Genomic DNA, 229101 nt, shown 5'->3' on the forward strand with positions numbered 1-229101 from the left:
CTGTCTATTTTCATTGGAAAGATTCTCCTGGGCATGTGTTGTAATTTTGAGAAGGAACCTGACAGTGTAGTTTTTAGCATTTTTCACATATTGCAGCTTTTGTTGTGTTAAAAAAAGTTGAGCTTGATCAACAAAAAAAACTACAAAAGATTAATAGTAAAAAAAAAAAAAAAACACATTCTTTTTTTTAATTTAAAAATAAAAAGTCTTCCAAGTTTATACATTGCAGGCACAAAGTTCCAATGTATTTTTAAAGTTTTTTATGTTTAAATCAAAGAACTGCAAGACTCCAACTGTGACCAACTGTGTTTGTACTGGTGGGCAATATCCTGTTGGCATCCACTGTCACTCTCTTTGATGATGCCAATTGAGCATAACGCAGGATAAAATTTTCTTTTTCATTTTGGCAGAACAATAACTGTCAGTGTGGTGGATCTTTTGCATGCATAACTAAATTCATCCCGTGATCTTCCTCTTGTAGACCATCTCTGTTCACAGAAATGAAACCTTTTGATGAACATATTAATGTTCTGAATATATCTTTAAACTACTCTCATTATGCATTAATTATATCTTGCTTGCAATGACTCCAGCTAATCAAAAGCGAAAATGTCATCAAAATGCCACCTTGATAATCAAAAATAGTAATATCATTCTTGTTTATCTAAGCTGTATAAACAGTAAAAATCATTTCACCGTTTCAATGTTTTTATTGCAATATTTACTCTGAAACTGCATTCTCTGAAACTAAGTCTCTGAAACTAATATAATTTGACTCCGTCTCAAACTCAAATAACTTCAATCGTTCTTGACTTGGTATTTTACAGTTTAAAAATTTGTTATGCTTTTATTTGCCAAACAGAATATCTACAAAGAATAATACCTGAAATGTATTTCACCAACCACATCAACCAGTCAACATGCAATGTTTAAGAGAAGGTTATCTCTAATGACCCCATTTGTCACTGTTTGATGCATCTTAAAGGTCATTCTTGGATCTTGAGATTAATTGAAGATATAAATCAAATACTTCAAAGCTAGCTGGCCTTGATTTCTACCATGGAAAAAAAAATATACTATTGCAATACAAATAACAAATTATTAAAAAAAAAAAAAAAAAAAAAAATTATTTAAAAAAAAAAAAAAATACATCAGTTTAACTATAGCAGAAATATATTCTCTACTGGCCAAAATGTATTTACGTGAAATTTCATTTAATCCTGTCAATCACAACCGAAGAGTATAAAAAATAACCATTTACCTAATGTTAAAATTCTTCCAGTGTCTCATCTCAATCTCCCAGCAACATAGTAGTGGCGATGAATCAGCTTTTTGAACAAATCGGTTGAATTCATGATTCAGTGACTTATTTGAGACAATTGGCGGCATATACAGACAGAGTCACTGAAAAAAAAAAAAAAAAAACCCACTAACAAACATACAGTGAAAAGTCCCAGTCCTACTGGATCAGCACTCTGGGAACGCCATTCAACCAATCAAATTCGATGAAGAATTTTTACATATGACTTTCGAAAAAAATAAGCTCTGTGATCAACAAAAGTTTATGATACTTAAGTTTTGTCCATCAAGATTTTTTACAAATGAACAGAACTTTTATGAATTTTGAAGCCTAAATACAATCAGCAGAAATAAAAAGCTAACCTTAGGCTATAAATGAACTGCACAGTCGCTCAACTTCAACGTCACCACCACCAAGCTTCCGACAACTCTTAGTATAGTTTGCAAGAGCATGATTGTAAATACAACAAGGCTGTGCATAGAGGAGTTTACTTTTTTGGTGTGATGACATTTAATGTCCCAGACAACGTCTGTAGTCCCATTTAGGAGCTTGTTAACAACCGCCTTTTTCAAGACACTTAAAAGCTTTACAAACATTTTACAGAGTTGGGTATTACTGGTGTGTTTTATGTCATGTAATAAAATGTGAAAATATCTTGAGCTTGTGTTCACATCAGACCTTTTTTCAGGCTTTTAATCATAACCCCATTAAACAAAACAAAACAAAACAAAAACTATTGACTTCAGGACGATGGAACTGGAAGTGCTAAAATGCTAACATAGCAATAGCAAACCACAACCATCCAACGGTCCAATCAATTCTCGCCCAAGTCCCGCCCAATATATTTTCTTGTCCGAGACACTTTCATTTTGTTTCAAAAGGGAAGAAAAGACTATGACTATCACAACTTCCATTTCATGCTGGGTGGGCACTGTTGCACTTTATATAGATGTATATACAGTATGTCCTCTGACTACATAACAGCATCACATTTATTGTTGAGTGCACTGCCCTTCTAGCTTCTCTGCTTATTCTTGGACTGCTCATGTCAGGTATGTAACCAATGTCATGAAAGTGTGAGGGGTAAAAATTCTGTGATATAAGCCTACAGCCAGGTTTACTTTTAGGTAGCTAGTGCATGAAGAGATGAAAGTTTCCCTGACTAACATTGTACTCTATTCTTTTTAACTTGGAATCATTCGCATTCTTTTAGGGATACAGCTTGTTTAATACACGGTGGTAAAAATAATAATGACTATGGAATCTAAATGTGTTTTTTTTTTTTTTTTTTTTTTGTTCTTATAAAGGTTTTGGCAAGACAGCACAAAACAAAAGACCCTGCCACTGTGGTAGAATCCTGGGCGTCATTTATCTTGTCCATTATTTCAGGAGCTGCATTGTGTAAAAGTGTGAAAAGCTCCCATTTCCCTCACATCTTCACAAAACTGAGTTGAGGATGGGGAGTAATAATAATCACAGCTTTCATGCATGAGCAGGTAGACTCAGTTCTGTGTGCTTGAGAGAATTTCAAAAGTCATTCTAGTTATTAAGTGAGGGTTTTGCTATATTGTTTTGTCTTAGGTTACTTTTGTATGGGTGAAAGGACTCTTTGATCATGCCTCAACCCTGTTCCCTTAGCCGTTGAGACTTGGGGCAGTTGTAACACCCAATTTCTTTAATCAAAATATAAGATGACACTTGAATATGATTAAGATGATGACACTTGCTCGGCAAAGTTCTCTCTCTGTCTGAGAAAAAAGGAGTGTGATTCATTGATTCATCTTTTCTACTACAATCTAACATTTTGATGCCTTTGAATTCAAACTAATATCTTTTCCATCTCTTGACTGTTGCTTAAAAGTTAAAGGGTTAGTTCACCCAAAAATGAAAATTCTGTCATTAATTACTCGCCCTCATGTCGTTCCACACCCGTAAGACCTTTGTTCATCTTCGGAACACAAATTAAGATATTTTTCATAAAATCCAATGGCTTAGTGAGGCCTGCATTGCCAGCAATAACACTCCCTTTTTCAATGCCCAGAAAGAGAATACTTTCTGTGCCCCCCCCCAAAAAAAAAAGACTTTATTCAACAATAACTAGCGATTGGCAATTTCAAAACACTGCTTCATGAAGCTTCGAAGCCTTACGAATCTTTTGTTTTCGAATCAGTGGTTCGGAGCGCGTATCAAACTGCCAAAGTCACGCCCCCCAATGGTGAACCATTGAAATGTCAAAAACACTTATCACATTACGAAGCCTCGTTTACTGAAATCACGTGACTTTGGCAGTTTAATACGCGCTCCAAACCACTGATTCGAAACAAAAGATTCGTAAAGCCTCGAAGCTTTTTTTGAAATTGCCCATCACTAGATATTGTTGAATATAAAGTCGTTATTTTGTTTTTTTGGTGCACAAAAAGTATTCTCGGCGCTTCATAACATTAAGGTTGAACCACTGTAGTCACATGAACTGTTAAAATACGTCTTTATTAGCTTTCTGGGCATTGAAAGTGTTAATTATCTTGCTAGCAATGCAGGCCTCACTGAGCCATCGGATTTTATTAAAAATATCTTAATTTGTGTTCCGAAGATGAACGAAGGTCTTACAGGTGTGGAACGACATGAGGGTGAGGAATTAATGACAGAATTTTCATTTTTGGGTGAACTAACCCTTTAACATGAACCACACTGTTGTTTTTCACTATTTGTAACAAAAAAGTCACTGAATTTAAAAATGGAATAATTAAATGTAATGAACATTATTTGATCTAAGTAATTAGTTGAATAAAAGCAAAAACAGTCCCTAAAGGTGAAAACTATAGAAATATTAATAATACAAAAGCATTATTTTGCTCTTATTTGAGATACATTGGATTAATATAATTTATTTTTCAAGTTACAGATGCTTCCAACCACTATGTACCCCATAAATTGGAGCGAATGCAATATGAACTTCTAGATTAAATTTGATATTATTATGTAGTCCTTCTCATTATCAAGTCTAGTTATTTTGGCACACATAAATGTTTGCTTATGCCAAAAGATGGCAAGTCGCAGTCTGTGAGTTATGAAGGAAAATGTAAAAATTATAATTGGCCCCAGTCTCTCATAACAGGTGATACAATATCAATATAATTACATTTATTTTCTTTTTAACCTCTGGCTTTTCTGTGCCCATTATTCTAAATAACCCATTAAACCAACATCTCATTGTCAATATTTATCAATATAGTTGTTACTTTTCAAAAAAAGTAAAAAACGTGTATTTAATATGCATGTATTCTTGCCCTATTCAAACAGGAGGCATGATGCTAGAATTACCTAGTAATGAGTGTTTGGCTTTTGGCAGCATAAATGATTAGCACAGACCAACTATGCCAGTCCAATTTAGATACAGAATGGAATGAAGGGACTTTGGTTGCCATTAACACTAATGACATTCAGGCAATTATATCCAAAACATGTCTTTCCCAATTAAAAGGCAAATACGCAACAGGAGCAGGTTCAAAATGCTTTTATCAGAGCCATTTTACAAATGGCTCAACCATGTCAGTGAGTCAACAGTAAATATATTTCTTATTAGACAAATCTATTAGTTGCAGGATGCACAATCTATAAAACAAAAGCGTATGAAGTCTCTAAATGTGCTGATCTAGATCCTGACAGGTACTACCTTGGATCCACATCTAAAAGAGAAACCCTTGGCTCCACCAACATTGAGTGTTGTGCGATTGTACAGTACATTGGGTGTATTATTAAAAAAAAAAGGCAATACCACAGAAAGCAGAGAGAGAACAGTAACAAAGAAAATAGATTTTTCGAAAGGAACTAAAAAGAACAGAATACCCAGCGAGATTACGGGAAAGGAAATCAAAGGATTGGTCATCATAGGAAGAAAATGAAAACATTCACTGAGCACACGTAAACTACAAGCACAATAAAGTAAAACTATATTCCATATCAAAGCATGTCTGTGCACCTAGTAGATTCTTCAACAACCTGGACATATTCATCAAAGAGAGGCGAATGTGAGCAAGCAAACAAGTAGTTGCTGCTCTGTAAAGTGCAGTGTTTTAAATGGCGCCAAATAAAAAGGGAAAAACTTGCGATGAGTGCAAGAAATTCCCTTGCTTATTAGTGAAAATGCTGATCTGGTCCTATGTTTTAAACTACTAGCTATATTGTACTCTACTGTGACTCCTAAAAGCATACTGCTTTTCGTCTTAAAGAGGCTATAGAGGAAAAGCACTGAGGATTATAGCCTTGAGCAACATGGGAAAAAAGAAAAATGTAGGTTACTTTAATGAAAGATTTTGGTGTAGCCTATAGCTTCTATTGTGGGATGTGTCAACCATTATTTAGCTGTGAATGATTTTTCCTTCAAGCACTTCCTTTGTTCTATAGCAGTAGCTTTCAACTGGTGTGCCGCAAGTCTGTACTGATTGGGTCACGGACAGCAGGGAAAAAAAATGTAAATGCTGATAACAAAATGGAAATATATAATCATGTGTATTGATTGCAAAAAAGCCAACTAGTTTATCCTCATTTTAAAGGCAGAAAATGCTTCCATATCTATTCCATATGTTTTGTTGTTAACATACAATGCCATGACACAGGAGAGTCACTTGCAAAAAGAATAAACATATATTTGGTGTTTTATGTACAATGAATTATTATAATGGCTTGCTTATTACATGGTTCACTGGAATACTTGATTGGTTGGTTGTGCACCTATTACTATGCGCTATGTAGTAAGCAATAATATATATATATATATATATATATATATTCAGCACACTCTCATGGCAATTTGTAACTATTTACATTTTGGCGAATTGGTGGCTAATTCGTATGAATTCATACAATCTCATTTGTGCTATAACCGCAGATCATGCTTACATTTTTTCTAAAAACTACATTTCCTTATGAATGACATTGTTTTCTCATGAGATTGGGTTGACATTTTAAATTAATGTTGTTCGCGTTTCATTGGTATAACTATTAACTGATAATTGATGGAGACAATTTCAAGGGAGGACCCGATTTCTAACGACACCGGCGCTACTTTCATGCGGCGCCGATTGTTTAAAAAAATGACCTCAGAGGATTTCTGTATTAATATTAGGCCTACTGTAGCTAATGTTGCCGTTTTGCAAATTGTTTGGACTATTTTAGCAGAAGATTTAAGATAATATAGGCTACATGCAAAATTATAAAGTCACTTCAATTCAGATCAATATTTCATGTATTTATTTATTTGGTGGCTAGTCGTGTATTAAGTGGAATAATGTACAGAAAGTTGGCCATTATTGTTGGAGTTCACTGTAAATGATTGTACTGTAATTCTAACTGTAAAAATGCTACAGTAAAAAAACCCTCTTAATTGGTTAAAGGGTTAGTTCACCCAAAAATGAAAATTCTGTCATTTATTACTCACCCTCATGCTGTTCCACACCCGTAAGACCTTTGTAAATCTTCAGAATGCAAATTGAGATATTTTTGTTGAAATCCGATGGCTCCGTGAGGCCTGCATAGGGAGCAATGACATTTCCTATCTCAAGATCCATAAAGGTACTAAAAACATATTTAAATCAGTTCATGTGAGTACAGTGGTTCAATATTAATATTATAAAGCGACGAGAATATTTTTGGTGCTCCAAAAAAAAAAAAAATAATAATAACGACTTATATAGTGATGGCCGATTTCAGAATTGTATTAACTTTCCAGAATTCCCTGTGAGATAATTCACATTTGGTGGTTTTTAATTTTAATAATTATGTTTCTTCATAGTTTTTTGTTAATACTTATGCACATTATGGTTTTATGCTATGTCTTATGTTGTTAAATGAATGTTTATTGCATTATTTTCGTGTCATGTGGGTTACCATGATGATATATTTTTTTTTTATTTGAGTTCATGACACTGTGCGCACCTTCTATATTTACCTCAGCTTGTACAAAAGCTACTTGTGATGAACTTTAATTCTACATGTTACTTTATCTTTAGCCCCTGAGTTATTGTGGTGGTTGTTTGGCTGTTTAATAGGCTATATAGGCCTATATTTTTTGTAAAGTAGTTTTAAATTGTAAAGCTTAAAGGTTTTTCTGTTTACATTTTACTGCATTTTCACAGAAATATTCTGAACAGGATTTTTAGCAGTGCTACATGGGCTTAGCTATTTTTTGGTGTTATGTAATAATATATGTTAAATGTTTCATTTTAAGGACATTTTTGTTTACTTTTGTATGATTAACAACATGACGTCCAATGAAGGCAAAAACCACTTGCTATAAAGAGAACTAGGTAACACTTTACAATAAGGTTCATTAGTTAAACAATAGTTAATGTATTAACTAACATGAACTAACCATGAGCAGTACATTTGTTACTGTAATTTGTTAATCATCGTTAGCGTTAGTTAATGAAAATACAGTTTATTGTTCATGTTAGTTCACAGTGCATTAACTAATGTTAACAAGATTTTAATAATGTATTAGTAAATGTTGAAATCAACATTAACAAAGATTAATAAATGCTGTATAAGCGCAGTTCATTATTAGTTCATGTTAACTAATGTAGTTAACTAATGTTAACTAATGAACCTTATTGTTATCGAGAACTAGTATGAAATATTTCAAGCTATACCGAAAATGAATAGCAGCTTATTGCAGGGCTGCATGGGCCACCGATGACACAAACAAGACCTGGCCTGTGTCATTTTAAATCTTGCCCTTTTCAATGATTCGTTTTGGAGACGTCACACGCAATAGGCTAATCCAAAACAAAGTGCATGTTTGCAGGAGGACGTCTTGAGGTTGCAGGACGGTAAACCCCGGGTGGTCAAAACTCACTCATTTAAGTAGTATTGCCGTATCAAGAATAACCACCCGCTTAACTGCTCCATCACGAGCTACAGGGAACAGGTTGCCTGGGAAACGGCCGCATGGCAACAGGATCAGAGCCGGGGGGTTGTCTGCTGCTAGCTCTGCTCCCGTTTCCCATTTCCTCACTAGATGGTGTGCAAGCCACTGGAGAGTCGACTTCCTCCCGCGGTCAGGTTCCGATCAAAACAAATCTGGAAAACTACACGGAACGCCATTTCTCGGGGTTTTCGCGGAGGATTAATATATTTTCATCCAGATATTTGTATTTTTATTTTTGATAACGGCGCGGATCGTACTCTATTCGGCGGTGATGGACATAATGATTGCAGTGCAGGATGCGTGCGTCTCCGGTCAGTGGCTCACCGCTATAATTCTTAGTCTTTGCTGCTTTTTACCATCGTGTTTGCCCGCTGGACAAACTGTGGACTATCCGTCCAGCGAGAGTGTGGTCAGCAGACAGGGAGACACCGCGCTGCTCAGGTAGGAGACTCAAGTCACTGTAGAAGTGTTCAAACTAAACTTGGCTGGCACCTGCATCAGTCGCTTTGCTCTCAGTTTTGTAAACAACACTCGGCAGATCCCCTAGTGCCGCTCCGTCACTTTTATTTGGGTCACAATCCCTGCTGGTTCCCATACTGACCAGAACAGGTTGGGACTATGATGATTTTTTACAGAGGTATTATTTTTTTTAGTTTGGGAGATGCACTGGCTCAATTATGGATATTAAAGTGTAGGGTCCAGAGACTGTCTCTATAAGGGGTTGCATAAGGAGCTGGGGAAGGGGGTAGAGTTTTGTAAACCCCGCCAAGCGGAACACATTGCACAATTACAATGAAGTCATTCATGATTCCCACCGTCCGACAAAGCCTCACGGATGTTTGCGTCCTGGAAAAAATAAAGATAGAGAAGTTGCACATGGTTATGTGCGGGATAAATGGGGGATTTGAGTCACAGTTTATATGTTATAATGAAATTTAACCCGCCCGCGTTGATTGAAAGCCTTTTCCATGGGTGTGTCTGACGGTAACTGATGCAAGTGTCTGTTTCTAAGTTTTTTATTTTATTTTTTAAGTTTCATAAGTCCATTCTCATAGTTTGCTGCTTGATATTATGGTCTAATTTAAACAAAATGGCAATTCACAATATCAGAAATTGACTGATTCTCCCATTGAACCGCCTGTGCATTTGTCTTCTCAAGAATTGAGAACGTCGTTCATATATTGCTACAACTGCAAAATCATTTGAAACATTATATGACATTTTATGTGCGTCAGAATACATGTTTCTGATGCAGTTTTGACTCGCTTTGCAAATTTATGTCGCCCCCCTTTTCATTTCGAAATATATATTTAGCACACATATTTTAGCACAGGACCACTAGTGGTGGGAAAAGTGATGGAATGTCCGACTCCTGCGAATCGGTTCTTTCGAAGCAGTTTCAATGAACCTGTTCAAAAATCTATTTAGCAATATTCTCTTATGTAAGTTCGTAATCACGTTGTTCTCGACACGCTGTACGTTGCTTGCGCTAAAACGTTCCAAAAAGTAATAAGTAGCCTACATGTTGCTTTTTATTATGGTTTTCTGATTTTTTTTAATTTTTTTTTTTTTTTTTTTTTTTACTCACGTGGATGTTTATTCGTGTGTTCCAGTTCAGCTGGTTGCAGCCGAGATTCAAATTTGAATCTTGTGTCAACACTTAGGCCTAAGTGATTTAGAACCTAGAACCTAAATATTATCATTACATTTATTAAGTTCATTAAAATATAATATTATTTATGAAAACAAACTGTCAGCAGACTCATCTGATCTCAGAATGACGACAGAGATGGTTGTTGAGTGTGAAAGTGTTTGTGACTCGAGAACTGCTCGAACTGATTCAGTCCGATTCAGGCTATGGCAAGCCGTTTTGACTTTTATTCATTCTCAGGATATGAATTCTTGATATCAACAATTTAATTTTAACTAGTTAAAATGCTCATTTTTGATATCAAGAATTACATTTCCACTAGTAAAAAAATTCTTGATATCTGTAATTGTTTTTTCACTAGTGAAATGTCACCATAGGCTGCCATTCAAATTCAATTGTTGATATCAAGAATTGATTTCTTACTAGTAATTACTACATATCAGAAATACAATTCTTACTAGTAAAAATCATATTTTTTTTAATGTAATTAATGATATCATTAATTACTTTGTTACTAGTGCAAAATATCTATTCTTGATATCAACAATTGAATTGCTACTAGTAATGATTTTTGACAATAATTTGATGTTAGTTTCTGATATGAATGTGATTGTTACTAGTAAGAAAGCCATTTTAGATATCTAAAATTATATTGATATCAGAAATACATTTTCAGATATCAAAAATGAACATTTTTACTAGTAGCATTTCAGTTGCTGATATCAAGAACTGACGTTTCAACTAGTGCCAGTTGAATTCTTGATATCAAAAATTCGCATTTTTACTAGTAACAATGTAATTATTGATATCAAAAATTAGCATTTTAACTAGTGGAAATTGAATTGTTGGTATCAAGAATTAACATTGTTACTAGTGGAAATGTAATTCCTGATATCAAGAATTGAATTCCTGATATCAAGAATTGAATTGTTTATATCAAGAATTCATATCCTGAGAATGAATAAAAGTGAAAACGGCTTGCCATACAAGGCTGGTTTATTGTTTCGGTTTAAACAATTAATTGAAAAGATCTGACTCAAAAGAACAGTTGGTTTACAAATGGGTATTGTTACAGTTTACAGTTTATAAGCCAACCGTTTAACACGTTATTTTATCTGGTCCATTCAACGCATATATGATATTTCAGTTCTTAGGTAGCCTAAAGGTTTTCATATTATCAATCTTTGTTGATTGTCTCAATCTCGCTTGCTGCTAACTACTTCACCCTCCGTTGATGTTGCTAAGGTTTTTAAATAGAGCTTTGACAATGTAATTATGGACTAGCAGCCTTTCTTGCCATAAAATAGTTTGCTTGTCTTAAGTAACGCTCAACTTCCACCGTTGGTTAGGCAATGTTTAGCATGCTATTCAAACATCAGTTGTGCACCTTGCTGTTTTTTCCATAAAGCCTTGATTGTTATCTTAGATTTTTCGTTTTGACTAAAATACACTCTAGAATGTTTCTTGTATTGTTGTTACATTTTCAGAAGTGAAGGCACTTATGCCAAGTAATTTCAATGTGACAACATTATTGTATCTCAGAATTGGGTAAAAAAAATGTAATGGGAGGCTATTGTGTACTGTGAATAGGGCTGTCATGACTGTCCCAGATGTCCAGAGAATGTCAGTTGGTGGTCTGTGAATGCTTAGTGCCTGTACTTTTAAATGTGTCCCTCACCAGCATCATTGCTTCATCGAGGCGGGTGGGAACCTGTTCCATTTCTTCTCAGGCCACACCTCTTACCGTCAGTGCTGATTAAAAGCAACACTTGAACTATAGTTCTCTGCTCTCTAAATATTTAATGAGTGTGGTAGAAATATTGCTGTTTTGCTGATGTACAGCTAGTTATTTCAGAGGAATTGTATCAATCGTGTGAGAATAGGCCTATACAGTATCTCACAGAAGTGAAAACACCCCTCACATTTTTGTAAATATTTTATTATATCTTTTAATGTGACAACACTGAAGAAATGACACTTTGCTACAATGTAAAGTAGTGAGTGTACAGCTTGTATAACAGTGTAAATTTGCTGTCCCCTCAAAATAACTCAACACACAGCCATTAATGTCTAAACCGCTGGCCACAAAAGTGAGTACACCCCTAAGTGAAAATGTCAAAATTGAGCCCAATTAGCCATTTTCTCTCCCCGGTGTCATGTGACTTGTTAGTGTTACAAGGTCTCAGGTGTGAATGGGGAGCAGGTGTGTTAAATTTGGTGTTATCGTTCTCAATCTCTCATACTGGTCACTGGAAGTTCAACATGGCACCTCATGGCAAAGAACTCTATGAGGATCTGAAAAAAAGAATTGTTGCTCTTCATAAAGATGGCGTAGGCTATAAGAAGATTGTCAAGACCCTGAAACTGAGCTGCAGCACGGTGGCCAAGACCATACAGCGGTTTAACAGGACAGGTTCCACTCAGAACAGGCCTCGCCATGGTTGACCAAAGAAGTTGAGTGCACATGCTCAGCGTCATATCCAGAGGTTGTGTTTGGGAAATAGATGTATGAGTGCTGCCAGCATTGCCGCAGAGGTTAAAGGGGTGGGGGGTCAGCCTGTCAGTGCTCAGACCATACGCCGCACACTGCATCAAATTGGTCTGCATGGCTGTCGCCCCAGAAGGAAGCCTCTTCTAAAGATGATGCACAAGAAAGCCCGCAAACAGTTTGCTGAAGACAAGCAGGCTAAGGACATGGATTACTGGAACCATGTCCTGTGGTCTGATGAGACCAAGATAAACTTATTTGGTTCAGATGGTGTCAAGCGTGTGTGGCGGCAACCAGGTGAGGAGTACAAAGACAAGTGTGTCTTGCCTACAGTCAAGCATGGTGGTGGGAGTGTCATGGACTGGGGCTGCATGCGTGCTGCCGGCACTGGGGAGCTACAGTTCATTGAGGGAACCATGAATGCCAACATGTACTGTGACATACTGGAGGAGAGCATGATCCCCTCCCTTCGGAGACTGGGCCACATGGCAGTATTCCAACATGATAACGACCCCAGACCTTGCTAAAGAAGCTGAGGGTAAAGGTGATGGACTGGCCAAGCATGTCTCCAGACCTAAACCCTATTGAGCATCTGTGGGGCATCCTCAAACGGAAGGTGGAGGAGCGCAGGATCTCTAACATCCACCAGCTCCGTGATGTCGTCATGGAGGAGTGGAAGAGGACTCCAGTGGCAACCTGTGAAGCTCTGGTGAACTCCATGCCAAAGAGGGTTAAGGCAGTGCTGGAAAATAATGGTGGCCACACAAAATATTGACACTTTGGGCTCAATTCGGATATTTTCGCTTAGGGGTGTACTCACTTTTGTGGCCAGCGGTTTAGACATTAATGGCTGTGTGTTGAGTTATTTTGAGGGGACAGCAAATTTACACTGTTATACAAGCTGTACACTCACTACTTTACATTGTAGCAAAGTGTCATTTCTTCAATGTTGTCACATGAAAAGATATAATAAAATATTTACAAAAATGTGAGGGGTGTACTCATTTCTGTGAGATACTGTATATTGGTAGATCCCATAGATAGAAAAATATATTTACAAGCTTATTTGCTCACAAATTTAATCATGTATTGAAGAGAGTGTTTTGGATTTAAAATGTTAATGACTTCTTAGAGTGTATCTAATCTGTCTTTATCCTTGGCATTGTTGTTCTCCTGAGCTGAAGAGCATAAATTATGACAAATATTGTGATCTCCCTTAAATGGTTCTTGACTTTGTGCCAATGATCATACATTTAATATTTGCAATTTGGCTGCAATATATTAACATTCTACAGATATGATGACAGTGGTACAGCTTAACATTATAATAATCATGCTTTTCTTAATTTATGTAAAGAAGTTCATGATGATTATCAGCTTCAGTTTTTAGTGTGCCAAGGAGTCAAACTAAATTCTTTGTAGTGCTCGACCAATATTGTTTTTTTTTTATAAACAGACTTATACCTTAAATGGCAGCTTTTTGATTCTGATCCTATTACAGTATTTATCACCAAAAGAAATTGTTTAAAAATATATGAGATATAATTAAAGATTTGTAGATATATTTAAATATATATTTAAAGATTTGTTTAATTGATATAAACACATATTTGCTGAATACTGACAGTAAATAAGAATGTGTTATAACGTTTGCCTTTCTATTATTAATAACATAAAAGCAAACAATATAATACTTATGTATACCATTTACTTTCTTTGTTTAACAGTTCTGTCTAACAACATATTAGACAAAACTTATTAAACAGAGATGGCAAACTAATGCAGATGGAGAATGGAAGCACGGTAGGCAGTCAAAATAAAAGTCCCCTTCTGACATTGGCCAAACAGAAAAACTGATCGGTGGAAACCGATATTTAAGAAATGCCAAATATTTGCTGATGTATCGGCCTTGGTGATATATTGGTCGATCACTAATTCTGTGTGGTATTGCATGCTGCTCTTGTAAATATAGAGAGAGCCCTGTATATTAAAGGTACTAAAAACCAGGCCAGAACTTAACATCAAGTATCTGACAATTACCAGCCATGAGTACCAGAAGGAAAGGTATAATATTGTAATATTGTGTTTTTTTTTATTTTCTATGTTGAAGGCACTGAAAGAATGTAGTAGTAAATTTGAAAGAATGTAGTTTAGTTGTTACATTGCGACGGAGTAAATGATGCATATATATTTCATTTATATATATTCCATCTATGGCCATCCATATGTATTCCATCTATGGCAGTACAATTGCAACAATTTAATGGAATATTCCTAAAGAAGCCCCCTTTCCCAGTTGTGGGGTAGGTCATGATTCTCAGGATAAAATATGCAGAAAAAAATAATCATTGCTACCAGATAATGGTTATCTTCAAAGCAATTATACCTGAAGCACTTCTGAAAAAAACAGTAGTGCCTTTTAAGTAGATTTAACCTCCCTTCTCCTCAACCTGTCACTGATTTTCATGGCTTTTGATGAAGCAGGCTCACTAGATACCAGATAAGCTTCTTTGTCCCTCAGGTGCTAGACACCCACTCTACTCTCAAACTGGAGAGCATACAGGCCTGCGCAGTTCACCTTAACAGTAATCCTATCATCAGTCCTCACCACATTCAGTGTTAATATTGAAGTCTCATTTGTCATTGGCTCCATTCTATATGAGTAAGTATTGAGTTTCAGCTGAGGACAGTAAGTCCTCTCTGAGAATTTTAGAAACATTTGAGCCATCCGTCCGTCTGTCTCTCTTGTCAATTTATCTGTCGACAAATGGTTTAAATGTTTCTAATGTTCTCTGTTCAGCATTAAAAGGAAAATGTGTCTCAATTCATTTGTGCAAGGTGCATTGCCATGGCTGCAGGTTTTTAAATGGAGTCATGTAAGCAAGCCTTAAATTAGTCCCTGTCATTTGCATAATGAATCAATGTGTGTGGATTGCACGTGGCTGTAAATGTTAAGTAGAGCCGAGTAATTGGAGGGACTGCATTGGTAATTATTAGTGAATGGAATACAAAGCAGTGAAGCAGATCAATAGCATTTAGGCTTTCTTTCCCCCTCTGAGAGCTTAATGTGATGTATCACTATGGTGGCCAACAAAGAAATCAAAAATTGCTTGATGTAAGGCAACGTTGATTGCAGTTTCCCTTGTATAGGCCTAATGGAAAAAAAGTAATATTCTGGATGATTGGGCCCTTTTATAGGGATTATTTATTTAACATAGATTCCTATTTCAGCGACCAAATTATGTAATGATATTTCTACTCGAACCATAAAGTTTAGCAATCTCAGATGTAACTACAAGCTTGATAGTCAGTTTAATTTTCCAAGAATGAATTGTATTTATTTTGCAGATGCTTTTATCTAAAGCTACTTCCAGTGTATTCAAGGTAAACATTTCATCAGCATGTGTGTTTCCTGCTAACCAAACCCATGTCATTTCTAGCACAATACTTTAACAATTGAGCCTGTAAAGCTCCTTATAGAGTTTGTGTAGAGTTCAAATGTCCTAGACAGATTAGAAGGTCATGTTTTCAAATATTTTAAATATCTGATTGTGTGTTTTTAGCTTTCTGCTAAGAAGTTTGGAAAAGCTTCACACTGAGTCTGGTATTTTTTTTATTTTATTTTGAATAGCCATTGGCCACATTAGTGTTACATAACAGACCTAGATTTTCCTGGATGGCACTTGCAGTTTTACTTTGTTAGTGTCTGTGAAAAGCAATGGGCAGTATCATGTTGAAAATCTTTTTCCAGAAACTATTTTCAAATCTGAATTGAGAATGCTATATTTACATTATCCTTTTATAGATAGCATAATCTGTTTTACTTGAATTAGCATGTGATTCGAACTTATCAAACAAGTGATGCCCCATTTATGGCCGCTATGTGATTTTTTTTCCCCTTTGGGAAATAAAACATCTATTTCCCCATTTCAAGCAAAGTTCTACCTAACTAGACTTTAAATGAACTGTCACCTGCAAGCTTGATCAAAACATCAAAATGGAATACTAATGAGAAAAGAAACTCGTCTCGAAAGTTACATGCCTGACACAAGTTTATTTTCAACAGCCTCTGCAGTGTGAGTGACACCTTACCAGCTTGACAGTTCTGGACATTCATAAATTGAACCAATTCTCTGCAGTTATCAGTGGCTAATTTAGTGGACCACAGACTCAGAGAAGGAATTTGCAAGGTTGTCCAATTAGCAGTGAAAAGTGTTGGGTTGTGAGTGCATGTCAGCAGGGAAGAGAGGGCCAGTGGAGGCGTGTCATCAATCATCTCAACAGCTTTGCCTCTGCATTCTTGGCAGACTGGAAGCCCTGCTCAGACTGGGAATGCCACACCATCATCACTGACTGTCAGCTGCTAAGATGCCCGTCAGTTCTTCCAAACGTTTTTTTTTTTCTTCATACTTTGCATATCTCGCTTTGTTTTCGCTCTGCTTAATAGGTCGCGTAATGTCGCATTTTCCATTTGTCAGAACCAGAGAGGATTGGCATTATGACACAATATTAGCTGATAGGAAGTGAGCTTATTTATGAAATGAAAACAGTTGCCTCTTGAGAGATGGCAGCGCCTGGTTTCCTTCAAGAACATGAGAATTTTAATTGCAGCTGTCAAAACCCAACCAACATGAACAATGCCATTTAATTTGTACTAGCTCACTACTTTTAACTTTTAGATCACCTAACTTTTCTTTGTTGCCAGTTCTCTGATGCTTTAAAGGTGTTTGGTTCCTCTAAAAACAGTCTGAGACTCTTTAAAAGGCCATTAACGAAATTGTGGTAAAAGCAGAGTACTCAAACTGCAATTATTTAAGTGCTGTGCTGAGTGGAGAATATGTTTTAGTCATAAGAACAAACCCACAATGCTTGCCAATTGCCATTTTTCACACATTGTGAATAGTACAAAAGGCTTGTATTATTGTGTCAGTTAGATCACGCTTATGTGCTACGTGAATTTTTCGGATAATGGGATAGTTCACCCAAAAATTATAATTCTGTCATCATTTACTCACTCTCGTTCCAAACCGGTGAGACTTACTTTCTTCTGTGGGACACAAAAGAAGGTAATGTTTCATTTGTTTTTGTCCATACAATGGAAGTCAATGGGGCCCAAAACAACATTTAACCCCACTGAGTTTCATTGTATGAAAAAAACAAATGAAACATTACCTTCTTTTGTGTCCCACAGAAGAAAGTAAGTCTCACCGGTTTGGAACGAGAGTGAGTAAACGATGACAGAATTATAATTTTTGGGTGAACTATCCCATTATCTGAAAAATTCACGTAGCACATAAGCGTGATCTAAAAATATATTCTTTTATGCAGAAGAAAAACGAGACACAAGTTTGGCACAACGTAAGAGCTTAGCAAATGATGACTGAATTTTTATATTTGAGTGAACTGTCCCTTGTTATGTAAAAGGTGTTTGAACTAGTGTTAGATAGCAGAGGCTATCTAGTGCATGTCCATAGGGTGTGTTGCCATGGTTACCTTGGTCGGGTGTCATTTTCTGTATCGGGAACACAAGTGCTAAGAAGAAACCAGTGACAGTGTCTCTAATGTACATCATGTTGTTCACTGTTTCTTAAAGACATCTTAGCATGGACGCATTTTTAACGGATCTTCCTTTGATTCAGCCTCCCTTCTCTGCAGCATTTCAATTTTCCCCTATTGCAGCATCACAGCACCTATCATAGTCCCTTTAAAGAAAATGGTCCCCCCTGTTGACTCTCATCTAGTATTGAAATGCTCTGCAATTGTTTCTCTATTTGACTGTCAGCATGGTGGAATATTTTCTGTTCTTCTCTGGCACTATGCTGTTACAGCGTAGCCGGGTTGTTGTTGAAATGCTTTTGTATGTGAACGCATTAATGTTTTAATCACACTGATTACATTTTAGTGTTTCTAATCCCTTTGCTCTGTAGCTGTATCTGATTAAAGCGTTCTCACATGCACTAGTTACTCGATGAATGTAAGTGTGCTTTCAAATCTCTGTTATGAATCAAAGACCTTTGTGGGATGGACGTTAAGCTGGGCATAATCTCTGCCAAATGGTCTCAGAAAAAGCTTACCCAAGGAGGTTCAGCCCCTGCCAAAAATGCAGTGTTTGTGAGGGAGGAACACTCATTAAATTTCCTTATTCACCTACCTTCCATCCCAGTCAAATTAAGGGGTCTTAACACACACGCCTTCATGTTATACGTCTTCCTCTTGCTATAAACGGCAACCTAGTACATATCTGTTTGTAGTTTGTTATGTCATGATACATCAGCGAGGCTGATTTTTCTGACAGTTAGCACCTTCAATACTGGCACAGAAACCACAAAGAACGGATTTCCTTCACTCGCTGCGTCTTCTTTTGAAGCGCTGAGATGATATCTCCCAGCACAAAGAAAACATCAGGGGTGAATGATCGAGTTTTTCTATAGCCTAGTTCTTCCACTACATTAGGTGGCAAAGGGTGTGCTAGCTTGCGAGAAATATGTCACTTAAGGAAGGCAGTGAGCAGAATTAGGTCATGCAAAATATGGCAGGGTCCCAGTGGGCCCTCACAGACATAATTTATCCAGTATTTGTTGTAGGAATTAGAATTAAAGTTGCGAGACACATGCCCATCTCTGTTAATTTATGTACATACTTTTCGTCTCAACAGGGTTCGAGTCTTAGTACAGTGCTGAGCACACATATGCTGTTTGTCATGTTTAATTCAATTCAGTGATATTTGTATGAAGCTTGTCATAATTCAAATCATTTCAAAGCAGCTTTACAAAGAATTCATTTCAAATTATCCTGGTCAGGACCACCTGTGTATAATCATTGTAATGATAGCTTGTATAATAGTCTTTTTTAGGGTGTAATTATAAGGCCTAGCTCTATTTAACTCCATATAGAGAAAAGACTGCTGCATCTCTTCCACTTTGACGATGTGGCGCTCCGCCACTTTTAACCTGGTATCTGAGAGATTGGCACAAAACCTGAGATTATGGAAAAGCTGCACCTTCCAAAGGGAGAAAATGCCGCCTAGTTGAACCCACATGAAACCTGATGATAGACTGGAGCTACAACAAAATGACATAAAAGGCTAAATACAGATTTCATGAACCTCAGTAGCTAGAATTGATATTGTGTACCTTTCAGAGAAGCCAAAATATCTTTATTTAGTGTGCAGGTAATGTAAGTTTTTTTTTTCTTAATTTTTAGTAGGCACTTGTATTATAATACTTGTATTATTTTGAATGTGTATATGCAAGTTTAGTTTTATTATAAATTTACTCTGAAATAGGTTAACTCTTGCAAGTACGCAAGTAATCACTTGCAAATGTGACTAAATGTCTGTTGTTAGCCATTGGCTAATAAATTGTTGGATTTCACTCGCCAGTGATTGAGTTAGAGGCTAAGAATAAGTTTACCACACATATATTTTGAGTGCATGTTGCATCCCATGACTTCTTTACTCTAGAACACTCTGACAGAGTGTTTGCCAGAAAATAATGAATAATGAGTCAGTGAAAAGAGCCATTCAGTATTTAAATAAAGCAGGATACAGCAAATTAGACTGCAGGGTTACAGACAGTTGCATCTGATGTGGTCCTATTATTGGGAGATACGGGGGTCTGTGGCTCTACCATTGGTGGTCTGTGGCTCTACCATTGGAGAAAGCATATCAGCTAACTCGGATCACGTGAGGCGCCTCAGCCGATCATATAATGGCAGTGATGTTAGTGACCGGCATTCCAGGTTTTATGATTGTCAGTTACAGTTTATGTTGCAGGGTTTCTTGTGGATTAGTGCTTTCATCTTGCTAATACATGTTGTATGTTTGTTGTTATATCGCTAGTAAATGTACATACAGTAGGACTGCAGTGTTTTTGGAATGTGCTTTACTCTGTGTGAAAAGGTCGCTTATTCAAAACAATAACAAAAGCGTAGCTTGATGACGCCGTGAATGAGCGTGGAAACATGGGAGGTGTTGTCTTCACCTCCACAGCTGATGGAAATTATTTGGATTCGATGGAGCTGAATTTAATCCGACAGGACTTGTGCAGAAATTGTGTTTATGGGTAAGCTAATTATCGTATTAGAACTTCATTAACATTACTGTGGTATGAAGCTGGGTGGTGTCGAGAGTGTGGGACATTTTATGTTGCTGTTTTTATTATGCTTATATGCCGCAGTCAGACGCTGCTGCTCCTTTTGTTTTGTTGCTTATGTTTATTTTACATTTAAAGTTATGATTAAAGTTACGTTTAACTTGTAATATAGATAAATATAAGAATATCATATTAATAAAAGCTGGATGACTTCAAACATCATATGGTGGAGAAAATGCTGTATTACTGTTACTACAAACAAAGCTCTTTCTGATTATGCTATGTTAGTCACTTGACAAAATATTTGTGTCTGATTTGCTTTTTGGGTACAAACATGCCACTCATAGTAAATCAAGAAAACGAGATTCAAACAATAAGACTAACAATGTTGAGCTATGTAACGGTGATTTTCTGTCAATACAGGTATCCAAACAGTTGCTCACCTGTCTAATAAAACATATAAATATATTAAAGCGTCTTTGGTGTTTCCATGGTTTTTACAGAAGTAGAACTGGAAATTGAGGGTAATGCGGATATGATGCATTGACGGGACGGAATGACACAGGATGTTACACTGATTAAAATAGCTGATTTCTATGGATTTAAACATTGTTGGAATCATTTGGGATGATGTAAGTACACAAGTCAGCAAAATATATAACATTGTTTTTATAGTGGTTTTAAATAGTGTTTTTTTAATATTTTAATCCAAAAATCTTACATATTGGGCCTTTAAGATTAGAATTTAATCTGTTTATTAAATAGCTTCACTGGGCATTTAGCAGTGGTACTAGTCACTAAAAAAAGTTATTCAATTGTTGAAAAATTTTTATTTATTGTTTTATTTATTAAACTAATATATATATATATATATATATATATATTAGCTTATATATTTTTATATATTATATATATAAAATAATATTATATATTTTTTTTACCTTCATTCATTAAAAAGCGTTATATCATCATCATTAGGCACACAGCAGTCATAAGTCATTACAATTACAATTACAATTTAAGTCCAATTTATTTGTTGAAACCTGGAAGCCAGAGAGAATTTATTTTCATTTTTTTTAATTTTCATTTAACAACATACAATATTATACAATATTTATAATTAATTTATTCATTTTCTCTTGCTCTTGCTTTAGTTCCTCTTTCAATGAAATCCCTAATTTCAAAATACAACATGTGCTCTGATTGGTTAGCTGGCCCAATGTGTTGTGATTGTGATGTTACACCTCCTTACCATAATCATAAGTTCCTTTTCAAGGTAGATCTCTCAACATTACGTCATCATAGCTCACGCTTTGGGCAAACTCCTTTTCCCCGAAAATGATAAAGCCTGATTGAATCACGCTATTACAACTGTAATAGGCAATGGCGCTCACACACTTGAGCGAGGGGCGGGTTCAACCACTATATAGCTCAGTGCCGAGCGACATTGCCTCAGATCTTTCTTCTTCACTTGACTATGCTGTCTTCGATAAGCCACCTATCGCTCACCGTTGAGGTACGCTCTTCAGAGGAGGGTGCCTGGACTGCCGTTCCTCTGCAGTGTTCCGGTGAGTATGACATCTTTTATATAAGGCTACAGATAAGCTGTCTGCTCACCTCTTCTCCCCCTCTGCTGCCGATCCGCGGAAGCAGAAGCTGCTGCAGCTTGAGATAGGAAGTTTAGGTGATGGGCCTGCGCTGGTCAATTCCCACTAAAACCTTCCACGTCTAACCTTCGGAATGAATAATTGGGGTTCAAAACAGACCCTCATTTGCACAATACAAGCAGCCCCCTCCCTTAGAGCAGCGGTCTGTTGTCTACAGAGCAGGGAGAAGTTCCAGTCGCTCCATCATTCACACAATATCAGCAGTCGAGCACAGAGAAGCTCCAATCATTCTCATTCACACAGTATAAGCAGCCCTTTGCCTCAGCAGCGGTCAGCCAAGTACAGAGCACAGAGAAGCTACAGTCGCTCTCATTCACATGGTATAAGCAGCCCCTTGCCTCAAAGAAACGGTCATCCGTGTACAGAGCACGGAGGAGCTCCAATCGCTCACTCATTCATATAAGCAGCCCCTTGCCTCAGCAGTGGTCAGTTGTGTACAGTGCACAGAGAAGTTCCAGTCGCTCACTCGTTTGTGCGACATAAGCAGCCCCTTGCCTCAGAGCAGCGATCAGCTGTGTACAGAGCACAGAAAAGTTCCAGTTACTCACTCATTCACATGATATAAGCAGTCACCTGCATTGCGTTACATTATCAATTCGCTCCCTCAAACAGCTTGCATTGGAAGAGATCCTCTCGCAAGTTGGCCAGAGGACTGATTATTTCAGTGCACATGGGGAAGTTTTCTACCTTTGAGAGGTCTCAGGAAACACTGATGGCTGTGGCCTTGGCAGTGCACCAACTGGGACTGCTTGATGTTCTCGCCCAGCATGGGCGGTACCCCTTGAAAAGCAGTTTGAAGTGTGTTTATAGGTGTTGTGAAGTAGTTGGCGATCCCAACGTGGCCACCGCACTATTGCGATTTAGGCATTATATTGATAAGTCCTTTAACTTGTAAGGCACTGGTGCTGTGGCCGTTTTTCTTGGCATTACTGTGATATAAGCAATAGTGCCGGTGCTCCTGCTGCTTTGCTGTCATTCACCCACAGTGTTCAACTAGGTCCGGTAGCTCAACTGCTGTAACATAAGCAAGTGCCGCCATTGTCGCCGCCGCTTTGCTCTCATACACTCATGATGACAGCAGAAAGACTGTCCGCTCTCTTATGTCTGTTTCTCACATCCCCCTGTTCGTTAAGGGCGACGGGAACAGTAATTGCCTTTGTGTATATCTATGCATATATACAGTACATATGTAGACATATATCTATATGTATAGACAAAGCGCTTCAGAATCGGAGCTTCTCCTCCTCTCGGTTTCTCAAAGTATGGCAGCTCCCTGCCTTCGAGCGGCGAGTTGCCAGGTTTTAAGCACAAAGTGCTTTGATCTCGATCATGTTATAAGGAAGTGTAGTAGGCCACTGAGCAGGCCCTGACCAAGACTGTGGTACCTGCCCCATCTTGGACATAGGACCGACTGAATTGTGCGCTGTCGAAGCATCCATTCAATGAGCGCATTCAAACAGACCCTCGCACATGAGTGGCCAAGGGACTGGATTATGTCAGTGGACCTGAAATATGTTTACTTTCATGGGCATTTGCTTATCTCAGTAACGTGGTGTAAAACATGGGACAAAGGCCTGGTGAAATTTACCCCTCAATCACCTTGTCTTTATCTTGCAAGAGTACTTGTACGGCAACTCTATGCCCTCCATGCTTTGAGTGTATAGCTGCTATAACGGCTTGTCGCCATTATATTCAGAATGGCCTTGCTGAATAAGAATTTCAAATGGCACAAGAAGGCTAATATCCTCGCGTCCACTCTACATGACCAACTTGTGCTGAGCGCTATTGTCAGAGTTAAAAAAAACTGTATGATAAGATTTATGCCTAGATGTAATTATATACCAAAGTGCTTTCAATGCTGTTTAGAGTTCAGGTTATAACGCTTCAAGTGTTTGATTCTCACGGCATGATCTCTGACGGAAGAACTGAAAGCATTCGCTGTGCCCTGTTCACGTGCTGCGTGCTTATGTGGATAGAAACCATTCATATTCACCTGTCAGAGCAACTGTTCGTATGCTTCGGGGGAGCTAGGATGGACTATCCACTGTCAAAGCAGACACTTTCGCACTGGATAGTAGAGGCCATCAGTCTGGCTTATGCTTCTCAGAGAGCGGACTGCCATATAGGTGTTCATGCCCACTCCACTAGGGCTTTGGCTGCATCTTGGGCTTGGTCTTAGGTAAGTCTATTACAGGACATTTATCTAACAATGGGATGGTCTTCGCAAAATACTTTCACTAGATTCTGTAACCTTGAAATCCATTCTTTTGCACAGCATGTGCTGTCTGTGCAACAGGAGACATCATTGGATGGCTGAAAGACCTTGTGGCCATGCCCCTCCTCATTGAGTGGTTTTAACTAGGTTGTATTGTTGGTATGCTGCGATAGTGGAGGCACCGGTGTTTCGTTGTAGGATTATACACTGGCTGTCTGTATGTGTTCTTATTTATTTTGAACAAATATATTCACCGCACAACCTGCAGTGTTCTGCGTCTGTATTTTCACGATGAATAGGGGCTCCAGCTGACAGCTGCCTGCATCACTGAGTGTGTGACATTGTTATTTTTACCTGTGTTGCGTGTCTCCATTAGGTCTAGTAACTGACCTAGAGAGAGCTTTGTGCTCTCCTGCCTATTATAAACACCTGCTTCGACATGTGCTGGGCTCATCCCGTTTCAACTCTTATGGTGGATTTGGGGATTGTGTTGTTTTTACATGGTGGGGATTTTATGCATTACCCAAAGCATCAGCTATGATGCCTCAATGTCGAGAGACCTACCTTGAAAGGAGACGTCTTGGGTTACTCGAAGTAACCATGGTTCTCTGAGAGTAGGGAACGAGACGTTGCATAAGTTGCCATGTAAAACCTCCTCAGAGTCTTTACAAGTATGCTCTCACTCATAGAAAGATCTGAGGCACTCGACGCTCGTTTGGACCCGCCTCTCGCTTGAGTGCGCAAGCGCCATTGGCTATTGCAGTTGCAATAGCGTGATGCAATCAGGATTTAGCATTTTTGTGAAAAAAGGAGTTTCCCCAAAGCATCAGCTATGATGACGCAGTGTCTCGTTCCCTACTCTCAGGGAACCATGGTTACGTTGAATAACCTGAAGCGTTTCATCTGCTCAAGTGTATATATTAACTTTGGCGTCTATTTTGCCATACCAATCCAAGCCCGATTCAGACCCTGAGAATGTTTACGAACAAGAGGATCATGCAAAACCTTTGCAAGCATGTATTTTACAGGACTTTTCAGAGTGGTAAGTCTCTAAGGATCGGTGAACAGTCTTACAAAAGCGAGAGCCCCGTAGCTAAACACTACATCAACACTGTAAAGTTAGCCAGCAGGCTAACAGCTTTGCCCTTTGTTTACATTATAGCAACAACATAAAACTTATAATTGGAACTGTTAATATAAAACACAACAACAAATAATAAAACATACTTAAACATAATAATAAAACATAAGGTTGTGTTCCATAAACAACTGATTGTCCCTACAAAATGGGAACCGCTTCGTCTTTCAGGAGAGGATTTTGTGTGTAGCCAGCTGTCCTCCGTAAAATGTGCAGCGCACAGATAAACATTGGGGTTATAATGTTGAGGAATAATGTTAAAAATCAACTTTAACCACTGTTTTCTAGGTTGTCTGACTTAGGAATGCCAAACAAAGGGGTTTTGGAACCAGGGTGGACATGGCAACAACATGTTACTAAAATAGGTCTTCTTCTTTGTGTTCTCTAGTGCGGCTCAACCAGGCCTCACCCCTTTGAGTATTCTTGAGTATTATTTAAGTGAGTGACATTGTAACTTCACAAGATCCCAAAGAAGCACGTTGTAGTCCCAATGAGCCGTTTGTTGTAGTTCTTGAAAAGTGTTTTCTGTTAAAGAGAATATCTCCCTTTGGAGTGGACTTTGATCTTTGTAACCTTGCAGATCTTTTTTATGCTCAAACAGCAACATTACACACTAACTAAAGTTGAAAAAGTGAAAAAGCATAATAGGACCCTTTTAAACTATTTTTAAATAGGACCCTTTTCACTATTGCCGTTGATTTCAATGCAGTGGGCGGGGTTAATGTGCAAGTGCTACCGCTTATCTATCATGTCCATGTTTTGATTTTAGCAAATCAGTTCAAGTAAACTCAAACAGCATGATTAATATTCATGAGACCAGCAGCCTATCAAACCTTATTTTAGGATTATTGTCTTTTTAACAGAAGCATTGAATGACCAATAATGTCTTGAGCACCAACAGTAGCCCATAATTCTCTCTCTCTATTAGTGTTTGGCGATCTTCTCCATATCTTCTGATGTCTGTGGAAACAATAATCGAAATAAACTTTCAAACATAATTTGACAGTTTTATTCGAGCCAACATTGTGTAGTAACTATAAAGTTTACACTGTTCTTCTCTCAGTTCACCAGCCACTTTCATTTTGGGAATAAGTGGATGAATGTAGGCCTACGTGTAACTGTGACAGAGATCCCTGACTGCGTTGCAGTGTAAACAAACAAGATGGCAGCATCCATAGCCCATTATAACTCAATGATCAACTAACATGATCAATATAAAAGTATTTAAAACACACATTATATTTAAATACACATATTTGAGGATTGGAATATAAGATATTTCACAATATAGTTAACAAATTTATGAATATTTGGACTAAAAAGAAACAAATTAAATAAAATCTATACACCAGTCATACATTGATTATGACTGTGAAGCATCCTGTGACAAGCTTGTAGCGTCGCCATGGAAATAGGAATGCGTTTTAACATAATGGTTGCATAAAAAACAAGCTAAGAGCTAAGTTAGTTATATATATATATATATATATATATATATATATATGTGTGTGTGTGTTTGTATGTGTGTTTCAGTAGTCTGGCAAGTAAACTAAAACATTAACTAGCCAATAGTAATTCTGTTACCAATGTGAATGCTTAAAAGTTTTTTTTTTTTTTTTTCAGTCATAATTTTTACCAAATAGCTTTTTTTGCCAAATAGATTAAGAATGTTTTAATGTAAGAAATGAAACAGAAAAAAATCTATGTATTGTCAATGCATGTTTGCAGTGGAAATTTAGAATCGTTTCATATGCTCCAATAATCATTGGTAGTCAATAATAATTGCTGTTTATTGCTAAAACATTTCATAAACATGAAAAATGCCACATGACTGCCATTACGGTCAGTTTGCTATTACATTGACACTACTCTGCACTGTGTGCAGTTATGCTTCCATTACGTAACAAGGAAACTAATCGAATAACACTCTTTAGGAAACACAATGGGCAGATTAAAAGTGCATTAAAATCATTGCTGTATTTACAATTAGGTTGGATGGGTCAATACTATGCAGTACATTGTTATATGACCCAGTCAAATATGCCAGTGTCTTGATATAAACAAAACAAACAAACAAAACAAACAAAAAATGTCAGTTTATTAAAAAAAAAATTCTCTGATTTTCACTGGATTTTATGATTTCTGTTATATTTTATTTTGTTAGTTGTTTTGACATGTTTTTTTCCCCATCCTTTTATGCATCCTGCTAATTTCCTTTGATTATCTATTAATCAAGCTATAATTAACAAAGTTTAACTTCTTCCTTAAAATGTTACACAAGCATATTTTCTTCTCAATTTTTTTTAAGTTCAAAAGCAGAATGACTTGTAAAATTTATATTGCCAACAGATTTAACACAAAAAATACAATACTCCACCCAGCCAATTATCACAGTTTTTTATGTGTGTGTGTGTGTGTGTGTGTGTGTGTGTGTGAGAGAGAGAGAGCGAGCAGGTCCTCACCATGAAATTAATAGTAATTGGAGCGATGAACTTGTCTAGCATAAAACCAAACTCAGCCAAAATGCCTTCAGGCAAATAGCAATAAATGATTTATTGAGAAATTGTGACATAAATGATGATTGATGATGATGGATGATTAAAGATTTCAGCAAATTTTAGATTTAATGAAAATATGGCTCACCATAATGCTCTGCTCCCTGACTTTCATATAAAATGAATAAAACACAAAATACACAATTAAAATCAAATCAAACTGTAAGTAAAGGCATATTCAGAACATTCACGTTGACAGGAGAATATTGTTATTATCCTACAAAAGCTTGTTAGGTGAGTGGAATCCGAACATGATGTAAATCCAAATGGAAACTTTAAAATTGTCCTTTGAGAGGTAACACTGTAATAACCATAACTATTAGCTGTCTGATGGTTTGGACTGGAGCACAGATGGCTAGGGGAGGCTGAGATCCCTAGTGGATTATTTGATGTATTTTTGCCGGTTTTGAATGGGTAATTTTGACACAGGAGATACAGTGTTCATTTGAAATAGCAGATGTTGAGATAATATTGTGCATGCATGTGAGAGTATGTGTATGTGAGTGAGGGAGGTAGAGGTAAATGGTAGTTAGCTGCAATATAATGTGCATTTTGCTTCATTTATTAAAACTGTATAAAAAAAAAAATTGAAAGCCTATGTGCACTAAGGCAGCATTTTAATATCGTCTCCACATTCAGTCATCTTTATTAGTTTTGGCCATTGTTTGGCATTTGGCTGCCAATAGCCTCAGTTTCCATGTCCACGTACATCCAGATGTAATTATCATCATTTCTCATTGCTAAGGGCACTTATGGGAATGTTGCCAGTTGGTTTTCAACACATTACAGACAATATTATAGCTTGGCTTTGACATTTAATCTGGTGTTGAGAACTTGTGGCACATTGTGAGACAAGATTTGCTGGCTGGGATCAACTTAATCTTATTTTAATCCTTGGTCTACACAAAAGAGTACTCTTGCTTTAGCTCTTTGGCACACTCAAAATCAACAGTGGGGTCAACATCAGGCAGGCACATATGTCTTATGAAAGAAAAAAGACATAAATAGTCAGGGGAAAAAAATCCTCCTTTGGGGTTTGAGGAGGATGCTGCAATCCCAGTGACATTCTGTACTTGAATCTCTGTGATGTTTGGTTTAAATGTCTCTAGTAATACAATTTGCTCTAGTAATGCAATTTTCATGTATGTGGTATGTAGGTACTTTGCTAAGGTTGAAGTCAACATGAAATCAAAATTGACCCCATTTGCTTGTTCCTGCTCTTATTGTGAGCGATTCATCTGTGCATGCTATTGTCTTTGTAATCTTTAATCAAAATGTAATAACTTGCTCCGTCTCTGAAACGAGTTCTCATTTCACCTGACATCATCATGATCAGCAGGGAAAAATAGCCAAACATGCTTCAAATGCTGTCTGCTGATAGCTGCAGCCACCATATGAAACTAGCGTAGCAAACACAGATATGGCTGGAAGGTGCGTTTTCAGCTGTTTCCCTCCCAAAACCTTGTTCCCTATTCCCATTCCCAAACTACCCTGGTTATGTGCCTGCTGGCTTGAATTGTTCCGCTTTGAAGAAGGAAGAATATCACTGAGTTTGCGGTTCAGTTTGAGGCATTTCACTCCTGAATGCTTCCACAGTTTGATCACAAAATGGGGTTTGCAGACATTTTTCAGTTTTTAGTAAAAAAAAAATATGTAAGAAATATTGCTTTTACTGTTTAATTTCACTGATAAAAATAACACTGTAAGGATTTCTTAAGTCTTATATGTAATTTAATTTAAATGAAATTTGTAGTGTGTATGTGTGTGTGTCCTGGTAAAACCTATGTTATAGGAACCAAATGTCCTCACAAAGATAATATTACTAATCTTTGAAATTGTGGTGACATATTTTGGTCCCCATGAGGAAAACAGCTTATAAATCATACTAAATTATGTTTTTTTTTTTTTATGTAAAAAATAAAAAAAGGGGTCTTTAGAGGTAGTGTTATAGAGGATAGAATATAAAACAGTTACTTAATATTTTTGTGCAAACTGTAAAACATTTTTTTCCAGGATTCTTTGATGAACAAAATAGATATAAAATTAAATATATTTTTTTGTAACATTATAAATGTCTTTACTGTCACATTTGATCAGTTCAATACATCTTTAATTAATCAAATTATTAATTTATGTAAAAATTACACCAAATGAATGGTAGAAGGGAGAAGGAAAATAAACACACTTGTACAATTAAACTCATGCACATCTTTCCTAAATAAACGCACCATGTTTTCAGAATTTTTTTAATCTTTTTTGGAATCTGTCTCAAAAGCTTTGCCAGGAAACATACCTTAAGTGAATCATTGAGCTGGAAAGAGTGATCAGAAGAACAAAAAAATCTGGGTCAATCCGAAATGAAAAGAAAATCCAGTTTAGATTACAAAAAACACCCTGTACTGTAACAGCAATTGGTGGAGCTCAACGTAGTCAGTGTTTTAAGGACGCATACAGGTTCGGTGTGTTTAACTTACCTTAGACATGGTTCTTTAGATGCATCAAATCTGAAAACTTATACTTCAATCCAAAAAAAGTCAAAGGCCTCATGAATCTGCTTTTCAGAAATCATGTTTTGAATCAGAAAACACCAGATGAAGACCTAATCAGTGTTTCACAATGTAGAAAGCCTCTGTGGATTCTGAAGAGATCATGAGATGAAAAATCCCACCAGTGTGAAGAGGTTTGCCCTCATGAGCTTCACAGAGCAGTGCTTTGAAGGGATGAATAAAGATGATTAAGGGAAATTTCAGGGAGAGAGAAAGAACAAACATGACTTGATTACAGTCTCTTCTCTCTGCTGTTTTGAGACTTTGAGAGCACATGCTTATTTAAATTGGTAACAATGCGCATTGGCCTGGAAATACAAATTTGGATGCGAAATATATAGGGCTGCTGTGGTTTTGGAATAGGGTAGAGTGGGGTAAGATGCGGCAGTGGGTAAGCTGGAGTTTTTACCATATGCAGCTGCCTGCGATTGAGAGATATTCATGAAAAAAAAATTAAGAGAAGTGATGTTTTTTTCATGATAAAATCTACTTTGCATGTCAAAGTGCATTTTCTACATGGTAGGTAAGATGTCAAAACAAATATATCCAGGTCTAAAATATATATCATACATATCATATATGTAAAACAAGGCCAAAGCTTGGCTAAAAATTAGCCATGAATTATTAATGAAAGTTATAGTCAGCATATGGTTTAGTTACTCTGCTATATGAATAACAGAGTTAAAAGGCTTCCTGTGACCGTATATCCATTAAATCTATATTTGTGCTGGTATTTCTGCACTTTAATGTCCCATTATGTTTTTTTTTTAAGCATTAGAGGCACAAATCACATATATGTAACAAGTAACATTATTTGAACACTTTTTTTTTTTTACAGCAAGGCGGAAAGAAACTAAATAATATAATTCTGTTTTATTATTGAGTGTTTACTGCATTTGTCAAGTTCAAGTTACAGTATTGTAAGAAAAAATATCAAAATATCAAATTAAATGTCTATCAATAACTACAAACCAAACTAGCTAGTCCCTAGTGAGTTCTAGTGTGCACACACACATAAGTCCCACAGAAGTCCAAAGGTTCAAAGACTAGCACATGCTAGTAGGTGCATGAAATCGGCTTTGAACCTTTTCCACCTGCTTCCTCCATAAGCACACGTGGAGGTCCGTACTCTTTCCTTCACAGTATCCTACACCCCAGTGGGAACCACTTACGCCTTTGTGAGGAGGTATTGTGAGGTATGTCCGAGTAGATCTCTGCGGTGCTTTGACACCAGCCATCCTGCTGTTTCGGGTGTTAGAATTGGTGATGAAACCTTCACTGTCAGTGATGTAGAGCAGTCTGCCTGAGGAGCTTTTACAAGAAAAACAAAGAGTTTAGCTTTTACCAAATAATTTAAGTCAGAAAGTTTTTATCAAGTAAATTATTATTGATCTGTTGCTTTTTTGACTAAATGATAAATGTAAATATCATAATTGTGTAGTGCTAGTAGCAACTTGTAAAATATTTTTCCTTTGTTCTGTATTTACAGTCAGCAATTTCTTTTTTTGCACAAACTTTAACTGATTTTTTAATTACATTGATTAGATTATAAATACAAGATTGATTTTTTTTTTTTTTTTGGATAACCTTGCAAATCACGCTCTTAAAGGGATAATTCGCTCAAAAATCTAAATTGTCATCATTTACTTGCCTTCATGTCAATCCAAACCCTTGTGACATTCTTTCTTTAAAATGTTTTTGTAATCTCTCAAATAGTAAATAACATGAAAATAGTCTGATAATACTGGCATGGAATATGGAAATTACATGAGATGTTAAACGCATTAAAGACCCCCTGTGGTGAAAAGTGTTTAATGTTGTTATGTTAATGATGTCTATGAGGTGTTTTTAATGTGCTTTAAGACAAACCATGTGCAAATTCATCAGTCAAAAACAAAGTATTTTCTCCTTAAAACTACAGTGTACCAAAGTCTCAAAAATGCGGTTTGAAACCACCCTTGTTTCCTACCGTCACAAACATGTGGGGCGTGGCTTTTCCACAGTGAGCACAAGAGCACCTTTAAGAAGGGACAGGAAAAATTGAGTACATATAGCAATTTAGCGGGTGAATTATGTATATGAAATATAATATGATGCTATAATGAACTATATGCCTTCTCCATAGACTTTCTATGATGTTCAAGGCTAAGGATGCTGATATTTAGAAGGCAGCTGTCTGACTTTGAGGTGGCGAATGGGAACATGGTTTGTGTAACATTAGCAGCATATTATTAACTGTTTGATAACTTAGTCAAGCCAAAGGCTTATCATATCAATTACCGTTATGCGTCCAACATTGTAGAGAGCGATACATAAAACACATTACATTACCATGATAGGCGAGCCTGTATAATTCACTCTTCCTCTTCTTCTGAGTCATGTTTCCTTTTCAAACATATATGGCTGAATTAAACATTGTGTAGCGTTTACTACAGTTGACCGAGTGGATCAGGTAGTCCGAGCTGGTGTGATTGATTGGAGGCAGAACTAATTTGCATGTTCATGGTTCCTTGTATACTAAATGAAGCAAGAGAGTGTAGAGTTAAGCTATTTTAAGGCATGAAGAAATTATTTTCACAGGGAAAAATATTTAAATATACCTTTTTGATTATCAAAGATGAGTTTTATGGGATAAAACTATTGACTGCAAGGGGATTTCAGAAGAAGAAGAAGAAGAATTATGGCATTTGTAAGAACAAGTTGAGCATTAACATTTGCCAAACCCTAAGAATGTGCTTAAGATGTGATTCCATGTTCTGCAGTTAAGTTGCGCATGCTTGGTTGAACAATTAATCTGAATTCATGGCTATATACTGAATGTGTGCTCATTTAGCACAAGTATTTATTTATTTGGATAATTATTTATTTAAGTGTAAAAACTGTTGCAGCGTCTCATATCTCTTATGACATTAATGCTAATGTGAAGAATATATCATCTGTATTGCAATTAATTAGTTATGCGTATGAATTTAAGCCTACATAAGTTATACCCTATTTGTCACTGAAATTCAGGGATGTGGCATGCATAAACTCAGGACAAATTATGACATATCACTAATATTTCAGATGGTTTTTCATACATTTCAGATTTAATATGGTACTAATGGTACTAATAATAGCATTAATTGATGTTTCAGTAGTTACTTTTATTGGATTTACGATGCTGTACACATGCAATTTGGCATTATGAAATGCTTTTAATTTAGGATGAGGATGTATTCTAGAAGCAGCAATAAATTTTTAATAAGATCTGCTCTAAATCACATTCTGCAGTGGGCTTTTCTCATGCGTAATGGTAACTCAACTGTGTCATTTTATATGCTGTCCTCTCATTGTGTGTACACTTTTTAAGAAGCCCAAGTGAAACAAAGTTAAATCCCATTTCATAACATCAGCCTCCTTACCATGTCCAGCACATTTCCGAAAGATCCAATCAACTTTGAGGAAGTGAGCTGAGACCTGCAAGGTACTGACTGATATGTTGACTCCCATTTCACCTGTAACCTCAAGAGTATCCTGTGTGAATAACTCTCAGCATAGCCTGACCACTCACAGCACTGCTGACAAACAACAAATATGTTAGACGTGCTACCAAGCTGCATCTTTTTTTTTTTTTTGGTTTACTTTTTTGATGTCTTGTGTTTCAAGGTCAGAACTGTCAATTTGATGATGTCATGTGACATCATCAAATCGTTCGCTCTTTGTTCACGTTTAGGAAAACAGTAAAATAATGTACAACATATCTCCAACATGAAAATAGTCTGATAATAATTCCATGGAATATATTAAAAACATTAAACATTTGTGTGTTGTGTTTCGAATTAAGAACTGTCCATCTGAAGATGTGATGTTTAAACATATACAAAAGACAAAAACAAAACAGGATGACCTTGAAATCAAAAATCAAAAACATGTTTTTTGAGGAAGAAGGAATGTTATGCAACCACTCCATGTTAGGATCTGTATTATTTGGCTTCTACGAATTGACGAATGGATTTTAATTGGGCTATGTGGCTTTTGACATCAGCAGCAAAAGATATGGGAACCGCTTTCTCCTTCTTTTAAAAAGTTGATAAGCCTATTTAATTTGCTCTCCTAAATGCATGATTATACACTTAGTTGCATTTTATTATTTGCATTTAACATTGTTTTTTTTAGAACAGACGTGTGACCCATTTTTGGGTCATGACCCACCAGCTGGGAACCACTGCTTTAAATATTAAATAGTTATTTTGTTGTTGTTGTTTTTGACAGTTTCTTTAGTGCACACCAGGGACTGATGTAGTTTGTATGATTTGCAAGTGGTGTTTATTAAACAGTCAGTATGACTTTTCCCAGTATCTAAAATAAAATCTAGATCTAAAACGTTTTTTTGGTTTGTTTGAGTTGGTCTATGCTGGTCCTTAGCTGGTTTGAGCTGGTTTATGCTGGTCCTTAGCTGGTTTAAGCTGGTTTATGCTGGTCCTTAGCCGGTTTGAGCTGGTTTATGCTGGTCCTTAGCTGGTCATGAGCTGGTTTAAGCTAGTCAAGTGCTGGTCCTAAGCTTGTCCTGAGCTGGAACTGAACCAACTTAGGACCAGCTTCCATACTTCGAAACATACCTAACCAGCATATGCTGTTTTTTTCAACAGGGTGTTTCTTTTTTGGTTCCTCTAGTCAGTTTGGAGTGTTATACTTGGAAAGACGCATTATGTCTTGCAAATATTTTGCAAAAATTAAAGTCATCAGCTAGTAAATAACGTTCTTGGCCAATATGTTCTGTGTATATCTGCAGTTACATTCAAAACCTCATGCTGATGTTGTAATATCTGTCGTCCAGGTCCTTGGTTTTGAAATATCTGCTTTCATTCTGATTTCAGATGCTACCTGTTGGATGGGATCTCAAAAGGAGCATGGTTGAACCGTTCCAGTATCATTTACGCAGGGAATGACAAGTGGTCAGGGGATCCTCGTGTGTCCATCGTATCGAATGTGGGGGATAAACATGAATACAGCTTACAGATACAGAAAGTGGATGTAACAGATGAGGGATTGTACACCTGCTCAATACAGAGTGAACGTAACCTACGCCCAAAGCTCATTCAGTTAATTGTAAAAGGTGAGTGTTTCATCAGATTTCATTATGGTTTGCTATGTTTTTTATTGATAAAGAGCTACTTTAGCAATATAGTAGCCATGTTTGGTTTTTAGGGGTGAGGGGGCCTTTGAAGTATTCATTACATTAACAGTATTTTCCTCCTTGCTTATAATATTTATTAATAGTATCAATGATATAAATTTGTGTAGAATTTACATCCATATTCATGAAACTATATTTTGACTTCAAAGTGCCCAAAATGTCAAAAATGTTTTGAATCTTGAGGGCACTGCATGCAATTTTACGCTACCGCTTAAAGCTTAGAGTAGTTTTTCATACACGTATATGTTTGCAGTCTTACAGAAAATATGGAATGATTGTGTTACTAATAACTATGAAATCATCAAACGTTGGTAAAAACCTTTTAGATGTTTCATTATGTAAATAGGGATTCTAGCTCTACATGTGTGTCCCCCTTTTAAGGAATTAGAGTAAAGTCTGTGCAAATTAGCCTATAGGCTATAGATAGCAGTTGGAGTGTAGGATCTAGTGTGAGATTTTATGTTACGTAATAACATAATGATTAAATACTGCCAAGTTCAAGTGGATCTAAATATACATTTTAATGGGGTTTGATTGTTAATTTCATATGTATTGATGAATTTTTTTTTCACGGTGGGCAAATAAGTCAAAAGTAAATTAGTCTTTAGACGAGCGATTACATTTATGGTCCAAATTTATGGAGGAAAAAATTAAAATTTTTTCTTTGTCCTGCTCAGCAGCATAATTACTGATAATGTCCATGTGGAATAACATTTTACATATTAGTAGTTCGTGTAAATGGCCACTATGCAAGACTCTTTTTTTATTTGGGCCAAATGGGCATCTTTTTTTTTTTTTTTTTGTAAGGAAAACATTATTTCTTCTGTTAGGTTTGCATATTGATGTTGGTTTTCCATACTAATTAATATGTTTAACTCCCTGACGGAATGGTGATTAAGAAAAGAATTTCACCAATGTTGTTCTTTGAAAAAACCTCCAAGTGGCAGGTACAAATATTGGCATAAAGCTTTACATGTCTATCTGATAATCCCCTCTTCTCAGTGAATATGCATAACTGTGAGGTCTGCTCTCAGAACTTGTTTACATAAGCTTTATGTTTGTGAAAAAATAATCAGCTTTTACTATAAACAGGTAATTAAAATAAATGACACCTCAGGTCAGGTAAGTTGAAGTAGGATAAGTTGTTGGTTTTTTCCAATAAAACTAGTCAGAGTTCTACTAATCAGCTAGGAAAATAAGGTACACTATGTAAATTTTTATTGTTCAAAATTAACATTAATTAATGAGTCAATACATTATCAATCCTTCTTCCAAAACCTGTTTTTGTCTTACCCTGATTGACTATGGTCAAAGACTTTATATATAGAAAGACTGTATATTTATGAATAGGAGACGTATTATTATGAATGGGAGAAAGTGCAACGCGGAATAAGTCCCGCCTTCTAAATATAAGATCCAATCGCCGGCTGGTAAAGTTGTCGCGTCACTGCAGCAGCCGTTAGAAGCTCCGGTTCCTATAGAAACAGTCAGACGCACGCTTCCTATAGACTTTATGCGCCAGAGAAACAAGCGTGCCGCCGTCTGTATAATATTGTCTTTGAACTTCTGTTTTTGCGGTTGCTCTGTATATTTCTATGGCATCGCTGTCAAAGAAAATTAGCTGGTGAAGTGGATTTACTTGTTGTAGAGTTAATGAAAGTTATCGTGAGCATTGTAATGTTTAAAGCAGATGTCTTAACAAATGTCAGCAGACTGGGAAGATTTTAAAATGAGCAGTTCATTCATAAATATGTAAGATCGCTGTGGAAATACAAACCGGAAGACAAAACAATGAGCACAGTGCTGAAAAGGGGCGGGGCTACATAAGGTCTATAGAGACGCGCAATTAGAACTGCGCATGTGCATTAGCTTGATCCAGCCTGAAAAATGCTGTTTTTTTGTCATGATTCGCGCATTTAGAAACAAAATTTATGAGACAGTTGTTGTCAGATTTTATTGGTGATTTCAAATATGAAATTTAATCGAAGGCTTGGCAAATAGCTTTGGAGAATTTGATGTTTCCCCATTTGAAGAGATAGGAGCTGCACTTGCATGCCCGAGAGGCATTTTAAAGATGGCCACCGAGTGAAATGACTTGTCTTAAAGGGACTTTGCTAAGCCTATTTTAATTGTTTATGTTTTAGACCTGACAGGATGATTTACACAGGAAATTGCGTACATACGTCATGCCTCGTCACATCTGTAAATAGAGAAAAGTTTCTCCATCTACTTTGACCCGTATATGGTGTGGGACTTGTATAGGCATAGCTGTCACAACAATCAAGTAGGTTGACATGAAGCAGCCAAATCTCCAACCTTCGGAGAATCACTTGTTAAAAAAAACGCAGAAGAGAGGAGAGTCTGCTGGCAGAGACAGAGCTTGTAATAAAACAAGAATCAACATTGGCTTGGCTTTTCAGAGATGGCGAGAACTGAAGGATTTGAAATGTTGTAAAAGCGACTCCTAGATGGCGTATTTATTACTCAGCAGGTAAGTAAGGTATTTTATTAAAAAGATAAATTTCCATATGTAGCTCTCTAACAGAGATTGCTGTAAAGTATTATCTATTGTGAAGGGTCATATTCATCCACAGTCACGCAGAGCCAAAGCACAACCAAAACAATGTTCTTCTGCAAAATGCATGCACTTTTGTTTTTTTAACTGCTAGAGGGCCAAAAGTTAGTGCACCTTTAACAGTAGCAGAACTCCTACTAGTTTTAGATTGTTTAATATAATTTATATTATTTTTATATATTCTTCACTGAAACTAGAATATACTTTTATGTATTACTAATTATGCATTGACTTTAAAAAAAAAAAATTCAAAACTATCTTTCTAGCTCTTTCAATTTAGCCACCTATTGTCTTGATAACAGCTCTGTACAGTCTGGGCACTCTCTCAACCAGCTTCCTGAGGTGCCACCTGGGATGCTTTTTAAATTCTATTGAAGAGGTTCCCATGTATGCTGGTTCCCATGTTGGCTGCTTTTCCTTTACTATCTGTTCCAACTCTTTTCAAATTTTTAGCTCATTTAAATTGATTACAATTTTAGTTTTATAAAGAAATGTATATTTAGTGTTTGCTGCAGCACATACATAAACCTGATAATACGTATCAATTTTTATAAATATTTCATTATTCTTTTGAGCTGTTGTGTAGATGTTTGTTTTGTTTGCTGGCTTCATCTCACATTCTAGTAATTAGGAGATACTTTGATGATCTTGATATTTGTGTAAATTTTCTGGTAGGCTTTTATTGTGTATTTTTCCTAATAATAAACTTGGTGTATATGGTCGACACCTCAGTAGGAGGTGCTGACTCTCAGCAGTGGCAAATATATGCTTATTTTCTATGCACATAAATCCACTGTCTATAATTAACTAGAGAAAGATCACTGCAAGGGCCCTAGCCCTCTTTGAGATAAAGCAAACTAATACAGGCCAATCATATCTGAAGATGTGTAGTTTTAGAGGCCGTAACCTGTAGCCCATCACTGAGTCTCTTCTGTGTAATTATAATCAACAAAATGAATGTCCTTCTTTTTTACTCTCTTAGCCGAGGGCTGTTTCATGATCATGATGGATCTTTTGTCCTTAGAATCCATTACTTGCATGTATCTCTGCATGATCTGGTATAATTAATAAGTACTGCTAAGAAAATATACAAGCACTGTTGGGGTAATGACAACAACTAAAGAGAGAGAAGAGAAACGACAGGAAACACATGATGAACAGCGGCCTTGTAATAGGAATCGGTGAGTGGTAAACTTAATCTCCTGCAGAATTGTATCAGAAATGAAATTGCTAGATTGACTCTTACGGTGGCACAAATCCTGAAACGCCAAATCGTACGTAATGCGATTAAAATATCTTATTTGTCCTTTATGAAATTTGAACAGACTGTACTTGCGGTCTCTTCGAGCTATCTTGATGTATCCTGAACATTTGTGTGGACGAAACAGTTTTGCTAGGTCATTCTTTCTAGCAGACGGGTCAATACTGGGCATCATCAGAGAATGAGTGTGCTTGTTTGTTTTGTAGGGATCGAATGAGGATAGCCCACACACATTTTTCGGAGAATAATCACCTATCTTCTCCACCACTTAAATCTTAGCCTTGTTTACCAGACAGTACCATTTGTCATAGTCTTTGGTGAGTCACCATTAAATAGAGCAGTTTGAGACCACCACATTATTCTTTTATAGATGTGCTCAGTTAGTGAATGACAGATCAAATGTATTGCTATTCTGCACATTGGCCCTATATATCTAACTTAGCTAAATATTAGGAGCGATGGTCTGTTTGTCATCAGCAACCACCATTTTGTTTATTGTTCAAGAAGAAATCAGGCAGCCTGGCACTGCATACTTTTTAGTATAGCAGTAACAATAAGACTCAACAGAAAGGCTTCTAACCATTTATCATTAAACTTCCAAGTCTTTTGAAGTCATACACTAAATTTGTTGACAAACAGATTGAAATTTAAGACATTATTTACAGAAAATCATCTCTTCGTGGCTTCTCTCAAATGTCATTCTCTGTTTCACATTGCCAAACTGGTCTTTCACATTCAGTTACATCAGTGGCGTCAACCTGGCTGGATTGTGTCACTGACATCAACCTAAGGGTGGGCGATATACCGGTAGGCACAATAAACTGGAAGAGATTTTGGACTATCGTCTTTATCGCGGTTACGCTCAAGTGACGTTGCTGTGCTGTGCAGTGCAGTCACGAAAGCTTATCATTTGCATGCATTTTTAAGCATTGCGGTTTAAAAACTGATTTTAAACTGTTGAAGCGCAATAGGTCATTTATAGTCATTTATGCCTTAAGTGAACGTAAACAGTTGAGAAAGAAAACCCATCTATAACAGAATATTGGATTCGTGCATTCGGTTTTAAAGTGACAGCAGCCTAATATGCTGTCTGTGTCATAGTGTTGTCAAAAGTACAAACCAAGTTGATACTGAAATTTTAAAAATGTGACACTTTGAGCACTGTTGAGCAGATTCGTAAACACTTCTGATTGGTCATTGTGTTCACACGCTCAACATATATGTCTCTGATTGGCTACAATGATCAATGTACAGGAGTGTTTGAAAGCATGCGGAATTGTTTGAATTTGAAAGCAGGCGTCTATCAGAGGACCGGTGTGTATCTATGTAAGTGATCAGTGAAGAGCATCATTTATGTCTATTTACAACATGTTTTTGAAGCGTTGTTCATTGTAGCCAATCACAGACATATATGTTGAGCGCGTGAACACATTAGCCAATCAGATGTGTTTACGAATCCGCTCAAAAGCACTCAAAGCGTCACGTTTTTAAAATTTTAGTATCGACTTGGTATCGATGTCTGTACTTTTGACAAAACTACTGTGTCATTAATGTTACTCAAACAACAAAAGAGAGAAAATCTCTCACTGGTCTTGACAGGATCACTTTTGTAACTTTAATAAGAATAAATGTATATTTAATTTACACTGTGAAGAATATGCAGTGTTTTTTTTGTATGTTTGATTTATTTGTATACAATTTATGTAGTTCAACTTATTTCTAGTGCTTGAAGTTTTCAGGTAGGTCTATTTTGTTTGTCTTTCATTTATGTTCTATTGTAGTTTGTTGTCCTATTGCTTATAATTACTTTCTTTGTTCTTATTTTATCACTAACTGTTTACTTGTCTTCAGTTAGCTTGAATTTTTTTAGGCTAGTATTACAATGGTATAAAAAATTTTAATATCACAAAAACCTTATTTAAAGCAAAAATAACTATATCATGTTATCGTGAAATAAAATTATTCATATTGTGATAGAAAATTTTGGTCATATCGCCCACCCCTTCCTCAACCTGATGCAATTGTAATTACTTCAGTGGTAATTTAAACATTTTACCAGATTTTACAGTAAAAGGTCTATACGTAAATTCTCTTTGGTTCTCCCTCCCCCACTGAATAGTTCACACTTAGGTTCAGAATACACTGGAATAATTATTGGACTGAAGATTTTTAACTGCAATTATTGTTCATTTTGCTTCTACATTATCCAGTAGCCTATTTTTTTTTTTTTTTAACAAAGGCTACATTTTTTTCTGATGTACTGCTATTTTGTTTTCCTTCTTTTATAATTTAAATTTCTGCATTTTTATGATTAAAATAAAAAAGTATTTACTTTTATACAATTTTTACATCACCAAAAGGAGTTTTTTTTTTTTTTTTCTTTGGTCAGGTTTAGCTCACTTCTGGGTACAGATTTGTCCCCAAAATATAGTTAAGAAGGCACACACACACACACACACACACACACACACACACACACACACACACACACACACATACACACACACAAACACACACGTAACTGTTTTCTATTAATATATTTTAAAATGTAATTTATTCTTGTGATGGCAAAGCTGAATTTTCAGCAGCCAATATGCCAGTCTTTAGTGTCACATGATCCTTCAGAAATCATTTTAGTATGTTGATTTGGTGCTCATTTCTTATTATTATCAATGTTAACAAAGATTGTCTTTACTGTCAAATTTGATCAACATAAATAATATAATTAATAAGTAGTCCTTTTAATTCAGTATTAATAATAAACTTAGTTGTGTGTGTGATTATTTATATATTTCCTTCAGTTATTTTCATGCTTAATCATTCCTGTTAAAATGTATTGTACAAGCTTCTGTTACTTTCATTATTCATTCTATTGCTCTATCGTATTTTATCTTTCATTTAATAGCACAGGGCATATTTAGAGCTGCTCCAGCAGGGCTCAGCGCTAAGGATTTTTTCTACTGGGCCAGTGGTTCAAATTTTTAGATACCAGTGAAATATCACAATTCTCTAGTCCAATTTTGATACTACAGCAAAAGTATACACACACATATATATACTCTAATTATCTATATATTCTGAATTAATCAAGCAATAAACAACACTGTTATCACTAGTCCTCAATCCAGTCCTCAATTTTAGTGGAACATCATTAAGCTAGGTTAAGATGTTTTGAACTTCATCTAAAATGTCATGAAATATTAAGCCTCATTTTAGATTCTGTACCAGTGAGTCTGCACCTCACAGCAACTCTGCAAAGTCTTTAATGTGAAAGTTGATCCTTTCATGAATACCTAATATTCCTCTCCCTGATATCTCTGTTCATACTGTAAGCACTCCTGAGTCCTGCCTAGATAGAAATGATACAGTGTGCTGGGGAACAAAGCAGTGTGTCTATACCAGAATGTTACTTGTATACCTTTTATTTTGTATTAATAACTTAAATTAGAGATAAATAAATTATGAGAGCAATATTCAGAAACATCATCAGAATATTAGAAATGCATTTTTTACTTATTTCATTTAATCAAAGTACTACATTTCAATTAACTCTTCAAATGGACACGTTGTACCAAGAGAGCTCATGTACTGGGTCGTGCACATCCTCACTGTCTCACGTTCCGTGGCATTACCAACTGAAGAAATCCCAGTGGGTTGAGCAGCCTGTCAGGGTTTGTGTTTTGTTTCTGTCTATGACACCTAATTAGGGATCTAAGTTGGTTGGTTTTAGCAGCCTTCATGTTGTATGGGGAATTGGGAACCACTATGAATGAATGTGGAATCTGGCAGTTTTGCAACTGTAGCATATTTCCACTTCCAGCCACATGAGTATATTTAAAATGCATGTGCATATTTTGTACTACAATATAGTCTCTGGATCAAAATATTCAGTATTCCCTGTAATATTGTGCATGGATGAAACATAAGGAGTATTCCCAACATGCACTCTTGTTTTAAAACCTTAAGCTGCCTATTAAGGCTGCATCCTAACTGATTTGGAACGCTTTTGTAACGAGCAGGGCGGGCGAGAGCCGTGAGGGAACGGCGCGAGACCGGTGCAACGTGCAGCTGATGCTCGTTATCACTCGCGTCACCGGCCTCGCACCGTTCCCTCATGGCTCTCGCCCGCCCTGCTCGTCACAGCTTTATGTTTGCAGCAACTCTGCATCCTACAAATAGACTAATTTGGTGTTAGCATGTGGCTAGGCTAACAAAATAATACTTATTAAAAAAATACATACAAAAATGCATAAAAATACATACAGTAGCACACACAAATATTGAGTATAATTGCATTTTTTAATAAGACAACTATTTTTATCAGTTCTTTTCAGTAGTGCATAAATTATATTTTAGATTATATTTGCCATCTTAGAGCAATTATGAAGTTGACTCCTTTGTGAAGAATACCTGTGACGGTGGATTATCATTAGGCTGTTTCTTTCCTTTTATTTACTTATTATTTTGTTTACATTGTTATCTTAGAAGGCAGCAAAATTATGCTTCCTACCATTTGGAACAGCGGTAGAGTTGGGTTTGCGCCTATGATTTCAAGTGCAGCCTATGTTGGCAGCTCACTAGCTTTTGGAACAGAGCCGCATTGTGAATCACATTAGTTGTTCAGAACACAGAAGAATTTATTATTATGGTTAAAGTAGTTACTGACCATCTGCCTTCCTGATCACAATGTCTCTTTCTAGATCAGTCTGTGTGAGCTTGATTCAGTGAATGTAATGTCCTTCCTAACATTTCTTAACTGAAATCATAGTATTGTATTAAGTGCCCCTATTATGCTATTTTAAAGGTTCCTAATTTTGTTTTGGAGGTCTCAGGTTTACATGCGTCAAAGGACAAAAAACACTTTCATTTTCCCATAATATATTCCCATAATTGCACATTACCACATTTTTCAATGATCCTCAAACGACTCGTCTGAAGATTCAGTCTCTCTAAACCCCTCCTTTCCGAGAGACTGCTCTCCGCTGATTAGTCAGATGGCCCAGTCTGTTGTGATTGGTCTACCACTTACAGCTCGTGTCGGAAACAAAACGCCCGTTACCATAACTGAACTTTAGCTCCGGAGGCTTCCTCAGTCCTCAGCGATTGTACACACTGTAAAGACAGTAACAATGACGTTGAATTTACCATATCAATTTGAGCACATGACGATGAAACATTGGAAAAACTAGTTATTCAACCCGACGTTTCTCAGTGATGCGCTACTCAGTTTGTCGTATATTGAAATGTTGCAACTGTAATTCCTCTACATCAGCATTAACAAGTGTATGATCATCATCAAAACGATGTGTATATTTCTAATTTATTGCGGGGCACACGTGGAATTGTATCATTAACTGTATCAATAACAGCGCATACGTTAACCGAGCACTAACGTGAATGACTGATGTAACATTAAAGTTTGTAAAACAAATCTTGCTCCATCCTTTATCATTACTCAAAGTAGGAAGAACAACTACGTATCTTGAACACCCAGTAGAAAATATACATCAGTAATTAATAATCATACTTACAGGTTGTGATTCTGTGGAGCAAGGGTCAAAGTAGATGTTGTTCGTGGGCAGCCAATGAAGACCATAGGCATTATGCATATTTGTTACACTGTTATGTATGTAAGTTACGTAAGTAAGACAGAAATTACTGAAGACTCGTTTCGGCAGTTCATAATTGATTCTTTTTTTTTGGGGGCACTTTGATCTTTAAAACTTTGCAGACCCTTTACATTCACAAACAGTTATATTACACACTTCATGAAAGGTAATATCCGAAAAAGCATAATAGGGGCACTTCAAGTGACTTTTCGCACATGCTTGAATAATTTTTGCTCCCTATCTGCTTTTCGAATAGATTTGCATCATCGAAATGAACACTACCATGAGTACTACAGTAGCAGCAAATGTGCACTACTACAGCTACGTAATATCTATAAAGAAGGCATCACTTTTTTTTCTTTTTTTTTTTTTTGCAATTCGCCTTTTTTACTCCCTTTGTTTTTAGTACCATAATGAATAAAGAAGGCAGCATCACTTTTTCTTTTTTTTTTTTTTTACAATTCACCTTTTTTACTCCCTTTGTTTTTACTACCATAACGTGGAGAGTAGTAGCAATTAGAAATACATTGTTGTGTAATAAACATCAATACATCATCAGCGTTGATTCAAATTAGACCCAACTGCATTCAAACCAACTGCAAAACAAATCGTGCTGAATTCCACATGAACCATACCTTTTTCAGACAGAGTCTGGTATGGATTGTTGTGCACACACCAAAAACTTTAAAAGGTTTACCTTAAACTTACATATTAGTACCTAAAGGTTGCACATAGTACCTAAATGGTACATATTAGTACTTTTACCACCCCAGTGACAGCTTTTGTTTTTTGTTTTCTGAGAGTGCACCTAAGTTGATGAAAAAAAAAATGCTTTCCACTGACCAAATTAACTAAAAAGCTGTGAAAACTCTTAAACTCTGCTGACTTCAACAGTAATATAGTAATGTTTTACCCTGTTATTTAAATGTAAGTTACTGTAGCAGTTCTTCTGGAAAGGAGGATGAGAAAATTTAATTTAGAATGCTCTCTGTGTATTTTTGGCATGGCATGCAACAGATATTAAAGGTTAATGAGGGGCTCAGCTGTGCAATAGAGTGCATCTTTATAGTATTGCCTATTCCACTGGTAATTTACCACACAGAGGCCTCGTATATATAAAATTCACCTCATTTATGCCATAAATGTATCCACGATACTGTAACATACAAGTCCATTTATTGTACATCAGCCTTAACTTTTTTTTTCCCCCATTATTTTTTCAGCCGGAAGACAACAAATAGATAAGGCTGAATCTGATTTCTCTACCTGTCTCTCCTTGGCTCTTTGCCTATGCTAGTCTGCATTATGACAGGAGCCCACTTTTCCCTCAGCTCTGTAATTGGAATGTGGGCTGGCAGTAGGTGTGAAGCAATGGGGTCTTGGAATTGGGTGGCAGCAGTCAGCCCTGGAGAACCTGTCAGAATTTATAGAAAGCAAGCCATGTACTCCACTTTATTCAGAGGAAACTCTGCATTTTAATAGCTGTAAGCGTTTCAGTAATTCAAGGTGGCGTCATTAGAGGCTTATTTATTCACTCTGGGGCTGAGAGACAGAAATGCCTCCCCCATCAGCTGTGGCAGCTCCATCTCAGCGCCTCCCGTCGAGGAGAGGAGGGAAAATTAGAGTGGAATGGGCAAACATGACAATCGTGCAACAGTTAATGAATTAAACGGAAAACAAAGCATCAAGTTGTCTTGAATAGGGCCTTGGGGTAGGGCTTTAGCGTTGTCTTGTTTTTCTCTTGTCGTCATTACCTTACCAATTGAACAGACTGAGTGGAAATAAACAGGTTAAAAATAGCTATGGCCAAAAGCATTGAGGTTGACACTCGGAATGGATTCATAGAAGTCAAGTTGTGGTTAGACCTTGAGATTAAATAACACATGCGTTCATTATGAATTTAGTGATAGTTAAAAGAGCATCCCGGGACAGGTTATTGACCTTTACATCTGTTTATGCTGCCATTTCAGTGGAGTGCCAAGGCATACCAGTCCTCTCTGCTTTTTTGAGCTACTTGAAAATACAGAGAGGGTTTCATTTCATCTGATAATATACTCTGTATTCACAGGTGGTACACACAAGACCAGTAATGAAAGTCAAAAACTGTCTCGGGCTGTAATGAGAGATATTCCTTCAATGCACCAAATCCTCTGGACTTTTTCCCTCCCAACTTATAAGCTCAAAAAGCTCAATTGTTTCGACACAATTTTGCTATTATTGCATTGTAAAAGTAAAGAAGTATCTGGGGGGAAAAAACATAATAAAAGACTTCAAATCTCATGGTGCACATTCACAGAGAAAGTTCTGGAATATATGGCATGATGAAACTGATGTTTCTTCAAATATGTTCAGCTTAAAGATCTGCAAAGGCCTCACATCTCATTTAAAGGGCTGGTACCTGACTCCTCAGGCATTGACTAATAGGGTCTTGATCCTGTTGAAGGTAGATATGATCAGTAGACGAATGCAACATTTTCCATTTGTGCTATCAGTGATTGTGGACATTTGTCAACAGTGGGAGGAAGTTCAAGTAAACCTGCAGTGGAGAGCATGACAGTTAGAGCAGTGCTTTCAAACAATGAAAGGGTTCATTAGAATTTCAACTCAACGATTTAGTGCCAACAGATTACAAAAACCATGATAAGAAAGACCTAAACTGGAGATTAAATAGTGTAGGAGTGAGTGATGTTGCTGCTTGTTTGACAAGTACAAATTCCTGAATGTTTGGTTTCCTTTTGCTTGGAAATAACGGCATTTCATTGAAAACTTGAGTGCCCTCTGATTTATTTCAATTCACTATGCTTTAAAGTCTCTTATTTTGATTCTGTCAGTGTCTTTTCTTCTCATTGATTTCCCCCAGATGAGTATTGCTTATTCTATGATAGCAATAATTCATGATTTTATATATTGCAGCTGAATGCAGTGGGGAGTCTGCCTGTCAGGATAACTTAGTATTAATTGACATTTACAATAAAATAAAAATTAATTAACTCAATTTACTGTTTGAGAAGAACAAATAAATATCTCTTGAGAAAGTTTGGCCATTATACATGCATCCAGGAAATGCATGGTGTTTAGAATATTATATTGGGAGAAGAGAGTGAAAGGATCAGAACTGGTCTAGTTAAATGCTATGCACTTCAAACAACCTGAATCATAGCCGGACCTCAAAAAATGAACAAAGGGAATAGCTGATTTTGCAGACTTCTGACAATTTATTGCCTTTTTATGTAGGAAAGCAAAACCAGGAGGTTAGACATTAATTCATAAACCCCTTGACAACTGACGTGGTTTTGAGAAAGAGTGGAGGCCGTGTGTGATGAAAGGTAGGGTAAAGACAGATTTATATCTAGACTTATTTTTTAGTTCTACATCTGCCAGAAAACCATCACTTTAGTTTTAGCACCAAAATATTATCTAAAATTACATGAAGAATTCCAGATCTGATGTTTTCTTCACAAATGCTTGACAATACCAATTACCAATAACATTTTTATTTCTTTTATTTTTAGCAGTCCAAGTATGAAACTCTATTATGTCAGCATTATTACTGTATACAACTTTTTCTGCCTTAAAATGAAATATACTGAACAAGATGGTAGATGATCCTTGGCATATAGTCTATGAATACCCATATTACAGTTTAAATCATATTGCACTTAGGCTTTATAAGTATATCTATAAAGTAATCCTAGGATTTTCACCCTGTCAGAATGAAACCAGTGGAAGATGATTTTCTGGTCTCCCAATGTCAATAATTATGAAAAACTTGTTGATATTTAAATTGAACGAGTGATCACAGGTATAGTAGGTGTAGTCTAATGTAAATGGCTGTATCTCCTTAATTAAAATGACAAATTTTCATAGAATTTGACACACCTATATAAAATATCATTCTAAGTGGGACATCATTTTTTGTGATGGGACCCTTCTAAAACTCTATAGCCATCAACAATAATTAGACAATATTAACAATGCCTGACAAAAAGATTCGAGCAGAACAGTTACTCTTTTAAAATATGAATGACAGACCTATGACCTTATTGGGATAAAGTGGTATTGTGTTTGGACCTCGATAAATACTACAGTATTTGACACTTGTTGTTGTTTACATACTTGACTTTCTAGATCCAGGCTTTTGGCATTGAGCTCATTTGCAGCTTTGTTTATCTAACTGTTTGTTTTGTTTCACAGTTCCTCCCAAAATCTATGACATTTCATCGGACATTACAGTAAACGAAGGCAGCAATGTTTCACTCATCTGCACAGCCAGTGGGAAACCAGAGCCCAAAATCTCTTGGAGACACATCACCCCATCAGGTGAGTTCAAAGCAGTTACTGTAAAATAAGCCACAAAAGGTCTTTTCACATTGCACTTATCCACGGGTTATTGTCGTTCCAAACCCCACTTTTAACCCCATGTAGAGGAACAGTTAGCACTGCTTTTTGTGGTGTTAACCCCGCAATGTGGTGCTAAACTTAGTGTGAAATGGTGTAGTGTTAGAATGTTACGCCAAATGCTTTAAATATCCATATTGAAAACTTTATAAATTGAAATAACTAGCTTCCGGCAGATGACCGTATGCATACTGTGCACGTCGATTTGGGCAGAAGAGCAATCTTTAAACAAAACAAAACAAAACACCGGTCATGAATTAGTCTAAATTGAGAAATTTTAAAGAAATTTTATTTCGATATAAGAGAAGAGGAGCTAGAGTTTGTTGCCCAGCCCTATTTGTTTGAACTGAGTCTAAGATTATGATACTCCTACATCCTGCGTCATACATCGCGCCAGGGGTTATTCATTTGGCGCAAGTCAACTTGGGCATTCTGTGTACGGTCGTCCGCCGGAAGCTAGTTATTTGAATTTATAAAGTTTTAAATATGGATTCTTGTCTTACACAAACGCATCGATTCGCTTCAAAAGGCCTTTATTAACCCTCTGGAGTCGTATGGATTCATTTTTTTTTTTTATGGATGAATGCATTTTTTTTTTTTTTTAATTTGGCTTCCCATTCACAACCATTATAAACCTTGGAGGACTAAGGATATTTTTAAATATATCTCAGATTGTGTTCGTCTGAAAGAAGATAGTCATATACACCTAGGTTGGCTTGAGGGTGAGTAAATCATGGGATAATTTTCATTTTTGGGTGAACTATCCCTTTAAGAAGACACCATGTCATTGTTACCTTTATAGTTGGAAAAGCCCATTCGGGATAAAATTGATAGTACAGTCAGCAATGTATAATATGAGGATGCCCAATGCTAGAGTCTTTATGTAAATATATCACGCGCAGTGTTCATCCAATCTATGACACTGGCACCGCAAATGTGCAAATAAGGATGGTAACCTGGGGTTTAGGAATGCTCCATGTGAAATGTCAACTTACCTGTATGAATACCCCAGGATTAATTATTAACCCTGGGTAAATTATGAGCAGTGTGAAACGTGACACAAGATAACCCAGGATTACGTTTACCCAGGGTTTACAATAACCCAGGGTTAACTATTCAAGTGTGAAAAGCCCTAATATGTTAGACAGAATTTCACATCGACTTTAAAACAGTGTATTAATGTCTGTCCCAGTTGTTCAGTATGGTGGAGTTTAGTGGAGTTTGTTCTAAACCCTCCATAATTGAGTTTAGGAAAGGCTTTTAATCAATTATCGCTTCATTTTGCTGTTGTTCTCACAAAGATGTCTTAGTTTATATTAAGTTATCACTCTGCTGCAGCTTAAACAACATGTTGAGGATACATCAACCTCAACTTTACCTTTCATAGTTTATATTCAGCTGTTAAAGCAGAAATTTTGGCACATTTTCAAAGCGAATTGAAAATTCAGTACACAGCAGTATTTTTGAGTGGTTGTGAATTTTATTGAAGTCAGCTACACTTATCTTTGGACTGCCATATTTATTTCATTCTCCAGAGTATTTTGCGATTTAATTGCTTTTTGAGATTCTGATCAAAAGAGTCATAAAACCACTACTCACCAAAGGTAGGATACTTCAAATTATAGAAACACCAGAAACCAGACAAGAAGTGCGTCAATAATAATATTAACTTTAGCCTCAGGAAACCATCCTGCTTATGGTGGACTTTCACTTTTGGTCAACAGATTCAATCTGGCTCAGATGTGACTAAAAGCCATTTGTCTAAACTATTCTTCTTCTGGCTAATTAACGTCTGAGTGGGCAGAGAGAATGACAATGATCGACAGCCAGTGACAATAGAAACATTTTAAAGATACTGCTACTTCTGCCACTGTATCTTGTGATGTACTAAAATGACTCATTTACAATATTTAACCGACACAAACAAATATGCATGAAAAAACGGCACAAATATGCATGAAACTGATGGTGGTACGAGGCTATAAAAGTACCTGAAAAAAAATGCTAAAGGCTCAGCCTTAAACGGTTAGTTCACCCAAAAATGAAAATTCTGTCATTAATTACTCAACTAACCCTAACCCTTCATCTTCGGAACACAAATTAAGATATTTTTGATCAAATCCGATGGCTCCGTAAGGCCTTCATCGACAGCAAGTTAATTTACACTTTCAATGCCCAGAAAGATATATTTAAAACAGTTCATGTGACTACAGTGGTTCAACCGTGATGTTATGACGAGAATACTTTTTGTGTGCCAAAAAAAAAACAAAATAACGACTTTTTTCAACAATATCTAGTGATGGGCGATTTCAAAACACTGCTTCATAGAGCTTCGAAGCTTTATGAATCTTTTGTTTCAAATCAGTGGTTCAAAGTGTGTATCAAACTGCCAAAGTCTCGTGAACCATTGAAATTTCGAAACACTTATCACGTAATGAAGCCTCGTTTTCTGAAATCACGTGACATCACACTCCGAACCACTGATTCGAAACAAAAGATTCATAAAGCTTTGAAGTAGGGCTGGGCGATATGACCAAAATCTTATATCACGATATGAATATTTTTATATCACGATATAGTAATTTTTGCTTTAAATAAGATTTTTATGATATCAAAATGTATTTATTAATTAATACTAGCCTAAAAAACTTACTCAGCTTACTGAAGACAAATAAACAGTGATAAAGAAATGGCAAAGAAAACAAACTACAGTAGAACAAAGACAGACGAAATAGACCTACCTGAAAAAAACTTCAAGCACTAGAAATACTACATAAAATGTATAAAGTAATCAAAGGTGTAAAAAAACAAAACAATGCATAGTCTTTACTGTAGACATTTATTCTTATTAAAGTTACAAAAGCAAGCAGTGAGAGATTTTCTCTCTTTTTTGTTGTTTGATTAACATTAATAACGACAGCAGGTCCCTTTAAGACTGACTGCTCCTATCCATTACTCAAGCCTTGTCTCTCTCAACTGTACCTTCACTTAAGGCATAATTGGCTCTGTTTACTTGCAAATACGTGGTCACTTTGACACATATGTATGTGTATTTAACCGTTCAAGCCCAATTAGGCGGCAAAAAGCAGTCCTCACGCGCTCTATGAGCAGCGGCTTCATGTCGCGCGTCTCTCAGACAGCACTGTGAAACAGTCTCTCAGAGAGCGCGCATATATTTGATGAAATGAGTTGTCTTTCGCTGCCAATTGTGCTTCAACAGTTTGAAACCCCTTGTTTTTAAACAGCAATATTTAAAAACTCGTGCAAATTATACGTTTTCGTGACCGCGCAGCATAGCAACCTCCCGTGAGCGTAACCGCGACAAAGACGATAGTCCAAAATCTCTACCGGTTGACTAATTTCTACCGGCTAATCGTGTCTACCAGTTTATTCCCCACCCCTACTTATTGTACACTTTAACATCGAGCACGTCTCTAATTCGCCATAGCCTTCTGAGAGAGGCAGGTTTCATGCGCGCACTTTGGCAGTGTGCCAGTCAGCACAAGCGCTGCACCGAGTTCCTTTTCAGGATATATTGCGCTTATAACTCTTTTTAACATCAAGCACGTCCCACTCTTTATATTCTCATTCATGCATTTCATACTACGATACGATATAGCAAAGTCTCTAACGATAGACATTTTATTTCGTGGTAACGATATATATCGTCAAATGGCACAGCCCTACTTCGAATCTTCATGAAGCAGTGTTTTGTACTGTTATACATTATGTACCATCAAGTATAACAGTATTTGGTGCATGTATGGCAGCACTGTGGTAATAGTGCAGAGCTATAATCACAGTAGCTCCTGGGCTGCGATTTCCAGTAGTTCTTGAATGACCCTACAGGAGGCAGAACCTTTAACATAGAGCCACTAGATTTAATTGCTGAAATACTCTAAATGCAATTGGCCTCATTCGTTTTTGTGTGTGTGTGTCATCAGACTTTTGACTTCAGTGCCTCTAATTATTGCTTGGCATATAGTCTTTTCATTGATATAAATGTAAGGGGTAATTACTCTTATAGACCTTTTAAAGACATTTAAGCATTTAAGACCTCTCAAAGACCTCTGATTTTCCATCTGATTCAAAGGTTTGGTCCACAAGAAGTATTTGTTATAAATGGTAGTTGACTGAGTGCATTATTATGCTTAAGTGTTCACAACGTTTGTAGATTTTAGACTAAAAAATGCAATATGAATGAATTGACATCATCGAAAATATGAATGTATTTACATATGCACAACTTTAAAATTGTTAGAATTTTACAGTGTGAATCCTTTTGTATTCTAAATATATTTGTATAGTTATGTTTTACTATGGTAAGATATTTTTGAGTGATGGAATCATTAGAAATTATTTGAATACGGCACCATAAAACACACAGAACAGAATGAAACTGATATAAAGAAAGATTACATTATGCATTAATGAACCTGTTAGCATTCCACTGTACCACCCGCAGAACACATACCTTTCAAAAGAGACCAAAACTATGCATATACTAATAGTTCAAGAACAGCATGCCTTTTTTAGGCAAATTTTACAGGAATCCTAAGGGGTTAAATGTGATGCTACTGAACAAATGTAGTTAATGTAATTGATTAAATACAATAAAATCAACCTATTAATACCATGAATTCAATATTCAAAGATTTGTAAAGATTTGTGAATTTCTAAAGCTGTTTATACACAAAATGTGTATGTTTTATATGCTCTCAATAGCATACACTTCAGTTACGAAAACTGGAACCACACTACGCACAAACACCTGCAATCATGTTGGACTGACTTTCAAGTAAACTGCACACTTTCTCCACCGCTGCAGATTTTGAAAGAGTACTGAAGAACACTTCACTGAGCACTTCCTTGTCTAAGCTTTAAATCACACTCTGTATTTTAATATTTTCAGTACTCAGGGCACTGAAAATTGCTTTATAGACATGATTTTAAATGCTGTAGGCTAGATGATGATAGATCCTAAAGTGAGCCCTATATAGGGACGTATTGAGGGTGCAGGGCCTCATGCTCTCCGTACAGCCTGGCCCAGCACGCTTGATCCCAAACATGCTTTCATAAGCTTTTTCCATTGTGATTTAAGGCCTCGGGATATAAGGAACTCTGACCTTTCAAATAGCTGACTATAACACTTCAGATTTGATTTTTTTTCTCATATGATAAGGCTACAGTGAAGCGTTCAATTGTCCTTTGTCAATCCTTTGTTCGTGCCTCTGCCTCCCAAAATTGTCTTTACTCTGGTTTATTGTTTCCCGAACAATAGCTCTGTACTCGGCACTGACAGTCTGTCTAAACATCGCCAAATGGTTTCAATACAAAGACCAGCTCTTAAAAAGTGCTCGGACAGATATTCAGCAATTGTTTTGGGGCACTTTGGGACAATGAAGAGGCTATCAGGGTTAAGGTGAGATACTGGGAATGGAAAAGTGGAGGCGGTTCAGGTGCATGTGTGTTTTGTGTGCGAGAGCCAGAGAGCGAGTATGTGTGGCGGTTGAATGATGGTTGATGGTTCATTGCTGACAACTCAATGAATGCCTGGGGGAAGCCTCTCATAATGCAACATTTGGGCTGCCGCAGTATTCTCTCACAGGTTAAGGGAAGGGATGTACAGAGAACTGCCACCTTAGCCCATAATGTATTCTTCACCAGCACTCATCATATCAGCAGCAGGCAGACCTCAAGGAAATGTACTTTGTGCTCTCCACACAATGTGGGAAAGTGCTTACTGTGACTGCACTTAACACAGAGCAATGTGGAATCCTAGATTAACCTTGCTATGATTTGGCTAATTTGGTTGGAGTGACATTTCCCAGAGGCTCTGATGAGTCTCTCTTGAGCTTTCCAAATAACTCTCAACATGCACAATTTGGGAGGCAGTCGAGATTGTGGATGATAAGGAGCAAGTTTACATTTGAATACATTTCTGGCATGTAATCAGTGTCCCTTGAGCCTTTAAAATGCTTAAGTGTGTGTGTGTGTTTTATATAGTATAGCAAACACGTTGGTTGATATAACAAAGGTTGATTTCACGAAGGATCCATTCTTTATTAAATGTCACTAAACCTTGGTAATTTCCTCTTTTGGTGTAATCAGTAAGATAAATGATGGTTCATTGTGAAGTCTCTGTTAGGAAAAAGAAAATAAATCAAATAAATCACTGAACTAAGGGAATTATGGAGTGAGTTAATCACTGATAACAATCCCTCTGGTTTTTAGCTGGAGGAAGAAATATGGTAGGTTGTAGTCGATGTTTGTTAATTTTGTAAGTTTGCCTCTTACCTGAGAACAGTTGTTTTAATAATGTAATGACTGTCACTGCTGTTATTTAAAAGACACAGTATGCCCCGAAAAAGTATTTGGACAAAATTAAACGTGTGTGTGGTTTTTATTCCATTAGATACAAAAGAGGCATCTGTAAATCATTGATGCCAGAGCTTTTCTCTGGAACAACACTTTTCTTAGCTATTTTTACAATTGTGTTTAACTAACTGGACTCAAGGTCATTTTTAGTAAGTGTTTGAAATCAGTTTTTGTCAGGTTCACACAGGTGTTTCAGCACTTTGTTATAATATCTATTATTTTATGAATAAAAAATAAAAAGTATGCACATGCTATTTTTATTTTAAAATAAATGCCTCTTGGTTTGGCATAATATAATTTAACATACATTTACATATCTGTTCTTAAACCAAGCTCATGCTCCACTTGTCACCATGATGGTAACCCCCCAAAAAACCCAACATAACAGAAACTCTAAAAAGAATAGCAAAACATTAAACACTATTAAATCTCCCACTTAACATTAATCTTGCACAAAAACAAAACAAAAACAAAAAACATTATACAACTCTTAATTTTAGCATTTACTCTTCCTTTCGAGTGTCATGGCAAAGCATGCTGGGAAATAGAAATCCCAGTCCAGTTTCGTTTAAATTTAAGTTTGTCTAAATTAAAAGAAACAAGTAGATAAAACTCAAAACAATGAAACAATTTAGATTACTTAAAGGGTTAGTTCACCCAAAAATGAAAATAATGTCATTTATTACTCACCCTCATGTCGTTCCATACCCGTAAGGCCTTCATTCATCTTCGGAACACAAATTAAGATATTTTTGATTAAATCTGATGGCTCAGTGAGGCCTGCATTCACAGCAATGACATTTTCTCTCTCAAGATCCATAAAGGTACTAAAAACAGTTCATGCGAGTTCAGTCGTTCTACCTTAATATTATAAAGTGACGAGAATATTTTTGTGCGCCAAAAATATTCGAATCAGTGACTCGGAGTGCCAAAGTCACGTGATTTCAGCAGTTTCGTAAAGCTCCGAAGCAGTGTTTTGAAATCGGTCCATCACTATATTGTTGAAAAGTTGTTATTTTGTTTTTTTGGCGCACAAAAAGTATTCTTGTCGCTTTGTAATATTAAGGTAGAACTACTAAACTCACATGAACTGTTTTAAATATGTTTTTAGTACCTTTATGGATCTTGAGAGAGGAAATGTCATTGCTTTGAATGCAGGCCTCACTGAGCCATTGGATTTAATCAAAAATATCTTAATTTGTGTTCCGAAGATGAATGAAGGCCTTACGGCTGTAGAACGACAGGAGGGTTAGTAATTAATGACATTATTTTCATTTTTGGGTGAACTAACTCTTTAAAATGTGTCAGTTTTGTGAACTCAAAAGAAAAAGAAAGTTCTAAATACTCATGAAAGTTAATTTGATTGAACTAATTTGTTCAAGTTTACCCTACTCAAACCAATTAATTATTTTGAGCATTAGGGTTTACAGTGATATCCTGCTTGGCTTAAATCTTTTATTTATGCTCTGTCAAACGCTGTTAGATGTCATGCTAAACACCATGTAGTTTTGATGGTGAAACAAACAAACATTCTTTAGGTTATGGGTGAACAATCTCATACTATGATGTTTACTTCCTTTGCTCTGATATCCTACTTTCCTTTTCATCTTTGTACATTTGAATATGGGTTGTTTTTGCATGAAACGTTTGATACAATTTATCCTATTTTACAGTCTTTGCCTCTATTCATTTTTAAAGCATTGGGAGCCAAATAGCACCTTGTCAGCTCAGATACACGTCTAAGTCAATTTCTTGATAACCCCAAAGCAAACTATTTTGTTCAATTGTTCAGTTTGTTACCTACTATACAGATGTAATTGTTTTCATGCAACACACAAATATTTATGCAAATCGCACAGGGATTGAATAATTTGGTATTGGAGCTCTTGTATTTCTATCAGTGTTGTACCAGCTAGTCAGAACGATGCTTTGTGTAAGGAACAGTTCAAAATTTCAGTTTATGAGAGAAGTAATGTCTGATTTCTAAAAGAATCTTTATTTTCAGTCAGATCTTTTCAATGAATCAATTGTTTCAGTTTACAAAACTGATCTGAATGAATAATTCTTGACTCAGACTTATGTTTCTCAAGTTCATTTAACTCAGTAATTTTGTCTCAGCTGTTAACAGCTCATTGGGCAAATTATTTATATAGCACTTTTCACAGTACATCTAATTTCAAAGTAGATTTAAAGAAAATGCATGTTTCTACATTAGAATTTAGAGTAATCTGTTATCAGAGGTGACTGTGAATATAATGTCCATATGTCAGAAATGTACATTTCTAAGATAATACAAATCATGCAGTTAACATCAAGAAACAATGAGCTCATTGAAGCAATTATTACAAGTTGTGATCATAATGATTACAATATATAGAAAATTTATCAGTTGTGTATGTTTATTCGGAGTGGGCGTCATCTGAAGACCTCGCAGGGGTTGGCATCATCTCTTCACAGCTGTTGGGTCATCTGAAATCTTGGTAAGAGGCTGAATCCAAACTGGAGCTGACAGAAACAGAAAAGCAAATAGAAAAAAATTAGCGTAGCTGCTGTTTGTAACATTTCAAGCAATAGAAGTGGAGTACAAGGTAATGAGATGCATTATGCGAATGCTTGGCTAAAGTGATGTGTCTTTAATCTATATTTAAACTGGGAGAGTTTCTATTTCAGAGTTTAGGAGCTAAATGTGAAAATGCTCTACTTCCTTTAGTGGACTTAGATATCCTAGGTACTACCAAAAGTCCAGAGTTTTGTGACCTTAAAGAGCATGATGATTTGTAGGACGATAAACTGTAGTCTAACTGTAGACTAACTTTAGCTTGTTTAATGAGGATGCAAGACAACCACCTACTGTAGTAGTGCATTACAGTAATCCAGTCTAGAGGTCATGAATGCATGCACTACCTTTTCTGCATCAGGGTTAGGGTTAGGGAAATAGCAGAGGGCCTAAAACAGACCCTTGCATCACTCCATAATTTAACGGTAATGTAATAATGTACCGGTCGGTATACGGTAGGTAAAAATGCTGGGGTTGTTTCAACCCAAATTTGACTCAAATATGGACAAACTCAACCGTTGAGTTAAAAATTTAATTCAAAAATTTAACCCAACTGTTGGGTTTCTCTATTTTTTAAACAAATTTGGGTTGAATATGAATTCAGATTTTGTAGAGTGTAGGTACAATCTAAACCACCTTAATGCCTTATGAGAGTCATAATCTATAGTGTCCAATGCAGCACTAAGATCAAGTAAAACTAGTATTGAGATGCAGCCTTGAGCAGAAGCTAGAAGTAAGTCATTGTAATTTTAATAGTGCAGTTTCTGTGCTATGATGGTGCCTGAATTCTAACTGAAATTGTTTATATATATATATATATATATATATATATATATATATATATACTGCAAGAAGCAGTACACTTGAAATGAAGAAGTGAACAAATTGATGAATTTAACATTGAAATATTCAAAACCGTTTTAAAGGGCCCAAGGTCCACTATAGTGCCATAAAATCCTGTGGGAAACACTGCAGAAAGCTAACATATGGCTTCAGAAGATTTGCAATATAGTGCATGAACCATTTTAACATGCTCGTTTCTCATACCTGCTTTTGCATACTTTTTGAAGCTTGAAAGCTCCAATCCCTATTCATTTTAATTGAATGGAAAAGAGCGACCAGAACTCTATACAGGTTTGGAATGACATGAGGGTGAGTTCATTTTTGTGTAAACTGTCCCTTAGCTTTCTTGATGTCAGATCTTGAAGCTCTATGATGCTTTACAAAGCACTTGGTAAAAACACATCCCTCCCAAAGCCTCTCCTTCCTTTTTTTTTTTTTTTTTGCATCGCTCTCTTGCTTTTTTATTCTGTGGGGGTTTTGCTGAGTCAGAAGCTCCTCTTCCGTATGCCAGTGCAGGATTTACCTCTCTGTGCCATGAGACAGATTTACCTCACTGTAACGTAGGATATAAATAGGTTTCACTGAGGAATATTACAATAAGGTTGGATCCTGGTCTGGGGAACCCAGGGAGGTTTTTAGTCCAATAGAAGCGTGGCAGCCTCACGCTGTGCTATATTGCCTCTCATTACTCAAGGACCTCAAGTCATATTTGTCATATTGGAACAGTTCTGATTTCCTCACAGTATTTGACGCCAGTAATATTCCTCCCTGTGTGAATACAGCTCATTGGGGAGATGCTTCCCACTGGATGTCTTGACAACAAAGCAATTAAGTGCCTAAATAAACCTCTTTTTTTTCAGTTTTCTGGGTGTACTTCGGTTTCTTTTACTGGTGTATGGACCTTTAAGCATTTAGCCATTAATTAGTACATTGCTGTGGAAGAACTCTTCTGAAGGATTGTGCTTGTTTATTTTTTTATGTTCACAGCCAGGAAGTATGAAAGTGGGGAGTATTTAAATATCACAGGCATCACTCGGGATCAAGCAGGGGACTATGAGTGCGGCGCCGAAAACGACATTGCTTCACCTGACACTAAGACCGTGAGAGTCACAGTCAACTGTGAGTACCATATACTTCTTTTGTTTATGTTTGTTTACTGTCATACAGTGTAGAATCACATGCACAATGACATTGAGTCTTTTTCCCCTCTCTACTGGAGATACAAACTCTGTTCCAAAACCTAGTGAGGCTGTCAACTGTCTACTGCATCCCAACTGAAATAAGACATTGTAAGTGACCGATTTGGAAAGCTCTACATAGGCAGAAACTCCATGTATTATAAAAATAGCAGTCCTCTGGCAAAGCACACAGAAAACTTTCCTCATAGTTGATTTAAATGGAGTTTGGTGTTAGCATGTTGATAAGCTAACGGCACAATACTCTAATAAAATGTGTTAAAATAATCATTTTTAATTACACTGAACTATTTTATTGATACTGAATGATTTTTTTTTATATATAAATTATATAAAAATATATTAGTTGTCTTTCAGTGTAATTATAGATGTAATTACAGAAATTAATTACAGCTGTAATTACAATCAGGTATTTTTTTTATATAAGTACAATGTAAAAATGTTTGTATACAATAAGTGCATTGTATCAAACGATTAATTTATATAAAGTAAATTAATATAAAGTGGGACTTAATATAATATTATATATTATTGTAATTATGTAATATAATATTATAATTTTGAATCCACATTTCTGTCATCTGCCATCTTGGACTCATTTTCAGCTCCTCGCATTGCACTCTGTAATTGTTGTGGCCTCCGGCTTCTCGCTAGATTTTGAAACAGAGCTACTGTCTTACTTCTGTGTCTCCAAGGCCGGCTGGGATGGAAATTAGAATAGAATTCATGGTACTGGAGTTTCTTAATATTTAACGAAAGAATTCCCTTTTTTGTCTGGGATGGGATGATTAATTTTCAGTGAGGAATGGTCTCAGTGTTATACGGAGTCTTCTATTATGCAGGTAATGAGTCTCTCAAAGTGTGAAAAGACAGTAATGAGCACTCCAAGCATTAATGAATTATACTGACTTTACCCATCATGCTCATAGTGAGGATCTGCCTCCCACCAAATACAGGGGGAAGGACAGTTGACAGTTTCTCTTCCTCCTCTTTTCTCTTTTAAGTCATTTTGTCTCATCTGCGGTCACAGGGATCATTAATCTCTTTGTCTCCGTATATACCATATGCTGAATCACGGCACAGCGAGAGCACATAAATCAGATAGCCCGACACTCACACCAGAATAAATGTGGCGTTCAGACCATCAAACGCCAGCTCCCTTTACTATCATGCAAACACAGACTAATGGGCAGATAACCACTTGGAAATGTCAAGATTTGAGCGGGAATGGCTTGATGACAAGGATGAAGTCATAAGTCATATCACATCTCCTCCCCGTCGATTGTATTGACACTCTCTAATGAGGAGTGAAGCTGAGAAGATAGAGGAACAGCTCAGTGCTGTGTCTGCTGGTCCAGAATTTCTCCAGCTTAATGACCGTTTTCAAAGTGCAATTCCTTCATTTTATAGCCACTATTTCTACACTATTCTATATATGTTACATATATACTGTAGAGTTTGTTGGGTTGGATGGAATTTGACTGGTTAGGCCATGCGGTTAGATTTCTGATTAAATAACATTTTAACATATTTTATAACATATAAATTATATTGGGTTTTCATGTTTTATGTGGACATTCCATAGATGTAATGATTTTATACTGTATAAACTTTATATTCTATCCCCTAACCCTACCCCTAAATCTACCCATCACTGCTTTTTTGGATTTTCAAAAAACATCACTTAGTGGGCCCTATCATACACTCTGTGTATGAAGTGTTTTTTGCTAGTTTCAGCTTGCAGTTATCATTTTCACATTGTTTAAATAGCAAATGCATTTGCACCCATTTGTGCGCCCATGGGTGTGCTGGTCTGAAAACGAGGTGTGTTCAGATGCATTGTTGGCGTGTTGCTATTTTGAGGCAACTGAAATAGACTGCGCCATTGACCAACAAAAACCTGGTCTAAAGTCATTGGCGCAATATTTTTTTGTTATTTAAAGAGTGCGTTAGTAATATGCGCCTATAAGCGCATACACTCTGCTTATTACACACACAGGTACGTGCAACAGCACACAAACTTGCCAAATATTAAAAATAAAAGGATTACAATGTAAAAGATTATTTTTGTGTGCATAAAGATAAAAATGCTTTGGAGGAATCCGGCTTGTCCCATAAATGATCTGCTCGCGCGCTTTAACCTCGCACACGAGCAGATCAGTTTCCTCACTGGAGAAGCGTTCAGTTTTTCTGCTTGCAAATTCCGCCATGTAAATAGCGAATCCGCCATGGCGCGAGCGCAACTGGCTTTTAAAGTGAATGTGAGATGTTACTCTGATTGGTTTTTTGCACGTTATGCCCAAAACACACCCATTACTCATTAGGAGAATAGGAAAAACCCTTTTAGATCATGCGCCGGTGCACCAACCATTTTTCCCATCATTAAACTAGCAAAAGTGGATTCGGACACGCCCAAAGTGCACTTGCGCTGTGCGCTTTAGACCATGTGCTTAGATCGTTAAAATAGGACCCAGTATGATTTATAGGCTGTTTTCCTTATGGGGACCAAAAAATGTCCCCACAAGGACAAGGATTTTTGTCCCCATAACATAGGGTATACCTGAACCACACACATACTTGTTATTTTTAACTGTTAGTTTTGTCTATATACTGTATATTATCTTAAATTTTATCTATTTTTTCATTTGAGACTGTGCACATTTTTGTGGTGCCATCAGCCAATTGCCATTGTCATGACATTTTCCTGTGGCTCCAGAGTGTTTAGTCACATGGCATTTACACTAATGGATGGCTTTTTCCAGGTATTATAGACCTCCCTGGAACCAAGAGGTTGAGGTTCCGGTTGATTCACAGTGACAGCTAATGGAAGCAGTAGCAGCTGATCTTGTTCCCATCGAAACATTTTGTTTTAGAGCAGGAAAAGGGATAGACATAATCCCAATGTATCAATCAAAGCACTTTCACCCACTAGAGCAGGGTGAAAAATTTGCTGGAATGGAGGTGCCAATGCTGTATTTAGAAGAGAAGTGTTGTTTCATCATTATGTCCCAAAATAAAAGTGAGAAGGATGCGAGAGGACTACTCTGCCAGTGCCCATTCCCTTGCTCAAAGAAATCCTCAATGTGAAATGTGCAGAGCTAATAGGATTTTATTCAACCACTCAACAGTACAAAAAATCTACATCATAGTATAGTATGCTGTACTGTATCTGAGGATATTACCGGTATAATGTGGTGGACATGGTTTCATTGTGTATTTCAAGTTGTATCATTCTGAGTTTAGGTTGCCAATTCATTTCAAGTATGCTAGTTGTAAAAAAAAATACACAAAGTCTTGTGAAAATCGTGTAAAATGTTGCATGGGTAGAACTACTTATAATGTGACATCTGTGACACTTTTCTTTGTATTTGTAGTTTTATTAGCCTAACACGACTGCAGATAGTGTGACTCGACTCTGACATTTCAAGGGTAATCAGTGTAATTAAATACACGCTAAAATAATCCAGTTTGAAAATAATTACAGCTTTTAGGTATGAGCGGAACTGACCTTCAGGTTAATTGCAGATTATGACCACTAATTGAAATAAGCTAATTTATTAGATGAAACCTAATTCTGTGCATGTGTTTTAATGCATTTAACACATGTATGTGTTAGTTGTAACTTTATTAAAGCCACAAGGACTTTTTGTAGAAATTTGTGAATAGGACGTTTTTTACTTTTCAGCCATTTACACCATAATAATATCTAAATGAAGACTTTCAGGTCAGTGTCAGAATCTTTGTACGTCTGATAACTATAGACCCGCGGTAAATAATAAAATCCCAACGGACCCATGTGTGACAAACACCTTGAATCATTTACTGTTATTGTTGTTGCTTGTTCCCTTGTGAATCCTCTGATAGTCTTCTGTCAGCATTCTGTGAAAGTCATGTAGATCATATAATGTTAACACTTCAAATGCCCATGATGATCTCCAGTATATAACCTTCATATGTTACCTCCACTCATGCAAAAAAAAAAGAGATGTTATTGTTTCGGTTGGTGTGCAGCGATTGTATCTCTGAGTAAGCATGCTAAATCCTAACATGCTGAAATCCGGCCTCTCGTAAACATTACCCAGACCTGGTGCTCAGTTCCAGCCAAATCAAACATTCAAAAAAAATAAAGTACAAAAAAAAAAAAAAAAAAAACATTTGGCATACCGGGGCTGTGCGGCATTGAGAATTGATTTGAGAATACCTTTTAAATTCCAGAATTAGAGTTGAATTTGAATTATACGTATTATTTAAGTAATGTTGAATTAGAATTGTTACTTGAATATATACACCGATCAGGCATAACATTATGACCACTGACAGGTGAAGTGAATAACACTGATTATCTCTTCATCACGGCACCTGTTAGTGGGTGGGATATATTAAGCAGCAAGTTAACATTTTGTCCTCAAAGTTGATGTGTTAGAAGCAGGAAAAATTGGCAAGAATAAGGATTTGAGCGAGTTTGACAAGGGCCAAATTGTGATGGCTAGACGACTGGGTCAGGGCATCTCCAAAACTGCAGCTCTTGTGGGGTGTTCCTGGTCTGCAGTGGTCAGTATCTATCAAAAGTGGTCCAAGGAAGGAACAGTGGTGAACCAGCGACAGGGTCATGGATGGCCAAGGCTCAATGATGCGTACTTTGAGGCGTACCACCTACCTAAGCATTGTTGCAGACCATGTACACCCTTTCATGGAAACTGTATACCCTGGTGGCTGTGGCCTCTTTCAGCAGGATAATGCGCCCTGCCACAAAGCAAAAATCGTTCAGGAATGGTTTGAGGACCACAACAACGAGTTTGAGGTGTTGACTTGGCCTCCAAGTTCCCCAGATCTCAATCCAATTGAGCATCTGTGGGATGTGCTGAACAAACAAGTCGGATCCATGGAGGCCCCATCTCGCAACTTGCAGGATCTGCTGTGAACATCTTGGTGCCACATACCACAGCACACCTTCAGGGGTCTAGTGGAGTCCATGCCTCGACGGGTCGGGGCTGTTTTGGCAGCAAAAGAGGGACCAACACAATATTAGGAAGGTGGTCATAATGTTATGCCTGATAGGTGTATAATGTAATTGTTGTAGATATAAAATGTAAAATTAAAATAGTTCCATGGGTGGCTGTTTAAGCACACACACACACACACACACACACACATATATATATATATATATATATACAGTTGCAATCAAAATTATTCAACCCACTTAACCTGCAAGACATTTTGCTGCTGAGAACAAAATTTTATGAAATCATTTAATCAAAGGCATCAGTAAACTATTATACAAAGTTTATTATAACACATTTGAGTGATTCCGAGAATGTAAAGTTGATGAAAAATGAAAAAAAAATCAAACTAACAAAACAAAAATAATTTTGACATACGTGTACAAAATTATTCAACCCCCAAAAGTCAAATTTTGAGATTTCAGAATCTTTTATTCTTTATAACCTCCAATAAATGCTGCCTGTAAGTGCTTAGAAGCTTCTGTCACCTCTCTACTGCAATCTTGGCCCATTCCTTACTTGAAAAAACTTTGAGATCACTGATAGTCTTTGGTTTCCATTGTACCACTGCTACAATTCTTCAAATTCCACCAAATATTTTCAACGAGATTTCAATCTGAAGACTGTGCAGGTCACTCAAGAACATTCTACGACTGATCTCTGAACCAAGCTTAAGTAGATTTGGATGTATACTTTGGGACGGCTGTCCTACAGGAAAGTCCACTGATCATCAAGCTTCATTCTCTGCACCGAAGTCATCACCATCTTTGCCAAAATGGCTTGATACTTCAAAGAATTCATGAAGTCCTTCATACAGTCAAGATTTCTACTTCCTTGAACAGCAAAGAACCCCCCCAACAAGACTGGACCACCTCCATGCTTGATGGTGTTCTTCTGCAGTGGTAACATGGAAACCAAAGACTATCAGTGATCTGGAAGCTTTTTCAAGTGAGGAATGGGCCAAGATTGCAGTAGAGAGGTGACAGAAGCTTCTAAGCACTTACAGGCAGCATTTATTGGAGGTTATAAAGAATAAAAGATTGTGCACAAAATTTGACATTTGGGGGTTGAATAATTTTATATACATATGTTTAGAGCCAGTTTGATTTTTTTCATTTTTCATCAACTTTACATCCTCAGAATCACTCAAATGTGTATTAATAAACTTTGTATAATAGTTTATTGATGCCTTTGATGAATTGTTTTCATAAAATTTTCCTCTCAGCAGCAAAATGTCTTGCAGGTTAAGGGGTTTGAATAATTTTGATTGCAACTGTATATATATAACAACTATTACACTTTAAATTTACACTGTACTGATTTAAAATTAGATGTCATGAAGCTCAGTTTGTCTTGTCTAAATATATGTCACAGCGTTGTCTTATTTTCCTGTTGGAATTCGCACCAGATGTTTAGTTTTACATTCCACTTTCACACAGGCGGTATTCATATGCTGCTTCTAAAGACATCAAGGAAAATAAATATATAAATAAGACGGATTAGGTGATGTCTTGTAGCTCACAGATGTTAGAATGTTTATGCAAAATGCAATTGGTGGAGCTTTCGAGCGGCAATGTAATGCCTTTACTTCATGTGTCATTTTGTCAAGTCACATTTTGAGCTAATGTGTCCTGGAACAACCACTTTATTCTGCAAATTACGAAGAAAGACATAGTTTGTTTACATTCAGATTTCACCTTCCTTGAAACCTCCTAGTGTTTTTTAAAGGAATTTGTAGTCCGAGAGGGATTGGTGTTATTGTGTTGCATAAGAGGTTGATTTAAGCTCTATAGCTGCATGAATGATTAGTAGAATATTAATCTTTGATGGATGTTTAATCTTGAGCTGGTTAAGGTCATATATTCTTATGCATGTCATTTGTTTTGTACATGATTTTATACATGATGCTATAAATTTAATCTCTGTAAAGAATATATGTATTTTTCTGCAAGCTTTTTTCCAAAAAAAGACACTTGGAGATTCCAAAAGCATACCAAATAACCAAATAATAATAATAATATAAGCAGTCCAAACTTTTTTAAAAAGGGGCCAGACTCGATGTCATGGACACATCTGGGGGCCGGTTCCTTTTCTATTTTATATATATATATATATATATATATATATATATATATAACATGTTATATATATATAACATGACAGATTTGACAAAATGAGCTGACAGTAGAGTAGCTTGAGATAGGACACTGATGTAAATTTATTGCACAAACAATATCTGTAAAACTTTTAACAACCTCGTTTTTAAAGGGTGAAATTTAAATATTATTACTGAGTTAGAACTCTATTCTTATTTAAATTAAAAAGTACTCTATTTAGATCACCGCAGGTAAAACCACACATGGCACCTCACTGCATGGTAAAAAGTAAAAATATTGTTTCTATATCTAGAATGGCTTTATGATATTTAGTCTATAAACATATTTAATATAAATACGAATGCACAAAACTGCAAGTTTATGACAAAAAATAGTCTGTAATTTGGCCTTTATTACTCATTTAATACATATCTACATTAAAAATTAAATAAAATTAGATATTAACCTACATTTCTGACAAAATACCACGGTTACAGTTAGTGTTACCAAAGTAAATCCATGATAAATGCTCGTGAATTGTTGGTTGAAAAGTTTTCTAACTGGATCGGCTCAATGTTTCTCCTGATTTGCACGTTAACGTTAGTGTTGTTAAATCAGCACCGTTTCAACTGGCTTTAAACTGAATTAAATCACAGAGAGATTTGCAGCTTGTACCGGAGACCTCTACGCCGAACTCGAACACTTCTCATTGGCTGTTTAGTGGTCTTGTGATCAAGACAAGTAAACACATTTGTGAACTCGTGAGTCGCGCGCTGCGCAGTGCGCACAAGCAGAGCTGTTTCGTTCCACTTTTGGTGCGTTAATGTTTACCTGGCCTAAAATCTAGTACTGTCACCTTGTGTTGACATGGTGAACTACACGATTTGTAAATTATGCATGGCGGGCCACATATAATATATTTTAATAGACAAGCTGCTGGCCGTTTGAAATTCATCCCCGGGCTGCATTTGGCCCGCGGGCCATAGTTTGGACACTCCTGATATAATTCATAAATGTATGCACACCAAAGCACCCATTAAAATAAATAAAACATTACAGAAAAAAAAAAAAAACTTTTCAGAATCCACGTGCTTACTGTACGACTCCTGTACGTCACTGCAATCATCTTTACCTTGATTGCAATCCTCATTCATCAAAACTGTACTAGCAAGACACTGTTTTAGTTTTGGTTTTATATATATATATATATATATATATATATATATTATACGGTTCTCAACCATTGGTTGATCAAACAGATTGCCCCGCCCCAGACTCACATCATTGGATGAGGTAATGTTGCTGTGTTGGACCTATCAGGATGTGCAAACAGTCTCCATTCATTGTAGATGGAAAAAGCAACCAAGTCTATAGGCTATACTGTTTTCAGTAATGTGACAAAAGTGTAATTGTCCATGTCTAAAATTGATGTGTTTACATGATGGTTTCCTGTTATTGTCCTAATGAGGCTAAGAGTCCACTTCTGCACTCTGTGTAAACATAGTCATTGACTAAGAGGTTATAGTGCAGCTTAAACTTCAGCTTTAATTTGAGGTTATTTAAACAATCTGTGAACAATGTCGCAATTACAGTCTCTTTCTCATGCATTCTTTCGATTTTAAATTGGCTGTTCAGCCAGTTGCTTTTGGCCAAATGTGTGTTGTTGCATTTTTATGCTCAAGAAAGCTGTCAGAAAGTCGTGAGTTAATTTTAGGCATTTGCATTTCGAGTTTGTTGCTGAAGTTTCTCAACATGAGGACCAAAGACTTGTCAGTTCTAATAAAGCATGTTGTCATTAAGCCGAGCAGCAGGATAAACTGATCAGAGGCAGAGCAGGTATGTCCAAATCACCTGTTTAAAAAAAAAAACAGGGAAAAAAGAAGTGCTTGTGATCCAAAGCATACCACCCTATTTGAGAGACATGGCTGTGTGCTATGCCCCAGGCATGTGCGGCTAATTCTGTCTCCCTTGACTTTAGTGATGTGATTGCTTATTAATGTAATGTGAGCTGTAATGAAGATGAATGCTGCTAATGCAACCAATGAGTTTTTCAGAGCCCAGTAGACGAATGGTCTTGACTCTTGACCAACCAAATCATTCTCTAATCCATTTGTGCATGCTTTTCACTCACTGAAGACAATTGAGAATGCCTTTCACATGCCCAAAACAAACCAAATCACCATGTTCCTATGGGCCAGATTTCAGTCACTCATTAAATGCTGTAGATTTACTACTAAGTATGTAATAAGGTGACTTCACTCCAGGGTTTTAGTTATTATAGTTAAATAAAACCATAATTTTCATTACTTGAAATAAAATAAACGCTAACTGAAATAGAATAAAATATAAAAAAAGCTTCATGAAAAATATAAAAATAAAAAATAATTCAAACTATTAATAAAAGCTATAATAGTATCTCAATGATACTAAAATAACACTGTACATAAGATTTTGATTTATTCTCTCTTTTTTTTTTTTTTTTGGTTCCCTAAATGGACATTGTGTGTATATTAAGGTCTGTAAATCCTACAAGGTTCAGCATTTTTTGGAAATAAATACTCTCAAAATAAAGCTGACTGTTTGCACTTTAGTCTTATGGTGATTCTAGTTGGGTCATAACAATAATCGATAGTTTTATTTGCACATGGTCTTTGCTGCACCAACAAAATGGCCCTATTTGTCCCTAAATGGCCACAATTGTGGGCTGCAATGTAAGCATCAACATATTTTATTTTGGGGTTCATGTGTAGTTTGTAACATCTTCATATGCATTTTCTAATATTAGCATAATGCAGTTGTATATTTTATGTTGTAGTTTAAATTCACTTTGCATTCTCTTCTCTTTCACAGCTATTATTGCCTGAACAGTGCATATCTAAAAAGTCAGGACTTCATCAGGGTTGTCCTGATTTGTATTCACCATATTTGTGGTATTTGTAAATGCAATTAAAGACTTTATGCTGTTACTGGCTTGACATTTTACTCTAATGATTATATCCATGCACGGACACATGCATTTATGATTTGACATATCCGTATCACTGAAAGAATTTCCAATGTGTACAGCTGTATTCATTGGGCTGTGCTGTACATTGCAGCCAACCAAGCATACGTTAAAAGCAAGACCTGATTTTATGGAACATTGAGATTTATCAGAGAAGAAATGCACTGTTACTTGGCACAGTCCAACAGTGACCCATCATTTCTGTATGATTTGATGTGTGACTGAAATTGTAGCAACAGCAAATGCAGATTTGCGAAAATTCCTGAATATTGTAAAGCAATGAAAGGGCCTTTATGTCTGCAAGACTGGATAAGAAGGATATGGGGGAGGCCTTTGGATGGCATTCGGTGTCATTTTACTTCAGTAGAAACCTAGCATAAAAACTAGCAAGAAGAAGTCAATCTTAACAGTTGTCCAGGGCTTACAATAGGCTTTTGAAATCAATGAATGACATTAGTTCTGTTCCAAAACCTACTGAACTGCCTTGCTGCCTACTGCCTACATAAGCAGCGATTGATTTCACTAGAGCTAACTGTTAACACGTTGCTAAGGCAATGGCACAACACTCTAAGCAGCATAAAATTGGGGGTAAAACATTATATTTTTAATCACACTAAACTGTTTTATCAATACCTTTTTTATAATGTGCTACATAGATCTCAGTAACCACAAAGTACTGTAAATGGCTGCGTCCGAAAGCTTAAAAGGTAGGAAGCTATCAAGGCACATTTGAATCCAATGTTAGTTTCACTTCCTCTCTCCTGAGATACCTTCATCTGATCAATTTTTAAAGGCAGCTAGGATGTATCCTTCGCTGCCTTTGATATCCCACAATCCTGTGCATTCCATTCGGTGACAGTTAAAGTGATAGTTCACCCAAAAATGAAAATTCATCATTTCCTCACCCTCACGTTGTTCCAAACCTGTATAAATTTCTTTGTTCTGTTGAACACAAAGGAAGATATTTTGAAGAATGTGGGAAACTGAACAGTTCTGGGGCCCCATTGACTTCCATAGTATTTTTTTCACTACTATGGTAGTCAATGGTGCCCCAAAGTGGCCCCTTTTTCTACTTTGTTCTACTTTATTAAACCGCTTATTCTGCCTCAGAACTCTGTCCGAAATCAGTTTTGTGAGGTACCTTTGTTCGCAAATGTCATTGCAGCGAGGCAACAAGTCAGCTGCCTAAGCTTTTAGACGCAGCTGATGTCTGTCTTTAATGAAGTTCTGGCATGCACTGGACACACACGATGCTTTGTCCTTTGTAATTTTTTCTGTGATGTAAATGTAAGTTTTGAAACTAGAATTTATACGTAATAAAAGGCCACTTGCTCCCTAAAACTGTGAACTATGTATCTCTGACGCGCATACTAACAAAAGACTGTAATACATTTTCATAAATGACTCTGAATTATTCCCCTTTAATATTATAAGGCTTCGCGGATAAATAACTGATTGTCTGGAGTGCCCATCTTCCCTGCACAGTATAATATGGCTCCTATTCTTCAGCACGATAGGCTAAAAGCCAATTTGTCTATTTGCATAGATTTGTGACACTGTGGTTAATGATTTCATTCAACTCAATACTTTTCTCCACAGTGCGTATTCTCTATGGGGCACACAAAGCCTATGTTCCCTTAGCATGAATGTTATTTATAAGGATTGGATGTGTTAGAGAAAGAACATGATGTTATTCTTGAATTTTAAATGGAAAACTTAATGAATTAATAAATCCTGGCTGCTAAACCCAGTGCTGGCGAACAGAATAGGACAATGAGGTGGAGACAGCACTTGGAGCAGTCTCTCTGTTTATAAGCTGATAAGTCATGGACTGATGAGTCTATTCCTTAATTGTGAAGAAAACTCATTTTAGCCTCTGGCTGAAGAGGTGGGTTATTAATTGATCTTGTAATTAAAATAACATGTTATACTTGTTGGGAGGATAAAGGTGCAAGACTATATAAATCATCCCTTCCTCCAAAGCGTCTCTGTAACATGTGATAAATTAATTATTGTTGGTCGGGAGATGTGCCAGTTAGTCATCCTGTACGTCCACCCGACATCAACATTAGTGAACTTTAAAGTCAGACGTGCTGTGATGTTCAAAAACCTATTAAGAGGGAAAATAATAAACTGGATTAGCATGCAGTTTCAGTTAACCCACTAACCTCTGGCTTCAGAGTGATAATAGAAAATCCTTTTTAACTTCAGATTTGTTTTCCCCTTGAAAAATCTGGATACACCAAAGCCTAGATTTATCCCAACAATAAAAATATTATTCAATAGCAGTCTATTTTGAATTAGTCAACCTGCTTTTTTGTACGTGTCAAATCTGTGCATGAAAGAAATCTCACAAAGGCGCTTAACCCTAGGGAACCTTGTTTGGCATATATTGACGTATTCACCGATTTGTGAGGTGCTGTGTTCACAGGTATTCTCAAACATAATCTCTGCCTTGTCATTTTAATTTGCGTTTGTGATCAAGCTGCAACTGGCAAATTTGTCAAACAGTAAGCCCCGCAGCATCCATTTTTCATGCCAACTTTGCTATTTTCAGACCCTCCCATCTGGTACGAGCTTAGAAACTCACCAATGATTTACAGTTGCACTCTTTTGTTATGAAGCCTGTAAATGACTAGGATTGTAGGGCTTTTGTGGTTTTTACACCGTGATTTTGCATTAGCCAATGCTGGTATGTGATTGGTATAATGAGAGCTCCTTAGAAGACTAATGTAATTGTATCTTAGAAGCTGTGAATATGGGTTTAATAGGGATTTTGTCTTCTTTCACTGTGTGGATTGGGACTTGCGCTCTGTTAACACACATTTAACAGTATAGTTCACCTAAAAAATGATTTTGTCATCGTCCTCATGTTGTTACAAACTAGTATGGCATATAATGGCTTTCAGTGGGCTCCAAAACAACATGATTGGACTGTATTGACTTTCATTAAATGGATAGTTGAAACATTCTTCAAAATATCTTCTTTTGTGTTTTGCAGAAGAAAGAAAGTCATACAGGTTGGTACTACATGATAGAGAGAGTAAACAATGACACAGTTTTCATTTGTGGGTGAACTGTCCCTTTAATCCTTGATAAATTTTGTGCTTTATTTATTATAAACTGCTCTTTTGTGGATGGTTTTGTTGTGTATGCTGTGCTGATTCTTGTTATGAAAACTGAAAATGGACTTTATTCACAATCAAATAAGAATTTGTCATTTGGCATCAGTTTTTTTTTTCTTCCCCCAAATGTATTAAATAACTAGCTGATACATTCACTTTTCTGCTGTAAAATATATTTTGATGTTTGAAATTAGATGACTTGCATGAATTCTGTCCCTTTGGACCCTTTATCACTGCAGTATATGTGCTCAAACGATTTTAATTAATATGAAAAGTTGTGGTTGCAGTTGTGGCTAATGCTTTGTTTTCCTCCCTGGGTAGTTCTTGCTAATGCAGCTTTATAATGAACTGGATCATCCCTCAGTGAGGACAGATGCAGAGGTTTGTTAGATACGAGAAGTTAGCTGTGTGGATATATATCAGAGCCAGCTTCTCTTGTGCTATTAGGCAGCCTGCCAAGGCATGCCAATAGCTTATAATACAGCACAAATCTCAGTGATGAATGACACAGACAGATACATACCATATCTCACCCTCAGCAGATTTCAGCCGCTCTCAAATCTCTGTTTTTATGTGCAAAACACATAAGCTGAATTAACTTGAAATCCACTTGTGTAACCACCAATATGGAGGTGTTTTTTGCAGATTTGAAGCATGTACACACATAACAGACGCATAGATGTTTCTAGTAAATGCACACTTGGATTCTCTCACGTTGGCTCTATATGTAGATAATTTTCTGATTCTGCCTCTGAATGCCGTATTATAGCATCCAAATCCATTTAAAGTAAGCTCACACTGATTAACGGGCCAGAGGAGGTGTGAAATATTGCAACTACATCCAAACTGAAATGTCAGGTAGTGTGGCAAATGTTTGAAGTGAACAGAGCTAGAGATTCTGTTTTCTGTTAAAGACTGAACTTGCCATCACAAATACGGACACTTTCATGCTACCTGACTGACACCTGATTTGAATTGCCAAAATCTTTTTCTCTGCAGAGACCGGTGGTTCTAAATATGCATTTGCATATTGTGAATTGTAGGGCTGCACGATATTGAAGAAAAATGTGATATGCGATAACTTGTTAAATAATGCTACATTCAATATGCAATACCATAATGCTTTAAGTGTGTAAAATAAATGTAAATCATATTTAATGTCCCTTAAAATTCATCTTTGATCACCAAAATGACATATTTAAATGTGACTCTGTACCACAAAACCAGTCGTAAGTCGCACGGGTATATTTGTAGCAAGAGCCAACAATATACTGTATGGGTCAAAATTATCCAAAAATATATATGCCAAAAATCATTAGGATATTAAGTAAAGATCATGTTCCATGAAGATATTTTGTAAATGTTCTATCGTAATTATATCAAAAATATATTTTTGTAAGTAATATGCGTTGCTAATGACTCCCTTTTGTCTCGCTCTAAGAGCCAATAGTAACTGAAACCAAGTAGGTACCACAATAATTCTTTTTGCATACAAAATCAGAGACTTTACACATTCAGATCATGCCTCCAACATGCTCTTGTTGCATTATTTTCACTTTCTAATGAGTCTGCACAAATTGATTTTACAACAAAAACAGCGCACAGGCGCCAACTGTAAACAAATATGTCGATTTCACGTGGCGATTTGCTCATAACTTCATGAAAATTGCACAGATCATAGATCATGGTACAGCATAATTTACAGCCGATTCTTGCGATTAAAATGAGCCCAAAACCAACATAATCCATTGTGGCGGTCACGAGATATTACTCACGGAATGATGTAACATAGTGGTTCCCAAACCTGTCCTGGAGGACCCCCAGCACTGCACATTTTGGATGTCTCTTTCATCTATAACATCTGATTCAACTCATGAGCTCATTAGTAGAGATTGCAAGACCTGAAGTAGGTGTGTCAGATAAGGGCGACATACAAAATGTGCAGTGCTGGGGGTCCTTCAGGACAGGTTTAGGAGCCACTGATGTAACATATTTGGCTAAATATATGTCTCTCGTCTTTCCGGGATGCAATGTGTTATCCAGTGTTCCCGGAACTGTCCATGCTTGTTTCCAACGTGGAATAACACAAAATAGGTATCATTTTAAAGCTTAGAAACTTGGCTTTTTAATGCAGCTAATGCATTTTGATCAACTCTTAATGAGTGCTGAGTAGTCTCTATAAACCGCAGTGTACCGCCCGCCGGCGCCACCTAGCAACGAAAACATTAATAATATATATTTGTTTGATTTTCTCAGCAGTTTTCTCAATATTTTGATTTTTTTGCACCCTCAGATTCCAGATTTTCGAATAGTTGTATCTCGACCAAATATTGTGCTATCCTAACAAACCATACATCAATGGAAAGCTTAGTTATTCAGCTTTCAGATGCTGTAACAATCTCAATTTAAAAAAATTGACCCTTAAGACTGGTTTTGTGGTTTTGTTTCTTGTGAAAAAAAAATGCTTCATGCCTTAAAATAGTTAGAATGTAACTCTACCTTGCCTCATTTAATATGCGCGGGTCAATTATAATGCAAATTAGCCTCACCTCCACTTGCTCACGCCAGCTCAGAGATCCACTCGGTCAACTTACTCAGGTAAACACTCTTTACAACATCGGACACATAACAGTAATTAATATGATTAGCCTTTTGCTTGACTGTGTTATCAAACAGCTAATAATGTGTTGCTAATGTTACACAAACCATGTTCCCGTTCGCCATGTCAGAGTCAGACAGCTGCCTTCTAACAATCAGTATCCTTACAAACGCTTTGAACAACTCAGAACATCGGTGAAGAAAGGCAAATACTTCATCATCACATCGTAATATAGTACATCATACACCCGCTATATTAATAAATCTACACGATTTTTCATATCAACAGAAAAATATGCCGGGATAACCTCGTTTCTCTCGAGACTCCCCTGCTAGTTTGCTGTTAATGATATGCTAAAGCCCGCCAGCACGTTGACGTGATTGGTTACTAGGTAGTTTGTGACGTCACAGACACCAGCGATTTCAAACTGTGGGTTTGAGACTGTCTTTAGATCACTACAGTTTTAAGGAGAGAATATTCAGCAATGATGTTGACATGAATTTGCACATGGTTTGTCTTAAAGCATATTAAAAACACCACAAAGAACATTAAAAACTTGATTTTCACCACAGGGGATCTTTAAATATATTTAAAAACTAATAATTATATAAAAACCAACAGTTTCTATTTGTGAGAAGAAAGCATCCCTACAAATTCTGAAAGCAAAAAGCAGTGTTTTACTGTAGCATTACATAAAAAGTAAGTGTCATTTTAACGTCAGGGTAAACCAGGGGATTTAGGGTTTCAGGTAAGCCTACATTAGATTTATTTAATGACAGAAATTGAATAATCAAATGTAAAAAATAAAACACTGCTTAGTCTTCTCTGTATGAATCAAATATATACTGATACTTATTAAAGCTACAAAAGGCACAAAAGCCGAGGCACAACCCATGTAAAGATGATAATTCCGGAAATAACTGCAATTGCAGGTTTCAAACAGAGATGGCGATAAAGAGGCAAAACTTACGGACTGCAGCTTTAAGCACACAGACGGAACCAGGTTTATTAGGCTGCTATCACTTTAAGAATTGCACAGATCCAATATTTTGTTACACATGCGTTTTCTTTCTCAAATGTTTAGTTCACTTAAGACATAACCGTGTGTATTTGGCCATATAAGCTATAATATATTTTATTATATATTCATTACATTTATTGTATACATGCCAAGTGCAGAATAATCTAAACATTCTTGCACAGAATTGGATGTTAACAAATTATCAAATAACTAGGCTTTTTTTTTTTTTTAGCAAATTCAGTATCATGTGCCTACTTTTCACTATCTAACCCTTCCTCTTCTTTTCATTGAATATCATGTTTCATTCCGACATGCATCAGATTACGGGAGTAAAATGGGTTTTGAACGGAACTTTTATTTTAAATTCTCTGCATTCTCAGCCTTGTCCTTTCTACACACATATATTATAGGCTCAGCAGCCATTTGTCCTCGCCTTTGTCATCAGCAATGTGTTCCTTTAATCTCTTATTTTATGTTATCCTTATATCTTATGCTAGCGTGCTTCTGTGAGGCTCAAGTTATGTAATGCTCCCTAGGCATTTTCATGGGCTGATGCCTGTACTGTAAATGCATGATCCAGCCAAAGCACAAGATTCATCCGTTGCCACTTTTTGGATCAGACAGAATTCTCTTCCAACATATGCCAAAACTCTGCATTCAAGCAGTGTTGATGTGTCACCGCTATTTTCATACCTTCCCAGGAGATTGTGCAGTGAAGAAATGATGAGCAGCACAGTATCACAGAACAGAATATCTCAACGCAGTGATTACAGTGATGGATATCCATATTCTTTATACACGGTTATACAACCATGAAAACCTGGATATTTTAACATTTTGATTTCTAGGCTTGATTAAAAACATTTCTTTAGTGAATATTATTTAATTCAAGTAACTGATACCTAACATACAAATAGGAATCCATCTAGGAATCCCTGTTTAAAAATTATTTTCTACTATGAAGGTCATGAAACAGTCAATTTTTTTTTTTTTTTTTTAATTTTGAAATACTATAGTTTTTTTTTTTTTTATCTAATCTTCAGTGACTAATGTTTCTCCCTCACAATGAGTAATTAACTATAAAAATAGTAAGATTTTTTTCCCCCTCACAATTACTGTTTGATGCTTTGATTTTTTAAATGTTGTAAATTAGTTTTCCTGATATGTGAAATTTGATTTTTCCTCCTCACACTTAGTGTTAGATGTTTTGATTTTTTTAATTATGCAAATTAGTTTTCCTGATATGTGAAATGAGAGAAACTGTCACATTTGTGTACAGTGTAGGGAAGCTCATGGCTTTATATTTGTTAAATGATGTGACATATCAGCGTGAAGTTACTATGGGAGCCCAAGTCTAAGAATGTCATTCTAAAAAAATCACTTGTTACTGTTCTCACCACAATAGTGGAAATTTCTTTTCAGCACTCAGATAACATGAAACGGATAACACAGAAGGTCTAGAGAACTTCATACCTTCAACTGAGGGGCTATAGAAGAGAATGTCAAAAATTCACTCAGGAAAAAATAGTCTGAACACAGACCTCAATAACTTGCAGGTGATTTTCAAAGAACGAGTTGCCTGGAATATAAATGTCCCCCACTCAAATTCAGACATAGCAAGTAATTTAACGCTAGCTAGAAAGACATAAGTGGATCACCTGCTTGAAGGGAGTTATTTTCTGATTTTTTTCATATCGTGTTCAACTTAGTATTCAGTACAGGCCTGCTTTATTTGTGTGTATATTAAGTATGGTGTTATTTCTTTCATAGCCTTTTTCTATATGTCCTTTTGAGTTTGTACACATGTCATTCTAGTAGCTTACTCTGTTTACTCGTGCTGTAAGAAATAATATACAATGAAGATTTATGTATGATAAACATTTCTCTTTTCCACTAAGAGAGGTTGTTGCTTATTGACTAGCTGAAAAATAAAAATTCAGCCTGTAGTTAAAGCTTGCTCACCGACGCCGCTAGAGAGATTTACACTGCATTTGTGAACATGAAAGGACCCTCATTTTACATTCACATATTCAGAGAACCTTCCTCAGCTCCCCAGCCTTTGAACAGCCATTAAACAATTTATCACTGAGCAGTTAATTTCTTTTCTCCAACCCTTGGGATGAATGGTATTTCTCAACATTGCACCCATAAGATTTACACATGTTGACCACTCTGAATCTTGTTGCTAATTCATTTCTGCCTCTTTCACACGACTGTAAATGAAAACTTTGCGTTTTCGAAGGCTTTTCCTCTGAGGCTCGGAGGGTTAGTTTATTTGAGTTTGCTTATTATGTGTGTTCACTCTTGCCCTAAATAACGTTGGTTTTTATTTTCTTTCTGTAGTTCCTCCAGCAATCCATGAGATGAAAAGTCACGGGGTTCGACCCGGTCAGATTGCCCTGCTGAGATGTGAGGCAGCAGCTGTCCCCTCTCCAGTCTTTGAGTGGTACAAGGGAGAGAAAAGGTAAAACCAAGAGTGATAGATGATAAAAGCCTTCATTTCATTAGCTTAGCTGTACAGTGATCATTTATCATACATTATGCATGTTAAGTGAGTTTTTGTGATTTAGCATGCTCACCACAGAGAAGAGTCCACTTTTTGTGTCAAAGTGTGCCTATTTTGAGCAGTATTCATTTGCAGTCACTACATTTGTTGAATCCACAGAATAATTACTGTACAATCAAACTGTACACCAGTTTTGAGAATTTTGCCTAAGGTTTAATCACTGAAAGTTGATCTAAAGCTGAATTACAGTCTTTAGTAGTATTAGTTTAATAGCTATGGATCTGCAGCTTATCAAATATTACAAAGTGTCTTATTAAAGAGTCTTAATTTCGAAAGATAGTCACTCTTGGCACAGCATAAGCTCATGAAAATCACTTTCGCAACTTAACCGTCATTTTTAACTTTTAATTAAAGTCCTACACTTCTGGCAAAAATAATCTAACTTTCTAAAAGAGCTCTGAAGCAAAATGCACCATTTGAACAATATGAAAAGATGTCTTGGCTGATCAGTCAGCATTATGTATTATTTTAAGAGTTGGTTTAAATATATTAACAATTTATTAGAGTTTTTGGAGGGCACAATTTATTTTTCATGCCCAAAAAAGTACTAAAATGATGACTTTTCAGAAGGAAATCCTTGTGTTTACAAAGCATTGAAGGAATAGTTTGCTTTGGTTTAGGCTTTAGTTCTGTGAAAATGAAATGTCAAATCAGATTCATCTTTAACTCTTCAGCTGTCATGACACTCAGTATGCTTCTAGTTTTCTGTCAACTATGAACAAGTATCAGCACTTAATGTGACTTTCTCTTTTTGCAGTATAATGATGGCTACAGATGGTTAAGTAGATGTAAGGGAGATAAGACCAATCACAATTCAATATGCAAATGAATGCAAGAAAGAATGCCAATTGCAATTAAGTATGCAAATATTCATCACTGTCAGCACACTGAAAAACACTGGCACACTGCTAACTGTTCCAATTTATTGCCGTTTCGACCTCTTTCTGGAAGAGTCAGTGTTTTGTTTTTTAGGGTTTTTGTTGTTTTCAGTGAACATTTTGTGGCTGTGCACCAGCATTTTTTTATACTGTACTGTAGATGTGTATATATTATCTCCAATTCTTTCACAGTGGAAGATTTTCAGAATTTAATTTAAAATTTCAAAAAGTATACTTCTATAAAAAATAATAGTAGAGAGGCTGAAATTACTTGCTTAATAAATGGCAGAAATCTGTGTAGGTGAATAAAAATGTTTGAGGAATGATTCTATGATTTACTTTAACATTTGATTGTTTAAAAGCAGCCAAATTAATGAAATGTGATGGAATGTGATGATAAAATGAATAAATAAATCAGAGGTTTACCTAAAAAAGTCATCTAATATAATTTCCTTTGATATAAGTCTACTTCTGAACACACAATTTTTATACAGTCACGTTAAACTAGAAATAGGTACAAACCTACTGTATGTTAGGAAAATCCATCTATCTTAACCCTGCATTTTAATTGTATGTTTGTATAACCTCATCACTAGTAAAGAGCATTCCAAGTCTTCGCACCAATCAGTGTTGACTCAAGTGGTGGTTCTTGAATTTAAATACCAAATTACCCCATTACCCATCATTTACCCACTCTTGCTGAGTACGATCTGAATCAGCAGTTCACACTGTGCTAATTGTAATTATAGGCTTCACTCGATTTATTCAAATTGCAAAGGAGGCTTATTGGCATTGGGTCTGTACTCTGCTTAATCTAAGGCTTTACATCGAACATTGTTGCTATAAACTGTCTGTTTTACTGTATTTGTCTGAATGTGCAGACTCAATGCTGAACTAATGGCAGTGAGGTGCAGGAAAACAGTGAAAGAGAAACCATTCAAATAATACTGAAGAAACCAAAAGAAATGATGCAGAGAATTCATAAACTAGTTTGGGTTTTTTTAAGATAATCATGAAAAGTGATAATCATATTTTTATGAAGTAGATATATTCTTATAAATGTAAAGGTAGTTGGTAATCTCAAAATGAGGTTCTTTTGTGATGGAAAGCACTTGTGAAATTGCGACTCCCTAAAGCATTTTGTTTTCCAGTTGCAACATGTAATTGCTTTTAAGTAGGGATGCACTGTTACACGGCCAATTATCTGTATCGGCTGATAAAAGCCTGTATCGGCCATCGACCAATTGTTTAAAAACAGCCAATGATCAGTGCCTATTATATCCTGTCAATCAAAAGGGGTGGAAAAATGTGTCAGACTGCAACTCATACTATGTGTGAAGAAAATCTCTTGTGTTAAATTTAGTGCTGTCAAAGTGAATGCGACAATAATGCATTAACAGTTAAAAAAAAATAGCAACGTTAAAGCAGGCTCTATTTGACCCTATGAATCACCCTTAGTTCAAGCCAGGGTTGCCAGGTCTGCATTTTTTCCCTACACCAAACATTATTTGTATCCTGCCTCCCATCCAATAATTGCAAAGAGCTTCGTGCTTTTGTTACTTCTGATAAGAAACAGTGTCAGCTTTCGAATTCTGTCCATTTTATCACAAAATTCAAACAATATATGGCCTTCTGATGGTCTTAAATGTGATGCGCTTTAGTTTAAGCGGCATCACGGAGCGTGAGTCTTTTCTTCCACTTTGATACAAGTTGTAGCGCAATAAAGTATGCATGAACATTAAAGCATAGCCGGAAATCGCAGGGGGTTTCAAAAAATATCATTAAAAACCACGCTGTGTATTGTAAATAATATAATGATATATACTTAAAATAATTGTGTAAGTATTAAAACAATACAAATGCAAATGGGGCAAACATTTTGAGTCCCCCCTCCCTTGCCTCACAGTGCTTTGGTCCACTGCCTGCTTTCCTCTACCTCACCTACACACACGGTGGGAGAGAACCAGGGTTACGGTTTACCCGAACAATTGGGCTATTTTAAAAATGCAGTCACTGGAAAAAATTACAGAGTTTGCGTTTTTTTTACTACTTTCATGATGTACCACGGCCGCCAAAAAGTTTATCTGTAGACAAAGAAAATGAAAAAGGATGCTTTTACTAATGTGTATTATCCTTGTAATGAATAAGTGGCAACCTAAGGATGGAGGAGGGATGTATGTTTAATGTCACAAACTATTACCTGACTTTCACCCACAGCAGAAATGAACGTGACTACAGCCAAAGCATGTTGCTTACTGCATGTTCTGCTTGTCTCTGTGTGAATGAATGGCGTTGTTTCGTCTACTACACAAACTCAAACACACGTGACGCTTGTGTTACATGAACTTCAGTCACTTCAGAGTTTTCTTTCACCATTTCATTTGGAAAAACACGACAAACCGCCAAAATAACTCGGCGATAAGCCTATGGGTGAACTGATATTAGGCTAATATTTTAGATCTACCGCTGTGTTGAGTTTTGCTCAATAGTGGCAGATCAGTGGGCTTGCTGCAGTTGAATATAGTAAGAGACGTTCTGTGCCCCAGACGAAATCTAAAATACTATGTGGAGGACGCAAGTTAATTTAATAATTAGAATATGACCGCGTGGTGAACCTATGAACCTAACTCGTATTTAAACTATCGCTTTTTGTTGTTGGCCAGATAAAATGACAGAAAAAGAAAACCGGACATAAATTAGCTGTATTATTTGTGTCCCCTTCATAAATTACTATTGAGAAATTTTGTTTATTGTCCCCTCTAACTGTTAGACGAAATTTACGCCCCTGGTTTAAAGATACAGTACAACTTACCGAAATGTATCATGTCTCATGTACAATCATGTGTCACTTAACGTTGCATTTACCTCAGGTGTTAAAAAACACTAGATAGGAGCTTATTTACTGTTAATTAAATTTGTATGTTTGAATAAATTTGTCATGAAGATTTTTATGAAAGCTATCTTATGTGCAACTGAATTGTATACATACATTGTGTATTATATATGGGTGTATTATATCTGAAAATAAATAGCAGTTGAATGTAATAGCTCTGTTGTTAATTTAAACCTTTAATATTATAGTAATGTACTAAATGAGAGGGTTCCCTGTATAGTTTACAGCATTAGTTGGGAGAGATTTTTTTTGTCCTTAAGAAAATCAAAATATCAGTATTGGTATCGGCAGATATTCTGAATAATCAACTATCGTTATCGGTGGAAATTTAGTATGGGTGCATCTCTACTTGTAAGTAAAAACAGATTCTGAACAGAATGGTATATCAGTAAGGTGATTCTGAATAGATTTTATAATGTTTTTGTGTATAATATCCTATAATACAGTGGTAGCAATGGTCTTTTGTTTTAAGAAAAGTTTTTGTTCTTATTTAAGTAAGTGTCAGCAGGAGACAAGCTACTTGAGAGTTGGGGGACAAAAGGTCAGCACATCGCTTTACCTGTGAGAGTAACATGGATGACCCAGAGTCAGGACTCTCAAGAGCAACTGCTGCTGAACTTTAGACCTTGACAAAGCTACAAGCCATGTGCAAATTTTTCTGCTTCTGATTTTCCTTTTGGCAATTCCCTTAGGACCAGGGACAATTGTAACATTTTTTACATTTTCCTTTATAACACAGCCTACCATATATCTACCTGCCATCTTTTGGTGTAAGAAACATTAATATGTGTCAAAAACAAAAAACTTAGATGTGTAACATGAAAGATATTCACAAGAAATCAATGTTATCCTCCGTAACAGTGTGATGCCTCAAAGGAACAATATTACTTTTTTAATATTTATCTATATCTTTAAATAGTTTTCACCTTTATTTTTGTGCTAATTCCTTTAGTTTTTAGGAATTATTCATGTTTATCCCTTATGTTCTGACTTTATTGTCTTTCTGTTTGGGAGAAAATAGCTTAGTTTCAGAATGATCATTTTATTTTCCCTTCAAGTTCTTTTTTTATGTTCTTTTTAAAATCCAGTTAGATATAATTTAAACTGATCATCTGTTCTAACATAAAGTAGGCATTTAAAAAGAAAAGAAGACTGTTCTCCAGAATAATAATTTAGTTAAATAGTTTTGACCATAGAAAAAAACAATAAAACAAAAAGTACAGTAAAGTACAAAAAAAAGAGAATTAAATCAAAACAGACAAAATGGTTTATATCTACAGTACAGTATGTCAGTATGTAATATACTTAATATACTGTGTGTGTGTGTGTGTGTGTGTGTGTGTGTGTGTGTGTGTGTGTGTGTGTGTCTATGAAGACTTCAGATGCAAAAGCCTCTAAGTGCCGTCTGAAATTTCTTTTAAAATGAGCATTTTTATCACGCTCGTTTGTTTAGGTTCAGTTATTTCACTTTATTGGCAATTAATAGGTCCTTTTTCATTGCCATTAAAGTGAAATAACTGAACATAAACATACAAGCTTGATAAAAATGCTCATTTTATAAGAAAACTCCAGTCGGCACTTAGAGGCTTTTGAAGTCTTCATATATATATATATAACTGCAAGTAACACATTGAAATAAAGATGAAATTGTGAAGTACGACGACTGAAATTGTATTTTCTTGTAAAATGTACTCCACTAATCTTTTATTCACAACTTCAAAAAAAAAACATTTTTTACAATGTAGCGTTTGTCTTGCACAATTTTAATCAACCATTTTTTGCAGTTCACTTCAAATTAATTTTTAAAAGTACATATATCCCGTGTAGTCTCTCTGCATGTATAAATGAAAAGAGAAAGTGCTGTTAAAATAGTTTTTGATGGATGGATTATTACCATGTCATACTGTGGCACGCTGGTGTCACTGCTTGACATGTCACGTCAACTGATGGTCTTATTTTCAGGATTAACATGGGCCAAGGAATAGACATCAAGAACCTCAGCTCCAGATCAGTTCTCACAGTCAAGAACATGACACAGGATCGCTATGGCAACTACACCTGTGTGGCCGCCAACAGGTTGGGAACAGCCAACGCCAGTGTGCCTCTGATTCGTAAGTAACAAGCTTTACCCCCTGGTTAATTCTTGTTGTGCTGGTAGTTGCTTTTTTTCACATATAGTCATCACAGAGCTCCACTGAGAAAACACAATGTTTTCGCCAATCTTTAATACATATGTTGCAGAGGAGAAATGAGAGAAGATGGTACTCAAATAGGTCATTGTTTTTGAGCCTGAAGTTTTCTGTGAAGCATTTTCAAAGAGCTATCGCACTTAAAAATGAGATGCAATTTCTTTGAGAGGTCTGTTTGAAATGCTTAGTGTTTTTCTGATTCAGTGGTCGCTGAGTCAATAATAAAAGTAAGTGGGCTAACAAGATAAACAAATGAAAAAAAAACCAACAACAACAAAAAATAGTGCTAGTCTTAAAAGTGGCAGATGGAAAAGTTGAGTCCCTTGCTTTCAAATGAAGCATATCAAAGGCCCAGCTGAGATGAAAATTCCAGTATCTTTCACGTTCTACTGAAGACCGACAGTCTGTGATGCGGGAAACCCAGAATAGACCAGAAAGCTGCATCTTCTCCTCCCACCAGAGTTACTTCGTTCTTATTTTCCTCATCGCTAATGAAAAGGAAACCTACCCTACTGTGCCCCTAATGAGAAATGGCAAGCAATTCCTCCACAACACACACATCTCCACATCTGTAGAGATTGCAAATGCAAGAGCTGGTCATCGTTGCCTGGGCCTAAATTGCTGTTATAATATTGGTCAATAAGTATTGATGAAGCAAAGGTGGATTCAGGGACACATTAATATTTAATGGAGGACCTCAACCTCAGAGACAAGGTGTGGAGTACTAATCAAAGTGCAGTGTTTGATTTTCTACTCAGCATGAAGAAACCTATCATTTTGCTCTATTTTTAGCCCAGCGTATGATTTCCGCCCTCATATTTTATACCTAGTATCGATTGAAAGTGTTTCTTAGATTATTCCCACAGATTTGTTTTGTTGTCTCTGCATCCCAGACATGCAGTATCTCCAGTCGACCACTATAGTCACAGAATTAACTACTTTCCCCCTATGGAACCGGCTGGGTCATTTACTGTACTGTATGCCTGCCAACATCAAGGTGATTGAGTGCTTTTGGCGTCTACAAAGAGTATTTAGCATAGTGAAATGCTCTTTAATAGCAGAGATGAGCTCCCATTAGAGGTCCTCTGTGACAAGGTGAAAGTAAGGGAGGTAAAGGCCATTATTCCATTTCGCTAGGATGTTTAGGTAGGACTTGCATGTCAAAATTCATTGTTTTTGGATGAAATGAGGGATTGATTTGACATTTTCGTTTTTTTAAAGGGATAGTTCACCCAAAACCAAAAATTTGGTCATCATTTTCTCACCTTTATTTTGTTCCAAACCTGTATGCATTTCATGACTCATTGGGATCCAATGTTGTCTTGGACACCAATGACTTTCTTTTTCTGAAACATGCTTCAGAATATCTTCTTTTGTATTCTGCTGAAGACAAAATGTCTAACAGGTTTGGGATGACATGACATGAGGATGAATACACACTGACAGAATTTTTTGATGAACTATCTCCAAAATGAATCCTCAAAACAGGCATTTTCATTGTCACTATATCTACACTGGCCCAATATTACCGCTAAAAGAGAGCTGGCACACGAGTCTAGACTCCATTAGTTCTTCATTGGCCTGAATATTTTATTTCTCATTGTTTTATGCTTCACGTAAAGTGTATGTTTGAATGTAATCCTTAACAGCAGAAATAGAATGTTAACTGACATTATGCTTAAGAGATTAAATTTTCATTAAGAAAAAGTGCACTTTCATGAAACGTTGGCGTTGGCATGCACTCTGCTAATGACGTTAGAATCAGATACACTCAGAGATCGAACCACATGTTTAAAACTGCATTATTCAAGCCTTACCAATTGCCAAATGACCCCAATATAGCTAATGGCCTTGGTTGCAATTGTCAGAGACAGATTCTTTTCTGTAGATAAAAAATGCATGTCAAAGCAACACACTCAGTCAGTCTTTGTTTTCCTAATGTCTCAATAGGAATTCATTAGTGTGAAAGATATTAACTCTCAAGGATGAGTTTAGCACATACTAGTAATTGATTATAATGAAAATAATCTCACAGAATGCTGATTTTTAGTGCATACAACTGGGATAAATGATTGCTTAAATTGATAAACAGCCATGAGTTTCCCAGCATCATACTATGCTGTCACTTTATTGTAGTTCTGTTGTATTTAATTTGATATTTTTCCTTCAGTGAACACACATTCTCATACGTGACAATGTAAACTTGCGGTTTTGTGAGGTAACAAATGTCTGGCAGTTAGTTGTGTCTCTTTTGTTTGATTTCTAAAACCTTCCTGACCATTGTCTCCAAACACCAGTTCATTGATCAGACTCTTTTGGAAAATAAAAATTAGCAGGCACTGGGCAAAGTGCTCAATTTCACAAACAGGTTAAGTCTTTTTAGTGTTGCATTGAGAAAAATTGGTGATGCGTTGCACATATGATACGAATTAGATTGACTTGACATTTACGTGGCTCTTTCCCCATTACTCACTGTCATCACATTTGATTGGACTTTTGGCCCCTTTGCACCTGGCATTAAAGTGCGTTTTCGGTGATCGGATCCCAATCGGATAGCATTTGACCACATTGAATACACATTGTGATCGGATCACTGAAACCACATTTTGAACATGATCCGGGACAGCTATAACTATGCAACTATCACAAAAACGTCTGTGGCAAAAGCTCTTTTTGTCTTACCAAGTGCTGTGTTGTGGCTTTTTGTCTTGATTTTTATTCTGTTTTACACTGTGGTTTTACGATCTGGTCACCCAATTTAATGAACAATATCCCATGAATTGTTCCACTGCACTACACTTGAAATCTCTCATTTCTCTGCCCAAATCCTCACTCTCTCCCAATCTGTTTTTGTGTGGGTGCTTTAAAACTTTATTTTCCATCCTTTTCCTCATTTCTAATCCCTATTACCATCCTTTACTGTAGGGAGTGTTTAAAAAGCAGACAAATGGAATAGACCAAAGGCCTTTTTTTAAATCTGCGAGCAGAAAAAAAATGCAGTTAACGCAACCTACCCTCTAATGTAATGCATTGAATGCACGGTAATGTAAATCATACTATCCGGATACCAAGTGAATGTTAACGGCAGGTGTAAAGGGGGCCAATGCGTCCTTTACATTCCATTTATGTGGGTCTACATCACTTTTTGTTATGTAGTTGAACAACTAACTGTTCACTTTGCATTTGCTGTCTGTTTTGCTTTGTTCTCAGGTTGTTAATCTGAAAAGTATATATGTGTAATAAAACTTTCATGTCATGCATATTGCTAAATGCAGCATATTTTTATAGAAACAATGATATGTAAATGTGTTAACACGGCCTAGCTTTCTCTTGTTATGTCTTACGTAACATAAACAAGTTTGTATGTGTGAGGTAAATGTGTCTTGCACGTTGTCTCAAGCAAGGTACATTGTGAACCTGCTGTTTTAATACCTGGTGTGTTTTCCTGTCTGAGCTTTTCTGCAACTCTTTCTTCTACATTTTGCTGTCCCGACTGTAAGGCGCAATGCTGAGAAGCAAAGATTTTGTTGTCCTTAATTGGCAGATTTCGTCTGGTCTGTAATCCAAGCTATCTTTCCCTCCTCATTTTTGCTTATAGCACAGTGTAGGCTTTGCCGAATAATCTCCTCCAACCTGTCATTGGAGTATGACTAAAACACTCATAGCCCGAAGAAGCTCTCAGCCTTTTTTGATAAAGCCTCAACATCTTCAGCCGGCACCAGCTAATGGAAGCCTCGTTCATTTGCCATGCCTATCAATCACAACCTCAGTGTCATCTTTTCATACTTTCTTGTTTCTTGTTGTCCCGGTTTTCTTTTACCGCTCTTACAGAATTGTGTCGGATGATGTTGTCGTGGTTACCATACTGTGACCCTGTCTGAGTCACAGGGCGGAGGCATAAAAAAGGGATGAAATGGAAGGTGAACTAGAACAGAAGATATGATGTCAATTTATTCTCATGAATATCGTTTTTCTCCAGGCTGGGAAACTCATGCATTCATCTTGCCATTCAGCCAGCCCTCCTGATCCTATTCTTATTTCCCCATCAATCATATATCAGGTTGCATTCCCCCACAAGCACCTCTACATGCACTGTAAAGAACTGCCAAATACAGACTGGGTACAATTTATACTGATACATTTAAGTGCTGTGTTAAGTGCCCATGGATTATGAATCTGATTGGCTGGTATATGCACCATGTTATTCCAGTTCTTCTGAATAAATTTCAAACAAACTTCTAGACAACACTAATGTAGTCTTACATAGCCAAACATTTGAATACGGCATAAAGTCCGGTCCACATTGCAACTATTCTGGAGAACACTGGCATGTAAATTGACTAAACACGTTTTGTTTGTGTCAAAGTATAACACTGTTTGCAACATTCTCCATAATAGCTAAAAAAAAGTAAACAAACAAACAAACAAAACTAAAAATGGAAGCAAATTATGTGATCAGCCTGGTCAAAAATAAGAAGCAATTATTTCAAAGACAAAAATAAGCTCAATATTAGGGTTGCGCGATATATATTGAAATTATCGAAATATCGCAAATTTTAATAGACTGGGCACACGACTGTTACATACGTGTAACTTGCTTGACATTAAAAAGAGTTATTAAGCGCAATAAGCTACGGAAAACTCATTGCGGTACTCACGCAGTGTGACACACACAAGAAATGCGCGCACAGAAAGCTGCCTCTCAGGCAGCGTGTGATCCCGAATTCAGCTCTCTTTTGCGCCTTATTACACTCGAACGGTCAAAAACACACAGTTATATCAAAATGCCTGTCTTGGGGAGTATTCATGTAAACACAGTCGCTTATGTCTTAAGTGAACGTATACAGTTGGGAAAGAAATCGGATGTGTGTCAATAGAATCCGTGCATTAGGTCTTAAAGTGACAGCAGCCTAATACAGTATACCTGCTGCTGTCTGTCAGACAACACAAGAAAAGAGAAAATCACTCACTGCTCTTGACTGAATACATTTTGTAGCTTTAATATGAATCAATGTATATTTAATTCTTGTGAGGACTATGCAGTGTTTTAGTTTTACATTTGATTATTCAGTTTCTGTATTGTTTTTACTTGAACGCTACTGTGAAATAGATATAATGTAGGCCTACTGAAAAACTTACAGCACTGTTTATTTTATTTGTATATCTATATATTATTGTATTTGTCCGATTGTTTGTAATTTGCACCTTTGTTCTTATTTTTTGTGCTTATTATTTAAATAAAAATACACTTTACAAAAAGGTTCATTAGTTAACATTAGTAACTAATAATGAATTGCACATATACAGCATTTATGAATCTTTGTTAATGTTAATTTCAGCATTTACTAATACATTATTAAAATCTTGTTAACATTAGTTAATGCACTGTGAACTAACATGAACAATGAACAACTGTATTTCCATTAACTAATGTTAATGAAGATTAGTAAATACAGTAACAAATGTATTGCTCATGGTTAGTTCATGTTAGTTAATACATTAACTAATGTTTAACTAATGAACCTTATTGTAAAGTGTTACCAAAATAACTAATTGTCCACCCTTAGTTTCAGGTGTTTTTGTTTACCTGGATGTTCTTGATGTTAAGTTTTCAGGTTGATAGAACTATATATTACCAAGTTGAGCAAAGAGTTGTTGGTATTTAAATAGGCTAGTTTTGTTGTTGTTGTTGTTGTTGTTGTTGTTGTTAAAATGACATTGTCAGATTTGTGACATTACTTTTTATGTAATGCTAAAACACTGCTGTTCACTTTCAGAAGTTGTAGTGATGCTTTCTTTTCCCAGAAAAAAATGTGAAACATATATATTGGTTATATCATGTTTTTTAATATATTTAAGTATACTTTAAATTGATTTTACACACTTAAAGCAACATTCGTCTCGCATATCAAATATTGCATTATTTAACAAGTTAACGCATATTGCATACACTGTCGTGCAACCCTACAGTTCTACTCATGAATATCAAGTTTACTTGCTGCTAAGTGCCTCAAACAAAACTCTGGAATATCTTTCAGTTTTGATTCCAGTAGCTTTGCAAACTTTGGTAAATCCGGTGATTTGATCTCCCTAAAAAGCGCTTATTGTATCAGCCTTGTAAACTCGACTTTGTGCCCTTAGTCCCAGAAGCTACATAACACCAGCCAATCAGATTAGGGCTTGCCAGACTGAGAAAGTGCTTTCCAGTTTTTTTGTGCTTATGCGTCAGACAATCGGTGAACAAAGTGGACTGTGGATGTGCAGTCTGTGGCCGAGACTACAAATGTTATTACGTTAACCCATTTTGTAGCTGTTTTCTTGATGCACATACTGTATGAGCGATTGATGTTGTACTGCATTTGCTTGTTGAGGTTGCATTTTGTTGTCTTCATTTGCAGTGGTTTTGAAGCCCTAATCAAATTCAGTCCATCGTTGAAAAGGACAGCCGAACAGATGGACTGACATTTATCTTTCTCATTGACTTTTATCTTGTATTACAACAGTCATCATTTTGACATCTTAAAGGGTGCCGCCTTGCCATTTGTACGCTGAATGTGCAGCGAGCAAGTCCTTGAAAAATAAGGTGTTTGTGATGCAAAGAGTCTGTTTTGGCTATAAAACACCTCCTGTCCAATCATTAACGGAGACTGCGGTTAAAACCGCCTGGAGAAATAGGCAATCCTTGCGATGCGTCTGACCATGCGTGGAAGATAGAAGGTTTAGCCGTTCAAGGATGCAGCCAAATTTTTTCTTCATCAGTACTGTGCATTGTGCTTTAAATCCATCGTTAGGGGGTGGTGTAAAATAAACCAATTCATGCACAGCTCATAGTCTTGTTTTACTCTCAAAATGATCTAACAATGCACAGCAGATAGCACTCCACTTGTATCTTGGCAATATAGGTTTCTGTGAATTGTATAGAAGCTGGATGTTTCTCTCTTTGTGCCTTGCAAAGGAAAATGTTATTATAGAATGAAATGCAATTCCTCCCACCATGATGATGTTTTTTCCCTTGCAAGTGAGAACAGAGGTCATCCAGCGTACACATCAATCAGCTTTTATGTGGATGCAATGCAGGCTACTCCATTCCCCTATACAGTATACCTGAAGATTACACGTCATGCAATACTGTAATATAGAGACTGAGAGCTCCACATGGAAAGAAATTTCACAAATCACATTAAGGTATTCATCCAGTATTAACAGAGGGAGAAGAAATCTTTTTAGGGCTACAAGAAGAAAAAAAAGAATATAATGAGTAAGATGATCTTTGTTTCAAATGAACCATAGTTTTAGCAAAACTGGGATTCTTGACTAAAATTGCAATTTAGGCCAAATTTGCTAAGAGTGTGTAATTTTTAGCGCCATCTAGCGGCAAGGTTGCGAACTGCAACCAACGGCAGCTCACCCCTCCCTTTCGAAGCAAAATAGAGAAGCTACGGTGGCCGTCTGGCCGACACAAGTCAAAGATGCCGTCGTCTGAGACAGAAGAGAGTACGTTAGCCAGTCAAGCAATGAGGTTTCTTCTTACTTCTAACAAAGAACGGTCTCTGCTTCTAATAAACCAGACAACTACTACTACTACTACTACTTCTTCATGCGTATTCAACGTAGTGACGATGCAAGCTGCCTCTAAAAACACAAACGATTTTGAAGAAGAACATAGTTACGTATATTATAGTATTGCATTTTTGTCAATAGATCCTCCGAAATTTTACACATTGCACCTTTAAACATTAAACAAAATATTAATGATTAAAATATCTGAAAGGAAGCCAGGTATTTGTACCCAGATACTAAAGTATCAATACTAAAGATTTAGATGTTTTAAAGAAACAAGGAAATTCCTGATTATTTAGTTATGTAGTTATTTATGTATCTTACACTCTGAAATCTAGGAAAGTCAATATGAAAAATAATGTTATATTCTACATAATTAGAACTATGACAATCTAAACAAAATGTGAAATAATTGATTTAGATATGATTTTTTTTTTTTTTTTTTTTTACAAAAATTACAGCTATGGCACATAATCTATAATCACGTAAGCTATAATTCTAAAGTTAGTGTACTAGTTTTGTACCCAGGAGACAACAGTGTCATTGAAGAGCATGTTTGAGGTATGCGTAAGGTAAATATGACTTTTTTTATTGTCTGTCATTTGTAATTTTGTCAAATTATGTATAAAAATAATTGTAATTGTGTGTATGTGCATGAAACATAAAATGCTAGCTAATATTAGCCTTAGCAGGACAACGTTGTTGGCCATTTTATAACAAAAATATCCATCCATTCTTTTTCCCAACTGCTTGTCCAATTACCAAAGAAAAAAAATTAACTGTAATTTCCCCTATAAAATAAATTGGGCGTTGAGATGTGGTGAAAAATTACGGAAGCACTGAACCGCATGTTGGGGGAAAAAAATAAAAGAAAACTTATGGTGGGGAGGGAAAAAAAAGAAAACTTATTTCGTTATTTCGAGATATTAAGTCGTTATTTCGAGATATTAAGTCGTTATTTCGACATAAGTCATTATTACGTCATAATAAGTCGTTATTTTGAGATATCAAGTCGTTATTTCGAGATATTAAGTCGTTATTTTGACATAAGTCATTATTTCGATATATCTCGTTATTTCGTCGTAATAACTCAATTAAAATTTTAAATTAAAATGAAAGAATTTTCCTGTGGTGTATGTATACACTGTTGGACATTTTTAATGGACAAAGTACATAAACTAGTGAAAGTGTGTTTTAGGGGATTTTAATTTCTGAAATTCCACAGGGCCAAAGTTAGAAAGTAGAAAGAAACTCCTGGATGTACAAACCAAGGATGTATGTATCTATGTACAGCAATAGATCTATGAATAAATAACTGTGTTTGTTCATAATCTTTCAGTAAAACGTGACTCCACTTTTGCCTTTGCCTTCTCTGGTTTTATACCCTTTCTCTGATTTACAGTGAAATGTCAGTTTATTCCCAAAGTGTGCATTGTGCTGTCAGTGGTGATGATTGCTCCAGGTTGCATGCCTGTGCGCTTAACATGAACATCACCTGAAAGCGGTAACACACATCGCCTGTGTTTTTGCTTCATACACACACACTGTCTCAACCCTGCCCCTGAACCTGCGAACAGTAATGATGTGAACTGTCTCTAGGCGCTGTGATTTCAACTCCAGGGCTCTCAATTTAGCAAAGGGCTTACCAGAGAGAAGCCTCTGTTGAGGTCATTACACCCCTTAATCACAAAGTCACTGTTACTGTATGGAGTCACTGTAATGTTGATTTGAACAACAAAAGAGAAAGCACAGATTATGACTTTTTTTCATGTTCGGTTCATTTCTACTGTCACAAAGGATCTTGGAAGGGAATGATAATGTCTAGATGTTTTGATTGTGGCCTGAATCTTTTTTGTTTTCCTTTTTAAAAACAAATGATCAGTGTCTGTCACGCAACCACTTGTATATGTTGTCATAATTTGTTATTCATGTAATTTTATTGATAAAAGCTCATTAAAAGTTGATAAGGTGAGCAGAAATACACCAAAAAAGTATTTGGTTGCTTTTAGTATTTGAATGCCACTGCATGAGATAACAAAAAATTGAACCAAGTGGAAATTTGTTTAAAGAAAAATAGCACAAAGACCTTTTTTTCAGAAAAACTTTTCACAAAAGGAAGTTTGCTTGGTTTTAAACTATAAATAATAGATAGACTGTTCAATTTCTGGTGACATAAAGGGATAGTTCTTTCAAAAATAAAAATTTTGTCATAATTTATTCATTGTTCCAAACCTACAGTATATGCATTTCTTTCATCTGCGAAACAAAAGAATAGATTTTGAAGAACATTGGGGCTCATTGGTTTATATTGGGTTACATTGGACCCTTATGACTTTCATTATATGGAGAAAAAAAAAAACCTGAGAAATCTTCTTTTGTGTTCCAAAAATGAAAATTCTGTAATCATTTACTCACAGTCAAGTCGTTCCAAACCTGTATGCTTTTCTTTCTTCTGTGGACCATAAAAGGAGAAATTTTGAGAAATGGGATTTTTTTCCTCCATACAATGTCAATTGGTCGATTGGTAACCAAAACTGTTTGGTTACAGATATTATTCAGAATATCTTCTTTTGTGTTCTGCAGAAAAAAGAAAGTCATACCAGTTCGGAATACTCAGAATACTCATTAAAAGGGATAGTTCACCCATCTGATAGTTGAACAGATTTAATTTAGGCTTTTATTCACATATAAACATTGATCAGCGAACATAAACAGAAGCTCAACCGAACCTGCTTGATGCGCTAGAACAAACCTATTGCGGAAACTCAAACGTGCTGCGTAACACAAGAATGAACCTCTTTGGTTCTCGCACAAGTCAAGCAAACATGCTTGAGTTTCCGTTTACTGATGTGTGAGTTGATGAATGTTTATATGTGAATAAAAGCCTGAATTCAGTATGTTCATCATACTGTATAAAGCGATCGTGTCTCTTCAGAAAATTTGGACTAAACCGGTCAATTCATATGGATTAGTTTTACGATCTCTTCATGAACTTATTGAAGCGTCAAAGTTTTAGTTGCGTAGCTGTCTATGGAGGGACTGAAAGCTCTCAGATTTCATCAAAAAGATCTTCATTTGTGTTCTGAAGATGAACAAAAGTCTTAAGGTGATGATACACGGGACAACTTTTTGAGCAATGTTGCTTGGGGACTTTCCCATTGAGAATAAGCAACAAATTTCTATCTGGATACTTTAGATCGGTCGTGGGCAATTTTTTGAGATCCTCCAATCAAAATGCTAGCAGCCAATCACGTGACCGGCTTGGAGATTTCGGAAAAAAATCAAACAAGATGGTGGCATCTCAGCAGCAGGGGAGCGAAGAAAAGGAGCGTGACCTTATATATTTTTACGCTGATACTGTGTCAACCCAAAACAGGGAATTTACCTCATTTAATGCTTAAAGTACCAACAGTTGTCAAGTTTAATGTACGTAGGCTGTAATTTAGCCATCAAATGTTTCAGTTAAATACTAAAAAAAAACATTCTGTTTAACGTCTGCAATGGCGTAGGGCGTATGGTATTTGAAAGTAGCTTTTGACGCGATTAACCCGGGTTTGAATCCATCTTTTGCCAAACTCGCTTATCTCCCTTTTCCCATCACAAATCAGATCGGAAAGGCATTTATAATTAATACAAATGAAGAAAATATTTGAAAAGTTGAAATTAAGTGCCTAAGTGTTTAATAATAAAGTATTTATTTGGTTGGCAATAGATTTGCTCCTCTCAGATTGGTTGCTGCCAACTGTCCGTTGCCATAATTAGTCTCACCAAGTTGCCAGTTGACGGCAACATTGCCCATCAACATTCCTCAAAAAGTTACCCTGTGTATCATCACCTTTACAGGTGTGGAACGGCATGAGGGTGAGTAATTAATGACAGAATTTTCATTTTTGGGTGAACTAACCCTTTAATGGGTAAACTAACCCTTTAAGGTGCAGTCAGGCTAGAGTTTGTGATTCACTCACCTCCATTCAAGTGCATGTGAATGTGGGAGACTGGAAATGCAAGCACATGCAGAGAATTTCACCTTTTGATGTGTGTCGAAGTCTAAGTTTGGTGAACTCTGACCTATGAGTTCGCATAACGCAAGTAGAAGATCTAAACTGATGAATTTATGTCTTGGCTCAATACAAAGAATGCAAACTTCAAAGCTGCACGTTATGCATTATGCGTTGTTGCAGGAATGGTATATTTTAACAATTGAATTTTTATTAGAGATCTGTTAGAAGTATTTTTTTAAATGCTTGAAACCTTGTGTGACCTTTAGTCCAACATGTCCATAGTTAATGTGATGAACTACAACTCTGGTTACTCTACAAGAGCATTTGTGTGAACTTAGGGAGATTTGACTTCATACATCCACTAAAAATGACCAGCTGGTTAACAAGAATAGCAAAAATGGCTAGGAAAAATAAAGTTAACCACTTTTGTTTGCAGATACCACTTGGTTTGATATTTTGTGTAATGCAATGACATTCACACCTTTTTAAGTGTCCAAATACTTTTGCTTTCATTGGGCATGGATCCATTTTATATTTTTTATAATTTACTTTTTTTTTCATCAGCAGATGGAAAATGTGATAACAGAAGTGTTTCTGTATATCTCCCCCAGATCTAGACGTATCCCCCCAGTTAAGTTTTAATTACCATCAGTTAAGTAACTCACTGGAAAATATTGAGCCTATATGAGATTAAAAATGGATTGACATTAAAGTCCTGCTTTTAACATTTCCCAAAAAGGGAGCTGGGGCAATTGAGAGTATGATATCTATTAATAATATGAAAACTATATTACATCGTCATGATTAAATGACTGTCTGCTAGGTGCAAATTTAATTTCATGTGTTAATTGAACTGAGCTTCATTCCAGTCCATTGAATTGAGTGATGCTCAGAAGCTTCTAATTTGGAGTATCAAAGATCAGCGATCATAATATGATTTGAAACCGACTCCGTCAAAACCCTTCTGAACATAAAGACCGAACAAAACATGATTGAACGTTACGTTTTGATCAAGATGATCAACCTCAGCATGGGATTTGTTTTATTTTGTGGTTGAAAGGGCCCTTTTATTGCCCGCTGACCACAGAAGCGTTTTCACACCCCACTCTTCAGTCTTTGCATGTTTTTGTTCTCTTTTCCCTTCTTTTGGGTCTTCATTGTGTTAATAATATATAAATGTCCTCTTTTCCCTCTCCCCTTCTTTTCCTGTAGCAATTATTGAACCCACAACAACTAGTGCTGTCTCAAGTCCAGGTCAGTATATGTCACATGCTGTTCGCAGCTCAGTAAGGGATCCGAAATGCTGCACTAACCAAAAATGACCTCTTCCTCATTGCAATTTCTTCTTCTCTCGATTGGCCAGGATGCCTGCTGGCGTTCAGCTTTGTGTGTCGTCACTTTAATTTTTTTTTTCTAGGGCTGTCAATCGGTTGTTTGTTTGCTTTTTGGTTTTTAATCAAATTAATCACATTATATGTTGATTAATTCATCACATATGAATGTTTGCTGAAAAGGTAGTTGTAGCCATGATTCAGCTCCTAAAAAAGTAGTTTAGAACCTAAATATAGATTTGCATTTACATTAAACAATGATACATTTTATTTACATATAATGTTTTTATGTATTTTATTACAACGCTATTTATTAAACCAACACAACCATTCAAAAGTTTGGGGTCTGTAAAATTCTTAAATGTTTTTTAAATAAGTCTCTTATGTTCTCCAAGGCTGTATACAGTATTGTGAAACATTATTACAATTTTAAATAACTGTTTTCTATTTTAATATATTTTAAAATGTAATTGAATCCTATAATGGTAAAATCTGAACTTTTAGCAGCTATAATGGTGCTCAAGAAACATTTCTTATTATTAACAGTGTTGAAAACCATTGCGCTGATTAATATTATTGTGGAAACAATAAAACTGTTATTAGGATTCTTTAATGAACAGAAAGTTCAAAAGAACAGCATTTATTTTAAATACAGTAGAAATCTTTTATATTATAAATGTGTTTACTGTCACTTTTGATCAATTGAATGCATCCTTGCTGAATAAAAGTATTATTTTCTAAAAAAGAAAAAAAAAAGTCTTATAGACCCTAAACTTTTGAGTGGTAGTTTAAATTTCTAGTATATATTATTTTTTAACAGTTTTGGCTGTTTAAAGGGTTAGTTCACCCAAAAATGAAAATTATGTCATTTATTACTCACCCTCATGTCGTTCTACACCCGTAAGACCTTCGTTTATCTTCGGAACACAAATTAAGATATTTTTGATGAAATCAGATGGCTCAGTGAGGCCTCTATTGCCAGCAATGTCACCAAACCTCTCAAGATCCAGAAAGGTACTCAAAACATATTTAAAACAATTCATGTGAGTACAGTGGTTCAACCTTAATATTATAAAGCGATGAGAATACTTTTTGTGTGCCAAAAAACAAAATAACGACTTTTCAACAATATCTAGTGATGGCCGATTTCAAAACACTTCTTCGAAGCTTTACGAATCTTTTGTTTCGAATCAGTTGTTCGGAGCACCAAAGTCACGTAATTTCAGCTGTTTGGCAGTTTGATACGCAATCCAAATCACTGATTCGGTATAATATTAAGGTAGAACCACTGTACTCACATGAACTGTTTTAAATATGTTTTGAGTACCTTTCTGGATCTTGAGAAGTTCGGTGACATTGCTGGCAATAGAGGCCTCACTGAGCCATTGGATTTCATCAAAAATATCTTTATTTGTGTTCTGAAGATGTCAGAACGGGTGTAGAATGACATGAGGGTGAGTAATAAATGACATTATTTTCATTTTTGGGTGAAGTAACCCTTTAAATTGCTTACTCCAGATGCTCGTACTTTCAGCTCACTCATTGGTTCTCTCATTACGAGTTGGCGAGCATTTTACCTGGATCATTTTGAGTCTGATATGTCCAAAACAGATGGTTCTCAGTTCAATGAGTTGTAGACTCGAGAACCACCTGGACTGATTCAGATTTGTGAACCAGTTCAATTAAATCTTTTACAAAAGATCCAAATCAAAATAATGATTTGTTAGCAAATTAAACATTACTAAAAAGTAGATCAACTACAACATGTTAGGGCCGTTCACAAAAGAAGCATTTTTTTTTCATTGCGTTATTTTCTTTATAATTAATCACTTTAAATTAAAAAACTGTTTAATTGACAGCCCTAAATTTTCACTTTATTTCTTTGTGTTTCTTTGTGTTTTATTTCTTTAACTTGTGGCATTGCACAGTACAGCACTGACACCCCTCTGAGCGAGCACTGTGGCGTTATGGTGGGCACTGTCATGTGTAGCGCTGGGGCGAGTGGCTTTCCTAAACGCTGACTGCTTCTCTCTGGCTTCCTCATTCTCTGCTTTAGTGCGACTGCATGAAGGGCGGGATATTGATAATACGCCTCCTCGACTTCTCTCTTTTATTTGTTGTCTGCCATTTTCTCTTCCTGAGCAGCAACTGATTCCGCCGTCTCTAAACGTCTCTCACTATCTATAGCGTCGCTGTGTTTTCACTGTTGTGCTCCTTACTGAAATCACAGACCATGATATTCTCTTACTGGGGGAACGTGGAGTGTGTGTTGGGGGGGAGGGGGGTGTTGTGTGTATTAAAGGGATAGTTCACCCAAAAAAGACAATTCTGTCATTATTTACTCACCTTCATGTTGTTTCAAACACATATGGCATTTTTTCTTTCTTATATCACAAAAGGAAAAATTTCCAAAGAATTGCACTGACCGTTGTTGGATATAAATCACCTGATATATTTAATTCTGCATGCTCATTTCTATTGCTATTTTCACATTTGGATTACCCTTGCCATCATCTAATGTTCACTTAGTTTTCTTTAAAATCATTAATTTATTAACACTAGCTATGTTTACATGGACACCTTTTGTTTAAATGGGAATGAAATCATTCCGATTGATGTATCCGAACATAGTGTTTATGTGCGTCATACGTCATTACACCATTTCTGCGTCATTGCGTATGCGCATAACATTCTGGATTCGGTTTTCAATCTTATCAAGTGGAACAGATTAGAAAAGGTTTACTTTTCTACCACTTACAAACCGAATGAAATTTAAATCGGATTCGGCCAATTCATTCCAATTGACATGGTTACATGTAACTTTTTTTATTCTGACTGTGCAACTAGTCCGATTACAATCAGATTATGCAGCTACTGTTAAATTTAATCAATAATAATAATATCCATTTTTCATACTGTACGGTACACTGTAAACCTGAATAATTTGGGCTAACTCAAAGAATTTGAGGTAATTAGTTACATCAAATTTTTTGAGTTATAATGTTCCCAATTTTAAGTGAGCAGAACAATCAAGTTTTGAGTTTGTAGTACTCACGCATGATAATTGCTCTTAACTTGAAGTACTGAGTTAGCTAACTCATACACTTTGATAGCAATTAACATAAAATATTTAGTTAATTAACTTTTTTATTTTAAGGTCGTCCAAATCAAATGAGTTATTTACTTCACTGTAAACCCTAATAAGAAAATTCAGAAAACGCCAACTTGCTAATTTGCTAACATGTTAACAATAGCACAGCAACTTGAGTACAGCAACTTAAAACATGTACTGTAACTTACCTGCTCTCAAACCAAGCCACATGCACTACTTGTCACCATGATGGTAACTCTCCAAAAACCCACATTAACAGAAACTCTTCTAAATTAGCACAAATCATTAATCACTACTAAATCTCCCTTATCCATTAATTTTGCACAAAAAACATTATATAACACTTAATTTTAGCATTTACTCTCCCTTTCGAGTGCCATGGGCAAAGCATGCTGGGAAATAGAAATCCCAGCCCAGTTTCAATTAAACTTAAGTTAGTCTAAATTAAAAAGAAATGATTTCATACAACTCAAAACAATAAAACAGTTCAGTTTACCTAAAATATATCAGTTCTGTGAACTCAAAAGAAAAAGAAAGTTCTAAATACTCATTACAGTTAATTTAACTGAACTAATTTGTTAAATTTAAGTTTGTCCTACTCAAAACAATTAAGTATTTTGAGCATTAGGGTTTACAGTGTACTTGTAGTATTTAAAATGACTGATTTTAGTTTTTAAGTGTTTTTTTATTTTTTTATTTAGATGAAATAACATAAAATTTTAACATTTCCCTTCCCATTTAACATATCATATGTCTTCTAAAGCCTCCAATAGCTTTGTGTGAGGGACAAACTAAAGTAAATGAATCAGTGTAAATGATCCAGTTCATAAAAATGAGACATTTCAGGTGTTTTTACATTTAGAACAACCAGTAGATTCTTCAAAATTTCTCCTTTTGTGTTCCACAGAATAAAGAAAGTAATTGGAATTTGGACCAATATGAATGTGAATAAATGATAACATTCATTTTTATTTTTGGTTGAACTATTCTTTTAAGACACGTCTTTTGAAAGCCAGTGTGAAAATGTAATCTCTGAAATGGGATACATTACTTCCCCTTATGCTTTCTCTTTAGCACATAAACTCTGACATACATGGACACAATGCACACACTAACAGTGTGTGTGTGATGTGTTGTATTGCATGACCTTTTCTTAGTAACCACAATGAGTATCATTCAACGTTACAGATCTTAATGCATTTTCATACTCCATTCTAGAGATATGCCACTGTATTAGCAGGTATACCATTTGTGTGGAATGGATATAATTAGCCATGGGGTCCTCTCACTGCCAGAGTTTAGACCTTTGCCAGTGTGTAGCCCTTAACTTTCATTTGATGCAACGCTTGCAGAACAAATGACAATTTCATGGTCCACTGCAGTAGCGGCAGTATCAATCGCTGAGATAAACTGTCTCGACGTCCCACTGTTCTTGTTTTGTTCCAAGTTCCAAATTGTATTTCTAGTTAATTTTGTGATGTCCTAGTTGAGCGACTTGGCCGAGAGAGGATAGTTTAAATTCCTCACAACAGGTGCACTACTTATTTGACAAAGACTATACATGAATTAATAAATGCTAATTATGTTTTGACATCTCTTCACAGGAGGGTTGGATTATGGGTATTCAGAAAGAAGCAATACATACGGTATGCAAATGCAATGATATATAGAAATGTATATGAGTATGTATAAGGGAAGACCGAGGTAATTGTTTTTTGACGAGGGTTTTCTTGTAAATGTCAGGTGTTACATACTTGTAAGTTGTAATTTATTAATTACAATAATTATTGACCATTTTGTTTTTCATAATTGTTTTATTGATTAGATTTTGCCTATATTAGGCTTTTAAATGGTAGGTTATATTGTGACAGCTTGCTTAATAGGGGCATGTTGTCACAAAAATGACTTTTTTTTCTATCCTGGCCAATTATGGCGGAATTTAATTTAAGTTTAATAGCTTTTTGTATGTCTGCACAAAAAATTGGACCCACCCTCATGTAAAAAGTGTGACTATTAGCCCCAGTCTTCCCTGTATGTGTATAAAATTAAATCATTGCTCAATAGTTATTAAATCCATTCTTTACTTTGTATGTGTGAGATATTTCATACTTGAATGGAATGGAAACAGGAGGAGATGTTAGATCTTTCCTGACCAGATGCTTGTCAATACCTGTTCATAGTTCTTTTGCATCATTTTGAAACATTTTGGCCTTTCTTTACACATTTACAACTGCTCTAAAAATGGCTATAATTGACTGTGAAAATCAATCCCTAGTTCACACACAGTATGCACTTTTCTCCAAACACACTGCCAATACTTTTGTGTTTCTCTGCATGTTGGCTGAAATAGCAGCTACATTCAGACAAGCTTTTGATTCCACTGAAAACCAACCTGTCTCTTATCGGTAACCATTCTGAGAAATAGTTCAGACAGCTTCCACACAAAGTGAGATTTATGAAGTATTTGTGCTATTGGGATTCATACAAGATTTATTTGGTGAAATAGAGTGTGCTTCATTTAAAAAAAATATTGAGAGCCCAGGCCCCAAGACTGAAGTTATGATTTATGTTTCCCTTGATGTTTTGTCACATAGATTGTCCTGAAGTTGTTCTTTAGAGAAAGTGCAACCTTAAATGAATGGACTTTTTGTTTCTGTACATTGAGGTAACCTATAGGTATATATACAGTATATAATCATAACCTGATTCCTGTATAGTAGATTTAGCACTTTTACAAAAAAAGAAATCCAAAGTGAAATATTTAACAAATAATCTTTTCACAGAGAGCTTTTTGAGGATCTCAATTTGACACTTTGTCCACATTCAATTGTCTTCTCATGATCCTATTCTTCATACCTCCAAATGAGCTTAGTTACAGGGCTTAATCATGTTTAAGAGCATAACTATAGCTCTGACATTCTGCCCAACTGTGTCTCATTCACCATATCAACAAATGAGGTTATTAGTTGGATGTCATTAGTTTGACATTGCTTTTTTTTCTTCCTCTGAGACTCACATCCCTAATTTTTTGTGTCTACAAAACAAAGCAATTACCGCTGTCAGCAGATCAAGATACTTCTTTTCAGCATCACAAATGAAACTTTCACATTTTATCTCCAATGTGAACTAATCTGGCAAACGTGATGGAATAGTGTTGTCAGTATTTTTCTTGTGAACTGTTACAACGCTGCGTACCGAATCCTTGCAGTGGATTCCAAGCATATGGCAGAACATATGCCAAGCATGCATGGTGCATGAATACTGATTATTATTGCAAACACTGTGCCTTTTTGACCAAAATGAGCATCAGCGTGAGAGAGAGAGAGAGTTATTGCCTATGGACATGTGCTTGCTTAGAATGGAAATGGTTATAATTAGGTTGTTTACCTCAAATGTGTTCTGTTATGAAATTGTGAAGATATAATATTTTTCTAATCCATATTTAGGTTTTATTTTTAGTTGTCCATGCCTACATTTTTATGTCAGGGCTGTGTTTTCAAAATAAATGCACTGCGCCATTTTATTTCTGGTTGTGCTGCTTTTATAGGCATGGTCAAAGAGTTTAGCATGATATACTGGTGTTTTAGTGTCCTCAAAAAGTTTCTTAACTTCCTTGACCAGCTAATCATCCAATCAATCAATGAAGAATATCTCAGCTATTTTATGGCAGAGATATTGTCCTATTTCTTTTTTTCTTTTTTTACAAAAACAAAGAAATGGAATAGTTGAAGTATCAAAAGCAGTAAAAGATTATATACACTACCATTCAAAAGTTTGGTCAGTATGATTATTTTAATGTTTTTGAAAGAAGTCTTTTATGCTTACCAAGGCTGAATTTATTTAATAAAAAATACAGTAAAAACAGTAATATTGTGAAATATTATTATAATTTAAAATAACTGTTTACTTTTTTAATATATTTTAAAATTTAATTTATTCTTGTGAATGGCAAAGCTGAATTGTCAGCAGATATTACTCATCTGATCCTTCAGAAATAATTTTAATAGTTATTTGGTGCCCAGGAAAAAAAGTTTTAAAAGGTTTTTTTTTTTTTTTTTTTCTGATTTTCTGATGAATATAAAGTGTATAACGGTACTGTAGTGTATAATTTCATGCATCTAGGCCTCTTGAGCTCAAATTAATCTACTTTTTTTTATTTATTTACTTACTTTAATACTCTTAAACTTTCTGAAGACTTTTTCTTAACTGAAAAAGTGCCTCTTAAGCACTTAAATCCAAGTCATTTATCCTCCCGTTTTATCTATGCCTTGCAGAAACGCTCTATTTTTGTGGCGAGGTCCCACACATGTGGAATCTCCTCTTGTAGTGTTTTATAGTGTGCCAGGCTTGCCTAGAACTCTTTAAATGAGACTTTCACTTATAGCCATTAAAACTTTTTGACATCATCTACCCATCCTCATGTTACACGAATGATATATTTCTGTGGAATACAAAATTAGTTTCTTTTTATACAACTTTTTCATACAAAAGTGGATGATGACCAGTGTCTGTCAAGCTCCTAAAGGACAAAAAGTACTATGATTATCAGTATATGACATTTTACATTTCGATTTGTTCCTTATATAAAGCTATCATATGGCTCTAAAGGATTTGGAATGCAGCACATGAATGACATGGTACTTATTGGTACTTTTTGAGGGTGTGAGTTGATGATGAAAGTATTTTCATTTTTGAATGATCTGTCCCTTTAGCATGTTTTAATTACATTGGTAAATGCTGTCAAAAATGTTGAATTGATAATGTGCTATAAAAGATGACATGTTGGGGCAACTCCTTCGCTAAATACTAATTGTCCAGCATCACATAATTTACTCCCATGTGTCAATTATTTTTTGTAAGAAATGAATAATTATCATTGTCACTCTGATGTAATACTTTAATGAGAATCTAGTCCAGAGTGTACAAGATTCATGTCATCAGGTTTGTCAAGATGGTCAGTCATTTCAGTCTAAGGATGTTATCATTTGTTTTTCACTTTTTCACTACAGAATTTTTCACAATATATATACATACATATATACAGTGCTCAGCGTAAATGAGTACACCCCCTTTGAAAAGTAACATTTTAAACAATATCTCAATAAACACAAAAACAATTTCCAAAATGATGACAAGACTAAGCTTTATATAACATCTGTTTAACTTATAACATGAAAGTAAGGTTAATAATATAACTTTAATAAAAATTTTCGGTTTTACTCAAATTAGGGTGATGCGAAAATGAGTACACCCCACTGAAAGTCTCTGGAGCAGAGCTAAATTTTAGACTACAGATGTCTAATTTAACAAAAATTCAACCATAGGTGAGTCTAATTATTCATTACACAGGTGTCCAGCAGGCAGTTGACTATAAAAGGGTGTTAAAATCCCTTCCCATTTCATGCTGTCAGCAATGGCACCACATGGAAGAGAAATGTCACAAGACCTGAGAAAGAAAATTATTTCTTTACACCAGAAAGGTAAAGGCTACAAGAAGATCAGCAAAGCTTTACTTATCAGTCAGAATACTGTAGCAAAAGTGGTACAAAAATTTAAAAAAGATGGAACTGCAACCCTCTCACAGAGAGACGTCCAGGTCATCCACGGAAGTTAACACCTCGACAGGAGCGTCTTCTGATGAGAAGGGTTGAAGAAAATCAGCATGCAAGTTCACTGCAGTTATCTAAAGAAGTAGAAAGCCAAACTGGGGTGACTGTTTCCCGTGACACAATACGGCGTACACTGCAGAAGAATGGCATGCATGGGTGCTGTCCACGAAAGAAGCCTCTCCTAAAGCCCAGGCACAAAGAAGCCTGCCTAGAGTTTGCCAGGGCCCATGCTGACAAAGATGAAGACTACTGGGACTCTATACTCTGCAGTGATGAGACCAAGATAAATGTTTTTGGAACTGATGGCTTTAAAACTGTATGGCATCGCAAAGGTGAGGAATACAAAGAAAAATGCATGGTGCCTACAGTGAAACATGGTGGTGGCAGTGTCCTTATGTGGGGCTGCATGAGTGCTGCTGGTGTCAGGGAGCTGCATTTCATTGATGGCATCATGTATTCACAGATGTACTGCTCTATACTGAAAGAGAAGATGCTACCATCACTCCGTGCCCTTGGTCGTCGTACACTTTTCCAACATGACAATGATCCTAAACACACATCTAAGGCCACTGTTGGATTTCTGAAGAAGAACAGGGTGAAAGTGATTCAGTGGCTCCTGATCTGAACCCAATCGAACACCTATGGGGAATTCTGAAGAGACAAGTTGAGCATCACTCTCCATCCAGCATCCAGTCTCTAAAAGGGCATTCTTGAAGAATGGAAAAAGATAGATGTTGCAAAATGTCACCAACTTAAACATTCCATGCCTAGAAGACTTGGTGCTGTCATTAAAAATCATGGAGGATATACAAAGTACTAGATGTAGTAGTTTTTGTTGTGGGGTGTACTCATTTTTGCATCACCGTAATTTGAGTAAAACTGAAAAATGTGTAATCTAAGTTATGTTATTAACCTTACTTTCATGTTATAAGTTAAACAGATGTTATATTAAACTTAGTCTTGTCAATATTTTGGAAGTTGTTTTTGTGTTCTTTGAGATATTGTTTAAAATGTTACTTTTCAAAGGGGGTATACTCATTTACGCTGAGCTGTATCAAGATCAATAACATTTCATTGATCAAAAGTGACAAAAAAGACTTATACATTTTCAAATAAATGCTGTTCTTTTAATCCTTCTGTTCTTCAAAGAATCCCAAAAGAAAATGTATCATAGTTTCCAGAAAAATATTAAGCAGTGCACATTTATTTGATATTGATAATAATAAGAAATATTTCTTGAGCAAAAAATCACCATATGAGACTGATTTCTGAAGGATCATGTGACACTGACAAATGAAGTAATGGTTACTGAACATTCTGCTTTGTCATCGCGGGAATAAATTATATTTAAATATATTAAAATAGAAAACAGTTATGTAAAATTTATGTAAAATTGTAATAATATTACTGTACAATATTACTTTTATGCAGTATTTTTGATCAAATAAATGCAGTCTTAGTGAACAAAAGAGACATATGTATATGATGTATTCCAATTAAAAATGAAGTGTAATGGTTGGACCTGGTATGTCCCACATGAAGGGCACAGAATGCTTCAGGCTTGCCGTGGGATTTGGTATTATATTTGGTATTAAAATTCACCTTGTCCCTCCAAAGTTCAATATTAATGAGTTCAGATTTTTTAGCTTACCTAGCTGTCATTCAGCTGCTGTCCACATATTCGTCTTTTTTATTTGTTTAATCCTTCAGGCTTGTGGTCTCATGGCACTCCGTGAACTCTCTCAGAATGGACCGCATGGGGCATAGTGGCCTATCGGGGAATAATCCTGTTTAGCGATTCTTTCAGGTGCACTTATCAGATTTATGCTGCATCAGGAAGGCTGAGATCAACGGAGGGAGAGACCTCTCGTATAGACGTGATGTGGTGCTACCTGACCTTCATTTTGCTTCGTGTTATGAAAAAACGGCACCATTTCTGGTTGTGGATGATAAGCGCGTGGCATGTCATAAATCTTTCTTGACCTCTAGATTCTAAACAGGCATGGCTAGTGCAATAATGCTTGTATTCAATATGGTTCAACTGGAGTCTCATGTGTGCTTTTGTGGAAGACATCCCCAGTCTAAATGATCCTGTGTTTACATGAGCCCTCGGAATAGCTCAAAAATCAATACTGCACCCTGTTCTGCATACTGATGCGCTCTGCTTTGATCTCGCATTCAGGGGCATACAGTGAATCGGTTTAATTGTACATCACAGAAAAGCCTTCTGCTGTGTTTCACTGCGTTGCTCTCTTTTTAGTACTTATGCACCAATGGATGAACCCTGTAATACTCTGTGGAAGATTCCTTGTAAAATCGATGTCTCTCAGCCTTAATTATTTTAGTTTCAATGTATATATGCATGTTTTAGAATCAGAATCAGAATGAGTTTTGGTTGAAGTTCCTCCACACAAGGAATTTGAATTGATAACAGCTTGAAGTACTTGCAGGCTGGTTTACAGAAGAAAAAATATATTTACAGAGTAATACAAGCAAGATTATATTAATATGAGTGGTATGTCTACAGAGAGTTGCTATATATAGGTATGTGAAGCAGAGAATGAGTATGTGTAGAGCAGATGGGTATCTGTAGAGCTAGTATGAATATAAAGATATAGAAATGTCAAATAAAAGTTAAAAATACTGAATTTGCATATCGCACAGATGGATTTGTACAGGTATCATGTATAAATATACATTTACATATTGCACATTAATTTTATCACTCACTAGAGATATGCCCAAGTATTCAGCTGCGCAGGGTTCCAAATTAACACTTATCAAGTGCCAATTGCAAGGTAAAAAAAATGGCCTTGCGAAGCAAGTAAAGCAAACTTGAATGCCAGTTGGCCGGTACAATTTTTTTTTCCTTCTCCAGATCCCTATGTGGAAACACATATGTGAAATGTTCCTCATAACAAAAAATATGAGGAAAAAAATCTAAATTTTTGTGTTTTACATATAATATAAAAAACTAATATTACTAAAATGTCTTTGTGTATGTGTATGTGCATATGTGTATATATAGAGAGAGAGAGAGAAAAATTGACATATAATCATTTTTAAAATTTTAATTAGATAATTCATTAAGTTTAAAATAAAAATGTTAATATTTATATTTGGGCACTTTGTCCATAGTTAATGTGATGAACTATATATCTGCTCTGATAGGACACCTGTGTGAACTTTAGGGAAGTTCACACAGGTTTGGCCACCAAAACAAAAATATGACAAACTATTTTTTAGAATCACAATGTAACAACGTGAAAGGCTCAGGGAAGAAGGAGGCAGAAACCAGCTAACCAACATAACTTTAATCAACATAACTTTAATGAGAAAATAAACATAAACAACAAAACGAAAGTAAAGCGGCAGCCCCTCACGGACGACTGCCGCATATAAACATAAAACACAACATAAGTTTCCCAGGCCTGGTCCTCTCTCGTCTTGCACTGTCGTCACTCCTCCTTTTATTCTTCCTGGCGCTCCTCCGTGGGACTCAAAGACCAGTGTGGTGCGAAGGTGACGCTCATCAACACTCACAACACTGGCCTTGCTCCGTTCCCACGGCTCTTGGCCCCGCCCTGCTTGTCACATACAACTTTTGTGTTTTGCATGTTTTACATTGAGATGGAGAGTTGTTTCATCAGCATTTAGTGCACGGTGTGCTCACACTTGCCAGATTTGGTTTGATTAAAGCAAACTCTGGTGTGATTGCTCTGTTTTGCGATTAATTTGAATAAGTGTAAATGCTGTCAACCGAACCCTGCTGCACACCAAATAAGCAGACTGAGACCGCTGAAAAGGTGGGTCTCAGTTAGCTCCCAGATGAACTCTGGTGTGGTTCAACTGAAATATGAACACAACACGGACCAAAGACATCCAAACTACAAGTGTGAACACCCCCTAAATCATCAGAGCCATAAAAAAAGAAATCATAGATTATATATAGATATATATATTCCTTAAAACCCTGACTCAAAACTGTCTTCATTTTGTTAATGACTTCAAAATAATGCAGTTAAGTGAGTCAGATGTTAAATCTGAGTGATTTGATTCAGTGAAGGATCTGTCAGACTGATTCAAAGCAGTAACTCATCTACTCATCATAACTCAGCTATTCATTCAGAGAACTGACTCATCATTAGTTTGGGAATTGGACTGCACTGGTCAGGAGTGTTGTATGTATGTTTTTATGTGCAGCTCACAAGGACAACTCAATAGAAAGACGATTTTTGCTATTATTTCACGGTACACAGATTTTATTGCATCACATTCAATACAGACTACGAGCTCGCATTCACAACTCAGGTAAAATGTTAATTTTTTTTCTTTTTTTCTGTGGTGCTGATGATTTAGTTCTGTTTGTCACAAATATGCAAGGAAAAAAACTAGAAAAACCTTGATTACAGGCAAAAATATTCCTGTATATTAATAGAAAAGATCCAGTTTCATGGCCGGTAAACAATATTTATGACAATACATTTTCTTCCATTGCCAGGTGTGTTAAAAGACTCTGGTTATGCATATGTGTGTGTAGTTTTGCCATTAATGTTGCTTTCATCATTTTCCACATGCATAAATTAGCATCTAAGCACACATAAACTCAACGGAACTGTCCTCGCTAAAGTATTCAGGCTTCTGTGAGCCAGAGCTGGTGTTTTCTTCCTACCTACACTAAACACAAAAACGAAAACATGCATTTTTCATGGGCTAAAATCTTCTACCAGGGGCAAAAATGCACTCTTCCTCTTGTGAAGATTAATCTTTAGCCTTGAGCTCTGTACCCTCTCTGAGATGTCATGTTCCGCCATAAATGGGCAATAGCAAAGGATCACTCGCTTCCAGTCCATTCTCCTATACTGAATCACCCCCACCTTTCCTTCCCATCTCTCTCCCTCTCTCCCTCTCCTACGCTCAATTATCTGTGCTTCTCCTACATGCACTCTCGGCCTGATTATCTCACCCACTCTGGGGCTCCTTCACTGGGCTGTCCATTAAATGGTATCCGTAGCTTCTCTCTCCCTTCCCCCCCACACACACTAGCACCAGCTCTGCACAAAAGCATCAAGGCCCAAACAAGTGGCTGGGTGCAGAGGATGAGCAGGTTAATGTTGAGGAATAAATGCAAAAGTTTTGCAAAAAAAAGTCAGCAGAGGTAAATTTGCAGTGAAATCAAATCTCACATATATCCATTTAGACTGTAATACCTGAACATTGCATTTTTGGAAGGTCTGTATATGTGAGAACTTGCTCAGGATTGACAAGATGTTGCATGGAACTTCCTTTGTTTTGACATGCTTGGTCCCAGCTCCTCGCTTTCTTATATGATAATTCTCCTTCCTCCCTTCCTCTCTGCTCTTGATCTCAAAAGAAAAGCTTTCATCTTGTCAGTCCCATTTCAGTCCCATCTTGAATGTTGCCTATCGTCCTTTCTGTCTGTGTAAATACATAATGCCACATACACAGACAGACATGGGTGTACTAGTATATAATATACCGTATATATATATATATATATATATGTATGTGTGCATTTTGATGTACTCGTTTTTTTCTGTGGGCACTTTTGCTCCAAATTTATTTTATTAATTGATCAATTGATTTAATAAAATGGCTTGATAAGTCTACTTTTATGTCTAGTTTTATATATCCCAAATAAATATTTAAGTAATAATAATATTTAAGTATATAACATTTTTATATATATATTATTAATTAGTTAACTTAATTAGTTGGTTAATTAGCTAATTAGTGGTACCAATGATTCCCTGGCTAAGGGACAGTCATAATTTGTGTGAAAATGTATATAAATAATTTTAGCATAATGATTTGAAATGGTTTGTTTTTTTCACTTAATTTAAGTTAGTGCCGTTTTAAAATGTAATTATTTGTGTTTTTATTATGGATTTTAACATTGAAAGAAATAAGTGATGAATATATGGAAAATATTTTTCCACATTTTATTGTTCTTTGTAACAAATGGAAAAGCTGAAATCTGTTTGTTTTAAGAAAAAACCTCTGGTACATGAAAGTGCCTAAAGTTGAAGAAACGCTCATTATTGTACCACATGCCTACAGCAAAAGGCCATGGTCTGTGTTTCTTCCTTCTCGACATTTGAACGTTATTCAAATTCATACTAACGATGGCCTACTAATTTAAGATGCACATGCTATTGTCTTTAAATGATAATGTCATAGGGAGTGTCATTAGAAAGTTGGTTTTCATTGCTCTTTCATGTGGCTAAGCTGAAGGGGGAAATAATGTTCTTTCAGCGTGATTTCAAGCCGCAAACTAATGGATCTCACTTGGAGAGTATTTTACATTTTTCCTTTTCTTTTTTTTTATGGAGTGCAAAAACCCCTGATGAGTCAATAACTCTCAATCTGTTTCTCACTGACACAGTTTACAATATGTGTGGAATGGTTTTTATGACATGAGAATGATAGTGTCAGTGGATAGCTCTTTGTTGATGATACAGTAGTTAGGCTGTGAAGATGCATAATCGCTCCTGTCATTCTTGCCAGAAAGCATTTTTTGTTCAGCCATCTAAACACAGCCCGGATTCACCGACCAGAGCTTTTTAACTATGAGAACAAACTTGTTTTTATGCAAAAGATTATTTCTTTAGCCACTAATGGCAATGCTGTTCTCAGAGAAAAAATGCTTGTAGCTATTTTAAGGTTTTGTGGATAAACAGTTCACAGTTCTCATGTTAGTGAGGTTAGCAGAGCAACTTGTAGCCAAACAGATTAATTCAGACTTTCAAGTTGTCACGCCAACAGTGCTCTTGTTATCTTGCTATGTCTCAGATGGCCTCTAAACCTCAGGGCTTGTATTTATAAGAATATATTTCCTAAATGATTTACATGTTTGAAGGATTGAATTTTGCCTCAGAATGATGAAACGGTAAAGTTGCATCATAAAGCTATTGTCCTCCTTACTACAGTCGCATCTGCTTCTCACAGGGGCTCATTAAATGACCATTTCAGTGCATGGAAAATGGCAGCTAAAGCGATGAAGAGCATTTGATTGAAAGGAAACTCTAAACTGACCTCAATGAAAATCCATGAAAAAGTCACTTCGTTTTTTGGAAATACACAATTGTGTGCCTGCAGCCAGTAAAAAAAGAAAAATCTTTTTAAGATGCAGTAACAAAACAAAAAAACACCGCAGTTCTCAAGCCAGCTTCTGAGAATTATGAAAATATTTATGTGAAGGTAAAATGCAAGTTTATTGCAAATAAGCTGCTGTTCAGCCACACTGTGACATTTGTTTGTTTCTAATGTTACTAATGAGGCGTTTTGGTAAAGCAAAGATGATTTATCACAAAGAAGTGATATATGTAATATACTAGCTAGATCTAGATCATTCTTCACTGACAGGACTTGCATTAAAATATTCCAGACTGCGTATACTTTCATTACATAGACTGTTACAGTCTTATTAAAGTCAAACTTCTTTCCAGTCATTATAGTATGAGAATCTCACTCTCCTCTGGAATAATCTCTGGCTAGATGTTTTTTTTTTTCTGCCATCCAATTATCTCTGAAGCCCAGTGAGGCAGGTTGTGCTCTCACCTGAAAGTAGCAAAACCTCTGTCACTCTTCACCTTTTCCCCATCTCTCTCTCTCTCATTCAGTCTTTCATTTCGTCTCTCTACCAGCTGCCCCACCCACCCCCAGCCTTCCCTGCTCGCTCACCATCGCAAAACTGAAATCCTGTTCACTTTACCTGAACCATAAACAAGCCTTATTAAGACATGCTTTACAGCCATGTTGTGCCCAGAATAGATTTAGTTAAAGCAGTAGTTCACCCATAATTTAAACTTCTTCCATTATTATACTCACCCTCAAAACCTGTATAAATTTCTTTCTTCATTGGACATAAAGTCAAGTCAAGTCAAGTCACCTGTATCTGTAGAAAATACAGATTGTTTCAAAGCAGCTTTACAATGAGAAACAGGAAAATAATTATTCAATGATGCAACACAAAAGATTTACTTTGAAATTTCAGTTCGTTCCTCAACCCATCAGAGGAAAGAAAGTCAAATGAGTACATTTAATTTTTGGTTGAACTGTTTTTTTTTTTTTTCTTCTTTCTTTCCTTTCTTTTTTTTAAAGTATACTTCTGTTTTTATGCAAGTGTATGTCTACAGTGCATGTGACATTAATTGCGTCATCAGCATAGTACGCATGCATCTAGATTTTTCTAATCACACATACTCTTTACTCTCAGCTCACACATGTGCACTGAAATCTATTTTTTTCCCTTTTTTTTGCACTATTCAGTTGGCAACGCTGGCCCAGCCTGTTGTTTCACAGTTGAAAAAGAAATGGAGGAGATAGAAGTACATTTTGAAAGGTTATGCGTTTGGCTGTAAACGTATGCTAGGGCTCAAATGATGATGATCACGATTAATCGCATCCAAAATAAAAGTTTGTTTTTATATAACATATACACACACATACGTGTGTATATTTAAGAAATATTTGCATGTACACCGATCAGGCATAACATTATGACCACTGACAGGTAAAGTGACCTGATTATCTCTTATATAACACTGATTATCTCTTCATCACAGCACCTGTTAGTGGGTGGGATATATTAGGCAGCAAGTGAACATTTTGTCCTCAAAGTTGATGTGTTATAAGCAGGAAAAATCTCCAAAACTGCAGCTCTTGTGGGGTGTTTCTGGTCTGCAGTGGTCAGTATCTATCAAAAGTGGTCCAAGGAAGGAACAGTGGTGAACCGGCAACAGGGTCATGGGCGGCCAAGGCTCATTGATGCACGTGGGGAGAGAAGGCTGGCCTGTGTGGTCCGATCCAACAGACGAGCTACTGTAGCTCAAATTGCTCAAGAAGTTAATGCTGGTTCCGATAGAAAGGAGTCAGAATACACAGTGCATCGCAGTTTGTTGCGTATGGGGCTGAATAGCCGCAGACCAGTCAGGGTGCCCATGCTGACCCCTGTCCACCAGCAACGGGCACGTGAGCATCAAAACTGGACCACGGAGCAATGGAAGAAGGTGGCCTGGTCTGATGAATGGCTGGGTACATGTGCGTTGCTTACCTGGGGAACACATGGCACCAGGATGAACTATGGGAAGAAGGCTAGCCGGCGGAGGCAGTGGGAGGCTTTGGGCAATGTTCTGCTGGGAAACCTTGGGTCATGCCATCCATGTGGATGTTACTTTGACACGTACCACCTACCTAAGTATCGTTGCAGACAATGTACATCCTTTCATGGAAACGGTATTCACTGGTGGCTGTGGCCTCTTTCAGCAGGATAATGCTCCCTGCCACAAAGCAAAAATGGTTCAGGAATGGTTTGAGGAGCACAACAATGAGTTTGAGGTGTTGACTTGGCCTCCAAATTCCCCAGATCTCAATCCAATCTAACATCTATGGGATGTGCTGAACAAACAGATCCTATCCATGGAGGACCCACCTCGCAACTTACAGGACTTAAAGGACCTGCTGCTAACATCTTGGTTCCAGATACCACAGCACACCTTCAGGGGTCTAGTGGAGTCCATGCCTCGACGGTTCAGGGCTGTTTTGGCATATATTAGGAAGGTGGTCATAATGTTATGCCTGATCAGTGTATATACTGTATATTTTTATATAATTTATATTATATATAAATATAACAAATTTTCTTAAATACATGCATGTGTGTGTATTTGTATATACATAATTATACACAGTACACACACATATTATGTAAACACAAACTTTTATTTTGGAGGCGATTGGATGGGTGTCAACACTAAAGTATTTTGGGCTTTTTAAAATAAGTTAAGATATTTATGTACGCCTTTTTATTTTTATACAGCGAAATGGATTGAGATACAGCTGGAATGGCATTTGTACATAATGTACAAATGTACATTTCTGTGAGCACAACTGTTTTTAAATGTCATGAGCACAGCCAGGCACAAATGCTTTTTTTTTAACATGATTACGAAAGTTAATGTAATTTTTTAGACAGCTGTTCCCATTTAAAAGGAGATACGTGTAATTGTTTTGATGTTAAAATACTTTCTCCTATCCCAGCTTAATATGCAGAGACAACTATAAGTAAGCCATTTATCGGTTGATTCCCTTGAATCCTTGTTATCAAAACATTGCTCTGCTTGTTTGAGCAGCCTGTCATCAGCAACACTGGCTCAACCAATGTTGTGAGTTTAGGGCGTGGCTAACTGTTTAACTGACCAATGGCATACATGTGGGAAATGTTTTGGTAACCAGTAAGTATTTCTGAAACTCTACAATGATAAATGATATTACACTGAAGTAACAAATATTGGAAGATGTTTTGTCTTATAAGTTTTATCACTGCAGTTACTGATCTAATTTCTTCATCAAACCAATCACTTCTAGCTCTTTCTCTCTCTCTCTCTCTTTCCATCAGATGGAATGGGTGCTTCTTTAATCAGATCTCTTTAATCACAGATATCATGCACTCCATCATCATAAGCTCTAAACATATTTTTCTTTTTTTACTTCAAATTAAGAAATATGCCTTGAGGCCTCTGCACTCCCAAGGGCTCAACATTTTCATTTTCTAAACACCTCAGATAACATCAAGACTACACACAGGCATGTAAAAATCTCCTTGGGACGTGTCATTTTCTCTTTCTGTGCTGTGCGAAAGATTAAGGTCAGTAAGCAGAGTGATCTCTTTGACAGGAGATCTTAAGGTGCGATTCCCAAGACCATGTTGCCAGCCGAAGTTCCAAACACTTTTTTTGAGGATCCCGCCAGAACGAGACTAGTCAAACAATCGACATTAATAAGTCCCGTCTTACATCCTGTCCACACTGACAACGCTAATTTGTATGCGAGGGATTGGCAGACACTTTTGTCTGAGCTGCTTTGAGAAAAGAGGATTAGTGAGTTTGCTTTGCTTTCATTTTTATAGTGTTTTACTGTCACAGAACCTTTTGAGCGTTACAGCGTTACCCCGGTGTTTGTCTCTCGTCAAAGTGAAACAGAGGAGTATTAAAACCTTGACTTCCCTCACCAAAGTGTGTTTTGAGGTTCTTGTGGGGGGACTTTTTTATTATTATTCCCAGAGATATGTTTGCTACCCTGGGTTGTTTATTTCTAACGGCTGTACATGTTTTCCATGAGATTAGTTTTTGATAGTGTGTCCTTTCTTTTCTTTGTTGACATTTGGATGATTGAAGTGGGTTTATTCTTTGGATGAATAGCAGGTCTTTTGGAGCGCTGAGGCGGAGGTGTCGCTCACTGTCTGGGGAAAGAAGAGGGAAAACAGTTTCGTTTAAGAGACTATTTTACAAGCAGATATCAGATACTGTTTGGTGCCAGTATAAACTCGCAATCTATTGATACAAAGAGCGTGGCATTTTGACTGCAGCCACATTTACACTTTTGGCTCCTTTTGGGTCCTCCAAGGGTTAATCTCAATCATAGTTATTCAAATAACAATAATTGGATTTTTCAATCATCTTGAGAGAAGAGCATAATTTGTTTTTGTCTTGTATCGGTTTCTTTCGATGTCTTTAATGAAGGACCCTGTGGGTGGTGGGTTTGTTTGGATTCCACGTTCATGCACTCTCTCAGCGACGAAGCAAGAATATGAAACTATTATCTGAGGTTTACTTCATGGCCATGCTACAAATAAGACCAAGGAGAGGCCTAATTGTCAATTAGCTGAATTTCTCTTGACCAGAAAAAATAATAATGATGAAATTAAGACTTAAAGTGCTTGAAGTGTTTTTATTTGTCATTCTTATATTTTGGAATGAATTTTTACGGTTTAGTTTAAAAGAAGGATCATTTTAATTCCTGTGTGTAGAGAGTGTGTGATTTGGTGTTTTATTCTGCGGGATAAATGATTAGATAGTCATGTTATTTTACAGCGCAAGTAAAGATTTTAATCATAAGATAAGATCTGTGAAAGTACCTCACTTTTTTCTTCTGATTGTCTTTTTGTAAACAATGAATAATTCTGAATTTCAATATTGGTTTGCATTGAATAAATTAACAATCTTTGTACTCTGTAAATGTACAATATATGTAGCATTGGTATTTTTAATGGTATTTATATGTACACTATAATTATATACTGACCTTATATCATTTTCATGTTAAGAAAGACTGATTTTACAGGAAGATTTATAATACTTTTTGACTATGGTATAGTTGTATATGTAATTATTCTTAAATATTATTCAAAGCACTTTGTGGTTTGACTCATACTATTAATTTTTCTAATCATTTATGCTGTTACCACCAACAATGTATACCTTATGTCAAATACAGAGACACAAAAAGTTGAGAAAGTCAATTTTGAAGCATCTTGTATAAATAGTTACTGCCATGGAAATAAACAGAATACTTTTTCTTTTTTTTAAGACAGGATGACAAAAATTTTGAATTGTACACAATAGTCTGACAGTCTGACAAGAGAAAGGTAGAATACCTAGTAGGTTTACATTCCTATGTTTTGAAAGAGCATATTAATTGACAGTGAACCGCCACAAAATTGGATTTTCATTATGATGGGAAAACTGACACTTTCAAAAATGCTTGTGAACATTTTATCATTAGCTTTTTGGCAGAAGGCAATTTGGCTGCTCCCTGGAGATTAACAATACCTCAAACACCACAAATCTTATTCATGAACATAACTTATTTGAAGGGCTTTGTCAGCTCCATAATGTGGAAATAGCACTCTACACTGAGATGAGTGGGACAAGCAGATGAATACTGGAAAACACTGAATTTCATGACTTTACACGTAAGAGAATCTGTTGTAATGTACCTTAAAGGTACTTGTCGCTGTGATCAAGGGGTCAAGGTTTGTCTGGTTTGCATGGCCCTCTCAACCGCTGCTGGTAGATGCCATAACCATCTGTGTAATCTGAAAGAATAAAAACAGATAAAGTATATCACATATATATGTGTTATGTTATGTTATGTTCACATACTTTCAGAAGACCATGTACTAGCCAAGCACCAGCTTTTTTTTAGACCTCCTTGGTTGTGATAATCCACGACGAATCATTCTTTACACACATTTGAGTTCTTTCTAAGCGTTTTTTCATGCAAGGTTTATGTACAGCTTGCGAGCTTAAATGTTACTTTCACCCACAGAATTGCCTAGTGTAAAGGGCCTCTGTGTTGTTTCTCCCGCTCTAGTCTTGATTTTTCCCAGCGGTGGATGTATTTCTGACAGGACTGCAATGTAATTTGCACCACGGCTGCCAGAGGGGGTCGTAGATAGGGTCAATATCCCAGCCTAATTTGTCAGGAATCATCAAGTAAGGCTGATCAATAATTTTTGACCCCTTCCAGAAAGGCTCAAACACAAAGGTATAAAGCACTTCCTGGCCTGAAGCGATGGGAGTTTGACAGCATCCATATCAAGCTAAAGTGCATGTGTCACTGTGGGGAGTTTGGTATTTATGCAGTGCTGTAAGTCCCACAGATAGTGTCAGAGTGCCTAAAAGGATAGAGCAATGGAAGAAAGGATAGACTGGATTTGACGGTGATAACATTTGAAGGTCTGTGTGCGCAGAAGTGCTTGTTTGTGAAAGTCATTGTAGTTGTTGTAGAGACTGTCTGGTGCTAGCAGTCCTGTCAATCAATATGGCCTACAGGCTCAGCTACATGAATTTTGAATTAAAACAAACAGCATCAGAAATAGAGAACTCTTAATGTACTACGTTTCATCTTTCATGAGATACAGCATCTGACCCAAAAGCTTCCAGCGTCCAAACACTCTAATGGTCCGATATCAGATAAAAATACAAGAAAACCACTAGGCAAATGTTCAGCAAATAATGTAACTTCTAGCTTATCTCGAGCATACAGTTTGTTTGCCTGTGATAATGGTTTGTTGCATTATGTGGCTAAAAGCACCATTTCCCCATCCAGCCTTGCAGCGGTGAAAATTGTTTGCAGAAACCATCTGGAGTAGTGGAGAAGAATAGAAGGGAATAATTCATATATTAAATAGATTTTTAGTATTCTGCAGGTGATCTTTGCACTCTTAGACGTGCATAACACAACCAGTACGCTGAATGAATATAGCTCACTCGTGGATACTATGGCTTTCATCCGTGTTTTCCTGGGGCTGTGCACAATAGCGTCCTGAGTTTCATCCTCATGTAATTGACTCATATTTCATGTGTTGGAGTTTGAAGTATCTGATGGTAAGAAAGCAATGATCACAGATAGAGCTTAAAGTGGCTGTTGCTGTTTAAAACATGTACAATTTGTACATATGCTAATTAGTGAATCCCCTACCAACAGTGCATATGTTAACTTCAGTCTCCATAAAACATAACTACACTTATTATCTGGGCTTAGTGAATGACTGTGCTTAGGGAAATTTTATATTGCATATTAAATTATATACCATTGGTGGAATTATATTCTATATTAAATGCTGCGTTAAAAGTTATGCTGCTTTTACTTTTATATAAAATAGTAAATTCTTTATGTAAAATGGTAGTTGAAATATCAAGCAGTGACATGAGTATTTATATAATATAAACAGTTCAAAAGCTTGGGGTCGGCAAGATTTTTTAATGTTTTTCCTTTTGATCTTTAATTTAAAAAAATCACAAAATTCTTACCTTTCATTTAAGTAAAACAATTGAAAGTGGGGGGAAACTCACATTATGAAAAAAAACATTTTTTCTCCAATGCATGTTGGCCACAATTATAGGCACCCATAGAAATTCTTATCTCTGAAGCATATTCCCATTCATATTTAGCACACCAGGGTGACTAGGAGCATGAACTTGTCCAGCCTTGACTTCCTGTCCCACAAGAAATATGAGGAAACACAAAGTCCAAATTCCCTTAATCATTCATCACAATGAGTAAAACCACAGAATATAGTTCTGATGTGCAGCAAAATATTGTTGAGCTTCACAAAATAGAAAGTGGCTGTAAGGAAATAGCTAAAGCATCAAAAATCCCCATTTCCACTATCAGGGCAATAATTAAGAAGTTCAAATCAACTAAAGATGTTACAAATCTGCCTGGAAGAGGACCTGTGTCTAAATCGTCCTAATACTCCATGAGGAAGAGAGTTTGAGTGGCCAAAGACTCTCCAAGGATCACAGCTGGGGAACTGCACAGATTAGTTTAGTCTTGGGATAAGAAAACCTAAAAAAAGAAAAATGTCAAACAGCACCTACATCACCTCAAATTGTTTGGGAGGGTTCAAGAAAAATCCTCCTCGCTCATCTAAAAACAAACTCCCGCATATTCAGTTGTCAGACACGACTGGAACTTCAAAAGGGACCTGTGCTATGGTCAGATGAAACTATAAAAAGAGCTTTTTGGCAGCAAACCCACCAGATGGGTTTGGTGCATACAGGGATAAAAAGTACCCCATGCCCACGGTTAAATATACTGCTGGATTTTTAATGTTGTGGGCCTATTGTTCTGATACATGGCATTCTATCAAATACCAACAGAAAAAAAATCAAAATCTGACCACTTCTGCTAGAAATCATATAATGGGCCGTGGCTGGATCTTCCATCAGTACAATGATCCAAAACAAACATCAAAATCAACACAAAAATGTGTCACTGAGAACAAAATGAAGCTTCTGCTATCGCCATCCCAGTCCCCTGACCTGAACCCTATAGAAAATGAGTGGGGTGAACTGAAGAGGAAAAGCAACAACATGGAGCTGGGAATCTGAAGGATCAGGAGAGATTCCATATGAAGGAATGGTCTCTGATCTCTTGTCAGGTTTTCTCCAAACTCTTCAGGCATTATAGAAGAAGACTCTGTTATAGGGAAAAGGATGTTGCAATAATTGGGGGCCAATAATTGTGGCCAACGTGAAGAAAAACATTTATTTCAAAATGAGATTTTTCCCCCACAATCCCACAATGTACAAGGCTTTGCTCATATTTACCAACGGTGCCAATAATTCTGGAGTTGACTATATATTAATAGAAATAGAGATATATGATGTCATAAAATATATATATATATATATATATATATATATATGGGTCATTGATGAATAAGGATTTTTAAAAGTGTAAAAAACACAATAGAGATATAATTAATTTTGACGTTTTATTCAGCGTTAACAATGAGAGTATGTAGTTTTTATAATCAACTAACACTGCTTTTGTTATTTTTTACAAGATGGACGAAATTTGTCACCAAAAAAGTCATTCGGTTTAACCAAAATTTTGGTTTTACCGAATGAAGATATTTTCAAACAATGCTAACATGCTGATATCTAGCCAAACTAGCTAGTTAACTTGCTAGCTAGCTAGCAAAAGGACAATCAAACCTTTTATATTTAGTACAAATTTTTAAAATTACAACATTTTCCATGTTTTATAGCGGTTGAACTGAATGACCTGATGTTTCGGGACATGCGTATGAGCAAGTGAAAATTTCAAATAGTTAAAAGAGAGTTAGTTACTTTGCTTCATGACCATGTGGTCCTTTGCAGGTGTCTGAATGATGTCACATCCTGTCACATGATATTGATCCAAAATGGTCCCTTTATATTGGTTACTCCGAATGACATCAGTGAAATTAATTTTTCCGGACATTCTTTCTCATAACAAAGCAACGACTTCTACACATAATATTAATACCATTTTACACTATGTTGATATATGATGTCATAAAATCATGCCAGAATAAAAAAATATATACATTTAGTACATTTTAAGATATTTTAATCACAAACGAAATCTTTTAACACTTACAAATTATTAAAATACCTTTATATGTGCAAAATATAATTAAACACTTTTGGATTCAATAAAAGAGATCTAGTTGTACTACCTTACATACTTTGGATGTCATATCTTTGTTTTTTATTATTATTAAGGCCTTTGGACAAAAAATAAATACACACACATATACTGCAGTATACTACAAAATGGGATGTTATTTGTACCCAAGTAGCATATCTATACAGATCTAACAGCATGATTGAGAAATGAAGATGCATTACAGGGAATCTCAAACAGTTGCAGATTTTTTCATTAGTTGTCTCCAGTTACATGATGAGGAGGGGGAAGAATGGACAAATGGCCAGATTATACCAGCACTGGCTGATTCAGCAACGAAGCCTTGTGTTACTGCTCCAATTCATGGTACTCATTATTTACGCCACCCATGGGATGCTTGTTGATGAAGGAGGCAAAGACACTGAGTCTCCCATGTTTACTCCACAACAGATGTGTTTCCTTTTTGTTTTTCCAGAGAATTCTCAAAGAGCTTGATGACGTCTTTAGCACACAGCGATCTAATCAAAACCCGGTAGGCATAATTATGTGCTGGAAACAGTGGCGTTTAAAATGCAGCACAATGATCAATCGATACATTGGGTCAATTACAGGCAATAACTTCACGCTTCCCCGCTCTGAACAGTCGAGGCTGAGGATGAAACGTGCTTTGAGGGGAAAGAATGTTTAGTGAAATTTCAAAAGTAACTAGACTGCAGATGGGTATCACACAAAATATGTCTCTTTTTTTTAAGAAAGTCCACTATGTAACTGCCACCTGTGCTGAAAAGTGCATCATAAGGGAAGCGAAATCAAATGTCTTTTTTTTTTGTTTATGCGTTCTCTGCCTCAGTTTCGTATCAAAAAGAGTTCCTGCTGTGTTGGTGTTCAGGTGAAGCTCAAGGCCAGGCAGAGACGCAGTCGAGTCTTATTCACTACCAGCATGTCAGGTGAACTCCTTCTGTGTACAATATTGAAATGAGCTTTTACTCAGCACAGAATCAGAAATTAGCTCATTTTTTATCTCATCAGACCATCACACATAGTGTTAGGCTCTATTTATGATAATGCATTCTTGGGATTTCAAACCCATTATCATTATCACAGCAGAAACATGATAAACATTTGTGTGAAAAATAACAACCTCCCCCAGTACCCCAAGTTGTAGCAAGGTGGTTAACTCAAAACTGATCAGACAGTTACACAGACACTTGACTTTCTCCAAGTGCTATTCAATCTTGACTCATAGTGGCAGCTTGTTCACCACGTGTTTGTTCTGTCAATTGCTGTTCACATTGTAATTGCAGGCGTTGAGTTTTTGTTATATGAACTAAATCATTTATTCTCATTGTTAGAAACTTTTTGTACATTTTTATTGTTTCTTTCTTTCACTTTCTTTCAAAAAATGCCATGTTTTATGGACATGGTATTCTTTGTAGTACCTCGTAAAAACCAACATATATGAATATTAGAGTGATTAAAAATTTTAAACAACTGAATTGCATGATATTCTGATTAATTAATCACATTATATAACAATGTAATTGGAATAAACACATGTATCACTGTTTGCTGAGAAAAGCCTTTAAACGAACATTACTTTAGAAGTGATTACTGCATATTGTTTGCTTTTTATTTCCTTATCATTGAACGTCAGCCTACAGTCCACAGCAATCTATATTCGCATGTTCTGTCCATCCTGTTTTTTAATCATTGGTCTATATACATGAGTCAGATTGGCATATTTTTCCATCATGCCATGTCTTGTTGTTCAGACTGATGTCTTTGGTTAAGTTAAAATGACTTCAATATGAAAAAACACGTCTCGAGACCCCATGTGTTCTATTCCATTTTGTTTGCACTCCATCCAGCTGTTTTTGAATTCAATAACGGTGTGAACAGCCCCATACTCATTCTGTGCTGCTTAATTATACTACATTAATGTGTTAAATTGACAGCCCTAATGAATAAAAGAAGAAATCTTTATTTCTTTCTCATACTGTTTCATTGCAGTATTCTGATTTCATGGATAAGGAAAGAACTTCATCATGACTTTTGCGCATTGCACTCTTTAACTTGCTCCAGTACCATATAAATACCAAGGTATATGAATATTAGGGCTGTCAGTCGATTATTGTTTTTTTAGTACATGCATATTAATTAACCAGATTATATAACAGCATATTGACATACTTGATAAAATCACATTTAGCAATATTTCCTGAAAAAGCAAGACCGGCGTGAATAGGAACGTACTCATAATGTGCTGCTTAGTTGTGCTGAATGAATGTATTAAACTGACAGCCCTAATGAATAAAGCTTTTCTTCTAATGCTGTTTCATTGCAGAGTTGAAATAAGGAAAGTATTCCAAGCAAAGTTTTCTAACCTCCAAGTACACTCAATGCAATAATGATGCCAACCAGCTCAATGTTTGTGCGAAAGCAAGCAGAGGAAAACAAAGCGTTTTTCATGTTTGTTCTATTATGAGGCAGGGAATTAGGTAGTTTATCATATGGAGAGCAGAAACACTGAAAGAGGACTTAAAGGGAATATTTGTCAAATCCAAGATTGGAGATGTGGGATTTATGCCAGTTTGCCAAGGACTCGGCAGAAGCTTAGGCCTGTGTGGAGAGGCTTTCTCTGGAGGCAGTAGAGGGAACAATAGGCCACTGATTGATGGTCAAGGACATTGAACCCTTCTCTCGAAGCCAGAGAAGACTAGCCTCCAGGGAGAAGGGCTGCAGCCAGCCGTCGTCTGTGCAGATTACCTGGAGATATGGCCACCCTCACATAACCGCCAATGAGATGATTGCTTTCATTTAATCATGTAAACTGCTGTTTCATTTGCCAGTGCTGTACTACAGTGCTGTTAGGGAGTGATGATTCTGAATTTTCACAACAGTATAAATTAAAACAGTTGACTTTACGTTTGTCAAATATGGTTTATTTTATTAAATAATGAATAAACATTAATAATGCCATCAGTGCCATCAGGGCAATTTAGGAATTGCCTCCCTTTCAGTTCATGAGTTTGAATTTGAATGAAATTGTCCATGCTTCACAGGAAGTTAAATGGAATTTGAATTGGAATGAGAGGATGTGGAATTTGCTAAATTAAAACGTAATGGCATTTTTGAAAAATTAAGTGTTCGTTCACCCTGGTCCATAAATATGTCTGTAAGGCCTATAAATCCTTATAAAGACTTTTTAAACTTTTCTGTAAACTTTAAAACAAGGCTGTCAATCCAACATTCAATGTTTGTCTTGAAAAACTTTTTTTTTTTTTTTTTTTTTGACTATTTGACTTATTGGGAATTTGTCTGCACTACTGTTCTAAAGTTTAGGTCGGTAAGATTTTTTAATGTTTTTGAAAAAAAAGTCTGATAAAAGTCTAGAGCAAAAAAAAAAAAAATCAGCATCATTACTCTAGTCTTCAGTGTCACATGATTTTTCAGAAATCATTCTAATATCCTGGTTTGGTGCTCAAGAAGCATTATTGGTCCGATGGGGTGGTGGAAAGAAATACACTGTAGGGACAAAGCATTTTGTCCTTTTACCATTCACATATGGCGTTGTTTGTTTTTTTGACAAAGGATGCTTACAGTATTAACGTTGAAACTGGTTGTGTTATGCTTAATAATTGAATGATTTCTTAATAAATAACTATTAAACTTTTTTTAGGATTCTTTGATGAAAAGGAAGTTTAAAAGAACATAATTTACTGTATTTAAAATAGAAATCTTTTGTAAGACTTTTATAAATGTCTTTACTGTCACTTTTGTTCAGATTAATGTGTCCTTGCTGAATTAAAGAAAAAAAAATCTACTGACCCCACTTTTGAACGTTTGTGTACTTTTAATTTTTTATTAAAATTTCATTACTAGTTCTTGTTTGCTACCTTAAATTCAATTAAAATGTAGGAATTGACTAATCAGAAGCCAGAACCAAAACTATCTATTTTATAGTAATACAGTAATAATGGAAACTGTGGAAATAGTCTTATTATAACTGTAACTTGTTTTATCCTAGCATAAGAGCGGCACAATGATGGAGAGTGTTGAATGGAAGGATGAAATTCATTAAGCAGCTTAACGATGGGTCTTGTGCCAGTTAAAAGGAATGGTGGAACTCGAACTAGCAGCTGATTATAGGGTGCCAGCCCTTCTTTTTATTCTGCGCTGTGTCACACCAACAACATTATGCCTAAAAAAACTTAAGCTGTTAACTAAATCAACCAAAACAAATACACAATGGAGGACAGAGGGAGAGCTCTCATTTGCTTTAATTGGAGTCTAGGACATATATCAAGGCTTTGTGGAAACTTCTGTCGGGGGTCTTAAGATGTTCCTCTACAATCATTATGCAGAATTATAATACGTGTACTCTTCATAATCATACGAGGTGTTTTATGTGCTTTAGATAGAGTGCATAACTGTGATTTAGCCGCGCATGACTGATTACTCCCTGATCCGAAATTAATGAGGAAATTGATGCTCTTGCATCTCAAGATATGCTGTCTTTAGACGGTTAATCCGACAATTTGTTTTTTGGTGCGAAATGTCATTGCATTCTTAATACCTTTACTAACTTCACTCATATGTCTGTGGGACCGCCATGTTGTTGCAAAACCACCTCAATAACCCCTTTTCTCACTGTATTTACACACTTTAGACCTAAAGCAGAGTTATCACAAGGAAGCCACTGTCTGGATGGGGAGGGGTTGAGTTAATTAAAATGGCAAGTGCAGTAACAACCTGCACCTGTCACAACAACAGACTGATTTAGACGCAGTGGGATATTAAACAGCTCCCTAACTCACACAACGCAGCCAGGCAGGTAATATTGGTGCTTTCCTTAATTGCTTCTAGTGCCAGATGATAGGATGTTTCTAGCACGACCCTGAATCATCGCTGACGCTACAGTAGCTATTGGTCCGATGGGGCGGTGGAAAGAAATATACTGTAGGGACAAAGCGTTTCGTCCTTTTACCATTCACAGGCCATATGGCGTTGTTTGTTTTTTGACAAAGGCTGCTTATAGTTAGATACTGCAGCAGGTGCCTATAGCCCAAATGATTCTGTTCCATTGGTAGCATGCACACTCTGTGGCTCTGGCAAAGGGGCCAATGCAGGATGTGAGCTGTTTCCATGGTTACCGGCTCCACTCTCTCTGCCTAGCAAAAACTGTGTCATTATCCAGTGCTTTGGATGAAGGCAGAATGAAGCCGCAGTGTACAGGGCAGTTTGCTCTCCTCGTTTCCTCCCCGGCCTGACCATGCATCTCGCGCGAATCATCACAATTTGCATCATTTTCTATCTCATATAGTCATTTCTGATATGCTAGGCTTCCCATTGCACGTGGCTGTAATTTTTTGGTATAAAGATTTTTAAGCAACACCGGTAATTTAAAACCATAAAAGCTGGAATGGAAGCGAAAATGGATGTGCGGCTTTTCATCTGAGCTTTGAGCTCCCATTTTTTGCAATTCGGGAGAGGACTTGTCACAAAGCAATTATTTTATCAACCTTCCATGCACAAACATACTTATTACTGTCAGATGTGCTATTTGATGCTGTGATTCAGTCTTATTGTGGTTTTGAATGCGGGAAAACAGCTCCCACAAATGAATCCATATCATAATGACTCCATTAGATAGTGTCATAACGCGTATTCGCAAATAACACACAACAAAAGCATTGGAAAAATTCCTGGATGTAAAAGAAAGTCAGTAGTTCCAGCCAGGGCACATAATCTCCTGAGTGTGTGTGTGTGTGTGATGTACTAATCTCCTTAGGTAGGCCAGTGTCTGTCATTAACAGAGCTGTGAAACAAAAACTCTCATGAAGATGAATGTCTGTACACTCTCACACCTGTTCTGAAGCACCTCTCCTGAGTACTACACTCAAGTTGTTTTGCTTCGGGGACAGACCTGAAGGCTTTCTGCCATTGAGATCTGCGTTGACTGAGAAAATACGAGCATACCTAACATCAGCACAGGCTTTTCTGTGGTGTTTGCTAAGGCAAGCATCACTATTACTATTGCTCATACTTGGAGACTAAACTTTGCCTCATACCATGCTATGGACATGAATAATACTTTTTTGACTATCGACCATCAAGCAACCGCATAGCAACATACAAAGGACCACCCAGAACACCTTAGCAGCTGTATAGCTACATAGGGGGCTTGAGCCCCTGCCTCTTTAATCGCTAATAGTAAAATGCCCTTTCCATCGTATTGCAGTCCCCCCCGGAACGCGATTTCAGCGGGGGACGAATCATTAGAAGTCCCTTGGTGACCATCCAGAACAACCAAATGACATAGCAATGTGCCAGTAACCACTCAGAACATCTTAGCAACACCTCAGCAACCTCCCAGAACATCCTTGCAACCACATAGCAATGTGCTTATAACCACTTGGAGCACCTAAGCAACTGCATAGTAACACCCTGGCAACCACATACTGTAGCGACGTGTTAAAAATCATTCAAAGTACCTCATAGTAATGCTCTGGTGACTATTCAGAACACCCTAGCAAATGATATGGCAATGTGCGTATAACCACTCAGAACATCTTAGCAACACCTCGGCTACCTCCCAGAACACACTTGCAACCACATAGCAGCATGCCGGTAACCACTTGGTGTACTGTAGCATCTGGAATGCCCTGGCAACTTCCCAGAACACCTAACAAAGGGCACAGCAATGTGCTAATAACAGAGCCTCTTAGCAGATGCATAGCAACTCCCTGGCAACCACCCAGAACACCTTTGCAATGGCATAGCAACATGCTAAGAAGTACCTTGGTGACCATCCAGAACACCCTGGCAAATGACATAGCAATGTGCTAATAACCAGTCAGAGCATCTTAGCAAACTATATAGAACGCCATGGTAACCACCCATAACACCCTACCAACTGCATAGCAACGTGCCAATAACCACTCGGCGCACCTTAGTAACTGCATAGCAACACCCTAGCAACCACATACTGTAGCAACGTGTTAAAAATCATTCAAAGAACCTCAGCAACTGCATATTAATGTTCCGGCAACCTCCCAGAACACCCTTGCAACCACATTGCAATGGGCCAGTAATCACAAGGTGCACTTTCTGCATAGGAATGCCCTGGCGACTTCTCAGAATACCTAGAAAAGGACACAGCAATGTGCTAATAGCAGAGCATCTTAGCAGCTGCATAGCAACTCCCTGGCAACCACCCAGAACACCTTTGCAATGGCATAGCAACATGCTAAGAATTATTAAAAGTACCTTGGTGACCATCCAGAATATCCTTGCAAATGACACAGCAATGTGCTAATAACCAATCAGAGCATCTTAGCAAACCATGATAACCATCCATAACACCCTACCAACTGCATAGCAACACCCTGGCAACCACATACTGTAGCAAAGTGTTAAAAAATCATTCAATGGACCTCAGCAGCTGCATAGTAATCCTCCAGCGACCATCCAGAACATCTAGCAAATGACATAGCAATGCAATGTGCTCATAACCACTCAGAACATCTTAGCAACACCTTGGCAACATCCCAGAACACACTTGCAACCACACTGCAATGTGCCAGTAACCACGAGGTGCACTTTAGCATCTGCATAGCAGTGCCCTGGCAACTACCTAGAACACCCTAGCAAATGACACAGCAATGTGTAATAACCACTCTGCGCACCTTAGCAACTGCATAGCAACCACCCAGAACAACCTAGAAGCGTTATGTCAGCGAGTCTTTGCATATATTTTAAAATCTATCTTATGCAAATATATTTTCATAATAGATAGAACAGATTTGATGTGCTCTTCTCTCAAAGGTAATACTATCAAATCTTTGAGATGAATTGTTATGCCCTCTTATTTTTAAGTACCCAGCGTGGTTTTAAAACAAGGCGTATTGAAGGACTCCTTCGGGCATCTGAGCTCGTCGTGAGTCTTGATTTGAGAGCATGAAGGCAGGCAGCGTGAGCTCCGCTCATATGAAAAGGGAGGAGGTACTGCTTGACTGAGACTATGACTTGCTGCCAGTAGAGAGAGAGAATCTGCTAATCAGCGTGTGTCTCTGCTCTGTTGTTTACAGCACCCAACACCGCTCCGTATGGAAGTACAGGAGGCGCTGAAGTCCTGCTGGCCTGCCGGTACCTGATCCTGGCTCTCTCTTCTCTCGTCAGCGTTTACTAGCCCTGAGGATGGCCATACACAATGACTGTAAAGAACCCTTTTGAGCATTTACAGATCCTTTGACATTGCTGATGGCTTGATCCAATCTGGTACAGTGTGTTTGGAAAGCAGCGAGGGATTTTAATCAGCATTGCTTATGTTGGGATGGTAATTTTCTTCTGTGGTGTTTGTCATCATGTAAATACATACAGTTTTAGGGGTTTTGTTTTCTTTCTTTTGTCTTATTTTCTATTCTTTTCTTGTTTTCGTTTCTTGATTTCCCACTTTGTGAATCGGCACACATTGTCCCCCTCAAACGCTCTCAAATTAGCTGAAATCACGCTTTGGAAAAGTGAGGGTGTGTGACATTAGTGTCTTTGTTATTGAAAAAGGAAAGACACACTAGTGTGCCACCTTTCTCTCTCTGCTGGTACATCCTTCACATACCCATAAAGCTGGCATAGTGTTTAAATAATACAGTTTTTGGTGAGCTCATTTAAATCCAGTGAACCAAGAAACACTGTATAAGATTTCACAAAGGGAGAGATATTGAAATTGATATCAAAAGTAATACGATCAAAGGCGACGTGAACAATTGAAGAGCAGCTTTAGTTTAATGTGCTAATGTGCATGGTTTTTCCACTGACAATGAAATATGATTATTCATTTTCTGGACCAAAACTGCAGCCATACCTCAATGGTTTAGACCTCTGGGCTATAGACCCCAATTGCATTTAACTGAATTATGCAGAGTAAAATCATAAGCCTTTCTAGTTATTCTAGAAATACATGATTTAGTTGTTTTACTGCGGGAAAAAAAACGTAGATTGCACTTTAACGTTAAAATATGCATGTAGTATGAGATAAATTTGCAATTTAAATTTACATCTTGTAAAATTATTTGTGAGCCTAATTATAAAATTAAAATGAGACTCATACAACGAGTCAACAAAGCTGTCCCCTTCTACCCTGGGGGTCTTAAAAATGAGAGCTAGACTATGAAAAATGAATAGGAAAATATTCAGTGTTGCATTTGATGTTATATTAAATAAGATATCAAATAACAATAGCGCATAAAAGACATTCTGCAGTTGGCAGCTTGCAAAATAATGTAATGGGTCAATCCAAAGTCCAAACTGGAGGGAAGACAGCAGAAAGTGGGCCATATTTGATGTGCACTTTGATTAAATGAGGAAATTATGAACAGTGTATAATGGTACTTATCTGATGAACATTCATTATTGGATTTTATTTTATTTTATAGATTGTTTTATGGTTGGATTCATTTGAACAGGATTTTTATAGTGTATTAACATATTACCTGCTTTGCTTCTGTCAGTGTGAAATAGTTTTGAATAGGGAAGCAGAAAAAAAAGAATATGCACTTCCCTTGTGGGGACAATATGAAACTTACAAGTGTGGATCCAAACTTGTGAATGAATATTATTTCAAAATACGTATGCAGTATGGCATAGTTTACAATGTTGTCTTTCATTTTAGATGCCACAACTGTTGATGATTCTTGTCAAACGAGTAGAAGTTGGAAAAAAGAACCATTTGTAATCAAATAATCTACTTTTAACTCAGAGGGTGTGAACCAGTCATACGGTATAATAGAAAACGAGTCACGTGTGTGTATATTCGAAGAAAGTAGAATTCATTTTATCTTATTGGTAGAGCCAGTGTCTAGGTTTAGTTTAACCTCTACCCTAGTTCCCACACACTTGTTGTATACTAAGATGTGCAGAAATTATAAATGTGCTGCATGTCAAATTAATATGTATGTTAAGGTGGCCACTTACCATAAATCGATAATTTGAGAACAAAACCAGTTTTCGAGGCTGCTTTGACTTAATGAAATGTGTTCCACACTACTGAACATCACTAAGCCTGTCTGTTGAGCTGATGAAATGTTCTTTTCATGTGAAAATCATCACAGAATCGTTTCTGCTCAGTGCCCAATATTGGGTCCTTTCCTGTATGGACTACATTTAGGTTAATGCGTGACAAGTTTACATTCTTTTTGTCTATTAGTTCTTGCACAAAATACATTTTGAAGGACAGGAGAAGTCATCAGACTATTTCATGTACACTTACAACAGATATACTCTGACATGAGTCTTTACTATGAGGTATCAGACACAGTATCATATGGGTTTCACCTAATGTCCCTTTGCTTATTATAGACCCGAAAGCCTCAAAGATCAAACCAAGGGACGTTTATATATTCATCGCTGTGTGAACATACCAAGGCCTGGCTCTTGCAGTTGTGATGTAAAAAGTAACATTGCACTTGCTTATCATAACCACAAACCTCCATATTCGCAGATTAATATCAGTAGCTTTGAACAGTAAATGCGCTGCATTTCATATCGACGTAAAATTCATTTCGAGTCCACTCTAGAAGCAAGTACTGTATAAAATGTGCCTTTAAAAGTATTAATTGATATGATCTGTTGCCATTCCATGTCAAATGCCATGTCTAAGCATCATGCATTTGCCATTCATAACTAGCATACCAGACAAATATCAGTGTTGCGCAGTATTTCTGGCTTCCTATTTGATTGTTTCAGTCCAAACTAATAGCTGATAAAAGGGGCATTTTTAAAAAAAACGTTTACCAATTTTGAGTTCTGTAAAGATGTAGAAGTAGCACATGCTCTTTTAATTAATATTGTGAATGAAACATCAACAAAGAGCTCATTAAAGCATCATTAAAACTGCGTAAGTGGATATCAAGATAAAAAGGCTAAAAAAAAGCAGACAAGAGGCATTCATGCATGCATAATTCTCCTGAAAGTTACAGCCTTTCAAAAGAGTCTGTAAATAACAGGCAAATGTGCTGCAAATTTTCACTCTGAACATCTAATGACTTGATAATCACATTCCTTGGACATGCATTAATATTCAATGATGAGTTTCGAAATGGCTCACGTCAGGCAAGCGCTAGTTGTTGACAGATACTCAGAACTCGCATTGTGCCGGTGGTCATGAAAACCCGATAGACAGATGCTATTTTCGAATGGGTTCAAATTACTGCAAGCAACATGGTATGTTGAGGCCCGAGGAGATCCCTTGAGTTCCAACACCTTCCTGGATCCCTCGCCGTGCGGTATCAGGTAGAAATTTCGATTTTTTTAAAAATATAAATCCTATGAGCACATATCAGTATAGAAAAGTCTTCGGTGGATGTGTAACCACACGTGTACAGTCCAAAAAAAACAAACATTTAAGATACTTCATCTCCTATCTTGAGCAGAGCTGCTGGCGAGACAGAATGAGGGTGGTAGGCGGTATTTCAATGATTAAAAACCTGTCAGCTCCATCTCTGTCTTGGCCAGACTCTTTTGAAAGTCGGTTTGAGAGTGCTGTGTGTGCGGTCAGGGGAGGTGATTCTTCTGACCTGGCAGTTAATAAAATTCTTCCTGTGCCTTTGTCAGTTTCTGGAGGATGATTTTGTGGAGTGCTGGAGGGTGCTGCATTAACCAGCTGTGAGCGCTCACTCTCCCAGCAGCACTCTGGCAGGGCTGACAGTAATCTACATAAACCTCTGTCCTTTTCAAAACGCTTGCCAGTAATTGCAGTTTTGCAGTATTCTAATTGACTCCACGGAGCACCGTAAAGAACAAAAACCTATAATCCTTCCCGAAGCCCATTTGGTTTGCGGCTATTGTGTTAAACCTTCAAATGATATGAAACTGATGACAAATGAACCGGCCGCCATGACTGTACTTAGCCTGTAGAAACATTCATTGGCAAAATATTTGTCTGGATAATAAAGTAGCTGCCAAAACGAGAATGGGTGAATTCTAAAGCTTTTTTTTCCCCCTCGCCATCAAGTGTTTGTCAACCCCCTCGCTCATTATTTTCACTGAGCTGGAAAATAAGTTAGCCAAGCACTGATGCAGTGGTTTTGATAATGCTAAGGTTTTAACAGAGTTGTCTTTTGCTAAGCTCTGTTTGAAACCGGCGATTGTGTCTCATCGGGAGAAGCATTTACGTAAAAAGCAAGGCATCAATTTAGAAGTCTAGGGTTTTATAAAAACACACTATTCTCTTGAATTCACTGTTATGTCTCATTAGATGTCGGTTGGCCTGGTAATTTGTTGCTAGCTGTTTTGAATGGCATGGGCTATTTGTGTGGGCACCGTTCATATCTTAAGCAGTTATTTCGTGAAGTGGAATAAGTCCACCAGTGAAACCACCTGTCTACTACTGAGTAATTGAGCACAGATTGAGGACACCCGCCAGAAAGATCCAAATTTACACATTTTAGAAACATTTTGTGAGCTTTGGTTACTTTTGTATATACATGTTTATTTGATTTTGGTACCTTTTATTTTGTTTTGTTCAATTTGGTGACAAAGTAAAATGGACATTGTAACCATAATGGGATGGCTGTACTTTTATTTCCTCAACTCTTGAAGCTGAAATTTCTGTGATGAGAAATTTGAAATGGTCATCTTTACTTACATGTGTATGGAGATACTTTAGCCACCAGGGATATAGTTGTATATTTTAGGCTCTAGATCACTGGAATGACATATATGGCTTTAAGTGGCATTGATATATATTGATATTTGTCAAGAAAAAAAAAAAGAATCATATACTTTAATTACTTTAAAGCTTACATTGTGTATAGCACGTATGCAAGTTCATTTTCATCATGTTTGATGTAATTTTGTAGCAGTGGTTTGATACTAATAAAGTTGGAAGTTGGTGATGGAACTGTGAAATGTGCTTTACATGATACTTAATGGAATGTTATTTTAAAACACTGTACCTGAAATAGTCATCTGCATATGATATAATTAAGCAAGAACACAAAATGGAGTGTTTTATTGCATATTAAATAAATATGAAAACATTTCAAATAAGATAAATCTATAGACTCTTATGCCAAAATACTACTTCCCACATAAATGTACAATACAGCACCATGATGTTGGTCGGGTGACAATTTTCTCTCATTTTCTCTTTGGCTTTCATGGTAACATTCCTCATGCTAGCAGTATTTTTTCTGTCTTTCATGCTAACCTTCCTCGTTTGGTTTCTCATCAGGAACATAATGTATTGGGGAGTCCGTTGAAGTTTAAAGAGTTAATCCCTGTCTATTTGAGTTTCCATGTCAGTGGTCCATGGCCTGCTACACTAGGATCCAAGCAGCATCTCATGGGAGACAGCGTTTTATGTGTGCTGGAAACAAGCTGACCTCCTGCTTCATCTGAAAAACCCAAATTGCCAAAAAAGACCATTCCCCAGTGACTACATTTGGTTACATCTTGTACGATTCATGTTTATAAGAGTGCATTCTACACAGAAAAACCTTTGACCTTTTGTGATGAAAAACACGTTGTGTAACCGCGGTCACAAAGTGAATCATACCCAGAGTTTAGTGGAAATGATTTAGTACTCTGAGTCTGTCAGCCTCCTCCCACATCCCCATGACAGATGTCCACACTGCAGCATATTTATCTTTCATTTGGAGATCAGGCCAGGTCATTTTCAATGGCCCTCTTAAAGCCTCAGTTAATGGCCCACATCACAGTGTTCTTTCAACTTCAAGAAAACGCTGCACTGAATAAAGAACACCAGTTAGAGCAGCTGTAATGCTGCAGTGATTTTGTTTTGTTTTTGTTTAATTTTTTGCACAGTGTTTCAGATTTTGCTATAATATTTCTATATTTATCTGCTGCAAATTAAAGTACAAATATACTACTCAATATCACTCTACTAGGGTAAGTTGTAACACTAAAAGAAAACATGGACACCAGTTTAAACTGTGTACATCAATTATAAAATGGTAATCAATTGAAGAAATTAAATTAACTAATTATAAATCAAAATGGTAAAACATGGAAATCACTAATTCAAAAATTGGAAGTAAATGCATATACTGTCTCATTTATGTGGGAGCAGTTAGAAACACATTGGAAAGTAGGGTTACAATCCTCCCCATCTGCCATTAAATTGCAATCTTTTATTTTTAAATTAATATTATCATTTTATGCATGAAAACTTGTGTGGATGTTATAAATGTAAAATGTAAGAAATGTAAGATTTTACTTTCTTGCTTTAAAATTACAAACAGCCTTGCAACTGCTGCTCTCACCTCAGGAGGGTGGTGGTCATCATGTGTGACAGTGATTTCGCCCCTGTAGCTCATTTCTAATTGGCTAAACTGATGGTGTTGCAACTCACTCAGTGTGAAAACACTCCCCAGTCTCCCCTACTAAGTACAGCTCTAAATCTACAGTAGACATAGATCAGCGATCCTCTGCTGTATTTAAAATCAATAATGGGCTTACTTGTTTTTTGACTTCAACTTTTTCTGGCTTTGGTTTACAATGTTGGGATTAATTAAAGGGGACCTATTATGCCCCTTTTCACAAGATGTAATATAAGTCTCGGGTGTCCCCAGAATGTGTCTGTGAAGTTTCAGCTCAAAATACCCCACAGATCATTTATTATACCATGTTGTAAATGTAAATATCCATTTTTGTTTGGAAGGAAAAACATGCTGTTTTCATGCATGTATCTTTAAATGCAAATGAGCTGTTGCTCACCATCCCACTTTCCAGAAGAGGGCGGAGCCTGCACAGCTTGTGCTTCGAATAATCTGCCAAAAACTAAAACATCTGTTTGGTTTTGATTATCATCTCTATCGCAGTCAATCTCACATGACACTGCAGTTCTTCATAATTATGAAAGTTTATTATCATGCGTTTTAAAGCCATATCAGTCTAAACTTCTGATATATGGTTTTCTGAGTGCACACGCACAGAAAGCTGGATGTCAGACGGCGCGTCCCGTAAGTATTAAACTAATTTCTCTTTCACCTTTTTATTGCGCTTAAACTGTCAAATACGCACAAAGTTATGTCAAAAACACACAAAGTTCACATAAACGTAGTCAGTTATGTCTGTGAACGTAACACAGCAAGTAAAGAAATCACATGTGTATATTAGATCTGTGTATTAAAGTGAAAGCAGCGTAATATACAGTACCTACTGCTTTATACAGTATACTGATAAAATGAATCAAACAACAAAAGAAAAACAGAAAATCACTCACTGCTCTTGATTAAATAACTTTAGTAGCTTTAATAATAAAACATTTCTTACTTGAATGCTGTTGTTAAATGTTGTGTACTGTGTACAGCTCACTCAGGGCGGGGTCTATGCTAATGGCACAGAGTCCGTCAGTAGTCATGGGCGCGGCCTGAGACCTGATGTCACATTGCATAGAAAATACAGATGGATTATTCTGAGATAATGCTTTTGATTTATGGGGATTAAACAAAGGAGTTGGTGGATTTTTACCATTATAGGGTGGTTGTGTGCACACACTAGTACCAACACACATTTACATGTGTTCAAACACCATGTAAAAGTGAATTTTGCATAATAGCTCCCCTTTATTGTTTGGATTTGTTTGATCTAATGTTATCGGATGGTATTTAACCAACCTGATCTCATCAGAAAATTATATATTAATTTGTATGATGTGATTTGTATGGAAACGTGATTTTGAGAGAAAAAATTTAACATGAAGGTCCACCCCACCCCTAACCATCAGTGGAGCATAAGCAGCTGGTATGAAAACGTACGCATGAGATCGTACAAATTCATATAGCCACCAATTAAGCAAAAAGTAAAATGGTTATGAATTGCCATGAGTGTTTTGCTATAACTATATTTACATGTAAATGTCAAATGTTAGCAGAAACAAAATATTTATTTATTTTGTATAATTTGCATTTATTTATTTTTTTAATTTAAATATATTATTATAATGATTTGGAAATTAAATAAAATATATATTTTTAAGTGTGTGTATAGGTCTTGATCATTAGCATATGTCAACCTATTTTAGAATTTGGGTTGACCCTAAAATTTTAGTGACATTATAAATAATGACAAAAATATTACATTATGCTGATTTGACTCGGAGCTTGAGGAAAATGTGCTGAAAACAAAACTAAGAAAGTCAGTTAGAAACATCTTTCATTGGTCTCTCAGAAGATAAGACCTTCACACAAAAGTTCTCCCGGTTTGCACAATTTCCTCATTTCCTTTGTGTTTCAGAGTCTCGTGCTCCTCTTATCTACAGCTGTCCTCTACTGGAGGTTCTTACAGGGATGTGATTTCTGCAGAGGACTAATAAGATTGAATTGGTGTGAGTTTGCTTCTCGTCGATCTTCTCCATGTGCAGACGGAGGGGGAGAGAGTGGCAGAAGAACACCTGCGAGTGGATTAATGAGGGAAAGACTGCTCTCCGAGCTGCCCATCCTACTCGCGCTAATTAATCCTGCTGGTCATTAGCACTAACGGTTAGCTTCATTCAAATACCAAGCATTTTATGTTATCTCTATAATGAAACTTGCACAGAAAAACTGCCCTGATTAACATATAGGCTGAAATGATGAGGGCAGAGGTTGCTCTTAAAGAGACAGTTTACCCAAAAATAAAAATTCTGTCATTATTTACTCACTCGTTTTACTTGATCTACTCTGCTATTCTATTCACAAGCAAGGACCACAACCATAAATGCTAGAGAATTATTTATTAAAGAAAGTTAGGGATGAATAGGGAGAGGATGAAGAGGAAGGGGGAAAGGGATGGTTATCAGGTTGATCCGGGCATGGTGTAGGCGGCAGGGAGACTCAGAGTGGGGGCATCATCTCAGTTAAATGTAGGCCGAGTGATTAGGATCCCCCCGATACAACCTGGAAGGGAATAGAACAGGGGATGGTAAGGATTGAATGGATGAGAGAAGGAGGGGAAGGGAGGGTTCGAGAGAATGAGACAAACAGTACTGTAGGGGGCTGCCCGATATAAGAAGGTTTTGAGAAGTCAGGTGATTGGTTGAGGCTGGCCCGTCTCCGAACCTCAGTTAAGTTAACTCCATAAACAAAAAAAAATTTAAGCTCCAGAAAAAAGGCTGCAACCTGGTCTCATGGAAAGATGTACCTGTGGGAACATTTTTGCAAGTCGCAAAATACGTACCAATACGTACATATCACTGCAGTTTCCAACAGAAATGATCACTAGAGGCAGTAAGACAGCAAGCACTTTTATTCGTTTTCATACACAGTTATGATTACAGGGTCAGATTATGGATTAATAAAGACTTGTTTTCACATCTCCTTGCACAGTATTATGTTATGATCTGAAAACACTTTTTACCAAAGTGCATGATTTGTAAACAAATACATTTTGGTCTTTGCATCACTTAACCAGCTCCATATGTTTCGCTTTTCTGACATAACAAGCTTGCTCGGTAGCTTAAGCTGATACAGAATTGTACTTAGGATAAGGAAGTCTTGGGTAGGCCTACGAATCCCGTGAAAGACGAGTCACGGTAAAAGAGCTCAAAGATGTGAGATCAAAAACAAACTAAAATGTCATGATTACGAATGCTTTTTATGCCACATTTGCTTTTGTTAACACTATCAGGTAGGTTTAGGTCAGTGGCGTGCAGTGGTGTTCTGAAATGAGGAGGCAATTTTTTATTTATTTATGAATCAATGTAAATTCATGTGCATTACTCTTAACATTGACACATCTTGACCAAGTCAGTCTCCTCAAGTTAGTGTTTTAAGCATTTCTACATTCATTCCAAAATAATAACTAACGGCAATAATAATTTAAACAATATATTTTATTTGTGTATTGATGTTTTTCTTTTTAATAGTCAACTTAGGCTATTTTGGATCATCAGTCATGCACCGTAAACACCGTCTGTCACAGACACGAAGATGTATTTTTAATTTCACCAAGCTGATTGCACTAAAAACCCCTGCAGTCATCATGCTTTCAGTCCATTTCAAGTTTGATTTTGACGTGACATAAAGTGGTGATATCTAACTGGGTGATCTGTTTACTTACTTTTCAATTAGTCTTCCCATTGATGCCATCATTTGTTCATTCAAACTGATGCGCGGAACGTGCACGTAAACAAGAGGCGGGATTTATTGCACAAACCAATCATATCCAATCATAACCAATTACATCCAATCATAGCGCGATGGAGACATTGCCTCCTCTCACGTGACTTTCCCCCATTCATTCTTCATTACTCCCCACAAAACCCACCGCACGCCAGGGGTCTGATGGTTTTCTATGAGAGCAAAAGGAGGCATGACTCCTGTTGTAACTTTACCTGCGGCTGTCGCTGTTGGGCAGTGTTCCTTAAGAAATACGAGTGACTTGCACTCTTTTTAATGTCATAATTTGTAATATTTGTTGTGTTTTATATGTAATATGGATTATTTTCTCATCCTATTTTTTTTTTTTTTTTTTTTTTTTTTTGAGGAGGCACTGCCTCCCTTGCCTCCTTGGAGGAAACGCCCCCTGGTTTAGTTGTAGTGTTAGTGGTACGTTATTTTAAAACGTAATGGAGCATTACACTTTTAGCACCACTCACCGGACATTTCAAATCAGAACTGCGGTGATACGTATAAAACCAACGTAATAAAAACATACCATATTCACGTTCATCTGTTTCGAAAAAAAAACTGAACACACTTTTAGCGCCACTCAGTGGACATTTCACATTGAAACTGTCATGGCGCTACGTATTTTCATTTTGTAAAAATTTTACAACACAGGTATGTTTTTCAAATGAGGGCTGAAAAAAAACACAAAAAAGTGTTCTAAAGCCATATAATAGCTTTGTGTGAGAAATAGACCAAATTTAAGTCTTTATTCACTTTAGTCTTTATTCAGTTAGGCTAACTTCACTTCCAGTGAGCTGTTACCTCGATAACATCTTCAAATGAATCATTGATTCAGTGAATTGACTTGAGAATTGAATCAGAGAAGAAATCATTGCTTTTCCATTCTTTTGAATGAACTGGTTGATATGGTTCACAAATTGGACTGAACGATTAATCAATGAATTTACTTAATTATCTAGCTGCTGCAGTTCTCAAGTTAACAGCTTACTGTGGGGGAATTATCAGTGAACAATGACTTTAAGAGGACCTATTATGCTTTTTTTTTTACACTTTTAACTTTCTTTAGTTTGTAATGTTGCTGTTTGAGCATGAAAATGTCTGCAAAGTTACAAAGAAGGGAGTTATTCTCTAGATCAGTAAGCAGTGTTTCTGAACTCCCTCGATTGTATAGGTTTTTTCCGGAAACGTACACGTCACAATATTCTTCATTTAAATAATTCCCACCCAAGGCATACGCAACAAAAAGTGGTGGTTGAGTTGCTTTAGTAGTGTGTTGAAACTCACGGTTATGGTACGCTGTGTGACATTTCCAAAACAGGCTTGAAGCGGTTGACTAATCACAACACATTGGTCCAGCTGACCAATCAGAGCACTATTCAGAAAGAGGGGCTTCATAGAGACAGAAACTAAACAGAGCATTACAGACAGACTGGGAAGAGAGCAACAATGTAAAATATGTTTAAAAAAAAAAAAAAAAAAAAAACATTCAAGCATGAAAAGCTATTCAAATAAACCCCAAAAACAAAATCAAGACTTTGTAAAAAAAAAATAAATAAATAAAAATAAGGCCTCTTTTTGGGTGGTGAACTATCCCCACAATTTAAAAAGGGATTTGTGGGAGTTATGAAAATGTGAAAACATGGCTATTTTTGTCTGTGTGTGTGTGCACATTAGGATTGATCTCTTAACACCCCGCTACACACAGACACATACACACTTTCTGTCTTTCTCTATATGCTTGCCTTATTGCCATGCTCATGGCAGATGAGAAACAACTCCACACAGAAGAGGAAGAATGAGAAAGGACGTGTGAGGGAGAGACTGAAGCGGTGAGGGAGGGAGCCGTCACACAGAGCGCTTCCTAAAATCATGTTACTGTGTCATTATCCCACCTCTGCTCTCTTCCCAGCAATCATATTTGGAGAACATCTTTCAGGAGCTCTCAGTGCCACAACAACTGGTAAGCATGGCTAATGGAAATTTAATCAGTGACAAGAGTGGAGAATCAGTCATAATGCATGTCAAACTGAATGCACCCCGATAAGGAATAACAGAGAGATGCAAATAGTGGTTAAGGGAGGCTTCGCTGACAGACTGATAATGCCCTCGTACTTCCTGCAGCAAGCGCCAATGGCTGTTTCTTGTTTGTGAGTGTTTTATTTAAAGCCTGATTTATGAATGCTTTTTCATTGATTTTAATGTCGCAAATATGAGCACTCCAGCAAAACCAGAAGGCACGAGGATGCAAATAGCCCTGTTTATGTTTTTTCATTAAAGCAATAAGAGCAAATCTAATTAGGACGTCAAGATTTCAAGCAGTTGTTCCTTGGCTCCTTGTTTGTTTGGTTGGTTTTCATTTTTCATACTTTCTCCAGGCAGAACCTTGTAAGATTAAACCAATAAATGGCTTGCGAAACTTGGGGTTAAATTGACTACACATGACAAAACCTATACAAATCCCTCTTATCCCATTTCAATTTCCCCATTGGTAAACAGAGCGCTATCTTGTTCCACCAAAGAACTGCCACGAGCAAGATGGCGTATAAAACCGCAATCTACAAAGGAACAAAACTGGGATGCTCCACCAGCACACCACGCATCCTCCGTGCTTCAACTTACCCATGAAACGGGTTTCTTAAGGCAAGAATCATGCAAACAAGTCATCAGAGTTTCAAATCAAGCTTGAATGAACATGCATGGAATTTAACCCTCTCTGTTCTAATGCTTTGGTAATGTGAGTCGTGGACTGTATCCAACAGATTTCATTTGAACTTTGCTAGAGCATTGTAATAATTTGCATTATGTTAATCGCATTAATGTTGATATTTGCTTGTAACTTATGTTATGAGGTAGTACTGCTTGTTAAAATATATAGTTTTGGGATATTTCAGCTTTACTGGAGTTTTTATGTTAACTTTCACTATTACTTCATTGTTTTGATAATACAACTAATAGACCCTATACTCCAATACTTTTTTCGAGACCCATCTATTACATTTTCGACAGTATAATGTTAGCTGCATGTTGTTCGGTGGTAGCGAAATCCAATTCACAAACAGTTTGTTTGAATTGCATCTTTTGTTCAGTTTGGTTATTTTGTATCTGTAAAACCTGTTCACAAACCTGTCTGAATTATTAATTTCGTGAATCACAAACACACACTGGACAACGTATCACGCAACAGATCTCCCAATCTGATCTTATTGGAAAACGTAACTATTTTATGAGGTGACCATTTAGTATGATTTTATATGATGTGAATCAAACAAAAAAAAAAAAAAAAGTAAGAATGAAGCTCCACCCCTTAACATAACCATAACCATCACTGTGATATGGCAAGCTGTTTTGGCTTAAAATGTTCCAAGCATTACTTGTAATTGCATTTTTACTAGTAACAATTCAGTTTGAAATCTCTACAATTGTAAGAATTCCAATTAGAGAGCTCTTTAATTACATTTTTTCTAGTAACAGTTAAAATTTACAGAGCCCCGCACATGACATGCAAGAAAAAAAGTAAATTGTGCACATGATTTACTAATCCGTTCCCTCGATTTATAAATCATGCGCGAAACGAAATAGTAAATCATGCGCACGATTTAGCCTACCATTTTTTTCCCTGCATATCATGTGTAAAAATCAGAGAGCTCTCTAATTCAGTTCTTACTAGTAATACAATTACAACGAGTAACGCTGGGTGCATTTTAAGCTAATTTGGCTTGCCATACTGTGGTGTTCAAGCAGATCATACAAAAAATGTATGAATATGTTGGATTTGTTTGTAACAGAACTCTCTCGCCTTTCCTAGAACTGTTCATAGTTGTATAAACAAATAATGTGTTCATAAGTCAAACAATAAAATGCCATTACCAATTACGTTTAACCAAGTGTTGTTTGAATCAGTAATGACCAGATGCAAGGAGACTAAACCAAAACAGGTCCCTCCGCTCGCATTATACTTTTGTAAAGCATGGAGGGAGGCAGCATGAACTGCTGTTCTGCTGAAGATTAAGAAATGATTATGAAAAATGTAACTACATTTACACAGCAAGTATCAACACTATTTTGCTGTGAAAGCTTGAGAAGACTGAAGAAAATTGATATAGTCTATCAAATTGTAAATAAATATATAGGCCTATGAGTTAAAAGCTTAAAATAGCCTAATATAATTTTCATTTTGTGTATAATGTTCTAGCAAAATGTTTCACAATCCTTTTCATCTTATTTACCCTCACAGTGCTATCAATAATGCTCAAGTACTCCTTCATCAACATTCTTTGAGTAGCCATTATTACAATTATTTACCTTTAAACTTTACACAGTCAGTAGGTGATAAAACAAACTCAGAATGTTCCTTTCCCTTTAATGAGACACCTGAGCTTTAATGTCTATCCCAAGCTTTGTCAGTTCTGAGGGCAATCACTTTCTTTAGAAAGACCCAACAACCAGCTTAAGTGCTCTCTGGGGTACATGTACCCCTGATTGGGAATCACAGCTTTAGCAAAAAAAAAAAAAAGAGTTTGGGGACTACGCCTGATCTTCATTATAATTAGATGCTACCCCAACTCATAAGGATGGCAAACTATGCTGTGTACATTATCACACACAAATCATCTGCAGCAAATAGGAAAATGTGGTATCGAGAAAATGGGAGAAGAGTCTTCACTATGGCAGAGGAGGAGACCCATTATGGATAGGATTCTGGAAGGGTTATATTCTGGTATTGGCTCCTCCAAACAAAGCTCTTTGATGCAGGGTATGTGTGAGTTCATAGTTATTAATTGAGGCTATGGCTGGCTGTAAGAGTGTTATCTGCAGTTCAGGAAATTATGTGATGTTGGTGGCAGTACACACACATATGGATTCTCAAACTGAGGTCAGTGGCTGGCCAGCAGACAGTACACAGTGAATGAATCATAACCTGCTTGCATGGCCTTATTTGGTTATTAGAGTGACCTTGTATATTTCTCCAGCAATGTGAAAAGCAATGAAGACTTAATTGGTATACCAGTGTGGTTTTATTGAACTTTAAGTGCAATACTATATGATGATGATGGCACCTCTAACAGCTGTGCCAGTTTGGTTATCAGGAGATAATGGGATCAGCCAATGTCTGGATGTCAGATTAGTCAAAGACAAATGAGCTGTACATAGGCCTACCTCTACATTGAGACTGTAAGTGCCTGCAAGTTTCTGTTAACGCAATCATCAGTGATAGGCAGAGTAGTCCACTTTACCATTTCCAAGCATTTTATTGAAGCCACCTTTACTATATACTGTATAGGGCAACTTTGGAAATGACGAGGACCAGCATTTTTTCCCCTTTATACCACGGGAGACTGCTTAATCTGCACTCACACATTTAATGCAATGTGTTTTATTAGCTATGAAACTTGTGCAATTGTGCTAATTCAAATGGGCAACTTCATTGTCAATTGACAAGCATATGTAAACATCCCAACTACATTGTCTGTAAATTTGCAACAAACAAATGAACAAAAGCCCTATTTTTGATTAGTAGCCTAAAGAACATTCTTAACCCACCCTCAGAGAACAGTTAAAAAGTGCTTATTCAAAAAATTTTTATTAAAAAATAAGTTATTAAAAAATAGTAATACAAATACTGAATATAAGAACAATTCAGTGCATAAATTTCCATACCAGACCACCCCCCAAACAGGTCCACCAGATTGACAGCTTGCCCACCCTATCAGATCCAAAGAAATACATCATTTTTTTAATAATACAGTTTTCTAACGTTTAACAATTCTTCAATAATTATGATTATTTAACGTGATTTGTTTTGACATTCATTAGAACTCTATCCTAATATTAATAAGAATATGCTAATTCTTCTCTTTACGTCACGCCAGTAATGTTATGTTCTTCTTCGCGCCAATATCCGGATTATCTAGCAGCGCCCTTTTTATGTTATTACAAAACTGGCTAAACTGCTATATGACACATTTAAGAAAGAAACACGTCTAGACAAAGATGACATGACGCCGTAACAACTTGATACTTTTCTTTTGAAAGAGAACTAACGAATAATTAGAATTAAGACAATATATTGTCAGCATCTTAAATTCAAAAACCCAGCTGACTTGTTTAGAACAGACATCAGCCATACAAGGTAAGCTATGGGTATGTTTTTAGTCTGGCCCGCCGTGGCATTGTTATACAATATTTGCATTTAATAATTGCGAACAAGGGGTTTTCTGAAATGTAGGCTACATATAAGCCACATTTATTAGCAATGGCAGGTTGTCCATACAGGACTCAAACATTGTGATTTCTCTTCGTGAAAGAGTTGTTATCAGGACTCGGGTTGAATCTCTCACTTTCCTGCTTTGTTTTTGTTTTCAGTTTTTCACGTGGCGGCCGCTCATACTTGATCGCACTGTGCAATTAGAGCCGGTGTTACGAGATTTTAGGTTTCCGAGATTTTCGGTTTCCGAAGGCGGAGCATATATGAATATTTTCCCAGACATGCGCGATTGCACGTGCAACTGAGAATTTTAGTTCACATTTATCTCAGGACAATAGTGGATTATTCCTTAAAGGTAACTATATTCTCAGCGTCGCGGCTGACTTATGCCTAAACTACAGTTGTTTACTTCTAGGTAACAGTTTATAAAGTTCTCATTAGTATGCACGTTTTGTGCAGTCGTCTGTAACTGAATGACAGACACTTCGTGTAACAGCAGAGCAATCTTCAGGTATCGTCTACAATGAGTTCAGCTCGTTGTGCTCTTCCTCCTATGTATGTTTAAAAACTCGGTACTTTATTAGTTGTTATCATTAAGTACATTATTGCCTGTAACAACTGAAATAAACCTGTATACATGTTTCTGAGGACTTAGGGCTATATCTATTCTGGTATTGTTCTTAAATTCTTGTTCATTTGGATCTGAGGCCTATTGTTTTTCAAAAGGATTAATAAAATTCTTTATGTTTAGGCTCACCAAGGTTGCATTTATTTGATAAAAAAAATAGGCAAAGCAGTAATATTGTGATTTGTTTTCTATTTTAATATATTTAAAATGGCTGTTTATTCCTGTTACTCCAGTCTTCAGTGTCACATGATCCTTCAGAAATCATTCTAATATGCTGATTTGCTGCTCAAGAAACATTCTTAGCTATTATTATCAGTGCTGAAAACAGCTGTGCTGCTGAATGAAAGTGGAAACCGTGATCCAGTGCCTGTTCTGTTGATTCACAGAACAGCAAGTTTAAAGACTATTGAAATAGAAATCTTTTGTAACATTAGAAATGTCTTTTTTTCCTTCTTCTTCTTCTTTTTTTTTTTTTATGTATTTAATTATTTCCTTGTTAAATAAACTTCATCCTTGTGAAATTCATTTCTTAAAAAACAAAAAAACTACAGTGATTCCAGACATTCGAATAGTATTTTAATGCAAATGCATTTGTGCAAATAATTTGGGGGCCACTGTATGTAAAAAGAAAACTTTTTGTTGTTATAAAAATAGTTTTAAGTAAATAAAAAAAATGTCATTAAAATCAAAGAGTGGTAAAAATGTCAAAATCTTTAACACTAAAAATGTAATTTTTTTGATCTGAGAATAGCTTTCTTATGTGTCATATTTCCATATATTAAGGGACTGCTACAGTAGCTGAAGTTTGTTGTTGGCAAGTCCATGGCCCATCTTTTTGTACAAAAACAAAATGTCATTAAATGTCTCACACAATATCAAATGTTCACTCCATCACACATTATACAAAGCATCTAGTTATCAAAAGCAAATCAAGACCATATTCCCATCTTTATTCCAGGATTTGTGATATATGTTTTGACATAGTTTAAATTTTTTTTTTTTTTTTTTTTTTTTTTTTCAAATTTTCATGAGGCCAAATGTGCCCCTAATTAAAACCCCATGAAGAAAATGTATGTTTATGAACATTAATGACCAGTGAATTCAGGTTGACTGGGACACTTTTTGCCATTGAGATGACTGGGAAAAAGTTTCCCGATCAACCTGAATACCAAATAGCCTAATGAATGTTTGTGTATCAAAATAAATTGTCCATTTATATCAGTGATCATCATTGTATATCCAGGTACACAAGTCACACATGGTCAAGAGAACAGATGGCAGAGAATAACAAAAGGTTGCAAAAATCTTTATTAGGCCACTGATTTTGGACATTTCTTTCATTTCCAGAGGGATGACCCCGTTTTAAATCTTCATAAGTTGAGGTAACATAGAAGAACATAGCAATACATCATTGAAATGCCAGCTGCATGTTTTTAACAATATTTTATTTATTTATTTTCCCTGTTAGGCTATATGAAATCAGTATAATCTACTTCAACCCATTCAGGTGTTCTGGGATGCTTGGTTTTATTGTGCAATTGAAAAATTAACCCTTGTGGTGTCAGTGTATCTTTCTTTGTAACCATGAAAAGACAATATAGTTTCAGCAATATTTTCAGCATTTGTCACCAACCAGAAAACCAGAGAATGTTAGTCTGAACAGGTAAGCTAACACATGTATAATCACACCAGTTGTCCATAGGTTACAAAAATATTATGTCCACACAGACACATTTGTGCCTATTCAAGCCTATTCACATTCTATAAATCCTAATTATTGTTAATATGTAATTCATTTTTCCAGGAGCTCTTTGCTTCTACCTCCAATTACATTGCTAACAGTGATTGTATGTTAATCGCCTAAATTATTACATTATTAGCTAACTGCAGTCTCCAAATTGTAATGTTGATATGCTTTCTCTGTAAAGCTGCTTTGAAACGATATGTATCGTGAAAAGCGCTATACAAATAAATGTGAATTGAATTGAATTGAACATTTATATAGGCCTATCAGCTGTTACATCGCAAGGTACATAGGAAGAGCACAACGAGCTGAACTCATTGTAGACGATAGCTGAAGATTGCTCTGCTGTTACACGAAGTGTCTGTCATTCAGTTACAGACGACTGCACAAAACGTGCATACTAATGAGAACTTTATAAACTGTTACCTAGAAGTAAACAACTGTAGTTTAGGCATAAGTCAGCCGCGACGCTGAGAATATAGTTACCTTTATGGAATAATCCACTAATGTCCTGAGATACAATGTGAACTAAAATTCTCAGTTACACGTGCAATTGCGCATGTCTGGGAAACTCATTAATATTCATTGTCTGCTCTGCCTTCGGAAACCGAAAATCTCAGAAACCTCAGAAACTCGGAAATCTCGTAACACCGGCGCTTTAGTGCTTAAAGTGCCCCTATTATGCCTTTTCTAAGGTTCCTTGGGAACCAACAACTAACGTTCTGGGAACCAAAAATTGCACTAAATTATCAATGTAATAAGAAACATTCAAATAGTACAAACCCAGCTAACAATTTTTGGTTTCCAGAACGTTAGTTTTTGATTAGCAAGGAAAGTTTTCTTAACGTTCCCAGAACATTATTCTAATGTTAATCTAATGTTCCCAGAACGTTAGTTTTTGGTTCCCAGAACATTATTCTAGCGTTAATCTAACGTTATTCTAATGTTAATCTAACGTTCCTAGAACGTTAGTTTTTGGTTTGTGTAATGTTATTTTAATGTTCTCATAACGTTATTATAACATTTCCAGAACGTTAGTTTTTGGTTCCCAGAACATTATTCTAACGTTATTCTAACATTCCCAGAACATTAGTTTTTGGTTCCCAGAACGTTATTCTAACGTTAATCTAATGTTCCCAGAACTACGGTTTGTCAGCTGTTTGTCAGTCTCTGTTAATGTTCTGGGAACCAAAAGCTAACATTCTGGGAACGTTAAGAAAACTTTCCTGGTTAACTAAAAACAAACCATGAAAAATAACGTTCTGGGAATGTTAGAGTAACATTATACAAACCAAAAAATAATGTTCTGGGAACGTTAGATTGACGTTACAATAACGTTCTGGGAACCAAAAACTAACAATCTGGAAACGTTAGATTAACGTTAGAATAATGTTCTGGAAACATTATAATAATGTTATGGGAACGTTAGAATAACGTTATACAAACCAAAGACTAACGTACTGGTAACAATGCCCATTTGCTTTAACATGTTCATGACCTGTTTAATCTTTATCTTACACTCTTCACTTTTAAGTCATGGGCATTTATAGTGCTGCGCAGGGACCCATCTTTTTTTTTTTTTTCTTCCAATTTAAGCCGGTTGAAATACATGAGGTGATGCGAATTATTCTGGCCCACCCACACTTTTAGAGGCCCACCCATCATACACTTTCTGCATTCGCCAACTGCCCCCAAAGACATTTACCATTCAGTTCAGACAATATTCCCACTATCAAAAATAAACTGTTGGTGCCCAGTTGGATCAATGTCAGTCTGAAAGTTTGTACAACCAACTTGCAGTAACTGAAAGAGAGTGTCATCTGTCAGCCTGTTTCTCTCTTTTGATTTGATGTGCTTTGTTGTTAAGAAACTACTTTCACAGATATAAGAGATGCCAAACATGCTGAGCATTAAGTGCAAAATCTTTGAGGAGGGGAAATCGGGAAAAAAACATTTTCCAAAATTCAAACACTGTCTTGTTGCGTCTTGCCTGAAAGAAGGGGTCGAACTGAAGAGTTCTAGCTGCATCTCTCCGGGCTGCTCACTGACAGCCGTGGTCAGAGGGTCTGCGAAGAGGTCTATGCAAGGCTGCATGACGTGAAAGTCCTGGAAGCAAATTTTGAATTGCTCTTGTAGACTCTCAATTACTTTTCTATACTTGGCAAAAACTCACATTCGTGAGCATTTTTGCGCATCTCCTTGCAGGCAGGGAAGTGTGTCAAATTTACCGGATTGGATGAAAATCCGTTGTGAAAAAAGTTACGTTTTGTATTATGATGTATTATGCAGTGCAGTACTGGACAGTTAACGCCACTCTTCTGAAGAAGTCCAGCGAATCCAGATTTTATTGTTGGTAACGATGTATTTTACCTTTTAAATCTGAGATGAGAGCAATTCTGGCATCACCGGTGTATCTTTCATACTTCTCTTTGTGAGCAGCAGTGTAATGGCAATTTATCTTGATTACAGATTTCGTTTCCAAACAAACCAAACACATGGATGCCCCCTTGAACTCAGTAAAAAGATAATCTGTTTCCCATCTTGACTGAAAAACATGATTTTCATTGTCAATTTTTATTTTATTTTTGCTCATTTTGGTTCACATTAGCATGCACAGCCTACTATGCTTTTATTACTATGGTGATTGGCAGGAACTAGCGCCCTCCTGGTTGGGGTTAGAATTAACATCCTAATCCGAAAGCAATCTTTTCATTTTTTGAATATATTCAAATTGATCACGATCAGCAGGCCATCCATGATATACACTCACCCTGCGTCCCAATGTCCATATTATTCATCCTAAATAGTATGTGAGATTAAAATAAGTGTGTCCCAAAGCATAGTATGTTGAAAAGAGTATGCCAAAAGTCCCCGGATGGTCTACTATTTCCGGTAGATTTTCGAAGTGTGGATCCGTGCACACCATAAAGGCTAATATTGCCCACTACCCATTGCGCTTTGGATGAGGATTCAGTTCAGAACTACAAACACGAGTAAAAAGTGTTAAAAAAACTACAAAACATGGCGGATATGCGTGACCGACGCTGAGAGGTTTGAGTGACTAATAATCAGTTCAACCTGATAGAAAATATTTATTTAATGTTATCCGTGTTATATTTCAACTGCAATACCAGTGTGGACTTTTATAAAGATCCGATTGGCCATTAACTTTTAAATGCATCATTATGCATTAATATGAGGAGAGTTCTCCACATGAAAGAACTGTGACTGCAGATCAACGTGGTACTGCATTTGTCTCCGATATGGTAGGAAATTAGCTAAATGAAATGTGGAGGATGTAAGATGATTGACAGGCCAGTTTCCAGTGACAGGATGTGACAGAGAGCAAAGACGCAATTGTATGACTTGATAGTATGTCCCAAAGCTTGTCTACTCTTTTGCTACACACTCAAAAGTATGTACTTTTTGTTCACAGAAAGAGTACATACTTTTAGGGCGTAGTATAAGTAGGCGAATTGGGACGCAGCATCACTGGCCACTTTATTAGACACCTGTTCAAATATCTAATTAGCCAATCACAAGGCTACGGGACAATCAGGACAATCTGCTGAAGTTCAAACTGAGCATCTAAATGGGAAAAAAAAGTGATTTAAGTGACTTTGAAAGTGACATGATTGTTGGTGTCAGACTGGCTGATTTATTGGGATTTCCATGCACAAGCATCTCTAGGGTTAACAGAGAATGGTCTGAAAAAGAGAAAATATCCAGTGAGCAACAGTTCTGTGGGTGAAAATGACTTGTTGATGCCAGAGATCAGAGGAGAATGGCATATCTGGTTTGCGCTGATAGAAAGGCAACAGTAACTCAAATAACCACTTGTTACAAGCGAGTATTGCAGAAGAGCATCTCTGAGCGCACAACACGTCGAACCTTGAAGCAGATGGGCTACAGCAGCAGAAAACTACACCGGTGCCACTCCTGTCAGCTAAGAACAGGAAACTACAATTTGCACGTGCTCACCAAAAGTGGACAATAGAAGACTGGAAAACATGGATGTGCAGCTGACAAATCAGCAGCAAGATGCTATCATATCAGTATGGATCAAAATCTCTGAGGAATGTTTCCAGCACCTTGTTGAATCTATGCCATGAAGAAGTTCTGAAGGCAAAACGGGGTCCAACCTGATACTAGCAAGTGGCCAGTGAGTGTATATGTACGTTCAAAAGCTTGGGGACACTGAAGACTGGAGTAATCAGCTTTGCCATCACAGGAATAAATTACATTTTAAAATATATTAAAATAGAAAAAAGTTATTTTAAATTTAAAATATTTTAAATTATTTAAAATATTTTAATTATTTCAATTACATAATTTTAATTATTTCAATTACATAATAGTTACAAATAATTTTTTTTTAATAATGTATTAGTAAATGTTGAACTTCGCATTAACTAAGATTAATAGATGCTTTAGAAGTATTTTATTGTAGTTAACTTATTGTAAAGTATTACCAAAAAAATCTTACTAACTTGAAACTTTTGAACAAAAGTGTGTATATATTAATAATATATTTTTTGTCAGAATTTACATTTTTTGGAATGAGACTTTATTACGAGAGATGTCACTGTGTTTAGCATAAAAACATATCCACTTTCATCACACTGAAAATCCAAGGCTAGCTCAAACTAAACTCAAGCCCAGGTAGCCACTTAAACCTGCTTCATGATAATGTGTTTGAATATACACCTAGAGTTTCACCCTGCACTCTAACTGAAATGAGCCTCTATTTCAGGTTGATTATGTCTCTTCTCTTGATATATGCAGAATCTTCCCATGTAGTCACCGTATGGCCATTGAGCAGGGATGCCCTCCACATTAGAAGTAATTCACACTTCAACTTCAGTCAAGCACCATCAGCGGCTAAACCCTGGATTGCCTGTGAATAAAATCATAGTCATGACAGCTGTGCAAAATGTCGCCTCAGAAACGTTAAGCGGTATTCATAATTCTTTCTACCAAGTGCACTGCTTACAGATTCGGTGAATATGTTTAACTCAGCTCTGTAAACTGTCAGCGGCTGGACTGCAACAGATCCACAAAGTTGTCATTAAACAAAACAATATTATCATGTATTTAAAGTTTTTTATATATATATATATATATATATATATACCCCTCACTGTGACTTAATCTAGGTTCATTCATTTAAGGTAACATTGTATTTTCTGCAACGTAATCTTCTGGCCTTTTGTTTAACCACAGTCTCTGGGGAGAAGGTCGTAATATATAAATCTGATAGTTCCTGAGAGGCTCTTATCACTGGCATTTTTGAGCTAAAAACCTGAGCTATAAATGCCATGTGAATCACTCAGGAGAAGCTGGAAAATACATTTATATTATATTATATTAGTATAAAATCCACAAATACTGTCAATAAAGAAAGGCACTTTTTGTCCAGGATGGTTTTGTTTTAGCCTTTACCAGCAGGAACTAACTGGGCAATACTAACCAGCCAAACCTTGACTCTTTGGCTTTCATTTCACCAAAGAGCATATTGCATTAAATGATACTGCATGTAAAAGTGCTCTAAACAAGTGAGATAAAGCGACTAGAAGAGTCTAACATGGAGTATACCTATTTAGAATCAAATGCTCTCTTCAGAAGCAACTGTTGATGTTATTTCTCAGGTATAGTTGTTTCAGGGAGTATCACACACTGTCATTAACACTAATGGAGCTGTCACACTGACTGCCAAAGTGGCCCTGGAGTCAGTAGGCTGTTCAATGCATAGCTCTAAGGCCTGTCTGACTTTTATTGTCTATTTTGTTGCTGACATACAATTACTTACCGACTTCCCGTCAAGAGATGTGTACATGTTTACAGAATTGCGTCTGTGGTGTCACAATGGCATCAATAATCTATAGAGTTGCTTTCTTCCTCCCAAAAGCTACAACAGCTTGGTTTCTCTTACAGTATGTTGGATTTGCCAACCTTTTTTTTTTCAGCCTTTCCTTTAACACATGCAGACAAACTTCTTTATTTCTTTATATTTCCTACCTTCTGGCACTAAACTAATTTCAGCCTCAATGCAGATAAAATTGATTTATCTCAACAATATGGATGGGGATTCTCCAATCATAATCCTGCCCTCTTTCTGGGGAAAACTCAAGGGTTCCCTTATTCCAGGAAGTCTTGTAACAGATTTGATTCATAACTTGGCTCATCTGATTTGCCAACATGCACTCATTTATCTCCCTTTATTAATATGAGGACAGAGATATGGCCAGTTTGACACTGAAATATTTAAATAAGATGAATATCCCAGCAACTTATAGTGATTTCAACATTATTCAACTAGAAACAATATCGCTCCCATATGGAGGCCTGCTGAAATGAGCTAAAATGAATGTTTGGTTTTTGTTTTTGTACCAGCATATGTTTTTCTGTTCTAAAGAATGTCTGTGAAATAACCTTGTCACTGATCACACTAAGCTCTTCATCTAGAAACCAATGCTAGTGATCAAAGTATTATGTGCTTTTGCTGTGATTTTGTGTGTTGGCTTCATCAACATACCCCATTAGGTGTCAACTAAAGGTCAAACTGTGTTCCTTTTTTTGTCTGGGCAATAATCAATAGTTCAATCCAAAAGCTTCAATAGCTTATTTGTAGCCTAGACTTTAAGGCATGAGCCTGTACAGAAATTGAAATATTCAGCGAAGTAAAACATGTGACAATTAACCCCCGTCTCCTCTACTATATGAGGTAAAGATGTGTAAGAACATAAATTCTCAACGCTTTAAATCATTGTAAGAATGTAGAGATTTTAAATTAGCTAGCATAATAAATATACCTGATAAAATATGCTCAGTTTCTCAGTCTCAAGATACAATAATTATAATGATATTTAAATTTTTTTGACAGATTTTTTTCAATCATGCCTTCAGGGATATCTACCATCCGTTTCAGCAACAGTGAAAAAAAAAAGAAAAGAAAAAAAAACATTTTTGCTAATTTATTTCAGGAATGTCTCCAGGGAGATCTGAAAATGACTACATTTCCTCTTTGCTACCAAAGGCTCTGTGTATTGGAAAGTCATCCATTTCAATGGCTTTATTTTCCCAGTGTTAACTCAGGCCATCCGTATGCAGAAAAACACTCTGTGAAATAAATGTCACACTTTAATGAAAGATAAAGGCTTAAAGTAGTGAAACAATAAGATCCATCATTGTGACAGATGAGAGACAGAGAGATTAACATTCTTCGCCAAGAGATTACATCACAATGAATGAACCCACAGTGGTGTTTAATTTTTTTTCTTCTGCCACACAATAAAAATGTGAGTAGGAACCAGCACATATAGAAAAGAGTTTAGACCAGGTTCCGTCACATAGCAGACATTGATTTGTGGTGAGTTCAATACTGTTATCATTTTGCTCTGTTTAATCTTGGTCTGGAGTGGCCGATAGCCATCTGAAACATTTTCAAACAAATCCGAATGCATCCTCTCATCGCTATGGATATTTCCCAAGGTCATCGTTCCTCAGACACCACCCGGCATTTCCGAAAACACCTGCTGTTGAAAATATTAATGCAGCCGCACTATAATAAAAGTATTCAAATCTGCTGGCTGTCCATTCTTATTCAGTAGTAATGGGTTTGACTTGTTATCTTTGTGAAACCATACCACCTGATCCAATTACTTGCAGAGACCCTGCTATTCCTTTTTATCCAACCGCATTGTGAAAGACTAAACCAAACGTTTAAATATATATATATATATATATACAGCAGTCTGAGAGCAAGATGGAGCACGGACGACGGAGACCACAACAATCCTAATATTCTCACTGCATCATCTGGACTATAAATGATACTTGTGGGAATAAATTGGATTTCAGCTCTGCTAACACAAACGAGAAATAATTTATTGCTATTGCACATAGTTTCCACAATTTACATAGTTTTTGTAGACATTACGTCAGATACATAATGTCTGTCTGGCCTTAACTTTATTACAAGCAAAAAAAAAATAAAAAAATGCAGAGGTACAGAGGGCATAAATCAGCACACAAGGTTGTGATCAAATATACAACACTTCCTGAAATAGTCTGTTTATCTAAGCAAGCTTCTGCTGCCCTCGGAGGTAAAGCCTGGCACTTAAATCATCAGATATAGGCCCATATGTATATTATGTAACTCATGTTATGGTCTCAAAAAAATTCACTTTATCCTGTGACTCTAACCGCTTAAGCCTATATGCTTACTCAGCATGGATGAGTCATGATTCTTCAACCTCCATTATCATGAAAAGAGGATTTGCTGTTGCATGTGTTGCATGTGTATTTCATTCCAGGCACTGCTAGGCACTTTTCACAAAGATTTTTTTCTTAAAACAAATGGTAGGTTAATGGGGTGCTTAACCTTCAGAAAATGATTGTCAACTTCAGGAGGTTAAACTAAATATTGAGATATATGAGATGTTTTATCTTGTATTAATTTTAAAGGTACAATATGTAAGATTTGTGGATTCAAATATCCAAAAACCACTAGAACGATGTTATATATTTTGACTTGTGTACTTACCTTATCCCAAATGTTTCCAAGAATGTTTAAATCCAGAGAAATAAGTAGTTTTAACCGGGACACGGACCGTGTCCATGTGTCGCCTATCAATGACATCATACTGGCGTTACCCTTGGTTTCCGGTTTTATTTTGTAGAAACCATGGAAACACCAAAGACGCTTTAATATATTATGGATTTTATTAGACGAGGGAACAACTGTTTGGATGGATACATTCATTGACAGAAAACTAGTCATGTTATATAGCTCAACAGAGTAAGTCTTATAGTTTAAATCTCGTTTTCTTGATTTACCGCTAGTACCATATTTTACCATGCCTAATATCGATCTAGCTTACTGCAGTGTCTCGTAGCCGTGGAGCGAACACAGAGTAGCATTATAAGAACTTTCAACACACAAATGTATCAAATATGATAAAACAGCGCTGCTTTACCCCACATACGCTTGACCAGAAGCAGAAACAGCAACTGCGGCATAATAAAAGTTCCGCTGCTCTCGAGATGTGTGTCGCGCTTGTCTCTCATTAGCAATCACTCCAGCGGCCTCGTTTCTGCTCGCATAGCACTTGGTCCTGCTCTGCTTCATACTACAGTAACGTTAATAATCTCATCCTGATTCTTTTCCACCGGCTGTAGATGTGAAGACAACATTGATTTTGCGCATGGGAGAATCGTCAAGCTGTTTTGGATAAGCGACCTCTAGTGGCAAAAAATTACATTTTGTGCCTTTAAATGTTTGCCACACTGATAACACTGTTATCCACATTTGTGACTAAATGCTGTCTGGTTACCTGGTTGATCCAAACTTCTCTCAAAGAAGCACCACAGGTGCAAGTGTGAATAGAAGTATCGATACTTGCAATACTGACATTATACTGTAGATAGAGGATCTATCTTCATATGAAAATATTGAGACTAAATGTTTTAATTAGTCATTTTATTACTTAGTTAGCGTGAACATTATTGTATAAAATAAACTTAGACATCTCTCATTCAAACAGGAAAGTGGATAGAGTGGTGACAGGGAAACATCTGAAGTTATTTCTCATAAATAAAGACAAAGTTAAATGAGATTTATTATTATGGTTTTATGAGATGTGGAGATTGTGTTAACTGACACTGAAAGTCATTGTTGTTAATGATAAACAATAACAGTAGTCTGATCATTTGCAGTTAATTAAATGTTGTTATAATTAGTCATTTTATCCTCAATTTAACAAATGTATTGGCACTGGCAATATTAGCCTTGATTAGTAATTAGTAAAGAGATGCAATTAAACAAATACTATGTAAAATGTATTTTCTTTATGTAGTAGACCCTACATTAATTTGGAGATTCATTGTTTAAATACTGTATATTTATGATTAGAAATGTTAATATTAGATGTGGTTAATTGTAATTATTCTCAGAAACAGATATCAATAGTTAGTTAAAACTATTTAATCCCTTGTTTAAAACTACTTTCCAAGTTAATTTTATGTTTCATAGTTTACCAAACATTTTATATGTAGCATCTGTGGAATCAACGATGATGGATTCAGCTTTAAGTTTTAGGAAAGCTTTTAACTGCCTATTTAAATCAGTGCCGGCTCCGGCCAGTCTGACTTTAATGGGACAGTTGTCACTTTTGTTGCTGTGACAATGCTAAACATCAACACCACGATGCTCCTACTGACTTCAAAATTATCTTAATCAACTCAGATCAAATCCCACCCACTCCAGGCACCAAATTCCCATGTGGCCAGAGGATCGCCCACGCTCTAGTAACGCACACACACATAGAGATTTAACTCTAACGTCAACTATTCCAAAATGTACACTATGTATCCCTGTGTGTATGCATGTCCCTATATTATATAAGCTGAGTTGCTGGCACTCCGCTTTGCGTCGTGCCTGACAACGCCCTTCAGCCGTGACTTATTCACGATACAGCACAGCCTCTCGTACCTTATTGCTTACATACATAATTCCCTTTACGGTTGATTTATATTTATAATTGATCATAGTGCGTTACGATTTAATTAAATATATTTCACCCATTTGAGCTAATTTGCTACATATAGATCCCACAGAACTATTTAAAAAAGAAAAACATGGTATTTGTGCCTCTAATGATTTTTATAAAGGTCAAGGGACAGCAAAGTGTATTGTATCTGTGGAAAGTGCCACTAGCTGCGATTTAGATCTAGTGAAATGTATTAAAAATAGCTGAGACAAAGATTTTGAAAAGATATAATTGTATACAGTTTGTACACCTTCGCTGATGGCGTTCCTCGTGTATTCAGGGAGGATAAGCAGAGCTGTGCTACCCCTACAAATGAACTCTCTCTAAAAATGCCCCTTGAGGAAATAAACATGCTAAACATGATTGCATTTCAAGTGCAGTTGGTGCTATTGTTTTGGCTTCTCCTAACTGAAATTATCTAGACAGTGCTCTTCACCTTTCAAGACATTGCCCATCTAAAATCTACTGACAGAGAGGCGAGCCCTAAGGCTAACTCACCATCACTAAACAAGCCAAACCTTCACTCCACATTTGGCTGACTCTTGTCCTTTCTTCCATTTTTTCCCAGCTGTGTCATCTCGACATCACAGGACTTGACATTTGCACAGGTAATATAATGAGACCTGTTCCTGTTATTGGGAAACTAATGCATTTTGAGCTTGGGCTATTTTTCACTTGACATTTACATACATTAATACCTGATTAGCTCTCATTTTCAATGCCAGCTTGCATTTTAAGCCCGTATGGAAATAGCATTTTATTTCTTGCGATGCTTTTACACTTTTTTTTAATTACTCCAGCTCTAAATCAAATTCAACGTGTTTACGGCATGAGTATTTAGAAGATTCTTGCAGGGGGAGATTAGCTTTGCCAAATTACAGATCAAGCAATCTGAACCATGATCTCTGTTTATGAGCTAGCAGCGCTTTATGCCTGACGTTTTTTAAGATGGGGCGATAGCGATCAGATTCTTACTCTGTCATGCTGGCTTTTAAGAACATCAAGGCCATATCAGCTATCATATCAACTCATATTTTTAAAAGCAATTTAATTTCAAAAGAAGTGCGTCAGCGCTGCATTTTTGTCAGATCTGTGCCAAATTCCTTCATTCTTGTGTCTTGCGAACGGTATAATAAGGTCTTGTTTGCCAAATGGTTTAAGAAAAGCATCTTCTATTGAAATCTGTCAAAGTCAGTTAAATGTCAGGCTCTTCAGTGACGTTTCCATTTTTCACACTTCTTCAGTAACATTGTGGAAATATTTTACCTATCGGGATCAATTAGCCTTCAAACCCTAGTACCTACAGAACTCAAGTGCACCTTTATTGATAGTTGAATACATTTTCAACAATCTCTCAGGCATCTAATCCTATCAAATGTATTAATTTCCTTGTATGAGCCCAATGCAAAGATCTTTTTTAATTATTCAGTAATTGGTGCTTAATGTGTTGTAGTAAGAGATCCATTGAATGCAGAGCCACGAGGGGACGGCAGCATAGATTCCATTGTGCATGATTGAATAATGCCATTGATCCGTCAGGCTTGTGACAGACAGTCAGCTTGGGCAAGAGAGTCAAAAGCATGTTTGTATGCCAGTCGTCTGTACATAAGCATGGTTTGTAATCAGGTGGAATCTAATTAACCTTTTCTCCATAATGATTTCCAAAGTGACTCTCATGACAAAGGCTTTCAGAGGATACTCACAGACAACCGTGTGGCCACTTTTGAACTGTGAAGGTCCCAGTGAAGTATTTGAGGGTTGTGTAACGTATATGAGCCAGTGACTGTGAAATCTCTCGGCACTTGGAAACAGTGGTGAGTGAAAATCATTGACTTAAATGCTAATTTACTGCTTCAAATGATTCATTCGCCTCACGAGCAGAGTGTAGAGACACTCTGCGGTCATCAGTCATGCTTAGTTCTTTTAGTCAGTCTGAGTTTATCTACACAAACAACTTGTAATGACATTTAATAGAATAGAATAACGCTGGGGTAAGAGGAGTATTATTGATCCAATTCAACTGATTCAGTTCATAAGTATAGATTATTGCTTGTAAACGCCTGCTTTGTGATATCTCCTTACTCATATTCGCAATAACTGGGGCAAATTCTCAAAGCCTACGATAATGATTTGAACATGAGAAGAGGATAATGACGGCCCATGGCACATGATTTGACTACCTTAGAGTGATTTCCTTTAATAATAGGCAAATCTGTGTTTCTCACTTCCACTCTGTCTTGAACGAAGATGACCTGTCGAATCGCTCAGATCCTGCAGTCTGACAATATAATTTATACCTTGGAACGGTAATTTCTTCAATGCAGTTGCGCTTCTGAAATACAAATTAGAAGCAGGCGTGCGATTAACTCCAATCACAAGCACTTGTGGTAGGCCATCTGAAGTAAAACTCCTTTCCTCGGTAATCAAACCAAATAACCTCCTACACGACACAATAGGCACCTTCTTGCTTTCGTTAACCCTAAACAGTAAAGAAATGACAGGTGAAATCGAAATGCGCTAACTAGTCATTAGCATACGCTGAGGGTGGATTTGCAAAGCCTCTCTTGTGTGCTGTTGATTCGCCTGCTCCATCTGCCCGCTTCCGTCTCAGCTGCTTTAATGGCTGTATAAAAGTATGAAAAAGAGCACAGTGACAGTTCCAAAGTAGATCCCCCACCCTTCTTTCCCCCTCAGAGCGATTAAAGAGCGAATGTGAGGTGGTGACAGCTCTGGCTTTTGATCATGTTGCCTGTCAGTGGAGTGTTGACTGGTGGGGAGTCTGGCCAGGTAGTAGTCTTATAAAGGGGCAAATCATGAGGCAAGGAGAAAAAAGGACTGTGGCAAATCAATGCTTTCAGTTCAGTGAGAGTAAAGACAATGGGTACTCTTTGAGTTTTGGTTTATGTTCAGCCGGATTTTTTTCGTTTAGCTAATATTCAGCACATTCTAACATCCGGGTTGAAAGGCAGTGTAGTGCAATATATAATGATATATATTGTTTGTCGCACGGTTTCGGAATGCCTAGTAGTTGTGTTCGGTTTCATGAATTGGAAGACATAAATCATACCTAATCCTTTCATAATATGTGACACTAAGCTGAGAAAGTAAATACAAATGAGAGGATGTAGCCAGGATGGGTGGCTGCTGGATTCAGGTACTCATTATAATATCAATGTGAAAGGAAATTCAATGTGGTAATAAAAAGTAGACAGAGAAAAATAATAGTATTCCAGAATGAATAATTGATGTGTGCTACGAAGATACTGTAATGTATTTTCAGCACCAGGTCTGCACTATGGGCTAAACTCCATTGAAAGTACGGTAAAACAAATATTTTATGTGACATTGTGGCTATTAATTCTCTTATTCTTAATAACATTTGTGTCTGCGTGGAAACAGTATGTGAGAATAACATACTCTGAGCTATGTGAATTGTGCATGACATGTAATGAATAATTACACATCTCATTTTGTAATATCTAGAGAAGTGACTCTGAACTGGTGGGTTGTGACCCAAAAATGGGTAAAAGGTCTCTTCTGATAGCGGACAGCAAGGGGAAAACAATGCTATATGCTAATAATAATGCAATTCAACTAATCATATGATCATGCTGGGATAAAATAGCAAAATAAATTGAGAAAACATTTTTAATTTCTTTTTGTTATTGTCCATTTTCCATTTCAATAGCCCATAATTTAGCAAATTATTTGACATTTTAAGGATATATTTGTTTACTTTTTTGTACAATTTTAGTTCTGTTGGCTGGCAGTGTTGGGGAACGTTACTTTTAAAAATAACGCATTACAAGATTTTGTTACTCCCTGAAAAAGTAACTAATTGCATTACTTTTTATGGACAGTAATGTTACGTTACTTTTGCATTAATTTTTCTCATCTGGGCTGGGCTTGCTTGTTTGTTTGTTTTAATAACAAACAAAAACAAATGTTCTATTTTTGTCAAATGTTAAGGCCCTTTCACACCAAAAGTAAAATGAATAAGCCTCAGGCTGAAGGAAATGCAAATTCACACCTGTTGTGCTGCCATTCTGGATTGCAGAAGAATAGGATGCAGGAGAAGAAAGTTCAATACTCTTATGCTGAATTCAGAACTGCATACTAACATCCTACTCTTACTATTTTTGCCATAGAAAGATATGGGGAAAATAGTAAGAGTAGTATGCTAGTATGCGTTTCTGAATTCAGCGTTACTGTAGCAGTAAACAGAAAAATGAAACAAACGTGTGATGTTTATCAAAGTCATTTGTATGGTTGAACTGGATCATCAAAGGTCAGCAGCAAAGACATTGGTAATAAATAATATAAGTATAGGTATAATATAAGTATAATAATAATTAAGTGAGATTAAATATATAAAGTATATTTATGTTATTTAACATATTTAATATTCTGAGTTGGCATTTCACTGTTGTTATTGATTTTGAGGAATCCTGAATCTGTTTTTGTGCCAGTGAGATGATGCATGCATGCTCACATTTAGTCTAGAATTACAATAACCATCATGTTTACACAGTGCACCTTCCTCCTAATTTCTTTCAACATGTCAGTCAATAAATGAGAAAACAAAATAACTTGTGTTATTTGAAAAAGTAACTTAAGTATTTTGCTGTAAATGTAAAAGTGAAGCGTTACTTTACTAGTTACATGAACAAGTAATCTGATTACGTAACTCATGTTACCCCAACACTGTTGGTCACCACTTGATGACCAATGTAATTTACATTTTGAAGCTGAACCTATGAAGATACAGTATCAAATTATCCATTTTCCATTTTAATAGCCCATAATTTAGCAAATTATTAGACATTTAAAGGATAGTATTTGTTTACTTTTTTGTACAATTTTAGTTCTGTTGGCTGGCAGTGCTGGGGAAAGTTACTTTTAAAAATAATGCATTACAATATTGCGTTACTCCCTGAAAAAGTAACTAATTGCATTACTTAGTTACTTTTTATGGAAAGTAATGTCTTGTATTACTTTTGCGTTACTTTTTCTCATCTGGGTGGGGCTTGCTTGTTTGTTTTTTAATAACAAACAAAAACAAAAGTTCTAATTTTGTCAAATGTTAAGGCCCTTTCACACCAAAAGTAAAATGAATAAACCTCAGGCTGAAGGAAATGCAAATTCACACCTGTACAGTAGAGGACTCAAACTAACCTTTCAGCTGTGCTGACCTTCTGGATTGCAGAAGAATAGGATGCAGGAGAAGAAAGTTTAATACTCTTATGCTGAATTCAGAACCGCATACTAACATCCTACTCTTACTATTTTTGCCATAGAAAGATATGGGGAAAATAGTAAGAGTAGTATGCTAGTATGCGGTTCTGAATTAAGCATTACTGTAGCGGTAAACAAAAAATCTTTATATCTTTATATATATATATATATATATATATATATATATATATAATTTTTTTTTTTTTTTTTCCCTCATTCACAGTATGATTACAATTTGTATATATATATATATATATATATATATATATATATATATATATATATATATATATATGCCTAAGCTGAGGTGGTGCATTAAAAAAAGGGTGTGGTGCATTAAAATCAGCATTCGGTGCATTAAAATCATGTGTGGTATATGTTGGGTGTAGATTATATTTAGATATTTTAAATATATATATTAAATTATTTAAATTATTAAAGATATTCATTAAACCGTTACCGTCCTTATACTAAGCAAAATATCATTCCGTCATTTTTACTTATTTGTATGGTTGAACTGGATCATCAAAGGTCAGCAGCAAAGACATTGGTTAATAAAGTAAGATTAAATACATAAAGTATATTTATGTTATTTAACATATTTAATATTCAGAGTTAGCATTTCACTGTTGTTACTGATTTTGAGGAATACTGAATCTGTTTTTGTGAGATGATGCATGCATGCTCACATTTAGTCTAGAATTATAATAACCATCATGTTTACATAGCGCACACAACACCTTTGCACCTTCCTCCCAATTTCTCTCAACATGTTAGTCAATAAATGAGAGAACAAAGTAACTTGTGTTACTTATTTGAAAAAGTAACTTAAATATTTTGTTGTAATCTGATTACTGATTACTCATGTTACCCAACCTGTTGGTGGTCGCCACTTGATGCCCAATGTAAAATTTATATCCTGAAGCTGAACCTGTGAAGATATATCCTATGAAAACATAAAACGTCAGGTGAGAGACCTTTTGTGCTTTCGCCATTAAAAAAAATCCTCATTTCCCCTCTTATTATTTTGAAGAACGCGGCCAAACAAAATTACACCTCACACAAAAGCTCAGATGTAAAATGCAGGACTCCTATTCTGACTGCTTTTTTGTCCCATTCATCAGGGCTTTTTAATGTGATCTGCAGAAATCAGTTATATTGTGTCTGGTATTCACATTTTCTTTCACAGAGGTTGAGAAAACCTCCATATAAAATGGGGGAGAAAAAGTCTCCTGTCATGTCTAAACGAGCTAAAAGCATGTATTTAATTTCCTTCTGAAATGAAAGAAAGTGAGAAGTAAAAGACTGTCTCCAAAGGTCACACATGTTTTAGCAATTTTCAGAGAGATTAAAACTATGTCACTTATTGTACTAAAACTCTATTATATTACGCCATCATTGCAACACCTCATTAATCTCAAGCATTAGGCTCTCTATAAATGTGAGATGTTGTGCTGTTTGAGCATCTTTACACCAGCACAAGGTACTTTACAGCTCTTGTCTGAACATGTTCCACCATAACAATCAAGGCATGAAAGAGACAATAAACCTGCACATCACAAGTTGAATGAAGATGATAAAACACCACTGTTTAGTGTGATGGGATTTAAAAATTGCATTCTGACACAAGCCCCTTTGTACTCCGGTGGGTAATTAGAAAGTGTGCAGTACAGTCGCACAAATTAAAAAATAAATAAATAAGTGAAGGGTAGAAGCTTGGCGTGGTTCCCCAGGGTATCCATTAAAGGATGTTTTCTTGAATTGAGGTTAGGTGCATTGATCTCTGTCGAGACTGGCGAAGCTGGGAGTTAACGTTCCTGGCTGCAAGCATGACTCATTTCATACATTATTCCAATTAAATCGCTATGAATCATGGCCTCTTGGGCTGGGAATGCACCAAACTCATCACAATGGCCCCTGTCACTTTCCGGTCTCATATTCGAAAGAAAAGACAGCTGAGTATATTAAAATGAGCAGAAAGAATAATGCTTTCCCTATTCTTTTTTAAAGCATCTTTGTCATCTTATATCTCACCACACGAAAATGTCCGCTTGGATTTCGTACAAGCATCAGTTTTGTCTTGATGGATGGTATACGGTGTAAAACAGACATGTAATTTGTAATGTGTGATGCAACAAGGTTATTTAGCTAGTAATACTATGTGCTATGTGGTGTGTTGCTGTAACAACCCAGTCGGTTATTAGGTGAAGGACATTCAAGACACATTCTCAAGCTTTCATGGAGATATCAGTCATCTTTTTTCAGTGGCACAGTTACAAATTATATAATATAAGGCAATTGTATATAAATGTCTCTAAAACAACAATATGAATGCCTTGAGAAGGACTCAACATGGTTCAAATCAATTGCTTTTATGGCATATTTTCAACACTATGCCAAATATATGCCAATTTCACAGAAAACTGCCTTGGGTAGCATTTATTTACTGCAAACCAGAGCACCTGTCTTCTGGAGATAAGTGCCAGTATGTATTTATTTATTTATTTATTTTTTTTAATCCTTAAGCATTTATAAAAATATGTCAGACCAGATTTTTCTATTTCTACTGTGTAGTTTAACAAACTATTTGCCCTTTCGCCCTTGTTTTTCTTATCTTTCAGTAAAATATAATGACTGAATATGGGCACATCACTCCGAGAGTTTGTCCATTTATAAATTCATGATCATTAGTTTAACCTGAACACTGCTGCCTAACATATCCTGGTCTGACATAAAGTATCAATTGGATAATTGATCCAATCTAAATGATTAAAGAATGTAAATATGATTGATAAATAACATAAAGCCCAGTGGATATGAAATAAAATATAAATAAACATTTGACACCAAGCTAGTCTTCATTTAGCCAATTGTTATATATTAATTAAAAAAGTAAATTGGCTAAAATGAACACACACATACACACACAGGTTTGTTTTGCTATCAAAGTGAGGACATTCCATAGGCATAATGGTTTTTATACTGTACAAACTGTACATTCTGTCCCCCTACACTACCCCTACTCCTAAACCTACCCATCACAGAAAACATTCTGCATTTTTACATTTTTAATAAAACATTTAGTATGTTTTTAAAGCTATTTTAAATATGAGGACTCATAAAGAGTCCTGTCGTAATACCAGTGTAATACCCATGTCATTATACAAATTTGTGTCTTCATAAATCACAAAAATCACACACACACACACACACACATATACATATAAGTCAGGATCACCATAAAATGTAGTCCATGATAGAGTGGCAATGGTGTGGGGTGGAGTGCCCTCTCATGGCTATCAAGGGCACTCGACCCTAGACCATTGCCACTCTCTCATGGACTACATTTCCCATAAATCTCTGCCCAGACTCATCATCAATTATTGTCTTCAGCTGTGTCTCATTAGCTCATTACCCCTGCCTATATATAGCCTGGTTCATTCTGTCATTCATTGCAAAGTCTTGTAAATGTCACACTGCATTTCTGAGTGTTCCTTTGGTTTCCTGTTCTTTGGTTTTGACCCTGTTTGCCTGTTTTTGGATTTACCCTGTTTGCCCATCTCTTTTGGATTTCCCTGTTTGCCTGTGCCCTGTTGGTTTGGACTGTTTACCCTGTATTTATGACCTACGATTTTGACTACGATGATGGATTATCCTTTCAATAAACTACTGCATTTGGATCCTCAGTCCTCGTATCTCAGAGCAGTTCATAACTATATATATTTGTTTGCTTTTTGTTACTGAATACAGTATTGTCTTAAATTGTCTAGGGTTTAGAAGATATATGATATGCATTTATAGTTTTGTTTTAGAAGATATATGATATGCATTTATAGTTTTGTTTTGTGTGGATTTTTTTTTTTTTTTTTTCAAACTACAAATATTTAAAAAAAGATGTATTCTTGGTGCTTATGTATCACTTGTTTGAGGAAAAATATATTAGGTAAAGCCATTCAGTGTTCCACTGTGATAAATCTGTCTAGCATCATGTCAGTAGGCTACACCACATGGTTTTGCGGTTTCATTCAGTTCACTTAATCAGGTCCTCAGCAAAACTGAATCTTTAGAGGAGAATTTTTATTATGTTAGCTTGTCATGTAACATTCAGAAGTACTGTGCATGCCTGACTTTTATAGATGCTTAAGTCATCAAACTTGCTCTCTTGAAAGCTGCCAATTTTGTCTTCCTCTTAAGAAGTGCTAATCAGACAGCCACAGTAGTATGTGCAAAAAAAAAAAAAATCCATGACATTTAAAATGCTAGTTTTAGTGCTGAGGTGCTGTAATTTTGTCATCCAGACCACTCTAACACTGATTACGCTAACAGTGAACAGAAACCTGAATACCACATTGTAATTCTCTTTATTCAGCCTAGTTAAAGTATGGTATACATTATATTTTAATTTAGCATTTCCATTCAGTTTTATTTGCCTTTAGGATCCTGCAACATTAAAACCTGGCACATCATTACTCACAAAAAAGCTCTGCAAATGTTTACACCAAGTACATTTACAAAGTAATTCAATTAATCCTTCTTCCAAAGTATATCTTTTTTATTTTTTTACGCATACACTATTGTATGCATACAGTCGAACGTGTAGCCGTTCAAAGTATACTCCAAAGTTCCTGTTCAGAATCGGCCCCTATGCCTTTATTCACTATTCCCTACAATAATCAACTAATATAGTCCACTTGAAGGAGTGAATGAAAACGAGTGAGCAAATTCAGACACTTAGGCCCGGTTTCACAGACAGGGCTTAGCCTAAGCCAGGATTAAGCTTTAGTTCAATTAGGGCATTTAAGTAGCTTTTATAAACATTCACTAGAAAAAAAAACATTACTGGTGTGCATCTTGAGACAAAACAATGGCACTGCCATATTTTAAGATCTGTCAGTACAAGTTACTTTCAGTTACAACAGCTCAAACATGCATTTTAGTCTAGGACTAGCTTAAGCCTTGTCTATGAATCCAGGGGTTAGTGTGCTGGAAGAGTTGCCGCTTTTGCATAGTTTGTGCTTGCTGTTTAATGGTAGCTCTAGTAGTAATGAAAATATTTATCTTGAACTCTGTCATGGAAACTATGTATAAACCTTAATTAAACAATTTAATAATTAAAAAGTAATTTATACCTGTATGATATTATGCTGTACCCACATTGGACGAGTTGGATGATTCAGCTGCGAGCGCCATCTTCTGGCGAGACAGGGGAATTCATTCGGCTCGACCCTATCAGTGCATTATAGGTATTCTCTAGCCTTTGAGTAGAGAATGACCTTTCATCATTGTCCCCACCCACTGATGTTCAGTCGATGAGCCACGAGTGGATCTAAAGTAGCCTAGTTGTTTACAATAAGATTGCTATAATAACAAGATTGCAATGCAATGCAGAGGTTGTGCTGTTCCTGGCTGTGTCCGAAAACATAGGCAGCTGACTTGTTGCCTCACTGCCTTATCAGGCAACGACTTTGTAGGCAGCGTTTATGGTTATGGACAGCACTACAAATGGCTGTTCCCTCAAATAGTGCCCTATTTAAGGGTATAGGGGGCGATTTCAAACACTGCCCATTTGATGGCGTGCGTGAATGCAGGCAATTCGATACATTCGCTCTAGAGAGTTTCATCCTTGTCCAGTGTCTGCGCTATTTTTCTCCAAAAGTAATGACTGAAAATAATGTCTTTGTAAACTAAAGTTTTGGTTATCTCATAACCCCCTCACACAAGCGCTTGTCAGTGCGGGCATCTTTTGTTGTTGCATTCTCCGGTATTTTGTTGTTATTGTTCGATCTCTTTAATTTCATTTTCTACTGTGAAACAATGGCCTGGGCCAGTGTTGCCACCTTGTAGAACAACTCCAAAACAAATTCAATGCATATGTGCGACCTGCGCCCTACAAAAACCGGCAGTACATGCATACTATTCTGGTGACGAAATTTGCGTCACGCTCACTGTATGCGGACCCTCGCAAACAGATAAAAAGCATAGTATGCTTTGGGCTTTAAATGTGCAAATAATGCCCTGCAATTAGTGAACTTCAATAAATAGGTTCTGTTTTATTTCCATAAAAATAATTAAAGGGATTATGGGTATAGTCACACATTTTACAATTATAGGTTTTTCAGCAAAATTTAAACAGTAAAACAATCATGAAACACAAAATAAATCATGCAGTAGCATAAAGAAACTACAGATCTCTTTATCACTACATCATATAAAATGTGTTAATGTTATGAAAAGTGTTACCAATTTCAATCATCTCAGAATGATTAGAATTTTAAGCTTATAGATGATTCCATTTGTCTTGGGTTACAAGGGTCACTGCATTTTGCATGGAAAATTGGAAATTCTCCTACAACACATCATCTGAGAAAATCTCACGGGTACATTTATGCATTCTAAAATGCAAATGGCCTCTGCTGATTTAGTAGAACCAAAGATTATTCGACATGGCTGTAATTTTGTGAGCTCATCTCATCAGATAAAACTCTCTCTCTCTCTTTTTTTAAGGTAGAAAGTGGCAAAATGCATTTTACTAACAAGCTATTTTAAATGCTCGTTGCCAGGTCTCAATGGTGGCAAGTATTCCTTACAGTTCCTCACATCTATCGATTGTCTGGCTGACGAAGACATCAAGATCAGGGTGTCTGAGGAGGCCATCCTGTTTTCTGTCAGCATAAGCAGGTCTTTGCATTCTCATCCAGTGCTCATGTGTGTGCAAGTTCCCTAATGATGCCCCGCTCCTGTCACACAAACATTTAAAACAAACCTCGCCAAGCAAAGGAGTGCAACTCAACACAGCTGCTCTTCTCATCTCTGATTGGCCCTTCTGCTGTTACTTGGGGAGAAACTAAATGTCATGGCCGAAAGGTGGAGAATAAATGATACAGAGGTGTCAGGAGCACCTGCACTCCAAAAGAACCTTCAAACTGTCCACAGGGATACCAAAGATTTATTCGCCAAGGCATGTATCACCACAGTTTCTTTTTTCATTCCACATTTTTATTAATAAGAAGATAACAGCTCCCATATGATGCCTTAGAACTGTTTAACCATTTGAATAATTTCAGTGGCAGAATTTTTGAATTCATCACCCAAACTGCCTTTCTGTTTTAATTATCCACTCAAGGACCTTGCAACCAGGCTGTCTAATAAAATTCACAATGGATCTCTAAAGGACGACAATCCATTTTAATCCTACATGTAATTAAGACGAGGGGTTATGGGGTCAGAGCTGTTGTTGACAGGCAGAGAGAAAGCCATTTTAGCCCAGCTGCCTATTCAAAGCTTATGTGTCATACTATCACACACACACACACAAAAACAGAATCAAATCTAATAACAAATGATCATATTTCTACATATACCATTTCAGTCACACAAAATATTTTGAACAATCAAGTTTTTTCATTACACGGCTTATTAGAATACTCGTTTTTGATTGGTCAGAAATGTCATCCAGTGGTCTAATATGTCAAAGGTGCAGTCACATTTATTGTTGCTCTGCAAAATTTTGCCAGTGAAATCCAAACATTTCAATAGGAATAGTGACCGCACGTTAATATACACAGTCATCCATGGAAACGCTCACTGTATATCAGACCACTGATCTCGGTAACTAAAACTGGCGCTGCTTACATGTCTCTTATATCACGGACTCGCTCTCTGGTTTCATACAAATCTCATTCATCTTGCATCTCAGTTATCGATTGGGTAACACTTTATTTCGATGGTCCACTTTAGACATTCTACTAACTATCTAAGTAACATTGCAACTACTTGTCAAGCTGTCAAGAGTATTAGTAGACTGTCTGCTTAAAGTTCTCATGACATGAGAAATCAAATTTTCCTTGGTCTTTTGGCATATAACAGGTCTTTGTATCATTATTACATCCTGCAAGTTCCATAACTTAAAACGTCCTTGTCATCAATAAAAAAGCATTTATATAATCAAGCTGTAAAAAGCTTAGTTTGGAACAGAGGTGGCATGTGACGTCACAGGGGCACAATCATTTGCATACGACTGCCTCTGGCACAAGACAACAACGCCTACTTTTACATCATTGCATCATTGTCCCCACCCGCTGATGTTCAGTCAATGAGCCACGAGTGGATCTAAAATAGCCTAGTTGTTTACAATAAGATTGTTATAATAACAAGATTGCAATGCAACGCAGAGGTTGTGCTGTTCCTGGCTGTGGAAAAATAGCATCTTTGCACAAGCTGCCAGAGGATCCCGATGTCAGAGAAAAATTGATTCAGTTTATTTTTAATGAACGTTCTAGTCACGTCAGTGCTGAGATGCATGTTTGTACTGTACATTTTACCAGTGACTGTTTTGAGAACAAGTCGCAATACGAGATTGGCTTTGCCCGAAAGATTTTTGCTCAAAGATCAGGAATCAACTGTTCTGGAATCAGCAGGGACTCCGCAAACTGTAAGTAACGTATTTCATTTTTAAACCGGTAATGACTGTTAAATTCATAATGAATAATCCTACTATTTTTACTTCAAAGAAGGCTCTCTTAATAACGGCTAAAGCTGTCGATCACACAGCGCGCGTTTATCTGGACACTTGCCAAAACTCCCGTTATAGTGACGCTCTTACACTACACAATGAATCTCTTTAAATTTTAAATAAACTGTATTTAAATTTGTAAATAATTTGTTTGCATTGTTAGTTATGGTGAAAGCATTTCGTGAGAGTGCAGAAATTGCGTTGCACTGCATTCACACAATCAACAGACTGTCATCTGCTCAAAAGGGGACCTATTTATGCCCCTTATACAAGATGTAAGTCTCTGGCATTCCCAGAATGTGTCTGTGAAGTTTCAGCTCAAAATACCCCACAGATCATTTATTATAGCTTGTCAAATTTGCTCCTATTTGGGTGTGAGAAAAAACACGCCATTTTTGTGTGTTCCTTTAAATGCAAATGAGCTGCTGCTCCCGGGCATTTTCCAGAAGAGGGCGGAGCTTTAACAGATCACGCTTCAGTTTCTCAACAACAACAAAGCTGGAGAATCTCACACAAAGCCAAAATGACGATTGTCAGAAACGGTGTTCAGCCTTACATTGTTCGAACCCGGAGTCGGACACTGATGAGAGTCTCAGGTAGAAGACAACTTTTAGAATGCATCTGGACATTTTTGAATGTTTAGTGGAAAAGTTTATGTAGTTGCTGTGGAGTTGATTCAACTCATGGACTAGCATGTGCCGTCATGTTAATCTTTTGTGCAAATCCAGCATTGAATTGACCCTCGTTTGTGAAGCAGTCCGGCGTAAAATGATGGCATGGCAACAACACTCTACTACAACAACTCTTCCTCTTCTCTAAAGCAGCCCAACATGGCCACTCCCCCTTTGTTGCGTGTTCTTGGGGGCAGGGTTTATGTAAATTTTAGGGTTAGTGATGTCACTAACCCGGGAAGAAGCTCGTTGGTCCCTCGTTGTAGCCGTTTGTTATAGACCTTAAACAGAGAATTCTTTAAAAGAAAATATCTCCCTTTGCATTGAACTTTGAGCACTGTTGTGCAGACATTGTTTATGCTCTAACAGCAACATTACACACTAACTAAAGATAAAAAAAAGTGAAATCATAATCAATCACCCCTTTAATCACTGCAACCTTCCATGTGATAGAAATAGATCTAAATATAAAGCAATAATCAACACTTTTCACAATTCGTTAATCGCGACAGCTGTAATAGTAAAAATGTGGTAAAAGTATTCGAAAGGATTCCACATGTAATACTTATTTCTATTGCAAAGATGTCAGCCAATCACAGCAGTGGGTGTTTACACTGAAGTCTCACAGCAGACACGCCCCTTCAAACAGAGCGTTCAAATCAGAGGGCTAAAATCAGGGTAGAGAATAGCCATTTATTTCTAAATTTTGACAATTATTTGATGTAAAAATCATACTAACATTATAAGTGCACCTCAGGAAACATTATAAAACAATAAAAAAAAAATCCATTTCATTTAATATCTGCAAACACTGTATTTTGATGTTCCCCCAACAGACATACAACTACTGTCTATAAGTAACTTAGCTACTTATTCTCCTAACCCGAACCCAAACACCTAACCCTAACAGTCTACTAATACTATAATGAGAGTTAGTTGACATGTAGTTGCAAAGTTGCTTATAGTAAGTAGAATGTCTAAAGTGGACCATCGAAATAAAGTGTAACCATCAATTGTATTAAAAAAGATCTCAGAGGATATTTATTAATATTACTTTAATACTGTTGCAGTGTTCATCTTGTTGCTAAGCCGATTGCTTTGTACATTGTAATTGATTTTTTTTTTTTTCTTGGCAGTAGCTTTAGGATTTAGGTAAAGTTACGAAATAATTTCAGCCCAAATCCATAGTTCATGTCCACGTATTTATTTATTCTGTAAGTAGCTGTTGGGGGTCCTGATCAGACTGTTATGGTTTATTTTGCTGTACATTATGCCTTAAATATAATATAACTTAACAAAAACAGTATTTTCTGTGTATAGTATTTGTTATTGCCTCCTGTGCTGTGTTGTGTGGGTCAGAGAGAGAGAGAGAGCTATGTTGAACAAAAAATAAACCAGTACAGTTATGTGTAATTATTTCCATTGATCATCTCTATTTCAAAATGCATCGAAAAGCCATTAGTTTCAAAAAAATCTCTCTTCCCATTTCTCTCCATTCTTCAGCACTCCCTGTAAGGAGCCATGGTCTGTATCCTAGCAACAAGGCTCACACTCACATAGATCTGCAGTGTCTGTGGCAAAGGGTGAGTGCATAGTTACCATCTCGTTTCACTGACATGTCACTCCCATGCTTATAAAATATAGCTTGCAACAAACTTATCCTTGCACTCTACTAGGCATAATTGTTTAGTTGCTCAAAGATTGTAATTGGTCAAAAACTGTTCTTTGCTCTTACAAACCCATTGCAGTTGCCAGTGGTTTTATTTCATAGAAGGCATTGTTCAGTTTAAAATAGTATTTTGTAATAGCACAGTAAAATATCATTTTTGTGAGTTAAGGGAACTGAAATTATACATAATAAGTAATCATTATAGGATGGCTGCCAGAAATAATGAATATGAAAATATTGCTCTAGAGAATATTAATCCTGAAATTGTTTCTCAGAGAAAAATCCCATAACCACAATCAAAATTAATTATGGGATTGATGTATGATTTGTACAAATAAGAAATTCATTCACTCAGTAGTTATCAAGATTGGCATAGAAGGTCTTCTGTTGCCGTTTCAATAAGATAAATCATATTGTGAAATAATTCTCCATGGTTTCCACCAACAAATGAGTTTTCAGACCAACCATGCAGCACTCAAAGAAAAGCTCATCAGGCCATGTGGTGTAACGGCAAACCCCTCCAGGCAAGGAACTGACCCTTCACTGCTGGCTTTTGTGTTCACACTCCTGCCAAACTCACCGGGGAAGAAAGACCAGGTCAGTCTGAGAGTGAAAATGACACTTCAGTCTCTGTTGATTGCAGCGCTGAAAGAACGTATTGAGGATTAATGATGTCTCCCAGTGAGACAGGAGTAGCCTAGTTTAGCATATGGAGTGGAAAAATCATGGTCAGTCCCATTCATGTTTTGCATTACTAAGAAAATAGCTAAAATATCATGAAATCAGGCTTGGGCAAAAATTTGAATTTTTTTAATTGACACCTTTTCAGTTAATAAGTTAGATTTTGCATTTGCCACGCCTCACATGATGCAAAATTAAAGGGATAGTTCATTTAAAAATTAGCATTCTGTCATCAATTACTCACTCCCATTTTCTTCTTTTCTTCTTTTGTGGAACACAAAAGGATAATTGTACTGGTTTCTCTTATTCCCAATGGGGTCTGAAGCTTTCAAGCCTCAAAAAAAGGACTCAAAAGCACCATAAAAGGGTCAAGACTCTTGCGTTATATCCAAAGCTTTCTGAAGTCTAAATTGACCAAATTCCAGTTCAAATAAATCTTGTAAGCCTGCTTCAGTTTGTTTGGCTCTGCAAATTTGAAGAATTTGGGGTAAATTAAAGCATTCTAGGAAATGATATGTTTGTCCACCCTATTCCAAGTGAAAGTTCATTTATGAAAATACCCCATATGTTGTGTGCATGGTGTCATTTTTCCTATTGACAAATTAAATGTTTTATACTGCATATACTGTTTGCTACATCATATCAAAGTTAATTAAAATTTTGGAATTTAAACAGCATTTTAGGGTGTATTCACACTTGGCAGGATTGTTTAGATTAAAACAAACTCTGGTGTGATTGTTCTGTTCGGTGCGATTAATTTGAATAAGTGTAAGTGTAAATGGTGCCATCCAAACCCTAGTGCATACAAAACAAGTGGTCCAAGACCCCAGAATATGTGGGTCTCGGTCTGCTTCCAAACAAACTCTGGTGCGGTTTGACTGAAAAATGAACACAACACGGACCAAAGACATCTAAATGAACCAAAAACAGGACATGATGTCACAAGATGTGATCTAAAAAGGACAGAATGCTAAAACATAACTGCATAAGCATAACTTTTTCTTGTCATAGGTGCTACATTGCCCATTACAGTTTGGAACTGGCATCAAAAACGGCGTCTCCTTGCAGCAGATCTTCGTTTGTGTGACGGAGGGATTCCTGCTACTGTTTTGACTCCTTTACACATTTTAAGCTCTTTGGTTCTCAGCTGGTCAAAATATTATAATACATACCCACATACAACAAGCACATTTAGCCCAGGACACAGCATTGTTTTGGATGTTTTGGTAAGGTCTGGATGTTTTTTGTATCTTTAGTTTCGGTCTTAAAAATGAAAGTGTGAATGCTAAGCGAACCAGGACTAAATGTATTATTTTCATTTTTTGGTCCGGACTGAAAGAACCAAGAGAACTGAACTAGAAGTGTGAACACACCCTTAATCTCAATTCAGTTCTTAATGGCATGTTATTTTGAATATAGTAATCATTAATATATTACAGTAAATATGGTAATCCTTTAGCACCATAGTATACATCAAAGTACTGTGGTATAACAGTAGGTACTGCAAGAGATATAAGGTTAGGTTCATTTTAGTAACAGCCCTTTTGTGACATTGTCCCTTTTTTGAAATATAAAACAGGCATTTTACCAAGGGCAAAACTAACAATTTGTAACATGTTGCAGTGGCAAATAACAAAGCAGCAGTGGACCTCCTTATTGGATTTGTTCTTTGTTTATGCAAATGGCTTTGTTTAATCCTGCATATTTTTCTCATTCATCATTGTGTTTGCAATGACATAAGGCACCATGTTTTTCTTGAGCACAAAGAATTATTTGCTGTTTTCTGGTTTTATGTTTTTCTTGCCAATAATGATGACTAACATGACTAGTTGTAATTTTAGGACTGACTTCATAGACTTTTTTTATTTAGAGCAGAATTAGCATTTGCAACACTTGCTTTTAGCATTTAAGCTTTCAAATGCATTGTGAAAGACAATGTTATTGTAGCAAAGAAACAAATACAATCACCCTAAACTACCTTCAGGCTGTTTTGAATGTAGTGGGTGGTGTTTTCCGCAAGAACTAACTTTTGCTATATTTATATATTGTTTGTAAGTATTGTTTCAGTCATATTCTTGTCTAAGTTTACACAGACTTTATCAATTAATTGTTTTTATTTCTAGTGACAGTGACAAAATAACCTTGGTTATTAAATCAATGTGTCAATGGTTTCGGGAAGAAAATGGATTTGTGAAGACTGAGTCAGTATCCTAGTGTTTGAATTACGCTGTGTGAAGCAGTGTATGCCTAGGGCAGGAAACAGCTGCCCTCCCTCTGGCTTCATTGATCTGAAATTTCACCCCTAGATTGAAGAGCAACTTTTATTATTTAGTTTTAATTACCCCCTCAACCCTCACTCTCACAGGTTAGTGTAGAGACATAATCCCCCAGAGGGTCAGCAGCCAACTGGAGCTCCCGGGACCTGCACATACTGACTGTGAAGGACAGCGAAATAGACCTGTCAGGCACGGCTTAAAGCTTGCCAAAGCTCTGAAAGAAGGAGGAATAGTAGAGAATGAATGTGAACCGGGTGCTCGAGATTATACGGTGTTCGTTCCACGAGTGAATGAAAGCATTTGACAATGGATAAAATTTATCTGATGTACATGATGGTGCTTCAGCTCTGAAGACAACAGTGCCACTTCCTGGCTTTCCATTCCTCTAGGTACCCTTTCTGAGACACAGGCTAGTAAATGATCTAATGGAGTACAATTATAACTCTGGAATTATGCATCCATTAGTGGATGAAATGGCTATTTGAATTTAATTTATAGGAGAGACGTTAAGATCATTACCGCCTCCTTTTTACACACCGGGGCCAATTTCGCCATTGCTCAAACACCAGTTGCTGCCTTATTTACTCTTTCAGCCTTCTTTTATAGACTCTTATGCGGAATAAAAAGGCACAAATAATTCCCCAAGCATTAGTGACCGAGCACTGCGGTTCTTTGTGATCATAATTGTAGACATTTTTTAAGCAGGAAATACACAGGGTGCATCTCTTTCATAAATCAGAGCTTTGCCAGTGTATTAGATTATGATTTTAAGGAATTTGTACATTTAAATCGAAGGGTGTGATCCTTGCAATGTACAGTCGCTGTGTTATTAAATTGTGCGTTTGCTGCTTATTTTGTTGCAGGCATTATCCCCATGACAGAAATCTAGGAAAGTATTAAAGGGTGGAGAGAGAAAAATAGCTGCACACAATCCTGGCTGCATCTCCAAACAGTAATAATTTGGCAATAATAGGCAATTCATTGCTTGATTCTTTGATGTATTTCCGACTTAATAATCTCAAAGCAAGGCAGAACCTCAAAGGATTTTGCAGACTGCATAGAAAAGCACTGAAGCCAGCCTTTTATGGCTGCCTACTCATATCAGCAAGCTCTTTTTGTTTCCTTCCCTGACATAAAAGATCATATTGAATTCAATTATAGCCAACCTCTATGGCTAAAGTTGGCTGTTTACTTGTGGCTCAATAATACCGCCGCACAGTCACATTGTCTATCTGATTAAAAATGTCAGCGGAGTCTCATAAGTGACAGATGGACTTAGATATTGTTCCTTGATATTTTTAGTGCAGAAACAGGTGTGTGTTTCCAGGGAGCGCTGCGAGATTCGGTCTTGGTCTGTTAGCAATGAGACGCGCTCGGGAGTGACCGGAGCCTTGCCCTCCTTGTCAAAAACAGGATGGTGTCCGCCGGTCATTTTTGTCAGAGAACAGCCTGATTTGCCGGCCGTGATTGTCGAAAGCTGCTGTCGACACAAGTGCGAGGTGTTATGGAGGCACCAATCAGGCTGACAGATCTGAGCGTGGTGAGGGAACTGCCTGAGCTCATTTTCAAACATCAGGAGAATGAGCAGACAAGAGGGTGTCTTTGACTTTGCCAAGCCCCTCAGTGAGGTGAAACGGCTTTGCGACTGAAGTGTTTCTGAAGCCCCCTGAAGACCTTGTCCATCTGTTCCCCCCGGCCTCTCTACTCCCACTTGTCATTCACAGAGTAAACAAACAATCTAGTGCTTATTTATCCTGGACACTGCAGGCCACCAGATACCGAAATCTTACACTGCCTTCATGCCATTTCATTGGCCTGTAAGGAGTTCCAGATCAATGACAGACACAGATTTCATAGATCCATGTGGTGAAATTGAGTATTTAAAAGTCTTCCAAAGATACATCATGAATATTCAAACAGATTTTTAAGCCAAGTACATTTGAATGCACTGCCAACAATAAAAAAAAAATATTCACTGTCAATTTTAGTTGCAATTTATTGCTTATTTATTCATTATTATTGTTATGCGGCATACACTATACTGTTTTTAAGTTTTTTTTAAAGAAATTAATACTTTTATTTATCAAGGATGTATTCAAATGATCAAAAGTGACAGTAAAGACATTTATAATGTTACAAAATATTTATTTTTCAAATAAAAGCTGTTCTTTTGAACGTTCTATTCATCAAAGTATCCTGAAAAAGAAATGTATCAAGGTTTCCATAAAAATATAAAGCATATTCAGCTTTGTCATCACTGGAATAAATGACATTTTAAAAATAGAAAACACAAGCAGTTTTTAAACTGCAATGATATTTCACACTATTTCTGTTTTTACTGTATTTTTGATCAGAAAAACAATGCATGACGCCCCCGGTCAACCACATGGTAACCCTTGTAGCCTGAAAAAGAGAATACAATTTCAGATTTATCTGTCAGAAGTGTGAGAGAGCGTGAAGAGTTGGAATTTTAACAGGCCTTTGGCTAGGTTTTAATATAGATGTGCAAGTGTAGTTGCACTGTGTACCTTATAGGCAAATGTTTCTATTCCAGAAAAGTGTTGTCACAGTATTCAGAGACGAAATGAAAGGTTTTCATGTATTCTAATCTCATTTAATGTATATAGTATATAATTGTCCTGCATGATTGATATTATTAATTGTCCCTTTACTATTAAGTTCAATGTAAAATGGCTTTTCATTTATTATGATGATGAATCTTAAAGACATTGCCTGTTTTTTTTGTTTTTTTTTCAAACAGTGTGTTCAAGAAGGAAGGATGGCAACCATGCATTAGGCAATTACTTGAAATCAATTGGATGTAAATTGAAAAAGAAAAGCTTGTTTCCACACAGCGGTTCCTTGTAATTTCCTGTCTGTCTGTCTATCTATTAGTTGATTTGTGGTTCAGCACCTCAGCGCATCACATGTTGTTGTGAAATTCTCCACCATCGGAGTCGACTCCCACCCACAGTCTCGCAGTCTCACTCTTAAATCCTCTCACTAATATTTGTTTTTTGTGATCCCTGCATCCTCTCCCCCCTTAGGCCATTGCCAATCCTCTAGCACTTCATCAAGGATTGATATCAACACTCAATTGGTACTTGGAGAGGTGTGCTTGTAGGATAGTGAAGCAGTGCCTTAAGGACTCCACAGCTGAAAGTACAGAGAAAGCCTGAGGGGGTTTCAGTACATCTGTAAAACATGTTTCTCTCTGAGCTTAGAAGGACATCAGGGACAATGATTGGCCGAGATTACTCAAAACCCTCATGTTCTTCATAGGCTGGAATCTTGTAAAAACCATAGGTGGGAGTTGTTATTGTATTCTTGTGTAAAATGAAGGGCAAGACCAAAAACCAACATGCAAGCATATATTCAGCTCACTGCGATATTTCCAGCAGAGCAGCATCTTGTTTTTCCAAAAGAGAGTCTGCTGTCCTTAATCATAAAGAAAGCTTGCTGACAAAAACAGATGCTATCCAGACAAAAAGATGACCTAGTCATTTCACTGTAGAAATGGGGATGCACTTGTTTTGGGAAATCCGTTTTGAAAATGTGGAGCATCAGAAGGAGAAGGATAATCTCAGATTATTTCCACATGGATTGCTTGAAGTGCAAGCAGTCAAATCTGCAGATTGAACTGAAGCACAAATAACTTGAATTAATATTCTTGTGAAGGAATACCCCTTTGGAACGTGGCCTAGACTCTATCCCTTTCCAAAGTGCTTAAGGAAAAATGAGCTCACAAATACTTAGACCTCACTTTCATAGCCCCTCACTTAATTTATTTTCTGCTTTTTGCAGAATAAGCAAAAAATTATATGCCATCTATTTTCAACACGAACAGTTTGGCATCACTGCAGCACTACAATATCACATGAGCAGGAATGCTGTTGTACTAAATATCAGACACGTCAATGCTGATATTTCAGGGAAAAAAACACACTGTTACTGCTTTCATACAACGATTCAGTTAATAGTAAATGAATATTGAGTAAATACAAAGTTCTAGCATAAAACTCTAGATGGTGCTAACTGATAGGTCCTTAACTCATTTGGTAGCGATCGCATCATTATCTACATAGAGCAGCTGATTGGTTGCTGTGGTATCAGCGGCCAATGAGCTTGCTGCGCAATCATTCAAATATTGGCAATGTTTGCTGTTAGCAGCCTGCAGCGCTTTCAGAAACCCTCCACCTTCCCCAGCTCCACCTGTATAGATCTTCTACGGGGTTTATTTCATGTATGTTATATGTGCAGCAGCAGCATGTCTTACTTGCTCACAGCAATGTCTGTGAATGTATTGGCAGTAGCAATAATCAACAGTAGCAGCAGCGTAGCAGATCTATTCCAACAAGACCAAATACATTTCACAAGTTCGCCTGCCCATTCAGTCTTAATACGAGGCTCGAACCCAAGGCTCAGCTCGAGCTCCGAGCTAAACCCCTCTATAACAGTACTGCGCAGAGGGAGAATAAGAGAAATAGAGGAGGAGATGGGGAGGAGGAGGGATGCTGGAAGAATTGTGGGATGACACAATGACTTCTGCTTATATACGCTCGTAATGATGATTGACAGGACTGATGTTTAAGCTCCTCCCAAACCTATGTTTGGAACTACATTACATTGCCATATCCATTACCATGCCAATCTCTCCAAGAGTTGTCATGACAGAACTTACATTTTAGATACAATAGGTACCAGTTGCTTTCTTTGTTCTTGCTCTGCAAATGAAAAAAGTTTCAACCAAAGCCAAAGTAGATTCAAATGCTGCATCTCAGAGCAAAACATCAGTGGTCTTGCTGAGTCGAGTGAATCATTCAATCACTTATTCATTAACACAGTGAATGCATCTGAAATTGCATTCTCTCTGAGTAGGTACTAAGTAAAGTGTCCATTGGATGCACACTTAAAGTGATAGTTCACCCAAAAATTAAATTTCTGTCATTAATTACTCACCCTCATGTCGTTCCACACCCATAAGACATTCGTTCATCTTCGGAACACAAATTAAGATGAAATCCGAGAGGTATATGACTCGTCCATAGACAGCAATATAATCAACACTTTCAAGGTCCAGAAAGGTACTAAAAACATCGTTAAAACCATCAACATGACTGCAGTGGTTCAACCTTAATTTTACGAAGCAATGAGAATACTTTTTGTGTGCAACAACAAAACAAAAATAATGACTTTATTCAACAATATCTTCTCTTCTGTGTCATTCTCATAAATTGTTTCCGTCCAGTTCTTCAAGGTTCTATGCCAGAACACTGACTCATTATTGGCCGGCTTCTGCGTCAGCATCACACGCATGCTTTGTGCTGCTCGTGTGTGCAGATTTGGCCAATACTGAGCCGGCATTCGGACGTAAACACGGAAGCCTTCACTGTGCTTACTGCGTCACCTGCGTAAGGATAATGACAGGGAAGAGAAGAGATTGTTGAATAAAGTCATTATTTTTGTTTTGTTTTTGCTCACAAAAAGTATTCTCGTCGCTTTATAAAATTGCAATTACGTCGACTGTTTTAACTATGTCTTTAGTACCTTTCTGGACCTGAAAGTGTTGATTATATTGCTGTCTATGGACGGGTCATATATCTCTCGGATTTCATCAAAAATATCTTAATTTGTGTTCCGAAGATGAACGAAGGTCTTACAGGTTTCGAAAGATATGAGGGTGAATAATTAATGACAGAAATTTTTGGGTGAACTAACCCTTTAAGAATCTAGCTGGAAGTAGTAGTCATCTGGGTACTTTCTTTGCCTACTGTTTTATGAATACTGTGAATCTGGACATAATACTCTACCCGTTTTTTTTCACCTAGGCATATTCAGATTCAGCCCTTCACTTGTCTAGTTCCCAAATGAATCACTGTTTTTGAATGAATTGGTTGAATGAATGTTTCAAGATTCACTCATAAAGACTCAGACTTGCCACCACCTACTGTAACTTGTAGAAAGAGTAACTGAAAAAATCCCCACTACTAATGCTCAGACTGACAGTTTTTCTTGAATGCGTAAACACAAACAAGCAGAGTGATAATGATAACCTACAACGGAACAAATGTACAAGCCGTTAAACTGTTTTATTAATTATCAGCGCTCTTGGAAATCTAACCTTGGCCAGTCAGATGAGACCGGAAATAACTGTTCTATAAACTGAATTATTAATTTCTTGACATCAAGAGAGGCAACGGCATCAATGAAAAGCTCCTGTCAAACTAGATGAGTTCACATCACTTCTGAGCGACACCACAGGAAGCACCAAGGCTCTTGTAGCTGACACAATCATTTGAAAACTTGAGCGTGACATCCTCATCAAAGGATAGAGCTCTCAATATTGGCATGAGTGACTCTAACGTTTGTTTTATTATGTTTTTATGTCTTGTTATCACAGAAACAGACACACACCAAGTGCCAACGCCCTGCTCATCCTGAAAAAATGGCAGATTTTTGCTCCAAGACGGTATCTCTCAAAGTCACCAGGGATATCTGTGGTAGCCACGATAGCTTTGTTGTTGCTGGGAGTTCTTTACCATGGTGACGGCATGTCAACTGCTCCTCTCTGCACTAAGGCACTTGGGGCAGAGAGCATTCATGAGGTCTTTTTTCTCTTATGAAGTGAGCATGACAACAAAAGAGAAATGGCTTGCCATTAGAACAGGGTGAGAAGTGGGTCACTGGCCTATTATACAGAGGTTGGTGCACAATCTGGGATGAGTGAACTCATTCTGTTGCACAGAGAGATAGCAACATATTTAGATTTTGCCTTAAAAAGCGTTAGTGTTATTTACCAGTCTTTCAGAAGTCACTGAACAACTTCATAAAATAAAGACCCACATGCATTGTAGCTCGCATTGTGCTGAAAACCATTTTTTTTAAACTAGAACTCACAATTATATTGTTTTACAGAAAAATTTTCAACAGAATATCTGGCATGGCAGTGCTAAATGTAAATAGTGCATAAAGATTGATGTTATCGTTAAACCTTCTTAGGATAGAGTGTCTGTGTGTGCCTCTCAAATTAACACTCACACATTATCAAATAAGATATTAAAGCTTAGTTGGAGATGAAAAGGGGTGGTTCCCCCCAGTAGAGAGGGGATGATCAGCAATACTGGGTGCATCAATAGTGCCCCCTAGTGTAACCATTTTTTATTTTTTTATTTTTTTGGATTGGGGCCTGCATTTATTAATAGGGAAATTCTATCATTTACTCACCCTCTTCCAAACTCCTATGCTCTCATTATTTCTGTTGAACACAAAAGCTGAATTTTTAAAGAATATCCTGGATATTAAGATTCTCAAGCTCTAAAATGACAAAAAAAGAAACGGTCCCACTTTATATTACTACTATGTACCTTAATCAAAAATATGTACTAATGTACTTATTGTGTTCATATTGTATAGCAAAACACATTTGCTGCCCTTGATTTGGGATACGGGTAAAGTAAGGGACAGGTTTGGTGGTATGGGTAGGTTTAAGGGTTGGTTAAGGTGTAAGGGATGGATCAACAGTGTAACTATAAATGTAATTACAGAAACCAATTACAGATGTAATTACATGCAAGTATTTTAAAAATATAACTACAATGTAAAAACATGTATGTGCACAATAAGTGCATTGTATCAAATGATTAATTTAAATGTAAGTACATAGTAGTTAAGGCCACCTAATATAAAGTGGGACCAAAAAAAAAACACTATAAGATGATCATAAAAGTGGTCAATATGAATAATGTGCTATATTTCAGGTCTTCTGAATGTTTTTCATCTGAAAATCGTTACATCTGCCATTACTCTGCTTGTCACATTCATGAGAATTCATAAAAAAATATACAATTCATGAACAAATCATTATTTTTTAGTAAGATCTTTTTAATTAATCAGTCAATTCAGTTCACAGACATGTGATTCATTCATTGATTGGATGTTCTGGTTCTCAAGTTCATCTCAAAGATCTCGTTACAATGGTTAACAAACAATTGGATAATTATCAATTTAAATTCAGGTTTGTTCATCACACAAAGATTGTACGACCTTAAAAGACTTTAAGCATGGTTCATATGGACTTATTTTATGGTTCCTTTTTGAAACTTAAAAGCTTCAGCCCCCATAATTGTACAAGAGTGAACAGCACATTTAAAATGTCTCCTTTTATGTTCCATAGATAAAGCAAGTCATACAGGTTTGGCATTTTTCTAATTTTTGTTTGAACTAATCTTTTAATTTAAAAGTTTTTGTGCGTGTGTATTGCAAACATTGAACTTTTGGAGGCTACAGAGTCAAACCTGTACCTATGAGGTTCATTAAGTCAGGGTGTTATTGGTATCTGTGGGTTTTGATGTTTTCCATCATCACCTCGAGCAGTCACTCTAATGGAACGTGGGTTGAAGGCTTCGTCATCAAAAACGACCTTGCGTCCTCATTACACGTTGCACCACAGACTGTGTGACTGAAGGTCTGAAGACGCTTTCTGGTTTAGAAAGAGGAATTAATTTTTCCAGCGGGGGAGTTTTGTCATGCAGAAGAAAACCTCAAAGCAAGACACAAAACTGCAACTTCCAACACAGTTGCAACAACACAGTCTTCATTGATTTTTAAATGACACAAAAAGCATATGCTTTCTGCTCTCTGAACTTGCCTTTGAATAAAACACCCATTCTGCTAATGACAAGAATTGCTTTTTATGAAAAGAATGTCTATGAATTTTTAAAAGGGTTCCTATTAAGAACTTTACTGTAGAAGATGTTACTGAGGGATAAATGCATAATATTAATACATAATACATATTTTAGATACCATACAGCACCCTATTTATATGCATACTGTGACATTTTGAAGTTTTGAAGTTATTTGGATGTTGCTGAAAATATCAAACTCTCTCAAAGTATGATCATTTTTTAAATTAATCATAATCATATTTTGAATCTCCTTCCTGAATCTACTCCTTTCATTTTTGTATTTAATTGCATTAGAATAATCGATTTTGCTTTTCTGCTGATGCTACTGTTGCATTGTACAAACATCCATGGCAGCTTTTATGTTAACCGTGGTTTTCAAAAAGTGTACAAGATGAATAAAGACATGATTCTAGATAGGTCACCACATGTTCTTCCTTGTAACCATGTATGTGTCACTTTACCTGCAAATCACAGGAAAAAATGACCTTTATGTAACCTTCCATTTGAAGATTGCTTTCCATCTCATCTTGTTGCTTTGATCAAGGTAACTTATGTTTCAGACGTCCATGTAAACACAGCTATTTAATTCCTAACAAAGCCTGCTCTACACATGTCAGGACAAACATGCCTGTATACTCGTGCACTGACAAGAAAGGAGGCACCCATGAGTCATGTGGTGCATGCTGGGACATCAAGTGTTGAATAGTTATCATGCCTTACCTAAAAATTCTGTCATATATTATTCACAAGAGTCACAGAATTACCATTGCTGTGTTTGTTGATTTTAGTAGAGAATTTTGCATTTCCTTTAGATGGAAGAACTGTATGATGCTGAATATTGGTGATGCTTGATTCAACAACTTTTATTGTTCAGTAGTTTTGTTCAATAACAGGTTTGGAATCCGGATAATGAACGTGTCTACACCTTGTAATTTGCATCCAAACATGTCCATATATATATCTGGCTTTCCATACAACCTCATAGTAATGGAAAGTCTCATTCATTTCTAAGAATCTGTTCTTCCCAACAGTTCATTTTAATAAATTTGTTAAAAAAATATATATTCAGAGATTTTTTTTTTAAGTATCTGAGCCATTCATTGACTCGACAAACACTCGGATTGATTCACTCTGATTTGTGAGCTAATCGTTCAAGGCCGGTTTATTAAACAGGTTCAAATGATTAATAAAAAAATTCGGTCTCAAAAGATCAAAACAATTTGTTGACAAATTAGGCATCACTACACTCTGCCTCTCTCTCCCTCAAAGCCAGTTAAAATGCAATAAACTATTTTTGATAACACTTTACAAAAAGGTTAATTTGTTAACATTAGTTAATGTATTAACTAACATGAACTAACCATGAGCAATACATTTGTTACTGTATTTGTTAATCTTTGTTAATGTTAGTTAATAAAAATACAGCAATTCATTGTTTGTTCATATTAGTTCATTAATGTTAACACATACAACTCTTGATTTTAATAATGTATTAGTAAATGTTGAAGTTAACATTAACACATGTTAATAAATGCTGTAGAAGTGCAGTTAATTATTAGTTCATGTTAACTGATGTACTTAACTAATGAACCTTATTGTAAAGTGTTACCCAATTTTTTATATGCCCACCATTATTTTATAGTTGTGCCTATGTATGTGCCTATATTTGCTTTATTTTATGTCATATTTTCTTAGAAATATAGTAACACTTTACAATAATGTTTTATTTTAGTATTAGACTTGACACGAACTAAACATGAACTAACAATGAACCAAGTTGTACAGCATGCATTGGTCTCAGGTAATGTAAATTTCACCATTTACTAATACATTTTTTTATCTCATCAGTTAACATTATTTGATATACTTAGAATTAACATGAATAAAGAACTGTATGTCATAAATATTAATAAATGCTGTAAAAATATTTTTCTAATTGATTTCAAATTTCGAATTGATGCATTAACTAATGTTAACAATTGAGAACTTATTAGCTGTGTCTCATTTCACAGGCTGCATTTGTCAGTGTCATTTCAGAAAAGTAACCATTACATTCTACAGTAAGAAAGATATTAGACACAGCAATTGATTGTAAAGTGTTGCTTATACAACTAATGCTTTAGTAGTGTAGCTTAGTTATTTCATTTCCAATTATACATGACTATTTTTAAAACTGGCCTGACAAATTACTTGTTTATAAGACCACTGGGACTGTGGGATTTTTGTGTGCGGTTCCAAATTCTTTGCAGACTTATTCATTAATCATTCTGCGTGAAAACTTGATTCACCATTCAACCAGTTTAACCATTCAAGATTTGCTGGTGATGGTGAATAGTGCTCGAAGTGGGCCTCTATATTTACCTTTAGCGTACTGCCAGTTTTCCTTGCATACCGGCACTTCCGACATGTTGCACGTACATGCTCGCCACGCCCTTGCTTCTTCAGGGACGCGTTTTGAACCGAACATCGGGAATACCGGCACTTTTATTTTTCCACTTCAAGCACTGCTGGTGAACATCTTGCCCATGTTGATCCACCAGCTAAACCAGCACTAAACCAGTGTGGTCCACTCTGGCCTAAGCTGGTCTTGTCAGCAGGGTATATCTGTATTGGTTTAATGCAGCGTCAGTGAATACATACAGTAATGGCATTGATGCTGTTAACCATGCAGAAGGCATTGTGTATGTGTCATGTGTCCTCCACGTCCAGGAGCTACAGTGAATGTGTCGAGGGCAGAAGATCTCTTAACAACAGCTGTATGAGATGACAAGGAACAGAACACTGATGGCTCTATCATGAGCCAGCTGTCCCTCAAAATCTTCCAGCATCAATCACACTGTCACTGATGTGCTGTTATAAATCCTCCGACACAGCGTCTTAAGGGGTCAACACGCTCAACTGCACCAGTGGTGCTTTATCCTGCTTAGTAAGACTAACGTAATGTTTCACTGTTTAACAGTCTACAAAATTGATGATGTTATCGCTAAGAAGCAATTGGGTATCGCTCTTAGGGAATATTAATTAGATATATGAAGATATTTACCAAAAGTTTAAAAAGTGTTTTTATTCCGTGATCTTCTTCAAAGCAATTACCCGACACTATCCAAGTATGATACTGATAAGCATCGAGGTTGTTGAATGTATTAACTCCATGGGTGTCTTGCATTCAAAGCAGGAGTGAAGGATTTATTCTACCATCACAGAGGAATCAATTTGCTGCCAGATTCATCCATTACATTAATATGTTAAAGTGGTCATTTGGTCTTCAGTAGCAATAGCATACAAGGAGGAGACTGGCAGACTGACGCCAGTGCTGGATAACCAGACCGTAGTCTGCTTCCATGCCCCATCCACAGGGTAAAAGCTGCTGGATACGGGGGAAGGTGGCTAAACTGGCTCCAATTTAACGCCTCATTATGCAAATTGATCATCTCAATTGACCATCACTCTGATAATGGCAGGGCCAGACTGCATGGGAGTTGAGATTTTCCTCCAGAAAACATCAGTTAAATGTCCTGAGAGCTAAAAATAAGATTTGGATGTGAATTGAAGGAGACACTCTAGATGGTTTTCAATGGGGCATGACTATGCAGAGTGGCAATGAAGCTAAGAGTTACCTCAGCGACCTGATGGTCAGACACCCTGAAATGTCAACTGTAATTTGGTTTTAAAGGACAGCTGTGGCAGAAACTCTGACAACACGTCTCAGCACTGAGTTAGATTTGACGTTGGCACTCTTAAAACGGTGTTTGGTGTTAACCTGTTGCTGTAAATTAAGTTGATGTGCAAATAACGTGCAATTGCGATTATTTGCATGCCATTGCAAGCACCATGTGGATGAGCTGGCTCTGTCAGGGCTTAATTGCATTGATTGGCCTGGCCAGCTCTTCCTAATCTAGGATTATTATGATACATTAACAGCTGTGACTTGTTGTTTACAAGGCATTTATCAAGTGTTGTCAGTATAATGGGACAAATTCCCACCTATCACGTTTATCACTGACTGAATCAGCCCTGTCGGATCCAGATGACGAACCAATCTGGGGAAAAGGTTTAAATGGGAGCCTTCAGATGATGCTACTTCACCCTAAAACGATCCATTTTAAATTAGGGAAACAATCCAATTGTTTTTCCTATTTGTTTGAAGAGAGACAAGATTTTATGTATGGCTTACACAATTGATGAGGGCGCATGCACTGAACTGACTGTTCAATATATAATGTGCAGTACAGAATGTAATTCAGGTTAATGTGCTCACTGAACCTTTCATGCCATAATGGGTTATGGGTTTGTACTTGAAGGGTTCAGGAAAGACGCATAATGTTCTAATGTTCTTCATGTAAAATTATAGTAAATTCATTGGAGATGACTATACTGTTGCTAAATAACATTAGCTTCTGAGTGTCAGTGTAATATATCAATGAATCATTTAACTGAACACTCATTAAAGCAGAACCGAGGATTTGACAAACATATGTTGCACTAGACAGAGAAAGAGAAGAGAGCGATGGATGAAGAGAGAAGGAGAGAAGGAGGTTGCGATGTGTCAATGTGTTTTCCCCTAGTTGTCTGTGTGAGGATGCTTCATATTCCACCGTATCGATTTCCGCTTCTTTTTGAAGTGGTTCCCGAAAGTGAATCATTCCAATTACACAAGAACTTGTGTGACAGCTCTGACAGAAACATTTGAATTATGACTGCAGTCGATCCATTGGCCTTGTTTGGGAACGAGGGGTTTGGATATTGCATTTTGCTCAGTCTCGCCGGCACGAGGGCACATGTTGTCATAGGAGATTGCCTTTCAATCTGTAAAACGCTTTATCTGTGCAACACTAGATCTGATTGTAGAACAATAGCTTTATACAGGTGGGAGCATTCTCTTCACATTATATTTTTCTAGCCACCAAATGGGGATGGATTTTACAGGGGAGGTGTCGTAAAAAAAAATGGACACACCATCAAAAAATATTTTAATGAAAATGTGTTGTAGTTTTATACATTGTGAAATGTGATGTGATTGACTGTGTGGTTACCTGGATGATCCAAGACTGTTTTTATGTTTTGTGATGGTTGTTCATGAGTCCCTTGTTTGTCCTAAGCAGTTAAACTGGCCAATATTCTTTAAAAAAATCCTCCAGGTCCCAAAAATTCTTCAGTGTTCCAGCATCTTTTGTGTATTTGAACCATTTCTAGCAGTGACTGTATGATTTTGAGATCCATCTTTTCACATGGAGGACAACTGAGGGACTCAAACACAACTATTAAAAAAGGTTCAAAGGGGGGTGAAAACCTTTTGAATTTGAAGATCAAGGTAAATTGTACTTAATTTGTCATCTGGCAAACATTTAAGTGTCTTCTGTTGCTTCCGAAGGGCAGTACTAAATGAAAAAAAATGATATTTAAACAAAATAAGAAAAATTTGGACATCTTTATCCTGTTCAAAAGTTTTCACCCCTGACTCTTAATGCATCGTGTTTCCTTCTGGAGCATCAGTGAATGTTTGAACCTTTTTTAATAGTTGTCTTTGAGTCCCTCAGTTGTCCTCAGTGTGAAAAGATAGATCTCAAAATCATTCAGTCACTGCTGGAAAGGGTTCAAATATGCTAGAAATCTGAAGAATTTTTGGAACCTGGAGGATTTTTCTGAAGAATATTGGGCAGTTTAACTGCTCAGGACAAACAAGGGACTCATGAACAACCATCACAAAACAAAAAACAGTCGTAGATAATCCAGGTAACCACACACAGTATTAAGAATCAAGAGTTCACAAACTTTTGAGTGGGTCGTTTTTATAAATTCAGCTATTTTTTTGTCTTGTGGACCATATGTAAACATTTTTTATGTAAAATATCTTATTCAGGACAGTACTAAATAAAAATAACATGCATATTGTATGATCCCTCTTATTTTGTTAAAATTATTCACATTTTCACAGATTCTGCAAGGGGTTCACAAACTTTCAAGCAGCACTGTGTGTATGTATATATATATATATATATATATATATAGTCAATCACATCTCTCTCTCTCTCTCTCTCTCTCTCTATATATATATATACAGTTGTGGTCAGAATTATTGGCACCCTTGGTAAATATGATCAAAGATGGCTGTAAAAATAAATCTGCATTGTTTATCCTTTTGATCTTTCATTCAAATAATTAGCAAAAATCTAACTTTTCATTGAAGTAAAAGGATTGAAAGTGGGGGGAATTATGAAATAAATGTTTTTTTCCAAAACACATTACCCAAAATTATTGGCACCCCTTGAATTTATTATGAGTAAAATATCTCTGAAGTATATTCCCATTCATTTTTTAGCACACCAGGGTGACTAGGAACATGAAATTGTCCAGCCATGACTTCCTGTCACAGGAGTACAAATATGAGGAAACACAAAGGTCAAATTCCCTTAATCATCCATCACAATGAGTAAAACCAAGTTCTATGGTTAGTGTTAGTAAAGGTCTATAATTCTGATGTGCAGCAAAAGATTGTTGAGCTTCACAAAATAAAAAGTGACTGTAAGAAAATTACGGAGCCCCGCACATGACATGAAAGAAAAAAAATTAAATTGTGCGCACGATTTACTAATTCATTCCCTCGTTTTACTAAATTGTGCGCACGATTTACTATTTCGTTCCCTCGATTTATAAATCATGCGCATGAGGGAACGAAATAGTAAATCGTGCGCACGTTTTAGTAAATCGAGAGAATTAATTAATAAATCGTGCGCACGATTTAGCCTACTATTTTTTTCCTGCATGTCATGTCCGGGGCTCCGCAGAAAATAGCTAAATCATTGAAAATTCCCATTTCCACCATCAGGGCAATAATTAAGAAGTTCCAATCAATTAAATATGTTACAAATTTGCCTAGAAGAGGATGCATACCTATATTGTCTTAATGCATGGTGAAGAGGAGAGTTTGAGTGGCCAAAGTAAATGAAAAAAAACTTGACATTGTTTTAAATTTCAAAAGTTATAGTTTTAGAACAACATAAGGGTGAGTAAATTATCACAACAGTTGAATTTTTTAGGTGAACTATTTCTTTGTTTCCTCATCATGTCCTGTTTTTGGATATGATATCTTAAAGGATTAGTTCACCTTAAAATGAAAATTACCCCAAGATTTACTCACCCTCAAGCCATTCTAGGTGTATATGACTTTCTTCTTTCTGATGAACACAATCGTTATATATTAATAAATATCCTGACGCATCCAAGCTTTATAATGGCAGTGAACGGGACCAACGAGTATGAAGCTGAAGAAAGTGCATCCAACCATCATAAACGCACTCCACATGGCTCCAGGGGGTTGTGATGCGTTTGTGTAAGAAAAATATCCATATTTAACAAGTAAAATATCTAGCTTCCGCCAGACCACCTTCCGTATCCGTATTTACTTTATAACTTTTTAATATGGAAATTTTTCTTACACAAACGCATCACTTTGCTTTAGAAAGCCTTTATTAAGGTGTGGAGTACGTTTATAATATAGTGGACTCCAATGTGGAGTACGTTTATAATGGAAGGATGCACTTTCTTTAGCTTCATACTCGTTGGTCCTGTTCACTGCCATTATAAAGCTTGGATGCTTCAAGATATTTATTAATATAACTCCGATTGTGTTCATCAGAAAGAAGAAAGTCATATACACCTAGGATGGCTTGAGGGTGAGTAAATCTTGGGGTAATTTTCATTTTAAAGTGAACTAATCCTTTAAGAAATGGTATCTCACCTTCTATCTTTTTTACTTCACCTTCACTAGATGATTTACTGTTATGACATGAGACATGCAATTTTCTCACCTCACAAGCATTACGTTAAAGCAGGATGCCTTATGTTATATGATGTCACATTAAGTTACACTGTACATAACATTATTATCCGTTCAGCTGTCGAGCATGAGGTCACCTCTGAGAAGAGAAATGAAGACATGATAGCACTCGTCTAGATGAGAATATTTATCCAGTGTCACTGTCCTCCCTCCGACTTATTCAACGTACAAAAATCCATTGCAATGGGGCCCCACTGCGGATGACCTTCTGAATGAGAAGTGCTCCCATGCATTGACAATGAATATGCATTAGAGAGATTACAATGAGGTGACAAGGCAGGAGCTCTCATCCAAATACCAGCACAGCTGGCAGCCAGCTTTCCTGAGCTACTCCTCACCTCTTACATAAGAGCACAGCAAGCTGACAGCACCTCACCATCTACTCATGCAAACCAAAAGATCTCTGTTGCTGTTCTCATCTGTCTCGTCTTTGATTCGACAAGAGCAGCTGCAAGTACAACTTCCTTGCACAAGGAAGGAAATCACTGTATCAGTGCATTTGGGAATACAAGCTTCCGTTATTAACTCATTATGATGATGTTAAACCAAAGTGTCAAAGTAACACAACTCTCTTCCTATCAGGAAAAGCTTCCACCATCTGTCAGACCCGGAACTCCCAGGTGGCTTCATATAGGGATTCAAACCTCTGTTGGTTGCCCTTCACTGTCAAAAAAGCACCTGAGTGGAACATCCCAAGGATGACCAAGCACTAGACTGGACGGTGACATTTGCAAGCCCAAAAACTCATTTGCACCCATGATCGATTATGGCTGTTAGTTGTATCATTGATTGCGAGGTGAGAGGAGGCATGATGATGCCGAAAAGCGTTGCAGGTCTATTTTGAGCTTTTAAATAGTAAAAATAAATAAATAAATAAGTAAAAATCCACTCACAGAAGAGTGTGTTCTTTCTTATGATTCTACTGATAAAGAAATGCATTATTCATAATCCAAGTTCTTGTTTTCATTTCAATGAGCTCCTGCTGAAATGTGTATTTGTATTTTCTATGCACTCATACTAACATGGTAGAAGGGAAGGCTAATCTTAATATATTTACATATCCTTTCTTGGCTGAAACTGTTTTATCAGCCAATTTGATACAAGGGTGCGAGCTAAAAAGTGTAAATGCTAAATAAAATCTGTCATTAAGTCTTTGTCATTTACATCAGTTTCGCGTTGATTCATTTCAAATTTAAATGTAACATTCATCAAAAAACTGTCCATCCAAAAATGTGTTTGTGTAAATGGCCATGGCAAAATGTGGGCATCAGATATTTTTAAACACCTCTACTTGAAAAACAATGTGGGCACTCTGACTCATAAGCAATGCACCAGCTGTGCGAGAGACCTCTGAAACAGCGTGAGTTTGGCAGAGAATGGAGGACAGGCTTAGCTTGGTGAGCACCAGCAAGGATGGGTCCTATCTAAGTCCCTGCAGGACTGAGAACTCGCAGTGGGAGGAATGTCTCAACTCCATCTGGCCCAGCAATGTGTGTGCCTTCATGCCGAACCGAACCAAGGTCTGCAAAATGTTGGCATAACGTGTGGGGCATTGCTTGCATTTGAAAGGAAAGATTCAGAGATATGTCACCATATGTCTGTGGATATCTGCATGTTCCTCGCATATGGCAATGGCATGTAGGTCTGTGATTTTTACTCTTTTCTGTGATGCATGTGTAAATGTTAACATGGGAACAAGCCTGTAGTGAGTACAGACATAGTTGCTGCCAAATGTGCTAATTCTCCAGGCTGTTGTGTGGTGAACACAATCTGCCATCTAGTGGACACATTTAAACCACAAGTGCGAAAGTAAAAACATAATGAAGGAAGGATTAAATAATGTCCAAATTTATGCCGTTAAGCATGTTTTGGAAAGATGTAACAGTTTCATATAGATACCTGTGAATTTTGTGGACTGGGAAAATAAAAGTTTTTTGCATTTGTTTTATTATTGTATTTACTCAAGATCATTTTGGAAGCATTTAGAAACCTATATTACAAAACTGTTTGTATGATATAAATTTGTGTATTTTTTTTTATTTCCAGAATGACATTTAGGAAAGTAGTAAAAGAACAATACAACATGCAATTATGTATTAGGAAAATAACAAGTGGTCTTAACTTTGTCTGACAGCTAATGGTGTCAATAATGTTTTTGTGGCATTGAATAAAAGAATAATGCCTAAATAACTAATCGCTTATTTATTTATGTTTTTAGTTTGTTTTTATAGTATTATGTCGTCGTTCTAATTATCAGTCTTGTTTACTGAATAGTAATATTGCACTTGAGCAAAATATTTTGTCTAGTTTGTTATTATATTTTTATTCTAATTCTATTATTATTTATGAGGCTCTCTACAAAAATAAATGGCTCATAATTAAATATGATTAGAATGTGTAGGGTCTATTTTTGGCATCTGTTTGATGCGTCTCACATAGGCTAGTTTAGACAAATGAATTTCTTTTAGAAATAGATCTAATTAGACTTCAGTGCTCGTATGTAATGCTAATAGAGGTCGTGCTGCTGCTGCACGTCAAGTTTGTGGCTGTGGCTCAAAACCTAGCGAGTCGCCTACGAAGGCAGCATCACACTATCGTGTCCAGAAAATGCCCAGGGAGGCAGCCAATTAGATTTTGATACGCAACCCATGGTTGTCTTTCGGCGTAGCAAACGTATTTCCTGCATACGCTCTTTCACACTCTGAAAAGTGTTGTTTTTTGCGTACGTTTAATGTTGAAACTCGTTAGTGTTGGTGTATTAAACGCATATTAATATTCATAAGGTGTTCTTCATTTCTCTGGTGGATTGTGGCGGGCAGCTGAGAGGACGAACATGTCGGGAAAGAGTTTTCGTGTTAGCGACGGGGACTGGATCTGTCCCGATAAAAAGTAAGACTTGATCTATAGTGATGTATTAAAAAGCCTAATAATGAATGTATGAATATATTTGCAGTTCTTTAAAGCCAAAACTTGTGGAAAATCAATGTTGGGTGAGAGAAGCCCACATGCTACTGTTAGCATAGCATTTGTTAGCTTCAGCGTGCGTCTGTAGTGTGTGAATGGGGCCTGTAAACGCCATTAAAAGCGTCATTTCCCAAATTTAAATGTTAAACTCATTTCTTATCTCTAAAACACTGCCAATCAAATACTTTTGAGAGTTGCACACTCATACTTCTTCGGTTAAACATATAGCTAGTCAGCACAACAGATGTTTGCGCGAGTCTGCTAACTGCCATTATATCGCCTACATTAGAAATTGCAGTGCCCTTGGGCTATTTTTGTGAAATGTTTATTTAAAAAAAATCAATTTAACTGTGTGCACCACTGAAGCGTCTCGCTATTGTTTGAAAGTGTCTGAGGTGGCCTGTTCATTGTGTGTATGAATGTTAAATGATGTTTATAATGTCTTCAGACCTAACCAGTTTTATCTTTGTAATATCTAAGGTGTGGAAATGTCAACTTTGCTAGAAGAACGAGCTGTAACAGATGTGGCAGGGGTAAGTGAGTTATACTTCCGTGTATAGTCATTATGTTTTGTATATTAGATGTGTCACAAGGAGTATCAATACACTGTGTTTAAAGGCTTACAGTTCTTTCTTAAAGGCTTAGTTCACTCAAAAATTCAAATTCGGTCATGAATTACTCACCCTTATGTTGTTCCAAATCCATAAGACTTCTGTTCATATTTGCAACACAAATGAAGTTATTTTTAATGAAATCTGAGAGATTTCAGTTCCTCCATTTAAAGTCTATTCATCCTAAACTTTGACGGTTCAAAAAATTCATAAAGAGATTGTAAAAGTAATCCAAAATCAATGTTTATGTGTGAATAAAAGTCTTAATAAAATCTCTTTGTAATCATGTCTCTTCAGAAGACTTGGATTAAATTGCTTACTTCATATTAATTTATTGATCTCCTTATAAACATTATGAACTGTCAAAGTTTTGGGTGAGTAGACTTTCAATGGAGGGACATAAATCTTTGATTTCATTAAAAGTATCTTAATTGGTGTTTCAGAAATGAATGAAAGTCTGGTTTTGGAATGACATGAGATTGAGTAATTGATAACAGATTTGTCATTTTTGGGAGAACTATCCATTTAATATGATTAGTCCACACTAATTAGTGAATACTCTTTAAACAGAAAAGACAACTGAAGCAAAGATGATGAAAGCAGGGGGAACAGAGATTGGAAAGACCCTCGCTGAGAAGAGCAGAGGTCTCTTCAGTGCAAACGACTGGCAGTGCAAAACGTGGGTATTGCTGTAAATGTCTTAAATACACTTCCAATGTGCATTTTAGATGTGACGTTAAAGAAACCATTCCTTCTGACTCCTTCATATTTTACTTCTCATTTGAACCCCACACTGTTAATCTACTTAATGGAGCAGAATAAATGTGCAGTGTAGTGATATCTTGCCACGAAGAACAATGAAGGAATGCGGTCAGTTCACTTGAAAATGTTGAGGTAAAAAATAACTGAACTGTCACTTTTGTGTCCCTCAGAAAAGCTTTTTGTTGTAATCCTGCTCCAGTTTTATGTTGCCTTCAAGTGCACCTTGGAAACTTGTACCTCTGAGTCGAGCATCATGTATTCAATTTGGAAACATAGAAAAAGCCTAAACAAAAGAATTATATTGTGAAATAAACCCAAATAACTGCAATGGAGTTCAAAATATAATTATTAATTTTAAAATGTTATCACATCTAAATGTTTTGTTAGATAAAGCAAACCGAAAGTTGAGTGATTAACTTTATGCCATTTGCTACAGACTTGCATTCAGCTCACTGATCTCTATATGTATAGAATATAGATGTATTATATTCTATGTTATAGATCAGTGTTTCTGCCATTTTTCAAATCGACACGTCCCTTCCAACATCACAACTCAGCAACTTGTGTATGATCTAGAATTCCAAGTTTCCCACTTGTAAATTTGACTTCTTTGTCAATCATGTGCTCGGAACACGTAATTATGATATATCCGACTCCACAAAAGTCACAAAGACCCTGTTTACACCTGGTATTAAGATGCATTTTGGTAAATCAGATCACAAGTGGACGACGCTAAGTACAGGTGTTAACAGGGGTTTAAAACATTTTGAGCTTGTCCACTTTTGACCACTTCCAGAGGTAGTGTAAACGCTCATGTGGTTGAATGTGTTCGAACAGCCACAAAAGACTGCCTACTGACATAACACGTAAACATTATGGGAAGTGCGCTAGCCAGATGGGGTTTAAACTTTGTTGGCTGAAGACCCAAGTTTGGTTTGAAGACAAAAAACATACCAAGCACAATGTTCTCTCACCATTCCTGATTTCTAACACGCACTCGCAGCGTTCTGCGTGGTCTTGCGGCTATCAGAGCAGAAACTAAAGCAGCTGCTCTCGTATGTTTTTCCGTTTTCTCTGGTCATGTTCATGTGTAAATTTCGTGGGCTTATTTCATTTATTAGATCCCATAGACCCTCCCTTTGAAGAAATCAGGTCAAAAGTGGTTGAAGTGGACAAAAGAGACACGAGGTTTAAACGGGAATATGTTTCCCTCATCTACTTGTGATCCGATCGACCAAAACGCATCTTAAAACCAGGTGTAAACAGGGCCAAAGTCCTCAGTATTACTTAAAAATCACAGGCAGGTGTGTATGATTTGACATGGAGCTAAACTCTGCATGACAGTGGCCCTCCAGGACCAGAAATCGCAGGCTTACATTCACAAATCCAACCCATATTGGACTATAAGCTATTTGAGACAAGAATAGATTTTTTTTTTCCCCTGTATTTTCTTCATAATGCACCCCTTTTCTTTTTTATTTCTGAAAGGACATCTAGGTCTTGTAAATAACCAAAGGGCCGTCTTCTGATTGTCTTGCTTATGGGTTTGCAACCCTTGTAATTCACCAAAGTTATTAATTTCTGAACTTGTTCTTGTTTCTTTAAATCTAGGTGTGGCAATGTAAACTGGGCCAGAAGATCAGAGTGCAACATGTGTAACACTCCTAAATATGCCAAACTGGAGGAAAGGACAGGTATGCTTTGTCTGTTCAAAATAGAATGCTAGTGTTTTTTTGTTTTTGTTTGTTTTTTGTTTTTTTGCATATTGATGGCAACATTTTGCCATAATTTTGGTTTATGCCATATGCTTGATGCATGTCTAACAGGATACGGTGGAGGATTCAACGAGAGAGAGAATTTAGTCTACAATGAGCGAGAGGAATCTGATGGCGAGTACGATGAGGTCAGTGGAGATTTTTATTTTTCATTCTAACAGTTCTTGTTATTAATAAAGAATAGATTTGTCATTTGTATAGCACAATGCACAATATATGTCATTTACTAAATGATAAATAAACTTGAATTTTAATCATTTTGTTGGCCTTCTGGACAGTTTGGGCGTATAAAAAAGAAGTATCGTGGGAAAAGTAAGAAGGACATTGAAAAGAAAGAGGAACCAAAAAAAGAAGAGAAAAATGATGGCGAAGACGATGAGGATGACGACGAAGATGGAGATCTTTCAAAATACAAACTTGATGTAAGATTTTTTTTCTGTACATCTGTGTTAGTGGTCCTATAATTTGTTGATTTTTTTTTTTTTTTTTTTTTTTTTTACTAATTTTATTAGATATTGATCACACTGTCAATTTAATTACTTGTAAAATGACTGCAGTCATAAAGATAGTATTTGGGGAAAAAAATTGTAAAGGGGTGCAGTGTGAACAAATCCTTGGAGCTTTAGCAGATTTATGAACCCACTGTCATAGTTTTTGATGTGCTTCTGATTTTTATCCTATTAGGATGACGATGATGATGATGATGATGAAGAAGAAGATGAAGATGATGCAGATTTGTCCAAGTACGATTTGGATGCTAGTGATGAGAAGAAAGGGAGTCCCTCGGTCTCCTCACGCTCATCTTCTCGCTCTTCCAGTTCAAGTTCCCGGTCTAGGTCCAGGTAAAAGGGTACAGGTCAAGGGTAACTCCAGGCAAATGTCAGTATCAGCTCAAATCTTTATTCAAATCGTATCGTGTTAATCTGTTTTAATGTTTAATTTCTTTTTCTTTCCCTTTTTGTTTTCTTTTAGTATTTTTAAAGATATATTTTGTCTTTTTCAACTGCATTTTTGATTCTGACATGATAGCATAAAACTTGTTCTTTGACGAAAGCAATCATGTAAATTTAGTGCTCTGCAATTTATAAGTAATTCATGCCATTAACACTACTTGAAAAGGGTTTAAAGCCTTAGAAATTGTTTTGGCAATATTAAATGAAACAAGATGTCTTTATGCACAAAAAGACCTTTTATGCAACACTCAATGATGATTAAGTAATTATTTTTCTGAAAAATGTCAAAGCTGATCTTTCTTTTTAACACTTGTCATTTGATAAAGATTCTGTTCTTGGGTTTTTATCTGTTCTAGGGTCTTTAACTTTCTCAGAAAAATTGGAAATTAGTGGTGTGTTTTTTTTGTTGATGCCGGTGTTTTGCAGATCCCGGTCCAGGAGCTCATCCAGTTCCCGATCGCGATCTCGCTCTCGCTCCAGGTCCAAATCCAGGTGAATGAGGTCACATGCACTCTCCAGGAGAGAGAGTGTGTGTGAACAGCCAGTGGCTGTAGTGAACTTTTTGTCCTTCTGAGTCCAAACAGAATTCAACTTTTGATCACCTTTCAAAAAATAATAATAATAATAAGATGAGAGTGCTGTCAGATGGAGCTTTATTTCTTTAGGAATGTTTGAACAGGATTTTTTTTACTTTTTTGCTCTCTGCATAGGTGTCAAGATCTTTCTTGTGCTTTTTTAAGATGTGCTTGTTTGGAGCTGTTGATTATTCAGTGTCACAGGTCTCAATTTATCTGATAACACTGTGACATCTGACAGGCAATTAGAGCTTCAAGTTGTTCTGAAACTCTTGACGGGTTCAGCTTTGTTCTTTTGAAAAGTTCAGCTGGTCAGACCTGCAGCTTTGGTCTTTAAGAAGTTGTAGTATTTACTGTAGTTTTTAGAGGGCTGTGGATGGATGTTTTCCTACCATTACAGTCCCTTTGGTAGTGTTATTATAGTAATATGTGTAGCGATATTTGTTGACTTCATGTGAATGCTTATTTATCCCCTTTGAAAGATCCAGCTCCAGATCAGGAAAGGGCTCTGCTTCCTCAAAGAAGAGGTCTCGCTCGCCTTCATCATCGCCTGAGGGAGGCCAGAAGAGGAGTCGTTCCAGGTCCTCCTCTGCGGGCCGCAAAAAAAGACGCGCACGATCGCACTCGTCTGAAAGGTTTGGTGTAACACATGGTGTCCTGGATACCAGGCGTCCTTCTGCATTATACACAGGGCTCAGTGCTAATACAGTGCATAATTGAAACAATGTGACACAAATGTGCTTTTCTCTGTACAAAACTTTATTCTTTGTTTTGATATCAAGAACCAAATCTCTTAATCAGTCATTGTCTTTCTCCTTGTCTCTTTCTTTCTATCTCTCTTTAGGCGCAGAGGCTCATCCGGATCATCCCACTCTGGCTCAAGCTCAAAACAGAAATGATTAACAAAAGAAACAAATCTTTCTAAAACTGCATGTTGTTTTTTTCCAACTCCAGTTTTTTTGTGCTATTGCAACAACCCAACTGTTTGAATTCACATTGATTTCCATGAAAAAAAACTTGCGCACATGTTCACTTAACTACTTCTCAAAAGTTTTATTTTCTTCTTCTTCTTTTTTTAACATCTAGCCAAATCTTTCAACAGTATAACTCAAGGTGTAAAGTCTATAGTGTAAGTGGGTTTACAGAGAAACAACTTTAAGTCTGTGACTGTATAAATGGCACATATCTCCTAGACATCAATTTATGTGAATTATATTGCAGAAATAGTTTTATCCATCCATTGTCAGACATTACTGCAGTCCAAAAAAAGTTTAATAACAAAGCATTTGTTGATTTAAAAGAAAAAAAAAATACTCATCAGATGCTGGTTTTATAGTTCTTTTGTGATGTGAAACACAAGAAATGTTGATGGCTTAAACATTATTTAACCACATCAGTAATGCCAGCATCTGAAAGTTAAAAAGAGATTTTCCTCTGAGGCGTAACATTGCCTTATCTAATTGTGTGCGTTAAAGGTAAGTATGGTTTTTTTTATACTTGTAGAGTTTTGTTTTCTTCTGGTAAGACCGATGAAATGTGGAAGAAAAAAATTGTCCTTTTTGTCTTTTTTTTTTATTTTTTTATCCATCACTTGTGGAATTAAGAAACGTTTTAAGTGGACAAACTCAAATTACTGATCACGTAAATTCCTGATTGTTTTTTTTTTTGTTTTTTTTCTGTGGTAAAATCAAATTTGGAACATGTAATCTGAAATATTCAGCCCCTTCTGACGTATGAAATATGAAAATGTTTACTGTTCATTAACATGACTTGACAGTGTAATCAACATGAATAAACACTTGTTAATCTGAACCTTTTGTTGGCACTGTTTTTGTCTTTCCATGTTTATTGTATTGGCAGATGTTGTGATGAGAAATTTTCTCTTCCTAATAGGCCCATTTCTGCCTCACTTTACTGCCTTTTATTTATTTAGTGAGACATTTTTAACTGGTCTACTGCAATCAACCTATAAAGGGTGATGTTTAAAATATACTACGCTGCTACTTGTGAATTTTAGTGGTGTTTTGTGAAATTACATATTCAAGATTTTTAATTTACGTCCTTGGCTTGTCTATTTTATAGAATATTTGTATTATGAGTCCGTATGAATTTTTGTTAACGAGCAAAAATACACCTTCACTGCGCTGACTGATAAGGATTTGCTGAGAATCGTTTCTCGTGCGCTAGGTGGCACTTGTTGCGTTCAAAACCGTCTGTGAGCTGGTGGTTCAAGGGGATCATCATCATCTAATAAAACATTTAATGGTGAATATTTCTCTTGTTTAGAGATTTGTCTATCATCAAAGTTATTTGTATTTTGTTATTAAAAGTTAAGCGATCGTTAAACCTACAATCTTGAGAAATTTCGAAAAGTTCACCTTCTACAACGATTGTCTTACATTTGGTCAGACGAGCCTTTTAAAAATTCCTTCGGTCAAACAGAAAGAATGAATGTGTTCCCTCAGCCTAGGTTGAAGGCAAAATTTCCTGTTCTTTTTTTATTGCTTATTTTTTGAGATACCCAAACTGAACAGCAGAAAAAAAAATCTTACCAAACGCGCATCCGGAACTGAGCAACACGTGTAGCCTATCTATATATATATATATTAAAAATATATATTTTTGATTTTATAAATATTCAATAAAAATATATTGCACTATTTTTTTATTGTCTTTCTCGGCATGTTTTACATTTCCATAAGGGTCCCGCCTCTGTGTTTATAGCGCGCGCTCGGACAGCAGAGCGCACAAAGTGAGAAAGAAGTGAGGTAGACTTCACTGAGGACTCAACCTGTTTTAAAGGGCTACTGTGGCCATGAACACGCTCCCTGAAAAAGGATGACATCCAAATGTCAGTCTGCAGATGTCTTGCCACAAAACCTGACTGCTGGAACCATGATGTGGGAGAAGAACGTCTCCAAATCTTCGCAGGACAGCACGGGCAACAACGCCAGCTGTGGCTCTGTGTCCGTCTTTTTCCCCATCACTATGATGATCACTGGAATGGTCGGAAACTCTCTTGCGATGTTGCTAGTTTCTAGTGCATATAGAAAAAAAGAAAACAAAAGGAAGAAATCCTTTTTGCTTTGCATCGGCTCGTTGGCGTTAACTGATCTTTTCGGCCAACTGCTTACAAGTCCGATTGTCATTTCGGTGTACAGAGCAGATCTGAAATGGAAACGCGTGGACCCATCGGGAACTCTCTGCGCCTTCTTCGGGGTGTGCATGACCATTTTTGGCTTGTGCCCTCTCTTTTTAGCCAGTGCCATGGCCATTGAGAGGGCATTGGCCATCACTGCTCCTCACTGGTACTCACATTACATGAAAACCAGCGTGACCAAGCAGGTCCTGGTCATCATTTGGTGTCTTGTTTTGATTTTTGCCTTATTGCCCATTGTTGGGGTTGGGAAGTACACTTTGCAGTGGCCAGGCACTTGGTGCTTCATAAGTACAGGTGACAAGGACGTGACGGGAAATACGTTTTTTGCCACGACCTTTGCGGCATTGGGGATATTTTCTTTACTGGTTACTTTGTTTTGTAATGTTATGACCATTCGTGCCTTGGTTACACGTTGCAAAACGAAGCCAAGCTCGACCCAGTCATCCAAGCAATGGGAAAGGTTAACAACAGAGACTGTTATTCAGTTGATGGGCATTATGTGTGTGCTGTTGACATGCTGGTCACCTCTACTGGTATGTATCATATCAGCTTTTGCCAGACACGCTTTCTGTAGATATCAGATGGAAGCATGCACAGTGTGTCATTCCTGCTCATACCTAATTGTGGCCAGCTACAGAAAGCCTCTATTTATATTGGACAAAACAGAATATATGAATTTCTATGTTAGGGTGAGCTCAGGCCAGCTGTTTTACTAGTACCGTACATGTTGGAGGGCTACTTGTTGCCAGTATGTTTTTGAGCATTCATTTGAAATTAGTTACTTTTTACCCTGTGATTCCTGTGACTTTAGGATCTATCCAAAAAGACTCTTGTCAAAGAGTTGCTGTTATGATTTGACATTCTGCAAAAATGTCGGTTTTTCCCAGTTACGTAATTTCATAAGCCCACACAGAATATGCAAATTCATATTTTGTAGAATGGAGTGAAGCTTTATGTTACGGCCGATAATGATAAATTGCAGATATTTAAATTCTATACAATTTTCCCTAAATAAATAACACCCCAAAAACTAAAATTAACCATTTTAAATGCTACAAGTTAGTTTAGGCATCACAATGATATTATATACAGTATTTTGACATCTTTACATTTAACAGTATTGAATTATAAGTGTTTTTAAATATTAACTTAAGTGAGCGCTGTATGACGTCAAAGGTAATATAAATGTAAAATTAGGGGAAATAGATTACTGCACAATTATTTTAGTCAATACAGCAATATATTAAAAATTCTATTATTATTTTAAAAATAACAAATATTCATAAAACAAGAGTACTGAACTTTTATTGTTAACTGAAAACATTATAAAATTAGACAAAATATTAAACAAACCTGCAGGGGTGTAAAACTTTGCGAATGAGATGCATTCAGAATTACGGAAATCTGCTGAGCAGTCTTTGGAAGTCTATAAGCACAAGCATAAGAATTTTTCTTAAAAGACTAGTTCACTTCAGAATTAAAATGTCCTGATAATTTACTCACCCCCATGTCATACAAGATGTTTATGTCTTTCTTTCTTCAGTCGAAAAGAAATTAAGGTTTTTGAGGAAAACATTCCACCTACGTCAAGTGTGACCTTTCCAACGTGATTGCGTAATGCGTGGTGCATCGCAGAGCTAGTTCAAGAGGAGCATTTGTGGTTAAAAAGTATATAAATTATTTTTTTAATAGATAATGACGATTGTTTCGCTAGATAAGATCCTTATTCCTAGGGTCGTGTAGAGCCCTTTGAAGCTGCATTGAAACTGCAATTTGGACCTTCAACCCGTTGGTAGCTGTTGAAGTCCACTATATGGAGAAAAAATCCTGGAATGTTTTCCTCTAAAACCGACTGAAGAAAGAAAGACATAAACATCTTGGATGACATGGGGGTGAGTAAATTGGAAATTTGAATTCTGAAATGAACTAATCCTTTAATTCTGAATGAAAAAAAATATGTAGAGTAAGTTAAGTCTTTTTTTATCATTCATATAATATGCCGATTTTGGTGTGTCTCCTTCCATTCTGCAGGTCCTTATGTTGAAGATGATCTCGACCCACACATCCTCCCATCAATGCAATTCTGCTGCTGTATCTCTCTCACCCCAGGACTTACAGATGGACTGTAATTTCTTTCTCACAGCCATACGTCTGGCCTCGCTCAACCAGATTCTAGACCCGTGGGTTTACCTGCTCCTGAGAGAGATTCTCCTGAGGAAGTTCTGCCAGGTGGCCAGCGCAGTATCCAGGTGCTCACTGGACGCGCAGAAGGAAACTCAGTGTCGTCTTGATGTCCTAAATAAAAAGGCCGTTCAGAATGATAATGTTCACAAAAAGTCCCTAAACGTGGAGAACAGTAACTTGAATGGTGGCCAAGCGGAACAGTGACTTGACAGTGGTACAAAAACTGAATAGGCATAAAATGACAAAGGGTATAATCACCCACGATCAGAAAAATAATGAGATTCAAACTTTCTATGGATTGTTGCATTGATGTAGGGTGATGTCAGCATTCTGCCACGCAAACGCATCACTTTTGTGTCACTGTCACAGTCAACACATTCAAAGGGATTTTGTTTAGAGTTACTCAGCAGCATTTGAAGTGAAACAAAATGGCAAGACCTTTAAGAGTTAGTTCACCCAAAAATGAAAATTCTGTCATTAATTACTCACCCTCATGTCGTTCCACACCCGTAAGACCTTCGTTCATCTTCAGAACACAAATTAAGATATTTTTGATGAAATCAGAGAGGTATCTGACTCCTCCATAGACAGCAACCACCGCTTTCAAGGTCCAGGGGCCTCATTTATAAAGCGTGCGTATGCACAGATTTGATCTTAGAGTGTGCGTACGCTTAAATCCACGCCAACGCTCATATTTATAAAAACGGTCTTTGACGTGGAAAAGTGCTTAAAGCCACGTCAGGGTCTGAGCAGAGGTACACACTTTTCATTGTCAGATTACTGCAGGTTTTTGGAAATCTAAGCTATTCTTGCAGCTCGCTAAGGATTTGGACGATGACTGTTGATCTTTTATATGTAAATTACATTATAATTTATAGATTTCACATCTGAAAGAGAGGCGTACGCTCGTTTTCTGTGTGTACATTTATTCTATGAATCACACGTAAGCACATCTGAGAAATGATCGTAAGATCAAATTTAGGACGGTTTCTGTGCAACATTTTATAAATGAGGCCCCAGAAAGGTACTAAAGACATTGTTAAAATAGTCCATATGACTGCAGTGGTTTAACCTTAATTTTATAAAGTGACAAGAATACTTTTTGTGTGCAAAAACAAAACAAAAATAACGACTTTATTCAACAATATCTTCTCTTTTTCATTCTCCTACGCTGTTTACGTCCAGCGCGTCCAGGTTCTACATCAGAACACAGGCTCAGTATTGGCTGACGCTGTTCATGTGAACAGCACAACGCATGCGTGTGATGCTTACGTAGGAGCCGGACAATGAGTCGGCGTTCTGACGTACAACTTGGAAGCGCTGAACTTGGACTATATTTACTGGTCTTACGGGTGTCGGACGACATGAGGGTGAGAAATTAATGACAGAATTTCATTTTTGGATGAAGTATCCCTTTAAAATGACATATGCAGGGTTCCCACTGACATGGAATAACTTGAAAATATCATGCAAGATAAGAAAAACTAGGTAAGAAGGTAAGAAATTATTTAGTGGTACATATACATTTATGTCCAGCTCCAAATTATTCCAAAAATATTTTGATTAAAAATGTAATGGTAACAAATTGTTCAAAAGATGTGGGAATCTTGCATATACAACAGCAATATTAGCAAATTAGATGATTAAACGACACAGAAAATCATAAACTGAAGTTTGCCAGCTCCCATGGAGACTGGTTATTTTAAACTACATTCAGTATTGGTACTATACAGAAAAATCCTTTTATTCACATACCAACTGCAAGAAAAAAAATTGAAGGACTATTTCTTGACATAATTTATGATCTGTTATGTAACATTTCAGAGCTGTTTAATTTGCAGTAAAGCACTGAATGGTCTCAAATACCTCCCACTTTGAATATTTTCACTCATTTTAAAGCCTCTCATAAAAACTCTAAACTTTTATTTCGTTTTATTGTGTGCATTTCTCAATGCCAAGCCTGCAGAGCTCTTTTTGATGCTGATAGCTATAACCGTGATTATGTTTAATTGAATTCCATGCTGGAGTTTTTCAGCTGGATTCCTGAGTGAAGTTAATGCAAAAGTGAATGGCTCTAATTCAATAGTATGTTGAGATGCTTCTGGCCTTGGAACAGCTCCTTTCAGAATGTTAATTTTAGTAGCCAGTTCTCATTTTTTGATGCACAAGTGCCTCAAAGTGCTGCATCTTTTATGCGCAATATTCTTGATAACATCAGTTGTGATAATAAACCAAAAAGCCTTTAAAATTCATATGGAAAGCAATTTCAGCATATTTTGTTGAGTCATTCATGGAAATTGTTGTTGTAAAGAGGCCATTAAAGCTTTGTTCTTTCCTTATTCTGCATCCTTTTAGTGGTACATTATGTAACATTTGAGGTAGGTTGACTTTGTGAGAAACATTTAATGAGCTGGCGCAGCTGTTTTATATTACTATTGGCTGCTAAGATAACATGCAGTCATTTTTGTGTGTTGAATTTTAATTTAACATACATAAATTATTGATAAGGATGATTAAAGCTGTTCTTCTAATTGGGCCCTTCAGTTGCACATATGTAGTCATGAATCTTACTGAGTGTGACTGAACATCATCTTAGCATATTATGTTTGCACTGTGCAGTTGGTTATTGTTTTAGAGAGGACATCAGTTCATCAGTTATGCTAAACAGCAGGTTATATTCCTGGCACTCTGCAAATACATTTGTGATGTTTTATACAATATTAGAAGTATAAGAATTAATATTTACGACTAGTAAGTTGTTAAAAGAATATATTGTCAAAACAAAAAAAAACTCTGTCCTTACAAAATATGTGTGCCTTTGTGCCTCAAATTCTTTGAAACCAGCTTAAATCCCCAGGACACTAAAAATTTTTGCTGTAATGATTTTACGCCTTTCCGATTAAAAGAAAATAAGCGAGGGAGGTGCCAAAGCACTATCTGGGAAAAAGGGAGAGGCAATAATGTATTTTCTTAGAGGTCAGAGCTCTATGAAATCAGTCAATGTGAAGAGGTGGCGTGACCAGTAAATACATTTGGAAGATTGCAAGAAATTGCTAGTATTCTCTATCCAATAAAAAGAGCTTTTGGCAAATCCAAATAACAACCTCAGAGAACATCAGAGAAAACACTGATTTCTGATTGCTCTGGAAATTTTATGGTATTTGCAAGATTCAATAGTTGTCAGTGGGAGCCGGAATACTTTTGTAAATGGATTTAACATTTGACATATGCTCTGAGGCAGTGATTACAGAGTAAAATTAATGAATCTGACATGGGACTTAATTAATAGTGAAATGAACGTGGCTCAGGATGCACTGTCAGACGCCTAGTCGTGATTAACTTGCCGTTGTGCACTTGAGTAGCTGCTGAATAGGGCAATGGAAAATAGTATGATTGTATAATATTTCACAGCTTAATTAGCTGGTGCATCATGAGTACAAAGCAGGTCTGTGATCAGCTCAAATGTGCATTGAGGTGATAAACAAGGTCTGACTTGTGACCATTCAAGTGCTTTCTGCATGTGAATGTAACTGTTTCCTTAGATTCTTGTCAAATCTAACATCAAAGCTGTTCAGAACATTGTATTTATGTTGCCAAATGCATAATATCGGAGTTTCTTTCCTATAGAAAGGTTTATTCATTTTATCACCCTATACAAACCCATTTCTTTCTGAAGAGCTTTTAAGGTTCAATAAAGCACCATAAAAGTAAAAAAAAAAAAAAAACATCTGTTCATCACAGAAAGCTAATGTATGTCTTCAGAAGAAATATATAATTAATGCAAAAATTGTATGGACTACTTTCATGATGCTTTCGAGTCCCTCTTCTTTGTTATTGATCCTTCTTTGTAGAGATGAGAAAAAATGCATCCGTTAATGTACCACATGAGAAAGTCATGTGAGTTTGGAATTGTTATTTTATTATCTAATCTAATGCAAAGACATTTACAGATTTTAAAGTGTGATTGAGTGTCAATAGTTCTTGGGGCCAGAACACAAGATGAACCATTGATTTATCTGTATTTATAATTCATTGTAAATGTGCAGGCAATAAGAGCTGCCAGGTTTGTTTGCATGTGAAGCCACCAGCAAATCATTTTGAATCATAACCCACCTGTGAATGTCCTAATGCCAGATGCCAAATCACGAATGCCACGAAGTGTGGCGAGTCTGCATTAAAAACAACAGGGTTTCATGAATGTATTACGAGTTTTACATTTATTTATGTTGTAAGACAATGACAGCTCTGGCTGTGAATGGAGTCCCAGAGCTGTACACGCTAAGCTTGTATCAACAGATGGTCGTGGTGCTGCTTGTGTGTTTTTGATAAGAAATGTTTGCATATGCTTACAACTGTTTGACATGTCTGCTAACTGCTCTGATGTGCTTGCCTTGTAATGGTGCCTCTAAAGCGTATCATTATTTGATTCTGTGCTGCCTGTGTTTCCATTCACCGGGATGGACTGTGTTTCATGCCATTATCATAATTTAATCGGGAAGGGGGTTGGGGTATACCAAAGTGCTTCTGTAATAGTAAGCACCCCCACCCACATTTTGCACAATAGCCAGAAGTGGTTTGAAATGGTTGAAATATTTTCCATCAATTGTGCTGCTGAGGAACTATTTGAAATGACTGTTTTGATCGAGAACTTGTTCAAACCATTGTATTCATAATACATCTAGTATATAACCAGTCGCTGATTCATTGTTGTTATTTGACTAAAAGGGAAATGGCTTTGACATTTTATAATTTATCTATATATTAACATTGAAAAACGCTGTCCCTATTGATATATGGAAAAATTACAAAATAAAATAAAAAATAAAGAACACAACATGAGTGGCATAACTCATCAGAATTGATATTTGTGTCTTATCTGGGGCTGTTCACAGAGAACGTGTTTTTGCATTAAAAAGCAAAATGCCGCACAATAGTATACAACTGTGTACATAGTGCTGATGAATGGGAAAGAAGGCAGGGTTTCAAGATGTGTTTGTAAAAGTTTTCAAAATGCCGCTCTCACGCATAAGACACTGAACAAGTGGTCTAAGAACCGGCCCTTATTCTCCTTGATTTGTTGCATTCATGACAGTTAATTTAAAAGGACCAAAACTGAACATTCTGTCATCATGTACTCACCCTCATGTCTTTCTTGACATTCATTGACATTCAGTTCTTTTGTTTCATGCAAGAAAGGAAGTCATATGGGTTTCAAAAGGCATGAGAAATTTCCTTTTTTTTTTTAGGTGGATATTGCTTTAAAATGACATTGCAAACTCTTTTATAAAGGTTTATGTGAAAGTTATGTTTATATTTAAATCTCTTGCTTGAAGTCTTTCTTGAAACTGGATTTGAAGTCCATTGGAGGAGTTTTAAAGGGGTCAAAAAACTCCTTGACATTTTGTTCCCAGAGGTTCACAATCAGACAAGACTTGTTGATCATGTGATGACCACTATTTATGTAACAACATCTTGCATGTGCTAACAATTTTTGTGTTGTGACTCAAAGAGTTCACACAGATATTTATGTACTATTTATGCTTTGTTCTTTCTGGGTTTTTTCTTTGTAACTGTTTACATTTGTGTTGAGAGCATTTTTCATTAATTACAGAATTGTTATCAGCATTGTTATCAGAAGTGTTGTCTTTTGTCTCAGTGTTAATGAGTTTGCCATTGCTTCTGTAATTAAAAAAAAAAAAAAAGACATGACAGTATCCCCTTTGGGCGTCTACCAATCAACTGCAATTATTTAATCAGTTCACTGCAATCTAATGAGATTAAAGGGGATAATTTTAGTAATTATCATTAATTTGTCCCTAAAAGCAATGTAGCTGAAATATTTGGAAATATTATAAAAATTCAAAACGTTGAATTCTTTTAAAAAATGTTCACATTATTTGTTGATTATTTTGTTATTTTAACTTAATGCAGAGAGATACATCTCTACATGTATCATAGGAACATTATATGATCCTTTTGAAAAGGGAACAAAAATAGTGACTGCATCACAAGATAACAGACCAAGAGGCTGTTCAATCCATTAGTGGCTATACTAAAGATCTGTTTCAATACTGCACAACTGGCTAATGTCCATAATGGCTATCTGGCAGTCTTGTTCTCTGCAGTTATACATGTGCCAAGATGTCTGGCAGGAATCAATAGCAAAGAAATTCTAAGATTCCTCAATATTCATATTAAAGTATTGAGAGTTGTAATCAGATTTTCAAATAAAACTCATACATTTTCATTATTGCACATTTCTTATTGCATTTTTGTTAATGTAAAGAAAGTATGAGATTAATATATTTTTCCAAAAAAAGTATATTTGTGATGGTGATTCTGATTGATCTCAGATGTTTCAGGATGCAAAGATGTAAAAATGTATTCATTATTCGTTCAGTGGGTGACTATAAAAAGGTTAACTTAAATGTTAAAGGGTTAGTTAACCCAAAAATGAAAACCCTGTCATTAATTACTCACCCTCATGCCGTTCCAAACCTGTAAGGCTTTCGTTCATTTTCGGAATATAAATGAAGATCTTTTTGATGAAATCTGAGAGATGTTTGTCTGTCCATTGACTGCCTACGCAAATGAAACTTTGAAGCTTCAAAAAGTTCATAAAGAGATTGTAAAACTAATCCATATGAATTGAGTGGTTTAGTCCAAATTTTCTGAAGAGACTCAATCTCTCTATGATCAAACATCTTCCGGAAGCTCAAACATGCTGCGTAACACATGAGACTGAACCTCAATGGTTCTTGCATGTCAAGCAAACATGCTTGAGCTGCTGTTTACCATGATGTGTGAGTTGATGAATCTTCATTTGTGTTCTGAAGATGAACAAAAGTCTTGCGGGTTTGGAACAACATGAGGGAGAGTAATTAATGACTGAGTTTTCATTTTTGGGCGAAATAACCCTTTAATTTTGATTATTTGGTTATATTTCCTCATCTGGGTATTGTTTAGCAAAACTCTCTGAAGGTCCATCATCGCCTGAGTTTGCCACTACTTGAGAGTTTTTAATATGCTGTCCTCAATAGCTTGTTTTTGTCCATTGTTAATAGTTTGACTCTGTGGCATGTTGTTGCCATGGTGATCGTACAAATATTTGTTTATACAAAAATTCACAAAGAGTTTATTTAAAAATGCAGTCAGTTTTATAATTACATTCAATAACACTTTATTTTGATGGTCTCTTTAGACTGTTCTGTTGAAGTACTTTGCACCTACTGTACATGTTATCAGGTGTAGTTCTGTTTTGGTTTCGTTTTCTGTGTTCCCTTTGCTAGTTAGTTTTCACAGTTATTCAGTGAGTTTGCACGTGTTCACACTAATCATCCTTCAAGTATTTAAGCCCTGAGTTTCTTTAGTTAATTTGTCCGGTCTCGTTTGCGTTATGTTGGAAGTGGTTGTGTTTTTCCATGATTCTCCTGAGTGTTCATTATTAGATTGTTAAATAAAGACTTTCTGTTTATTCTCCAACATTGTGCGAATATTGCAGCCACCTCAAATGTTACACATGTCAACTAACTCTCATTAGAGTATTAGTAGACTGTCTGCTTAATATCTGCTGACACTTTATTTTGGTGTCCCCCAACACACATTTCACTGACAAGTAACTTTGCAAGAACATGTCAACTTATTCTACTATCCCTAATCTTACCCCTAACAGTCTACTAATACTCACCTAATACTATTATGAGTGTTAGCTGACATGTATATGTGCAATGTTACTTATAGTCAACCAAAAATGTCTAAAGGGGACCAAAATTAACAAAATAAACCTTACATTCTATCAATGATATGTTAATTACACTTCGTGCCTTTTTTTACCATTGTGGCCTAATAAGTGATAAGATTTCACACATATTATACTTAATATATATATAATAAAACTTCTTCAAAATTGTTATTGGTAGTTATTAATGATCACATGGCCTAAAACTTTTTGGCTTATCCCTAGCCCTCTAACATATCATGACAAAACATAAGCAAAAAAAAAAAAAAACTTAAAATGGTTAAATGAGCTGGACATCATCATGCAGCTAGTGAGAGGATGGACTGATTGAATTTACAAAAAGTCAATATTTTCCTTCTTTGGTAGCCTAAGAAAACAGCAGCCATCAGCTACACTCACTGCAGCTTCATCGATTGTCATGGTAACATCACTGGTCGCTGATTAAAAGAGTAGAGATTCTACCTGCCTCTTTATCCTTTAAAGGAACACTCCACTTTTTTTGAAAATAGGCTCATTTTCCAACTCCCCTAGAGTTAAACAGTTGAGTTTTACCGTTTTCGAATCCATTCAGCCGATCTCCGGGTCTGGCGGTACCACTTTTAGCATAGCTTAGCATAGTTCATTGAATCTGATTAGACCGTTAGCATCTTGCTCAAAAATGACCAAAGAGTTTTGATATATTTCTATTTAAAACTTGACTCTTCTGTAGTTGCATTGTGTACTAAGACAGACGGAAAATGAAAAGTTGCGATTTTCTAGGCCGATATGGCTAGGAACTATACTGTCATTCCGGCGTAATAATCAAGGAACCTTGCTGCCGTACCATGGGTGCAGCAGGCGCAATGATATTACGCAGCGTCTCTCACAAATGTCTCCATGGTTGCAAGGCACGCTCCCTGTGCAAGCAGGGGGTCACAGGCACTGCGTAATATCATTGCGCCTGCTGCACCCATTCTTCCATCTTCCATCTTCCATTTTATTCTTACATCTACTGTAAAACAGTACCTAGTCCTGAGATTCTTAATGTCGGTGAATCAATACATAGATCTGCAATTAACATTCATATTCCCTAGTAGTCTGGTGGTAGAACATTTGTTAAGCGTGTCAGAGATTCTAGGTTCTAATCTGCCCTTTTTTTCTCATTAAAATCAAAGATGTTCATCAGTGATTGTATATCAAGAGCAGGGACACGTTTGTTTGCATTTTGTTTTGTGACTTCATCAGAAAGAATAGAGTATCCGCAACAGCGTTAAGCAATAGACTAAAGCGCTCGTCTGTGCACGAGCCACAAGAGAACATTCCACCACTGATAACATGATTTCAAAAACAACACATTCCAGGGCAAGATCGCCTCTAATTTAACACAAACGAACATCAACTGGATACATGTCATTTGCATTGGGTACATCTGTGCAGTGAGAAAAAGTTTTTAAAAAAGTGGTGGGTACATGTCCCACCCGTCCCATCCGCAAATTACATCCATGGCCGAGAATACTTTTTGTGTGCAAAAACAAAACAAAAATAACAACTTTATTCAATGATTTCTTCTCTTCCCTGTCAGTCTCCTACGCTGTTCACGTAGTAAACACAGTGCAGCGCTTCCTGGTTCTACGTCAGAACGCCATCTCAGTATTGGCTGACGCTGTACACGTGAGCACCACAATGTATGCATGTGATTCTGAAGCAGGAGCTGGCCAATAATGAGTCAGCGTTCTGACGTAATGCTGCTGTTTACTAAGTCAACAGCGTAGGAGACTGACAGGGAAGAGAAGAAATTGTTGAATAAAGTCATTATTTTTGTTTTTGAGCACAAAAAGTATTCTCGTCGCTTCACAACATTAAGGTTGAACCACTGTAGTCACATAGACTATTTTAACGATGTCTTTACTACCTTTCTGGGCTTTGAAAGGTGCGATGATGTTGCTGCCTATGTGTGGTTCAGAAACCTCTCGGATTTCATCAAAATCATCAGATTTTCATAAGATATCATCAAATATCTTAATTGGTGTTCTAAAGATGAACAAAGGTCTTACAGGCTTGGAACGACATGAGAGTGAGTACTTAATGACAGAAGTTTCATTTTTTTGGGTGAACTAACCCAAAAAAATGAAGCTAACAGACTGGAACACTTAAAAATGTTAAAAAGACTGTTGCATGTTTGTAGAATTCAGTAAGTGTCCCTAATTGTATGCATATTTTGAGTCAAAACAAAAATCCTAGAGCAATTTCTGGAGATCAATAGTTCTATTGTAGAACAGCTGTAAAGTAATATTCAAATATTTTCCTTCTGCTGTTTGTGGTACAAATATTATTTACAGAATGGAGACATAATAACCACAGTGCGCTGATTCTTCAACTTCAGCAATCAAGATTTCAACACTAGGTGGACTTATTTTTCCAAACGCTGTCAGACGCTGCAAAACAATCTGTTATATAACAGCAGATCCTGTGAAGCTCTCTGTGGTTACTGAGCAACTTTTCCACAGCAAAGCTTATTTTTCAAGTGGTTTCCCATGACTACACAAGATTTGACACTAAGTAGTCTAAATAGTGCTAGCATGATAGTTAAACACTAATATTTTTCATTTCGCTCTTTTGCCCCTTCATTAAACAGACACAGTGATGAAAAGACAAGACAGTTCTTAATTAAACTCAAAAGAATTTGATATAATAATCAAACAAATGTATCCTTAAATTATGCTTGCAGCAGTTGCTACAATGCAACTCTGTATTAATTACTTTCACTCTAGACTAGATTATAACATTTCCTTATTTTCAGCATGTTTTGCTTATGTCTATATGCAAATGAATTCTGTACGGTAATTGTGGGGAAAGAACGAGCACAAAATGAGCCATTGATTTATAACTGCTGTTTTCTCCATCTTCATAATGTCCATTTGACTGATATAACCACAAACTAATCACATTACCATTTGTCTGAATTCATAACCATGGTTTCGAATATCATTATTACCCTTTCGCCTGCTCAAATGCTGGTCTGGCTTGGCATTTTAATTTATATGCGGTGCAAGAATTGTCTTTTGAAATGAAAAACAAAAAAATAATGTTTCATCATGCATTCAAGTATAGTGTGTCTGATTACAACCTGAAATATGTGTGCCCAATGTTTGAGCATGAGTAATGAAAGTAATATAAAGCCATTAGACTCATGTGCCATGAGGCTCAATGCAGCTGAGCTGTGAACAGTCCATGCATCACTTTAATTCAATTGCTCACTGGTGGTTTCTATATCAAAATGCCAGCTATAATAGCATAAGCATATTGATTGTTATATGACACTATGGAATACTGAATTCTGATTGGTCGCGGCATTCTGAGTTCTGGTATTTCCTGATACATTATAAAACATTATTGGATATTATCGGAGTGCATTTTAAAAGAAAATACTATTTTGGTAATTCTACTTCAAAATTTCACATTTTATGTGTTACTTACCATTTCTTTGTAAATATTTGTGGAATTTACTATCAATGTCTTAGTGGAATTTGTTTAAAAGTAAATCCTACACCAATTGGTCGATCACCCGTACAACTGAAAGTGGCAGTAGGCTACTTTCATGTCTCATGACTTATGGAAGCTTGTTTCCGTCATGAGATTAAAATATACAAAAGGTAATTGCGACTTTTTTCTCACAAATGTGAGTTTACATGTTGCAATTCTGACTTTTTTCTCACAACTGCGAAACTCGCACGAGATATAAACCCATAACTGCAAGTTGCAATCTTCTGTCTCAACATTTCTGTCTTAAATTCATTCTCATTTGAGAAGCCGTTTCAATTAGATATGTCACAATAGTGAAGAAAATACAATCACAATTTCCACTTCGTGCCTACCTTAATATTAGACTACTGTTATATTGTTGCAGTGTTCATCTTGTTTCAAGGCAGATTATTTCGTACATTATAATGGATTTTTTTTTTCTTAGCGGAAGCTTTAAAAAAACAATAATCTATATTTTATGTCCATATATTTATTTATTGGGTGAGTAGCCATGTAACAAGCTGATAGTGTCTACAGTCAGCTGGTCATTCTTGCAGAATAAACCTCAAAAGAGCGATCAGAACCTCATTGTGGAGTTGAAATTAAATTATTTGATCATTTTACATTAAATTCCATATCTTAACGTTATCAATTGAGTTTAAATTATTTATAATGTTACACTTTTCTTGCCAATAATCTCTTAGAGGCAAGGTAGGCGATTTGTTCCAGAAACATTTTTTTTGTTATGCTGGTTGAAAGTCTCTCTACATCCTGATAGCAATCACTAAGTTAAGTGGTAATGTTCATCCAATCATTGCATTCGGTCTGAATACCTCTGCGCACCCTGCTCATGCAGACATTACATGTCATCAGTGTGTTTCATGCTATGCAGAGTTAGACAGACGTCAGTCACCGAGCACCACAACCAAAACAGCAGCCATCTTTTACATTTCCTCCTGAACCAAAACAACGAGCTTATGCTGCGTTCACGCCATAACTACCGTAATTTGGAAGAGATGGAAACCCGTGACATACTCAGAGCAGTTTGTGACTCTTATTTATGCATCTCAATGGCAACACTATCAACCGCGAAATGAATCTGCAGCAGTCAGGTGGTACAGGTCAGTGCTCTCTAAGTTGTTTATGTTCATTATTATTGTAATGTTATGTGCTTTGAAACATGAGGTAGTTTAACGCCGTCTCTAGTGATGCTTTTGTTTGCTCCCTGCTGTATGTGTTCATGTGTTTTGGAGGAGGCGTGGCTTTGCAAAGTGCTCTGAAGGGAGGGTGGGATCTTATGTTTTCAAAGCTAGCTTGCTATTGCTAGCTTCTCCGAAAATTGCCTACCCTACCTTTAATATAAGTGCCATTATCCAAAAAAAAAATGTGTTTGTTGTTAAATGATAAATGGTTGATAAATTGTATACTTAAACTGTAATACTGAACTGCCAACAGTCCACACATGAATGCTGCTGTAAAAACTCGCTCCTCGATTTCAATCGAGAGAATAATAAAAACTGAAAAGAGCTTTTAAAATTGTTGTCCAAAGTGCATAATTTGTTGATCTTGCACTTACTCAATTTTCCATCAGATTGGAAGCTTTGGAGGCACAGGCAGCAGACCTTGTAAATCAGACCTTACGGACAGCTCTCTCCTGCTCTCATTGTTTGCAGCTGTGAGGTCGGTCCACGTTTGCACTCTATGTGCGCATGTGTACAATTTTTGCCAAATGTTCATAATTCAGCACTGGGTGTTACTATGCCTCCCCAGACATCCTGAGAGCTCATTTGCTAAACTCATGTTTTGTTGGAGGGTTCTCTGGAGGGACTAAAAGCCATTTAGTTGTCAGTCAGTCTTACATAATTAGAAACTAACACTAATGAGGAGGAGAAGGACAAATGGAGTGGAATCAATAGCTCATGGGGTCAGAAAGAATTAAAACCAGGCTGCTGAGAGGCCTGCAAGCAATTAGATGTGGACTACTGAGACACAAATGCAGCTTCTTCGGATCAGTCAGGCAGCAAGGAACACTGGAAGGTGTGATTTAGGACTGGAATAGTGTGAACTCAGCAAACCGCTGCTCTTACACTAGACTCTACCCGGTCTTTCTGTTACTTCAGTGCACAAACAAAATGAACAAATAAAACGTTAAAAGAAAGATGAACGAATTTTACACTCTTATACTTACAAACAGGGAAATGGACTGCTTTTTTTTTTTTTTTGCTGTTGTCTGTCATTGTGTCTGGGTGTGTTACGTACATATTAATGTTACTCGAAAGCAGAAATGGGATTGTTCAAGGAAGAACATTGCTATAGCCACCATGATTAATAATTTACTGTTGTGTATTTCAAGTTTCACTACCCACAATCCTACCTTGACATTAATAAATGCCTTTTTGCAGTGGCTGGCAACAAGTACAAACAGACATCTTAAAAAACAATGTCATACCTAATGGCTTGGCATCTGTTTTATAACGTGATAAAGATTATAAAAGATGATGTCATAGATTACAGACCAGCAGCCTTCCATTGCTTCTTAGATTCCCAAATGCAATTTGTTATTTAAACATGCAGTACTGAGATGATGAAAATGTTTTTCACAAAACTTTTCACATCTCTTATAAATATTTAAAACTTCCAGGAATGAGGAAGCTTTTGAGCATTAAAACACAATGTCTAAATTGTGACATTTGAGTGGGTGTGTATGAGAATGCTGACCTTCACTAAATGTCGGTTTCCTGACCACTGATTGGGTGAAACATCTAAAATGAGTACAAGTGAAGAAACTTGATAACAGATTTAACTCTATGTGAATTCCAGGGGAAGCATTTGAGGTCGCTGTCTGAAATTAGTCTGAATGTTCAGCCAGTTTTTCGGTGGTTTTTGGGACTGTTCCTCCATTTGCATTCCATTTCTGTCCTGTTCTAACCTTGGTTGAAGACGTCACTCTATTCTTCTTAGTAAGTTAGTAAGGACGTTGTTCAGAATATGAATTGTTTGGGTGTATGGACAGATGTTCTGTTTTTATCCCATCAAATTCACTATGGATTCTGTTTATGACATTCCAGATGATTAAAAAAAAACTTGTCTATTTTACTTTACGTATATACTGTAAAATCATTGCAGTTTCTTTCAGTGACACACTAAGGGAGTTTGTTAATGAAGCACTTTAGTCTCCTGATCTCAGCAAGAATAATCAATGTCAGAAAGAGACTCAATATCAGTTTATCACTTTGAAATAAATGCTTAAAATAAAAATTAGTCCAAAAGAATGTCCGTTCTTACTCTCAGTCTTGAGAGAATGAGCATATATTAGTAGCCTTTAGTAGTAAAAGCCTTTAGTAGTAAAAAAAACAACAGACATTGTGCCGCCACAAAAGTAATACAACAAAACAAAGAGATTTTTGTAATTCTGTTTTTAACTTTTCTATTTTTTTTAAAATCTTGTTTGATTTTTATGTAGCGGTATTCTGTTTTGGGAAATTGATATTAGTATTACTGACCACGTTAAGGTTTTTTTTGGACAATTGTGTGTCTGCTCCAAGCAATTTAGCTAATGTTGAAATGATCTCAATTTCAAAGTCAGCCAAATGCTTGACCTAACATCCTATGGTAATAAAGATCTTTTTGCAAATTTGAGTCTGGCAGTATTTTCTTAAGAACGGGATCATTAGTCATCAACTATCAGCTCATTTATTAAATCACTGTAAATGAATTCAAAACAAAATCCTGATTTTCCCACATGCGACATGCAATCTGTTGAAAACAGATAAAAATAGATCTTTGAGATTTGCAAAAAAAAAAAAAAAAACCCAGATATGCTTTGCCAGAAAGTCCCACTTTTGGCCTCTAAATACAAAATCTCAGCATTCATTCTTAACAACAAATGGCTGCTCATTTAAAGTTGCAATCTCTCTGTCACACTTATTATTACACTGATTGTTTCTTTCTTGAGCACAGTTATCAAGTCTGCATGGGGGCAGCACTAATCTCAGTCAATTAAACCTCATTAAGCTTTATTAGGGGCCAGTTTACATGCATTTTTGTTATAATGAATAACTTTAGCTCATTACTCTGCTACAGTACTTCCAATAACTTGTTTACTACAAAATATATGATTTCTACCTATATTAGCCTACATTAGTATCCTCCAAGGCATAGCACAACTCCAGAATACTCATTAACAAGCATCTGAGGATGATCAGTATGCATGTGACTGATATTTAACCTTGTTTATTAAAGCTATTATAGCAGAGCATACTAATAATGTCATACAAGAAGCTGTTATTCATCTAATGCTGTTTCCACCATGTAATGTTTACGCCTCAAGTCAGTAAATACCTCAGTTTTCTTTTTTGGATTAACAGTATTTGTTTTATTAGTTAACATAAAATATCTCAAAATTACTTACATAATATAGGCAGAAGAGGCTTGATAACTTGTCATCTACGTAACAGTAGATCAAGTTCATAATGATCATTTATGACCAATTAATGTCCTAATACATTTTTTCTTTATGCACTGCAGGAATTGTCATAAACCTTGGAGCTTTAATTTCAAGCTTTAGTCATTTAAAGCCATTTAGAGGTTTAAAGTTTATTTCCAGCTTTTATAAATATCATAATTGTTCCCACTTCAATTGAAGATTTGGTTAAATTCACTTTACAGTTTACAATGAGTTTATTTTTGTCATTTAAAACACATTACATGTGTTATTTCATCTGTACACAGTTGGCATAATTATCAATTTCTTTGTTTTTATTAGTAAATTAATCCTTGAGTAATTAACCTCTACATTACCCCTTATATTTAAAGACAATTTGGGATTAGTCAAACTCATTACCCCCTCTAGAGAGTTGGAACTATTTTACTCTTTTATCACAGAGACTTAATAATGTCATAGCAATTAGAGCAATTTTTCATGCGTCGTAATGTTTTTAGAACAATAAATTATCATCCTTTTCCAAAATTCATTTTATGCTTCAGTCCCACAATTCTCATAACACTCTTTCCTTCCACAAATGCAAATTTTCACCTTTATTTAATTGTTCCCTAATACACACCAGATGTTTATGAATATAAATGTCTTCAGTGTAGAGAGTTTGATGTGTTGCCCCACTGGGCTTTTTGAGGGATAAGAGAATAGGACTATCTTCTGAAATACTTGGTGGAATGGGTTTGTACGTGATTAATGGTTCTATTTCCAAAATGCATTTTAAAGTCCACCACTATACTGTAAGAACCTCAGTTTATATAATATATGTTTTGCTTCTCTTCCTCAGTGTCATTTGAAATGCCCCTTTTTGTATAATGTTAAACATGGTGCTCCCCTCCCACTCTGTCTTCCCAAATTACGCCTCTCGGTCTCTTGGGTTCATAAAGTATCTTTCACAGAGAAAGAAAGCTCAAGGCTCCAATATAGCCAATCTGTACATGTAAAGCAATCACTCACCAGTTAAATGAAGCAGATGCACCAACCTGGTGAGCAATTCACAGAGTAATGAACTGTAAAACCCATTTTGTCTGAGACGCTTTCCGGACATGTGACCGCAGTGAGATACACACCGGTCTCTGGGTGTCACATTTGCTCTTATTCACAGTAGAGCCTGTAAAGGTTATGATATACGGGGCAAAAGTTTTTGAGCAATGTTGCCGAGCGATGATGCTTGGGCACTTTCCCATTGAGAATGGGCAAAAAATTTTAGATCAAAATTTGACGCCCATTCTCAACGGGAAAGTGCCCAAGCATCATCACTCGGCGACACTGCCCAGCAACATTGCTCAAAAAGTTGCCCTGTGTATCATCACCCTAAGATGTTTCACTAATCTCATTCTCCCTCAATAGGCATACACACTGGCCAAATAGCTGTCACACAGGTGACCGAAACACCATCCAGAGACATTAAACTCATGCTCTCACAGACCTTTATCTGACAAGCAACATTCACCTGACCTTCGTTGGTGCCTGTTGTATTCTAAGCAAACAAAAGAGTCTGTTTGCTGGAAGGCTTGGGATGATTGTTAAAATTCATCAAATGCATTTGTACAAAATTGCTACCTCAGAAAAACACAGCTGAATGCGTGTCTGCTGCCCTGAATATTGATGTCAACGCAGTTTCATCAAATCCGTCTTTCCAAATAAACCAAAGGATTTAGATGCAAGTAACAATGTTTTTGTATGTCAAGTGTACAGTAATAACTAGGATTTTGTTTAAAAACATGAGTTCTGAGTTTGTTATACGACATGTCACGTTTAGCCCTCTCTGTCTGTTTACGCAGTTAAGAGTGTCTGTTGTTTGCTGAGATGAGGAGGTGTTTCCTGGACAAATCCATTGCACCTCCAGAGACCAGTTTATCAACACCTGGCAAACGTCTGGGCATTGTTAGTGTGCCAGGGGAAGACTGAGCAAATGTAATGAAACCTTTTACTTCACTGGCCAACTGCCATCTCACTGACTTGACAAAAAAAAAAAAATCAAAAATACAATATAACTTTAACTGTATGTTAAATTTCATAATAACCACAGACCAAGACAACAGTAAACAAGGTATATGTGATTAATGTCGTAATTAAAAATGTTATTTACATGTAAATGCAAAAACACGTCATAAACTTTACAAGGCTCTACATCTGGATAGTTCCACTTTCCGATGTCAAACCCTGTAAATTATATATCCTTAATTCATGACTAATCATGGCAGATGGATTTTCTCAAAGTGTCCATTTACTGTCATTGAGGTCATATTATTTATTTAACAGATCCACTGCAGGTCTCCAGAGAGATATGTTCAAAATAAACAACTGCTGAAAAAGTAAATGAAAAAAGTAGGAAAAAATAAACATTGCGTAAAAGGAACAGTAGGGATTTTATCGTTTTTAAGAAGCACAATATTGTTTGAATGGGTTGTATTTTTTTATATGTATTTATATTCCCAAAAAAAAAAAAAAAAACTGTTTGGCTAAAATTATTTACTCATTTGTTTGTTCACTTCATTCATTCGTTTCATGTGGCCATTAGTGCCACATATAACCAGATGTTCCTCTGTTGCTATGGTTACATTGCTGAGAAAATATCTTGCTCTGAATTGGTTGATTGTGTGCTTTGAAAGTAGAAATTGGAGGAAAAAACAATCATCTGGAATACCTATATAATATTGATATATTTAATAAGGTTCTTGCAATATCTATAAAAAAATACTATGGAATGTCATTAAAGGCACAAAATAAAGTGTATGAAGAAACCATAAATTATTAATTTAACCTTTGTAACAGTGATTCATGTCAGACTGTCTGAATGATAAATGTTAGAGCAGCCCTGCAATACAGAGTTGCAAAGGTGTTCAAACAATGATGTGAAATACAATCCACTGTTGGAAATGAAGCATGATGTTAGTTCTGCAATACAATGTTAGTTCATATACAATGAAGAATATTTGGTTACACTTTATTTTACAGTGCTGTATTTACATTGTAATTTCTCAAATAAGTACTGCTGTACTATTAATTTACTACATGTACTTATTATAGAGTTACAGTTAGGGTTAGGGCTTGGTTTAGGGTTAGTTACTTGTAATTATGCATAATTTACTGTTATTACTATAGTAAGTACATGTAGTAACGTTTAACTACGGCACTGTAAAATGAAGTGTTATTGAATATTTTAATAGATTTTATTCCCACTGGTACAAAACACTTGGCATCTTGTTTGAGGACAACTAGAATATCA

The 229101-nt window shown here is 36.4% G+C and overlaps 3 protein-coding genes and 1 long non-coding RNA gene across 11 annotated transcripts; 3 read left to right on the plus strand and 1 right to left on the minus strand.

The window, feature by feature from the left end:
* Positions 1–8115: 8115 nt before the first annotated feature.
* Positions 8116–190342, plus strand: negr1 (neuronal growth regulator 1). Of its 7 annotated transcripts, none has more exons than XM_051897967.1 (9): positions 8116–8666; positions 35438–35676; positions 49397–49522; positions 60366–60497; positions 79766–79886; positions 85722–85870; positions 177505–177584; positions 178130–178267; positions 187028–190342. In XM_051897967.1, the coding sequence occupies exons 1-9, from the start codon at positions 8497–8499 to the stop codon at positions 187172–187174; spliced, it is 1302 nt and encodes a 433-aa protein (XP_051753927.1). In that variant the 5' UTR covers positions 8116–8496; the 3' UTR covers positions 187175–190342. The 7 variants fall into 7 exon arrangements, with proteins under 7 accessions (XP_051753927.1, XP_051753928.1, XP_051753929.1 ...); XM_051897968.1 differs by lacking the exon at positions 187028–190342 and adding an exon at positions 179363–179479 and having other exon boundaries at positions 8117–8666; XM_051897969.1 differs by lacking the exons at positions 177505–177584; positions 178130–178267; positions 187028–190342 and adding exons at positions 98722–98763; positions 103557–103598; positions 132416–137223 and having other exon boundaries at positions 8123–8666.
* Positions 117898–132409, minus strand: LOC127514800 (uncharacterized). The gene is made up of 3 exons (XR_007930705.1): positions 131762–132409; positions 120361–120459; positions 117898–118824 (listed from the first exon to the last, which is right to left on the minus strand). It is a non-coding gene; the product is annotated as an uncharacterized LOC127514800 (long non-coding RNA).
* A 9431-nt stretch (positions 190343–199773) lies between the features above and the next one.
* On the plus strand, positions 199774–206603 carry zranb2 (zinc finger, RAN-binding domain containing 2). Of its 2 annotated transcripts, XM_051897982.1 has the most exons (10): positions 199776–200040; positions 200596–200648; positions 201297–201405; positions 203100–203182; positions 203315–203391; positions 203542–203685; positions 203948–204105; positions 204643–204708; positions 205274–205426; positions 205636–206603. In XM_051897982.1, the coding sequence occupies exons 1-10, from the start codon at positions 199985–199987 to the stop codon at positions 205688–205690; spliced, it is 954 nt and encodes a 317-aa protein (XP_051753942.1). In that variant the 5' UTR covers positions 199776–199984; the 3' UTR covers positions 205691–206603. The 2 variants fall into 2 exon arrangements, with proteins under 2 accessions (XP_051753941.1, XP_051753942.1); XM_051897981.1 differs by having other exon boundaries at positions 199774–200040; positions 205274–206603.
* A 621-nt stretch (positions 206604–207224) lies between these two features.
* ptger3 (prostaglandin E receptor 3 (subtype EP3)) lies at positions 207225–215766 on the plus strand. The gene is made up of 2 exons (XM_051897978.1): positions 207225–208484; positions 209983–215766. Exons 1-2 carry the CDS (start codon positions 207630–207632, stop codon positions 210337–210339), a joined length of 1212 nt encoding a protein of 403 aa, XP_051753938.1. The 5' UTR covers positions 207225–207629; the 3' UTR covers positions 210340–215766.
* The last annotated feature ends 13335 nt before the right edge of the window (positions 215767–229101 follow it).

Source organism: Ctenopharyngodon idella, chromosome 6 (genome assembly GCF_019924925.1).
Source record: "Ctenopharyngodon idella isolate HZGC_01 chromosome 6, HZGC01, whole genome shotgun sequence".
Taxonomy (NCBI): domain Eukaryota; kingdom Metazoa; phylum Chordata; class Actinopteri; order Cypriniformes; family Xenocyprididae; genus Ctenopharyngodon; species Ctenopharyngodon idella.

Coding starts and splice junctions, on each gene's coding strand:
- ptger3 (XM_051897978.1), top strand. CDS start 207,630: ATGACATCCAAATGTCAGTCTGCAGATGTCTTGCCACAAAACCTGACT. Junction 208,485..209,982: donor CATGCTGGTCACCTCTACTG/GTATGTATCATA, acceptor TCCATTCTGCAG/GTCCTTATGTTGAAGATGAT.
- zranb2 (XM_051897981.1), top strand. CDS start 199,985: ATGTCGGGAAAGAGTTTTCGTGTTAGCGACGGGGACTGGATCTGTCCC. Junction 200,649..201,296: donor CTGTAACAGATGTGGCAGGG/GTAAGTGAGTTA, acceptor CTCTTTAAACAG/AAAAGACAACTGAAGCAAAG. Junction 201,406..203,099: donor AACGACTGGCAGTGCAAAAC/GTGGGTATTGCT, acceptor CTTTAAATCTAG/GTGTGGCAATGTAAACTGGG.
- negr1 (XM_051897967.1), top strand. CDS start 8,497: ATGGACATAATGATTGCAGTGCAGGATGCGTGCGTCTCCGGTCAGTGG. Junction 8,667..35,437: donor GGAGACACCGCGCTGCTCAG/GTAGGAGACTCA, acceptor TTCTGATTTCAG/ATGCTACCTGTTGGATGGGA. Junction 49,523..60,365: donor GAGACACATCACCCCATCAG/GTGAGTTCAAAG, acceptor TTATGTTCACAG/CCAGGAAGTATGAAAGTGGG.